Below are 236,615 nucleotides of genomic sequence, written 5' to 3'. Positions count from 1 at the left end.
CTTGGGCTGGCCTCAAATTGAATCACCCTGATCTCATCTCCCAAGTAGTGAAGATTACTGATCCTGGCCCATTGATCTCTCTCTCTCTCTCTCTCTCTCTCTCTCTCTCTCTTTCTCTGTCCCTTTTTTTTCCCTACCCATATTCTTCTCATTCTTTATACAGGAAAAATTACCCACCAGTTGTAAACTTAGCTCCTGTGCAGTCTGAAATCCATCTTGAGGCTCAGTGAACAAAGAAAACACTTTCTCCCTTAGTAACATAATGGACGAGCAGATAGTGTGTGCCCCATTCTTTCCTTTAACGGGATCCCCCCTCACTGGAAGGCTGTGCACTTTTCAGTAACACTTCTCAGCCATTGCTATAGAGTCCTGTAAGAAATTCAGTGTCATTGGAAAATTCCTGGGTTGAGAATGGGGTGTGGGGAATGGGAGTGGGCACAGTGAGGTGAGGACGGACAGAATGGCAGGGCCAGGGCATAGAGAGCCTTAAAAGTCCAGTTCAAGAAATTGACTTTATCTTAAAAGCACCAAGAGTTCTTTTTCTTTTTCTTTTTTGGTGAGACTAGAATTTGAACTCAGGACTTTGTGCTTGCAAAGCAGACATTCTACTGCTTGAGCCACACCTCCAGTCCATTTTCTTTGGTTATTTCCGAGATGGAGCCTCTCAAACTATTTGCCCACGGTGGCCTTGAACCGTGATCCTCCTGACGTCACCCTCCCAAATAGCTAGGATTACAGGCATGAGCCACTGTCACCTGGCTGGCACAGGGAATTCTTGGAGCTTTTGTGTATCAGGTTTCTGTGGCTGCTATGTGGAAGAGAGATTAGAGAGAATGTCCCTGAAGGTGGAGAGGTCATCAGGATGGCTGGTATCTAACCTTCATGGAGAATTCTGTTTATCCCCGCCCCATGACCTAATGATGGTTACAGACTTTTTTTTTTTTTTCTTGTACAGGTCAGATGGGAAGGCATTCACAAACTGCTCACTTTCTCTGATGGGAGGACTTGCTTGTTTCATACCAACCCTACACCTTCCTTATGAGGATGTGACCGCCCATAGTCCTGGGAGGCTAACACCTGAGAAGAGTCCGGGTCTGGATCCCAGCCCACATAATCTGACTTCCTGCCTTTACTTGAGCTCGGGAGGTCACTCTCCAATGACTTTCTGCATATGACTGGCTCTAGTTCTACTGACTGGGTCATCTCTTCTAGTCCCCCGCTCCCTTTGGACCCAATGACCAGCTTGACTTTCCCTAACACTGCTTCCTGGGTTCTGTAACATGTTAAATTAAAACATTAAGTAAATTCATAGCCTCGTCAGGTGTGTTACAAAAGTTATGCCATTGATCAGAAAGAAGTAGATCCCCAAAAAATCAATTTGGGGGTTTTATATGACTCAGACTGTCCTAAATCCCACCTGAACCTTGCTGCCAACAAGGGCAGAGCCTCCTCCTCTCTTCTTCTGTCACGGAGCCCACAATGACCTTTTTGGAAGGAATTAGTTACCTTGCTGGAGGAAACCAATTCTTTTCATACCACACATTTGTACAATTTTGGATGCCTTCAGACTGATAACCAGATTACTCCCCAACACATGCTCAATGTCCAGAACGAGGAAGAAGGCTATGACATCAAAAGCTTTTTAAGTCTTTGTTCATTCTTATCAGCAATCTCCTGGAAAATGTGGGTAGAAGAATGAGGGACTTGGTCAAGGGCAGAGGGACATAAAGATTAAGCTAAATTTTTCAATGCACTGTTCTCTCCCAGGATTTTGAGTGAAATCACCTGAGTGTGGTTCTGGTTGTTTTTTCTCAGTTTGCTAACTAGAAGCTGTTGCTCAAAAATGGACAAGGGAGGCTAACAGGCCAGAAATTCCTGGGTATTAGGTAGAAGAAGAAATATAAAGACTCAGGAAGGGGTTTTGGAATAGATTTTTAGTGGTACTGGGGTTTGAATTCTGGGCCTCATACTTGCTAGGCAGGCAGTCAACTGCTTGAGCCACCCCACTCACCTCAAAACTATGCCCCACCAATAAAGACTAGCCATATCCTCATATGGTGAAACGGTTGAGAAATACGTAGGTCAAGTAGTGCCAGAATCTTTGTGAGCAGTCAAAGGTCAGGGATGCAAATGGGAAGAGCTACATTGAAACCGTGTGCCCCGTTATTGAAACAGGAAAAGGACCACAAGCAAGGCCACACAGCAGTTCTGAGCCTTCAGAGGCCTGGAACCTACAACTGCCATAATTGGTGAAGCTGCTGAAATTTGACCGTTTACAGCAGCTAGTTAATCAGAAGATCCAGAATTAAAACATGTGGGCTCCTCCCCCACCCCCACCACTAAGATTTTATTTATGGAACCAGCTGGTGAAAAGAGACCTTACTTAAGAGTCCTGTCTCCTCCATTCCCGGTCTCATTCATTTCAGAGACTCAGCCCCTCAAGTGAAAATGAAAGGTACATGCTCTTTTAAAAAGATACTCATCTTCTCCAAAGAGAGCTATTTATCCAGGTAAATGTATATTTGGTGGAAGAAAATATCCAATCCTTTGGATTTGAAGTAATGAAGGACAAGGATGCCACTATGAACTGTCAGTAAGTAGCAGCCCTGCTATGGACAGGTTCCACGTGCTTTGATTCTGATGAGCCTCACGTGGGCCTGTGACACCCCAGCCGTCCTGTGGTTGCATGTATAGTTGGAATACATAAACTCAGCTATTTGTATAACTTCCAAATTGACTTCCTAATCACTGTCATGAAGGCTACTATGGTAAGAAAAGCAAGTTCGGCCTTTAGAGCAGTACTGTGTGACAGAACTATATGTGCTGCATAGCTGACTTCCTATAGCCACGCTTTTAAACATTTTTATCAGCATAGATTAAATTGTACAAAGGGATTTCCTTATGATATTTACATATATGAATATAATGTACTTTGACCAAATTCACCCCATCTGTATTTCTCTTTCTTAACCACTGTCTCTCTTCTTCCCTCCTTTTTAACAGGTTTTAGGGGGTTTCATTATGCTATTTGCATACATATATATAATGTACTTCAATCCTACTCACTCATCAACCTCTCCTTTCATCCTTCTCCCTCCCAGAGGATCCCGTCCCCCGCCCTATGCCCCAAACAGTCCCCTTTTATAATCATGCCATATTATTATATGGTTAGGCCTAAACTCTGCTTATGAGTAAAAATGGGCAATGTTTGTCTTTCTGAACTTGGCTTATCTCACTTGGTGATCTCAAGTTCCATCTATTTTCCTGCAAATGACATAATTTCATTCTTCTTTATTGCTAATGATTGCTCCATTTTACATATTTACCACTTTTTCTTTATTCAGTCATGAGCTGGTGGGCACCTAGGCTGATTCCATGATTTGGCTATTGTGAACAGTGCTGCTATAAGTGTGTGTGTGCAGGTGTCTTTATCCTATGCTGACTTACATCCCTTCTGATACATGCCCAAAATTTCTACAGCCACACTTGTAAAAGTAAAAAGGAACAGACAAAACTAATTTTCATGGTATATTTTTATGTAATACAACATATTCAAAATAGAATTCCCCATGTAACCAATATAAAACTTATCAGTATGCTTATTTTTATGCTGTCTTCAAAATACGGTATGTATTTTACACTTACAGACCTCTTGCTTATTGTCGTCTGATATGGACTAAACACATTTCAAGTGTTCAGTAGCCATGTGTCCCTAATGGCTAGTTTATCAGACCACACAACTCTGTAACTCTCCCTCTGTGCCATGACAGCGAGCCCAAAACAATGCTGCTATGCTCCTGATACCCGCTATGTGTGTGTATCAGAAATACACACACAATCAAAAGACAGTTGGAAGTTGCAGGGCGATTGTTCTTCTCATCTCTTTTAGCATGCTTGCTTGGCTTGGGCTGCTGTCAGATAGATCTCAAGGAGATACAGACGACTAATCTAGGCTTCACTAGGTAGTGCCTCAGACTATATTTGCTGCTCCAGATGTCACCTTTTTACTGAAGGAAATCAGCAGTTCTAACATCTGGTACTCACCCATGATTGTGGTAACTATTTTGCCTATTCAAAGAAGAAGGACGCATTGCTTGCAATTTGCTCCCATTTGGCAGACACAACTGTGCCCCTCCCTGCCATTCTGGGCATTTTATCATCTCTGCTTCTGTACCATATTTAAGGCCGTGTTTGGTTTTCTCCTTGTTCCACAGGAAATGGTGCCTGCTCATTATATTGTTGACATCAAACTAAGAGGCCTGAAGGCCAGGAGGTAGCAGGCGTTTCAGGTGTCTTCTACAGGAAAGACCCACACATACCTAAAGTAAGAGATGCGTGCCCTGAAAACACAGGACACTATCACCTCATTAAAACAGAAGGCCCTCATAAGGTCCAGGGATTGAGTTATCATCTTCAAGCTTCTTTCATTAAGAGACAAGCATTATTGTCTGATAGACCATTTTAGATTCTGTAGGCAATGGATACTCCATGGTGTTTTGACCGTTTAGCTTAGTCACCTCAATGACTTCCAGGATTGAGAAGGATCCAAAACAACAAAAGGTCCCTGGCTGACTTTAACACTTGGTAGTTAGGACCCACACAGATCCGGTGGTGGTAGATGTGTCTGCATAGATATAGGATGCCATATAATTGCTATGGCAAGCCTCGACAGGAGAATCACAACTGAGTCCCTGGGGTTTTGGAGAAAATCCATGGTAACTAACCGTTCTCCCTTTGAGAAGCAGTTCTGGCTTGCTATTAGTGAAGAGAGGTTAAATTCCTCCTCATGAACACCAAGAAACCATGCAATATGGATTGTCCAATATGAACTAGATATTTTACATCCACCAAGCCATAAAGTTAAGCATACTTGGCAGTACTCCATCAAGAGGTCCTGGAGATTACAAGCAAGTTATAAGTGACTTAGAGTCTCAGTTTGCTTATTCCGTCACACTGTCTCCTCTTTGTTGACGTACTTGTCTTTGTTGGAGTTCATTAGAAGTAGTTGGCCTAACGTTAATGATGTTCTGTACGATAAGGAAGTGGAATGTTAAGCATTTTTGGTTCCCATAAAGATGTCCCTGAAAGACAATGAGAATGGCAAGTTCCCCAATAGGCAGAAATGGTATATCATATAGTTGGCATAGCCTATGAAGTGAGATGACCAGGTTTCGATCTACCGTGGAGATTCATGGGAAATGGCTAATGGTTTGGCCAAGTGTTTGAATTGGAACAAACAAAATAAATGGGTGACGGGAAAGCTTAGAGAAGAAGTTTGTTAAAGAATTTATCAAAATATGGGTTGGTGGAATGGTTCAAGTGGTAGAGTGCCTGCTTAGCAAGCATAAGGCCCTGAGTTCAAACCCAGTATCACACACACACAAAAAAGAACTTATCAAAATAAATGAAAGTATGAAACTGTCTGTCTTACCACGCCCCCAGGGCAAAGGAGTAGAGCTTTTTACACAAGAACCCAGGCTTCCCCATATTGAGGCTGATCTGACTATTGACATAACTGAATGTTCACTTCCCTAGCAGTAGAACCAAACCAAAGCTTCTGATATGATGTCTTAATGCAGGGGGACCAGTCAGCTAGCTACCTAGCACTTTATTGACTTTGGACTTCTTCCCTTACAGAGGACAGTCATCTCTGGAGGGGCACTCTTTCTGGCCTTTAATCTGCCTTCCCTGCTCACCATGCTTTTTTGAGTGTCACACACCCCATTGGTTCTGATAAAGAAACTCATTTTATAGCTGAAGAAGAAAATGGGTTGATGCCCATAGGATCCAGCTGCCTCACCCAGAGGCAGCCAGCCTTAAAGATTGGTAAAATTTTTGGTTGAAGACTCAGTTGTAGCAAGGAGTAGGAAACAAATCCTTGGAAATTTTGGGCTAAAGTACACACTCTGAACCAGCAGTACTATTTCTTCTATAGCCCAAATACATGGTCCTGTAACCAAGAGTTAGAAATAACTTAGCATTTTTCACTATTACATCCAGTAACGCATTGGTTCTTATTTCCATGACTATAAGATCTGGTGGCTTAGAGGTGGTAGTACCCAATCAATGAACATTTCCCATCAAGGGACACAAAAATGATGACACTGGCATTTGAACAAATTTGAATTTGATAATTTTTTTTCAGGCAAATCCCAGGAAAATTACTGGCAGCACAAATGCTTGGTAGCCACTTAGGAAAATGAGGATGTGGTGTCTTTCTGGATAGCATCATGGACCTGGGACTCCCACGCCAATATCCCTGCAGGAGAATCTTCCTTCTTTCCTCAGGTTGCTTTAGGACCCTTAAAACAAATTATCCTGTTTGCACACAAAGCTCACGGGGTTCTTTCTCCAGCATTCAGGCCCTGGAATGGAAACTTCCAAACAACTGGAATCTAATCATAAGAGTTACACAGCTCAAGATCAAAACACTTTGTGTTCTAGCTTTAGGGGATCATGACTTACCCTGCCTAAGCTTTCTACTGTTTATCACCAAAAGTGTAGCCCTTCCTCCCTGAGGGTCAGAACATGCTCTGCTAAGTTCACTATGTAGAGGAGCAGAGAACCTGAATTTTCTGAGAGCAGACTGCACTAAAAGAGAATATTCTTATCTGCCCTATTCTAGTTAGTAACTTTTCTTCCCTTGGAAGGTCTGTGTGAAGGACTAAGTGGTCCATCATGTCTGCCCATCCTTGTGTACTTCTCCATAACAGTATGAGGCTTTCTTCCCTCTCAACACTGCATCTCCCATATTGCACCAGCTAATCCAACAACCAATTCAACAATGCAATCCACCTTGATGCAGAAAAAGATCTTATTCCCCTTAAATACTGAAAGTGAGAGACAAGAATCTTCGCCATCTTTTCTAGAACAGTAGGTGAATGTGGCGATCTTATAGTAAGGAAGACTAGTAGCCTGGAAGAGCAGATGTGGTATTTGGGGACCAGCAGAACCATCAGATTAGATCTTCAGAGCTATAAATCCTCTAAAAATCATTTGAGGGTTTCTGAATGAACAACTGATGGAAAACAAAAGCTTAAAGCCACAAAACCGAAACTATAAGTGTGCTGACAGTGTGAGGTTGGGTGGGAATAAAGAGCATGTCATAGGTAGAGATGTGGACAGCAGAAGGTGGAGGAACCAGATCAAAATGATAGTGAAGCTCTCTGAGGTATGGGAGAGATCGCCCAGTGGTAGGATTTACACTGAATCTTGAATCACCTTCCAGTTACAAGACTACATTCTAGGCCCTCAGGAGGCTAGCTATTGAGCTGAATATAGATTCACCTGTCCAGAGACCTGGCTGTATGGCCAGCATATTACTCTTCTTTGCACAGGTAGCTTTGTAAACTACCAGTCCTCAGACTGGTAATCTGGAGAAGCAATTTGTACCTTACCACCCAAAAGGTAATCAGATCAGTTTCCCCACTGGCAACTGCATTCTGGATGAAACATATAAAATAGCATTAAAAAGTTTGATCCAGTAGTTTTTAATCCCCGTTAGTCAGACCTGGGGTCTTTTTGATTAATTCAGAATTCACTGTGGTCATTTCCTGCATCTCAGCTAGTCCCTTGCCTAGCTTTAGAAACCTCACTATTGGGTCTATGCATCTTCTCTTCCTGGCATTCCTAGTAGGGACTTCTGGGCACACCTCCATATCTAGCACCTAGCCTGAGATGGCACGAGCAGTGATGTGCTCATCAGAACCCCTTGCTCATGGGCAGTGGAACACCCAACCTACTGCTAACACTACTTCTTCACCCTCTTTGTTTTTTTGTTTGTTTGCTTTTCTGCCTATTACTCTCCTCTCCTCTCCTTTCTCCCTTTCCCTCTGTGTCCTCTTTCCTCTCTTGTATCCCTTGGTCTTCAGGATCCTGAGTGATATGAGTAAAGTCCAAGAAAACATTAACAGGATCCAGCCTTCCTTCTCCAAAGAATTTCTAGTGCTAAAAGAATAGATTTTAGTTCACAGTCAGATATAAATGTTATTTTTTCACCTATAAAACTAGCAATGCTTAAAATCCCATTTTAATAAAAGACAGGACTGTAAAATAGGCACAGTGTAGGAGGGCTACTTGTGGAAGGGAGAGGGTGAATGGTGGAGATGAAGGTGAGGGAATATGGTTGATGGGCTTCGTACATGTATATGTATACAAAATAGAACAATGAAACCTCTTGCAATTGCTTTAAGTGGAGCAGGTAGGGGCTGCAGAGGGAAGATGGTAAGGCAATCTAACCAATGTACAATGTAAGGCTATCGGGAATTGTTGCAATGAATCCGCCCTGTACGATGAATAGATGCTAATAAGAATGAAAAAAGAAAAGAAACAAAAAGAAAAAAGAAAGTAAACTAGTGTTTCAAGTGTTAAAACTGGGTTGGGGCAAAGGATTAGGGAATAAGCTCATTTTTAATCTTCCAAAAAATTCCATTTTCTTTATGGAAAAACAAGCACTCAAACATTGCTGGTAGACTTATAATTGCTACAACCTTCTCATAAAAATTACAAATACCCTTGCCTTTTGACCTATCCTTTCCACTCCTAGGGATTTATTCTGTAGATGTATTCATACAACAGCAAGCCTCATGCTTAATCTCTTCTCTTGGGGAGTACCCATGAAGATAGCTCTAACGAGGAAGCCTCTTTCTCTGGAATTCTCTGCAGCCTGTGATATGAGGTGACTCATGTTGTAAGCAACACACCTGTCTCCACTGAGAATCAGTAGGTAGGTGGCATCTCCCCATCAAGTCTTCCTCTGATTTTTCCAATGGAATGTCACAGATAGCACTGCATGACACTCTCATGGAGTGCAACTGAAGAACTCAAGCTATTCACCAACTGTTCTGCCTTTCTGACAAATGACAGAGGGCGAGAGGGTTGTGACTATGTAATATGAGACACTGAGCAAGAAGCGATTAAAAAGTATTATCTCAAGTTACTCTAGCCAGAGAGGCATTTAAGTACTGCTGCACCTAAAATGCCAGAGTCCTGTGCAAATGGAGGAGCCATCTTTAGTTCTCATCTCAAGCCGGGACTCTAGAACTGCTTGTCACCATAACCTGTATGAACACAGATGCTAGACAACAAGGGTCCCAACAGATTGCACACCCAGAGCCCTTGGGTTAGACATTAGAAGGCCAGCCTCCCTCGACTCCTGGAGTCCGTTATTGTCCACCCTGGAGCTGTATCTTCTGCGTGGAAATAGAGAGAGAGGCAGAAACCCAGGCGGGGCACACTGTGAGAGGGGGGACGGGGCTGCCTGCAGAGAATTACTCCATGCTTTAGGGTCGCCCTGCATCCTCTGAGGAAAAGCAGGAGCTGGAGATCAGAGCCCGCCAGTGTGCACTGTAGCTCTCCTTTGAGCCTTCTCAACATTTCATTTGAAGCATTCCAAGACAATAATCGAATCTTCTAGAATAGCAAAGATACTCACTGCCTTTTATCAATTTCTTCCCCATTGTTCCTGCCACATGTCACAGCAGCTCATTTAAGGAGTGGACATTATAATAGGGTCAAAAGACCATGAAACTTATTGCCTTATGTTGGCCAAGCTTTCCTGTGTTTTCTTTCTTGCCAATTTCTATGATGCTGTAACCAATTTACTGACTCTCACAAATGGTGGTGGTGGGATGGCACAGAATAACGTTGGACTCTATAATGTCTGGATGTAGGGACATAATTGAGACAGAAAAATAGCAAGGCCAAAAATAAAGTGAGCCTTTGAGAGGCTGAAAGAGAGGTAGATAGGAATCTTGCCTGTAATTGTAGCTGTGTTCCCTGGGAGGACAGCTGTTTGCCCTCCAATAATAAGCAGACTGTAATCCTAGGTGTGAGTATGACCCATTGTCAACAAGGGTGGTTCCAGAGAAATTCAAGTAATTGCCCAAGACACAACATTGTCCACAAGCAAATTCTCACACTGCAGAACGACCTTACTGACAGATTGAAAATGGCAAGACCTTAGGTAACAGGGAAGAAACTGGTTCTTCTAAGTCAACCAGCATCTTTTAATGCTTCGAGATCCAGCCAGACAAGCTCATCCAGCAGTGGAGAGGTGTGGCTCTGATGTGCGGTGGCACACGGTGAACACCCAAACTCTGGGGTGCTTATTTGTTGTGTAATGAATGGATGAATCAAAGATCATACTTCCTAGTATGTCAGCTACTCGGTTGCACCCAGGAACTGGCTTCAGTCTGTTATTAGCTGCATGAGAGCAATCCTGGGGCTGGTGATGAATCCAGGGAATCACCACGGAGAGCTGAGTGTCAGAGGAGTGGGTGGGGAGGAAGATACAGAGACTCCTGACTCATGTCAGGCCTCAGTCAGGGATTGTTCCTGTGAGCATTGTCTTCGGGGCATTGTGAGTTTACAGTGCTAGCCCTTGGGAGGTGCAAAGTAGGATTCTGGTCCTATAGATAAAGGACAAGTTCTTCGAACTCAGTGTCATTCACTCTGGCAAGTATGATGTCTTGCTTATCAGACACGGCCACCATTGAACCATCTTTGCAATGGAGGTCATGGTTCTGTGTTCTTTACGGCAGGTTTCCTCCTGCAAGTCTCACTGAGTGTGCTCCTGGTATTGACACCAGTCATACTGCGAGTAGTCTTGAAGCAGTAGGGGTTCAGCTTTCTTCCCATCCCCAGGGATCTAGAAATAGCAAGGGGTCATATACTCCCAAGCCTAAGTTTTGGATAAACTTTTTTTTTTTTATCGGTGATACTGGGGTTTGAACTCAGGGCCTTGTGCTTGTTAGGCAGGCACTCTACCACTTGAGCCACAACCCCAGCTCTTTTTTGTTTTAGTTACTTTTCAGGCAGGGTCTTATGGGGTTTTTTTTCCCATGCTAGTGATTTTTCTACTTATACCTCTTGTGTAGCTGGAATTGCAGGCATGTACCATATGTACAGCTTGTTAGTCAAGATGGAGTCTTTCTAACTTCTTGCCTGGGCTAGTCTCAAACTAGAATTTTCCCAATCTCTGCGTCCTGAGTAGCTGGGATTACAGGCATAAACCACCGAACCCAGCCTGGCTAACTTATTAATAACTGGATGCCTATGGACAAAGAATCCTAGTCGCCATTTCTTCATCTGTAAATTAAGGATAACAATGTCCAATTTGTAGGGTTGTTTGGAAGATTAAATTAAATCAAGTATCTAAAGCTCCTACTATAATGCCTAGCTCCATAAATGATGGTTCTCATCTCTGGGATTAGATAGTTCCCATCTCTGAATCTCAGAGATAGGAAATACATTAAGTCATCCAATAAAACCCTCTTTCTGCTTTTCTGTTGCCTACTACCTTCAGGACAAGTGATCATCCATCCCTCCAATGCAAGGGAAATTTTCTTCAGGAGTTATGAGGTTCTACCTGAAGTTGAGCTGAAATAAAACGCTCAGAGGAGCTGGGCGGCCATGTTGGCTCAGGCCTTTAATACCAGGTACTCAGGAGGCGAAAATCAGGAGGACCCAGGTAAAGACCACCCCAGGCAAAAGGTTCTTGAGACCTTATCTCAGCCAGTATAAAGCTGGGTATGGTGGCGTGCCCCTGTCATCCTGGCTAAGTAAGAAGCATAAATAGGAGGATCAGAGTGAGACCCACACAGCATTAATGCAAGACCCTATCTCAAAAGTAACCAAATCAAAAAAGGCTGGGAGCATGGCACAAGTGGTAGAGTGCCTGTCTAGCAAGTGTGGGGCACTGAGCTCAAACCCCAGACAAACAAAAAACCCTCAGGGCTTCTACTATGTGAAATAGCCATGCCTCACTCATGCAGGACTAGCACACATCAGACCCCACAGAGCTCAGCTCTGGGTGCTGTCTTCATATAGCCGCCAATGTAAATGCTGCCCCCTAGAGTTGGGCAGGGTAGTGGCCCTGCCTATGTCATAATCGTTCAAGTCATTGAAGTATTTGACGTCAACCTCGTATTCCTTGGAGTCTTTCCTTCTCCAATGGAAACACTCATACCTTCTTCTAGCATGCCTCATGTGACAAGTGTTGCATCTCCCACCATGCTAGTCACCCTTCTCTGGATGCTCAACCATGTGGTACCTGAGTCTGGGCACAGACTGACCAGTTTGGTCACCACCTGACCAGTTTGGAGTGGTGAGATCCATTTGGCATACCTAGTTTGTTTGTCATTTTAGTTCTTCCTTAATCCAAGAAAAGGATTTGACATTTGTCTCTGTGAAATTTCATCATGTTAGATTCCATTTATCATCCAAGATGGGGAAGATGTCTTTGTGTCATACTTACTCTCTCATGGTGGTAAAGATTCTACAAGATTCAAAGGCTATGAAGAGCTCAATAGAGCTCTTTATCCCACTTTTAGCAAATTCCTTCCAACTTGACCTTGAATCTTTTCCCTCTCTTTTCCTTCTTCCTTTTCTCTTTGAAAGCGTTTACTGCACTAGCAACTAGCTAAAGTGTCCCTATTTTAAGCCTAGTTTGTTTAGTTTCTCATTCAAGTTCTTGTCTCTTCAGCAAACATTTACTGAGCACCTACTATGTTTTGGCATCATGCTAGACACTTGTAGTGCAGGCTGGGCTGTGGTTAAATGTTTGCTAACTGACTACCCAAGGGGAAAGCCCTGGTTTGTAGTGCTTACCGAACTCCATAACTACTTCCAACATGGAAGATTTCAATCTACCAAGGTGATGTCATTGAGCACAGAGTTGGGAAGAGATGTGTGTGCACATTCAGCCCTGTACACCGGTATGATCCAGCTCCAGCATACCTCTGACCAACATATACGTGAGCCATGCGATTTCCTTACAAAGCCCCATAGGGTTCCCATCTATCTCCTAGCCCTGTAATGGGGAAGCTATGTCAAAGGAGGAATTCATATGAGTTGTGCTCTGTGAACCCATGTTGTTTCATAAATACAAAAGACTCTTTTTGGTGCTCACAAACTACTTGTATTTCATTCAAAAATGTTTCCAGAAGCAATGTCCAACTCATTCACCTATATTTGGAACAATCTTCTTTAAAACACTGGTCCACTGTTAGTCCATTTCGAATTTCTAACATTTTCATATGCTCCATAAATTGTCAAAGCTCTTCATGAGCAATTTAGATATCTCATTGCTAAATTCTCTCAGTACCTCAGGGCAAATTTTTTTTTAATTTTTATTTTTTTATTATTCATATGTGCATACAATGCTTGGGTCATTTCTCCCCCCTGCCCCCACCCCCTCCTTTACCACCCACCCCACCCTCTCCCTCTCCCCCCAACCCCCTCGATACCCGGCAGAAACTATTCTGCCCTTATCTCTAATTTTGTTGAAGAGAAAATATAAGCAATAATAGGAAGGAACAAGGGTTTTTGCTGGTTGAGATAAGGATAGCTATACAGGGAGTTGACTCACATTAATTTCTTGTGCATGTGTGTTACCTTCTAGGTTAATTCTTTTCTCTAGTGCCTGGTCTCAGGGAAAATTTTATTCTAAACTAGAACCCAGAGCTCAGCATACCTCTTCATCCATCTTTTCTTTTTGGCTAGGACTGGTGTTTGAACTCAGGGCTTCAAGTTTGCAAAGCAGATGCTCTACCACTTAGCCATACCTCCAGTCCATTTTGTTGTGGCTATTTTGAAGATGGGGGGGGGTCTCACAAACTATTTGCACAGGCTGGTCTTGAACTGCTATCCTCCTAATCTCAGCCTTCCAAGTAGCTAGGATTATAAGGGTGAGCCACAGGTGCCCAACTGTTCTTCATCCATCTTGAGGTTTGATTCCAATCAGTGTTGGCTCCTCTCTTTTGTATCCAATGATCTTTGTACTTGCTGAAGAAGATAGAAGGAAAACAAGGATAAAACATCTTTCCTCCATGTTTCAATGACACAAAATATTCATTTTCTAACTGTGATAGGCAGAACAGTTTTCCCAGCAAGTTGTCTGTGTCCTAGCTTCCAGTCAGCAGGGATATGTTGTGTTACATGTGAGTTATGCTATTTTGCAAGGAAGAATCAAGGTTGCACATGGAATTGATCTTGCTCAATAGCAGGCTTTCAGATAAGGATAACATACTGGATTGTCTACGTAAGACCAGTTGAATCACAAGGATCCTTTAAATGGGGAAGAGAGAGGCAGAAAATATTTAAAGATGTACACTTCTAGCTTTAAAGATAGAGGAAGTGATAAGCAGAGGACCTTATAATCTGGAAAAAGCAAGAAATGTATCCTTCTGCAGAGTCTTCAGAAGGAAAGAGGCCACGCTGACTCCTAGGTTTTAGTCCTGCAAGATCTATTGCAACTTCTGACCTCCAGAATTGTAAGACAACTAATTTGTTTTTAAATCATATGGTTTGTGATAATTTTGTTATAGCAGCAACAGCAAACTCATACTCTGACCCATTCTGACCTCTTTTTTCCTTATGATCTTCCACAGTAGAGTCTGGAAAGCCCCAAACTTGTGTGTCAGCAGTTCTGTGCTCTTCTAGTCCATTCAGAGAAACATGATCGCAAGCTAGAGACCACTTTCGCCAAAGCACGATGTTCTGGAAATTCTGATGTTGTTGGCCACTGCTGAAAGTGCTCTAGCTGCCAAGACAAGCCCTGTGGCAGAGGAGAAGCTATCGCTTAGCCAGGGATGGTGTCCTGCTCAAGGGCAGCCACAACCAATGGGGGAGCTTTCCAGTTGCCCAGCTCTGCCAGCAGTGACTCATGAGCACACAGCCTCTTTTCCTACTGTGCCTTCACTGGGCTTGAGTGACTCCTCCAGGAGAATTCCCAAACTTAGCTCTTTGTCTTACCTAGAACCACCTACCTATGACCTCAGGGTCCCGGCTCCTCAAAGCAGGAGTCCTACCTCATCCAACCCCTACGGTACACCCCATTTTTTAGTTCAAAACCACTGTTCTTTCATTCAGAGGGAAACCCCAGTGAAAGTGCATTGTTGATTTCCTTTTCCTCCTAAGGAAATTATTCCCTTAGTGCCTTAAGCACATTAGTTTCCTTCACTTGTCCTTCTCATAAATTTAGCACCCCCCCTTTTTTTTTTTTTTTTTTGCAGTACTGGGGTTTGAACTCAGGGCCTCTGGCTAGGCAGACACTTTACCACTTGAACCACTCTGCCAGCCCTGGCTTCACTTTTTGATCAGTATTGCTTCTCTTAACTGCTACCACTCCCACCACCATGAAACCATCAGCAAAGCAGAGCAAGGACTTTGCCACATACTCTAGTCTTATATAAATGAAAATTTAATAGTGAGCGGAGAGGTCATGTTCGGTCCTGTCTTGCCCTTTTCTTCTCTCTTCCTTCTTTTTTGTGTGGTTTAGGACTTGAACTCAGATCCTTGGGCTTGCTAGGCAGGCACTCTACCACTTGAGCCACTCTGCCAGTCCTTCCTCTCTCTCTTCTTGACCCACATGCTTTGTATGAAGTCTCTAGGTAAAGGTAATTGATTTGTACACCACAATAATCCTTCCTTTGATAGCTGTACTCGACCATCTCTGTGTTCCATTCTTAAGTTTCATGTCCAGAGTCTCAGGAACTGTGTTCACTGAGTTTGTTGCTCTTGCTCTGAACTTAGGTACTTTCTGTTTGTTGATCACTCCTGACAATATTCTGGGTGCTGTGGAGAATCACAGCTGCCTTAAGTGATAGGCATCCTCTCTTGGAGTTCATAGTCCAGTGGGGAGGTTGCTACATAGCTTTGCTACAAGATAGGAAGTGATATGTGCAGTAAGAAAGGCATTGAAAAGATGCCATGAAAGCTCAGAAGTGGGCCAGAGATCACTACCAACTTGAAGTATGGTCTCAAGGAGGAAGGACTTGTAAACCAGACCTTGAAAAATATGAACAAACAGTTTGAGGCCACTGTGGGCAAATAGCTCATGGAGACCCTATCTCCAAAGTAATCAAAGCAAAATGGACTGGAGGTGTGGCTCACGCAGCACAGTACCTGTTTTGCAAGCTCTAAGCTCTTAATCCAAACCCCAGTCCCACCAATAAATAAATACATAGCAGAGTGCATTCATTTCATGCTGGGGGTAGTGGCAGAGGAGCAGAGACACCAGAGAAGGTAACAGAGCAGAAGTCCCTGAACTTTCCATACCCAGAATGGTAAGGACCTTCATAGGCCACCTTGATAGACCCCCTCAGTGTTCAGATGAGAAACCAAGGCTCCAAGAAAGGGTCAGAGGCGTGGCTCAAGTGGTAGAGCACCAGCCTTAGCAAGCACAAGGCCAGAAGTTCAAACCCCAGCACTGCCAAAAATAAAAACAAGAAAATAAAAAATAAAGATGTGAACGAGGTGGTGGGTGTCATTACAGGCAGAGGAGGCTTCATGTAATCAAAAAGTTAAGAGGTGTGACAAGGCTGGCTGATCTATAGAGAAGAATGGGGGTGGAAGGGAGATAGAAAAGGTTAGAAATGAAGGTGAGGCCAGATTTTGGAAGGTTGTAAAGTCAGCAAACAGGATTTGGCCTTTTAGTAAGCAAAACATGAAATCATGTATTTTTTTTTTATTTACAGTAACCAATAAGTTAAAAAGGAAAGAATATGGGTGTTAGTAGCCAAATTGTATAAGCTGCCATCTAACCTCTGATCTCTCTCAAAAAAATTTTATAAACATAAGTAAAGAAAATGCAGCCTAGGTTCTGGAAAGTCCCACTGACACATCCCCAGAGAAGGTGAAGTCTGGGAACAAAATGCCACTGGTCTTTTTCTAAACCATGCAGTAGAGAGAGGGGAGGAGGAGCGCTCAAATGCCACAAGTGCTGTGATGCAAATAACTCTAGAACGACATTCAGGAGCCCAGACTGTAGTTCATTCTTTCCTTGAATCACAGGTCCCTTCCCTTCTCCAAGCCTCAGTTTCTCATCTTATTACTGAGGGGGTCCATCAAGGTGGCCTCTGAGGGTCCTTACCACCCTGGGTATGGGAGGCTCAGGACCTCTGCTCTATTACCTTCTCTGGTGTCTCTGCTCTTCTGCCACTACCCGCACAGAGGGTATGAAATGTGTGAAATGTGGGACTGGGGTTTGGATTCAGGACTTCAGGCTTGTAAAACAGGCTCTCTATTGCTTGAGCCACATGTCAGTTCCATTTTGCTTTGGTTATTTTGGAGATGGGGTCTCCATGAACTATTTGCTCACACTGGCCTCAAACCGTGATCCTTCTGATCTCAGCCTCCCAAGTAGCTAGGATTGTAGGTGTGAGCCACCAGTGCCCAGCAACATTTTCTTAAACAGTATTGCATGGCAGTGAAATTACCCAAGGAAACAGGTGAGCCTGGGACAGATCTGACTGGTCTGGAAATGCAATTGTCAACCTGTTGCCATCAGCTGTCAACTGAGAGGCAAGACAGTGCTGAGCAGATGGCAGTGGGACCAAGAGCAGAGGCAGGAGTTGGGTTGGGAAGGGCAGTGCCAAAAAGCCTTCCCAGGTCTTGCAATTCCCTGTGGCTACGAGGAAGGCTCGACCCTGGGAAAGGGCTGCAGAGAAACCAACATGTTATTCCTGGTAACATCTATCCTCCAAAGATAGCTATGCCAAATCTTGTGCTGGAGCCAATGCACCATCTGTTGGTAGATCCTTCCACCTATACTATTAGCCAAAATGGTGGTCTGGGACCAAGCCTGGCAAGTCTAAGCCCTCTGAGAGTAACTTGGAGAAGTTCTTCTCTTTACTAAGGAGGAAAAATTAGGCTCTGAAATGGTGAGAGATTTGTCAAGTGACTGCACTAGAACGTGATGTGCTGCTTTCTTATATCAGGTGCAGTGATTAAGAGAACTTTGGCCCTACAGCCAGACTACATGGGTCCAAACTCTTGCTCCACCTCTGTCAGCTGGGAGATTGGAAACACTTCCTTAACTTCTTAGGCTCAGTTACCCTCTTTTATAAAAAGGGAGACTACAAGAATGAATATAGAATTTTTAAACCCATTGAAACCACCATAAGAAGGGGACTAAGGAAGAAAGAAGAAAAATAGGGGAGATGAGCCAATTTGGGTTATAATACATACATACATAGAAATGTCACAAGGAAACTCCCTGCACAGCCATCTTAAACAAGCAAAAATGTCATTTTTTTTCTTTTACAAAATTGGAGAACAGGATGGTGGAACAAGTCCTGCCTGGAGGGGGATGGTACCAGTGGCAGGAGGGAGGAGGTGGGGAAAGGGTGTAGGAGAGTGAATCTGGTGCAAATACTGTGTACATATGTATGTAAGTAGTTTCCTGTTGAAACTATTCCAGGAATGGAGAAGAGGGGATAAAGGAGAATGATGGAGGGGATGAATTCAAGTATGATATATTTGATATATTGTAAGAACATTTGTAAATGCCACAAAATACACCCAGCACAATAAAAGTAAATAAATAAATATATGGAGACTGTAACAGATTTTACCTTAGAGTTATTATTCTGATTAAATGAAATAATAAGGGAAAAGCAACATAACATGATTCACACACAGTGACTGCTCATACAAGTTGGAAAAAGAGTCTATGTTCTTTTCTCTACCCTCTGAGTACACTCCTCCCACATTCTTGCCCCCAGCCCCAACTACTGAGCAAATACTTGGATTTTCAGAAGCTGGTCACATACACTACTCCTTTGGCTTTGCTCAAAGCAGGAAGGGAAGAAGGACAAGGACCCCCATCGATGTTCTGCCTGTTGGGCCTGTGATCACAAGTGAAAAAGTCCTCAGAGAATGAACAGGGAGGTTAACAAGTGAAGCAGGCCAGGTGGGAGAGATGACAGCTAAGGACAACTCAATTTTGTCTCAGTCTATGTAAATGCCTTTGCTTGTGAGGCTGAGCCATTATAGAACTGGTCGTAGCCTGAATCATAAGGATGCTTGAAGTGTCACGTCTATAAGGACATGTGGGGAATTATTGTCTGATACCACTACCAACACTAGCTGGGTATTTTTTACCAGGGCTTTGAGCTGTTAGCCTCTGGACTCCATGAACTGTACAACCAGCAAGATGTACTTATGTAAGCTGCATTATTGAAAGTTCACTGGCAAATATGCTGTCACACACAGAGGTGACTCAGTTACTATGCATTTTAGCTTTTTTCTCTTAGCCTACTTAATTTCTAAACAGTTTCTTATTTTTATTAAGGAAGATTATGTTTAATGTGCTATGTCAAACAAAAATACACCAGTAAGAGTCTGATAGATTTGTCCCAGTTGTATTTTATTACATACATGCTGGATTGCTTTGCTATAACTGTCGTATAAAAGAATCACAGACTGAGTGGCTTAAACAGCAGGATTTCCTCACAGTTCTGGAAGCTAGAAGTCTGAGATGAAGGTGGCAGTAGATCTGGTTTCCTCTCAGGCCTCAATCTTTGGCTCGTAGATGCCTGTCCTCTTCCGGTGACTTCTTTAATCTATGTATGTGTCAGTGTCCTAATCTCTTCTTATAAGGACACCTGTGGTGTTGGAGTAGGGCCCATTCTAATGACCTCACTTAACCTTAATTTACCTCTTTGAAGGCCTGATCTCCAAACAAATGCAGTCACATTCTGAGGTACTGGGTCAGGACTTCAACATACAAATGACAGACAAATTTACCCCCTCTGCACCCACCCCTCAGTACTTGTCTCTGTACACCTCTGAAACTTGATTTTCTCAGAGAGTTTGAACATGTTTTCAGGTCAGGTGTGTGTCTCCCGGAGGAGGCTGACACTGAGCCTTTAGCTTTTTCATCCTCCACAGAAAAGGTCAGCTAAGGCAGAAGGGCCTTGGGAATGGTCACTGACCGAGTCCATGAAAATGGCATGCTGACGCTTCATGGCATCTCTTTTTGATTCTTGTTTTTTTCTCTCTTCTGTCTTTTCATCTCAGATTTATGTGATTGATTTTCTTTAGTTTGTTCTTCACATCACATGTAAACTGGCTACTGCATAAATTGTGCTGTTTGCTATTTTTGTAATGTGTATTAGTTCCAAGGCAATTTTTTATCCTTGCCTTCCTTTCTTAACACTTCCAGCTTCCTTGTTTAGTCTTAGTGGATTTATTACTAGTTCTTTTATCTCTTTTTCCACAAAGGTCATAAGCTCTCTCTTTTTTTGTGTGAAAGGGAAGGTGTGTGAGCTCAAAGCCCTTGCTGTTGCCAGGGATTTTTCTCCCATCTTCTGTTTGTCCTCCAATAGCGTGACTCTCCTTGGGCCTCTGAGTGTCCTTATGCTCTGCCCCCAGTAGTTAAAAATGGACATCGCTGCTCTGCGTTAAGCCTCTCAGTGTTCTGTGCATGCGTGGTGCGTGCGTGCGTGGTACGTGCATGCGGTTGGGTGTGTATACAGGGGTCTTGAGCAGTTGGTGCTTGTGAACTTTTCCCCTTTTCCTCTGGAATGCTACCCTGTGGGCGCGTCTGGTCTTGCTCATACCCTCAGCTTTTAGATCGTTCCCATTCCCAGGTGACACCCATTCCCAGGTGACACCCATTCCCAGGTGACACCCATTCCCTTTGCCAGCTCCTTAAGGCCACGTAGGTATCTGATGAGGCTGTCAAATATATTTTAGTGTTTTTCTTGCCATGACTAGAAAAGATTTTTTTACTTTTTATAAGTTTTATATAAATAGGGCTGGAGGTATGGCTCAAGTGGTATAGCACACTTGCCTAGCATGTGCCAGGCCGTTGGTTCAAGTCCACTACTGCCAAAAGAAGATTTATATAAATAATCACCTATATTATACTTAGCCTCCTAATTAGTGCCAACTGACCCCATTTTTTCCCAAATGGTGAGCCAGCTTTTCCAATGTTATTTGCTGAGTTATCCAAACTTCTTTCACCATTAAATATACTGAATGGTGCTTGTGCGTACAGTGTAAATGGCATGCTGCAGGTGTAGATTGAATTTCATCGGGCTTTCAGTCTCATTGAAATAGCTCTTCTTGGGTTGCCTTTTCTCAGAACATTAATGTATTCATAAGTATACCATATTATAATGTACATTTATATATATGTATATGTGTATATGTACACACACACTTCAATTTTACACTACTAGTAAATCAAAAGTTAGATGAGTTATAGACAAGCTACTTCTCCTCTTCTTACTTCAACCCCATGTACCAAGGTGTAGTACTTACATCGACCTGATCAAAGCACAATGGATATACCTCAAACAAGAAAACAGACGAACTACTAAACCTCTCCTGCCTAAGGGTAAGTTGCCTAGAACAGGGCCAATGATCCCCATCTGTGAATTTGTCCAAAGTTATCCAATCTTTATTTCAATATAACATTAGGGAAAGTTTGATGTAGATTTTTAAAAATTAACTCAACAGATGTCCCAAAGTTTATCTTTAGGAGGCTTAAAAATGCTTTCATAGTCCATTTAGGTATTTAAGGTTAGTTCTCAAATTGCAAAGCTTGTTCATGGAGTGTGAAGTAAAGAGAAAGTTTGATTGTTTAATGAGATCAAAAGGATTATTTGCAACTTTTAAGAAGAGGAGACAAAACAAGGTAAGAAAAGGGGTAGAAAGAGAGGAAAGGTAGAGACACCATTGACAGTAGGATTCCCAGTTGTGGGAAAACAAAAAGGACTTCCAGAAGGTGTCTCGTATTCAAAGTTGCATTGCTAGTAGTGTTTTGACATGAACCCCTCCATCTCTTCAAGTTTTTTAGAACTACCTCCTGAAAGGAAGATCATGTGTGTGGGTGGACAGGGTGGGACTGTCACGGAGAGCATGTTGTAGGAACACCAACGATCTAAACTTATTCCATAGAAATACAATCCAAGGGCAGGGGAAACCATGAGAAAGTAAGTTCCAAGGGCATTTGCGAAGAAAAATGGGGAAAACCACTGATTTCTACAAGTTATAGAATGGGAACTTTATACTCAATCTTGCTAGCAGGGTGACTCCAGATGACACTGCAGTAATTTAAAATGTCACTGGCTGTATCTATGTCTTTTGAAGGAATTGGAATCCTTCATATCTTTGGGGAAATAAATCTTCACATTGTTTGATTCACTTCCCAGACGCTGGTGAGGGGAGAGAAGGAAAACTAAAAATCTCAGAGCTTCTGCCAAGGCTTCAAATGGTCCTTTTGAAAGCAGAGCAAAGAAGATATGATTAAGTTTCTTCTCTGTAAAATGTGGTTAAATCACAACAGCTTCTCCACAGGATTATGGTAAAGATTAAATAATTAATGTGTCAAGTGCTTTATTAGTCTCTGGCACACAATAACTTCTATAATTTTAATATCATTTCCACTATCCTACCAAACAGAAAAAGGAGAATTGGCCTGCGAGGGTTGTTGCAGGAGGACAGGACCTGTAGCAGTGGAGACAGGGAGAGGGCTGGGCTCCGGAAGCTAAGTGCACAACTTCCACTTCACTTCCACCCCCTCAAACGTTGAAGAAAGTTGACCATTACCAAAAAATTCATGTGGACTTTTGTGGGGACAGTTGAAGAAAGAATCACAGACCAGGAGCTTGAGTTATGGAGTAGAGAAGATGCAATAGCCTCAGGAGGTGACATGGAAGTGAGATCAAGATGTTTGGGGAGCTGGAACCTGAAGTCAGGGCCGAGAAGTTTTCAGGAACTGCCCAGAAATCTACAAACACACTGGAAGGGGATGCTGGCCTTTCCCAGAGAATACAGGATTTTAAGGAAACCGTGCCAACTTGGGGGGGGGGTCACTCAAGTGATAATCTAAGCTGGTTTAAGATCACATTAAAAATAGAATGCACAAGAAAATTAAGAAATAACCAAGCTAAAAATATATTCAATGAAGATTTCTGGGAAAAGAAGAAGTTTAAACACATGTTTACGAGGTCTCTTTCTGCCTAAACCCATTTAAAAATAAACAAAAATACCCCAAAATAGAGAAACCCTAATCTTCTGCATATTGAGAAGATCGGCCAGATTCAACATGGTTTATGCAAGCTGAAAACTGGAGGTAAGGGACACAGCCCACCACTTGAGTTGGTGAATTCTACTGTTCTTTGTAGCAGACCAAATTCTGAGGGTCCGAATATTATTACCCATCACGGAGGTGGGATGAGTTGCGTGTTGCCCCATTTGGGGTATAGTCCTCATGACATCAACAGGGATAGAAAAAACACCTCCCTTGTAGATTAGACCTTACTTCTCTCCCTGGGCAGGTGAAGTCTCTAGGGAGGCTGTAGAACAGAAGTACTGTGTGGTATGGGTGGAAAATACGCCAATCAACCAAGCAGTTCTCATGAGTACCTCCTCAACCACACTTCAACCAAAATGGCTGCCTTTCACCAACAATGGACTCCAGCAGAAGGTGGAAACTCTCCCCACTGAGTCCTCACCCTTCTCTACATACACACTCCAGGCCAGGAGAAGGATAAAATCCCACATCCCAAATCAGTAATGTTCAAGCCATAGGGTTTTTTATTTCCAAAAGAGACAACAGTTGCTCAGATTATTAAAGAAGTAATAATAAAGGTCAATATATTAGAATATAAGAAAGAATCCAGAAACAGAACTTTCCAAAGATGGCCAATTGATTTGTTTTTTGTTTTTGTTTTTGTTTTTTTTTGCAGTACTGGGGCTTGAACTCAGGGTGTTCACCTTGAGCCACTCCACTAGCCCTATTTTTGAGAAGGGTTTTTTGAGATAGGGTCTCATGGAACTATTTGCCGGGGCTGGCTTTGAGCCACGATCCTCCTGATCTCTGCTTCCTGAGTAGCTAGGATTACAGGTGTTAGCCACCAAGCACCCATTACAAATCAATCTGGCAATTGATTTGTAATGACGGTGCCAAGTTAATTCAAATAAGGAAAGGAGAATCCTTTATACTCTTAAATTCCTTATCTCACACGTCAAACTTTATGTCACACTTTACATAAAAATGAACATGAAATGGGTTATAGACTTAAATGTAAAAGCCAAAGCTATAAATCTGCCAAAAGAAAACACAGGAAAAATGTTTTGCAACCTTGGTTTAATCAAAGATTCCTAGATAAGACTTAAAAAAACCATAAGTCACAAAGAATGATAAATTGGACTTCATCAAAATCTATAACTCTGCTCTTCAAAAGATATGGTTAAAGCCAGGAATGATGGTGCATGTCTGTAATCCCAGCATTCATGAGGCTGAGCTAGAAAATATCAATAATATGTATATTTGCCTAAACATTTCTAAGATAGACAGCGAACTCTGCTCAACAATAATGAGACAAGCAACATGATTTTTAAATATGCAAAAGTTTGAACAGAGACTTTGCAGAAAAAGATATATTAATAGACACCAAACACATGGAAAGAGGTTCATCCTCTTTAGCCATAGGGAAATAAAAGCTAGACATACCCTGTGTACACACTAGTATGACTAAAATTAAGAAGATGGGCAATGCCAATTGCTGGAGAGAATGTAGAAGACTGGAACTCTCACACATTGTTGGTAAAAAGCTACAGCCATTCAGGAAAGTTGGGTGGATTGTGATAAAGTTAAGTTTACAGTTACATTATGACCTGCCATTTAGCAACATGACAGAATCTCAAAAATGCATGCTGAGTTAAAGAATGCAGACGACACACAGAAAGAGTTCATTTATAGGGTTCTCCAAGAGACAGATCTAATGAACCCTGAGCAAAAGCTGATTACTGTCTGCTCTGGGTTGGCTATGGTGGTGAGGACTGGCTGGAGGGGGCAGAATGAACACTGGGAAGGAAGGAAGTGCTCTAGACCTTGACCGTGGTGGTGGCAGCATTGGACGCAGACATTTGTCAAAAGTTGTCAAACCGTACACGTGGAATAAGTGCATTTCATTACATATAAACAATACTTTAACAAAGTCAATTGAACAAAATAAGAATAGACTACCTTTGTTGAAAAAAGCTATATTATATAAATAGATCATTTTATCATGATAAACAGGAACCTGAAGAGCCAACTAAATGAAGGATTGGTATGTAGAAAGTATTTATTTTTTGTTGGTGGTGTTTTTTGTTTTGGCAGTGCTGGGGATTGAACTCAGGGCCTGGCACATGCTAAGCTACATCCCCAGCCTTTGGGAGGTGGACTCAGTGATATATATATATATATATATATGTATATATATATATATACATATATATATATATATATATATTTTTTTTTTTTTTTTTTTTTTACTTTTTTGGTGGAACTGGGGTTTGAACTCAGGGCTTTGTGCTCTACCCCTTGAGCACACCTCCGGTCCATTTTGCTCTGGTTATTTTGGAGATGGGGTCTTGTGAACTATTTGCCTGGGCTGGCCTCAAACAGTGATCCTTCTGATCTCAGCCTCCCAAACAGCTAAATTGACAGGCAGTGTTATTTTTCAGAAGGAGGAGTCATTAAATGATAATTTAAAAAGGAGAGATTTGAATTCTGATCAAGATAATGACCTCACTTTCCAAGCCTGGTTCTCCTTACTGAATATGCAAAAGAAGCGAGCAAGTCAATGCTCTCTAGAACTTAATGTAACACTCTGAGGAAGAAGGGACAGAAAGTGCTTGGGACTTGGTGAGAGAAGGAAACGGGCACCAGGAGCATAATGGTAACAAAATAATAACAGTGTCATAATTACTATTCACAAAGTGTTTATTGTTTGTCAGGCATTCTTCTAGGTCATATATATATTACATATATAACTTAATCCTCTGAACAATTCTTCAAAGTAGGAATTACTGTCCCATTTTGCAGATGGCAAACTGAGGCAAAGTGAAGATAAGTAGTGTGCCTAAGGTCACACAGAGCTAGTTAAGCGCTAGGCCAGGATTTAAACTGGGGCAGTCTGGTTCCACTCAGTTTCCTGTCTCCACACTCCTCTGCCTCCCATCACAGTGCCAGGTGCCACTCTGCTCCCCGCTCCCCTGCCATTTCCTCTTCTCGGCAGGGTCCTCCCTTGGTGAATGGCAGGATGATGGCAGTGCCCACAGAAGGGCACCTGGGGAGGGCTGTTCTGCTGTCCGTGCCTGGCATCATCTGGTAATGACAGGTGCAGGTAGTTGACTGACTCCTGTGATTAACTTCTTCCCCACTGGAAGCTCAGAAATTCCAGCCTAGGGCCAGATCCCCTGCAAAAGGGCAGCCCTTGGAGAAAAAGCTTGAGTGGTTCCCTAAGCAATGGGACTGCCAGTCTTTGGGGAAATGGCCAGCATGGAGTGGCTGAGCCTAGCAGAGGCTCTCTTCCTCACTCATCCTGAGAGGAAGACAACAGTGCTCAGGTTGTTACCTCATCCTCACTACCCAGGGTCAGCCACATGGTCAACAGACACAAGGGAATCTGAGCTCACAGGAAAAAATGATGAGATGACAGAGGAGCAAAAACACTGCAAAAGAAAGATGGAGCTCTGGAAGAGCCAGCATCTGAGAAAGCAGAATTAAAGGACTAGCAACATAAACTTTCAAATCATGAGTTATAAATGCTGTTCGAAATATAGGGAGGAATTAGAAATGGGGTGGTACCAAAAGGATGATGCATGTTATAAGGGGGAGGCGATGCCATATGAGAAATAAAATAAGTAAATAACTTTAAGTTTATTGCTGCCTAAATAAGCAGTGATAGGCTGGGTATGGAGGTGCACACCTGCAAGCCCCAGCTACTCAGGAGGTAGAGGCAAGAGGACTGTGAGTTTCAGGCCAACAGGGGCAAAGTTAGTGAGACACTGTCTCAAAAACAAAATACAAAACAAAAGGGCTGGGGGCGTGGCTCACATGGTGCACTGTTTCACTGCTTGCCTAGCATGCATCATGCCCTGAGTTCAAGTCCCAAAGCCAGACAAGTGGCTCATGCCTGTAATCCCAGCTACTCAGAAGGCAGAGATCAAGAGGATTGTGGTTTGAAGCCAGCCTGAACAAATAGTTCTCAAGACCCTATCTTGAAAAACCCTTCACAAATAAAAGGGCTGATGGAGTGGCTCAAGGTGAAGGCCCTGAGTTCAAGCACCAGTACCACAAAAAAAAAAAAAGAAAAAGAAAAATGTATAAAGGGACTGAGAATACCATGATAAGGAGAAACACTCCAGACAATAAGAGCCAAAAGAAAGCTGGAGTAATATTTTATTTTAGGCAAAATAGATTTTAAACTCTTCATTCCTCCCACAACCCTGAAAAAGACCAAGGAAAAAATAATCTCACATAATTGCACAAGTAGATCCAAGAGATAAAATGAACATTAGCATATATACATCTAGCTAGTTAGCCTTAAAATATAAAAAGCCACAACGAATGGAATGCGGGAGAAATAGACAAAAATCAGTGGTTTGGGAAGAACTTTTTTAGACCATCCTTCTTGGAAACTGTTAGATCACACAGGTATTACAAACTAAGCACCAGTATAGAAGACTTAATAAATAGAGTTGAGCATATTTAAATCAGGACTCATCGGCATATTTTTTTCCTCAAAACATCTGAAGGAGGCAACTCATTATGTCAACAATTCTCAAAATTAAAATTAAATTCCCTTTTAACTCCTAGAAGTAATATTTAGTAAGAACTAACAGTAGGCACTTACCTGTGACAAGCACTTTTCCATTTAGCAACTCATTTTGTCTTCACAGCAACCCTATAAGCAAGGCATCATTATTATGCCCATATTATGGATGAGGAAACTGAGGCACGGAGAAATTACATATCTTGCCCAAGGTTTTTCAACTTATAAATGTGCCAATAGTGAGCACTTATGAAAGTGCTCACTAAATATCAGAATACAGAGGGGTGACATTACCACCATCATTTATTTTTAAAAATTGAGGAATCTGACCTAGGGAGGGTTAAATAATTTCTCCAAGATCACACAGCTAAGAAGTGTGGGAGCAGATACCTGAATACAGTTAGCCTCACTCTGAGACCAGCGTGTCCACCCACTTGCTTCTCACTAATGAGAAACTCTCTATACAGTGAAAGTGCCCAAATACCATTAGGTTGGGGGGAGGGGGTAAGAGCAAAAGATAGCAAGATAGCATGTAAACTGTTTCCCTTAAATATGTAACATATGTTATACACATAATATATGCATATATACAAATATATAATGATATGTAATATGTGTGTGTCTGTATAGTGTGTGTACATACATATATACACACTGTACACACACCCACACATATATATGAAGAAAGAAAGGACAGTTGGGAGGTATATGCAGCTCCATAAGAGCTTTGAAGTCACATCACGTGTGCTGTCTCTCCATCTACCATTTATAAACTAAATAATCTTGGGCAAGATATTTAATTTCTCCATGCCTCAGTTTCCTCTTCTGTACAATGAAAGTAATAATAGAACCTAACTCCTAGGGCTGTTGTGAAGATGGGAGGAATTGCTCCATGGAAGAGAGGTTATTGCAGGGCAACTGCTTGCTAAATACTAAGCTGTTTGTTAGCAATGGCTATTTCTGGGAAATATTTCATTGTTACTTTTGCAATTGGAGGAGATTGGTAAATAACCCTACTGTAATTAAAACCATGTGATACTAATGCAGAACTAGAGCCTCAGAAAAGTCCAGTTATGCTGAACTGTGAATAGGTGATAAAGTGTGGACATGGTGGGGAAGAGAGGGCTATTATCGTGTAGCCCTTTGGGGGAAGGTGGTTGGCTATTTGCAGGAACGGTGAAAGCTGAAGTCAGCACAGCAAGTCTGCTCCTTCTGCAGACATGCAGGGATGCAAGGACCATGTCAGAATGACTTCTCTGTCTGCCTCTGCAGTAGACAGCAGTGAGCAAGTTCACTTCAGAGCCTCCCATGTGTTGCTTTTGCTTCTCTCTTAGATCCTGAGTTGTGGGTCGGTGGCTGGTATCCCTTGGACCATCTCCTCAGCCCTGCGCCATAGTAGGCTCACCTGAGGGGTCTCCACAACTACTGATGTCCTGGGTCCAGTCACAACATCTGGAGTGGGACCCAGACATCAACATTTTCCAAGGTCCCCTAGGTAATTGCCGTGGGTGGTCAGCATTAATAACTGTTGCGTTATGGGATAGTATTTTATCAAAATGACACATGAATGTTTGATTTCTTAGGAACAAAACTCATCACACAAGTTGTTTATTAAGAGTTTGATATTCCCACATTCTTCCCATTAGGGGACCCTGGTTGGCAGGCACATTTGGCATTTAGATTTTCCCTAAGGACTGCTAACTGGTTAAAAGAGTGGAATTTTCTGTTCCCCTGGTGGAAGCCAAGGAAGAATCTGTACAGCCTGGCTGCACCCTGACCTGCATATCCGTTTGGATGGTTCCTGAAACCCAGCAAAGCAAGAGACACTGTTTCCTTGCCAGACTTGTACAGAACATTGCCACACAATCACCAATGCACCCATTGTCACCTGAAAGTGCCAGGAAACAAGAAGTCTTTCCAAGGGCAAAAAGTTGGACCTGTATTTCCAGGTTTTCTGGATTTCCAAGCAGCCAGCCACCTGCTCTCAGTTTCCCCTAGAATTCAATCCAAGGAAGGAAAAGGGTTACTCAATGTCTGAAAAGGTCTGGGAAACGAAATCAGCTCGCCTCTGGAGAGTTCATTTTTGGCATCTTTCCCAATCTTGGCTAGCATGCCATCTTCTGGGTGTGGGAAGAGAAGCCCTTCATCCTTTTCTCTCTCTAGCCCTAAATTCCTAAGCTCTGCTGAGACAGCAAAAGATAAGGTTGCTAGAGTCATTCATTCATGTGTCCCCCATGCCTGCCTGGTGCCATACATGAAGCAGGCCCATAGAAATACATCACTGTAGAAATGTACAACATTTCAAGTCTTCCTAGAAATGTGTGAAAGCCTCTCTTAGAGGAGCAAGAGCAAAAGAAAATGAGAGTCGTTTGACTGATGACTTTAAGAAAGTATCTGTTGGTCCAATATGGACTGAGAACAGAGTCCCTGCATGCTGTACCCATCAAAAACTTCTTGTCTCCACGTGAAATTTGAGCCATTGCTAGGAAATCAAAGACTATGCAGACTAAGCCTTACACATAAAGGTAAAGCTGCCACAGGAAGCGGGAGAAGAAAAAGTAAGAAGTCTCATGAGGGTCCCAGCCAGGTCTCCCACTCTCTGTTCCCACAACCTGGACATCCCAGGGACACTGAATGTATAGGTCTGAGCCCAGGCTGGGAAGGGCAGAAGCTGCCCTTGACTTTGGTTTCAGCCATGTGCACTTTGTCAGACTGCCATCTGCTGAGCTCTTCCAATAACTTCCTCTGCTGTTATGTCACACACCTGCAGTCCTGTCCCATTTAGAGACCTGGGTCCCAAATCAAGGTCTTTATTAGGAAGTAAAACGAGAAGGAAGAGCATGAGTCTGGGCCTCAGACCTGTATTTAAAAAGACAGGGAAGCGAAAGATTTTCTCCTTTCCCACTTCTGAAGCACCTCAATGCCTCCTCCTCGCAACTGCTATTTGGGATTGCTTCAGTGGTCTGCCCACCCAACTGTGAGCTCAATATTGCGAGGCGCCAGGTCTGTCTTGTGCACCCTGTGTCCTCAGTATAGTGGCATGTACACAGGTACCCCCAAAAACTTATCTGTTGAATGAGGGAGGGAGGAACAGACGAAGGAAGACGGAGGGAAAAAGATATTCCACAGTCCCTGGGAGTCTGTTTGCACAAAGGTTGGTAGGAGTCCTGAAAGTTCCTGCAAATTAGGAGGGAAGACGACTGTTTCAGAGAAAATAATGAAGCAAGTGGTAAATGGCAAAATAGGATGTGATCTAGATTTCCAACTGAACACTCTATAAACCTGAAAAGGCAAAGCTACCTGTGGACACCAAATTTTGTGAACATTCTGGGCTGGTGCTCCCCCAGGGTTGACAGAATAGGGACTACAAGGGTTTTTCCAATGGTGTCAGAGAGGCCTGAGGCCTTGCCTAGCCAAAAGAGAAGACTTTGTTAGGTCTTTCAGTTCACACACTTTTTCTTTCTTTTTGTCAGTGCTAGGGATCAAACCCAGGGCCTCACACATGCTAGGAAAGTACCTGCCTTTGAGGACACCCTTGACCCAACACACACTCTCTCTCTCTCTCTCTCTCTGCTTTCCTTCCTTCCTTCCTACCTTCCCTCTTCCTTCCTTCCTTCCTTCCTTCCTTCCTCTTCCCTCTTCCTTCCTGCCTTCCTTCCTTCCCTCCTTCCTTCCTTCTCTCTTCCTTCCTTCCCTCTTCTTTCCTTCCTTCCTTCCTTTCTTTCTTCTTTCTGTACTGAGGTTTGAATTCAGGGCATGCTTCACTTGCTTAGGTGAGCTGAGCCCCCAGCCACCGACATATACATTTTCTTTTTTTTTTCATTTTTCTTTTATTATTCATATGTGCATACAAGGCTTGGTTTATTTCTCCCCCCTGCCCCCACCCCCTCCCTTACCACCCACTCCACCCCTACATTTTCTTATTCTCAAAAGAACTCTCCAAAACAGAGAGGTCATCTGAGAACTGGAGAAGAATGGTGACATCAGCACAGGGTCAGACCCGGGAAGAACTGGTTAGAAGGAGCTTCACAGTTGAGGGCCCCAGAATCTTCCCCTACCTGGAGTAATTTGAAGGAAACTCTGGTGTGTGCCCTGAACACTGTGGCCTCAGTGGAGGGGAGAAGGAGCAGCTGAAAGACTTAGAATCTCAGAGGTCTGGGTCATGACAGCTACCTCTGAGTATAATCGGGCTCCTGATTTTTCAAGATAATAATTAAATAAAGGGAATACAGAGAGATGTCTATTTATACAATAACCTAACCTCATACTTGAATCATGGGATCACAAAGCCAGGCAGAGTAGTGTGAGCCTATAGTCCCAGCTAAAGGAGGAACCATGGCTTGAGCCAGGAGTTAGAGGCAAACCTGGGCAACAAAATGAGACACTGCCTCAAAGAAACAAACCAAAACAAATCCAAAACCCCAACCACGGAATCACAGAAGACAGGCCTTGCCCACTCTGGAAAGAACCCTGACTTTTCATGACATCATAGCAATAGCACAGCAGGCACCATTCGATTCAGTCCCTTTCCCACATTCCCACAGGGCCGGGCTCCCCAGGAGAGATAAGTGAGGCATCCTCTTGGGTACACAGTTTAAGAAATGCCAAAAACAAAACAAAACAAAACAAAAAAACCTCAGTAATCATGCTTAAAAAAACTTTTATGCCCAAAGAGCCCACAATGAACAAAATATCAGTGTTTTAAATGAAGACCGGATCTGGCCCCACACTTACTCAAGCCTCAGAGTACCTCACCTCACCACAGTCCCAGCTCGGAACAAATGCAGTCTCATTTTAGGGCCTTTGTACTTGCTATTCTCTGTCTGGAATGTTCCTCTTAGATCCTTGCATAGTTGGCATTTTCTTGCTTGGTTTTCTGTTCTAATGACATCCTCTCAGGAAGGATGTCAGTGTGGACTTCATCCACACTGACACCAGTGACTTCAGTGTGGAAAACCATCATTCTCTTCCCTGCCGCTATGTCAGTGCAGTTACTTGCTCTTCTATCTCGGTTTTGTTTTTATCTCAGAGTACTTGTCACTGTGGGACTGTGTTGTTTATGTATTTGCTAATATCACTTCAGTGCTTAGCACATAGTCCATGCTCAAGCATATTAATTGAATAAAGGCCACACCTGTCTATCAGAGATGACAAGTGATAATTTACATCCCTTATCTCATTTCGTCCCCTCTGTAATTCTCTCAGATAAGTGGGTGACCACTGTTTTACAGATAAGTAAACTGAGGCTTAAAGAGGTTAAGAGACATTTCTGAGGTCACATGACTAGTAAGCTAGTTGAAGGCTAAAACCATTCAGAAACCTATTTCTTTACTCTACCTTTCCTGCTACAACCCAGGTCCAAGTTTCATCACTGTCACAGTGGTCTCATCAGCCTTACCACATTCACCCCTTGGCCCCAACAATACTTCTGAGATCCAGCCATCTGTTTCAAGTTTCCCAGTGCAAATCAGAGCACATCTCCCCTTAGCTTCCAGCCCTCTACTGCTGTCCCTGTCACTCAGGGGCACCTCTAAGACCCTGTGATCTGGCCCCTCATGCCTTCTCTCCTTGGTGCCCTCTGCTTCAGCCACTCTGACTCTCTCACTGTCCCTTGAACATACTGGGCACTCATACCCTATTTGGTTCTGCTCTCCCAGACAGCCATGTGGCCTACTTTGTCACCTCCCAGCCTTTGTGCAAATGCTGTCATCTCCATAGAGCCTTCCCTGACCGTCATTTAAAGAATTCCCACCCACCCCTGCATTCCTGCCTCATCTTACCAGCTTCCCTCCCCCATAGCATTTATCTGTCCACTTCTAACACATCTTGCCATTTGATTATTCATTATTTCTTGTTTGTTTAGTGACTGCTTTTTGCCCCCTAGGATCCAAGATGCATGATGGCTCTGTTTTGTTTGCCTGTGTGTCACAGCACCACACCAACGATTTTCAGAGTGAAAGAATGAAAGGGTGGAGCAAAAATTTGGAAGCAGGTGAATTGTCTCCAAATCTCGTGTTCTTAACCAAGTCAGGAGGCGGGTTCTCTGAGGATGGCCAAAGTCAGTGTTGTGTACCTGGAGGAAGGTCTCCTTCACCTCTGCTCTGTGCTGTCCCCCTGTGTCAAAGGCTTCACTCTGCTTGGCCATGACTGTGCTTAGCAGGGGTCTAGCTGACTGTAGCTATTTCCAAGGGCTCTGCCCTTTCCCCCTTGGCTTTCTTATCTTGTCCTCCTCTATTCCCAAAGTCACCTCTGCCTCCTTCACTGAGCCATTGTTGTGAAAACAATAAAATCCCAATCCTTTCCTCTATGAAAGTCACTTCCAATTACCAAGAACAGGCCAGCCAGGTGCCCGGGAGGGCTTTAGTGGGTCCTGTTTTTGGAGGGACCATTCTTGCCTTCAGTGTGAGTTTGGCTGTACTTCCTTCCTGCCTGTCCTGTTCCTAGCCATGCAGAATGGAACCAAACTCACACGGCCTTCCAACTTCTTCACCCCTAAACCACTTGTGTGACTTTGAGCCTGTGAACTATCGCAATGTCCTGGCAGGTTTCGTGAGAAAGCTGCAGTTCTAGAAAACAGGTTCTATTTGGGCTCAGGCTAACTTCCTCTTTGGCTTTGAGAAAAGGTGTACAAAAGCCACATTTGTGGCTTCCCTCAGTGCCCAAGAAGTGTGTATACATGTGCTTAAGCAATTTAGATACTATAAACCATTCATATTAAAATCACAATGGAATTCATTGTAGGCAATTTGCCCAGTAGTACAGCCAGCCCCACGATTCAGTTTTAAATTTTTTCCTCACTCCAATAAGATCTCTTACACATTTACAGTTAATTCCATTCCTTCCCCGCAACCCCAGACAACCACTAGTCCTCTTTCTGTCTCTATAAATTGACTTATTCTAGATATTTTATATCAATGAAATCATTCAGCCTGTGATCTTTTGTGCTTGGCTTCTTTCACTTAGAATAATGCTTTTGAAATTCATCTGTGCTGAAACACATATAGCATTTTGTTCTTTTTTCATTACTGAGTAGTATTTCAGATGTGTGGTTTTGAATGGGATGAAGTGAACTGTTCCAGCCAATGGGTCCCACCTCTGGGTCTCTTCCAGAGAAGTCTTGCTGCTCTGTTCACAAAGCCTCGCTCTGCTTTGTGAAGTTCTGTCTTGGTGTGAGAGCACATCTGGGCCACCTCATTATGCCCTGAGCGACAAGGTGCCTCAGCAACCTAATGTCTTTAACTCAATGTCCTCTAAGGGTCATGGATCTCTTTATGACTGACAGCTCTTTCTAGGGAGTAACTGAGTCCTTAGTTGCTCCTCTATTTTCTCCAAGAACAGAGGTAAGCAGAAAGCACATGTGTAACAGATCTGCAGAGTGATGTCCGTGAGCACAGCAGGGTCACAGCAGAGCCGTCAGCAGTCCTTCTGCTCATGTCCCATCCTGCAGTCCCAGCTGCCTGGTGCTGTGTCCTGTATCTCTGAAACACTGAGTAAATACACAGGACATACTGTCAGTCTCTCTGAGGCCACAGGCCTCTAGTTAGTCCCCCAGGACACACTAGAAAGAGCACAGTCTCCTTCCAGTGGGCTCTGGCTTCTGAATGACCTTAAGCAAGGTTTCTCTTCAATAAAACTCGAAGAGGGCCCACCCTCACGCCAGGGTTGTGAGGACTGAATGAGATAAAATAGCTGGAGCATAGTCCAAGCTCACAGAAGAGCAGTTAGAGTTTTGGTAGGAGTGTTCCTATGAAAGGTGGTAACTAAAGGTGTTCCTTATCTCAGTGGAAAGGCCTTCCAAGGCCACCGAACTCAATTTTGATATGGCCGAGTCCTTGCAAGGCACAGTGGCAAATGGGGCAGCCAAACATGTGTTTGATTTGTATAATTGAAGTCCCAGAGAGGATTTGTTTGTTTTAAATTTTATATCTATTGTCAACAGTAAAAAATTTCATATCCTAATCAGGATTTCTGATTTCTCTTGGAAGAAAAATCAGAAGATGCGGCATTAGAGTTCACACATGGAAGGAAAAGGAAAGACAAGCAACCTCCCAATGGCCACAATCACCATGGGTTTTCTCTTCTCTAAAGACCAGGGTTGGTTTTTCTTCACCTACGCTCATTCACACATTACCTGCCTGGCCCTGAGGCACTTGGATTAGTGACCATTTGAAAAACCATTTTGCCAAAAGAGGATCAGTCTTGGAACATACAAAGGTTTGGTGAACAGGTGAATTGCTCAGGAATGCAAATTGTCTACCTGGGATGGGAGGATTCTTTCTTCTTTATAGACACTGTGGGTTGCAGCTGCTAAGAAGAGCCTGTCGTGGGGAGGATGGTGGCTCAGCTTGTCTTAAGTTTTGACTGGGGTCTAGAATGGGGAAGTTTAACTTGTATTTGACAAAAGTGCTAAAAAATATACGATGGAGAAAAGACAACCTCTTCAACAAAAACTGCTGGGAAAACTGGTTAGCGGTCTGCAAAAAACTGAAACTAGATCCATGTATATCACCCTATACCAATATTAACTCAAAATGGATCAAGGATCTTAATATCAGAACCCAAACTCTAAAGTTGGTACAAGAAAGAGTAGGAAATACTCTGGAGTTAGTAGGTATAGGTAAGAACTTTCTCAATGGAACCCCAGCAGCACAGCAACTAAGAGATAGCATAGATAAATGGGACCTCATAAAACTAAAAAGCTTCTGTTCATCAAAAGAAATGGTCTCTAAACTGAAGAGACCACCCACAGAGTGGGAGAAAATATTTGCCAGCTACACATCACACAAAGGACTGATAACCAGAATATATAGGGAACTTAAAAAACTAAATTCTCCCAAAATTAATGAACCAATAAAGAAATGGGCAAGTGAACTAAACAGAACTTTTTCAAAAGAAGAAATTCAAATGGCCAAAAAACACATGAAAAAATGCTCACCATCTCTAGCAATAAAGGAAATGCAAATTAAAACCACACTAAGAGTCCACCTCACCCCTGTTAGAATAGCCATCATCAGTAACACCACTAACAACAGGTGTTGGTGAGGATGCGGGGAAAAAGGAACCCTCCTACACTGCTGGTGGGAATGTAGACTAGTACAACCACTCTGGAAAAAAATTTGGAGGCTTCTTAAAAATCTAAAAATTGATCTCCCATGTGATCCAGCAATACCACTCTTGGGGATATACCCAAAAGACTGTGACACAGGTTACTCCAGAGGCACCTGCACACCCATGTTTATTGCAGCACTATTCACAATAGCCAAGTTATGGAAACAGCCAAGATGTCCCACCACTGACGAATGAATTAAGAAAATGTGGTATCTATACACAATGGAATTGTATGCAGCCATGAAGAAGAACGAAATGTTATCATTCGCTGGTAAATGGATGGAATTGGAGAACATCATTCTGAGTGAGGTTAGCCTGGCCCAAAAGACCAAAAATCATATGTTCTCCCTCATATGTGGACATTAGATCAAGGGCAAACACAACAAGGGAACTGGACCTTGATCACATGATAAAAGCGAGAGCACACAAGGGAGGGGTGAGAATAGGTAAGACACCTAAAAAACTAGACACCATCTGTTGCCCTCAATGCAAAAAAACTAAAGCAGATACTTTAAAGCAACTGAGGCCAATAGGAGAAGGGGACCAGGAACTAGAGAAAAGGTTAGTTCGAGAAGAATTAACCTAGAAGGTAACACACATGTACAGGAAATCAGTGCGAGTCAACTCCCTGTATAGCTATCCTTATCTCAACTAGCAAAAACCCTTGTTCCTTCTTATTATTGCGTATGCTCTCTCTTCAACAAAATTAGAGATAAGGGCAAAATAGTTTCTGCCTGGGTAGCAAGGGGGTAGGAGGGGGAGAAGGAGGGGGTGGGAGGGTGGATAAGGAAGGGGGTGGGGGAAGGGGGGAAGAAATGACCCAAACATTGTATGCACATATGAATAAAATAAAAATTAAAAAAAAAAATAGAATGGGGAGGTTTGGTGAATTCCTCTCTGTGCTTAGGAGTGGATGTGCTGACAGCCCTTTCCTGCAGAAGATGAAACTGTGTGAAAAGCCCTTGGCTGACACAGGCACAGTGAACACTCAGGATGCACTTAATGACAAGTGTTGTTCCCAACACTGATCCTTGATTTCCTACCACTTCACCAGCTCTCAGCAAGATAAATCCTATCCCATGAATGGCTGCCCCCATGCACTCTGCTCCTAACCTGTTCCTACTGCCTGGATTCCTCCTTTGCAGCCCTGAGCTCTCCCTCCTCTACCAGGGTGAGTACATCCATCCCTAGCTGCACTGATTCTAGCTGCTCTAGGCCGTGAGCCCTGCCTTTAGCCTAAAATGCAGGCTCATGTGGGCAGTGCTCCCAGTGGACTCACCAGCAGGACTGGAACATTAAAAGATACAAGTCAATAGGTCCTCATGATTTTCTGGGGCTGGGGGTGACTTGCATGAGAGCAGGAGTCACTCCTGTACCTGTTTTGTTCACTGCTGTATCTCCAGGGCCTAGACAGCTCCCTGACAGACAGCACGTTCTCAATAAGCCCTCAATGGGGAGGAAAATGAATGAAAGTGCAAATAATGAAGAAAAGAGTGAGTGGGGATCAGGAACTAGAGTGGGAAAAGCTTTAAAGTTTGTAACGTCCTGGATGTGCTGGTTTTGTGTTCTACCTGCTTCTCTTTAGTGAGTAGCAATAATGTCATTACAAGGAACAGAGTTCATGCGCTGGCTGCACCGTCAGTGTCCTGTGATAAGAGTTGCCCTGGACATAGGGCCACTGGTGATGGACACTGAGAGGTAGGAGGAGGACAAAGATGCCTGTCTCAAAGGATGGTCAATGACATGGGAGCCAGTGGAAACTCCACGAGAAGCCACCATTTGTCCTATGTCCTAAGACAGAGGGTGTGAAGAAAGAGAAGTACCTGCAGTTTCCCTCCTGGAGATCCCACTATTGAGAGGATTGCTCCCCAGCTCCTGCCTCAGACTGAAAACAGACCCTCAGCAAGGCCCTCATCCCAGTTGTGGGCAAGTCAGGAGATAGAGCCTGCTCTGAGGTTATCACAAGGTTGGTATTCCATAAATACAGCTGTTTCTTAGCACTGATGGTATGAAACCTAGAGCATCACCAACCACATGTGATGTTCCTCCTCTACTTCTCCATTGGGTTTCTTTTCCTGCCTATTTTCTCTACGAAGAAGGAAATTCAGGAGGCTAGAGTCCACCAAGCTCCAATACCAAAGTCTTTCACTTCAAAGCAGTCACCTCTGTGAGCCCAGATGTGTATCTGCACCTTTTCCTGACTCTACCTAGGCCCATTTTTCCCATGGAAATGAATCATGAGCTGCCTTTGGGCAGTAAACCCAGGCCCCAAGTGCTGGAAAACAAATTGCTATTTCTCTTTCCTCCGGCCATGTGACTGTCTTTGAGCAAAAGTTAATTCTAGTCAGCCCCTATGATTTCCTGAAATTCAGGCTTGCTGTGATCTTTCTGGAAATGTGTGCTTCCCCATTTCTGGTGCACAGCAAATCTGTGGTGCCTTGAAGGCTGAGACAGACCTCCTCCTGGGGATGCAATCCCCACCACTATGATGATGTCATACTTGGGGCTAGGGGACACAAGCAAGGTCCTTTGCTATTGTCTGCAGCATTGTGCCATTTTGGAACTCTTCTCTGGAGTTTAGGGTTGGCTCAGCCCAAGACACATGGATGCTACAGCCACCTCCTTGTGGAGCTAAAACGTTTTGCACAGTTTATATGAACAGGCATTTTGCTCTCTTCATTAACTCATTTCATGCTCCTAAAAAGGTATGCGATGTTATTTCCCTCATCTTTCAAACAAAAAAAAAGGAGGCTTAGAAAGGCTAGCTAATTTGCCCAAGGTCCCCCAACCCATAAGAGGTAGAACTACCATTGGAACACAGAAAATGAAACTTCACACTTCTGCATCCTCGCATAAAGCAGGGGGGCTGAGGAAGGAGGAAGGTGAATATAAGGGTTTCCTTTGGGCTGTGACTGAGCCAGGCCTTTTCAGGAAGGGAAACTAACATCTGCATAGAATGGAGGCAGCTGTCTGGCTCCCCCAGTTCCCAGCTGGTGGGGAATATGTTGATCCCAGTTAGAATATGCACTTACTTACATTATCTGGGCATTTCCTTGGCCTTCTGAGCAGAAAGAAAAGCCTTTTCACTGGCCATTCAAGGGAACCTGGCCTCTGACTCAGCAACCCAGGGCCCCTCGTCTGATGGACATAATGAACTCATCCTGCATCTGCTCTGCCCACACCTTCTTCCCCTGCAAAGGCCCCCTCCTGAGGTCCCCGTTCTGAAGACCAGCCACTGAACTAGGGACTCCAAGAACAAGCCCTGCCAACCATCGGTTTCCTGCCCCCAGGCCTCACTTTCACTACCTGAGCACCTCTACCCCTAGGGAAACCACCAGGCAGCCTGAGGTTAATACCACCTGCCAAACTCTGCCCCGCAGCTCATGGGCCTGTATGAAATCTCAGCGAACCACACCAAACCTTCTGACCTAAAACTGGAAGGTGTAGTCTGGTGGAGTGGCTCAAGTGGTAGAGTGCCTGCTTAGCAAGCATGATGCCCTGAGTTCAAATCCCAGTACCAAAAACTGAGGGGGAGGGAGTGTATATACTCAGATTACATGCACCAATTCTCAAAAATGTTACTCTTGTGGCAGAGTGAGATAGAAAATTCGGTCTTTTTGGAGGGTGGACATGAAGCAGGGTCTTGCTATGTAGCTCGAGATCCTCAAGCCTCTGCTTCTCAAATGCTGGATTGCAGGCATGCATCACCATACCTGACAACACAATGTATTTTATCCTCAGCTGTCATCCCCCTGTCTTCTAACCCTGAGTCCTACACTTCCGCCCAGTCGGATCTTCACCCTCTGCTCTTTGGCCTTCCTTAACAGAGAAACTGCTGACAAACTGCCCAGTGTGCTCCCTCACACACAGACTTGCTTTTTTCTGTTTACAGAAGTAAAATTTGTACACCATCATTTGAGAGGCGTTATGAAGGAAGATGAAACTGGCAGGCCTTGCTGATGGGCTGAATGAAGTCCCATTCAGGAACCATGCTGAGGCTTTTTGCATGAGCGTGGGGATATAGAGAAGACAAATGGAAGGAAGTTTCTAGCAGGCAACCCACAATTCAACTTCCTCTTTTTGTGGTACTGGGGTTTGAACTCAGGGCCTCACACTTGCTAGGCAGGTGCTCTACCACTTGAGTCACTCCACCAACCCTTTTTTTAGTGATGGTTTTTTCAAGATAAGGGTCTCTTGAACTTTTTGCCTGGGCTGGTCTTAAACTGTGACCCTCCTGATCTCTGCCTCTTGAGTAGCTAGGATTACAGGCGTGAGCCACCAGCACCCAGCTTGGTTTCCTGAATAAAGGATATTCTACCCAAGAAACTACAAAGAGGAACCATGGGAAGAGTTCCTCAACCTACCAAAATGGGAGGCGAGAGCCTGGGGAGCAGGGTGGTGAGGGACACTTGGGGCTCCCTGTGTTGCAGCATTTTTCACTGTTCCTCAAGCAGCTCCCATGAGAACAGGAAAGGCAGAGGCCTCAGAAAGAGGGATGTGTAGCATTCTACCATGTACTTGAGTGGCAACTGAGCCAAAAAGGAAATAATATACGGGAACACTGGGCCCTGGTGCAGCTGTTTTACCAAACAGAGAAGAAACCTCACAGAGCAAAGTTCCCCTGGTCCACCTCCTGCAGGTTGCTGTGCTAGACAAGCAACGGGCCTTAAAGATTTCCTCTTACTAAAGAAATACTTCAAGAACAGGAATAATACTAATGACAAAAACGACAGACACAGATAAGGTAGGAAATAACGTAGAAGAGCCATTTAGAGGCTGTAAGAACCTTCTAGAACCTTGCAAGTTAGCCCACAAGTGCCCCCTCTGATTGGGGGTGGTTTGCAAACCAGTGTCACTGATATGAGTTTTACTGTACTGTACATGGATGTAAGTCACAATTATTTATAAGTAATAAGTAACTATACTTATTATTTGTAAATAAGTAATAAGTGTTTATTTCTTTAAGTAAGATCAATTTGAGCTGGACCTCATCTACTTGGTGAGTGGAATATTCAATCTAGGTTGCTGTTCAGATGTTCTCTGTCACTTCAACATCCTCCCCCTGCACACTTACACATGTGCACAGGAGCCTGCAAAAGGTTTGACACTGCAGGGCGCAAGCATGCCAGCAAAGGGGGACTCAATCCTAGAGATGAGTCATTTGGCTTCACAATGTCCAGTGTTGGTCCCCATTGTTTGTCTCTCAGATCTGGCTACCCCAGAGGCTCAGGAATGCCTCTCACAGAAATGTAGGCCATTGGGTTGGGGATGTAGCTCCGTGGAAGATCACTTGTGTGCATGCATGAGGTCACAGCTTCAATCTCCAGAACTGCCAAAAAAAAAAAAAGAAAAGAAAGAAAGAAAAGAAAAAGAAAAAGAAAAGAACTGCAGGCCATTGAGCAGCAGCCCCAGGCCATTTTTTCCACCCAGAGAGCCAAATATGCTTCCCAGACAAGCTCACCAACCTCTCTTCTTCAGGCTCCAGCCCCTTATCATGGGCTTTGTCTTCAAAATTCTGGGGAAGAATTTCTGCTGTATTCTTTGTCTTTGGCCCTGCAACACAAAAAGAAGCCCAAAGTTTAGGCCTAGGCAACCAAAAAGGCCTGACTGTCATCTTGGGGATGTGATGGGAGAGGAAAACAAACGTATATGGCAGGAAGAACAACACCCCTCTTGCCCCAGCTCACTGACTCTGAAGAAGTCAGTGTTTAGAAGGGATGACAGTTGCCTTTCCCTGTGCTTGTAGGTGAAAGCATGGAATGCAGGAGGAAGGGTAAACTGCAGAAAGAGGGAGCACTTGCTAATGAAATCCATTGAGATGGGCACTATTGGTCATCAAGACACTAAAACATCTCAGAGAGCCAGAGTGCAGTAAATGACACAGAAGAAGAGACACCCTCCCTAGGCTGTAGAATAGAGAGACAATTGATGTGGCCCACTAAGCTTTGGGCATTCACACAGGTCACATATATGAAGGGAGGATGGCAGAGACTAGGTTGTGAACAGGTGTTGGCAAGGATGCGGGGAAAAAGGAACCCTCTTACACTGTTGGTGGGAATGTAGACTAGTACAACCACTCTGGAAAAAAATTTGGAGGCTACTTAAAAAGCTGGACATTGATCTACCATTTGATCCAGCAATACCACTCTTGGGGATATACCCAAAAGACTGTGACACAGGTTACTCCAGAGGCACCTGCACACCCATGTTTATTGCAGCACTATTCACAATAGCCAAGTTATGGAAACAGCCAAGATGCCCCACCACTGACGAATGGATTAAGAAAATGTGGTATCTATACACAATGGAATTTTATGCAGCCATGAAGAAGAACGAAATGTTATCATTCGCTGGTAAATGGATGAAATTGGAGAACATCATTCTGAGTGAGGTTAGCCTGGCCCAAAAGACAAAAATCGTATGTTCTCCCTCATATGTGGACATTAGATCAAGGGCAAACACAACAATGGGATTGGACTATGAGCACATGATAAAAGCAAGAGCACACAAGGGAGGGGTGAAGATAGGTAAGACACCTAAAAAATTAGGTAGCATTTGTTGCCCTTAACGCAGAGAAACTAAAGCAGATACCTTAAAGCAACTGAGGCCAATAGGAAAAGGGGAACAGGTACTAAAGAAAAGGTTAGATCAAAAAGAATTAACCTAGAAGGTAACACCCACGCACAGGAAATCAATGTGAGTCAATGCCCTGTATAGCTATCCTTATCTCAACCAGCAAAACCCCTTGTTCCTTCCTATTATTGCTTATACTCTCTCTACAACAAAATTAGAGATAAGGGCAAAATAGTTTCTGCTGGGTATTGAGGGGGGGGGAGAGGGAGGGGGTGGAGTGGGTGGTAAGGGAGGGGGTGGGGGCAGGGGGGAGAAATGAACCAAGCCTTGTATGCACATATGAATAATAAAAGAAAAAGAAAAAAAAAAAGAGAGAGACTAGGTTGTGGCCTTAAGAGCTCTCTTCCTACTTAGGGCATTGGATGTCCCTCTTAAAACGCTCCTTCCTGCCATGTTTCCTTCAGACATTCCTCTTAAACCTGATTGCTCCTGTCTTGCCTCTGAGCTCACCTTTAAACTCTTGGCTTTTATTTACATCCAGTTCTCCATTTTACCCCATGGATTTAATGGTTAGACTTATCTTGGCTTTTTAAACTTCCCTGTGCAGGATTCAAGTCTTGGTTCTCTCTCTCCTCACACTGAAGCCCTAGGTACTTCCTGCTAAACCCCATTTCTCTGGCTGGCTCTAGAGAGCATAGCCTGTGATAGGTTCTCAAAAACCAAGGTCAGACAGCCATCCTTATGCCAATCTCCCATCCATGTTTGGCATGATGATTCTGACTTGCTGGATCTTTCCGCGACCTGCTTTCATCCTGCCCTTTTCCAGAAACGTGGGCAATTGATTCTCTAGCAATTACAATTCTCCTTGCTCAACTGTGGAATATTTTAATGTTGGGCTTCTCAGTCCCAAGATGCTGTGCCCAGCCAGGTACCGGTGGCTTATGCCTGTAATCCTAGTTACTCAAGAGGCAGAGATAAGGAGGATCACATTCGAAGCCAGTCCCAGGCAAATAGTTCTTGAGACTCCCCCATCTCAAAAAAACCTACCACACAAAAGGGCTGGTGAAGTGGCTCAAGCAGTAAGGGCACATGCCTTGCAAGCGTAAGGTGCTGAGTTCAAACCCCTGTGCTGCAAAAAGAAAAAAGATGCTGTGCCCACCACTAATGGGCCATCTGCCCCTTAGGCTAGCAGCACCCTCTAGTGGCAGGGACACCACCGTGACCAGGAGCACTAATAATAGTAAATCAATTGTTTGTGTTTATTTCTGTAGTTATTTTTATATATTCTAGTTATATTAGTAATTTAGCTTTGCATCAATCCATTAAGGTAATAAGCATTAATTGTTCTTATCACCACTTTACAGAGAAGGAAACAGGCACAGGGAGATTGAGCAACTTGCTAGCTAGGAGCAGATTCAGGCTCTGAGCTCAGGAGCTGGTCCCAGAGTCAGTGGTTTCACCTCTACACAACATTGTTTCTCAAAACAACAGACAGCACCCCACACTACTCCAAAACCCTCCCAAAATTTTTTTCTGGGGCAGGTGTGCCACAGGCCTGCAGATGGGTAGCATGGGTGCCTTCCTCCTTTCACACCTGGCGGATAAGATGAGTGGATGATGGTACTTCTGTGCTGACTGCTCAGACCACTGCTCCATGATTCCAGAGCACCGAGTTGCACATTCAGGGCCTTGACTTGTGTTCTTCAGCAGAAAAACCAGCAGGAACGCCTGCTGAGACCTTAGAACATCAAAGAATTGCAAAACAAGACATCAGAGATTGTCTAACATAGGGGTTCCCAAACTGGGATTCCCAAAGGCAAAATATTGGGTCATATGGGCTATTTCCAGCCCCATATTTCACCTAATCTAAAATGCCATCAATGTAAAATACAGCATTATTTCATGCGTCGCTGAGAAAGAACAAATGCTGCCTATTAAGCTAATTACCCTATTTAATCCCAGGGATCCAGCTAGTGGCAGGCCTGCTCAGTCTGGGCGTGAAGGAACTGCAGGGCAGGCTTAGCTTCTAAGCAGCTCTATGTTGGGCAGGAAGCACTCAAAACAACAGTGAGAGACTGTGGCTTCTGCTTCCACTTAGCATTTAGCCAGGGGATTTCACAGCTACGAAGAAGAGACCGCCTACATGTCCTGTTCATTGGCTACCGTGGCTGGCACAGATTCATTTACCACCTACTGATATACGTCACACGTGTCATATGCACAGCTCTCCCTTTTCCCCATGCTGAACAGCACAGAAAAACCATGCAAGAAGGGTCAGCTACTGGGAAATAAGAAGTCAACATCAAATCTTTTGTGTCCATTGCTGACTTGAGTTCAATCTCTTTTAGAACAACGTACGATCACTTGATTCCAATCCCAAGGTTAGTTAATGTCAGAAAGTTTACTTGATCTACTATACAAATAACTGTCTTCACATTTTGAACTTAAGGGTCATGATTGTCAAGCCTAAGGTCACCTTTGAAGTCTGAAGGGTATAAAATGACATTCCATCTCTTGAGGTTTCTAGATAATTCCCTTATTTTTACACCCTTCCTGGAATATATTCAATATACATCAAAGACAGACTTTGAGCTAAAACATTTGTTTCAGCCAAAGCGAGGTATTGTTCATTTTCTTTTTAACCAGTACAAGTAGGCATATGCAAAAATCTCATCCTGGTTTTTTTCCTTCCTTCCTTTCTTCTTTCCTTCCTTGGTATGAACTCAGGGCTTCACACTTGCAAAGCCAGCACTCTAGCACTTGAGCCACACCTCTAGTCCATTTTGTTCTAATTATTTTGGAGATGGGTTCTCAAGAACTATTTGCCTGGGCTGGCCTTGAACCAGTGATCCTCTAGATCTTAACCTCTAGGATTACAGGTGTGAACCACTGGCACCCAGCTGGTTTTGTTGATTTTTTTTTTTTTGAGTTTTATCCAGAGACAGAAATCCACTATGATTATTTTTAGATTATAACTGTTAACACATGTTAATTGTATAAATTAATGACTTCACTATAACATTTCCATGGATGTAATGTCATGCATAGATTACGTCCGCCCTTCCCTCTGCCTTTTCTTACTCTCCCCTCTCTGCTCCCTCCCCTGGCCCCTTTTTCAGCCCCTACAATATTGCTATTTACTGGGGGGGAAGGGCTTTATAAGAAGGCTGGTACCCAATGATGGTCCATTTAATTCTTTATTCTAAAATAAAAGGTGGATTTTGCCATCACATCTTGCCTCAGCAGCAGACATTCTGCTTTTGTTTTTCCCCTTTCTCTCCTTTGCACTGTCTTCCTTGACATACTAGGTATTCAACAAGTGTCAGTGAGCTGCTTCTCCTCTCTCTTCTAAGATCTCTAAGGGGGCTGGGGATGTAGCCCAGTGGTGGAGCACTTGCCTAGCATGCGCAAAGCTTGGGTTCGATCCCCCTTCCCCCAAGAAAAGAAAACAGCTCTAAGGACTCCAGATTGTTGGAGTTCATGCTGAAAGGGAAAACTCTGTGAGATTTCTGTGAGACAAAGGTCAAGACATTGTCTTTAGATCACTTTTAAAAGAACTGAAGAATGGGAGCATAAATATCCTTTGAGGACCAGAAGAACACTATCCCTAGGATCTTTTTTTAAGAAAATGTAATGAACAGCTTGTTGAACTATAATTTACATTCCAAAAACTCACCATCTAAGAGCAATGATTTTAATACATTTACAGAACTGTGCAATCATCCCTACAACCAACTCTTAGACCACTTACAACACCTCAAAAAGAAACTTGGGAATTCCAAGATGGCGGCTAGAGGTGGGAAGCAGAAAGCGACACTCCTATAGTGAAATCTTGGAGAGACGCTGGAGACACACTTTGCAGGCATAATCACCAAGAAAAGGCATAACTTTGACCCCTCCACACCTCCAGCCGGCGCAGAGAATCTCCACTTCACGTTAAACGGAGAACCGAGGAGGCCCCTGGGGCCGCCAGTGGCCGGCGCCCATACGGCTTGGGAAGACGCGGACCAGGTGAGCTTCGCGGTACCGCGGTTCCCCCACAGACAAGCCTGGGCCAGAGCAGCATAGCCCCCTGGACAGACTGACCTCCACCCGGGAAAAAAAGAGAAACTGAGTACTAAGCAATAAGAACAGTTAAGACACGCTGGAAAGAGGGTGGGGCGCCCTGAGCGCTGAAGATTGGGGGAAGGGAACCTTCCCGGGACTGTAAATAAACGAGCCGGGCGGCCGGAGAGGCTCTGGCGGGAGCGGGGCGCGCCAGCAACCAGGAGCGGGGACGCTTGTGAGAGGAGGGAAGACCCACTTCCCACGTGAACTGTAAATAAACACGCAGGCCTGACAACGCGGGGCAGTGTCGCCTTTCCCAGTGCTTGGAAAGGGAAAAGCCTGTAGCAGAGGCTCCCGCACAGGAGAACTCTGAGCAAACAAAGCCTGTGGGACCAGGTGAGTGCTAAGCTCACCCCAGAGATCTGCATAAATAATGCCACCAGCTACAGGCAGAGAGCAGCAGGCAGGCGAGCCACAGTTGCAGATACCACTCTCAGAACTGCCTCCAGACGCTTTTTTTTTCTTTTTCTCCCTACCTTTGATGAGAGAACAACCGAATTACACCTGCAAGCCGAAAAACTTACTGAAACTGTATTGCATTTGAACTGGGGACACTTGGTGGGGCTTTTTTTTTTTTCTTCTGTGTGTGTGTGAGTGTAGTTTTGTTCTACTTTATGCATCCCCTTTGATGAGACAACTACAGAACAACATCTGAGGCACCAACTCCAGGACTGGAGATTGAGACGGACATCCAAATTATTAAGACTGAAATTGCATTGCATATAAACTTGGAAGTTTTTTGGTTTTTTGGTTTTTTTTGTTTTTTTTAATTTTCTATTTTCCATTTTATTTTAATTCATTTTTATAAATAGATATTACTTTCATATACTTATTTTTTATTTTTTTTATCTTTGATTTTTGAATCCTCTCTCTGTCACTCTATTGTCTGTTCAGCTTACTGTCGATTAGTACACTAACACTCCCTGTTTATACCTTTGAAACTCTCTTGTCTGATACCTTGTTCTGCTTTCTCCCTCTTGTCTGTATATTTGTTTTCCCCTTTTCTTTAACTTCTTGCTTTCCATCTCAGCTCACTCTTCCATTCTCAATATTACCATTGTTATTATTACAAGCTAGAAAATACTTAATTACACACAGTACAGGGACAGTAACAACACCAAAGACAATGACAGGAAGACAGAAAAAACAAGGAAACCAGTTTCCTCACAGCAAAAAATTAGTACAGGAACCAGAGGGGAATGAAGAGAACAGAAACTCAGAGCCAGACTCCAACAAAATGAAGATAAACTATGCCAAAGGACCCAATGAAGCCTACAAGATTAATTTAAAAGAAGACATACTACAAGTACTCAATGAGAATTTTATAGAGATGATATTGGATAGGGTCAACCAAAATGTACAGGAGACACTCAAGAAATTCCAAGACAATAAAAATAGAGAATTTGAAAAAGCAAAAGAAGAAATAAAGGAAACCATAGAAGCATTGTATAAACACCAAAGTGAAAGAGAGAACACAATGAATAAATGGATAAATGAACTCAGGACAAAATAGACAACAATAAAGAAGAAAACAGCCAGGATATGGAAAACCTCAGAAAAAAGAACGAAACAGAACTGCAAAACAAAACGGAAGGCCAATCCAGCAGAATAGAACAAACAGAAGACAGAATCTCAGAACTTGAAGATGAAATGGTAATTAAAGGAAAAACTGAAGAACTACTAATTAAACAACTCAAGACCTGTGAAAAGAAAATGCAAGAACTCACCGACTCCATCAAAAGACCAAACTTGAGAATCATGGGCATCGAAGAAGGAGAAGAGGTGCAAGCGAAGGGAATGCGTAATATATTCAACAAAATAATAACGGAAAATTTCCCAAATCTAGAGAAAGATATTCCCATACAAATGCAAGAGGCCTCCAGGACACCAAACAGACCAGATCAAAATAGAACTACTCCACGACATATCATCATTAAAACAACAAGTTCAGAAACTAAGGAAAGAATATTGAAGGCTGCAAGAGAGAAAAACCAAGTAACATACAAAGGTAAACCCATCAAAATCACAGCAGACTTCTCAACAGAAACATTAAAAGCAAGAAGAGCGTGGGGTGAGATCTTCCGGGCACTGAATGAAAATAACTTCAACCCCAGGATACTCTACCCAGCAAAGCTATCATTCAAAATAGATGGAGCAATAAAAGTCTTCCATGATAAGCAGAAACTAAAACAATATGTGACCACAAAGCCACCATTACAAAAGATTCTGCAAGGGATCCTGCACACAGAAAGTGACACCCAACTTAACCATGAAAAGGCAGGCAGCACCAAACCACAGGATAAGAAAAAGCAAGACAGTAGAGAGTAACATCAAGTTAGGTACACACAATCAAACCTTCAAACAACTAAGATAACTAAATGGCAGGAATCACCACATATCTACCAGTACTAACACTTAATGTTAATGGACTTAATTCACCCATCAAAAGACACCGTTTGACAAAATGGATTAAAAAAGAAGATCCAACAATTTGTTGCTTACAGGAGACTCATCTCACTGACAGAAATAAGCATATGCTTAGGATGAAAGGCTGGAAGAAGATTTACCAAGCCAATGGCCCCCGAAAACAAGCAGGAGTAGCAATACTTATCTCTGACAAAGTAGACTTCAAACCTACATTGATCAAACGAGATAAAGAAGGACATTCCATACTAATAAAAGGGGAAATAGACCAAAAGGAAATAATAATCATCAATCTGTACGCACCCAATGTCAACGCACCCAATTTCATCAAACATACCCTGAAAGACCTAAAAGCATATATAAACGCCAACACAGTGGTTGTGGGAGACTTTAACACTCCATTATCATCAATAGATAGGTCATCCAAACAAAAACTCAATAAAGAAATCCAAGATCTAAAATATGCAATAGATCAAGTGGACCTAGTAGATGTCTACAGAACATTTCATCCAACCTCTACACAATATACATTCTTCTCAGCAGCCCATGGAACCTTCTCCAAAATAGATCATATCCTAGGGCACAAAGCAAGCCTCAGCAAATATAAGAAAATAGAAATAATACCATGCATACTATCTGACCACAATGCAGTAAAAGTAGAACTCAACAACAAAAGTAAAGACAAAAAACATGCAAACAGCTGGAAACTAAATAACTCATTACTTAATGAAGAATGGATCATCGATGCAATAAAAGAGGAAATTAAAAAGTTCCTAGAAGTCAATGAAAATGAAAACACAACCTACCAGAACCTATGGGACACAGCTAAGGCAGTCTTGAGAGGAAAGTTTATAGCCATGAGTGCATATATTAAAAAGATTGAAAGATCCCAAATCAATGACCTAATGATACATCTCAAACTCCTAGAAAAACAAGAACAAGCAAATCCCAAAACAAATAGAAGGAGAGAAATAATAAAAATAAGAGCTGAAATCAACGAAATAGAAACCAAAAAAGCCATACAAAGAATTAATGAAACAAAAAGTTGGTTCTTTGAAAAAATAAACAAGATCGATAGACCCCTGGCAAACCTGACTAAAATGAGGAGAGAAAAAACCCAAATTAGTAGAATCAGGAATGCAAAAGGGGAGATAACAACAAACACCATGGAAGTCCAGGAAATCATCAGAGACTACTTTGAGAACCTATATTCAAATAAATTTGAAAATCTAAAAGAAATGGACAGATTTCTAGATACATATGATCATCCAAAACTGAACCAAGAGGAAATTAATCACCTGAATAGACCTATAACACAAAATGAAATTGAAGCAGCAATCAAGAGTCTCCCCAAAAAGAAAAGTCCAGGACCTGATGGATTCTCTGCTGAATTCTATCAGACCTTTAAAGAAGAACTGATACCAACCCTCCTTAAACTGTTCCATGAAATAGAAAGGGAAGGAAAACTGCCAAACACATTTTATGAAGCCACTATTACACTTATCCCAAAACCAGGCAAAGACACCTCCAAAAAGGAGAACTATAGGCCAATCTCCTTAATGAACATTGATGCAAAAATCCTCAACAAAATAATGGCAAATCGAATTCAGCAACACATCAAAAAGATTATTCACCACGACCAGGTAGGCTTCATCCCAGGGATGCAGGGGTGGTTCAACATACGAAAATCAATAAACGTAATAAACCACATTAACAGAAGCAAAGACAAAAACCACTTGATCATCTCAATAGATGCAGAAAAAGCCTTTGATAAGATCCAACATCATTTCATGATAAAAGCTCTAAGAAAACTAGGAATAGAAGGAAAGTTCCTCAACATTATAAAAGCTATATATGACAAACCTACAGCCAGCATTATACTTAATGGAGAAAAATTAAAACCATTCCCTCTAAAATCAGGAACCAGACAAGGATGCCCACTATCTCCACTCCTATTCAACATAGTACTGGAATTCCTAGCCAGAGCAATTAGGCAAGAAGAAGGAATAAAAGGAATACAAATAGGTAAAGAAACTGTCAAAATATCCCTATTTGCAGACGACATGATCCTATACCTTAAAGACCCAAAAAACTCTACTCAGAAGCTTCTAGACATCATCAATAGCTATAGCAAGGTAGCAGGATATAAAATCAACATAGAAAAATCATTAGCATTTCTATACACTAACAATGAGCAAACGGAAAAAGAATGTATGAAAACAATTCCATTTACAATAGCCTCAAACAAAATCAAATACCTAGGTGTAAACCTAACAAAAGATGTGAAAGACCTCTACAAGGAAAACTACACACTTCTGAAGAAAGAGATTGAGGAAGACTATAGAAAGTGGAGAGATCTCCCATGCTCATGGATTGGTAGAATCAACATAGTAAAAATGTCTATACTCCCAAAAGTAATCTACATGTTTAATGCAATTCCCATCAAAATTCCAATGACATTCATCAAAGAGATTGAAAAATCTACTGTTAAATTTATATGGAAACACAAGAGGCCACGAATAGCCAAGGCAATACTCAGTCAAAAGAACAATGCAGGAGGTATCACAATACCTGACTTCAAACTATATTACAAAGCAATAATAATAAAAACAGCATGGTACTGGCACAAAAACAGACATGAAGACCAGTGGAACAGAATAGAGGATCCAGATATGAAGCCACACAACTATAAGCAACTTATCTTTGACAAAGGAGCTAAAAATATACGATGGAGAAATAGCAGCCTCTTCAACAAAAACTGCTGGGAAAACTGGTTAGCAGTCTGCAAAAAACTGAAACTAGATCCATGTATATCATCCTATACCAAGATTAACTCAAAATGGATCAAGGATCTTAATATCAGACCCCAAACTCTTAAGTTGATACAAGAAAGAGTAGGAAATACTCTGGAGTTAGTAGGTATAGGTAAGAACTTTCTCAATGAAACCCCAGCAGCACAGCAACTAAGAGATAGCATAGATAAATGGGACCTCATAAAGCTAAAAAGCTTCTGTTCATCAAAAGAAATGGTCTCTAAACTGAAGAGAACACCCACAGAGTGGGAGAAAATATTTGCCAACTATACATCAGACAAAGGACTGATAACCAGAATATACAGGGAACTTAAAAAACTAAATTCTCCCAAAACTAATGAACCAATAAAGAAATGGGCATGTGAACTAAACAGAACTTTCTCAAAAGAAGAAATTCAAATGGCCAGAAAACACATGAAAAAATGCTCACCATCTCTAGCAATAAAGGAAATGCAAATTAAAACCACACTAAGATTCCACCTCACCCCTGTTAGAATAGCCATCATCAGCAACACCACCAACAACAGGTGTTGGCGAGGATGCGGGGAAAAAGGAACCCTCTTACACTGTTGGTGGGAATGTAAACTAGTACAACCACTCTGGAAAAAAATTTGGAGGCTACTTAAAAAGCTGGACATCGATCTACCATTTGATCCAGCAATACCACTCTTGGGGATATACCCAAAAGACTGTTACTCCAGAGGCACCTGCACATCCATGTTTATTGCGGCACTATTCACAATAGCCAAGTTATGGAAACAGCCAAGATGCCCTAGCACTGACGAATGGATTAAGAAAATGTGGTATCTATACACAATGGAATTTTATGCAGCCATGAAGAAGAACGAAATGTTATCATTCGCTGGTAAATGGATGGAATTGGAGAACATCATTCTGAGTGAGGTTAGCCTGGCTCAAAAGACCAAAAATCGTATGTTCTCCCTCATATGTGGACATTAGATCAAGGGCAAACACAACAAGGGGATTGGACTATGAGCACATGATAAAAGCGAGAGCACACAAGGCAGGGGTGAGGATAGGTAAGACACCTAAAACACTAGCTAGCATTTGTTGCCCTTAATGCAGAGAAACTAAAGCAGATACCTTAAAGCAACTGAGGCCAATAGGAAAAGGGGACCAGGAACTAGAGAAAAGGTTAGATTAAAAAGAATTAACCTAGAAGGTAACACCCACGCACAGGAAATCAATGTGAGTCAATGCCCTGTATAGCTATCCTTATCTCAACCAGCAAAACCCCTTGTTCCTTCCTATTATTGCTTATACTCTCTCTACAACAAAATTAGAGATAAGGGCAAAATAGTTTCTGCTGGGTATTGAGGGGGGGAGAGGGAGGGGGTGGAGTGGGTGGTAAGGGAGGGGGTGGGGGCAGGGGGGAGAAATAAACCAAGCCTTGTATGCACATATGAATAATAAAAGAAAAATGAAAAAAAAAAAAAAAAAAAGAAACTTGGGCTCACTTGCAATTCCTTCCCTCTTGTGTCTCCCTCTAGCTTAGGCAATTACTACTCTACTTTCTTTTTCTACAGAGTTCATTCTTTGGACATTTCATACAATTGTAAGGGCTGGTGGAGTGGCTCAAGTGGTAGAGCACCTGCCTAGCAAGTGTAGGCCCTTAGTTCAAACTCCTGTACCACCACCACCAAAAAAAAAGAAAAAATTACACTCGTACAATTGCAGTATGTCTGGCTTCTTTCACTGAGTGTAATATTTTTGAGGTTTGTCCGTGCTAATGCACATTTCAACACCTCATTTTTCCAGTTGTAATGAAATGCACACATCAGAAAATGTACCACCTTAAAACCATCTGTGTCAAGTTCAGTGACATTTACTGTTGTGCAATCACCACCACCATCATCTCAAGGACTCTTCAACTTCCAAACTGAAATAATGTGCCTGTTATACAATAGCTTCCCATTTCTCCTTTCCCTCAGCCCCTGGAAGCCCCCAGTTGACTCCTCCAGTTGCCTTGTATGAGTACACTCACAGTATTCGTCATTTGGCAAATGGCTTTTTCCCTTGGCACAATGCCGTTAAAGCTTATCCGTGTTGTGCCATGTGACATCCCTTCATTTCTTCTGATTGCGTTCATGAGGTGGATAGTTCACTTAAAAATACATTTGTGCTGGTGGAGTGGTTCAAGTGGTAGAGCACCTGCCTAGCAAGAGTGAGGTCCCAACCCCATACCACCAAAAAAAAAAAATTCACCAATTGATAGACATTTAGATCATGTCCTGTTTGGGGCTATGACGGCTAATGCTGCTGCAAGTGTTCTGGCAGGACTTTTTTGTGTAGATGCGTGGTGTGGCTTGATTACTCCTACGTAGATACCTAGTAGTGGAATTGTCGCATATACAGTTTTCCTATTGCTGCCCTAACAAATCATCACAAACCTAATGGCTTAAAACAGCACAAATTTATCTTGCTGTTTTGGAGATCAAAAGTCAAAATGATTTTAACTTTTTAAGTTAAAATCCAGGTGTGGGCAGAACCATATTCTTTTTGTTTGTTATTTTGAAGTTTTAACAAGGGTTTATTTTAGTATAGCAGGAGAAAGTAGAGAGAAATGGGAGAAACATTTCCTGCTCCCTGCACAGGAAATGGCAGCAAAGGCTCTCAGAACTATGTTCTTCCAAGAGACTTTAGGGGGGAAAATATAACCCTTGCCTTTTCTAGCTGCCTACATTCCTTGGCTCAGTGCTGCATTCCTCTGGCGTTAGCTCCTATTGCTGCATCTCCTCTGACTCTTCTCCTATCTCCATCTTTCCCTTATAACAATCCCTAATTGTTAATTGGCCCATCTGGGTGGTCCAGAACAGTCTCCACTTAAGATACTTAAACATATCTGCAAAGTCCTCTTTGCCATATTAAGTAATACATTCATAGGGCCTGGGAATTAGGATGTGTACATTTGTAGGGGACTGTTATCCCACCTACTGCACTGAGCTCTATAATAATTCTATATTAAACGTGAAAGCATTGAACTGTGCTCCACAGTGGCTGCTCCATTGTACATTTCTACCAGTGACAGATGAGAGTTGTAACTTCTCTCTGGCTTCACCAACACTTGTTATCACCATCCTGTGGGAATGAAGTGGTCTGCTGTGGTTTTGGTTTGCATTTTCCTAATGATCAATGAAGATCTTTGCCTGAGCCTAGGATCATTTCTGCTTATTTGGTTTGTTTTTATCAGGAGCTGGAAGGACTGTGGAGATAAAACACATCCCTAAGCTTCTCAGTGTGCTATCTCTCGCCCTTCCCACTCCCATGCACAGCTCCAGGTGGTCTGTGAGCCAGCCGCAGGGCAGAGCATCTGTACCCTGGAGGTGAGAGGCACTAGGGTGCCACCCTCGGTACCATGCCTTACATTCCATCATTGGGCCCACTCCTACAAGGCCAAACCCTTTCCCAGGTTCCCAGTTTGGAAAAATTGAGGCCTTCACTACAATTTGATGACATTTGTCTGTACGTGATTGCCTGAGGTGGAATGGTGAGACAACTGAAATACCACTCTTACTTGTCCGAATGTTTACATTTGTGAACTCTGTTGTTAAAACCATTTTGGAATTACACAGAGCTAGGTGGGGTGGGATAGGGGAGTTTCCATGCAACAGTGATGAGCCTCCTAGCTATAGAACCCGTCAGTTCACAGTTGAAAGCACAGCCAATGCTCTCACCCACACAGCACGCAAAGATGCCCTGATCAGAATAGTCTCTGCCTTCCCCCTTGAAAACCTAGTCACAACCTTGTAGAGACTGGAAACCCTCTAGAACATTTATGCGGCTCTGATCCCAAAATGACTTGTGCCCATCCTTATGGAACTCAGAGATGGCATTTCTTTTTTTCCTCCCTCCCTTCTCTCTCTCCCTCCCTCCTTCCTCCCTTCTTCCCTCCCTTCTTCCCTCCCTCCCTTCCTCCCTTTTTTCCTTTCTTCCTCTTCCCTCCCTCCCTCTCTCTCTCTTTCTTTCAAAAGAGGGTCTCACTATATGTAATCTAGGCTGATCTTTAACTCATGTCCCTCCTGCCTCAGTCTCCTAAATGCTGAGATTTCAGGTATGGACCACCACACCTGGCAGAGATGGTATTTCTTAGCAGGTTTCTCAACCCGCAGCCATCAGAGGCAAACTCTCTGCCTCCATCACCCATCCCTACCTCCATCCTCTTCCTTCACTGTGCCCTAACACTTCTCAAGATTGACCTCTGTCTTCCTACACCTTTTTGGCAAGCCCTGGAGCTCTCATTCATCCAGAAGAGTACCATCCAGCCTGGGTTTAGCAGGCACCCAGTTCTGGAAGCTGATTGACCATGAAGGAAGGGCCATCTAGCTTAGCTGTGCTTTCTCAATGCCACCAACTGTCCCCAACATTTGATAGCTGCCATTTGGAAACTGCCAGTGCCAAATGGAATGTGAGGGAAAGAAGCCCCTGTTTCACACCAAAACCATCATACCTTATTTCAGACCACAACTGAAGAGCAAATGGCAAAACCCAACAAAACTCACATCCCAAATGTCATGTCTCCTTTTCCACGGCTGCCAGACAATTGGGCCTGTAGGAGTTTCGCTTTGGGGAAAATATTATCGTTTTCTTTCTGGCCAAACAATTGAGGTTATTAACACTCCTTGGATAAGGGATTCCAAGCAAGCAAGGCATACCAAATGCATATATGTCTCTCTCTTCATTAAAAAACCAAAAAACCACAAAACCACAAAACTGACAGTAAAAGGAATGTGTTTTCAAGAGGCAAAATCAACAAGGAGAATTGTAAAGACAATTATAGTAAATTCAGATATCAGCAAAGATGAGGTGAGCCCCAATGGCTCACACTTGTAATCCTTGCTACTCAGGAGACTGAGATCTGGAGGATCCGCCAGGGCTAATAGTGCTCAAGACTCCAGCTCCAAAATAACCAAAGCAAAAAGAACTGGAGGCATGGTGCAAACAGTAGACAGCCACGAAAAAAAAAAAAGCAAATCTGACCAAAGAGAAAGATCTGTCGGGGAAAGCCAAGAAAAAATAAAAAAACAATTACCACCCAAGAAAGGAACACAAAAAACTGCCACGTGTAATCCTTTTTGTTTGGTTTTGGTTTTGGGGTCTTGCTATATAGCCCAGACTTGCCTCATCTGGAACTCATGATCCTCCCGTCTTAGCTGGGATTACAGATGTGCACCGTCATACCCACTTCTCTTAAAAAAAAAGTTTGTCTTCCTCATCCTAAGAAAAAAGAACATCACCCAATCAACCACTATCTTCTTTTTTTTTTTTTTATTCATATGTGCATACAAGGCTTGGTTCATTTCTCCCCCCTGCCCCCACCCCCTCCCTTACCACCCACTCCACCCCCTCCCACTCCCCCCCCTCAATACCCAGCAGAAAGTATTTTGCCCTTATCTCTAATTTTGTTGTAGAGAGAGTATAAGCAATAATAGGAAGGAACAAGGGGTTTTGCTGGTTGAGATAAGGATAGCTATACAGGGCATTGACTCACATTGATTTCCTGTGCGTGGCTGTTACCTTCTAGGTTAATTCTTTTTGATCTAACCTTTTCTCTAGTTCCCGGTCCCCTTTTCCTATTGGCCTCAGTTGCTTTAAGGTATCTGCTTTAGTTTCTCTGCATTAAGGGCAACAAATGCTAGCTAGTTTTTTAGGTGTCTTACCTATCCTCACCCCTTCCTTGTGTGCACTCGCTTTTATCATGTGCTCATAGTCCAATCCCCTTGTGTTTGCCCTTGATCTAATGTCCACATATGAGGGAGAACATACGATTTTTGGTCTTTTGGGCCAGGCTAACCTCACTCAGAATGATGTTCTCCAATTCCATCCATTTACCAGCGAATGATAACATTTCGTTCTTCTTCATGGCTGCATAAAATTCCATTGTGTATAGATACCACATTTTCTTAATCCATTCGTCAGTGCTGGGGCATCTTGGCTGTTTCCATAACTTGGCTATTGTGAATAGTGCCGCAATAAACATGGATGTGCAGGTGCCTCTGGAGTAACAGTCTTTTGGGTATATCCCCAAGAGTGGTATTGCTGGATCAAATGGTAGATCGATGTCCAGCTTTTTAAGAAGCCTCCAAATTTTTTTCCAGAGTGGTTGTACTAGTCTACATTCCCACCAACAGTGTAAGAGGGTTCCTTTTTCCCCGCATCCTCGCCAACACCTGTTGTTGGTGGTGTTGCTGATGATGGCTATTCAACCACTATCTTCTTTAAGGTATATCTCTAATGTTGCCTGTTTACTGTAGTCAAAGAGGTCTTATATTATCTGTGATCCCTGTCTTAATATTCTTACCACCCTCACATTCCTTAACAGACTAGACCCTGGCTTCTCCCTGCCGTCACTTCCCGAAAGCAGCTCTCATAGTTGTTAACGCAACAGGCACTTGGGGATCCAAGTTAGACTTGATCTCTTTCTAGCCTGTGATATGTTCACTTTCTGTCTGTCTTAATCTCTACACTCTTCTTGTGTCTGGCTTCTCCTTTGTGGCCTTCTTCATAAGTTCTTCCTTTCCCTTAAGTGTTGGTATTCTTGGGATCCCATCTTACTTTCTCTCTGTCTATTTTACAAGTTATTTATGTTCTTACTGGAACCACCAAAAAGGTTTTTCATGAATGTATTCAACTCAGTTAAATTTACCATCTTCTCAGCCTTCTTATACCTCAGAGATAGCATAACCATGACAGCTACAGTTTGGATCTTAAAGGGTCCCAAAGGCCCATGTGTTAAAAGTTTGGGCCCCAGCATGGTGTAACTGGGAGGTGATGAAACCTTTAAGAGATAGGACCTAGTGGGAGGTCTTTAGGTCATTGGGGGTGTGCCTTTGAAGGTGATAATGGGACCCTGGCCCCTTCTTTTCTTTTATTGCTTGCTGCCATGAGTTGAGCAATTTTGCTCTGCTACTTGCTCCTACCATGGTATGCTACCTAACCATAGGTCCAAAGAAAGCAGGGCCAATGAATCATGGACAAGAATCAAAACTGTGAGCAAAATAAACCTCTCTTTAGAAGTTGATTATCTTGGGTATTTGTTGTCATAGTTGAGAGCTGGCTGACACACAAGTAGTCCTATGTGTCTCTTCCTCTCCCTCCCTGTTCTGCTCATCTCTTTCTGCAACACAAATTATCCAACAACGCAGTGACTGAAAACAACCACTTTTTTTGTTCATTGTTTTGTGGGCCAGGAACTCCTGAAGGGTTTGCCAGGTGGCTTATCTCTGATCTACCTGGCATAGCTGTGCTATCTGGGGTTTCAGCTTTACTTATGTTGTCTGACACTCAGTACTTCTTGATCTCTTTCCTTTCATGGGGCATCTCACTCTCCAGGGTTTCCCCCACTGGCTTGGGTTTCTCACAGGACATCATTCTCAGGGTTGTCACATTTCTTACATGGGAGCAAGGTCCTAAGAAACAGCAAGTAGAAGAAACCAGACAAGCTGGACACTATGACTGGAACTGGCCTGGTGGGAGTGCTTCATAATCTACTACCCAGAGTAGGCCCAAGGCCCACCTAGAGGTAAGGAGGTAGAGAAAGATCCCACCTCTTGATGTGGATGGGAAATATAGTGACCCTGTATGACAATACAATCTGCTATATTCACCCTCATGATCCATCACAAGTCTGATCCATACTACCTTATAAACAGCTCTCAAATGCATTTACTCCTTTCCTTCCCCACTATCATTGCCTGCAGGCCACCATTTTTTTCCTCTCCTGGACTTCTGTCTTAGCCTCCTCACTGTCTCTCATGGCTCTGATCCTTTAAAAAGTCAAACTTAATTATGTTCGCCCTATTCATGAAACTGTTACTTGACTCCCAGTATTGCCCTTAGGAAAATTCTAGCATACAAGTCGTTTCATAACCTCCCTCTACTTACATACCTTCTCAGCTCTCACTGCACAACTTTTCAGTCATGCTCTAGGGAAATGGAAACTTTTAACTTCTTAAATTCCCTCCACGCTGTCTTTGACCTCCAGGCATCTTCACCTCCTCTTCCCTCTTTCACCCCATCTTTATCTAGTTAATTCCTCCTCAACCTCAACCTTTAGGTCTCAGTTTAAAACTCACTCCTAAAAAAACAAAGTTCTTACCTCCAAGATTAAGCTATTCAGTCCTGTCATTCTTATACCGCCCTATGCATCTCTCTTGTAGTAATCATTGCTCACGTAACTAATCTCCTTTGTAATTTCTTGTCAGATGAGCAAGACTCATGCCTGTCCTACACATAAGCATACTTCTAGTATCTCGAATGCTTTCTGTCCATAGTAGATGTTTATTAAATATCTTATCAAATAAATTGATCTTTTTTTTTTTTCTTTTTTGGGTGGCACTGGAGTTGGAACTCAAGGACTCATGCTTACTCAGCAGTCCCTCTACCACTTGAGCCACTCCACCAGTCCCTTTTTTGAGATAGGGTCTCAGGAATTATTTGCCTGGGCTGGCTTTGAACTGTGATCCTCCTGATCTCTGCCTCCTGAGTAGCTAGGATTATAGGCGTGAGCCACCGGTGCCAGCTTCTTTTTCTTTTTTCTTTTCCTTGTTTATTCTGCCATAAATTGATGGGGTATGCTAGGCCTCCCATTATAATTGTGGTATTGTCTGCCTTCTTTGAATTTACTGCAATCTTTATATATTTGGATAGGGTTTTTCAGTGAATAAGAGCTCTTAACCTTGTTTATGGGATATGGCTTTCACTGATACTCATTTCCTCTGCCCTAATTAACTCATTTTGTCTTAAATTAAACTTTTAAATTTAATATTGCCTTCTCTGTTTAATTTTTACTTGTAATTGAATTTTGTTTGCCCCACCCCTTCTGTTTTTAACCTTCATATAGAAGTTGTTTGGCTAAATCTCTTATAGACGATATATATTTTGATTTTAAAAATCTGGTCTGGGCTCAGGCTTGGGAGGAACAGCTGCCCCCATATGCTTATTCCGTCGCAGGTGAAGAATGTCGCATCGGAAGGGTCCCCAAGTCAGCCTGCGTATGTACTGTTGCTGTAGCAACCCGATGCAGCTGGTAGACCCAGCAGAAGCCAGAAATGACAGTTTCACCTGCTGAGCCAGGCAGGAAGAAAACTAGCAGCTGAATAAGTGCCAGTTTAGGAGGCACGAGGGACTTGGAGATTGAGACCCAGATGAAGAGCCATGTATCTCCAGCTATCACCTCGGTGTTCATGTGATACTTTGTGCTGCTGTTTGAAGTTGCAGATTTCACTGGAAGCCTAAGTATAGCTAACCTGTGTATTTGCCATGCAAATTTATCTCTAGTCTGAAGGGCACTCAGTGACTATAATAATAATCAGAAGGTAGACCAAATTATTATATTTTGGAAGCAAATTTATAATGACTACCATCAAAATCTACAAGGAGCCAGGCACCGATGGCTCATGCCTGTAATCCCAGCTACTGAGGAGGCAAAGATCAAGGGAATCACCATTTGAAGCCAGCCCGAGGCAAATAGTTCAAGAGACCCTATCTTGATAAAACCCATCACAAAAAAGGCTGGTGGTGTGGCTCAAGTGATAGAGCACCTGCCTAACACGTGTGAGACCCTGAGTTCAAAACCCAGTGCCACCAAAAAAAAAAAAAAAAAAGATCTAGAACAAGTACATTTGATAAGTAGTTATTTCAAGTCTGGTGATAACAGCAATAAATGTAACAAATTTACAGTTATCAGATATTGACATATCTCAGGGAGAAGTGACAACAGCTGCTGGAGTTGGGATTAAGAAGAGTCAGCTGACAACCCTTGTTAAGACTTTGGGTACAAGAACTTGCACTGATGAATCAGAAGGAATTTTAAACTAAATCTTTAACTAAAATGGAAATCAAAAGAAAGTTCACTTCCACTACAATGTGAAAGGCAAAACTTGTCTTGTTTATACGAAATGTCTCCCTCATGGTTATCAGAAAGGACTTCACTTATTACATTCATTTTTTAAATAAAAAATGCTATTACTGAGTACTTTGGTCCACAAAGGTACACAGTCAAACACAGAAGAGGCTCTGAATGGCACCTGCTGTGCCTGCAGCACCTTGGGGAACAAACTCAGGGCCTCATGCCTGCCAGGCCAACCCTCTTCCGCTGGAATACACCCCAGCCCATTATTTCTCCTTCACGTAGAGCTGCGGCAATTGGGAGAGCTAGGGTAGGAACGCTGCAGGCTCAGCGTGCGTGTGTCGGATCGTCTTTCTCTCCCCAGCTTATTGATGTGTATTTAACAAAAAGAATGGTGTGTGTTCAACGTGTTTTGATGATCTTTGCATCATGGCTTGATATGTTGTAAGATGATTATCCAATCAAACTAATCAACATATCCACAGCTTGTGTGATCGTCTTTTTTGTGTGTTTGTGATGAGAATGCTGAAGACCTATTTGCATAGCAAATTTCAAGTATATTATACATTATTCCTAACTGTAGTTACCACACTGTACATTAGAGCTCTAGAACCTTCCACCTTATAACTGAAAGTTTGTACCCTTTGGCCAGTATCTTCCCTTTCTCCTACTCCCTAAGCCTGGTGACCTGCTCTCTGTTTCTGTGAGCTCAACTTGTTTAGATTTCACATACAAATGAGGTCATGTAGTATTTCTCTTTCTGTGTCTGGCTTATTTCACTTAGCATAAATTCCTCTAGGTTCCTCCACGTTGTCACCGTCTTTCCTCATGCTGCTGCTAAAAGTACAGAAAAAAATGTGAACAGGAAGTTCCTTGTGCTAGCAAGGAAGATGAACCTCATCCAAAGAGCCCAACTATCAGAAGCTATGTGGGCAGCAAGCATTCATCCATGTCTCCTTCCAACATGAAGGAGACTCCAAGACCTCACATGGACCATGTGAAGATTTTGAAGGCTCTGAGGGTTCCATGCTTCCACTGCTGACATAGCTGCCCCAATGTAAGCAGGAGTGAAGCCTGTTGGTTCTAGCACAGAGTGGGATGGATTTACAACAAAAATCTGTCCTCCCTTTCATCTATGTTTGCTAAGTCTTTCTTCTCTTGAAAGGGAAACCTATTCTGTTCTGAATTTTGCCTGCTTCAGATACATTTGAAAAAGAACTCAGAGCCAGGTGCCGTGGCTCACACCTGTAATCCTAGCTACTCAGGAGGCAGAGATCAACATCACAGGTCAAAGTCAGCCCTAGGCAAATAGTTTATGAGATCCTATCTCAAAAAAGGGTTGGGGGGTGTGGCTCAAGTGGTAGAGCACCTGCCTAGCATGCATGTGACCCTGAATTTAAACCCCAGTACCGCCACAAAAAAAAAAAAAAAAAAAAAACCTCAGAGGAACCTGAACTTTACTTCAAAAGCTGATTTTATAGGTTCACAAATATCAATCTCTAAGTCACATATGTTCTGAGGTTTTCTCTCTTGAACACAATTCTTGAAGGATATTTTCTTCATAGACTCAAAATGACCACGTGTGTTTTATAGGTGAGGCTATGGGTTCTGCATTTGTGCTTTGGAAAGTGGACAGTTGTTACTGCATGGCCACCGTGTCTCTGACAGTTCTAGAAAGTCAAGTTGAGCTTTGAAAGAGTTTGAGTCTAAGTTTTGTGAAAGTGATTCATCTTGCTAAAAAGCATAGAAGAAAAAAGGAAGTGGTCAAAAAAAGTACAAAGTTTCAGTTACTTAGATAACTCAAGTTCTGGAGATCAGTTTTATAGCATAGTGGTCATAGTGAATAATGACGTATTGAGCACCTGAAAATTGCTACGAGAGTAAATTTTAAACATTCTCATCACAAAAAAATAAGTGTTTGAGGAGCTGGATTTGTTTGTGAGATTGATTTAATTATCTGACAATGTGCCCATATATCAAACCATCATGTACACCACAGCCGTATACACCACAGGAGGTACAATTTTTTGTCACCTATACCTTAGTAAAGTTGAAGAAAGGAAAGGAAAACTAGTACGAGAAGCACTTCTAAGTGCTCAGTGTGTTAAATACTGCTTTAGTGGGAGAGAGTGAGCCTGCCATGTTTCCCTTAGGGCCGTGAGGCGTTGCGATGACCAGAATGAGACGACAAAGTCTCTCTAGTAAATAAGGTCCACTGTACGTTACTTCACCAGCTCTAAAACCTTTTCCCACATTTCTCTTTCAGTACTGTGGTGACAGATGCCACATTTAGCATCATTTTCACATCCTCTGTTACTCTTTCCAATCCCCCCTCCTCTCTGGAAGTATTTTAAACAGCTTTTCAACCTTATATAAGACTAACTGTGTAATTTCCTGCAACATCAGCATCATCTGTGACTTTCAACTAATTTCGTTATGATCATTGACTTCCGGTGCCCGTAAGCTGGCATTGGTCCATTTTCTGTGGACATACAAAATGCCAGAGCCTGGGTACTCTACAAAGAAACACATTGTGTAGCTCACAGTTTTGGAGGCTGAAGTGGAAGAGCAGGAAGCCTCATCTGGCCTCTGGTGAGGGCTCTCTTGGGTACATCACAACACTGCAGAGAAATGGGAAGGAAAATGGTGGCCAAGGGCTTTGAGCAGCCTTACTTTATGACAACCTGCTTTAGCAAGAGCTCACTTACTTTGAGACACTGGCATTAATTCCTTCTGAGGGTGATGCCCCCATAAACTAACTACCTACCAGTAGGCCCCACCTCTTAAAGGTCCCACCCTCTCCCACCCTACCACATTGGGGACCAGCTTCCTTGGGGGACACACTCAAATCACATCTAAACATAGCACACCAGAAAGCAGCCTTGAGGTAAAATATTGTTTTCAAAACTATATTACTATGACACCTTTCTGTCCTCATACTTCAATATTGCCTTTTCTCTATTCTTTTTGGATATAAGTTGAATGACTGTGATACTCATAAAGATTGTGAAATGTCAACACCTTCAGCACTCTTACTATGTTCATGGTTTCTGATTTATTTTAGCATGCTAGATCTATGACCAATTTCATAAATGAAATTAATTTATAAGATATTAAATATAAGCCAGGAGTTGTGGCATATGCCTTTAGCCCCAGCTACTCCGGAGACTGAAATAAGAGGATCACTAGAGTCCAAGGGTTTCAGGCAGAACATGGGCAAAATAGACCCCATCCTAAAAATAAAAAAAACAGATGTTAAGTATACATAAATAACAGACCTTTAAAAATCTGATAAAAGTCTTTGTCTTTTAATAGAACAATTTTATACATTTATGGTTTTTGTCATAACTAATCAATTTGGTCTCTTCTCTTTCATTCTGTTTTGTATTTTTCTTTTCTATCATAATATTTATTTTTATCTTTAATTGACACACAGTAATTGTACATGTTTATGGACCATAGTGTGATATTTTAATACATGTATGCAGTGTATAATGACCAAATCACAGTAATCAGTATATATATATTTATATATATTTATCAGTTCAAGCATTGTTGCATTTTTCTTATTTATCTACTTATTTCTTACTTATTTTTGCAATGCTGGGGATCAAACCCAGGACCTCATCTGCTGGGCAAGCACTGTACCACTGAGCTACATCTCCAACTCTTAATTTTCTATCTTCTGCCATTAAGTTTTGCTACTTAGACCTCAGTGTTTTGTAAAATAAGTGTAAGTTCTTTGGTGTTTCTTTTTTCTTCTTTTTTTTTTTCATGATGAAAAATTTCGTTTAAAATTTTTTTTACTAAATGTATATTATTACTGAACACCTGGTATGTGTAAAACACAGAGGACACAGTGTAGGCTTTCCCTCCGAAAGCCTGAAGTTTAGCTAAGAAGACAATAAGAGGGCTGGAGGTGTGGCTCAAGTGGTAGAGCACCTGCCTAGTGAGTGTGAGGCCCTGAGTTCAAACCCCAGCACTGCCAAAAAAAAAAAAATGAATACAACAATAACAAAAAAATAACTAAAGGCCTGCAAGTACAGGATGTATGTCCATGCTATTTTCCTACACCATTGGCTGTGGATTAGAAAAGATGAAACTTCCTTGCAAGGTTATGTAGAGAAATACTCAGGAATGAATGAGGCAGGGTTCTAAGAACTCAGAGGCCTCAGTAATCTTTGCATTGCTCATAGGAAAGTTAACATCTTCAGTTTCCCTGTACCCATAAAGAGATCTTACAGCTAGCCACACAAAAGTGTGACAACAGAAGGTTGTTTCAAGAAACTAGAGAGGAACTGAAATGGTTGTTCTCTGACCTCACAAAATCTAGATTAGGATGGCACCTGTTTCCTCTGTCGCACCAGACATCTGGGAAGTGACACAGACTGTGAGTTAGAGACGCAGGCGGCGGGTTTCACAGGGAAGGAGGTGGGTTGAAGGGAGTACAAAGTTTCTCTTAGACAGGAGAAATAAGTGCTGGTGGCCTATGCACAGCATGGCAACTGTAATCAATAACAGCATATCACCTATTTCAAAATTGCTAAAAAAGTGGGTGTTAAATGTCTCATCACAAAGAAATGATAAGTATGTGAGGTGGTGAATATGTTAATTAGCTTGATTTTGTCATTCCACAATGTATCAGAATATCACATTGTTCCCCATATATATAAAATGTATACTTGTACAATTATTATTTGTCAATTGGAAATAAAAGGAACTGTGCGGTAGGAGATGGACTAGTCCTTTGCAGAACGACTGCTCTTATGAATGGCTACCTATTCTGGGTAAGTGCAAGCAGGAGTCCAGTTCCCAGAGTGCAAAGCCCAGCACCTGGGGAAAGGGAAAAGAATGTGGGCATTAAAAGGACACGTGGAGAGAGGTCGGAGTCACCCATGCTCCGTGCCAGTATGACAGCCTTGCCTAACATCAGAGACAGCGGTTTACTTCTTGATTCTGCTTCCTTGCCTATGTGGGTTGACCTCCTGAAGGAGGTGGGAGAGAAGAGGCTAGGCTGGGAAAGAAGGAAAAACATCCAATATTATCCAAGACTACTCTCTTGACCCTTGAAAGGTCTAGAGAAGTTGTCACTCATCATCAAACCCTTCACCTTCTAACTGGAAGTGAGTCCTGGGGTCGGGGGCAATGTTGAGAAACGTGGTCCCCATACTTACAATTGGGGAAGGGCGTGAAGACACCCAGAAAAGGGTACATTTTCTGAATGGGACCACAAAGTTTGCAAGAGGAGACACTTTTGGGATAATGGTTTTGTGACAGAAACTAAAGATTTTTCCCTACCCACTTTCCTCCCTTCCATTTCTCATCTTCAAATCTATGTTGTGTATTCACAAGTGATTGTTAGGCTAAAGGTAACTTTTCTTTATATATATATGTATATAAATATGTAGTTATATGCATATATATGTAATTATATATGTAACTTTAATATATATGTTTATAAAGTTATAAAATTCACTTAATTCATTCTATTAATTACTCATCTATTTTTTTCCATTCTGTTTTTTTCTAACAGTACTGGGATTTGAACTCAGGGTCTCACTCTTGCTAGACAGATGCTCTATCACTTGAGCCACTCTACCAGCTCTATAGTTCCCATTCCTTAGAGAGCTAAAAAGTCACCTTTTTCCCATGGTATAATAGAGAAGCAATTTTAATTTTAAAAGAATTTCTCTTAGATCCATATATTATTAATGAATATATTTTAAGTTCATTTCAATATATTGTGAAACTTTTCATATGTAAAGGCAAAGTCTACTTTTTCTTAACAAATGGCACACTCTAATTGTCTTTAAATTATGTACAAAAACCATAATTTTAAACTAAAAAATGTAAATGACATATTATGTTGCGTTTGGTTTGGAAATCAAGCATACCTCAAAATGAGAGGTATGCAGATTACAACATAAAATAGACATTTTCAAAAGCTATTTTCAGAAGCATTTGAAGATTTTGAACATTAAATATCACTTTACTATGCTAAATTTTGTGTTTTATTTTTGAATAAGATCAGAAAGTTCTAAGCTGCTAATTGGAGACCTTCTCTGCAAATAAAACAATCTAGACATAGATAATCTTTATTCTCAAGAAATGAAAAACGTAAATAGGATATAAATGCCATTATATTTTCTTCTTTGAAAAATATTGAGTTTTGAAGTAGTAGAAACTTCTTGTTATGCTATATGGGAATTTTGATTGGAAAAATTGCAACATATGAATTTGAGGTAAATTTACAGAATTATTATTACAACTCCTCCATTAGTTATATCACATGTTCAGTAACAGGGTTTCTTATGTTTTACCTTTAATCAACAATCAATTGAAATGATAAATAATAAAACCACTTTTTTTTTTCTTGCCAGTACTGGTGTTTGAACTTAGGGCCTCAGACAAACTAGGCAGGCACTCTACTGCTTAAGCCGCTCCACCAACCCTATTTTGTGTTGGGCATTTTCAAGATAGGGTCTTGCAAACTGTTTGCCTGAGCTGGCTTCAAACCACGATCCTTCTGATCTCTGCCTTCTGAGGAGCTAGGATTATAGGCGTGAGCCACTGGTACCTGACAAAACCAGCTGTTTAACCAGGTAGTAAAAATCCTGTAGACAATTCACTCATCGTAATGTTTGCTCAATCTCCACTTCTGTTTATGTGTGTACCTAAATTTAAGCACCTAAAGGCTCCCAAATTCTATATTGTAAGGAAGAATATTGATTAAAGAAATAGAAATAGAACCAGATACTATTAACTAACTATGAATCCCTGAACTGTCACTTGAAAAATACTAATTCAATTGATGCTCAAGCTAGCAAGCTCACAGAACACAATGAAAAGTTACCTTAGAACTTGAAAACCAAACCTTTCTCTCTCTATATTATATATATATATATATATATATATATATATATATATATATTTATATACTATTTCTACAAATCATTGTGTACAATGACCTCCTTAAGAGAAAGTCCCCATAAAATTCCTAAAGAGATATAAACACTTCTAAATGTGTATTTAAATTTACCTAAGTGAGTAGGAGGTTATTCACATTCAAGATACAGTTACTGGAAAAGATCAAACCACCTCCAAGCCCCGTTTCTTTCACTGAGAAAGCAGACTTCAAATAATTATTTTTCATCGTTGCCATCTGCGCTGGGTACCCAGCATGCTACTAAACTTCTTTTCCTGCTCAAGCCTGAAGAATACATGACAGGAAAACTGCCATTTAAATTGGGTGCACCCTGGACAACCCCCCAGAAAAATGTCCCCAACAGGTAGGGGAGAGGTTGCAAAGATTTGAAACAATCAACTAGTAAACATTCAAGGACTGTTGTTACTATGTTTTTGCATCACAAATGTTTGTTCTTTCAACTCGGTAAGGAAGTCTATCTAACTTGTCCTACCAATTGCTCTACGGCCCAAAAGAGAAGACTTAGGACACGAATGTTGGCCTAACATTTGTCTGTTAAACAGAGTCGGTTTTAACAGCCTGCAAAGGGTTGCTGTATTTGTTCTTCTAACATCTGTTCACTAGCATTCCATCCTAGCTAACTTTAGTAGCAATGGCATTGAATTAAGGAACTTCTTGAGGTGTCTGGGGAAGCCAGCCCCCAAGCCAAAGCTGTCTGCTAACCCAGGGTCCTTCCTGCCACCTGTCACCTGTCACCTCATTCTCCATAGATGTGCACCACCAGACAGGGGCTGCCACAGGGCCAGAAGTGCTGTGTCTATCAGCACTGCAAGTTCTCTTTTTGGATTAGCTCATATAATCACACTGCGAAATCACTTTTGTAAACTTGGTTAGAAAGCAACATCAAGGAAGGAAGGAAGAGAGGGAGGGAGGAAAGAGAAGAGGGGGATGAAGAGAGGAATGAAGAAAAGAAAGCAGTTTAAATAGAAAGAAGCAATTTTTAAAATAAAAGTTTTGTAAAATTTTAAAAAATATGAACATAATAAATTTGAATTAGTAGATGTATGAAGTAACACAATGTCTTTTAAAGTGTCACGAAGAAGCAGCCCAGCAAGAAATCTTCACTAAGTTCTAAAACACAGAACTTTCTCAGGTCCTATTTTCTGACCACAAAACCTAAGCAGACATGAGAAACAAAACATCACGAAGATAGAACCTGTCTGTACTCCATAGGAAGGAGGACCCTCAGCAACACCCCTGCATGCCAGAGCCCCCTGCTCACCAACCAGCACTCTGACAGCTGCTGTGCACTTCCTCTTCCTTTTCCACCTCTGACCCTAGGGACCTGGGAGGTCTTCTGGTTACCAGACGACCTCTTAGCACCCAGCCAGCATGTGGACACATACGATAATGCATATTTGGTCCCAAGATGAGTTATGGGCTCCAATCTATCTTCCCCAGAGATCCTCAGAGCTTGACTATGAACTGGCTCAGCTCTTCCTAAAATGGAACCTTGAGTTCCACTGATTAGAGTTTCAGACAGATGACAGATGGATGGATGGATGAGTGGGTGGAGGTGTGGGTGGGTGGGTGGATGGATAGATGGATGGACAGACAGGTGGGTGAGTAGATAGATGGAGGGATGGGTGGATGGATAGATGATAGATAGCTAGATAGATGATGGGTGGGTGGGTGGATGGATGGATGGATGGATGAATAGAGGGGTGGCTGAATGGATAGATAGATGATAGATGATGGGTGGATCGATAGAAAGATAGACAGACAGACAGATAGACAGATAGATAGCTGGGTGAGGGTGAGTCCTGTATCTCTACATTCCCAGGCATAGACATTGCTGGCAAGTATCATCAAAATTCCATCTTGGTTTCTAACATCTACCAATTGGAAACTAGAAAACACTTCTCCCTCCACCTCCAAAAAATTGGAATTCTATTGCAAATTGTTTAGAAAATACAACATCTGAATATGAATGGAATAGTACCATGTAATAATGCTTTTTGTTAACATTTAATGGCAGGTATTTAAACCACACTCACCCTAAATAAATCACAAAGATAATAAAGACTAAGGTAGAACTGAGTAATTAAGGAACAAAAGTGACTGGAAGAAATAAACCCGTCTAAGAGTTGTTTCCTTAGAAAAACAAAAAACAATTAAAGACAAATCTCTGGTAAATCTAATTATTAAAAGAATTAAGGCAACACAAATAACTACACTTATCCTGAGCTTTAAGAGGATTTAATTACTGACAGAAAGACTTGGAAATCATTAACAAATGCCATAAACTATTGTGTGCTAGAGAACATGAACTCTCAATGGAGGAGAAGTTGTCACCCTGCCAGGCTCCCACTAACCCACATGCTGCAAATCTTTGCTTTTCACTTCGGCAGCCCTAAGGCAGCAGAATTCTCTTAGAACAAGGCAACTGGCCAACTTCACTCTAGGCTTGGCAGGGCGGTCTCACCTCTTTCTCTACCTGAAAACTGCAAAAAGTTCAGGTTACACTGCAAACCTCAGCGCATACTGCTGTTGCTTTCAAGTGGTGTGACCTTGTCTCTTTCAAGCTAAACTCCAGCCCCAGTCTCGGTCCTCTAAGGAGACCTAACTGTAAATAAACTCAGAAAAGGTGGAGATGAAAGGGCAGAGAGCCCAGAGTCTGGCCTGGAAAATACCAAAGTAAGAAATGTAGGAGAGACCCCGTGGGGGAGTGGACTGGCTTGGGAGAGGAGGATGCTCATGGATGCACATTTCACAGGGAAAGTTTTAGTTGTATAACTTGTCATTTTATCTGTTCTATCTATTGGAGAGCATTGCCACTTAGCTCACAGAAATGCTAAGAGAAAATGAAGTACCATGGGAGGGAGTTTGCAAAGAGCAAGGCCTGATGGGACAGGGGCATGGGGAGTGCTGGGCTCACGGCTCACTGGGGGTGAGGTGGCACAACCCCTGCCTTCAATCTGCTCTACAGCAATTGTGACATTCAGCATTCAGGTGTCTCACCTGCCTCTTCAGATGTGCCTGGGGCTATCAGTGGGTGACTGTGAGGTTGAAGACTTGTAAGCAGCAAAGTCCAGTTGTCACAGCCATGGTGCGAGAGCAGAACTCCAGCCCACTAACCTCTCAAGGTTGCAAGGAAGGGCCACACAAGATGCTCTCTTTTACCCCCAGAGATCCAGGCTTCTTGACCACCAAGGCTTCTGGCCAAGAGGGCTTATGAAGCCTGAGTGGGGGCAGGAAGCTGAAGAGCCCACCTTGATTATGAAACAAATATATTTGAAAACCCCACAAGGACTCAAGTGCATGGAGCAGAAGAGGACCCTCAAGAGACAAGCTTGGCTGGACACCAGTGGCTCATGCCTGTAATCCTAGCTACTCAGGAGGCAGAGATCAGGAGGATCAAGGTTTGAAGCCAGCCTGGGCAAACAGTTTGCAAGACCTGATCTTGAAAATACCCAACACAAAATAGGCTCAAGTGGTAGAGTGCCTGCCTAGCAAGGGTGAGGTCCTGAGTTCAAACCCAGTGCCACCAAAAAAAAAAAAAAATTGATACTTCACACCAAAATGCAGAAGGATCAAGTACAGAAAGTAAACAGTTCTGTCAGGTGACAATAAAAACAATAGCTAAGCACAGATAAAAGACAAACTCAGAAAAGGGAAAGTATTTGCTGCACATTGTTCTCAAACACCACAAACATCTTGAAAATGTAGTAAGCCTGCCTTATTCGTGGATTTGTCACATGCAGTTTGGACCAAGCACGGTAAAAAGTAATAAATTAAAAAAAAAAAAAAACACGCACACACAAAAGAATTTCAGAAACAAGAAGTTGTAATTCCCTGACTGTCATCCCGCAGCTCAGCGTGTGCGGGAAGCGCTGGGTCAGGCCGCGTTATCCTCAGTTGTGGGAACGTAGCTGTGAGCAAATGGTGCCCAAAAAGCAAAGCAAACGTTGAATGTGCTCAACTGGAGCGACAAGGCGAAAATGTCAGGGCTGTGGAGGGCGCCATGCCTTCAGCGGGAGTTGGTGGCATCGTGGGAAAAATGAAGGGAACGCCTGCGGCTCCGGCCGAGCATGCGCGGTTCCCCTCTGCGGCGCGCTCCTTGGAAGCCTGGGCCGCGCGGCCAACCAGGGTCTTAAAGTGAAAAGGGCGGCGCGATCGGGCCGGGCGCCGGTGGCTCACGACTGTAATCCCAGCTACTCAGGAGGCAGAGATCAGGAGGATCGCGGTTCAAAGCCAGCCCAGGACAAATAGTTCGCGAAACCCTATCTCAGAATAACTCATCACAAAAAAGGGCTGGTGGAGTGGCTCAAGGTGAAGGCTCTGAGTTCAAGCCCCCGTACCGCAAAAAGGAAAAAAGGGGGGAGGGGGGACCGGGGTGTAGCTCAGTGGCAGAGTGCTTGCCTAGTATGCACAAGGCCCTGGGTTTGATCCCCTGACATCACAAAAAATAAAAATGAAAAACTAAAAATTCCAACTGAAAAATGGGCAAAAGACCAGAACATGAATTTTCCAAATGAAGTTATGCAAATGGCCACGAGTTTGAGGTTAAAAACATATATAGATTCACATTAGCTGCTGTCAGTCAAATACAAACTAAGGTGAGGAGGTGTCTTTTTTTTCCCAGATGAACAAAAATAAACGATGACCACGCTGTCCATTGTGTAAGGAAACTCATTCCCAGGGTGACAGAGTGAGCTGGCACAATTCTTCTGAAGAAACCAGCCAATGTAAATGAAGTCTTTAAAATCACATTTACTTGTCCAGCAACGTGACTTTCAGGAATTTATCCTAAGGAGGGAGTAGTTTTTTGTTTTTGTTTGTTTGCTGGAGCTTTTTTCCGGCAGTGTTGGGGTTTGTTTGAACTAAGAGCACTTGTTGTCCAGCCATACCCCCAGCCCACTTTGCCTTTTTGTTTGTTTGTTTTTGCTTTTTATAACTTTATTAGTCTCTCGATTTTCCCTGCCCTGGCCTATGATCCTCCTACCTGCAGTCTCCCGAGTAGTTGGGCCCACAGGTGCATACTACAATACCCAGCTTGCTGGATGAGATGGGTTCTCACTAACTTTTTACCCAGGTTGGCTTTGAATTTCAACCCCCCCCCCAATCTCCACCTTCCAGATAGCTGGGATTACAGCAGCGAGCCACTCACCACATCTGACCTAGAATTTCTTAATGACAGGAAAAACTGTTGAACCAAAAATGACTAAAAATAAGTTAAATAAACAATGTTATATGTAAATATACACATATTTTACATTGTTAAAATTAAATAATATTTGTATTTGAAAAATGTTCATACGTGTGATTCTGTTTTCATTATATGCTATATTATTATATTATGTGTTATAATTGCTTGTGCATGCAAAGAAGAAATCAGGAAGAATTCAAGAGTTAAAGTTCTTTTGTTTGCAATAAACTAAGGTTGACCTAGGTCAACCTAAAAAAATTTATTAGAAAAACACTGAAATGTCTCATGATATTGAAGGAAGAATTGTACCAGAAAGATAAGGAGGACAGAACAGTGCCAGGATCCTTCTCAAAAGATGGATTTGAGAGCTGGGTACAGTAGCACACACATGTAATCCCTGCTACTCAGGAGGTGGAGATTAGGAGGATCTCAGTCCAAGTGCAGCCCTAGGATAGTTAGTGAGCCCCATCTCAACCAATAAGCTGGTGTGGTGGTGCAGGCTACCTGCTTGGGAGGCATAGATTGGAGGATCACAATCTGAGGCCTGCACTGGGCAAAACATGAGACCCTATCTGAAAAATGACTAAAGTGAAAAAGAGTTGGGGGAGTGGCTCAAGTGGTAGAGCACCTGACTAGCAAGTATGAGGCCTTGAGTTCAAATCCCAGTTCTCTCCCCCAAAAAATAATGGATTTGAGGAATTTTTTGCTGTACTACTGATGAAACGGTTCCTGCCTAGGCTGTTTCTTTATAGTCTAAATGTTAAAAATACTTTTTTCTTTACATGGGGGTCTCACTATGTAGCCAATCTAGCCTCAAACTGTGATCCTCTTGCTTTGAGTGCAGGGATTATAGACGTGAACCATCATACCCAGCTCCAATTGTAAAATTTTAAGAAGGTTTCTGCTTGACCCAATGTGGACCAGAAATGAGCAATGAGTAAATAAACTATGGCCAGGACAACTGACATAGCAACTGGGGGTGATTCCCAGTGAATCGGGGCATGGCCAGATGGCTGTGGGCTGGGCCGGTCTCAGGAATGCCCCTAGGAGAATACACAGCTCAGCCCAAACCGGCGATCTGGGGTGACACTTTGAGTCCTTTTGGTTTGGTTTGGCTGTAGGTGACCAGAATACAACTCTAACCATCTTCAGCAGGAAGTAGAAATTACGAAAAGAGTAACAAAAACGCAGCAAGAGGAGGGTACTGTTGACAAAGGAACAGCCAGAAACAGACTCAAGCGCTGCTGTAGGCTCCTGTCTCCATACCTCACTTCTGATTCTTTGTGAAATCCCTTGCTTCTTTCTGAGTTTTCCCCACACAACAGGAAACATGGCTGCACGAGGCTGCCTGGCCTGCATTGTCCTACTTCAAAACAGGAAGGAGATTGATAGGTCCTCAGTCTGGTTCCAATTTTTAAAACCCCAGAGACAACTCCCATTGGCTGGACTCTCCACTCTTATTTCTACTGTAGCCATGCTACCTCCCACATGGCAGAGCCTCAATAAACAGTTAAACAAACAGTGGGAGTGAGGACGAGAAAGAAGGCCTGGTCAAGGATGGCGCCTGAGTTTGGTTGGCCAGTCCAACAGGGATACCATGATCTCAGCCAGGCTGCAGAGCAGTAAGGTAAGCCTAGAGGGGCTAGAAGTATTGGCTAGTGGTTAAGAATGAAAATGGTAGAGTTAGTCACAGCTGTGTGACTGTGACAAGGATTTTAGTCTTCAAAGCCTCAGTTTCCTCATCCAAAAAAACAGATCATAGTAATACCCAGTTTATAGGGGACATTATTAAATTAAATAAAACACACTGTACAAAGTGCTCAATAGTTATTGACTGTTTTTCTATTCTTTCAACCACAATGAATTATGCTTTCAGATTTCCTTTCATTATCTTTGTGGTTGGAACTGATTCTTTCCTAATGACAGTGTAAGTTTCATGTTCCTACGGGGGCAGTTCATGCCAGTTGTCATGCAAGTTAATCAGTGTGTCTCCCCAGTAAACAGCCATGGGTATGTGCTCGATCATACTTACCTCAGCAGGGAGAAAGCTGGGGAGTGCCCCTCTGCTCTGGACCATGTCACAGCAGGGGAGTTTGTAGGCACCAACTTGTTTGTTGGGAGTGTCACTAAGAATGCTCTTGACAGGTTTCTAGACAATAATAGCTGGGAGATGGTGACAGCCATATTCAGGGAGTATAGGGCCAGAGTGACAGACTCTGGGACAGTGTGGAGACAACTATGCTGTCACGTCATTAAGTATGAGTAAGCTTTGGATGCTACCTCATCCAAAGATGGGGATACCCAAGAGAGTTGGGCTCCTCTCTCTGAATTTTTTTTTTTTTTTTTTTTTTTGGTATTGGGGCCTGAACTCAGGGCCTACACCTTGAGCCACTCCACCAACCCTTTCTGGTGATGGTTTTTTTTGAGATAGGGTCTTTTGAACTATTGAACCATTTGCCCAGGCTGGGTTCTAACTGCCATCTTCCTGATCTCTGCCTCCTGAGTAGCTAGGATTATAGGCGTGAGCCACTGGCACCTGGTGCTCCCCCCCCTCTTCTGTCTCTCAATCTTAAATTGGTTTTCTACTTTTCCAGGTTCTTAAATATCAGATAAGGGATTGAAAGGCACTCTTTATCATAGAGAGCATGTCAGTTTGAAAACAGAAGCTATTTATATGGTCTTTTTCATTTCTCTGTGCATAAAGACTATGACTTTGGGGCCACCCCAATCTCAAGATAGGCATTGCTTTAAAGATACAAATGGGACCCAGAATAAGAAGGAAAATTTGTGAGCAAAATTCACTTTCTTTTTTATTTGTTCAATAAATTTCAATATTTTATATCAAGGTCTAATTTTTATAACATCTTTTACTTTGTTGGGGCAAATTATACTTCCCAAAGATGGTTACACCAGTACATATCCTCACAACAAACTCTAATTACAGAAATATGCAAATAACAAGTTCCATTCAAAAGCTAGTGACTGCATCACAGTTAACTGTTGACATGAGTCATAATCCAAAATTCAGACCTCACACCTCACTGAAAGTCTTTTTGCCCCTTTAGTACAATGTTAAAGGCCCAGGATAGAGACTTAAATTGCCTGGGTCTGATTCTTGGTTTACTACTAACTAGTACACCTTGATGAACTTAACCTAATTCACAGAGTTATACGAATTAAGTCAATACATACCTCGGAACAGTTCTGAAACACACAGCATGCTTGATACACGGTAGCTAAAGGAAGGAAAGGGAGACAGAATAAGTAAAAAGCTGGCTTTCTTTCTGAGGGTTAGTAAGTGAAAGCAAGGGTCTGGTTGGGCTGGCAAGGTGGTGGCATACATCTGTAATCCCAGCACCTGAGAGGCTAAGGCTGGAGGATCAAAAGTTCAAAGCCAGTCTGGGCTACATATGGAGAACTGTCTCAAAAAAAAAAAAAGAAAAGAAAAAGAAACAAAGGAAACAGAAAGGAAGGAGGGAGGAAAGGAAAGAGGGAAGAAGGGATGAAGGAATCATTTAATCATTTCTTGATCCTCCACTGCTGGTGACCAGTGTTGTGGAGGGACTCCGGCTGCCCTTAGAGGGAGCTGGGCTCATCCATGTACTTTCTGGAAGCTGAGGGTTTGGAATGGATATCTGGAACAGAATATGGAAAGAGGAGATGGGCAATGCACGGAAAGCTAACCCTACAGGGAGGAAGGACCACATGCAGAATATCAGTTGCACCAAGGACAAACTTATTTTAAGGCAGACCCCTCTGACCCTTGGCCTCCATGCAGGAAGGAGGGCAACACTGGTCAAAGCCTGTAGGGTGACCTGTGCCAGTGAGGGCCCAGGTTGAGAATGCTGGGCCAGGAGGCAGCGTTGGAAGACAGGAAGGAAAAGCAGAGTCCTGAAACCCTCCTACCTCGCTCAGTGAGTGGGAGGCAAGCGCCTGCCTCCCCTTGTATCTAACTGAATCCCACGTCCTAGAAACTTCCCACATGCAGCCTGCCCTCCTCACATGGAGCACCATACACAGGGAATCCTTATCCATTATATCACAGAGGCCTCAAAATTACTCTGAGTAGACAGATGATGGTGGCTCACTCCTGTAATTTTAGCTACTTAAGAGGCTGAGATTGGGAGGATCTTGGTTTGAGGCCAGCCCAGGTAAATAGTTCAAGAGACCCCCGTCCCCCATCTCCCAAATAATCAGAGCAAAATGGACTGGAGGTGTAGCTCAAGCAGTAGAACACTGCTTTATAACTGTGAGGTCCTAGGTTCAAATCCCAGACTCACCAAAAGCAAAAAACAAAACCATGAGTTCAATATTTTTTTATGCCCCAAGAAAGGTGGTATTAGAATATTAGAAGTGAAATTTGAATCCACATCTGGTTCCAAGGTTAGTGATCTTCCAACTGCACCATGTTGACTTATACAGAGAAAAATTTAAAAATTTTATCCCCATAAACCCAATCACTCCCCCAATCATCGTCCTAGAAAAAGGAGGGGGAATTGGACAGGAGATTTACAATAACAGGATATGCCAAGTGCAGCAGAGTCCCCACGTTATCACACACACCAGACATCTCTCCCATTCTGCCTGTTTACAAGTCAGGAAATGAAGTCAGGGGGAAAGTGACAAGCAAGCAAACTCTAGTTCTTTTGCATTTTGTTTTCAGTGGGACAGAGATCCATCAAGATTTCAGACAAGATAAGTCTGTAGCCCATGTTTCATATAAGATTGGAGGTCCAGTAAGAGAAGTTCCATCCTGATGGGGCTCAGTAGTCACAGCAGAGCCTCCGGAGTGACAGCAGCTTCCCTCAGTCACTTCCTCTTTTTTTTTTTTTGGTTCAAGGGCTCACATGAGCTCACAGATTCATAGGACTAGTAGATGGGAGAGGTGGAAATACTTGGTTTAAATCCTGATTTGAGTTGTCCTCTGATAGGAGTGTTGTGAGAACACCTGTAAAGGACCAGCACGGTGTAGTGGTCATTCACGTCACTTTTCATGGGTCATTCTAGGCCTTTCCAAAAGGTTACGGAGTCCTGGCGGTTCAAGGCCCTATTTCAAATCAGCCTCCTACCCCAGCCTCAGTTCAGGTACCAGAAGGCTCCACCAAAACATCAAATGTGATTTGGTCATCCTCACAGACTTATTGATTCAAAAGAAATATAACTGCGAAGTTGTGTTCAACTCTCACACCATAAACCTGCTGAGCACCGTCCATGAATCCTCCAGTTTTCCTGTAGAATGGCATGTGCTGTACACTGTGCTTGAGGAAAGACTGGTTTTCTCTTTCTTTTTTTTTTTTTTTTTTTGGTGGTACTGGGGTTTGAACTCAGGGTCTACACCTTGAACAACTCCACCAAACCTTTTTTGTGATGGGTTTTTTCAAGATAGGGTCTTGCGAACTAGTTGCCTGGGCTATCTTTGAACCTCAATCCTCCTGATCTCTGCCTCCTGAGTAGCTAGGATTACAGGCGTGAGCCACCGGTGCCCGCTAAGACTGGTTTTCAATTGTGCCCAAGGTAGTGTTTTTCAGGTGGAGCTCCTTCTCTGCTCATCATGCTGACCTTGAATGCATTTCTGGTCTTGGTGGCTTGGTTTGGAGGTGGTTCCTCTTCTGGGGTAAATTCCCCCATACACACTCTTTTTTTAAAATCTTGGTGACATGTAGTTCTTTCACAATATTGGGCCACCAACAACATTGTCCATTATAAACCCAGAAGGACATGCACACCTATTAGGCAGTTTCTCTCCTTCTTCCCTCCCCATTGGACCTTGGCAACCACTAATCCATCTTCTGTTTGTGTGGATTTGCCTGCTGTAGATATTTCACTTATGTGGAATCATATAGACAAGGCACAGTGAGAGCTCATAAGTGTCCTTAGAAAGTAATTGGTGCAGAACCATCCTGGCTCCTGTTGATGCCACCATCAGAATCTCACTCACAGCTGTCGTAGGGGCAAACAAAGCCTCTTCTTGAGAGTCTTTCATTGTGTAAAAGGGACAGAAATAAGCATAAAAGTAGGATTAGAGCAAGGGCTAGAAAACAAGAGTCCTGACTCCCAAACTCTGATCCCAGCCCCTCTGTCCAATGGAACAGGCTCAGAGAGGCCAAAACTCAAGTAGAGGAAGGAAGTGATCAAGCTAAGTGCACTGAGCATTATTTCACAGGAACAAGTACAAACAGTAGCTCTGTTTTTCAAAATAAATAAATCTGGAGGGTTGCTAATCACTAATTATCCTGTCTCTGCAGGGGGTATATCCTGAGATTTGCTTTGCTTCTGCAGGAGGGTTGGCTCCATTTCCAATGAGATTACACCAAAGCCAAGCGGGAGCAGAGAGAAAACTGTCACATGTGTTTTTGCAAAATCAGATTATCAGCCAAATTATTACTGCTGACTGGAGCAGCAGCCTGAGGCATCAGCTGAAGACTTCATCCTTGGTTTGGGTCTCTGCCTCACCCTGGCGTTTATAATCCCACTCAATCCTACCGCAACTCTCTCCTCCTATCCTCCTGGGCATTTCCAGCACAGATATGGTCACAGGACTATGATGTGACTGCAAGGGGTGAGGTTAGCAGGAGGGACAGAGGGATGGTATTAGTTTTCAGGACTAACCACAACCCTTAGAAGAAGAAGGAAAAGAATGGAGCAGTGGTTTTCTCACCCCACCCCCAGGGAAAATAAACTAGGGTCCTATCTCCCCCCAGTGTAACTGTCACAGGTACACGGTTCAGTGATTTTGCACTATCTGCAAAATTTTGTACTATCTGCAAAGAACCAGACAGTGAATACCTTAGAACCTACAGGCCAGGCAGCTGTCTGTCACCAATACCCAGTTTTACCATTGCTCCTTAAAGTAGCCATCAACCTTGGGCAAACCAATGAGCTTGACTCTGTTCCAAGAAGACTTTATTTATGGATGCTGAAATTTGAATTTTACATAATTGCATATATATATATATATATATATATATATATATATATATATATATAGGCAGCACTGGGGTTTGAACTCAGGGGCTCACACTTGCTAGGCAGGTGCTCTACTGCTTGATCCACTCCACCAGCTTATAATTGCATATACAATAAAGTGTTATTATTAATTTTTCACAGTTAAAAATGTAGGGCTGGGGTGTAGTTCAGTGGTAGAACTCTTGCCTAGAATGCATGAACCCTGGGTTTGATCCCTAGCACCACACACACACACACACACGTAATAATTACAAAATGTAATCATTCTTAGCTCATAAGTCATACAAAACCCAGGTTTTTGATCGATGAGCCAAGTTTGACTTATGAACCAAAATGGTTTATATATTAATATATATAACTATATATATATATTAATTAATAGAATTAATAGAAAAAAGAATTAGTCCAGAAATAGATCCTAGCCTTAAGATAACAACACAATATATAATTTTTATAAGAGACATCACAGATTTCCCATGAAGAAAAATATCATCTAATATGTATAAGTGTTGAGACAACTGACTTCTATATTCTTCCCATATGTAACCTTCTTACCATAAAATGTCAAATCACGGGTTGGTGGAGTGGCTCAAGTGGTAGAGTGCCTGACTAGCAGGCATGAGGCCAGGAGTTCAAACCCCAGTACCACAAAAAAAGTCAAATCACAAATGCTACAATAAAGGAGAATATTTGTATGCTTTTCAGAGGAAAGACAACTAAGATCTGGGCAGAAAGCGTGGTGGGTAGGTGAGAGGTCAGGCCATAGTTCATTGCTTCAGGAGAAATGTAATCTCCACAAGTAAAATACCAAAAAGAATGGCAAGACAGGATCAAGGAACACTTAGTGATGTGTAGTGTCCACATCAGCACACATTTGAAGAAGTGGTTGGGGAAGGGAATCAACACACTCACCTTTCCTACACGTGAAGATCATATGAACTTCACACTTCCATGACCATAAAGTTTGTAGGACCCAGCTTCGCCCAGTCTGGCTGCTTTTGTGGGACATGGTGAAGGACCTACAAGAGAAACCTTCTGGTGTTCAAAATGTAAAGTATTTACTATCCAGATCTTTCCAGAAAGTGTTTGCTGCGCCTTTAGCCTGGTGATCAGGAGAAATTGCTGCTTAGGGAACTACCAAGGTTGAATCAGCTGTGGTTCCTGTTGAAGGGAAAGTTCACTCAGCCTAGAACTCACCATTTACCCCCCTGAGGGTGGCACAGCACCCTTTGTCCTACTGAAGCTGGAGAAGTCTGATCTGAGGATGCCTACACTGGCCTGTGATGTTCAGAGAAGGTTCTAGAAGGAAGTGGGGAGAAGAAGCATAAAAGATCAGGAGAGAGAAACCCTGCAGGAGACACCTTCTTTCTGGAGGTAAGGAACCATCCGTGACCCTGGCATAATACATGGGAATGAGCGAACTGCTCAGTGACAATAAACTCCCTCTCCCTGAAAAGATCGGTGACTGTCCCTCAGTGGCACAGTGGGCCGGCCGGTGTTTGGTTGGTGGGGAGGTTGTGAGCCGAAGGTTCTGGGGGGAACAACCATTGTCATACCCCTCTGTTGAGCTCTGGCAGAGGTGATCCTGAAAGTTCATCAGTTCCTCTCATGGATGGTGATGTCACATGATGGTACTGGTGACAGTGACAGTGATGATGATAAAATAAATTATAATGGTATATAGCAGAAATCTGGACTGTAATTTATTCCTGAAAAGCACTCCTTTAAAATTATGCAATTGGTATTCTTACCTTTTTTAAATGATAAGCTGAGGCTGTTAAGTAAACCATTTAGACCACCAGTGAGCGATGGAGTCCACACGCAAAACTCTCTTTGGCGGAGAAACCCCAGAGCACATGCTCTTATCCCATCTTGTCCTGGCTTCTTTGGAAGAGCCTCAACTCTACAGACTGGTAGTGGCAGTGAGAGACCTGAGATGAATAGTCAGAGGTGGAATGAGAGAGCAAGCAGCTAGTCTATTTCCTGCTTTCCTCCCATCCTGAGAGGTTAATAAGAAATACCTGTATAGCAACAGTGACAGATGCCAAGATGACAGACAGGAAACACCCAGAATTACAGTGGTCTAAGAGATGGGGAAGCAAGTTTTCCTCATATTAAATAAGGAACACAAATTTCCCTAGTTAAAGCCCATACTTGACAAGTAGAGGATTGTAGCACCAAGCACAAGGCCCTGAATTCAAGTCCCAATGTAGCAAAAAAAAAAAAAAAAAAAAACGAAGAAGAAGAAAAAGAAACAAATGTAGAATTTAAAATGTGAAGTGGCACAGAATGGTAAAAAGATGCACAGAAAAATATGAGGCAAATGCAAACTATAAAGACAGTGGGAATTGTAATTAGCACTTTGGATAAAGTAGAATTCAAGGTAAAGGAATTAAATTTGAAAAGACACATAATTTATAATTGACATATAATAGAGTTACACATTTGATAACATCAACATATAGAGAGTAAAAGCCACTGGAAAAAATAATAGAAGTGCGCCAGGTGTCAGGGGATCACGCCTACTCAGGAGGCAGCTATCAGGAAGATTGAGGTTCAAAGCCAGCCTGAGCAAATAGTTTGTGAGACCCAATCTCGAAAAAACCCTCCAGCAAGAACTGGTGGTATAGCTAACTAGTAGAGTGCCTGCCTAGCAAGCGTGAGGCCCTGAGTTCAAACTCCAGTGACACCAAAAAATAATAATACAAGTGAGAGACTTTAACTTATTCCTATCACTATTTGACAAATCAAACATGCAATAAAAGAAAAAGAAGCAAGGACAAAGAGGAACAAAGTAATAAATAATAAAATGAGGATCAATTTAGAAAAGAGTATCTTCTCTGTGAGATTTGTCACTGGGCCCAGCCCCCACATCTAAGTGATAGACCCATTCCCCTCCCCTCTGACCTGTAAGTTAAGCAAATGATGGTGTCATCCTTTTTTTTCCTTTTTTGATGGTACTGGGGTTTGAACTCACCACTTTGTGCCTGCTAAGCAGGAGTTCTACCACTTGAGCCACAGCTCCAGCCCTTCTTGCTTTAGTTATTTTTGGAATAGTGGCTTGAAATTTTTCCCCAGCCGACCTGGACCTCAATCCTCCTATTTACACCGTCCCCATAGCTGTAATCACAAACACTCACCCCCACACCCAGCTTATTGATTGAGATGTGGTCTCACTAATTTTTCTGCCCAGGCTGGCCTCCCAATCTCCACCTCCCGTGTAGCTGGAATTTTGTAGACATAAACCACCACAGCTTACTCATCATTTTCATGATGGTTAATTACTAAGAGTGAGATTTAAGGCCAAAGATAAGGGTGTTTTTAGTTTTAACTAGATTGCATCTCTAAAAGCCATAGTAATTCATATTTCTACCACATCATCAGTGGTCTTTCACACTTCACCAATCTTATAAATAAAAGATGGCCTTTCAGAATTGCCTTAATTTGCATTCTGTATTCCACATCTATTGGCCAGTTGTACTTCCTTTTCTATGAACTGCCTGTCTCTGCTGAATTCAAGGCCTCATGCTAACTAGACAGGTGCTCTACCACTTGAGCCACTCTACCAGCCCTTTTGTGATGGGTTTTTTGAGATAGGGTCTCAAGAACTATCTACTCAGGCTGGTCTCAAACCCGACCCTCCCAATCTCATTCTCCCAAGTAGCTAGGATCACAGGTGTGAGCCACTGGCACCTGGCTAAAGATTTCTTTTTTTGTAGATGATGCTGGAGAACCAACTCTACTTTCTTCATGACGTTTTACTCACCGCAGTGAGTAGACAGTTTGTTTTCTACTTAAAGTCTACCTTTTTCCTAGATGACTTTCCCACATGGACCCAAGGTTATTTCTGAACTTAATTGTGTTTCTCTGATCTATATATCTCATGTCAAGATCAAATTGTTTTTATTACCACTGCTTCACAGAATTTTAAATAGAGTTAACTAACCATAGGTCAAGTGCAGGGAAGAGCGAGAAGCTCTTAGATTTGGGTAGTAGGTAAGATAGATCAGTGGTCATCATTCATCTTGGAAAGGCCAGTTTCTAAGAGGCTATGGATAGAGAAGCTAGATTTGGGGATGTCTGAGAATGAGTGGAAAGTATACATTGCTCTCTTAAAGAATTTGGCAGTAAGGTTGATTACAGTGGCTCAAGCCTGAAACTCTAGCTACTTGGGAGGCAGACATCACGAGGATCGTTGTTCAGGCAAGAGTTCACAAGACCCCATCTTAACCCAAAAAAATTGGGCACAGTGGAATGCACCTGTCATCCCAGCTACATGGGGAAGCATGTAGCTATTTCAAAAAATAACCAATGCAGAAAGGACAACCAGTGTGGCTTAAGTGGTAGAGAGCCTGCCTAGCAAACAGAAGGTCCTGAGTTCAAACCCCAGTTCCACCTAATAAGATTAATAATAATGATAATAAGATTAACTACGTCCTCCACATTGGTATAAACAATGATGAAGTTAAGTCTTTCTCTGTCAAGTTTGATCCTGAGGACCACACTTGAGAGAAGGCAGGAGGAAGACACCATCACTGATTCTGAGAGATCCGGGACACTGCTCCTTGAGAACCATGGGGTAGCACTGCTGTTGCTACCACACACCTGCTCCCCTTTGTTCTGCCCCACACACTCTGGCACTGTGGGATGGTGGTTTCCAAATGATACTGCTCATTCAAATTACTTGGTGGTTTTTTTTTTTTTTTTGCAGTACTGGGGTTCAAACTCTGCCTCTTGAGTGGCTAGGATTACAGGCGTGAGCCACTGGTGCCCGACAGCATCTGTACTTTTTTTTAATTTCCCAGCTGATTCTACCCGGTATGCAGCCAAAGTTGAAAAGTACTGTTCTGGGACTTCGGAATCCATTGAAAATGTAATGTTGTCTTCTGAAACCGGGAAGTGTGAGCCTGGACAATGTCTGGCTCTGGGTCTCTTAGACAGCTTGTAAGTAGCTGTGGCTCAGGAGTGACGACCATCTATTGAATGCCTACCTATTCTAGACATGGGGTATTTTGTAAACAACCTGCGTTAGTACGTAACCTCCTCCTCTTCCTCTGTCACATCGCTATTTTAAAGTTGATAGAACTAGGTTTAGAGGGATTAAGCATTGTCCTAACATCTGTCATCTCAGGATTATTTAGAAATATTTGGAAATTGATAAAAGACATGTGGTTTCACGTAAAGATGCACTGTTTTGACTCTTTTTTTTTTTTGCAGTACTGGGATTTGAACTCAGGGCCTACACCTTCAGCCACTGATCCCTGCCTCCTGAGTAGCTAGGATTACAGGAGTGAGCCACCAGCAAGCACCCAGCTGTTTTGACTCTTAATTCTTGATTCTGTTCCTTCAGCTGGGACCTCTCTCTTCCAAAGTAGAACGGATTCCTCTCTCATAGTTACCCAAGTGTCCTTTCTCCATAAAAAACAAAACAAAACAAACCCCTGAAAATTAACTGAGTAAACTGAGTAAACAGTAAACAAACTACTGGTTTCTTTTTTTTTTAAATTCATTTATTCATATGTGCCTACATTGTTTGGGTCATTTCTCCATCCTGCCCCCCTCCTCCACCTTCCCCCTCCCCAAACTACTGGTTTCTTTTTCAATTTTCCAGATTCCCTTGGTGACATAGCCATCTCCCATCATGTCAGCTCATTTGGGAGGCTGAGATTGGAGGATGATGGTTTAAGGTCAGCCTAGGCAAATAGTTTATAAGACCCCCATCTCCAAAATAAGCAGAACAGAATGGACTGGAGGTGTGACTCAAACAGTAAAGAGCCTGCTTTGCAAGTGTGAAGCCTTGAGTTCAAACCCCAGTTCCACCAAAAAATCAGAAAACATGCCAGCTCACGTTTGCTTTCACTCGCTGTCTGCCACCACCAGTTCCATAATCCCTGCTTCTCTGAAACTTGCACCTCCCCAGCTCCCCTTGTAGTAGGAAGGAGGGGGCAGCACGGCAGGAAACTAAAGAAGCTGAATGTGAAAAGGGTCATGTAGCCACTAGAATTGCATATAACCATACATGGGTTAAGCTTTGCTTCTTGCTTCTGTAACCCGCCTAGAATGGTACACAAGGCAAGGGCCCTTTGTTCTTAGGGCTCAGCCTTTGGACGTGAATCCGCTGAGCTGCTTCCTGGATAGCCTTGGGGTCCTGTTTTCCTGCTTGAATATCCTGCAACATCACACCATCAGGGGCCACACTGGGACGTTCATCATTCAGAGCCACTTCACAGTCTGTCTTCTGCCCCGCCCCTCCCTCCATCAATTCATGGTTCAAACCTTTCACATCATTTTTACCCCGCCCCAAGTATAGGGGACCTTTGTCATTACTAAATGTTAATGACTCATTCATACTAGAAGAGATGTACCTAGGACTTATTCAACATCTAAATCTCAAATCGTCAAAATATTGTCTCTCCTCCATTCTTCCCACTTTCTTTTCTGATATTCTGATTTTCTGATATTTTACTCCATCTTCATCTAACCTCTATAGGAAAATCACTCCAGTTAGCTTCTTGTGTGTGCTTCCAGTGTTTCTTTATGCAGGTAAACGTATACATTCGTGTGTATGTTCTTATTATCATTTTGTTTGGTTTTTTGTTTTTGCAGTGCTGAGGATTGAACGCAGGGCCTCCTACTTGCTGGGCTATTGCCCCCCAGGCCTTTTGTTTTCACTTTGTTTTTGAGACAGGATCTTTGCCCAGGCTGGCCTCAAATTCTTACTTCCACTTCCTGAGTAGCTGGGAATACAGGCACATACCACCATGCCTGGCTCTTTTTCTTTTCTGGAAGTACTAGGGTTTGAACTCATAGCTTCCCGCTTACAAAGCAGGTGTTCTACCCCTGGAGCCACAGCTCCAGCATTTTGCTCTGGTTATTTTGCAGATGGAGTCTTAGGAACTATTTGTCCAGGCTGGCCTTAAATGGCAATCCTTATCTCAGTCTCCTAAGTAGCTAGGATTACAGGCATGAGCCACCAGTACCTGGCTATGCCCACTGATTTAAACTGCTTTAGGATAAAGAAAGGCATTCTTGCCAAGCTCAAGACAAAGAGAGATAACTGCACAAGGCTCAGCTCGCTACGACCCATGGATGGAGAGGCAGACTGATGGAGAAAGAACTTTGTGAACAATGAGCTAACAGGTTGAAAGATGGTTGGTGTTAAGTTAGCAGTTAGCCCTGTTATGAAAGGGGAACCTACATGCACAATTCTTCAAAGTCTCTGAGAGAAAACACTATAAGGAAACTCTCCAACTCTTAACAGCTTCTGTTAAGCTCAAAATAGCCCACCAAGGTCATGGGGAGTCAAAAGATGTTTTTCAGTCTCCCACCCACCCTAAGGTGGGTCCTGAATCAAACAGCTCTTAAAACAATAGCTCTTTATCTTAACAAAATAGAGACCCAGGCTTGTAAACCCCACCCCAGGCATCAAGTGAACTCAATAATAGTTTGTACATTGTAAATCTGTGCCCTAGCCTCGTGACCTTAACTATGACTTCAGCCTTGGGCTGGTCCTCGAGTGGGACTTAACAGCGCCACTTCAATAAAAACTAATCGTTCTCAAAATATTTGCCATTTCAGCCTCTCTGAAATTACCCACTTTACCCACTTTCACCCCTTGAAAGAGTCTCAGTTTTAATAAACTTGATTGTGATGTTGTTTTCACCCTAGAGACAAAGGACTTTAAGTCTATTGAAAGTGTATTCCTTTTCTAATAAACTGCTGTCTGCGCTGTGCTCTTGGTCTCGCCTGAACTCTTCTTGTGCCAGACACAAGAATCAGGATAGTTGTGCTGACTTTGGTAACAGTTAAGCGCTCACTTTTTTTTCCTTACATTGTCTGTCTTAGTTTCGATGGTACTAGGGAATTTGGTTGGGTCTTCATGAATGTCAGGGAGAGGTTCTGATTATGAGTGACTCTGACTACAGTGGAGGCCACTAGTCAGACACCACTGTGGCCCATAAACTGTCACAAAACAGCTTTTCCAACCACAATGACAAGAAGAAAAAAATCCTAGACTGTATATACATGGGAGGTGATCTCTGGGTCAACTGACTCCAAGGCCGCGGCTCTTCCACATGTTGCTAGGATTGGAAGAGCTGAATAAACTGTCTTTGCTGAAAAGCTCTGACTCCTTACTAAATTAATTAAAAATCTCCATTTTGTTGTCCTTTGCTCTGAGTCATTCTCTTCTGACACCAGCTTGGAATCAAGGAAGGATAGGACTGACAAGTAACATCTTTATGACAAGGGACCCCTAAGGAACAGCACAGATCCCAACACAGACCGCTGACCAGGCAACAATGACTTGTTTACCCTAACCAGTTATGACAGCTTGGAACTCCCTTCCAAACGGGGACTGAGATAACCACCAACCAGGCCACACCTGGGACTGGGACTATTTAACTATGTGTAACTTTTGTCATCTGCTCTAATTCTTTGTCTATTTAAAGCTACAGCTCGTAACTGTACTCCAAAGATGTCTGAAGATGGGCTGAATGCTGACCTTGTGTCCCAGACAGGGTAATAAATCTCCCTTCTCTGCCCTTCACCATGTCTCTTTATTTGGTGTGGAGGGGGGAGGGGCTGGGCCCAAGGTATGAAGCCCAGGAGCTCTGGCCTGGGGTCCCACAGGGTTTCAAGATCCCTCTTTGAAGATTGCTATGCAAGCCTACAGCTCTTTTTTTTAATTTTTGGAAACAGGAAAACTTTTAAAAAATAAATACTCCAGTTTATTTAAAAAAAAAGTCTAATGAACCTAAACAGGACTTTTTGGGCAAGGAGGGGGACAAGGGAGGATGATGAGGGGCAGGGAGGATCAAAGCACATTGTGTATGTGTGCGGAAATGTTACAATGAAATTAATTATCTTGTACAAAAAAAGAGAAAGAAAAGGACAGGGAAAAAAGTCCAGCTGGCCAAATTTTAATGGTACGCATTTTGAATGCATATGTAATGTTGTCACTACACACAGAGAAAGCGAGACAGGTGAATGTTCTTTCATAGCTCATAAACACATTTTGAAGGCCATTACCAAGGGGACTTCTGAAGATTTTTTTTCAATAGCATCATTAGAATAAATTTTTAGTCTTTCAAAGTAATTACTTAGAAGAACTGTTATAATTTAGATGAATAACTAGTACTGTTAGGAGAAAAAGGTCTCATTAAAGTCACAACTTGCCTACATGTCCTTTTTTTCTCTTTCTTCTTTTTTTTTTCCTCCCGCAGTTGGGGATGGAACCTAGGTCCTTGCACCACTCTACCACTGAGCCACACTCCCAGCCAATCTCTTTTAAAATTGTGTGTATGTGTGATGGTACTGGGATTTGAACTCAGGGCTTCACAATTGTCAGGTAAGCACTCTATCACTTGAGCCACACCTCCAGTCCGTTTTACTCTGGTTATTTTGGAGATGAGGGGAGTCTCACAATTGAACCATGATCATCCAGATTTCAGCCTCCCAAGTAGCTAGGATTACAGGAGTGAGCCACCAACACCCGGCTCAAATTCTCTATTTTTACTTTGGTAATATCGCCCCCACGTGAGATCTTTCTTCTCTTGTCCCACTATTTCAATCTTTAATATTGCTTTTCTTGCAGTTTCTTGCCTTTGTTTACACTCTTATGTATGCATGTACAAACACACACACACACACACACACACACACACACAAACACCCCATTCCTCAATTTTACCTTCTAGACTTTGCCTCACAAAACTCTACTAATCCTTCAAAGTCAGCTCAAACTCCACCTGTGTTGGCCTTCGCTGGCCTTCTGCACCCATTCTCTGTGCCATTTCGCTTGTCATTGGACCACTGTATAATGCAACTCCATCACTGGAAGAGCTGGGGGAGGTGCTTCTGGGTGTTATTAAAAAAAGGTTAGACTGACTTCTCCATCACAAGGGGGAATTCAGGATCAGAATTAAGGTAAATAACCCTGGCCTATAGCCTTTGAGTTTGGAGATCAATTTTTATTTTTGTTTCCAAATATACTGTGTGGAAAAAAATTAAGAAGTGACATTAGTTCTCTTCAATTAATTGAGCCCAATTTGCAAATAATGAATGCGAAATTAAAACAGAAAGGACTTAATTTTATGCTTCCAGTCTCACTCTTTGGAAATTCTGTTGGGAAGTTTGCAAGATAGTATGTGTATGGAGGACACACAACTAGTCCTCCTAAGGGTTTAAGAAATAAGACTCAGGAAGATTTGGTCCATTGGAAGCCATCCAGTAGAGAGCAGGAGTGTTGGCAAGAGAAGAAAAATGCATATATGGTAATGGAAAGGTTGAGATGTATGTTGTATGAGCTCTATTGGGAGGGTGTGAAGGATCAAGGGGAAGAGAGAAAGGGACAAGGGAGAGTGATGCCCAATAAATAGGATCTGTCCTTTGGATAGTGAAATTTTTAGTCAGTCATCTGATGTCTACCTGGCTTTCTACTCCACCGTCCTCATGTTCTTCATTTGTTACTTCATTTTAACTGTTACAAAAATTTTTAAAAATACAGCTATGACACCAAAAGCACAGCAGCAACAGCAAAATTGACAAATGCGCCTACATCAAATTAAAAAAATTCTGCATGATAAACGATCCATGAAATGAAAGACAACTATGAAATGGGAGAAGATATCTGTAAACCATATATCTCACAGGAGTTAACTAACATCTAAACTATTGTATATAAAGAACGAATGCAACTCAAGAAAAATGCACCTGAGTGTTTTTAGTACTGGGAATTGAACTCAGGATCTTGCACTTGTTAGGTAAGCACTTTGCCACTTGAGCTATGCCCCCAGCCTGATTTTTTTTTTTAATGAAAAAGATCTGAATAAAAACTTTTCCAAAGAAGACTTACAAATATATGACAAAGTTCTCAACAGAACTATCATCAGGGAAATGCAAATCAAAACCACAATGAGATGTCATCTCCTACCTGTTAGGATGCCTACTATCAAAAACTCAAGAACTAAGCACTGACAAGGACATAGAGAAAAGAGCCTTGATCACTGATGAGAATGTAAGTTTGCAAAGCTTTTACGGAAAACGGTATGGAAGTCCTTAAAAAATTAAAATAGAGCTACAATATGATCTAGCAGACCTTTTTCTAAGTGTGTATTCAAAAGAAATGAAATCAGTATGTGAAAGTGAGGCCAGGCACGGTGGCTCATGCCTGTATTCCTAGCTACTCAGAAGGCAGTGATCAGGAGAATCGCGGTTCAAAGCCAGCCTGGCAAATAGTTCATGAGACCCTATCTTGAAAAAACTCATCACGAAAAAGTTGGCTTAAGGCATAGGCCCTGAGTTCAAACCCCAGTACAGCAAAAAACAAACAAACAACAAAACCAAAGAGACACATGTACTCCCCTGTTCATTGCAGCATTATTCACAATAGGCAAGAGTTGGGAACAATCTGAATGCTTGTCAACAGATGAATGGATAAAGAAAATGCAAAATAACACACACACACCCTGAAATATTTATTAAGCCTTAAAAAAAAAGAAGAAAATCTTGCCATCCAATTTGGATTAAACTAGAGGACATTAAACTAAGTGAAATAAGCCAGACACAGGAAGAGAAATACTTTCCCTTTTATAAGATATCTAAAAAAATTAAATTCATAGACACAGAGAGCAGAAGGTCACCACGGCTTATGGAGTGGGAGGAATGGGAATGTTAGTCAAAGGGTACAAACTTTCAGTTATAAGATGGAAGGTTCTAGAGCTCTAACGTACAGCATGGTGACTATAGTTAATAACAGTGTATTGTACACTTGAAATTTTTCATGAAAGTAGATCTTAAGAATTCTCATCACACACAAAAAAAGGGTGGCCATGGGAGGTGAAAATTACACTAATTAGCTTGATTGTAGTAATCATTTCTCAATGTATATATGTGTCAAAGCATGTCATTGTATACCATAAATATAAACAAGTTTTATCTGTCAGCGAAACCTCCAGAAAACTAGGAAAAAATACAACTTTGAGAGAAAAAGATCAGTAGATGGCTGTGAATTTTATGATGACCTTTTCCCCTGCAGGAAGATCTTATAGCTTTTCTTATTGCTGTGTAAGAACTGTCTGTAGTCTATTAACTTTGTTAGCCATACTTATTGCAAACAAGTTTTCCCAAATGGTTAGACATTTATTCTCACACCTCCCTAATAACCCATATCCCCCACACTTGGACTGCGGACGCAGCTCCGTGGTAGAGCGCTTGCCTAGCATGTACAAGGCTCTGGGTTCTGTGTCCAGCACCACGATAAGTAAATATGTTAAATGATACATACATGACAGTATAAAGGGCAACTGCTTAAATAATGTACTTCTCCAAGTGATGACAGACTCCAAAGGCAAACTCAAGTGTGAACTCAGCAAATGCAAGTCAATCAGACAAACTTCAAGAACCCAGCAGTTAAAACTGTGATGTTTCAGCAAGCTTATTCCTGGGAATAAATCATCATCAACACCACTGTCACCACCACTGTCGTCATCATACACACACTTTGGTCTCAGAGCATGTGGCATCAATATTGAATTTGGAGCATTACCAACATACAATATAACTCAAACTAACTTCAGCTACATTTTCTTTTATTGGCCATCAAATCCCACCCCTTTGGGTTAAGTTAATTAAAAAGCAAGTTTCCTTTCACTGTAAGTAATCACTTGGCATCTTATAAAAATAGTTGTAAATGACCTTGACCTTCACCACTCTCATACAGGGGGTTCCTGAAGAATCTCCTTGGAATTGGATCGGGAATTCACCAAGTTTGGAGAATTTTGGTGCTTCTCAATTTGGAGAACACTCCAAAATTGTGCAAGTTTAGCACAGCCAGGCACCCTCTTCTTGAGACTCAGTTTCAAGTTCGCATTTCACTTGGAAAGTACCTGTTCAAAATAAGCCTTTTCCTGTTGCTCAGTTCAAACAATGTCTTTTCCTCCCAGTTTACCAGAAAGCGGTTGACCAAGCAAACAATTATGCAAAGCGGAAGTCTAATAGTAAATGTGGTAAACAGTACAGAGTTTTAAAAATCAGTTTCTCCAAGTTTGGGCTAACACACAGCAGCAAACTGTAGAAGTACCAACCACATGGCTTTGGAGTGTTGATGATGCCCCAGGGGTTGAGAGCAATGATCTGGGTGACCACGCTGACCAAGCTGGGTGGACAAAAAAGGACCAGTCAGTTGGCAACCTGGTTACAGATAGGAGCTGAGAAAGGTGACCTGGCTGGTCAGTCAGAAAACTCTAGGGTGCAATGTGATCAATTCAGACCAAATCACATACTAGGTCTCTCTCCAAAGCACAGTCAACTCTCCAAGACACACATCAGCAGACCGCCAAACCACACAATCAATATGTGTGCTTTTCTGCAATATGTGTCACTTCCCTCCCCCCGCTTAAAGAGAAAAGCAAGCAATTGCCCCCCCCCCCACCCAAAAATGGCCTCCATTTCTTCTGTCTGGTCCAGTGACAAGCCTTCATCTCCCTGATACTCTCAGGCTCTCCCAACCAAATCTCCAGATGGTTCTGGCTCTACATCTAGCTCCCATCCCACGCAAGTGGCATCTCTACAGAATCCCACAGCAATCTATGGGCTGAAGGATGGGAAATCAGAAAACTGGCTGCAGAAATGAGGACAATGAGGATGGTGAGATGGGATCTCCAGAGGTCAGGATGGAGATTTGTCCTTTTGACTTTGAGGGGTTCTCCAGTCTCCATCTAATCTGGGTAGCTGTATCAGACGCACCAAGCTCAGACTGATACCCAGATCTGATGACTATGAGTTAATTTTCCACAAAAAATATTCAGTAAAAACATTCATGAACACAGACCACAGGAAGTCAATCAGACTCAGAAAGTGCTTTGTTCCTTTGGAGATGAGGAGGGACTTAGGCTAGAGCCTTCAAGGTCCCGTACACCCCCACCCTTATAGGACTGCATGCAGTATGGACACTTATATTCTCTCGCCAGGACCTGGCCACTGTCATTCTTGTCCAGTGCACAAGTGGCACTGCTCAGTCTCTGCTGACTACCTCTTTTTAGGCTCCATAATTCTCCTTTCTGTGGGCACTGCTTTCCTTTAGGCAGAAGGCAACATGGTACAGAGCCTCATGGCTGTCCCCAACCATCACCAGGATAGACAACTCATGCAAACCATCAGCGCACTGGAGCTCAGTTCATCTCTGTGACATCCCAAACCACAGAGATCGTCCCAAGCAACCCAAGTTCTCAGAACTGAGCCCCTTTTCAAGTCCTTGAGTCCAAGGCACAGTGCTCTTGGACAGAGGGAGTCACAACTCATGGCTGAGAGGTGTAGGTGGTTCCTCATCCTCCATCTGTGCTGCACACAGTTACTTCCAAGACCTTGGTGAAAGAGGGTGCTGGGAGTTAGGGAGAGATTTTGTGTGCTCCAGCACTGGTCTCTGGAGTTCTTATCACCTTCTCAAAGCTTCACATATGGTCAAGCCCACCCAGACTCAAGAGATGGCTCCCAAGGACTATAGGCCACACAGTAGGCTCTCCCAGCTGGCCAAGCTCACAGATCCTGAATCCTAACTCAAAAGCTAGGTGATAGGGCAGATGCCCATGGACCCAAAGAAATGGTGCCCTTTCCCTCTCCCAAATCTCTGTGACACTCAAACGAAAGTATCTGGCCAAAGGTAAGACAGTCACTCTGCAGTCCCCACCTTGAATGGCTATTGGCCATCTTTACCCCTGGCAGCTTTGGCACCTATCCCTGGATAAAGGAGAATTATGCCCCAGGCTTGTGTTGTAATATCAAGCTTCTTTTCCAAAAGGACTCAGGAAATATTATGGCAGCGTTTAAAGTTCATAGCTCATTTTTCCTTAAGACACTTGTAGGCAGAATTCTAAGATGGCCCTCAGAATTCCTGCCCTCTGGCATTCACAGCCTGTATTTAGTCCTTTCCCCTTGGCTGTGACTTTTACCAACCAACAGATTGCAGCAAATGAAGGAGTTTTGCAGCTGTAACTGAGGCTCCAAATTAGTTGATTATCCTGTGTCGAGGTGGGCCTGACTTAGTCAGAAGAAAGCCTTTGAAAGAGGGACTGGGCCTGCAGAGACTGGCCTTGCTGACATGATCAAGTAACGATCCACATTCAGGACGCCCTGCAGATGGCTTCTAGGAACCGTGGTAGCGCCTAGGTCTTGAGGACAGCCTCCAGGTAACAGCCAGCAATCATTTGGAGCCCCGTCATACAAACACAAGGAAATGAATTCCGAGTAAGTATGGATAAGGCTTCCCCAGTAAAACCCCAGATGAAAGTGCAACCCAGACAACAACTTTTTTTTGTTTTTTTGCAGTGTTGGGACTGAATCCAGGGCCTTATGCAGTGTTAATGAATTTGTTTTTCTAATTAAATTTTGTTTAAAATAGTAATGTACTTACATGTTTAAAATCAAAACAAAATAAGATGCTAACACTGAAAAGACTCACTCTCACCGTGTCTTCGTCCACCCTATTTTTTCTTGCTCCATTTACAACCATTTTTTTTTTGCTTTAGTTGATTTTTTTTATTGTTTTATTATTCATATGTGCATACAATGCTTGGGTCATTTCTCCCCCCGCCCCTACCCCCTCCCTTACCACCCACTCCGCCCCCTCCCTCTCCCCCGTACCCCCTCAATACCCAGCAGAAACTATTTTGCCCTTATTTCTAATTTTGTCGTAGAGAGAGTATAAGCCATAATAGGAAGGAACAAGGGTTTTTGCTGGCTGAGATAAGGATAGCTATACAGGGAGTTGACTCACATTGATTTCCTGTGCGTGTGTGTTACCTTCTAGGTTAATTCTTTTTGATCTCACCTTTTCTCTAGTTCCTGGTCCCCTTTTCCTATTGGCCTCAGTTGCTTTTAAGGTATCTGCTTTAGTTTCTCTGCATTGACGGCAACAAATGCTAGCTAATTTTTGAGGTGTCTTACCTATCCTCACCCCTCCCTTGTGTGCTCTCGCTTTTATCATGTGCTCAAAGTCCAATCCCCTTGTTGTGTTTGCCCTTGATCTAATGTCCACATATGAGGGAGAACATACGATTTTTGGTCTTTTGGGCCAGGCTAACCTCACTCAGAATGATGTTCTCCAATTCCATCCATTTACCAGCGAATGATAACATTTCGTTCTTCTTCATGGCTGCATAAAATTCCATTGCATTTACAACCATTTTTATTAGTGCATTGTCATTATCTCAGTTTCCTTATATAAAAATGATTATTTTCATTCTCCTTCTTATCATATATACTGGCTCCGGTCTTGCTATTCTCATTAAAACAATACACATTAGAGGTCTCTCCATATCAGTGCAGAGTTCTTTATTCCTTTTTTACAACTGCAGAGTATGCCATTCTGTGCATGGAAGCACCTAACTCGTTTCCTCTTGAGAGGTGTTTAGGTTGTTTCTATGTTTTTCTATTATAAATTATGCCATCGTGAATAAAATTGTACACTTGTCATTTTGAACATGTTCAGGTCAGTCCACAGGAAAGGTCTTAGAAGTAGGACTTACGGGTTAAAGGACAAATGCATACAGGATTGTGTAAATATGGCCAGATTCCCTTACACAGGGGCTGTACCTTTCTGTACTCTGCTAATAATATTTGAGTACCTGTTTCCCCAGCCTCAAAAGTGAGTGTGCTATCAAACCTGGGTTTCTTCCAGCTTTATTCTTGTGTGAACAGTGCTGTTATAAGCATGGTGTGCAGGTAACCCTACATTCCTTCAAATATGTGCCAGGAGTGACACAATAGGATCTTTTGGGTTATACTCAGAAGTGGCAGTTCTATTTATTTTCTGAGGAATCTCCATACTGATTCTCATGGTGACTGCACTAACTTACATTTCCATCAACCATGTACAAGAGTTCCCTTTCCCCTACATCCTCACCAGCATTTGTTTTTTGGGGGTGATTTCTATTCTGACCCTGGTGTAATGGAATCTGTGTTGTTTTGATTTGCACTTCCTTTATGGCTAAGAATGCTTAACTTTTCTTCATATTTTTGTTGGACATTTGTATTCTTTTTGAGAACAGTCCAGTTCATTTGTCCATTTATTAATTGAATGGTTTATTCTTTTGGTGTTTAATTTTTGGAGTACTTTATATATTCTGAATATTAATCTTTTATCTAATAAATAGCTGGCAAAGATTTTTCTCCCATTCTATAGGATCTCTCTCTCTCTCTATCTGGTAGGTTGTCTTTTGATTCTGATAATTGTTTCCTTTGCATGCAGAAACTTTTTAATTTGATGCAATCCCATTTATCAATTCTTCCTATTATTTCCTGAGCTAGTGGAGTCCTGCTCAGAAAGATATCTGTTCCTATATCTGAAAAGTGCTTTCAAAATGTATTCCTCTAGTAGTTTCAAAGTTTCTGGTCCTACATTTAGAACTTCAATCCAATTTGAATTAATTTTTTGTAGAAGGTGAGAGACAGGGGTCTAGTTTCAGTCTTGTACATGTAGCTCTCCAGTTTTCCCAACACCATTTGTTGTCTCCTGTATGCTTTTGGTTCTTTGTCAAAAATCGGATGGCGCTTATATCTGGGTCTTGTATCTACTCTACTCCATTGGTCTGTGTTTGTTTTTGTGCCAGTACCACCCTGATTTTACTTCTCTGGCTCTGTAGTATAATTTGAAGTCACATATGTGTTACATCGGCATTGCTCTTTTTGCTTAGGATTGCTTTGGTTATTTGGGGTGCTTCCATATGAATTTCAGAATTGGTTTTTTCTATTTCTGTGAAGAATGACATTGGAATTTTGATGGAGATTGCATGCTTTTGGTAGTATAGTCAGTTTCACAAAATCAATTCCATGAAAGCGCCATCTTGATGTGACTTTTCTCAAAGAAAGGCAGACTGCCAGAGCAAAGGAGCTCCACTATATACCAGCAGTGAGAAGCTGCACTGCGTACTTTCAGGAGCAGGAACTGAGGTGGTGACTTAGCGTTAGGATAACAGAATAGAAAACATGTGGACATACACAGCAAAACACGTCGGAATTACCTTGGAGTTGAAAGTAGATATTCTAGACAAAACACAAGTGAAAATGTGAAACAGAGATGTGTGCCATGTTCTGGGTTAGAAGGACTCTTTATTTCACAAATCCCCCTAACAGTAGGATGGGGGTGCCTCGAACAAATAATGCTTTCATTTATATACAATAAATACCTATCCATAAATAAATATGTGGTAAAAACTGAGAAATTCTGAGAATTAGCAGAAAAAGAGTAGGAACTTTTAGTTGGTATAAAAAAAACCCCTATTTTAAAGTTACAGCTGGCAATATTAGCACAGATAGATCAGTAGAAAAAAGAGAAAATTTGGGAGTGAACTTTGTACATGATTCAGTATGTGACTGCAAATAACTGAGTGGGGGAGTCAAAGAAGATTAAGAGGACAATTGGCTAAACCATTTAACAACAATAAAAAAAGGTCCCACTCCCACCCCCAGAAAATGCACTCTTATCCTAAAATAAATTTCCAAAAGACTTAAGACTTAAATGCTTAAAAAATTATGGATTGACTGGAGGTGTGGCTCAAGTGGTAGAGCACCTGCTTCACAAGTGGGAAGCCCTGAGTTCAAACCCCAGTTACATACATACACACACACACACACACACACACACACACACGGAAATGTCACAATGAATCCCCCTATACGACTAATATATGATAATAAAAAAATTCTTAATACCAAAAAAAAACAATAGTTATAAAAAAAAAAAAATTATGGATTATATCTATTACCTTGAGACTGGAAGGTCCTTGTAAGCTAGCACCAAAGACAAAGGGCCTAAGGAAAAGGACTGATATTTTTGGGTGACTATATAATACCAAGTTTAAAAACAAAAAACAAGGTTCCCCTTAATGGAAATGACAAACTAAAGAATTGTTTATAAAATACATGATAGTTACAAATTAAAATTACAACAATATAAAGAGATTTTACAAATCAATAAAGGACAAACAGGCCACATATACTATTTAAGAAAGCAATTCTGCTAGGCACTGGTGGCTCACACCTGTAATCCTAGCTACTCAGGAGGCAATCAGGAGGATTGCAGTTTGAAGCCACTATGGGCAAATAGTTGGTGAGACCCTATCTTGCAAAATACTCAACACCAAAAAAGGCTGGTGGAGTGGCTCAAGTGTAGAGCACCTGCCTAGCAAGCAAGAGGCCTTGAGTTCAAAACCCTGTACCATCAAAAAAAAAAAAAGAAGGAATTCAGAAAGATAGAAATACAAATGGGCAATCAACAGACCCAACTGTCACAGAGATGCAAGCAAAATGTTGAAACATCATTTTTCATCCACCAGATTAAACAAAATGAATGAGATCAACATCTAGGGGTATTGAGGCTATCTGCTGATGAGAACAAAGCTGGCAGAAACTTCTGTATAAAACTTCTCCAGCAATATGTGGTACACTGTAAAACATATACTGTTTACATCCCAACAACTTCACTTCTAGGAGCTTAGCCTAAGTGATACATTTATATAGTCCTGTACAAGAGCAGTACACATCTGGAAACACTCTAGGCACATTGCACAATACAGTGTTATTAAATAAATTATGGTACAAATTTGTAATGCAGTCATTATTGACAAGAAAAATGTATCTAGGAAATGCTGATGAGTGAAAGCATGTTACAAAACCACATACGTAGTTTGACTCCATTTTGGTTACCCTGAATGGTGCTAGAAAGGATGACAATGGAGACGCACCACCCCTCCTTCTCCCAAGATGGTTCATTCTCTCTGCAGTGAGAGCACACTGCGCTTTTGTAATTGATTTGCTTCATTGTGTCCTCAGCTCACAAACTTGAACCCAAAGAGGACGGCCATGTCTTCCTTCCCTTCCAGAAGCAAGCTCCTGGTTTAACGAACGAGTGTGGTAAGCAAAAGGTTCTCAACACACTATTTGATAGACTTACAGGGCCACTGGTTTTCTCTTAGAACAGAATGGGAAAATAGAAGGTTTAGAAAATCAGAATGTGAAATTAGCAATAGAAAGGGAGAATTCTTTTCTATTTCCTATAAATTCAACTTAAATATTAACTTTATTCCAAGCTAATGTGAGATTTCAAGATAATCATAGCTGCTTTGATCCTACCTTAAGTGCTCTATTGCTGTTCTAGGTCTTGAGTCAGAAAACAGACTATTAACTATTTTCCCTAATGAAGCTCCATACATTTGCTTAAGTGTTGCTTTTCTAGAAGTGATGGGTGGAGGTACTCACAGTGAAAAGTCAGGTGTAGAAGAGTCATGCTTTACTTCAGATTATACATAACATTGTTTAGAAAGACCCGACTTTCCCCAAAACCCAAAAGGCTGTCCAGAAATTAGCTCAGTAGCTAGGTCAAGTGCTAGCAAATGTCAGGAAAGAAAACTAGATGACACAATTCAAGTCACAGATCTGTCTGAACCCATTTCTCTATTCCAAAATAAGAACCAGTAACCCCTGCCCTTTCTACCACACAGAACTTTGTGAGGATGGCATGAAAGGGGTACCTGTTCTACAGCCAAGGACGTAAACAGAAACTAGGGCCCAAAGCTAATCGGCTCTGGGAAAAACATGTTCCATGTCTGGGCAAACCCCCAAATTTGATTCCTGATCTAGAAGCGAACTCAGGAGTGGATCCAATGCTCAACTTTATACACTGTCCCTAAGACCTGTCATGAAGGTCCTCCATTTCCGCCTTAGGATCTAGCTTTACTTAGTGGGATTCAGAAGCCTGCTCAATGCCCGGCCCTTTGACTGAAGGAGCCTGCATTCTCCCAGGAGGACCATTAGCTTCCTAAGACTCCCTCCTCCTTAACTGGAAGTCCAATTAGGAAAACCGACAAACCCAAATAACAACAAAACCAGTATCATGGTAAAGCTGCCAGGTACATTTAGAAAACTAAAGCAGTCTTCGTATTTCTGAGAAAGCTAATAAAGGAGAACTGTAGAGAAATTAAGCATCCTTTTTGCAAGTGCTCAGCGCCTACTTCTGTTATATATTAGCACCAGGCAACCCTGCAGTATAATTTGGAACAGTTAAGACAAAATGACCAAGTCTATGTTGTCACAATTTTAGTAATCCTACATTGTGGTGGTTAACCTTCATTGTCAACTTCAAGGGACTGAGTAAAGAGTACTTCCGGATGCCTGTGAGGGTGTTTTCAGAGAGGATTAACTAAGGGGGGAAGACACACCCCAAATGTGGGTGGCACCATTCAGTAGGGTAGAGGCCTGGATGGAATTAAAAGTGAAGGAGGAAGCCTGCTAGCATGGGCTCACTCTCTGATTCCTGAAGGCCATGAGGTAAGCAACACTGCTCTGCCACACTCTTTTGTCACCAGGATATTCTTCCTCCTGATAGCAATGGAGCCCACCAACCCTGGACTGAAACTATTCAACAAAATAAATCCTTCCTCCTTCCAACTGTTTCTCTCAGGTATCTATCTGTCTCAGCAATGAATAACTAACACCGACATGAATTGTTTTTACGATCCTGTGGCATATCCAGAAGCTGATATTTTGCTTAATATTTAGTCCATTGTTTTAATCAGAAAGTTTTGATTCAAAGCAAGTGGGATTTCTTCCTTCTATACATTATGCTGAGTCCCCAGGTAGACAATTACATCTTTGGCAGTTAATTCTAGAGCAAGAAATTAGGAGGCTATAGAAATATACAGTATTGACAGAACTAGTAATAAAATAAGGGAGGGAGAGAAGACTCAGATTCTGTCTCTTGATAGAGATGGCCCTTGACACCTGGGTGCCAGTAACTCACTCCTAGCTACTTAGGAGGCTAAGACTGAGAGGATCTCAGTTTGAGGTCAGCCTGGGCAAAAAATTTGTGAGACCCCATCTCAATCAACAGCTGAGTGCAGTGGGGTGCACCTGTCATCCAAGGTATGCAGCAGACTAAGATGGGGAGGATTACAGTTCTACGCCAGCCTGGGCAAAAAGCAAGACACTATCTCCAAAACAATCAGAGGAAAAGAGGTTGTAGGTGTGGCTCAAGTGTTAGAGCAACTGCGTCAACAAGAGCGAAGACCTGAGTTCAAACGTCAGTACTGCCAAAAAAAGAAAAGGAAAAAAAAAAAAAAAAGAGGGAGAGGGATGGCCTTTGAGGAAAATTCTTTCTCTTCTGAAGCCCTACCTTACACTAACCACAATAATTTGTAATGGTTAAAAACTGAGTTCAAGAGCTGTGAAAACAGTGAATTAGAATTGTTGCACCTAAAAATTTAAAATGGCAAGCTATTTGTACAGTCTGTTGAGAGCACTGCTCTCTATTTGCCTATGCTGAGAGCGAGAAGGCTTTGAAGGCTGGCACTGAATAAGCAAGTGCTGGCACTGACTTTTCCAACCAGGGGGAACACTTTGCCCTTGAACAGCTTCGTGGGCAGTTCCTATCGTCTTTCATCTGCTTACACGTGCAGGTGTCGTGGCCTGTTTTCTGTTGCTCTAACAGAATATCCAAGAGTGGGTGATTTAAGGACAAGTGAGAGTATGTGAAGTATGTGAATGAGACAAAACCCAAGGGACAGACTCACTCTTAAACAACCTGCTCTCGTGGTATCTAACAAAGTCATGTGTGAGTGAGAACTCAGTTGTGCAAGAAAGGTGTTAATTCCTCTTCACAATCCAATCGTCTCTTAAAGGTCCCAACACCATTACAAGTGGCAATCAAAATTTAACCTGAGTTTTGGTGGGGACGAAGTATATACAAACCATTGCACCAGGTCACTCAGATTTGTCCTACACCATCATCCAACACCAGAAAGTGCACCAACACGGTGCACAATTCCAGGGCCATGTCTGCATCTGCTCTACCCTGATGGTATGAATGTTACCGGCCCCGTCTTTCCTCTACAGGTTTTAAATTCTCTACACCTAGTAAAGGAGGAAGAAGGAGAGAAGCCCCGAGCTTCTCTTTCTTCTCCATTCATTTATTTCTGAGCCTTGGAGTTGATCTATCAGAGAAAAAAGTTAACACCAAAAATAACACACTCCATCTGTAAGTGACACAGAATGACAGAAGGCCCAGTACTGCCTCTAGCTAATGTTTCATGGGCCATGAAAGCAGTCACGGCCACTGAGACTGTAGGTAAGGCATGTCCCTCACCGTTATTACCCCTCCCTGTAACATGTGGAGGCTGGCCTGGCTATGACCTTGACATTGCTTCAGCCCATGGTTACTGCATTACCACCAAACCCCAACTTCTAAAGGGAGATGCAGAGCACTCTGAGGAGATGCTCAGTAACGAAAATTTAACCCAGGTAAGTATAATCTAAATTGCAGACATTTTTGCCGGCAAGCAGGCATTACTTTTGAACACATACAAAACAAGTAGAATTGCCTCACAGCAATGCTGCCTAACAGACATTGCAAGTAATTTACTGGAAGAGCCAGGCTAATCTCATTTCTAATTAACATATCAATTAATGATAGGGAAAGAACTGCTTCTGAAATGCTTGAAACATTTGCCCACATCAATGTTCTTTATCATTTCCAATGATCTCCTCCATAAAGTCAAATTCCAGCCCCAAGTTAAGTCCATCTCATTACAGACTATGAAAGAACGGATTCTGAATTAATTACAGACACTATAAAAGAAGATACAGACTCTCTTGCATCCAGCGTTTACAGAAGCTGACTTGTAGGCAACACTCAGATCAGACTCTTATGATCTGTCAACACGACATTGCACATCAAGCATCTCAAGCTCATAGACACAGAACTGGTCCAGAAGCAGGAATGACAGCAATGATTTCCAAGTTTCCTTCTTCGGGGGAACTCCACAGAGAGAGCCACCATCTTGGGTCCAGGAATGAGGCCACGCTGGGAATGGAGAAATATGCAGGTTCGAATACCCCTCTGGATGGAAGCACACAAGGCCTCGATGAAGCACTGAGAAGCTGTCAGAACACTCACCAGCAGCAGTGCTTCCTTCTCATCCACAGTCTACACAAGTAGGAGAAGAGGAGAGAAACGGTGAGCACCCCTTTTGTTTTACCATAGAGCATCCCCATGTGCAAGCTCACACACAGTTGGCAAGAGGGAGTGGGGGAAAGCAATGCAGGAGATCAGCCATTGCACTGCATGTGGCCACGGCAGCCATCACTGTTGCTGATCTTTTCCTGAGCCAAGAGGGCATCTCTTTGCTACCCTGAGTTGCAAAGTTAGTCATGCATTTTACCTACTGACTGTGCTCTGCTGAGCCAGGACAACCTCCACCCATGTCCCGTATGACATCCCCAGCTGTTCTGATGACTCCCATCCCATCCTCCCCTCCATTCCACTAATTTCTCAAAAATGACAGTCCCACATACCACACTGCTGAGAAGGAGAGGAATGCAAGCACGATCACAAAAACTATGGAGCCCAGTCCAACACCCACCATCTGCTGCGGTGTGAGTGACGAATCTGTGGGACAAAACCACACACTGAGTCCACAGCGCATCACATCACAGCCCTCCCAGGAGATGCACATCCAACTGTGCTCATTCCATTTTAACCCCAAGCTGAGCCTCATTGAACAAAGAATCCCAAGAATGCCCTCCAGTGCCTCTGAGGCCCTGAGTCCTGCAGTCACGGTGTGGACTCAGGGCCTCAGGAAACCACAGTTTCAGGGTATTTCTGAAGAGGAAGTATAAAACCAGACTTAAACTAAAGTCACAAGGGAGAAAAAAAGCTGAATCTGTGAGCATTAAATATATACAATGTATTGCTTTAATGTATTGTTTTGTGTTGGACCTCTCTCAAGTCAATTACATTTAATAGATTTTTATGGAGAGTTTCTCTTTGCATGTGGGATGAAGTCATTTTGACATTATTTAATTTTTGGTTCAAAAAATGTTAGTTAGCTCCATGATCAAATAGAGCAAACAAGTAACTTTGGTTGAGAAAAGTCCCCCCTTCTGTTCCCTGTGCCTCAACAATTAAAACAGTAAAAGGATTCTGAAAGACTCATTCTGTTGGAGCAGCATCACAGGCTGATTCCAGGGAGATTCCTGGCACATTTGGGCCAGAGACTGCAATGTGCCCTAGACTACATCAAAGGCTCTGTTTTAATTTGCAAACACTTACTTAGCAGTTACCATGTGCCGGACACTGTCCCAAGCCCCTCAAGCCCCTCACAGCTGGTCTTATTTAGTCTCCTATGATAGTTAATCATGATTGTCAACTTGATTGGCTGGAGAGACAGGTAGGAAATTAGGAAAGCCCACTTCTGGGTGTGTCTGTGAGGGCGTTTCCAGGGACAATTGGCACCTGAGGTGACAAGAGAGTTGGGGAAGACTTTCCCTAATGTGGGAAGCACCATCCAACATACATGGTGGGGGTCCAGATGGAACAGAAACAGGAGGAAGCCTGCTAGAGCAGGTTAGCTCCCTCTGTCTCTCTGCGGTCTGGCACCTCTCTGCCACACTCTCCTGCCACCATGATGCTCTGCCTTACCTTAGGTCCAAAGCAACAACGGTCAGCTGACCATGGACTGAAACCCCTGATACTGTGAGCCAAAATAAGTCTTTTCTCCTTTTAAGATGTTTTCTCAGGTATTTTGTCACCATGATGGAAAACTCACTAATACATCTTCTAACCACTTTTTACACTGGACACTATTATTACTCCTTTTCTTTTTGGTGGTTCTGGGGTTTGAATTCAGGGCCTCACACTTGCTCTACCATTTGAGCCACACCCCCAGCCTATTATTCCCATTTTACAGATGAGGAATCAGGCCTGGAGTGGTTAAGCACAGCTCTGATCTTTACAACTAGGTTAAGAGCAGTTTGGGTATACTAGAAACTCTGTAGGGTACCTCTTGCTAAAGAGTCCTGCAAAACTCATAGGCACGAAAAATTGCTATCGAGAGACTTCTTAGAAAAATGTGTATTTGCCGGGCATCAGTGGCTCACGCTTATAACCCTAGCTACTCAGGAAGCAGAGATCAGGAGGATCGCAGTTCAAACCCAGCCCTGGCAAATAGTTTGAGAGGCCCTATCTTGAAAAAAACCCATCACAAAAAAGGGCTGCTGGAGTGGTTCAAGGTACAGGCCATGAGTTCAAACCCCAGCACCACAAAAAAAAAAAAAGAGTGGAAGTGGGTGTACACCTGTAATCCCAGCACTCAGGAGGCTGAGGCAGGAGGATTGTGACTTTGAAGCCAGCCTGGGCTATGCAGCAAGTTTAAGGCAGCATGGCTATGTAGCAAGACTGTCTGAAAATAAAACAAAACAAAAAATTAAAAAAAGGAAAACTATGGGTTATATTATTTGATTTGGAATGTAAGGGCCTTGACACTTTAAGAAACTAGATTGTAAAATGGAAGGATCAGGGATTAAATAGAAATCCATTACTCAGATCAGAAGGTGTGCACTACTGGACACGATGACAGTGCAGGATCAGTATAGGAATGAATGTGCTGGACACGAAGCCAATTATAAATCATTCCATCACGCCAATACTGAAGCCAGGCTGCCCAACCCTTTCTCTAAACACCATCCCTCCCTAACAGTGCGACTTTGAGCAAGTCAGTCAGCCTTTCTATGCCTCGGTTTCCACACAGAGGGAAATGAAAACAAAATTACCCACCATAGAGGGCGGTGTGAGAAACAAGTGAGTCAATGTACGTTAGAACAGTGCCTGCACTCAGAAACAGGAAGAAATGTTAGCTATTGTTAATTACTGTTGTTTCTGTTTCAAATCACCAGGGATATGACAAATTATTCATAACTAGTGTGGAGAAAATTGGTTAACCATTTAGAATAAAGTGATTTTTGATCACTAGTGCTTATACCATATACCAAAATGAAATCCAGATGATTAAGGACTTAAATTAAAACGTGAAATACTTATATTAAATTGGGTAAGAATTTTCTGAGTATATTTATTAAAGCAGGAGACTTAAGAGAGTGACTAGCCACATTAAAAAATATACACTTTGTATGCCAAAACCTACCGTAAGAAAGATGATAGGTAAATGGCAAACTGGGAACAAATATTTGGCATATGTTAGCCAGGGGGTAGCAAACCCCCTGAGGGTCACAAACTAACCAGGAAAAGACAAAGAGCCCAATAGCAAAACAGGAGAGTCTATGAAAAGGTAAGTCACGTACAGCACACGCTTGCAGGTTGCTGAACCTTTGATTACACGTTGTCTTACAGGTAATGAAAATGCACATTACAACACTGGCATGCTATTTTTGTGTGCAAAATTAGAGAGGTGTTTGGTTTTGCTTTTTAAGAGAAAAGTAAGCAATGGAGATGGGGTGAGGGAAGAAGCTGTTACTTGCCTGAGAATTTCATTCAATCCACCCAGTATTCTTCCCAGCTTTTGTCATCAATACATTCCCTTATATTTTTTCTTCTATACTTTCATTCTCAATATATTTTAATCTTTGATTAATGAAAATGTTGAACTGAAGATGACTGTGGACAGAGATCCACATTGTGCATATTCAAATTTGATATCAATTCATTAAGAGTTGTTAATAAGGGCAGGAGTGGTATTTCATGCCTATAATCCAAGCTATGTGGTAGGTATAGGTAGGAGGATTATGATCTGAGGCCAAACCAGGTCAAAAAAAGTGCAAGACCCTATCCGAAAAATAATTGAAGTAAATAAAGATTGAAGGCATGGCTCAAATGGTAGAGCACCTACCCCATAAGCGCAAGGACTTGAATTCAAACATCAGTACCCATCCCTCCCTCAAAAAAAAAAAAGTTATTGAGTTGAAATTAACTTCTCATAGCTATTCAGCATGTTCCTAAGCCTACATGTGGCCCTCATGCCACCATACTGTCCACGAGGGAGTTGTGAAGTGTTTGCTGACGTTCAAATACACTCCCCTTGCTGGATTTTCCTGATCAGTGAGTGACTCTGCAAGAGGAGGAGCAACGCAGACTCATCTGCTCTCCCAGCGCCTGTGCTGTATTCCTGCAGCTCACAGAACCACAGCTTCTGGCACACAAGTAGTCATCAAGTGAAGATCTGGCCTGATCTTGACTTCAAGGGAACATCATCTACACTTTTGGTGGCTCCTGTGTTCGTACAAAGATCCTTGCTCTTTGCTCATCTCTAGTCTTCTCACCTCTCTCCTATTCTTCCAGAGTTCTCAAAGATCACCTGCAAAGGTGTAGCCATCTCAGTTGAAAAGTGTGCGAATGTGCTTTCTGCAGGTGGAAGACTTTCACCTAGGTAGGGCTGTTGGTTCTTCCCATGCTTTCAAATGTCCCCTTACAAGCCAACAGGACAGATGCAAAGTGAGGAACGTGACTTCCTCTTGACCATCCACCAGTAGCACCACTCTAAACAGTGCCCCCAACCGTTCCTTACTGTAGATGTGAGTATTAAAAATGATCTTTATTTATTCTGCATAACATGATTTAGACTTTGACTCCAGACACAATTCCTGCTGGTAGGACAGATCTTGGCTGTAGTCTTTTTTGCCTACTTTACATAAGTATTCTGCAAATCTCCAAAAGCACTCATGGCTGTAGCTTCTTCAGGGACTTCCTCCATGAATTCCTTACTAACTAAGAAAACTTACAACTTGCTAGTTTGAGCTGTATTTTTTATAGCCTTGCCATCCTCTGGTTCCCCTCCTTTCCACAGTCTCATGACAGGGAATCACGCTATTTTTCTTCTGAGTCAGCTGTAGACTATTCATGTAGAAATGTAGGTGACTGGTTTCTCAGTTACTCACTTAGAGAAAGTAAGTCCCTTGGGACTGGATGTTCTTTACCGTTCTCTTAATGCTGGCACCCTCAAGAAGACACTAGCTTAGGAGTTAAGACCCCTTCTCTGATAGGAACATCACAGGTGCTGAAGAAGAAGTTAGAAAGGCCCTGTTTCTATCCTCAGCCTTTGTGACAGTTTGAGGACTCACTTTGGGTGTGGACATTTTTTCAAGAATTTACACAGGCACAGCCATTTCCTGAAAGCAACAGTTCTGTTTGCCAAATGGTACAAATAATTAGCACTGTGACTTAGTGTGTTCAATTTCTCTTTGCTATTCTAGGGTCTTCTTACTTGAATTCCCTAGAGAGCAGGAGATAGCAAAGGAGATCAAAGTAGTGATAAGTAATGCTAGGTAAATCAGCGACACTGTTGCCTTCACTTTTTATTGCAGCTTAACAAATTACTATAAATGTAGGTGGCTATAACCCACTTATTAGCTCACAATTCTGTGATTCCGAAGTTCAGGCACACTGTGACTGGTTCTCTGCTCAGGATCTTATAAGGCTGGATTCCAGGCACCAGGTGGCCTGCATTTCCTTCTGGAGCCTCTGGGGGAGAATCCCAGACACATTCAGGTTATCACCTAGATTCAGTTCCTTGCAGCTGTAGGACTAAAGACCCCATTTTCTTACTGACTTTCAGCAGGGCCCACTCTCAGCCCCTACAGGCCACCTGTATCCCTTGCCATGTGGCCCTCTCCATCTTTAAAGCCAGCAGAAGAATGTCTCTGGGTCAAATCCATCTCACCTTTTGAATCTCTAACTTCCCCAGTCCCTGACCTGCAGACCAAGAGTTAAGGGGTTCACATGGCTAGCTCAGCCCCCCTGGGATAATCTCTCTATTATGGACTTGAATTTGATGTTCAAAATCTTTCCACAGCAATACACAGATTATAGTAACTGACAGAAGATGCTGTACACCAGAGGCCAGGAATTTGGGGGAGGGGCTACCTTGAAATTCTGCCTACCACAACTATGAAGGTTTAGAGTGTATGTGCGCGTATGTGGAGGGTTTGTTCCAGGACCCCCTCAACAAAATCCTCTATTGCTCAGGTCCCTTATGTGAAATGCACAGGGTTTGCAAAAATAACCCACAAAATCCTCTCAATGCTTTATACCAACAGTGTACTTAGAATAGTTAATGCAACATAAATGTGTGTAAATAGTTGTTCTACTGTGTTGCTTCAAGAATAAGAGATAAGAAAAAAAGGTCTATTCACTACAGAAGCAATTTTCTCCCAAATATTTTCAATAAGTGTTGGCTGACTCCACAAATGTGGAACCCACGGTATACTGGGTCACCTGGGTACAGGTACATATGCACTGGAGGCTTGTATCTTCATGCAAGCTTCTCTGACTTATTTAATTCAATAAATATTGTACCTAGTATGCTTCATATCCAAAAAACTGACTGCTGGCTGCCCAGTAATCATTCACTCCATTTCAATACGTTCAGATTGAACACCTAATGCGTGATAGACACTGGCTTAGTTCTTCAAATGCTCTCCCTCAAAGGTTTGAGATCTCGTAGAGAAAGACTCCAGTTGCTCTCCAGTTTGGCAGAATGGCTAAAGGGAGAGAGAGAAAGGATCCTACCCTGTAGAGAAAATGTTTAAAAACTTCAGGATGAGATAGCATTTGGTTTTACTCTTGAAGAACAGGAGGGATTGTAATAAGCAGAGAGTCACAGACTGGTTACTAGCAGGGCAATCTGGGAAGAAGTAATCAGGTGATTGTAAAGACATGAAGGAGAGAAAGTGTGGGTCACATTCAGAGAACAGCTCACATATCAGTCTGAGTAGAGAAGAATGAGAGAAGCAATGAGAGATTCATTCCTGTCAAACTGAGGCCTTAGAAACCAGGCTAACAAGTAATGGAGAACCATCCATGGGAGAACCATCAGAGGAAATAAAAAAATTAGCACTGTGTTTTGAAATATGAGTCAGTGGCGACAAGTAGGCTGGAGTGAAGAGAGAAATCCTGAACTCTATTATTTTTGGTGGCACTGGGGTTTGAACTCAGGGCCTCACACTTGCGAGGCAAGCGCTCTTACTGCTTGAGCCCCTATGCCAGCCCTTTTTTTATGATGGGTTTTTTCCAGATAGGTTCTCACAGAGTATTTGCCTGGGGCTGGTTTTGAACCACAGTCCTCCTGATCTCTGTCTCCTGAGTAGTTAGGATTATAGGCGTGAGCTACCTGCACCCAGCTAATCCTGAACTCTTATGATGGAAGGTGAGCAAGGAGTCTTTGCCAGCATCTGCTACAGGGATGAAGGCCTGCACTGGGGATGAAGGCTTGAACACAAATAAAAACTGGTACAGGGCTGGGATGTAGCTCGGTGGTACAGCGCTTGCCTAGCATGCGTGAGACCCTGGGTTCGATCCCAGCACCAAAAAAGACAAAAAAAAAAAAAAAACTGGTACAATATATAAGCTGAAAGGGAACAAGGAGTAGTCACTAATGACTCAGAGGTTTCATGCCTGTGACCGGAGAATGTTCCCTGATTACAGCTTACTATCATTTCACTGATTCAAGAAATCATAGACTCCTAGTACTTTGTGGTTGAAAGGGATCTCACAGGGCCCAGACAGAGGTGACTAAGAGCTAGCCAAGTTAAATATCATTTCAAAGACACTCTGCTGATTACTAGGTTGACTCAGGCAAGGAAGCCAAGGCCTCTGCATTTGCCATCAAACCAACTGCTGTTCCCTGATTAGCACCTCAAAGCTTTTTAAGGGGCAATATACAAAAGGCAAATAGCATACCTTGTCACTAGGCAAAGGCCAGAATGGGGCTGAGGCCTGGCATGAGTGCACTGGAACAATGTCAGAACTAATGTGGACCTCACTCCTCTCCAAATTACTTTCAGAAATGGCAGCCTTCAATTTTTTTTTTTTAAAGACTAACAGAGATAAATTGCCCCACACAGGTAAATTTTATACACAGATACACTAGAACTGCCTTTAGAATTTCAATGTAGCAGTGGGCTTTCTATATCTTCCAGAGTTTCCCAGTAGTTTTAATTGAAAAGCTCAAATTCTCTTGCAATACTGGTTTTCAAATTGAGGGAGAGAAAAGGGCACTGCCAAAAGCCACACAGATATTCCCAAAGCATAAGTCCTGTCTATTAACTTACAATAAAAAGTGACTGCAGCCAGCTCTGTGGTTCTTTCTTCTACCCAGTTGGAATGTTTTCCAATCATAACAAACAGCTGCTTAGTGGAGTGGATTCTGGAAGCTATTGTTTCTGTGTCTGGAAGCCTGCACATATTAATTGTCCTATAAAAGCAACTTTTCCTTGTAAGAACTCCATTCCCAACCCTAGAACTTTAAGGAATAGAATGGCAGAACATTTTTCAAATGTTGGAATGTGTGACTGTTTCCTGTGTCCTTCATTAAACTCCTTCAAGAAAAGGAGGTTAGCTGGGAGGGTGGCTCGGTTGGTAGAGCACCTGCCTAGCAAGGGCAAGGCCTCGAGTTAAAACCCCAGGACTGCCAAAAACAAAACAAAAGATTCAGAAAAGAAAGGAAGCTTGGCCCATCTTCACAGAGAAGTGAAACATCACACAATTCTGTTAAGAGAGTCCCATGCTGCCTGGCCATTGGCAATCCAAGATGGTAATTCGCCTTACCCAGCTGAAAAGCCAACTCCTCTACCCTTATTGAAGTAAGTTTGAGTACAGATAAAAATATAGGAAATAAGATTGGAGAGAAGCAGGCAAATGGAGGAAGCCTAACTCCCCAGGCCCTTCCCAAAACATTTCCTGCATGTTTACCACCTACTGGCAGGAGAGTAGACTCCCATTGTGAGGTACCATCCACTGGAATCCTCCTGAAACCAGTTACACCAGCGCTTCCTCACCGCACCAGCCTATTGTTCTATGCTGCTCCAACGTGCAGGACACAATGGAAAGGGTTAAAATGAAACTATGGGCTGGGGGCAGAATTCCTCAGCCTGTTGTGAGAACTCCTAAACCACAAGGAAAAGGGCCATATTCGAAGGTCATAAACTTGACAAGATTTCTGGTATTAGCTACAAACTACTGGAATTCCTGGGAATCAGATCCACTGGCTGGCTGCCTGTGGTTTGAAAGAAATATGCAGCCAGGGAAGTCCCAGCCTGGCAGACAAAGACCTGTGATTGCTTGAGCCCTGAGTCAACCTCCCCACCTCTCACCACCCCTGTCCCCTGGATACCTCTGCCCATGTAAAGGAAAAGGTTTGAGTTATACAGCATGTAGCAGGGAGGAAAGGCTTGGAGGAAATGGACAAGGGAGTACTTTCCTCAGATTGACTGACCAACTGCTACCAGGGCACGGGATGCTTGTTTACCTGTCCAGCAGGAAATGGCCACAGTTACGGCCCCTGACCACTGCACTTGTATCTTTTCCCCCTTTCTAAAAGAGTGTATTGATAGTAGTTACCCAGTTTTCTTGTGATGCCATAACTGTGGTTTGAGAATGGTTAAGTTTTTCATTTAGTCACAGATTGCTAAATGGCTCATGTGAAATACATCTGGACCTGATCAAGAAGAACATACCAAAGCCAGGTGTGGTGACTCATACCTACAATCCTAGCAGGAGGCAGAGATTGGGAAGATAGAGGTTTGAGGCCAGTCTGGGCAAACTTTTAGAGACCCTGTCTCAACCAATAAAAAAGCTGAGTGTGGAGAGCACACCTTTATCCTAGAGACTAAGAAGACGTAGTCCAAGTTGGTCTGAGCATAAAAGTGACACCCTATTTGAAAAATAACTAAAGCAAAAAAGGGCTGGTGATGTGACTCAAGTAGTAGAGTTCCTGTGCAGCAAGTGTGAGGCCCTGAGCCCATGCAGGTACACCGTACTGGGGTATACCCCAGTACCACCGAAAGAAAAAACAAAATGATTCCTGGTCTTGCAAGTGGATGCAGTAGCCAGCCTTCAAATTGTCTTCCCATTTTTTACTGTATAGGACAACTCTGTTTTGTTAATGGAGGATGTTTTTTCTTACTATTACATTCATGCATCACTTAACCATGGAGACAGATTCTGAGAAATATGTCACTGGGCAATTTTGTCATTGTGCAAACATCATAGGATGTATTTACACAAACTAAATGGCTATGACATCGATAGGCGACACACTTTTATGGGACAACTGCTCTATATGCAGTCAGTCCATCACTTGACTGAAATGTCATTGTGTGACACGTGACTGTATATGTGCTATGAAGCCAAATGGTAGAAGGTAGAAAACAGCTGTAGCCCTGTGTTTGTCTGTAAACAAGTTTTCTGGTGTGCTATTTCTTAATGGGACTCTTGTTTCCCCTCTCAATGCAAATCTGATGAAACTACTGATCATATTGTTTGCCACAGTAAGCCACAGGAGTCAATCACAGTTCCCCATCAACAATGGCTCAACCAATGGATGGTCACTTAACCTAGGAGAAAAGACTCCTTCCCTGAATTGTCAAGCTTTCTGTCCCCAGTGTAGTTGCTCAGCTGGGGCATCTGGCCCATGTCTTCCTCCCACATGACCCACAGTAGAAAACATGAGGCCAACTCACACAAAGAGCAGAGGGGAAAAAAGCAAACAGAAGAGGAGGTGGGGGGGACCAACTCATGGTGTTGAGTCCCAAGAACCAGACCTTGAGGCCTGGTGGTAAGCTCTGTGCGCAATTCCATAAGCTCCCATCCTTTTCAACTCTTGCCTTTTGCTTAAGATAGCATGAGTTGGGTTTCAGCCACCTATGGCAGTTTAAAAAGCGACCTCAATATAAATTCAACACTGCAGTTTTAACAAGGGAGAGACAAAGACAGCATCCATAGGTAGGAAATGGTTTTACCTTTCACCTGAGCCCACATTGCACAGGAATATCTTCTCACCTATAAGGAAAACACAGCAGCACATTTAAAGAGGTGGCCCATAGTGTCAGTTTATACAGAGTAACTCAGAGGTCAAAGCCCTCTAAGTCTCAGCTTTTTACATCCTTATTTGAACTAGAAAATTTTTAAAGTCCCATCTGCTCTTATATCCTTTGTCTTGTGCACACATGCATAAACCCAGTCCTTGCTAGGCAAGTGCTTTGCCACCTCCTAGCCCTAGATATATCTCCAGTGTTCAAGGGACCAGCGTAGGTCACAGATATGGAAAAGGGACTGCATCTACAATTTCCAACAGCTCTCAGAAAGCGCACCCCATGGGTAAACAACAGAATGGCAAGAACCCCACTCCCAATGTCAGCTCTGAGCAACTGGCGTTGACTGCCTGGAGGACCCTGTTGAAAAGAATTCTGCAATCGCACCTGTTCAGCAAGTAGTGATGGATGTTATAAGCAAGGTTGTAAGAAGTCCTGATACATAATATTTCATCTATCTGGATGATACGTGATGACTTCGGTTACCCAACATGTATCTAAGAACCAGTAAAAAAAAAAAAAAAAAAGCAACAAGAGCATGAGGGAACCTGTAAGCCCCCTGAAAAGGAGCGCTTTCCCTCCTCTCCATCATCAGTACATGCTTATTTGTCAATTAGGATTTTGGAGATTACTGCATATGGTAAGATTCAGCACAATGTCCCCAGAGATAGCTGAAGAGCAGGGGTTAAAGGAGCCCTCCAACCTCATTAGGAGATTCTCTTTCAAGTGACAAACTGGGCATTCTGGTTTTTATTTTGTTAAAAAAATTAAAAATATATTCAAACTGAAAAATTCTGGGAAAAGCTTAAAATAACCATAAGGTTTTGAAAGCAATTAAATTTTGCCTTAAGGCTAAGTATAGAGACTGGGAATGAAGTACTATGTAAAAATAATCAGAGAAGTACATAGTTCAAGACACTGGAGAAGCAAAGTGACCTCAAACAGCAAGGTGGTTACTAGGGAACCGAATGTATTAAAGAGAGAAATTGACAGGGGCCAGGTAAAGAAGGAAACTCATTAAACCAGAATGCCTTGATCAGCCATGAATTTTATAAAACTCATCCTGGCAATAGTGTGGAACAAGGAGATAGGCAGAAATAAGAGACAAGAAGATGAGTTCTTCTCTTTCAGAGAATGCTTAACATCGCTGATGAAAAGGAAAAGAAAGCATGGTTTTAAACAGCATTAAGGTGATAGAGATGACATGGTTGATGACAGACTAGATAAGAAGGTAAGGAAGAGGGAGGAGCAAGAATTATCCCTGTTTTCTGTCTTAGCTACTAGGTATAATGGTACAAATTACTAGAAGAAATCCTATTACTAGGACAGAAAAACAATATGGGGAGTTAGAAGACTCACACTTCCGAATTTCAAAATGTACTAACAAGCTACAGTAATCAAAACAGTGTGGTATGCTAAGATTCCACCTCACCCCTGTTAGAATAGCCATCATCAGCAACACCACCAACAGGTGTTGGTGAGGATGCAGGGAAAAAGGAACCCTCTTACATTGTTGGTAGGAATATAAACTAGTACAACCACTCTGGAAAAAAATTTGGAGGCTACTTAAAAAGCTAAACATTGATCTACCATATGATCCAGCAATACCACTCTTGGGGATATATCCAAAAGACTGTGACACAGGTTACTCCAGAGGCACCTGCACACCCATGTTTATTGCGGCACTATTCACAATAGTCAAGTTATGGAAACAGCCAAGATGCCCCACCACTGACAAATGGATTAAGAAAATGTGGTATCTATACACAATGGAATTTTATGCAGCCATGAAGAAGAATGAAATGTTATCATTCGCTGGTAAATGGATGGAATTGGAGAACATCATTCTGAGTGAGGTTAGCCTGGCCCAAAAGACCAAAAATTGTATGTTCCCCCTCATATGTGGACATTAGATCAAGGGCAAACACAACAAGGGGATTGGACTTTGAGCACATGATAAAAGCGAGAGCACACAAGGGAGGGGTGAGGATAGGTAAGACACCTAAAAAACTAGCTAGCATTTGTTGCCCTTAATGCAGAGAAACTAAAGCAGATACCTTAAAAGTAACTGAGGCCAATAGGAAAAGGGGACCAGGAACTAGAGAAAAGGTTAGATCAAAAAGAATTAACCTAGAAGGTAACACACACACCAGGAAATCAATGTGAGTCAATGCCCTGTATAGTCATCCTTATCTCAACCAGCAAAAACCCTTGTTCCTTCCTATTATGGCTTATACTCTCTCTACAACAAAATTAGAAACAAGGGCAAAATAGTTTCTGCTGGGTATTGGGGGGGTGGGGGGGAGAGGGAGGGGGCGGAGTGGGTGGTAAGGGAGGGGGTAGGGGCGGGGGGAGAAATGACCCAAGCCTTGTATGCACATATGAATAATAAAAGAAAAAAAAAAGTGTGATACTGGCCTAAAGACAGATAAAGATGTCGTTGAGATAGAATACAGAACCCAGCTATGAACACTTGAATCTATGTCAAATGATTTTTGACAGGAGTGCCAAGAACTGTCAATGGGAAAGACAAGTTTTTCAACAAATGGTGCTGAAAAAAAACAGATACGCACTTGCAAAACAAAAAAATTAGGTTGAACCCTTACCTAATGCAAACATTAACTCAAAATGGATGAAAGACCCAAATTTAAGACATTAAGCTGTAAATATTTTAGAAGATGATATAGAGGAAATGTTTCATGATATGACACCAACATCAGAGGTAGCAAAAGAAAAAAATACAAAAATTGGACTTCATCAAAATTAAAAACAAGTGTGCATCAAAGGATACAATTAACAGAGTAAAAATGCTACCAAGAGAACGGAAAAACACTTGCAAATTTCATATCTAATATGAGATATGAAAATTATCTGGACTAATATCCAGAAATGCAGAGAATACCTCAAACTCAACAACAAAAAAAGCAAACAATTCAATTAAAAAATGAGTAAAGGACTTGAATAGCCATTTCTCCAAAGAAGATACATGAGCAGTCAATAAGCACAGAAAACGATGCCAGCATCATGAATCACTAAGGAAATGCAAACCAAACCATGAGATGCCACTCCACACCCATTACGACACCTATTATTTAAACAAGTTCAAGGTAATATGTTCTGGGCTTTAACATTTCACTTCTTAGTTCCTACATAATTGTCACAAAGTAACGACTGGGCCTCTTTAGTACTCGGACATAATCTTAAAAGAAACCATTGGCTTAATATCAAGCGTATTAGGCTTGTGCCCTCTACAGAATTTAATGGATGTCTCAGTTTTAAATATGTGATGAGCCTTACAATTGAGGGGGGTACGTACTTTTGCTTCAAATGTGTCAGTCAAGAATGTTTCATTAGTAGTATATAATTTTGTCTATTTTCCATTACCAATCCATAGGAATTTACACCAAGGTTAGGATTCTCCTGGTTTAATCATCACCAGGTTCCTGTAGATCCTCTATGCCCAACTGACTGGTGCAGAGCTTGCTATTCTGCTTGGACAAATCATTGTATTTATTAACTATCTAGTGAACATTTCTGACTCATGAAGGAATCACTGCCAGAAGATACAGCACAGCCTTTCTAAGGTCAGGGGAGGGGAGAGCAGAATCCATGCTACAGTCAAGGAAGTGACGTAGGCAAGAAAAAAGGCTGTGCTGGGTTTGTCTGCCCTTCTCTCCTGCTTCCCAGGAAGAATGGAAGGAGGCGGCATCCTGGATGGGGTACAAGGGAAATTGATAGATATAAATGCTCCTTTCCATTTCAGGGTTCAGCAGTGCCACAGAATCTGGGGACTTGTGAAGCTTAAGAAGAACCCAAACCAGATCAGTCCAAATGCTGGTCCAACAGGAAAATTCAGTCTGTCTATACCTGCAAGAGTTTCACTTGGGGTAGGGGAGGGGGCGGGGGGAGGGGGGGGGAGAAATGACCCAAACATTGTATGCACATATGAATAAAATTTAAAAATAAAAAAATTTAAAAAAGAGTTTCACCTGCCCATCCTGTGCAAAGGCAAAGCATTCAACATAAGCATCAAAAGCACATTTAAATAGTTCGTCTCAAACACTAGAAGACACATGTTCAAACATTTAAATCTCATGTGAAGAGGGAAACACAGAGTTCACAAGAACTTTTAAAGAACTATACCTTATTCCATTCACTTGTGATTCGTAATACAATGCAGTAGTCATTTCCTGTCTTCAAGGGAGCGTTATAGTACTTCCCATAGTATAGCCTGTCGCCGATGGATAGCTCCATGGCATCATTTGCAAAGTCTTTGGCCAGTACTTCTGCAGCCACATATCCATCAGCATCAGAGCTGTTGCTAAAGAATGAGGTCACCCCTTCAGAATCACAAGCAAATGTGCTTTGCAGGCCCAGGGGAAGCACCAACACCTGATAGGAACTGGAAGAAAAAAGAAAGCAGAGAAATTGGCCGGGACCCAGTGAAGAAGGAAGCTCATTAACCCAGAGGGCCTGGATTAGATGTGCCATTTCCTAAAGCTCACCTATCACACCCTTGCTTGGAGGATTCATTTATTCAGATTTACAGAATTACGATGAGACAGACACTTCTGAGGCACTGGGGACACAACACTGACCCAGAAAAAGTCCTGGCCCATCTGGGATTTATTGGCAGCTCCAACAGTCATGGAACTCCAAGCTAACCTACTGTGTTAATGCCAAATGAGGCTGGGTGAGCAAGCTCTCAGGTCCCAGCTGTGGATGGATACCAAGTACATCCTCTGGGGCAGGAGAGAGAAGTTGTGACATGCCTTGCTGCCTTGTGTGTCTGTCGTGAAATTAACCAGTGATTTTTCATGTGGGCAGTCAAGCCCAGCAGGAGACAGGATTTAGCAGTCACATGAAGGCCAACTGCCTATAACAGTTAAGGTACTAAGTCTTCAAAGAGCCTTCAGACAATCACATGGCAACTGAAGACAGGAACTCATGTGATTTACACTCCCCACAGTTCATAAGCTGGCACCAAAATTCATGTGAAATCAATGAGAAGAAAGGAGTACAAAGCCACCATGAGGAAATCTAGGCTAACGAGATCCTGAAACGGCCAGAAAAGTGAAATGACGTATGTGCATTATGAAACTGTCCCCTAAGATGTGGACAACGAAACATGATAACAACCTGGTGTCATTTGGTCATGTGTTTTATGAGTATTTATCCAACCAAATAGAACACTCTGCCAGTGAAAGGAAGTGTAAGAATAAAAATGCATTGTGAGTGACTCATGCTTTACTTTCCTTCCCATCTATTCAGCCCTTACCTCCAGCCTCTGGTATAGTAAATGTTTGAATACCTATCTCTATCTGGTTTGATAGTGGGTTTAAGTGACTTACCCTTGTATCCTTGCAAGTCCTTGAACAGTTCTTTGGCTAAGATCAACTCCCCCATCCCATAAATGCTTCTTGAGTTGAACTTTAAGTAAGGAGGAAAACTGCATCAGTACCAAATACAATTAGGGTAATTTCCAAAAGTCATTAGGCCACATAATTCTATTTTATCACCAAATTTGTACTTCCTGCTCCACTTCCCTAATGCCCCATTCTTCTGCTTCCTAAAGGCCCATGAATCATTAGGTAAAGAAGAGGGAACCTTCCCACAATACATGTTGTATTTGGAAAGTCTCCAGTCACCTACCAGGTTCCCACACATCCTCAGGGCCCTGATTTCCACAAAGTCTGGCTCACTTTCAGCAAAGAGCTTGGTACAAAAGAGACAAAATAAAACCTGCAGGGGAACATGATGCATCAGTAAACGTTTACTGAGTATCCACTGCCTGCAAGGAACACTGACAACAAAAACTTTCCTGGGGGCTTGAAGACATGCCCATGAATCGTGGCCACAGGTGAGGAAGTAAGTGTAGCAGCTTCATGCTGTCCTTTCAAGCTCATCTTTCCACATAGAGAGTGATGGTGAAGTGCAAGTTCAAGGCTCACCTGCACCCATTTGATTCTGTACATTGCCCACTACAGGCACCAAGCAGCTCCCCATTTCGCCAGGTAATTATACAAAGTCCCAGACCCTATTCCAGACCTATTGAGTCAGAATCTCCAGGAGTACAGTTTGGAATTTGTACTGCTGATTAAGCATGGCAGGTGACTCCTAGTACCTAGCACAGGTGGGAAACACTAGCATCAAGGGAGCCCAGCAACAGGCCAAATCATCTGCCTAACATCAGCAAGCTCAGGAAGGCAGACTTGGCCCCAGGGTCCCTGATCCACAAGGTCCTCCAAGCCACTGCCCTTAAACAAGACACATAGCAGATTCAGGCCTGGCAAAGCTGCTGGCTCCAGCTTAATCCAGGCAGTCAGGCTGAGGAAATCACCCCACTCACTGCTGGTAATGAGCACCAGTGACGTCAGGGAAGCAGTGGCAACAGTTTGGAACTTGACCGTTCTGGAAGGACTTCTCTCTTTTTCACCACCACCCCCCCTAGAATGACTCACAGATCTCTACTTCCTGTTTTGAATGCACTGGCCAGCACATTGCCACAAGGATAGACTGTCATTTAGCTTTTCTTTTTGCCTTATGTAATTATCTGGCTTAAGTATCACATTTGCTCTTGCAAATTCTTTCAGGCAATGATGTCATTACCTCTGTCTTTACAACAACAGAATTACAATGCCTTCCAGTAACTTATCAGGAATGGAGGAACAACCAATATACAATGTCCATCCCTGAAAAGACCTGAACTTAAAACTAACATGGAGTCATAGAACAAATAAAGGAGGAAGTCAAAATGTCTCTGGAATTTAATGAAAATGAAAATACAACCAACCAGAACCTATGGGACACAGCAAAGGCAGTCCTAAGAGGGAAGTTAATAGCCATGATTGTATATATTAAAAACACAGAAAGATTTCAGATAAACGACCTAATGCTACACTTCAAACTCCTAGAAAAACAAGAACAAGCAAATCCCAAAACAAGCAGGACAGAAATAATAATGAGGGCAGAAATCAACAAAATAGAGACAAAAAAAAAAAAAAAGCCGTACACAGAATCAATGAAACAAAAAGCTGGTTCTTTGAAAAAATAAACAAGATTGAAAAGCCCCTGGCAAATCTGACTAAAATGAGGAAAGAAAAGACCCAAATTAATAAAATTAGAAATGAAAAAGGGGAGATAAAAACAAACACCAAGGAAATTCAGGGAATCATCAGAGACTACTTTGAGAACCTATATTCCAATACATTGGAAAATCTTGAAGAAATGGACAAATTTCTAGATACTTATGACCATCCAAAACTGAACCAAGATGATATTAACCACCTAAACAGATCTATAACACATAATGAAACTCAAACAGCAATCAAGAGTCTCCCCAAAAAGAAAAGTCCAGGACCTGGTAGATTCTCAGCGGAATTCTATCAGACATTTAAAGAAGAACTGATACCAACCCTCCTTAAACTGTTCCACGAAATAGAAAGGGAAGGAAAACTGCCTAACTCAATCTATGAAGCCAGTATTACACTCATCCTAAAACTGGACAAGGACACATCCAAAAAAAATAGTACAGTCCAATCTCCTAAATGAATATTGTTGCAAAAATCCTTAATAAAATAGTGGCAAACCAAATCCAACGACATATCAGAAACATCATTCATCATGACCAAGTCTGCTTCATCCCAGGGATGCAGGGATGGTTCATCATATGAAAAGCATTAAAAGTAATACAGCATATTAACAGAAGCAAAGGCAAAAACCACCTAATCATCTCAATAGATGAAGAAAAAGCCTTCCATAAAATTCAACACCATTTCATGATAAAAGCTCTGATGAAACTAGGAATAGAAGGAATGTACCTCAACATAGTAAAAGCTATATATAACAAACCTATAGCAAACATCATACTTAACGGAAAAAACTGAAACCATTTCTCCTAAAGTCAGGAATGAGACAAGAGTGCCCACCCTCTCCACTCCTATTCAACATTCAACATAGTCTTGGAATTCCTAGCTGGAGCAATAAGGCAGGAAGAAGAAATAAAAGGAATACAAATAGGTAAAAAAGGTAAAAAAATGTCAAATTATCCCTATTCACAGATGACATGATTTTATACCTAAAAGATCCGAAAAACTCCACCAAAAAAACTCCTAGACACCATAAACAGCTTCAGCAAAGTAGAAGAATACAAAGTCAACTTATAAAAATCAGTAGCCTTTCTCTACACCAAGAATGAACAGAATGAGAAAGAATGTAGGAAAAAATTCCATTTATAATAGCCTCAAAAAAATCAAATACCTAGGAATAAACTTAATAAAGGATGTAAATGACCTCTACAAGGAGAACTACAAACCACTGAAGAAAGAAGCTGAAAAAGATTAGAAGAAGATGGAAAGATCTCCCAAGCTCATGGATTGACAGAATCAGCATAGTAAAAATGGCTATACTACCAAGAGCAATCTACATGTTCCAACACAATACCCATCAAAATCCCAATGACATTCATCACAGAGATGGAAAAATCTACCCTAAAGTTCACTTGGAATCACAAAAGACTGCCAATAACCAAGGCAATACTGAGCAAAAAGAACAATGCTGGAGGTGTACTAATACCTGACTTTAAACTATACACAGAGTCATAGCAATAAAAACAGCATGGTACTAGCACAAAAACAGATATAAAGACCAGTAGAACAAAACAGAGAACCGGATATGAATCCACAAAGCTACACCCACCTAATTTTTGACAAAGATGCCAAAAACATATGATGGAGAAAAGACAGCCTCTTCAACAAATGTCGCTGGGAAAACTGGATATCTGCCTGCAGAAAATTGAAACTAGATCCATGTTTGTCACCCTGTACAAGTATCAACTCAAAGTGGATTAAGGACCTTAATATCAGACCTGAAACCTTGAAGCAAGTACAGGAAAGAGCAGGGAATACACTGGAATCAATAGACATAGGCAAGGACTTCCTCAGTAGAACTCAAGCGGCTCAGCAACTAAGAGACAGGATTGACAAATTGGACTACATGAAATTAAAAAGCTTCTGCACAACAAAAGAAATGGTCTCTAAATTGAAGAGACCACCCACAGAGTGGGAGAAAATCTTTGCTAGCTATATATTGAACAAGGAGCTGATAACCAGAATATACAGGGAGTTCAAAAAACTGAACTCCCCAAAAATCAATGAACCCGTAAAGAAGTGGGCAACTGAACTCAGAACTTTCTCCAAGGAAGAAGTCCGAATGGCTAAAAATGCTCATTGTCCCTGGCCATAAAGGAAATGCAAACCAAAACCACATAACATTCTACCTCACTCCTGTTAGAGTAGCTACCATCAAGAACACCACCACAAACAAATGTTGGCGAGGATGCAGGGGAAAAAGGAACATTCATACACTGCGGGTGGGTGTGTAAGCTAGTACAACCACTATGGAAAACAATATGGAGGCTCCTTAAAAAACTAAACACAGATCTGCCATGTGATCCAGCAATCCCACTCCTAGGGATACACCCAAAGGAATGTGACTCAGGTTACTACAAAGATACCTGCACACCCATGTTTACTGCAGCACTATTTATAATAGCCAAGCTATGGAAACAGCCAAGATGTCCCACTACTGATGAATCGATTCAGAGAATGTAGTATATACACACAATGGAATTTTACTCAGTCATAAAGAAGAATGAAATTTTGTCATTGGCAAGTAAATGGATGGAACTGGAGAACATCATCTTAAGTGAAGTTAGCCAGGCTCAGAGGCCAAAAATCACATGCTCTCCCTCATGTGCAGATTGCAGACCTAAAACAAATGCAGTAATATTATGGGACATGGGTCACACTGAAGGGAGGCTATGCAAAGGAGGGATAGGGCAAGGGAAGGAAACCAAAAACTTGAATGAGGTTGATGTGCTCACTGTACAGGAATGAACATAAAAATTTTAAACTGGCCAGGGCCACCAAGGGAAGGGGACTAGGGAGGAGTGAAGAGGACTGGAAGAGGTGAATCAACTGGAGCTCTAATACACATATGCACGGGAACAACACAAGGAAACTCCCTGTGTAGCTATGTTTATCTCAACTAGCAAAATGTCATGTTTCTCATTTTATCTTCTACAAAATTGGAGAATAGGAGGGCAGAACAGGTGCTGCACGGGGTGTGGAGGGGGTGTGGTTGGCACCAGTGGGACGGGGAAGGTGACAGGGAAAGGGGGAGGAGGATTAATATAGTGCAGATAGTGTATACACATGTACGTAAATGCAAAAATGATACCCGTTGAAACTGTTCCAGGAATCAGGGAAGGGGAAGAGGAGAGAAGTGGAGGGGGGATTTCAAGTATGATATAGTTGAGACACTGTAAAAACCTTTGTAAATGCCACAATGTACTCCCACCCAGCACAATAAAAAGAATAATATGGAAGCAGAGAAAGCCTAATTTTCATAGTCAATGGACACACAATATTTCCAGGTTTTCTTTTCCTTAATTTCATTATTTATTTGTTTATCTGTTTATTTATTTATTGGTGGGACTGAGGTTTGAACTCAGGGCTTTGTACTTGCAAAGTTCATAATTTTCATCTCTCTTTTTGGTGGTACGGAGGCTGGACTCAGGGCCTCCAGCTCACTAGGCAGGTGTACTATCACTTGAGCCACGCCCCCCACCTCTCATGTTTACTTTTACCCTGATGGCACTGAGGGGTCATTAGACTGAAGGGTCAGGTGGGAAATAAAGCCAGATAGGTCAGGCTATGCACACTGTCACCTCCTTGACCGGGTTCTGTGAGCAAGTTGCTGTCCACAGGCCAACCCTGATCTTCCTCCCTAAAAAGGGGACTGGTTCTACTTTCTTCATCCTGCCATGACCTTTGTAAGTAAAATGCAAAATTGAACACAAAGCGTTCCTCCAACAAAGGTAAATTAATTCCATCCTGATACCATCTGGAATCCCAGAAGCGGTCATTAACTACACAGTGTCTTGCCCATAACTCAATATGTGAGTGGATGAAATGTATTATCCAAATGACCTTTTCAGAAACTACTACACCCTCCCCAAGTCCAGCCTGACATAAAAAGGAACATATTCTATCTCTGGCAAACAAAATGACCCACCATTACTTAAGGATACACTATGAGGAGTAAAGACAAAGGGCAATGCCTAATGTTGTCAACCAAGGTTTGTCAACGACTAAAGGAGCAAGTTTCATTTCTTGGGCTAGGCTGCCCAAATCCTTGTCTATGGTCCCTTAGAAGTTTCTCTTTTCATTTGAAGGATGCTGTTAGGACTAAAGGCTCCATCTGTGCCTAAGGAAACAAAACAAGAGGCCAGGCTGCCTTGCCCCAACTACTCAAGTGCAGCCATGCTCAGAGAAAGTTTCCAGAACACTTCAGGAGGATCACTGGCCAACTGTGGAGAAAGAATAGCTGCTGACCTGATAGGTCCACTTTTCTCCTTGGCTTTCCTCAGTCTGAGGCGTGGTAGAGGCCCTCCATGTACTGTGAAAAATTCTACTTCCGGAAGGGGAGGCTCTGGAAACATTAAAAAGAAGAAAGGAGAAGGGTATGATCAGAACAAGTGAAAAAGCACCAAGAAAGCCATCCTCATGGAGGACATTAAATTTGTAATCTAAAAAATGAAGAGCATATTCTGACACATCCTATAACATGGATGAATCTTGAAAACATGCTAAATGAAATAATCACACACAAAAAGACAAATGCTGTAATGACTGCAGTTTTATGAAATATCTACAATAGGCAAATTGAGAGAGACAGTTGTAGATTATAGGTTGCCAGGGATTGGTGGGATGGGTGGTGAATAAGGGCTTATTGCTTAGTGGTCAGAAGTTCTGTTCAGGGTGACAAAAATAGGCTGGAAATAGATAATGCTGATGGTTGCACAATATTGTGAGTGTACCTAAATGCTAATGACTTGTATACTTACAAAATGGTTTAAATGGTACATTTTATATTATGTATATTTTGCCACAGTTCACTTTACAGCCTGTGTGGGGAGTAGGTTCTCATTTGGTGGGTGCTATGATTAGGTTATGGTTAAAATGTGCCTTCAAAAATTTTTGTGTTGGAAGCTTGGCCCCCAGCGTAGTAATGTGAGAGGTGGCAGATCTTTAAAAGGTGGGGCTTAGAAGATAATTAGGTCACTGGGTGTGACAAAGGCTGGTCTCAAGGAGTGAGTTAGTTCCCAAGAGTGGGTTGTCATAAAAACCCCATCTCTGCTTCCTGTTTCCCCATGTGGCCCCTTCCACATGTATTCCATCATGATTTCATCAGCCATGGGGCCCTGACCAGAGGCCAAAATGATGGGGCAGCCCCAGTTTTGTATTTCCAACTTCCCAAAACTGTGAGCTAAATAAATCTCCTTTCTTTACCCAGCCTTGGATATTTTGTTATAGCAAGGGAAAATGGACTAACATAGTGGGGAAGACAAGTGTATCAGACTTCTACATCCTTTTTTTTTTTTTTTTTTATAAAGTAGGATTTATTAGAGAGAAAGGAAAGGCTACAGCTAGAGAAGCACAGCAGAGCCCGGAAGCCGGTGGCTCCTTCTACATCCTTTATAATCACAGTGCTCTGTTCTTATTTTGTCCTCTCCTGCAACCTGATTTCCCAAATAGGATTTTCATTGAGAGGAAAACATACTGACTGGCTGACACCAGTATTTTAGCAGCTCACTGGTAAATACATTTAGAATGTCAATGCACCAGCTGCTGGTCTTCCCGTGGCAAGATGGACTGGTCGCTAACCATACACACTAACTGTGTCCGGTGTATGCCTCACCTTACTTAATCACCCCATCAACACTGCCAAGTGGATGATGTTTATGTCTCCCTCCCTTGGTTTCCTACCTTGGCTAACACAGCAGGAACTTCTTTCCTGAAATACTAAAAGAAAGTTTACCTCTGCCCTTCTATCCACACGATTTGTGAGAGAGCCAGTATTTAGCTATTGTTCCCAGATGGTCTTACCATTTTTTTTTTTCTTTTTTTGTGGGTCTTAGGCAACCTGAACTCAGGACAGGTGCTTTTGCTTCCTGCTGCCCTCCTCCATGCACTAGGTGAACCTGAGTCAAGGCACGTCTGAAGCCAGGTGTACGTTTGCCCTAGAGATTCAACTTCCCCATAGGTAGAGGGCAAAGTTGAGATGTGGTAGGAAGTTCCAGGAAGCTTTATTTTGGCCACAGTCCTAGGCAAGTCTCACCAGCAATAAAACTATCACTGGATCCCTATCTCACTCCTGTGTGCACGGAACAAGTATGATTAATACTTTCAAAAATCTCATTTTTCAGATGAGAGAACTGACACACAGAGAGACCGAGTTACTTTCTCAAGAGCACACAAGCATGAACAGAGCCAGAATTTGAATCCATTCTCTGCTATCCACCTTTCTCATTCACCTTGGGGTCTCTTGAAGGTTTTGCTCCACCAAAGTAACCTAGTAGGTTTTCATCACCTTCAAGTGAAGCAATAAAATCCGCCTCCCTTTTTTTGAGGTCCTGGGGATTGGACCCAGGGCCTCACACTTGCACGACACTCCTAGCCCTTTTGTTTCTCTTTTGTTTTTGTGACAGGGTCTCACTAACTTTGCCTGTGCTGGCCTCGAACTCACAATCCTCCTGTCTCTTCCTCACAAGTTGCTGGAATTACAGGTATGCACCACTATACCCTGACTTCCCTGTGGTTGTGACGGGGCTATCACTCTGTGCTCCAAAACCCCTCTGGCTAGACCATGGGGACCATGGATCACCACATCCCAGTCACAGGATGGGTCAAGAAGTACAATCCATTTGACTTGAGGAGACTAGAAGGTCTTATCCTTCTTCCTGGATGGTACCGTAAGTGCCAGGGAAGCCAGGGGTATGATGCCATCCTCCCGGGTCTGTGTGAAAGACCTTGGCAGGCAGAGGGCAGCACAGTTGGAAGAGAACAACAAGGCTCTGATGAATCATTTGTGGCTCGATCCTGCTGTGCTGTAAGCAAGATCCATTCCTGGACTTCCCGGTTCTGCAATCCAGCAAATTCCATATGCTTAAGTGGGTTTGAGTTGAGTTTCTGTCATTTGCAACCCAAAGAGCTCTGACTAATTATAGGAGGCATCCAGTACCCTGGTACTCTGGTAGAGGGCAGAACACACAGCTGTGTGCTTGAGAGGGCTCTGGGACTGGGCCAAGCGGAAACTGTTCCTTTGCACTTGTGTGGGAAGAATTGCTGTGAATCCCAGGCACATCCCAATCCCTCTGTGATGGACATAATGACGGCAGCAGGAAGAATAACTTTAATTAGACCATGGACTAAGTCATCTCTTGTTTGGGATCTATCATTGCATCAACTCAGTAGGGGAAAGGAGAAAGAAGGATTTGGAGGGAGAAGGAAAAAGAGAAAAAATATACATACAGTGCCTCCCTGATGCTGCCCCCCAAGTTCTGCTCCCTGCCACAGTGAAATTAAGGACTGGCAGGCCAAAACAGGCACTCAAGACTACTTACTGGGTTAGAAAATAACTTAAAATAAATTATAATAAATAAAACCACAGATGTGCCAGGACTTTTACAGTTTTTAAAGCTTTGGAACAGACATTATTCATACATCTGCACGCAATACACACTTTGTTGTCAGGGGAGGGCAGTGAGACAAGATCTTAGTATGCAGTTCAGGCTGACCTAGAACTTGCTATCCTCCTGCCTCAGCCTCCCAAGTGCTGGGATTTCAGGCATGTACCACCAGCTCCACTCAAAATACACTTTTTAGCCACCATCTGCACCAGGTTCTATGCTAAACTGGGGGAGACATGGTCTTTGCTTTCTAGGAGCTTACAGCCTAATAGTGGAGGTAGTTTTATAAAACAGGCAGTACTCAGAGCTACGAGAAAGTTACACATAGGGTTCAATAGGGTGCAGGGGAATTGAGCCACCAAATACAGAAGCAGACACCTATAGAGGCCTAGGGTAAGGTGCAGGATCAGTGACAGAACTGCAGGGAGTTCGTAGTGAAAGGCTGAGTTCAGGCAGCAAGGAGGCAAGGAGTAAGGTTGGAGGAGTAGATGCAGTCAGATCTGAGGTCCAGAAAATCTTAAGAAGCCATTTAGAGACTTTCAGCAGATTTGGATTTCAGAAATCCAGTGTAAAGAGCTGACTCAAGGATGAATTGGAAAAGGCAAAAGCACAAGTTCCCTAAAAATCTAGATGTGCCTGAGGTCTGAAGCAAGTGATGACACTAAGAATGGAGAAGAAGGGACAGATGCAAGCCATGCTCCAGGGACAGGTGGAGAAGAAGGTGGTACAAGACAGGAAGGGGAGGAGTCTGGGCTTTGGTCTGGACCACTAGGTCAGTGATGATGTCACTGGCCAAGTCTGGAGGAAAGGTTGAAAGCAGCTCACTCTGGCCTCCTGAAGCTGAGGTGCATTTGGAACCATCCAGAAGGCAGCTAGAAATCTAGGGCCAGGGCCCAGGAGCAAACTCTGAGGGGAAGACAGGGTTCATCTCATAAGCAGCAGTGAGTACAGCTGCTGGGATAAAAGAATAAACAAGGGCCAAGGTGGACCAGGGGAAAGCCAGGTGCAAGAGAGAGATGCCTATAGCTCCTGTGAAAGTGTTAAATTTGGAATTTCTTCCAAAGCCACTAAGATGGCTAACACAGACCATACATTTTTCATAAACCTGAAACCTGTGGGATTGCCAGGGACCCTGGGGGGGAAGCCACTGGCCACACTGCCCTTTGCCAGTCTAGTATGGTTCTCTAGTTTTAAAGAGTCATTGTCACCTGGCTGATTCAAGCATTCAACCAATATGCGACTTCTAGACTGTTCTTCCCTGCTTACTGAAGGCCATCCCATTATACATTAAACAGTCTATTTTTCCTCTCTAACATGGAAGCCTGAACCTCAGTGGGTCAGTTCTCAACTACCCTTCACAGATAAATAAAATAACCTTGACTTCTTGCTCTCTTTGCCCAAGTGTTGTTTTTTGTCTCCCAAAGTTGCTGCCCTGGCAAATCTGCTCTTCTTTCCAGGAGCTCTTTTGCCCTGGGGATATGAGACAGAAAAGGAAGCAGAAGGCAAACCTTCTTTATCATTCCTACACCATCAACAACTTCAACCTTCTGCAAATGACAGAAGAAAATCGGTTACTGTGTGAGAAAACTTTGAAGAATAAGGAGAAAAGTAATGAAGGAGAACTTGTACCACAAATAGTAGATATATTATGAAATCACAATTGAAATATAAGATAGAAGCACAGGAAAGGCAAAAACAAGGGAAACACAGGCAGCCCAGAAGAGACTTAAATAAGTAGAAAATGTACCGGGGGACATGGACACCATTTCAAAAGGTGACAGGAAATGGGCTTATCAGTTGAGGAGAAAGAACTACCATGTAGGCTTAGTCTCACTTTGTACATCAAAACAAATTCCAAATGGATCTACCTTTTAAATGCAAAAGGCAAAACTATTAAGAAGCATAGGAAAGTATCAGAGAATAAGAACTGATCTGATTTCAAGTGGGTAAGGCTTTTCTTCAGTATGACCAGAGGCAGAAACTCTTTGTAATCAATAGAACTGATTACATTAAAATTTAAAATGTCTTAAGGTCAAAAAATAATGAAAAGATCCAGGTTCAATTGAGAAAAAAAAAAAATAATGAAAACCAAAGAGTAAATAATCTTAGGGTGGGAATTTGTAACATGTATGGCAAAAGATTAATACTGTGATAAAGATAAATTATTAAATCAAAAGGAGATCATATAAGTACAAATGTGTTAAAATTCCTCTACCTAAAATCCACTAAAATAAACACCCAAAAAGAAGGAAATTTTAACTGCACCAAAACTATACAAAGGTCCCCAACTTTATACTATAAACTTCATGTAAACACAAGGAGTTGAGTTAAAACATAGCTCCATTTCTTGAGAACCTGGTAAAATGCTACTTTTCTGAAATTTCTTTCTTTTTTTGGTGGTACTAGAGTTTGAAGTCAGGGCCTCACACTTTCTAGGCAGACGCTCTACCACTTGAACCATTCCACCAGCACTGTTTTATGTTGGGTATTTTCAAGATAGGGTCTCGAGGACTATTTGCCCCGGGTTGGCTTTGAACCGTGACCCTCCTGAGTAGCTAGGATTACAGGTGTGAGTCACCAGCACCCAGTTGAAATTTCTATAATAAAAAGTAGGAAGAAAAATAGACACCTAAGGTGCCTCCCCTATACACCATGCAACCCAAGGCAGGACCAACTGAAACTGATAGCAATGAAAGAAACGGTAGTGTCCATCACAAATCATCAGCCACCACAAGGCTAGACAGGCCTTCCCTATCAATAAAGTTCCAGACTTGACCTCCCTTGGAGAAGGAATCATTTTCTCTTCATTTTTATATTCCACTCAGCATTTTGCACAGGTCTTTGCATATAACTCATCAATAAATATTTGCTAAATTACACTATTAGGCCTCTGCGTGCCCCTCCCTCTCCCCTGCCACAAACACAGAAACTCTGGGTTTTAGGTTTCTGATATAAGGAAACCTTCCCATACACATTTTATAAAAAGCTGAAGTTAATTCAAGAAAACGATCCATCCAGTCCATTTTCCTGTAGAGTGGGCCACATGGTTTCAAAAGCTCAAGTCTATGAGCTTTTAGACTTGGCAAGAAAATAGCAACCCTGATGTGTGAAAGTTCACGCAAGGGATGAAAGTCTGCTTGCGCCACTCTGACCTAAACAAGGGCATGAACCACAATGGGCCTATTCTGAAGAATTCAGTTCAATAGGCCACCTGAGGCAGCACATCAGCCACCAGCCAAAAACCCTGCCACAGAATCTCCCCCGCCCCCTCTCAGCCCTCTTCCCAGCTCTCCCTGAAACACTTGCCCCCATCTCTCAGCGTTCCTCAGGCTTCCACCTCTGAGGTCAGAAGCACATTTAAAGTTCTTGTGTTCATCCTGTTCCCATCAGAAGACTTAGTTTTATGGAACACCCGCAGAAGGGGAATTCCGCTCACTTTTCTTCTGGGAAATGGACTGCTGCATTTTCCAGACCCAAATCCGTAGCCTAATGTTTCTGGTAAAATTCAAAAGTTCATGCATGATTTTACTGAAGCAAATCCACACTCTTTAGGCAATGAAGAGGACCTCTTTCACATTAATACACGAGGTCCTTTTCTCCCCCTTCTGTAAGACTTTTTCTTCCCCATTCTTTAATAAATTCTTAACTTGAATTTTCATGCTTTTTTTTTTTAAACTGAAAATTCTCTAAAGTAAAATGCAGAGTCAGGATCTCAATGATTTTAACTAGATTCAAGGTCCCAATGAACTTGAGCAGCTCAACAGTGCCCCCTTGTGGCCATGATCACAGACTAGGGAGTTTGAGTGACTAGGGCAATATTGAGTCTATAAAACAAGGTAGAAATAAGTATCTCAAAATGAAACTCCAATTCCTACTCAAAAGGTATAAAACCTTAACTCAAATCAGAAATGCAATCCACTGAGAACCATGTGTGGTGGCTCACGCCTGTAATCTCAGCTACTTCGCAATCCAAGGCCGGCCTGAGACAAAAACATGAGACCCTATCCAAAAAATACCTACATCAAAAAGGGCTGAGGTTATGGTTCAAGTGGTAGAGCACCTGCCTAGCAAGCATGAAGCCCTGAGTTCAAACCAAGGAAGGAAGGAAGGAAGGGAGGGAGGGAAGAAGGAAGGAAATTCACCCAAATATGACAAGGACCAAAGAGTAAGAGACTGAACAGTTACTCTTTTTAATAAGTCACCAGTAGGTAACTAATAAGCCAATAAGGAATGGCTAAATCAAATATCACTTGTCTCTGCAGCACAAAATGTGGTGAATTCTTCTTGGTATAAAGTCTTTATTGACTAATTAGGTATCACCAATTATTACCCAATAATAATTTGACATATTCAAAAAAATGTATTTATTGTGCTATAGCAATAGCATTCTTATTTGTGGGGGATACAGTATAGAAAAACAGAGACAAAAATCACTGCCTTTGAAGAGCTCCTAAAAATAGGAGTTTGAAGAAATTCGAGCAAGTAAATGGATACAGAATAATGTGGAGAGATTGAGGAGGGGGTTTTTGAAAGGGTGGTCAGAGTAGCCTGGGGTGATATGGGTTCTATCTCCCAAATTTCATGTGTTAGAAACATAATTCCAAAGGTAGGACCTTTGGGAGGTGATTGGGTCATGAGGGCTCCACCCTTGTGAGTGGATTAGGGGTTACTGAGGAAGTAGCTTTGAATAAAAGCAAGCTCTCCCAGTCACTCTTGCTCTGCCTCACCATGTGATGCACTCTGTCAGGACATGACCCAGCAGGCAGGCCCACACCAGATCTAAGCAGACACCAGCACCAGGTTCTTGGACTTCCCAGCACCCAAAGCCATGAGCTAAATGCACCTCTATTGTTTATGAATTACCCAGTCTATAGGGTTCACACCTAGCAACAGAAAATGGTCTGAGACAAAGATGGGGACATTTAGGCAGACACCTGAATGATCATGAAGAAACCAATGTAGAAAGAATATCCCGGAAAGAGTTAACAACAAACAGAAAAGTGTGGATTCAGGAGCAACTTTGGTCCATTTAAGGAATAGCAAAAAGGCCAGAGAGACATCTGATATTTGATGAGAAATGAGGAGAGCAAATAAGAGGAATTAAAGAGTGTAGGCAAGGACCAGATTATAAATTCCATCATAACTTGTCTAGTCTAACCTCAATGGAAACTCACTGGAAGCCTTCAAGCAGAACTGGCATGTTCTGTTCATTTTTTTGTGTGTCAGAGGGGAGGGTGTTTCTTTTAGCTGTTTGGTTGAGTTTTTTTGAGACAGAATTTCACCATGTAGCCCAGGCTAGCTTGGAATCTGAGATTCTCCTGCCTCAACCTCTCAAGTACTGGGATTACAGGCATATGCCACTGTGCCTGGCTTGTACTCATTTTTAAAAGAATACTCTGGCTGCTGAAGACTGAGACTGAGGTCTGAAGTGAAGGGTGATAGGCAAGAGTGGAAGCAAGAAAACAGCTACTGCAACTAGGCATGGTGGTGCATGTCTGGAATCCCAGTACTCTGGAGGCTGAGGCAAGAGACTTGCAAGTTCCAGGCCAGCCTACGCTACCTGGGAAGAAAGAGGCCAGCCTGGGCTACATAGGGAGAACCTGTCTCAAAAACAACAACAAAAACAAAGGAAGCTACTGCAGGAGTCCAAGCAAGCAGTTGCTGCTTGGATCAGGTTAGCAGTAACAAAGACAAAGATGGGAATAAGTGGTTGAATTTGAAATATATTTTGATCACCAACCCAATGGGATCTGATAATGGATTTGAAATTTGGGAGTGGAACAGAATTACTTACAACTCTTCTGGCCTGAGCAGTTAACTGGATGCATGCCAATAACTGAGTTATAGATAACAACATGGGAAGTGGAGTTGAGGGTAAGGGAAGAGGTAAGAAATTAAAAATTGTGTCTATCACACTCAACAAGGTATGTTTAGAAGATGGGTGGATATATGATTCTAGAGTCCAGAGAAGAGGTTGGGATTAGGAATATATATTTGGAAATAGTTATAGCCATGAGACTGGTAGAGATTACCTAGGCGAAGAAGAAGGAGGGGGAGGAGAAGAAGAGGAAGAGGAAAGTATAGGGAACCAAAGCAAAGAAATGGATGTTTGGAGAAGGAAGAGTGTCAAGTGCTGTAGAGAAAATTAGGTAAGAAAAATATTGCCCATTGGAGTTGACAAGATGGAGGTTGAATGGAGAATCTTTCCAGAAAGCAGTAAGAGTGCTTCCTGAACAGAATGAGGTAAAGGAAAATGGGAGGTAAGAACACAGAGCCTATAAAACAGATGTTTCTTTCAAGGAGTTTTAATATAAAAAGAGACTGGGAAAAGGCAAAGTAGCTGGAGGGGAACATGGGCTCAAAGGAAATGTGTTTTTTCTTTCTTATCATTAATAAGGGAGCTATCACAAGATGCTTGACACTAACTGCTCATTAGGCAAGAAGAAATGGGGCCCAATGGCAGCTTTAGATGGAGCAGGGCTGGGAAGGAAGATAAAATACATGGATTCAGGTAAGAATGGAAGATTGGGGTGAAAAGTCCTCACCTGATTACTTTTAATTTCTCAGTGAAACAAGAAACTAATAGTACCCTTAGTGCTGGCTGGGGCTGAGGAGGAAGCCGAGTTCACAGCAGAGAAAATGGACAGAAAGTGAATTTGCTAGGTGTCTATAGTGAGACTGCCAATCATTTTGCCCTGATAATAACGTACTCTTAAGGTTCGTGCACCAGAAAGCCCATTTAATATGCTACTAGGAAACAGCAACAGGACATATTTTTTTTACTATGAGGTATTTTAAATGTTTCAAACCTCCAAGAGAAATTTAACCAATATTCAGATTTAATCAGTGCTAACATTTTGTTTCAAATATCTTTTTTTTTCAATAAATAAGACATTATAGACACAGTTGCAAGCCCTCTCTCTCTAGTTCCCAGTCCTTTCTTCTCCTTCAAAGCCCATTATATAATGACAGAAAGCAACAGTGTTCCTCTTTAGTCTGACCTATCAACAGTTCTTAGGTGACTTCCTTCATCCAACTGCTGTTATTCAAGATTTACCTGTTATCTGGGTTGTCAGAGAGACGACCACAGGGACTTCTGTAGACAAAGCCTGGAGGCTGACATTGTAGTTTGTACCCGGATGCAGGTCCAAGCATATCTCAGGGGCCTGGCTGCTGGTAGTGGTATTAAAGATCATTTCCTGGTAAAATTCCTTCTGATACCATCTCTGGCCCCAAATGCAGAACTGAAATATAAAAAATCTCACAGGATGAATTGATGGTTTAAAAGGTTCAAAATGGTTCAATGCCTACACTTATGAGTTTTCCTTCTCTCTCTCTCTCTCTCTCTCTCTCTCTCTCTCTCTCTCTCTCTCTCTCTCTATCTCTATCTCTTCCTCCCTCCCTCCTTCCCTCCCTCTTTCTCTCTCAACTTTAGTTTCTTCAAAAGTAGAGTATGGCTGAGAGCATGGCTCAAGTGGTAGAGCACCTACTTAGTAAGCACAAAGCCCTAAGTTCAGACCCCAGTACCACTAAAAAGTAAATGTGACAGAAAGCAAACAGTAAACTTGCAATATTATATATATTGTGGTTACAATATTTTGTGGATACTAAATATATTTTTTAATAAAAGTACACAAAAGACTGAGGCCTCCATATTGGCAACTTGCTCTTCCTTGTTCTCACATGCCCAACATGGAAGGCTGCTGGCAGAAGAAAATTGAAAATCTGAACTAAGCAGGACCTAAACTAGGATATTCCCAATCCTGGCAGAAGTCAGGAGGGCCTTTTCTCCTCTGCCCATCCCTTTCAAATGACCTTACATGTTCCTGTAACATTCTAGCACCTGATCAGAGACACCCTCTTCTTCCTACTTAAGTCCTTCCAGTGGCAGTTCATTCCATGTTTTTTCTCTTTCTTACAACCACGTCCGACTTCCAAACCTGCCCTTGACTCTCCAGGTAACACATGTAGACTGTGGTCAGCAACAGAGGTGTGAACAGAGACAGCTGTCCATAAACTGCCTGTGCATTAACTGCACCAGGACGAGTGGCCCAAGAAACTCATGGCTTTCTCATCTCTTCTTAAGGTCTCTCTCTTCAAATACACAGCACAAGTGGCTGATAAATCATCACGATAAATCTTTTGGCAATGACAGCTACAAAAGTAGTTTTTAGGCTTACAAACATTTTTTAAGCCTCCCACCCAAGACGAACATCTACAAATAAAGTAACTTTCAATAATTTACCAAATACATCTCTTCTATATCAGCTGTCTTCATACTTCGCCATCTCAAGCAGGTCTCATTAAATATTGAAATATTAGTGATGGTCTGTTTTACTGTAGGGGGAAGAATGAGAAATCAATTTACGCTCTTATGCAAAAAACGCTAACTTTTCATTGAACCATTTTCAAGGATAACACCAAGAAACTCCGCTTTTATATTTATGTAAATCAGTCCTGATTAAAGATTTAAGATCCGATGACAACAAACAGAGGCTCCTTCTTACAAATTAAGTCTATTTATTGCGAAATCTCTTGGTTTGCTAAACTTAAATTATAACTCACTGTCCTGGCCATTAGATATCCTCATTTATACTCTGAAATTCTGAGCTGAGAGGAACATCTCAGTAGAGAACTGCTCTTGGAGGAACTGAAAAATGCTACCTTAAGCAGTTGTGCTTTTCCAATGAAAGTGGGGGTTCTCTTGGTTTGGATTTCCACATCTCTTAGGGTCAAATCAGCATTTCTTGGCCCCTGCTCAGTTTCTTGGTAACCAATTTGAGGGTTAGTCCAGATTTGGTAAAGCTTATTATGGGCACACCCTTCAAGCTTTCTAAAACAGACTACTTATTCAAGACTCTTGATATCAGAGATAAAATCCTTTAAAAATGATCCCTGTCCCTAAACTGGAAAGAATACATCAGATTTGCTAAAAAGTTTCATAGGAACTCTGTGATGATTAATGACTTATAAGGACAACTCCCATGGGAGGCCAGGCTGTATTATGCAACCCCTTAATTCTGTGAATGAAGCCAAGTGATCCCTCCGTATGGACTGAGCATTTTTGCACAGAGAAAACCTGCTCCACAGGTCACAACTACACTTTGGATGTTGCAAGACAGGCCAGGTAAGGAAGTACAGAGAGCTCAGGGTAATGAACCCCACTGCTGATACAGAAGGTGGTCATGGAGATTTGAAGTAGTGATCAAAGGAACCCTGTTTCTGAATCATTCGAAACAGAAATAATATTTAATACTGTTAATACTGCTACTGCTAGCAATAGTATTGTAATCATTCCATATCAGAGAAAAAGCGGAAAGTTTCCAAATTCATTCAATGTGACTAGGTAATCCGAAATGCCCTAGCTGTATAAGGATGGTACGACCAATGACTAACCACACTATGCCAAACTCTCTTTTTAATACAGACACCAAACTCCAACATGCATGGGAGCAAAGAAAAGTAAGTGGTTTATTTATTTACTTATTTTTCAGTACTGGGGTTTGAACTCAGGGCTTACACTTTGAGCCACTCTATCAGCCCTTTTTAGTGATGGATTTTTTCAAGATAGGGTCTCACAAACATTTTGCCCAGGCTGGTTTCGAATGCAATCCTCCTGATCTCTGCCTCCTGAGTAACTAGGATCACAGGTGTGAGCCACTGGCACCTGGTATAAGTGACATATTTAAAGAACAATACACTGTGACCAAGGAAGACTTATTCCTGGAATACAAAGAGGATCATTATTGAAAAAGTTATTCATAGACTAAAAGAGAAAAACCAAATGATTACTTCTGTATTCATAATACATTTAATATACATTCCTGACTTAAAATCCTACTTAACTACAAGTTAGCTTCATAGGAACTCCTTAATTTAATAGTGCTTATTAGAAGTCACCATGCTCAGAGGTAAAACAATGAAGCAATTTCTTATAAAGCTAAGAACAATACAAGGTACCTGGTCTGACAGCTATTTACCTAGCATTAGTCAGGATATTGCAGACAATGTGGAAAAGCAGGCAAGAAAACAATGAAGTAAAACACCAAAATTAATGAACAAATGCCAAAACTGCCAGCAGGTCTCAGAGAATCAACTGGAAACCAAACATGAAACTGTTTAAAAACAAATACAAAAGGCCACCAGGCACAGTGACCCAAGCTCTTAATCCTAGCTGTTAGGGAGGCAGGGATTAGGAGAATCATGGTTCAAGGCCAGCCCAAGCAAAAGGTTAGAGACCCCATCTCAACCAATAAAAGCTGGGTGTGCTGATGTGCACCTGTCATCCCAGCTATGACGGGAAGCATAAATAGGCAGATCATGGTCCAGGCCCACCCAGGCATAAAGAGAGGCTCTACCTCAAAAAAATAACCAAAACAATAAAGGCTGGAGATGTGGCTCAAGTAGAAGAGCACCTACATACCAAGCACAAGATCCTGAGTTCAAACCCCAGTACCACAGGAAAAGATATATATATGTGTACACACACACACACACACACACACACGAAATAATAGGAGTTTGGCAAAATGCACCCAATTACAAAAACATACTAAAAATTGTTTTCTTTATACCTACAGGAAAAAAATATGGCATTCTGAATAATGACACCCCAAAGATGTTCACATCCTAACCCCTGGAACCTGCAAGTGTCACCTCATATAGTAGAAGGACTTGGTAGAAGAGGTGATTAAGATAGTGAGATTATCCTGCATTACCCAGATGGGCTCAATGCATTACAAGGATCCTTAGAGAGAGAGAGAAGCAGAAGAAGATCGTGGCTAAAGAAAGATGATACAAGTCTAGGTGTGGTACACCTGTAATCCCAGCACTCAGGAAGCAGAGAGGCAGGAGGATCAAGAGTTCCATGCTGGCCTAGGTTATATAGAAAGACACTCTGGTGGGGGTGGGGGAAGTTTGAGGATGGAAGCAGAGGTTAAACTGATGAGCTTTAAAGATAGAAGGTGGGGCCACAAGCTAAGAAATATAGGCAGGCCCTGGAAACCAGAGCAGGTGAGGAAATGAAGTCTTTCCTTGATCCCCGAAAGAAACCAGGCCTGCTTACACCTTGCCTACAGCCCAGTGAAACTGATTTCAGACTTCTGACCTCCAGACTATGCAACAGTCAATTTGTGTTGTTTTAAACCAATAAATTCACAACAATTTGTCACACCAGCATGTTACACTAATACAAGTAACAAAATAGAAGAGAAAAATCAAAAGATCCCAATTCAGGAGAGAGGACACTACAAACAAACTTCAAAGAGCTAGAGATTAAATCTAACCAGAAATATCAAATGAAGGGTTGTTTGCTGTTGTTTGTGTGTGTGTGTGTGTGTGTGTGTGTGTGTTTGGTTTTGGTGGTACTGGGGTTTGAAGCACCTTGTACTTGCTAGGCAGGTGCTCTACCACTTGAGCCACTCCACCAGTCCTTTTGTGCTTTAGTTATTTTTCAGGTAGGGTCTCATGTTTTTTGCCCAGCCAGCCTGAACTACAGTCCTTCAGATCTCCCTATCTTCTAAGTAGCTGGGATTATAGGCATGCACCAGAATGCCCAGCCTTAATGTTTTAGAACATGCAAGAAAACAATACAGAGAGAAATGTCATGTCCTTAAACAGAAAACCCCAAAAGTAAAAAAGTGTCAATTCTCCACATCAGTTAATGCACAAGTGTAAAGTACTCCCACAGCAATTCTAGTGGACCTTTTTTGGAACCTGAAAAATTCACTCATTTGTTAACAAATATTCTAAAAGTTTTTACCATGCACCAGGTATATTCATGGTTTGATAAGGTGGTGAGAAAAGGAAGTCCCTGGTCTGATGGAGCTTACCATGGGAGAGAAAGAGCACAAATAAGCCACAAATACAACATATGTGCACTCTGGTGAGGACTGTGAAGAAGAGCATTGCAGAAGCTAGACAGGATGGCTGGGGAAGGCCCTTGGTGGAGATGACATGTGAGCAGAAGCAGAAGAGTGAGTCACAAGGTCTAGAGGAAGAGGGGTCAGACAAAGGGAACCACAGGACAAAGTCCCCTGAGCAGAAACCAGCTTAGTACACTCCATGAACAGAAAGAAATTACTGCTAAGTTTCTTTGGGAACACTAATAAGAAAAGAAAGTTGGGGGAGGAGGGAAGAAAGCCATTGAAAGGGGACATAACCAGACACCAGTGCCACTACAAAACTAGAGCACTATCTCTTGGCATCTGAGAATCAATAAAACATAACGTACACATGTATATTAACAGCAGCATTGTCTAAACAAAAACTTGAAGGGAAATAAACTTTAAATATCCTTCTGTAGTAGATAAGTTAATAACTGTGTATCTTTATACAATGGAATTCTATGAGTCTCTTTAAAAGAATGAGATGACACTGTATGAACTGGTATGAAAATTGATCCGCAGAATATTACAAAGACAGAAAATTAATAAAAAGCAAGATGAAGAATGGTTCGTATATAATGACTCCATTAAAAAAAAAAAACACTACCTGAGCACATGGAATACATGTAACATGACAATAGCGGTGGGTCTGTGACTCCTGCTTACAGAAGTGTCACTGGGTGTTGGTCAAGGAGTTATTCTCGCCCAAGGTCCCCTTCCCTCCATTTAAAGGGTTTTGTGGTTTGACCCATAGGTGGGCTGAACCCAAGATGAGCTCAGTGGGGAGAAAGGATTCTGGCAGACTCATCCTGATTCCCTTCCTACTGAGCTGGGATCCTTGCTACTGGAAATCCCGACACACCTTTGTCCCTCATACCAACTTTCCTTCACTGGTTCATGTTTAGTGGCCGCTCTCCTTTCTCTCTCTCCCCACCCACTGGGTCAATCTAATCTACAACCTGAAGTTGAAAAACAAGACCTATGAGAATGCCTCAGCAGAGAGAAATTTTGGCTCTTAGTTGATCAAATTCTTTGGAACTGTTTCTGCTTCATTAATGGGACTGAACAACTCTGGGCAAGAGAAGGCAACACTTCCTCTTCTGCTCCTGTAGTGCCCTGCAAATACCATGATGACACTTTATGCCTTGGATTATTGATCCTTGTCTATAGTCCTCACCGAACTGACAGCTCCTTAGTGGAGAGGTGTCTTCCTCATCTTTGTGCTCCCTGTATCTAGGACAGTGAGTGACAGGCAGCATTCCCGGCAGTTTAAATACAAACCATCAGCACTAAAGGTTATTAAGTCAAACAACTGGTGTTGTATTTACCCCATGGGACAGGGGAACCCTGAGTCAGACAGTTTTTGGCCTTAAGATGCATCTATTCTAGAAAGGAGTCACACTTCATATAACAAAAATTCACCTGAGCACATAACTAACATCATTAGGTAAATTTCAGTAAAATTTAACATTGGGTAGATACTTATGGTGGTCAGGTATATCTGGTACTCCACATGCACTAACTCATTGAGTGCCCATAGCAAACCCATGATGGAGGCATTATATAAATAATTGCCATTTTCACAGTTAAGGTAATTGAGGCACACAGAGGTAAAACCTGTCCAAAGACATAGAGATAGTGACTGGCAGACCTGAGATTTGAATTTAGACACTCTGACTCCAGAGGAATGGTGCTAAACCATCACCTGTTCTTTCTCCTGATATAGATGACAGGAATCCAGATGGGTCTGGGGGGGAGGAGGGTGATCATGGAAGGAAAGGCTATACAAACTGAAGAAAAGAAGGAAGGGATTCTAGGTAGAAGAAACAAAGACATGGAGGTGGGGAAGTTAGCACCTCCAAGTATTTTACAGATCAGAGTTCTACTCAGTTCAAAGAAATGGTGGCCCCTTAAATCAAGGTCTCCCCAGAGAGCCTCCAAAATATTCTCCAAGTCAACAAGAACAGAAAATAAAATAACATAAAGCTAATTGTGTCATCATAACTGGAAACTGTTTAAATGACATTAAACAGAAAGTAATATTAAGTAGAAAAACAAATATCTAACTTCAGATCACTGTCTGTTGACCTCCCACAAATCTTTGTGGAGAGGGCACTAGAAGAGCTGTGAAAAAGGAGAAGGGAGCAAAGGGCCCAAGAGGAGCTAGAATCACCCCCAGAATGAGAAATCTCACCTTAAGTGGGAAAACACAGAAAAGGAGAGCGTGTATGTGGTCAGAGCCCTGACTGTGGAGAAAGGCTGTGGGGTCAGGTAGCAGTGAGGCAGGCATGGCTACTGGGAAGGAACAGGTGCCCTTGGAGATGAAGAGGTGATGGGCAAAAGCAGCAAAAGGTCATGCAAGATCCTCAAGGCAAAAGAGAACCCAAATGTAGAAGACACAGTCCATTCCCCACCTTACCAAAAAACAAACAAAACCAACAAAAATCCTCTAAAGAAACCACACTTCACTCAGTGACAGGAGAGGGCACTCTTAACCTGCAAATCTTATTAACCATGAATTCTTTTTTTTTTTTTTTTTAACCATGAATTCTACCTGTGAAATTAATAGACAAAAGCAGTCTTCATTTAAAAACCAAAGTATGGCCAACTTCTGAAAACCTACATTTATTTAAAACCCACAAACGAAGGAAAAAACCAACCCAGTATACGTAAGTATTTCCAAAAAACCATTTGAGGATATGAAGAAAACATCTTAAGTCAGAAAATTAAAAAAAAAAATAAAACAGAAATGGATATAAAGTAGTGATGAAATGAAACAGAACTGAGTTCACGAAATAAATGAAAGGAAAAGACAACACCATATCAGAAATGAAGTCTGAATTTCTTGCTGCCTAAAAAAGAATACATTAGGGTCAGGTGTGGAGGCTTGCGCCTATGATCATAGCCACTGAGAAGGCAGAGACTGGGAAGATCATGGTTTGAGGCCAGCCCAGGTAAAAAGTTAACAAGACCTTATCTCTAAGACCAAGTCAGATGTGGTGGTTCACACCTTTTATCCCAGCTTTGGTGAAAGGAATAGTTAGGAGGATTGAGGTCTAAGGCCAGCCCAGACAAATATTACAAGACCCTATCTTAAAAAATGACCTAAAGCAAAAAAGGTTTGGAGGAGTGGCTAGAGTGGTAGAGCACCTGCCTAATAAGCATAAAGCCTTGAGTTCAAGCCCCAGTCTGCCAAAAAAAAAAAAAAAGGCAGAGTAGAAGAAACATGAAGAAATACAGAAAAACACCCAAAAAATTAGATTTTTTAAAAATTTAAGAATAAAGTAGTTGAAATATAGGCAAAGATACAACATATGTATAACTAAAGATTCTGAAGAAGAAAAATGAAACACTGAAATACATTAATATATTTTAAACTGAAACCCAAGATACATTACAAAAATAAAAAGACTGAACCATAAATACTGAAAAGGCACACTGGATACCTAACTCCAAAACTTATCCAAGTAAACTATTAAACTTTAGAGATAAGGGGGAAAATCCTCAGCACCTCCATCCGAAAACATAAACAAACAAGATACAGTGGCAAGAAAACTTTTTTTTTAAAAGAAATTCAAATGGAGTGAGTGTGAGGTAAGATTTTTAGATCCAGCCAAGCTCTCTTTCGAGTGTCAAGGTGACAGAGAACAAATTCTAAGCATGAGGAACTCAGAGTACTGTTCTCCTGAGAAACCAACCAGACAATGCTCGCCCAAGATGTAAACAGGGGACCTTGGTGAAAGGATACACAAACTGCAGCTCTAAAACCCAAACAAAGATGGGAGGGGATGGCACAATCATACACAAATGGTATGGTTCAGAAAAGCCCAGATAATGCAGCTGAAAAAGTAGGAGAAAAGACAAAGGAAAACAGAAGAAATGAGCTGAATGTCACAAATGCAACAAATGAGAGTAAAGCATGCCACTCAAGACTGTGAAACCAGAGTGTGAAAAGCTTAAATGAGCACTTTTTCAAAAGTTGCAAAGACAAAAGTAAAACATCAAAGGAAATGCATCACGCAGAAGAAGAAATACTGTATGACACATACAGTAACAATAAATAAAATAACAGGATGGAATCAAGTCAGACACACCAGTCCTGTTAATGACTATAAATGGACTTAAGCTACCTACTAGAAGACTTTCAATACTTCTTCCAATGGCCATCCAATTATTGCTGTATACAACAGGGACATCTAAAAACAGAGATTCTGGGAAGATTCCAAGATGGCGGCTAGAGGGAGGAAGCAAAAAGCATGCTTCCTAAAGTAAAATCTTGGAGAGACGCTGGAGATACACATTACAGGAAAAACCACCAAGAAGAGGCAAAACTTTGACTCCTCCACACCTCCAGCCTGCATATAACATTCCCACTCCATGTTAAATGCAGAAACCAGGAGGGCTCCCACATCGCCGCCAGACGCCAGTGCCCAGACGGCTTGGGAAGACACGGACCACAAGGTGAGCTAAGTGGCATGCAGTACTCCCACAGTCAATCCTGGGCCAGATCAGCATGGCCCCCTGGGCAGACCGACCCCCACCCAGGGAAAAAAGAGAAACTGAATAATAAGCAATAACAACAATAAAGACATGTAGCAAAGAGGGTGGGGCACCCTGAGCGCTGAAGAGGGGGAGAGGGGCAATCCCTCATGGAACTGTAAATAAACAAGCTGGCCGGAGAAGGCAGGAGTGGTGGCACATGCCCAGTAATCAGGAACGGGAAAGCTTGTAAAAGTGGCGGTGGGAGGAAAACTCCACAGGAGAGGGGGGAAGGCCCACTTTCCACATGAACTGTAAATAAACACGCAGGCCTGAGAAAGCGGGTGCAGTGTCACCTCCCCCAGTGTGCTTGGAAAGGGGAAAGCTTGTAGCAGTGGCATGTGCCCAGAAGAACTCTAAGTAAACAAAGCCTGCGGGGCCAGGTGAGTGTTCAGCTCACTCCAGAGATCTGCATAAATAACGCCTCCAGCAACAGCAGGCTGATAGCAGTGGACAAGTGAGCCACAGCCTCAGATAGCCATTCACAGACCTGTCTCCAGACTTTTTTTTTTCTCCCTTCCTTTGATGAGACAACAACCAAACTACACCTGCATGCTGAAAAACTTACTGAAACTGTATTGCATTTGAACTTGGGACACTTTGTGGTATTTTGTTTTGTTTTGGTTTGGTTTGGGTTTTTCCCCTTTGATGAGACAACGACAGAACTACTTCCGAGACACCATATCCAGGATTGGAGGCTGAGGAACTAACACCAAAATTATTAAGACTGAAACTTTATTGCATTTGAACTTGGAGATTTTTAAATTTGTTTTTATTTTTATTTATTTTTATTTTTTATTTTATTTTTTTCTTTCTTAATCCTCTCTCTGTCTCTCTAATGCCTGTTCAGCTTACTGCTGATTAGTACACTATCTCTCCCTGTTTATATCTTTGAAACTTTGTTTATTTGTTTTGTTTTTTTACTTGTTTGTTTATATGTTTTCCCGCTTTCTTTAACTTCTTTGCTTTCCCTCTCCTCTCACCTTTCCATTCTAAATATCACCATTGTTATTATTACAAGCTAGAAAATACTTAACTGCACACAGTACAGCGACAATAACAACACCAAGGGCAATGACAGGAAGACGAAAAAACAGAGAAACCAGTTTCCCCACAGCAAAAAATTAGTACAGGAACCAGAGGGAAATGAAGAAAACAGATACTCAGATCCAGACTCCAACAAAATGAAGATAAACTATGCCAAAGAACCCAATGAAGCCCACAAGAATAATCTAAAAGAAGAAATACTACAGGTAATCAATGAGAATTTTTAGAGATGATACTGGATAGGGTCAACCAAAATGTACAGGAGACACTCAAGAAATTCCAAGACAACAAAAATAATTTCAAAAAGCACAAGAAGAAATAAAAGAAACCATAGAAGCACTGTATAAACACCAAAGTGAAACAAAGAACACGAATAATAAAGAGATAAATGAACTCAGGACAAAAATAGACAACATTAAAGAGGAAACAACTCAGGATATGGAAAACCTCAGAAAAAAGAACGAAACAGAATTGCAAAATAAAAACAGAGATTCAAAAGGCTATAAAGTGACAGGCAATGGCATAACAGATAAAAAGACACTGTGAGAAGGTAGGAGTTCCATGCCTGGTGCTGTTGGCTCAGGCCTGTAATGCTAGCTACTTGGGAGAATCTGATCAGGAGGATGGCAGTTCAAGGCCACCTGAATAGTTTCCAAGACCCCATCTCCAAAATAACCAGAGCAAAATGGACTGGAGGAGTGGCTCAAGTGGTAGAGTGTATGCTTTGCAAGCATGAAGCCCTGAGTTTAAACCCCAGGGGAGGGAGAGAGGGAGGGAAGGAGAGAGGGAAGGAGAAAGGAAGGAATGAAGAGGAAGGAAGGAAGGAAGGAAGGAGCCGCAATCCTGATATAAGATAAAGTAATGAAACCATTAAATATGACAAAGAATATTTGTAATGCTATGGGCCACAATCTATAATAAAGATAAAATACAACCAGCTTTGTAAAGTATGAGGAAGGATATAATACCTATGAAAGAAGAGATTAATTATATAAAACAAGAACCAGGAAACTTTCTAGGAAGGGCCAGATGACTAAATATCTTTGACTTTCTAGGCCAGACAGTTCTGTCACATTTCTTCAACTCACCTTTTGTCCAGTAAAACTGCATTTATGAAAACAGGCAGCAGGCCAGATTTGGCACACAGGCTATAGTTTGAAAATCTCTGATGTTGAGAGACAAAAATCTTAGAAATACAGTCAGCCCTTTGCATCCGTGGAGTCTGCATCTGAGTCAACCAATCTCAGATCAAAAGTATCTGGGGAAAAATTGGGTCTATACTAAACATGTACAGGCTTTTTCTTGTCACTCACTAAACTGTGTAGCACAGTAACTATTTGCACAGAATTTACACTGTGCAGGTATTGCTACAGTTTGAATAAGAAGTGTCCCCCCAGAGGTTCATGCATTGGGTTGCTAGCTGATGGGCTATGGGGAAGTGATTGGATCCTGAAGGCTCTGACCTAACCAATGAATTAATCCATTAAGGAGTCATAATCAAATGGCTTATTGGGAGGAGGTGAAAATTAGAAGGTGGGCCTGGTTGGCAGAAGCAGGCCACTAGTGGTACATCCTTGGGGATATATCTTGCCCTGGTTCCAGCCTGTGTTCCTTCTCCTGCTTCCTGTCTGCCATAAGGTGAGCAGCCCCCATGCTCCCACCTCCATGTTCTGCCTCACTGCAGAGTCAGCCATAATGGAACGAACCTCTGAAACCATGAGCTAAAGTAAATCTTTCCCTTTGTTTCCTTCCTTCCTTCCTTCCTTTCTCCCTCCCTCCCTCCCTCCCTCCCTTCTCCCTCCCTCCCTCCCTTCCTTTCTTTCTTTCTTTTTCTGCAGTACTCTAGTTTGAACTCAGGGTCTTGTGCTTGCTAGGCAGCTACTCCATCATTTGAACCACACTTCTAGCCCTTTTTGCTTTAGTTATTTTTTAGAGTCTTGCATTTTTTTAGTGGGGCTGGACTGGCCTGAATTATGTTCCTTCTACTTATGTCTCCCATGTAGCTGAGATTACAGATGTGTACCACCATTGCCCAGCTTTTTTGTTGTTGTTAAGATGAGGGTCTTGCTAACTTTTTGCCTGGGCTGACTTTGAACTGCAAACTTCTAAATCTCTACCACTCAAGTAGCTTGTGTTCCAGGGGTGAACCACTGCATCCAACCTCCCCCCTCCTTTTAAGTTGTTTATGTCAGGCATTCTGTCACAGCAGTGGAAAGCTAACTAACACAGAAAGGTGTTATAAGTAATCTAGAGATGTTTCAAGAATACAGTAGGATGTTTGTGGGTTGTATGCTAATATGCATTTTATACAAAGACTTGAGCAGCTTCAGACTTGGGTATCTGTAGGGATCCTGGAACCAATTCCCTGTGGATACTGAAATGACTACACTGATAAACTAAATCACCAGCTAACTTCATCTAGAAAAAAAGATAGAAAATGAAAACAAAGGAGAGGTAATCCTTGAAAAAGATGGAGGGAAATGTCAAACAGGGTGATGTTGCAGACTACTGCACAAAAAGTTTAAAAATTAGATGAAGTAGGTAGACTTAGGAAAATACAACTTACCAAAATTGACCCATTAAATATATAAAGCCTTTACACCAATTTCCATAGGAAAAAAATGGAAGAAGTTATCAAGGAACACCAAAGAGCCCCATACCAAGATTGTTTCTCAGAATTTTAGGAATTCTACCAAACTGTTCACTTATTTGGACAGTGTAAATGCTATATGAATTGTCCTGAAGCATAAATAATGAAGAAACACTTTTAAATTCCTTTTTGTAGTTGGTGATGGCACTGGGGTTTGAACTCGGGGCATCACACTTACTAGGCAGGTGCTCTACCACTGAGGCACTCCACTAGCCCTTTGTGTGATGTTTTTGTTTGTTTGTTTATTGGACAGTTTTTTCAGCCAGCAAATCCTTCAGCAAAGCCTCTTATTATCCCATGTAGCTTTCCAAACAGACCATTATAATTAATTTTGCTTTTGGTAACTTTTTATATTTCTTTCTCTCTTTTTTGTTTTTTTCTTTTTTTATTATAAAATTTTTATTAGGATATATTTGTTATACAGGGGGGATGCATATTGACAATTCCAAATAGGCTTACATTGTACATTGGTTACATTGCCCCCATCCTCTCTCCCCCTCAAGCCCTCCCTGCCCCACTTAAAAATTGCAAGAGGTTTCTTTGTTCTCTTTCATAAGGTATATGAGGTCCATCTTGTGTTGGGTTTTTTCTAAGTTAGAGTTTTGAGAACTATTTGCCCGGGCTGGCCTCAAACCATGATCCTCCTGATCTCTGCCTCTTAAGAAACTCGGATTACAGGAACAAGCCATCAGCGCCCAGCTCAAATTCAATTTTTGAAGCAAGGAAAATACTGATAGCTAAATGTGATAAAGATGATACAAAAAGGAGAAAATTATCGACCAACATCAAAAATACTAAAGAAAACATTACCAAACAGAATCCAGCACCACATAAGAAAATAATACGCCATGACCAGATGGGATATATTTCAGGGAAAGAGTGAGAACAAGACTTCAGAGAGAGAGAGAGAAACAGACAGGGACAGACTTTAAATTTTATCAAGTTGAAAGGTTACAAGTAAATTACACTTTAAAATAATAACTTAGAGTTAGCTTTCCTTTGCCATGTTTTAGTGGATATTGTATTAGTCCACTTCCTGTTGCTCTAACTGCCTACCACACACTGGGTAAATCATAAGGAAAAGGCTCATTGAGCCATGATTCTGAAGCCTGACACTGGCCTGCACTCAGGATCTGGAGAGGCTCACAGCAGGGCAGAAGGCCCCCATCACGTGTTGAGACAGAACAAGCTTGCTAACTTGGCTCTCTCTTCCTTCTCTTACAGTCACTAGTGCAAACATGGCATCCTACCCCACGACCTCATCTAATACTAATTACTTCCCAAAGGCCCGACCTCCAAATACCATTAACCTGTGATTTGGGGAAGTTTCAACATGAGTTTTTGAGGAGACAAACGCTCAGGCCAAAGCAGGTATTTTAGACTAACAAGTGTTGTAATCTTTCCTCTGTTTTGAGCATAGGAGGGAACCTTCATCGGTACACAAGTCTTGAGAAGACTGAGACTAATCTACTGCCTTCAGAGTGATTTAGGACCATTAGTAGAGGCACCAGGTCTAAATAACTTATTCATCTGTCTGAATAAAGAAAATGGTATGGTCCTACCCAGCTGGATTGACAGTGTCATTATTTTTTGTTCTGTGTGTGTGAGCGTGTGTGTGTGCATGTTACTGGGGCTTGAACTCAGGTCTTTACATTTGCTAGGCAGGCACTGTACCACCTGAGCCACTCTGCCAGCCCAACAATGTCATTATCTTAATTTTTTTTTTTTTTTTTTTTTGCGGTACTGGGGCTTGAACTCAGGGCCTACACCTTGAACCACTCCACCAGCCCTTTTTTTTGTGATGGGCGTTTTCGAGAATAGGGTCTTGCAAACTATTTTCCAGGGGCTGGTTTTGAACCACAATCCTCCTGAACTCTGCCTCCTGAGTTGCTAGGATTACAGGCGTGAGCCACCAGTGCCCAACCTAAAAGAAATTTTTTTACCCTCCCCATATGTGGCATTAGAGATGACTGGATATTCCATGTAAAATATATGCCAATTTCTGGCCCCACCAACTACAACTAAGATCTCCGCAAGCTAATGATGCATAAGAGAAACAGATAAAGTGCAGATATAACTCTACAACCACAGAATCCTATTAAATATTTATCATTCTATGGAAAAATAGCAACACAATGTTAAATTATTGATAGTCTTTATTATCTTTTATCTGGGCTTAGATAATGTGTATAGATATCAGTTATGGGGAAATATTTTTAAGGTCAACATGGACCATAAATTGTACATGCAGTTAGAAAACCTGCCTCATAAAGCCACTATAAGAATGACAGGTGTGCTCCAAACTGAAATGATACGGAGACTATTGAACATGGGTGACATGCAGGATCAAAAAACATTCCATACAGTCAGATGAGAAGAATAAGTTTTGATGTTTTATAGCACAGTAGGGTAAATAATTAACAATAATGCATATGTATCTCAAAATAGCTCGAAAAGAAGATTTTGGATGGACTCACCATTAAAAAAATAAAAGTTGGCCAGGCTCAGTGGCTTGTGCCTATAATCCTAACCGGAGTTCAGGAGGACTTCAGTTCAAGGCTAGTGGGGGATGTTATTGAGACCCACCCCCCATCTCAACCAACAAACACTGGACTTGGTGATGCATGCCTGTCATTCCAACTACTATTATAAATAGGAAAATCATGGTCCAGGGAGGTCCAGACATAAATGTGAGACCCTATCTGAAAAATAACTAAAGCAAAAGAAGTTGGGGGGGAAAGGGGGACAAGGGAGAGGGGAGAAAGAGGTAGGTTCTGTAGAGTTAACACAACTGGCCTCTACATGGCTCCCACAAAAGGTCACAAAGAAGAGTTTCCAAGGAGCTTGACCATCATCAGACTGCTGCTCTCTACATCAGGTTAATGTGCTCACTCATGGCCCAAACATGAGGCCCCTTGGTTCTGCGAGTGCCCAACACAGTAGGGAATCACACTGCAGTCTTTTGGAAGTTGGTTTCAGTTGTCCATATAATACCCTTAGGGCTAGCATCGTATCAAATTTGGAGCATGAGATAAAAGGCCTTACAGAATTCTCAATCTAGGATTACCAAGGATCCCCCGAAAAGTAGCCTGTTCTCTATCTGTAGCCTCTATGAGCCAGAACCCTGTCGAGAAGTGACTAACTGCTAAGATTTGCGCATCTGAACCCCAGATGAAGCTGGTTTCTTGTTAGAGCTAGAACCCAATGCTCTTAATTCCATCCTTTGTGCTCTCCCACACTGTACTGTTCCATTCACATATTTAATTTGTTGTCTTGAGATACAAGACAGAAATGCATGTACCCCTACCTGTTGGCGCAGTTGTCATGGTTATTTGCACTGAGTGCTGCTCAGGAGGTCCCCGTAGGGTGACATTCACTGAATAATGGGTGGCTGGGTACAGATCCAAACACACTTCCACAGCTCGTTCTGTCGTTGTCAAGTTAAATGCAATTGCATGATGAAAGTTATCGAGATACCATCTTTGACCCAGAACTTGAAACTGTCATGAGATTAAAAGAGAATGTTGCATTAGATTTCCTGCTGTCTTATAGATGCCCAGACTATAAGGAAAACGGAGATAGAGCAGGAAAGTTCCTTCCATTTATCTTAGAGTCGTTTTTAATACAAGAGCAAGCTATGTATTTGGTTATGTATTTAAAGCAATAGTGCAAGGGTACTTCACTTGATCTTTCCCCTGAAAGCTCAGATAAGCAAGCTGTGGGGGCCACAGATACACACTGCTTACCCAATCATACTCAACCCACAGCCACTCAAGCAGCAGAAAAAGGGAGTTCTAGTGGAAACACTAGTGAAGATTCCTAGAAGTCATGTATGACCAGCTCTCGATCAATCTGCAAATTCTCTGTAAAGACCATGTTTTTAGTCCATTGATGCTTGTGTTATTGGCCAGACCACCCTCCACCCACCCTTCCTCATCGCTGTCAATCACTGAGTCCTCCCCATCAATCTTCCAGGTCATCCATGACAACTGGCTCAAAAGATTCCTCTCTCTAACTCCTTGAATTCTCTTGAATAAATTGTGCCCTTATACATAAGCCATCAAAACTGGCCACTTAGAGCTCACTGCTGGGAACTTCCTCCACTTCACGTCATCAGAGCAGTTCTCCCCGAGATCCTATTCTTGGGATCACTTACAAGTAAGCTATAACATGTATTCATGTGTACCTGGGCAATATGCATATTCTCTTATGCAAACAGCTTTTCTTTGTCTGTTTTTGGTGATACGAGGGATTGAACCAGGGCCTTATGCATGCTAGGTAAGCATTCTACCACCTGAGCCAAGCTCCCAGCCCTATAAACTGCTTTTGAATGTCCACTTTTTTCCCAGTGGATTTAAGAGTATTCCATGTTATATATTTATCTTTGTCTAACATATAAAAATAGCAGTTTTCTCAATCTCACTTTTTAATCATTTTAGTGTCAGGTATGAAGTAAGAATCATTTATTTTCTTAACTGAGTAGTTAACTAGTTTTCCCAGAGTCATTTATTGAATAAACCTTCCTTTGTCTACTGATTTGAAAAATCATCTTTATCACAAATTAAATTATTTGGATCCTCGAATGTATTTATAGCCCCACGGTTCTTTCTAATATGGAAATTTGAATGTTTCACTTGCCTGCTGAAAATGGCTCATGGAAGGGCTGAGGATGAAGCTCCTTGGTAGAGCTCCTGCCTAGCATGTGCAAGGCAAATCCATCCCCAACCCCACTAAAAACAAACCAAAACAGAACCTCGGTGGCTCCACGTAGACATCAAAATAAAATCCAAGCACACAGGGCTTCTCATGACATGGTCACTGATTAGGTTTTGCCTCATCTTTTTCCCACTTGCCTTCGCTTCCTCAGACAATATGCTACTCTACTGGCCCACGATGCCCTTCCCGTCGTCATCCCAGCTCCTGTGACTGGCTAATTCCAATTCATTTTCTAGACTCAGCATGGTCTTTGCTTCTTATTTAAAAAAATTGTACCTGGACACACACTCACACACACACACACACACACACATACACACACATGCCTTTCCATTCCATTATTTATTTTTTATCAAAGCATTCACTATACCATATTGAAGTTACCTCTCTATTTGTAGATTTCTATTCATTTGAATTACTTCTGGGTCCCTCTAGGTGATTTATTTTGTAAATGGTTATGGAATACATAATTAATTTTAATTTACTACTTACTGCTCTCTGCCAGATGATTTGGTTGGCACTGCAAAATGACACAAAAGGACACAATTTCTGCCTGAATTTACTTCAGGAGTTGACTTGTGGTGTTCAAAAGAAACATCAAGTTAAATCAGAGCTGATAGCCATGCAATGAGTTCCTTAAAAACCATGCCAAAAATATGGATTTGATGGTGAAATAAGCTATGATTATTAAATGCGCTAGAATATAATAGAAGTGTGAAATACCAGGCAGCGAAAATGAGAGAAAGTCACCAAATACGGTGTCTTTCATTTAGATCCTCATATCCATCTCATGTCTAACATCCATCTCTGGAAACAAAACCATAAAACGTCTAGAAGTTCATTCCATTAGTAGTTTTTAAACACTCTGGATACCCACTTGGAGATCATGCAAAGTTTAAACTGACCAATTCTACGACAGAGAGCACAGATCTTCTTACTTGGTACGTTTGTTCTGATCCAGCCTTCCTAGAATGACTTTCCAATTTCAAACAAGTTTCATTCAATATTGAAACATTGAAAATTCCATCATCTTCTAAGAGCTCATCTTCTAAAAGACAAGAGAGAACACACAGAAAGGCCATATCATCTTAGCAAAACACCAGGACTAAGAACAAGTGAACTCTAACACCTTGACAGAGCTGCTAGGATGTTTAACAGGAACAGCATTAAATTCGGCATCAGCAAACTTAGCTTCAAGCCTTGGCTCTAAAACTTTTTTTGGCTTGGAACTCACTATGTAGCCCAGGCTGACCTTGAACCCATGAACCTCCAGCCTCAGCCTCCTGAGTGCTGGGATAACAAATGTCCGCCATGATGTATGGCAATAAATCCACAACTTCTTACACCACAGGCTACTGGGAGAGCCAAATGCAGTATTTAAGTCTTGCTGTAACCAAATAAGCTGGGATCCAGGTAGAAAGTCAACTCTATCACTTGGATAGTCCATAGTAAAATGTCATGAGTACCCATACCAGTAAGCAGGAATTCTGGGAACAAGGAAAAGGATGAATAACAATCAAGGCCATGGGTGAAGTCTCAGAGCTGGCACTTTCCATCCTGACAAATGACCAGCAAAGAGATAAACAGGTGAGAAGAAATTCACTCTCACAGAACACAGTACTTGCAAAGGCACTTGCAGTGCTCAGCTAAGGTAATAAAAACATCAGAATGCAGACTGTTTCAACCATCAGATAGACTCACCTCAAATCTCCTGCCATCAAAACCGTCACTGCAATGTTTTATTGTTTTAATGTAGTCAAAAAGAAGAGGTTTCTTACAATGAATTAAGGAACTCAACAGAGAGCCCAGGAGTAACATGATAATTTTTAAAGAAGAAAAGCAAACTTCCTAATAAACAAGGCTCTACATTTTCTACCAATAGAAAAAAATAGGGTGGGGGTTCTTGCTTTTTGTGATGCTGGGGAATCAAACCCACGGTCTTGCAGATGCAAAGCACGCCCTCTATCACTGAGCTGCATGCACCTCCAGTCCCCCAAAAAAAGTTTAAATGTCTACTTTAAAACTTTTTAAGAAAGAAGCTATTTTACAACTACCTTTAAGTGGGCATTTCTCACACGGGAGTCTCTGCCATCCAAGATGTATTAATGATAGCAACAAATTCTTCTGTCAAAATCAGAATTTTCACAGCATCTTCAATATCACTAGCATATGTAGCACAGGGCAATTAACTGAGAGAAAACATTCCTGACTGTAAATGGGAAAGGTAAAACTGTGGCTATGAGAGAGTTAGAAAACCTGTCATATGTGTTCTCCTCTATCTTCACAACTTTTATTTCTTTTCATTTTTTTGGTGGGATTGGGGTTTTGAACTCAGGCTTTACACCTACAAAGCAGGCGCACTACTGCTTGAGCCACACCTGCAGTGTGGCTCTGGTACTTTGAAGATGGTTATTTTACAGATAGGGTCTCTCGAATTATTTGCTTGGGCTGACCATGAACCACAATCCTCTGGATCTCAATCTCCCATGTAGCTAGGATTACAGATGTGAGTCACGGGTGCCCGAATTTCACACTTTTTAAGACATCGGAGAAAAAAAAATAGACACGTGTATGCATTTAATATGAGAACACCAAATGTATACATAAGAAATGTATGTAAGCATGTACATAGGAAACAGTACATAAAGTCTATGTCTGTACACATGAGCAGAAGTACCGTTTGCACAGTTCCCACTCGAGATACATAATATAGCCATTACAGTCTGAGTTCAGGGGAAGATGGTAATGTGAACACAGGCATCTGGCTTCCACTTTCTACACCCACTGCTGACATAAGTGACTGAGAATAAGTAAAAATGGGTCAAAATTTGCATCTGTGTTGGAAAGAAAGGTGGTTGCCATATACAAGACACATGACGGCATTTCTGCTTAGCATAGTGTAGAAAAGACCAGGCTGAAGGGAGACAGAGAGCTTCCATGCAACCTGCCTCTTACCCAAAGGATCATGGTCTCCAAATTTCAAAGGAAGGAACTGGGGAGAACTGGAGCCCAAGGAGGAAGCCAGACAGGCCACAGGACGGATCAGCGATGAGTTTTCTTATGGAGCCATTCAGCCCAGTGACTCCTAAACCAGACTGAACCATCAGAGTTACCCAGATGCAGCAGATCTGAAGGAATGCTTGGACGTGTGTGTGTGTGTGTGTGTGTGTGTGTGTGTGTGTGTGTGTGTTAAAATGACCAGGAAATTCTGATAGGCAGCCAGGGAAAAATGCATATCCATTCCTATTGTTGTTAATAATAATATTAATAGTCATTCCTTAGCACACTGGAGATCAGCAGTAAGAAGGACTTCAAAGCAGAGATCTTGGGATCCAGAGGACTCTCTTGACAGGAAGCCTGGGTTGATGGAAGGAGAGACTCACTGCTTTGCTACCTCAGTGCTACAGCACCATAATGAAGCCAGGCAGTGCCAAGATAGCAAGGTGCTCAGAAACAAAGCGCAGGGCAGTAGCCTCCCCACAGCTGCTCCCCAAAGGAGGTCGGCTTACCCAACCAGCAGTAGATCCTTCACAAGGAGATCTGAGAAAAGCATACTAACATTAGCCAGTAAAACATGAGATCAAAGGGAATGCCATCCGTTTTATTATGAGGAAATATCAGTCCTAGACAGAACTTTCATCTTCCCAAGATAAGTAAATGAGATTCTTTCCCCACGGCAAAAAAAAAAAAAAAAAAGAGGAGAAGGAAGAAGGGGGAGACTGGGCTTAGGAAGCACCTGGTTTGATAAAAAGAATTGAGCAAAATGATGGTAAAACTAGGCAGCACCTATTTTTGTACTTTTAACAAAAACATTTAACAATGGATGCTGGATTGAAGGTGTGGCTCAAGTGGTAGCCCTGAGTTCAGTCTCCAGTGCTACCAAACAAACGAACAAACTAGTGAGGACAGATTCTAACAACACATGAAGGACGAGATACTAAAAAAATGTGGTAGTAGAAAGGAAACTGGTAGAGAGAGGCAGAAATGAAAAGGGAAGTAGATGAGAGGGTGGGGGACGAAAGGAAAGTACACAACAGAAAGTGGGTTGGAAAAGCTAAAGCTCTCAGGACTGGAAATGTCGATGCATAGGAGCACATAGAAATGCAGTGGAAAACAAACTTGATACATCCTCCCAGAAGGCAAAGGGAAAAGACACGGACATTAATCAGAGTATTGGAAGAGTCAAAACAAACCTTAAGACAAAAAGCACAGATCACAGACAATAAAAGAAAACGTTCCTAGTGTGTATTTAGACCAAAATCTAAAGATAAAAAAATCACTAATTAGGAAAATTCAGGAAGCTACATCAACACTTAAATCCCCACAAACTGACATTTCATGAGGAAAAGAGATCTCTCTCTCATTCACTTTTGAACTCCCACTATCTACAATGCCAGACACATAATAAGTAATCAGTAGACATTTATAAGGTACATAAATAAATTATTAATTAATGTCCTGAATTGATTGCTAAAGGAAGCCTTTATGATATCCAAGCTGAAAATCAGATTACCTACATAAGATTTAAAAAAAAAAAAAAAACAGGCTGAGAATGTGGCTCTGTGGTGGAGCACCTGTTAGCATGCACAAACCCCTGGGTTCAATCTTTAACACGGGCCCACCCCCCAAAATAAGGAAGGAAGAAAGAAAGTCAAAAGCTTTAAATTGCCAAAGTCAATGTGAATTGCTTATAGAATTCTGAGAACAAAAGTTTATGACTCAAGAATTTTATCTTCACTCAAGCTCTCATCCACCTGTGAAGACAAAAAAGAGATTTTCTGAAAATCATGGGTTCAGAAAGTAACACATCCCCAAGGTGAGGAAAAGGCAGATTGTCAGACAGAGAAGTGAAAACAGAGAAAGTGGCATAAAAACAGTGGCAGAAAGCACTGGAACTTAAAACATATACTTTGGGTTAAATAACTGCTGTAAACATTGCTATAAATCAATAAAATAAAATGAAAATGAAAATAAAATGCCACATTAAACTGACAACATATAGAAAGGGAGAGGAAAAGAAATAAAAGCAAGAATTCTAGCAACTTCCTCATCTATTCAGGGAGAAGTTAACATTATTCCAGTTTTAACACAGGAATCAGAGACGTATAAACCCAAATAGTTTCTTTTTAATGTGATCAAATGTAGAATAAAAACAAAATCTGTACTGTCTGACTCACTGAAGAAGAAACTATGCAGCAAAAGAGATAAAACAAAAGACATAGGAAAATAGTATAAAAATTAAAGCAAGATGTCAGAAGGAAGGAAAAATCGTATCACAGGTAACAAGAATGTAACCTTATTAACTTATCTACTCAGGAGCAAACCTTTTTCCAGAAAGGCTGTCAGCATGCTAACCTCTGGTGTACATCTCCAGCAGTGTTACCCAGAAAGCTTTGGAGAAGACAAGGGGGGTGAGGTCCTATCATGCAAACATAAGCACAAAGAAATCAAGAAAACCAATATTCCTATTGAAGTATAATTCAGAGCAAACAACAGTAAACAGAAAGAAGTGAGCCATTTGCTACTAGAGAAAAAAATCTGTAAGTTGCATCATGAACTAAATGTCATAACATCAACACGAGTGAGGCAAACCAATTAGAATTTGTAAGAAAAGCTGAGAAAAATGGCAATCCAAGTAAGAAAAACAAGAAACAAACAAAACAGAAGTTCTGAATAACCTAATGAAGTAGATCTCATTCCACCTTCATCCAAATACTACCTTATCTGGCAGCTACTGAAATGAAAAAACTTGACAAAGTAGTAATGCCCAAGAAAATGTCAATAAATCCTTCAAAGTGTATCAAAATGTAATGAAACTAGAAATTAACAATAAAGTATAAACATTAAAAAGAAAAAGGTAAGCTGAGCATAGTAGTACACATCCATAATCCTAGCACTCAGGAGGCTGAGGTAGGAGGATCACGAACGAGTTCAAGGCCATAGAGAGACCCTGTCTCAAACAAACAAAAACAACAACAAAAACTACCACTTGTATGACACAATTATAATTAATTCTTCAATTAAAGGAAATGTCAAATTTCAAAGCAATTATATAATGCTTTGAAAATAAGGATAAAGAGAACAGATATGAACACACTCCAAAATAATTTTTCAACCCAAAGGAAAATCAGAATAGCAATTTTATAATCCCTTGAAAGTAAAGAGAATATGTACCAATGCCTAAAGGGTTCTACCAAAGCTCAAATTCACAATGGAGAAGGAAGCTCTGAAAGACCTTTACTATCAAACAGGAAAGAATGGGAATAAGTTGAGTTATGCATCCAGCTCAAGAATTCAGAAATGGAAACCCATACCTATAATCCCAGCATTCTTGATGGGGAAGTGGGAAGGTCAAGAGTTTGAAGTCAGGGCTGGCCTATGTAGAAAAACACTATCTCTCCTCCCCACCAAACAAAAAAACCTTAGAAGTAGGACAATATAAACAATTTAAGCGAAGCATGGAGATGGAAATAAAATGAGTTTAAAAATGAGAAAACAATTTTTAAAACCCAAAAGTTCATACTTTGGAAGAAAAGAAGAATAATAAAGCAGACAACGTAAGATCAGGAGGACTGCTATTCCAAGCCAGCCCAGGCAAATAGTTCATGAGAGTATCTCGAAAAAACCCACACAAGAAGGCTGGTGGAGAGGCTCAAGGTGTAGGCCCTGAGTTCAAGCCAAAGTACCACAAAAAAAAAAAATGGAAATCAATTTTTAAAGGAAGAGAAAAACAAAAATAGGAATCAGAATAACCTGGGGTTATTTGCAGCTTCAAGGGGGCTATAAACCAATATTCCACATGACATTGCGCTAATATATTTAAAATCCCAAACAAATGGATATTTTAAGGGAAATATAAATTATACAAATTGACTCAAGAAAATCTAGGAAAAACAAACTGACCAAAAATCATGGAAGAAATTGACTAAGTTAGGCTGGAGGTATAGTTCAAGTGGTAGAGCACTTCCCTAACAAGTGCGAGTCCCGGAGTTCAAGCCCCAGTACTTCCAAAAAAAAGAAGAAGAAAAGAAAAATTGACAAAGTTGTCAGAGTCATCTCTCTAAAGGGGCAAAACTTTAAACAATCTTATGATCAAATCTTTCCAATGTTAAAGGAAGGGAATAATTCCAAAGTGGTGTAAAGTTTTCCAGAGCAAAAAATGTATACCTATGGAAAGCTTTCTATTTAATTTTAAAGGAACTTGCAAAACCCTGATAAGGAAATCAAACAGCAACTGTGCAGGCTCTATGGAGAGAGGAAGACAAGTCTTTACAACAGGGCGTAAGTGAGCAGAAGACAGGAGTAGATGCCAGGAAAGGTGGAGATATATTTGCCTCCTAGTTGGGATGATGCAATAAAAATCCTAACTCTCCCTAGATTAACCTACAAATTTAATGTAGCTCCATTTAAAATGTCAGGCAGAGGAAAAAGGGGAGAGACATTAAATAACTCAGCTATGGTCACACCCATCTCTTCAACCCTCAGAATTGAGATGCAAAGCCAAGTCTATATGACTCCAAAGACCACATTTTTCCCAGTGGAAAGTCACATGAAGGGTCACCAGATAACAAACACTGACACTGAACAGCAAACTCATTCTGACTCACAGGTACAAATGATCTTTTAAAGAAGATATATCCCTACAAATCCGTGGCAATTTATTATTGATTGTGTAACATTTCTCTAATTGATTACATATTAATTTTCATATCTTCCCTATGTATTACTTCAAAAGAAATTATTTTATTTTATTTATATACAAGTCTCAAGAAGAGGCCCAATTTGTGTAATTTCATAGATGGTTTTATATTGTTAAGATTGACAGACTTTGATTATCTCTGCCCAATGCCTAGTGGCAGCAATATTTTAGGGTCAGGGTATATTTTCATAAGTAGGACATCAAACAGGTATTTAAGAACTAACTTAACTCCTTCAAAATAATAAGTGACACCAATGGTATGTTAAGCTTTGTCTATAAGGTATTATTAAATAAGAATTTTTTTTAAATTAATCTACTGTAATTGTCACAATGCTGCTTTTAAAAAAGTCCATGTAACAATTACATGCAATGAAGTTTACTACTTCTTAAAGCTTCTTCAGAAAAACAAGCTGGGCCTGCTGCCTCATACCTGTAATCCCAAGTACTCGGAATGCGGAGATAAGAAGAATCATGGTTTGAAGCCAGCCTGGGCAAAAAGCTAGCGAGATCCCATCTTAACAACAACAGAAACAAAAAAGCTGGACACGGTGGTGTGTACCTGTCATCCCAACTATTCAGGAGGTATAAGTAGGAAGACCACAGTTCAAGTCAAGGCAAAAACTATGAGACCCTACCTGAAAAATAATCAACAGCAAAAAAACAGGGCCAGAGTGTAGTTCAAGCGGTAGAACTCCTGCATGGAAGCATGAAGCCCTGAGTTCAAACCCCAGTGCTAACAAAGAAAATTGGCATCTGGATTTACTACCAAAGGTAAGATGCACGACCCTCTGCTGCCTTGGATATCTGCATCCAAAATCATGATGCAAATCATCTGCATCATGACCTAACGTTCTCTTTCAAATGTCTCAGCCCACCTGAGGACTCAGCAGAGAACCAATACACCAGTGCCACTCAGCCTGGTGCCAACAGAGTAAGACTCTCTCCCCTGCTGGACCTGCTCTGCTTCTGACCCCTGGAGTAACGGCATCCTCCCCCACCTAAGCCCAGCACAACCTCAGCTGATGCTGATGCTGTTCCCACACCCGTGCTCAGCACTCTCTAGGAGGAAATGAGGCTTCCCCTCTACCTACCAGATGTCTGGAAACCAAGCATGGCGGGCACAGAGCGCCTGGGAGGGGCTGTGGAAATGCTCACGGTGTAGTTGGTGCCTGGATGCAAGTCGAGGCACACTTGTGGGGTCCTGCTGTCTGTGGTCAAGTTGATAGTCTCTTCATGAACTGACTCCACAGGGGCCAACCGTTTTCCTTTTATGTATATCTTTGGGAAAGGAAAGAGAACACCATGACCCCGGTCAGAACAACTGAGACCTCAGCTGAATCCTATCCTCCTACCACCCATCTGACACAGCACTGCTCAGCCTGAGAGGATAAGCAAGGTCGACCTTTGCATCGGAGTTCCAAAGAGAAGACCTTACCACCCCTGTAAGCATTAAACCCTGAGCAGTGATGTAAATCAGGACTCTCTCTGGGAGTGCTATCCTGCCCACAAAGAAAGGATCGCAGTCCCAACCTGAGGACTGCTCGCTTGCTGGATTCTGTCACCACATCAGCTCATGCTTCCAGGCTTGCTCAGGAGAAGTGAAGTACAAGTGCATGGAAATAAGCACTAACAAGGATGCCAAATATAAATGCATCCCCCCACATATACACCCTGTTGAGTCACAAATATCTTAAACATTAAATATAAAATAACAAAGCAAGCTGGGCATGTTCTCATGCCTATAATCCCAGCTACTTGGGAGGTGGAGATCAGGAGGAGTGCCTTCGGAGGTCAGCCCCTGGCAAACCTACTTGAAAAATAACTGAAGCAAAAAAAAGCTGGAAGCATAGCTCCAATGGTAGAGTGAACCCCAATACTGCCAAATAAATAAATAAATAATCTAGCTAGCTTGAAAATTCCTTTTGCTTTTTTTTTTTTTTCCATAGCAAGGGGACTGAAAAGCTCTTAAACTGAGAAGTTCTTATGGAAGTAAGTCCTTCTGACTCACATTCCCATGGGTTACTATTTCTGCCCCACCAGGAAGAAGTAGATCTTTTCACTTACCACATATTCAATCTTAGAGTCTATTCTTCCTGAGCTAATTTGCCACCTCATACAGGTGTTATTGAACACTGATACATCATTAATTTCCGTCACTGTTTCTAGAACAGAAAAAGAGAGAGAGAGAGAGTCAGCTTCTGAAATGCATCAATGAGCTTTGGAAAAACTGTAATGGAGATCAGTTTATCAGCCCAGCTGGTTATCTCTGCTGGTTACCACTCATGTTCTGATTCAGATAATAAATAAGTTACCTAAGGCCAATTACCAACTTCCTGTCATCGTGAATGAGTCAGGCCCACTGCCTGACTGGGCAGAAAAGGATGGATAAGCTCCAACCCGTGATTAGCCTGAAGGACTACTGGATGCCAGTGGTGGTCTACTCAGGTGGGATTGAATGAGTCCCAAGACCAAGGTGGAATCTCCCCTATAAATGCAAGGTGAGATCCAAATCTGTCTTCCTTATTCCAACAGGTGATGGGGCACTCATTTGAGTCACTGCTGTTCCCAAGAGGAAGATGACATAGGTCACCATGCAAGACCATTCCTCAAGAGCAGCTTGGGGTAAACTAAGTAATTCTCCAAAGGTCTCTGCTTTCTCCCAGGATTCCTTTAATAGAAGTCATGTAATCCAGAACTATAAAAAGCCATGATTTCTCTGGACTCTGCTTCTTTGAAGTAATCAGCATATATTCAGGTAATGAATTTGGTAATGTAGGAAGTCAAATTCTTACAGGTCATGGTTCTCAGAGGTAACACAGTTTCCAATGGCCCCAGGCAACCAACCCCTAGAAAGTTGTTCAGACAGTAGAGGATAGAGGGGGATCTAGCTTTTCACTTCTTTAAAAATTAAATTTCCTGAAGTAAAACTATCGCCATTAACAAACGGCATAACCTTCTATATAGAAAACCCTTACGTGTTCAAGCATTGGGAAATGATTAAGGCTAAGCAATGAGGTCAGCAAAGTTGTAGAATACAAGGTTAATGCACAAAAGTCACTAGAAATGAGTGATTCAAAGTGAATTAAGAAAACAATTTCATTTACAATAAGATTGGAAAGGAAACAACTCCCTGCAGACAGAAGCCACTATAGTGTCAGCCCTGAAGAAAGGAATCCTCATTTCACCCAACAGGAATATTCCACAGTCCAATTCAAGCCATCCCATCAAATCAGGCATCTCTTACAGATCCTTGGTCTCTCCCAGCCTCGCCCATTCTCTGTGCCAGCCTTGCATACGTTTTGGCAACATGACTGTCTTTCCTCCTATTCTGGGGTTTCCTCACTATGGCTCCCACATGCAGCCTGGAAGTGCAGGGAAGTTAAAATCCCACAGGGACAGGAGCTAGTGAGATTTCCCCTTGAGGGATTTCCTAAAAGACTTAGTTTTTACAGCTTCCCGTAATGCTGTCACACCAGTGGAACAATCGCCCCTACTCAGTAGAGACCACTACAGCACAACATCCTTACACTGGCTTCCCTCTTTTCCCTTTGTTACTCCTCTTGATTCACATGCCTGCTTCCTGGGATATTCTTCTCTATTCGATAATAAATATAAGCCCCCAACCTCTGGCTCTGTTTTCTGAGAAACCCCAGGTAAGATTCCTATCAAGATGAAAGAGAAAGGGAATTCTTCATCTTGATCATGCTCAACTTAGATACTGTTTCTTCTAGTAAATCTCGTCTCCACCACCATGTAGGAAAGAAAGCCTTCACCTGAGGCATCTACAGGTCAACTCATTTCTTCTATACCCAGAACCAAGGCCAAGTCTGGGTTGACTTGTTCTACCAATCTCTACCCATCAAAGACCTTACATCTTTACAAAATCATCCCATTACAGCAATACCTAGATTCTATGTTTCACCTGACCTGCTCTTGGGTAACTTCAGGTCATGTTTTAGTAAATGAGGCAGAAAGAGGAAAACAAGAAAACTGCAGACATACCCGAGTGTCTATATCAATATCTCTCCCCAGGTCACAGAAAATTTTCAGTCAAAGAAATACTCCAGTTGTGGGCATGGGTAACATAAGAGAGGCAATGATTCTATCAGTTCACCTCCTGGAGTAGCATAAAGATGATTTTGGTACCACTCTTACAGCAGCCTGAACAAGCTCCAAATATTCCTGGCTCCTTCCTCCTTGCTGCCCTTCAAAGCCTCAGAGTTCCAGACATCTCTGCTCACTCACACAACCCTTGATGGAGTGGCTCAAGTGGTAGAGTGGTAGCAGGTGTGAGGCCCTTAGTCCAAACATACCATCCATCCCCTCAAAAAAAAAAAAGAACTCACACAACCCTCTGATGCTAACTTACCACCTGGTCCAGAAGGAAAAGAAAACATTTCATCCCTCTCATTTTCTCTGAGGAACCAATAAAGCAAATTTCCTTTTGCCTCTGGGTCCCTTTGTCACCTAAGCAAAGATTAGCAAAGAGTTTCCTTTCTTGTCTTTCCTTTTTGCTTATTCACTATGACAACTGTAAGTGACATCTCAAAGATGCCATCTGCCTCCAGCCTGTGCCATGCTCTCTGCACAGATGGACCCAGATCTGATTATAGAGATGCCAGATATGTCATCCCAAAGAGCAGTTTAATAAAGTGTGGTGGCTTTTCTCTCCAGGTGTCTACAAGTCATTTGGAAAGACTTCTTTATAAATATATCAGATATTAAACCTACACTAATGCTGCCCTTTTCAAAGGAGAACTCTTGGGAAAATGTGCCTTAATCCCAATAGTACTGAAAACAATTCTGGAACCTTCTTGGGAACTGTGTCCAGGGCTTTTTCATTCACTAACTGAATGGCTACCAAAGCCAAGCATCCTCCCATGATCAGAATATTAGGAGGATGGGAAGAGAGCACAGGATGGGACTGGGGGAGGCTTTGCTTGCCAAATTAAGTGCAGACTCACTTCTCTGAGCAATGGAGAGCTAAAATCAGGAAAATGATAGGAATGATTTATATTTTGAAAGAGGCACCAGAGTACAGAAGAACCAGAAATCCAAGGAAAGAATTAAATACTATTTACTCAGTTATTACTACATGTCAGACACAGATTGCTCTTGACGGACTTGATCTCATCTTTCCAGCAGTCATGAGAAGCAGTAACAAAAATAAGAAGAGTGAACATTTATTGAGTTATTACTATGAACCAGACAGAGTATGCAGCACTCTTACCTTCAAAATAATCCCATGAGCTAGATATTTTTGTGTCTGTTTTATAAACCTGAGGCTTGGATGTTAAGTAACCTGCCAAAGGTCAGACAGCACGAAGCAGTCAAGTCAGGGCTCACAATTAGATGTGTCAGACACCATGGCTAAGATCCTTTGCATTGAAGTAGTTACTCAGCCAAGAGGTTAAGAGATGAAATTGGGGCACTGTATTGCAAAACAAGAGACAATTCTGAAGCATAATCAGTAGGAGGAAAGAGAGCAGGAACAGCAAGGAGTCCAGGCTGACTGCCAGCCTTTGAGCTCACAGTCTGAATGAATGGCCTTTTACTGCTCTCCTAAGAAATATGAGAGACAGACCAGGCTTGTGAGAGAGTAATGAACTGTGCTGAGGACATGCTGGATCTGAGCTATCTGCTGACTATCCAGGGGGAAAACAGCCTCAAAGCCATGGATTTGTGGATGGTAGTGGAAGGCGTAGTGAGACATCTAGCTTGGCCATAGAAAGAGGCCAAGTAGCAGACCAATGGGAAACACCAAAACCCAAGGAGACCAGAGTGGCATGAGCAATGCAGAGGAGAGGAAGGAGTGTGGCTGAGGGAAACTGATGTCCAGGAAGTGAAGGAAAGAGAGGATCTGATGGAGTATCTCTGCCTTAAAAGTCATCTCCCTTCCTTCCCACCAACCCACAACCTCCCCCAACCACCCAAGGCCTTGGGTTCAAGCTCAACCTCTCTCCCTCCTTTCCTAGGGCTTTTTCCCCTGAAAGAGTGCCAGCAATGTCACAATTGGATCTAGGGTTCACCTGGGGCAGAGGCAGATAGAGCAGGTCTTTTTATTGTGATTATTATTTTATTGTTTTTACATCTACTCACATGTGTACACATTGTTTGGGCCACCTCCCCTGCCATACCTCCGGACAGAACCTGTTCCGCCCTCTTGTTCTCTGATTTTGTTGAAGAGAAAGCGTAGGTGATAATAAGAAAGACATAGCATTTTTCCTAGTTTGAGACGCAGGTAACTCTTCAGAGAAATTCCTAGCATTGCTTCTATGCACATGTGAATTACAACCCATATTGGTTCATCTCTGCCAGACCTCTTCACTACTTTCTGGTCTCCTTCCCATAGTGGCCTCTGCCAGTTTAAGATTACTATATTTGCTCCTCTACAGTGAACACATGAACGACATTCAAGTTTTAGGTTTCCTTCCCTTTCCATATTCCTCCTGTGTGCATTCTCCTCTTAGTGTGTGACCCATGTCCAATAATATTACTGCATTTGTTTTATATAATCCGCATATGAGGGAGAACATGAGAGTTTTGGCCTTCTGAGCCTGGCTAACTTCACTTAAGATGATGTTCTCCAGTTCCATCCATTTACCTAAGAATGTCAAATTTTCATTCTTCTTTGTGGCTGAATAAAATTCCATAGCTTGGCTATTGTGAATAATGTTGCAGTAAACATGGGTGTGCAGGTGCCTTTGTAATAACCTGAGTTGCATTCCTTTGGGTGGATCCCTAGGAGCGGTATTGCTGGATCATATGGCAGATCTGTGTTTAGTTTTTTAAGAATCCTCCGTATTGTTTTCCATAGTAGTTGTACTAGTTTACATTCCCACCAACAGTTTATGAGGGTTCCTTTTTCCCCACCTCCTTACCAACATTTGTTGTTGGTGGTGGTGTTCTTGATGATAGCTACTCTAACAGGAGTGAGGTGGAATCTTAGTATGGTTTTGATTTGCATTTCCTTTATGGCCAGGGATGGTAAACATTTTTTCACATGTTTTTTGGCCATGTGCACTTCTTCCTCTGAAAAAGTTCTGTTCAGTTTAGTTGCCCACTTTTTTATTGGTTCATTGATTTTGGGGGAGTTAGTTTTTTGAGATCCCTGTATATTCTGGTTATCAGTCCTCTGTCTGATGTGTAGCTGGCAAAGATATTCTCCCATTCTGTGGGTGATCTCTTCAATTTAGAGACCATTTCTTTTGTTGTGCAGAAGCTTTTTAATTTCATGTAGTCTCATTTGTCCATCCTTTCTCTTAGTTGATGGGCCACTAGAGTTCTACTGAGGAAGTCCTTGCCTATGCTTATTGCTTCCAGAGTATTCCTTTAGAGCAGGTCTTTGGCCTGTCCAGTTATAGGACACATAGTTTTCTGGTTTTAAAAAAAAAGAGGTTCTTACTGTGTCCAACTGAATCCTCATAAGATTGGGAGAAAGAATGCCTCAGTGGTATTAACCTTTACTGTGCTTTATTCCATGAGTTTATGTGTGGGAATGGAGGGTGTAAACACACAAATGTGTGTCTATCTATCTACTTATCTATCTATCTATATTATATATTTTGGTATTCATTTAGCATCTAATATTTCTCTGTGTGTGGTATTTATCACATTTGTGCCTAAGTAATCATGTGATTAGTTATTTCATGTTTACCTCTTCTGAATGGAACTTTACCATGGCAAAGACCATGCTTCTCTCTCTCTTTCCAGACCCTAGCACATGCCTTAGACTTAGATACTCAGAAAACATTTATTATCTGGTTGATTGGTTGGATGGATAGATGAAAGGATGATCAACAATGCTAAAGTTGAGGAAAGGTTAAGAGGAATGGGACTGAAGCAAGAGCATGAATTTGGAGGCAGTGGTTAGGGGGTTTTGGATGTCTGATTTTTCCTTCAGGAGGCTGAGGAGAAAGGACAAGGGAACCGAGACAGTGAGCATAGATTACTCTTTCAGAAGTCCCATTGTGCAAGAGCAGAGATCAGTCTAGTGTACTCTTTTGGTTTAAAATTTTTTTATCCTTTTTCTTTAGTTTTGAAAAAATTGTAAAAGGTCTTCATAATAAAATTAGATGACCCAATTTAGGTGGCCAAGATCAGTGTCATCCCTAGTCAAAACACTACCTGATTTCAAAAGTAGTACATTCTTCTAATATAACTCATAGCCTACTTCCTCAGGTCATTCCCAAAAAAGGATTCCAAAACAAACACATGTTGATAACTGCAACAGCACTGATGCTGGAGTACAACTTCCCCGGTGACACCTCGAATAAAGGTATGCTTGGCTATAAATGTTATAATGCTTCCTTTCTTTGAGTCTTAAAGTCACATAAATCATTTAAAAGTAGCATGACTTAGAGCAGTGCTCTCCCAAAATGTATTACACACTTTTAGGGTTATTTTTGGTGGCACATGGATAAATTCTTATCTTACATGTTCACTGTGTGTTAATTTTTGTGCATAATAGAAAAAATACACCTAGTTCATCAAAGTCATGATATCGCATATATTACAAAGTGTTCTCGCTCAGAACATTTAAATTATAAATTTAAATGTTAAGTTGTTCTGCCAAGAATGGTGGTTCATGCCTGTAGTTTCAGATACTTGGGAGGCGGATACAGGATGTGTGTGTGTGTGTGTGTGTGTGTGTGCAAGTCTTTTAAGAAACATATTTAGCAAATAATATTTTTGTTATGGCAAACATTGTCAGGGCAGTATACAAATAATTCAAGCTTGAGAGGCCCTGACTTAAGAGAGAGCATGGGTTTTCAGGGCTTACAGGTCTGAGTTCAAATTCTAATTCTGCCACACTTGCTTGTTACTGAATGACGCTGAGAAAGTTTCTTAATCTTTATGAACTCAGACTACTCATCTACAAAATGAAACTAATAACTTCACAGGATTTATCTAAGTATGAAGCAAAATCAATCATTAAGGCCCCTAGGAGAGTCCTGGGCGTGTAAGTTGGTGCTCAGTCAACGTCAGCAATAACGCTGTGTCATATTCAAACACAACTAATTGATTGCAACTGACCTTTCTTTTCCATCTGAAATGTGTGGAGCTGCAAGTGAGCACTCACTGGGCTGGAGAGGAAGGTCAACAAGCAAGCAGCACGGCTAACAGGAGTCTGCAGACATATGCGGCAGTGCCCAGGGCAGGTTAGGGGCACGGAGAGGATGCTGGTGGATAAACAGCCTGTATCCCAGCAGAGATGCTACCCTCCTCAGAGCATGAATCATCAGTCTTATAATTATTAACTCAGACTCTAAGCATAAAAAGCCAAATGACCAGTGCAGAATGGAAACCAGGCACAGCCTTATCAGAATGAATCGGCCTCTTTAATCTTGAGGTTAAACCAATTCACTAACATCAAACTTTCACCTGGGGTTTTTCCAGACACTAAAGCCGTTGCCTAAATCCCAGCTGTCTGGAGTTTCCAGTCCAAACTGGCCTTAAAGGAAAAGTCTCACCACCTCGTTAGCATTTATACTCCATTAAAAACAAATTACGCATCAGGGAATCCAAAAATACTTTTAAAGTAATTAAAGTCAAATAAAGTGAAGATAAATTAGTCCACTCAGGTTGGAACTAAACATTCAAGTATAGAAAGAGGAGTAAACAGTGAAAACAGAGAAGGGAAGTAGATGATGATGGAGAGAAAAAGCCAAAAGTGAACACTGAGGTAGGTAAATAAAAACAGCGGGAGTTGTGGGGGGGGGGAGGAATGTGAAGATGTGGGTGAAAAACAGAAAAGAAGGAAGCAGGGTGTAGCTGAGCAAGAACTGTGGTAATCAGTGTCTCTCACTACATTTCCAGAACCTCTCCTGCTACCCTCCCAGAGATCATCTGCACTGCACCAGGAATTAACCAGCATGTAAATCACCCCCTTTATCTGCGGAAATTGAATTTAGCTGCCAATCCTGATGGAGTGGACAGAGGCCCCTCACAGAAAGATCCCAGCTCACAGGAAGAATGCCTTTTCTTTCCCTAAATCAAAGCTTGCATCAGCCCATGGAAACAGCTGCAGCTGGAGCCGCAGACTTTGTGAAAGGTGGCAGGCTGAGGACGGTAATTATAATTAGCAGTTACATAACATGTTTGTTCTTCAAAGTGCTCTACAAGGATCAGCTAATTAATAGCTTAGTATGCCCCATGCAGATCCACTGGTTTTTCATGTCGTGACTAATCCTTGTGCCCCCACTGAATCCCGAATGGTGGAGGCACAGTAGCTTGAGCAATGGAGCAGATGACTGAGGGTTCAAGGCTATACCCAGCTCTCTTACCAAGTGACTCCACAGGGAGCACTTCCAGAGGGCAGTGGCTTTGCTTCCTCCAAATAACTTTGCAAGTACTACTTGAGATGCAGTAATAGTTTTTCATAACCATCAGTCTGGTTCTAGGTCTTCTCCATTTCCCCAGTTAGTAAGACTGGGACCCTGGAGTCCTTGGTGCTCATGACAGGTGTGCTCTTGCTTCTTTCTCTATGCAAGTCAATGAGCCTTCTGTAAAAGAAGGCTGAAGTCAGCCTCTGAATTCTCATCTTTTTTGTTTCCATGATTGTAGTAGCTGGATTACATCTTTTTGCATTTATGAGGGAGATAACTCAATGTAGGAACTGCATGGCACAGAAAGGGCTCGAGCAGCAAAACTGACTCTTCCATCCATTCTGAGGATGATTTAGCCAAAGATTTCAGAGGCTCACGAAAGGCCTGAATTTCTCTGCAAAACATTACATGTCCATGTGTGTGTGCATTTCTTTGGGGAAAGATCTGTTTCCTCTTTTGCACTGGAAATTTCAAGAAGGCAGTGCCTTACAAAGTACCTCACACACAGTACACATTAATAAATATCTATTGAATAAATGGGTGAATTCATCAAGGTCAAATCCCCAAAATGGTTGTAAACCTCTGCTTTATGGGCCAGTAATCACCAGAAGATCACACAGTTTGCCACACAGTTTTTCTATAGAAAACTTGAGCAAAACCCAAGCCATTCTACCATGATTCTACTTACTAATCAGTCCAGAGACCCAGCCCCAAGCTGCCTTGAGATTTCACTCTTGAGATCTGGCTTCAGAGCCAAGCATATTCTGCATATTTTGACATGCAGAAATATATTCCCAGAGCCACTGGTGACTATGTGGCAAGCACTGTCATATTCCCTCATCACAAATGGTAAGAATCATTGCCTTTTCCCACTTTGTCTCTTGGAGGCAAGGGGTGAGGTGTAGCTCACAGAAGTGCACACTTCTGATTCTTGAGAAGATCTTCATGCATGGCTGACAGTTCAGGAAAAAGAGAAACACGTGCATGGTCTGTGACTCTTCTCAAAATTCTCCCCCTAGATAATCACGTCTGATTTCCTCTCTAAAAAACTCTGAAAAAGGAAAGGCAGACTTTATCTTCCCCTTTTACAGATGAGGAAACTGATGGTCATAATGCCTTGCCTGGTGACACATAGCTAACACATGGCACCACTAGAGTTAGCATGGGAATCTAAAAGCTCCTTTTCACCAGCAACTCCACTTCTGGGTATAAACCCAAAGGAACTAAGAGCAGAGTCTCAAAGAGAAATTTGTACACCCTGGTTCCACAGCAGCATTGTCCACACAGCCAAAAAGCAGAAGCCACCCAAGTGTCCATGGATAAGTAAATAAAATGGGGTACGTACATACAATGGGTATTTTTCAACCTTAAAAAGGAAGGAAACTCTGACACATGCTACATCGTGGATGTGCTTGAAGATAATGCTAAGTGAAATAAGTCAGTCTCAATAGGACAAACACCACATGATTCTATTGAGATGAAACACCTGAAGTACCCAAATTCCTAAGAGACAGAAAGTAGACTGTTAGGGTCAGGTGCTGGGGGAGGGGAAAATGGGAGTTATTTAATGGGTGTAGAGTTTCAGTTTTAAAAAATAAAATGTTTTGGAGATTGTGCAATAGTGTAATATATATAACATTATGAATTTCACACTTGAGCACATTTAAGATGGTAAATTTTTATGCTTTGTGTGCTGTATTAATTTTACATTATATCATCTTTTCCCTGAAAAGCTGCCAGTCTAACATGTGCTAGGTTAGGAGCATACGCCTCTGAGAAAATGGTTCCTGGAGAAAAATTCCTCAGCTAGCCAAGCATAGAAGACAAGAATCACTGTGATTTAAGATGCTGCAAAAGATGGATGTGTAAAACTTTTTACCCAACTCATTTTCCTAATCTACCTTCTAAATCTTCAGGATTTAGCTAACAAATCTAAAGCCAAGTGTCCACCCAGGTAAATGCAGAGCCAGGCACAGTACTCAGCATGAGGCAGACAGCAAATGGTTTTATACTTCATACTCCCACGGCTGTTCTGTTCCCAGGTAACAGGAGCCCAGCAGAATGGAATCTGTACCTGTGCATGCTAACGTACTTCTTCTCCAGGTCCCTTTCTCTGTGCAAACAGAAGTGATCTTTCCTCCAGGACTTTCAAAGCCCTCTCGACAGACATAATGAGCCACACTACCCAGGCTGGAGCTGTGATTCCCCACAAAAATGGCATTCTGCACTTCAGGAGGGTGGCCACAGTCAATCTCTGCAAAGAGAAGGAACATGTCACTAGTGATGAGTCCCAACTGCTAACCCCACAATTAGTATTTTAGATATAAATACTGAGTGACCACAGAGGTCACTCATCTGGGAAAAGAGAAAACACTAACTCCCTTAAACAATCCAAATGTACATACATAAAATAAGATTGTTCAGAAGTATAGAAAATAGTATGTATGAATTTAATGAAATTTTCAAACATGCACACAGAAAGAATATTCAAATTATGAGTTGATTTACTTACAGAGAATTCCTTGGTCTATGAAATAAAAATATCTTATGGTTCTTTTAAACACTACAAGTTTTCTAGCACCTTTTACTATGTACCTCAGATCATTAACTCAGAAGATGATAATGCAATTGTAGCAACTGTTGCCAACTGAATATTACATGAAATATGTGTAAAATTTCTTAATTTTTTTTTTGATGGCACTGGGGTTTGAACTCAGGATCTCACGCTTGTTAGGCAGGTGCTCTACCACTTAAGCTATGTCCCCAGCCTGAAACCTCTGAACTTCTCAAAGCAAAGTACTAGAAAAGGTATTTATCTTCTAAACATTCCATGCTCATGCACCTTTGAAAGAAAAACAGAGGAGATTCCAAGATGGCGGCTAGAGGTAGGAAGCAGAAAGCTACCCTCCTATAGTGAAATCTTGGAGAGACGCTGGAGACACACTTTGCAGGCATAATCACTAAGAAAAGGCATAACTTTGACCCCTCCACGTCTCCAGCCGGTGCAGAGAATCTCCACTTCATGTTAAATGGAGAAACGAAGAGGGCCCCCAGGGCCGCCAGTGGCCAGTGCCCATACAGCTTGGGAAGACGCGGACCAGGTGAGCTTCGCGGTACCACGGTAGCCACATAGACAAGCCTGGGCCAGAACAGCATAGCCCCCTGGACAGACTGACCTCCACCCGGGAAAAAAAGAGAAACTGAGTAATAAGCAATAAGAACAGTTAAGACACGCTGGAAAGAGGGTGGGACGCCCTGAACGCTGGAGATTGGGGGAAGGGAACCCTTCCCAGGACTGTAAATAAACAAGCCGGGCGGGCCAGAGAGCCTCTGGCGGGAGCGAGGTGCGCGCCCAGCAACCAGGAGCGGGGAAGCTTGTGAGAGTGGAGGAGGGAGGAAAACTCCACAGGAGAGGAGGGAAGACCCACTTCCCACGAAAACTGTAAACAAAAATGGCGGCGGGCAGGAGCAGCAGCACCGCCCAGTAAGCAGGAGCAGGAAAGCTTCTGAAAGTGGCAGTGGGAGGAAAACTTCAGAGGAGAGGAGGGAAGACCCACCTCCCACATGAACTGTAAATAAACACGCAGGCCTGACAACGCGGGGCAGTGTCACCTTTCCCAGTGCTTGGAAAGGGGAAAGCCTGTAGCAGAGGCTCCCGCACAGGAGAACTCTGAGCAAACAAAGCCTGTGGGACCAGGTGAGGGCTAGCTCACCCCAGAGATCTGCATAAATAACGCCACCAGCTACAGGCTGAGAGCAGCAGGTAGGCAAGCCACAGTTGCAGATACCACTCTCAGAACTGTCTCCAGACGCTTTTTTTTCGTTTTCTCCCTACCTTTGATGAGAGAACAACCGAATTACACCTGCAAGCCGAAAAACTTACTGAAACTGTATTGCATTTGAACTTGGGACACTTGGTGGGGCTTTGTGTGTGTGTGTGTGTGTGTGTGTGTGTGTGTGTGTGTGTGTAGTTTTGTTCTACTTTATGCATCCCCTTTGATGAGACAACTACAGAACAACATGTGAGGCACCAACTCCAGGACTGGATATTGAGACGGACACCCAAATTATTAAGACTGAAACTGCATTGCATATAAACTTGGAAGTTTTTTGGTTTTTTTTTTTTAATTTTCTATTTTCCATTTTATTTTAATTCATTTTTATATATAGATATTACTTTCATTTACTTATTTTTTATTTTTTTTATCTTTGATTTTCAATCCTCTCTCTGTCTCTCTAATGTCTGTTCAGCTTACTGTCGATTAGTACACTAACACTCCCTGTTTATACCTTTGAAACTCTCTTGTCTGATACCTTGTTCTGCTTTCTCCCTCTTGTCTGTATATTTGTTTTCCCCTTTTCTTTAACTTCTTGCTTTCCATCTCAGCTCACCCTTCCATGCTAAATATTGCCATTGTTATTATTACAAGCTAGAAAATACTTAATTGCAAACAGTACAGGGACAGTAACAACACCAAGGACAATGACAGGAAGACAGAAAAAACAGGGAAACCAGTTTCCCCACAGCAAAAAATTAGTACAGGAACCAGAGGGGAATGAAGAGAACAGAAACTCAGAGCCAGACTCCAACAAAATGAAGATAAACTATGCCAAAGGACCCAATGAAGCCCACAAGAATAATTTAAAAGAAGACATACTACAAGTACTCAATGAGAATTTTATAGAGATGATACTGGATAGGGTCAACCAAAATGTACAGGAGACACTCAAGAAATTCCAAGACAATAAAAATAGAGAATTTGAAAAAGCAAAAGAAGAAATAAAGGAAACCATAGAAGCACTGTATAAACACCAAAGTGAAAGAGAGAACACAATGAATAAACGGATAAATGAACTCAGGACAAAAATAGACAACATTAAAGAAGAAAACAGCCAGGATATGGAAAACCTCAGAAAAAAGAACGAAACAGAACTGCAAAACAAAACGGAAGGCCAATCCAGCAGAATAGAACAAACAGAAGACAGAATCTCAGAACTTGAAGATGAAATGGTAATTAAAGGAAAAACCGAAGAACTATTAATTAAACAACTCAAGACCTGTGAAAAGAAAATGCAAGAACTCACCGGCTCCATCAAAAAACCAAACTTGAGAATCATGGGCCTCGAAGAAGGAGAAGAGGTGCAAGCGAAGGGAATGCGTAATATATTCAACAAAATAATAACGGAAAATTTCCCAAATCTAGAGAAAGATATTACCATACAGATGCAAGAGGCCTCCAGGACACCAAACAGACCAGATCAAAATAGAACTAACTCCACGACATATCATCATTAAAACAACAAGTTCAGAAACTAAGGAAAGAATATTGAAGGCTGTAAGAGAGAAAAAACAAGTAACATACAAAGGTAAACCCATCAAAATCACAGCACACTTCTCAACAGAAACATTATAAGCAAGAAGAGCGTGGGGTGAGATCTTCCGGGCACTGAATAAAAATAACTTCAACCCCAGGATACTCTACCCAGCAAAGCTATCATTCAAAATAGATGGAGCAATAAAAGTCTTCCATGATAAGCAGAAACTAAAACAATATGTGACCACAAAGCCACCATTACAAAAGATTCTGCAAGGGATTCTGCACACAGAAAGTGACACCCAACTTAACCATGAAAAGGCAGGCAGCACCAAACCACAGGATAAGAAAAAGCAAGACACTAGAGAGTAACCTCAACTTAGGTACACACAATCAAACCTTCAAACAACTAAGACAACTAAATGGCAGGAATCACCACATACCTATCAGTACTAACGCTTAATGTTAATGGACTTAATTCACCCATCAAAAGACACCGTTTGACAAAATGGATTAAAAAAGAAGATCCAACAATTTGTTGCTTACAGGAGACTCATCTCACCGACAGAAATAAGCATATGCTTAGGATGAAAGGCTGGAAGAAGATTTACCAAGCCAATGGCCCCCAAAAACAGGCAGGAGTAGCAATACTTATCTCTGACAAAGTAGACTTCAAACCTACATTGATCAAACGAGATAAAGAAGGACATTCCATACTAATAAAAGCGGAAATAGACCAAAAGGAAATAATAATCATCAATCTGTACACACCCAATGTCAACACACCCAATTTCATCAAACATACCCTGAAAGACCTAAAAGCATATATAAATGCCAACACAGTGGTTGTGGGAGACTTTAACACCCCATTATCATCAATAGATAGGTCATCCAAACAAAAACTCAATAAAGAAATCCAAGATCTAAAATATGCAATAGATCAAGTGGACCTAGTAGATGTCTACAGAACATTTCATCCAACCTCTATACAATATACATTCTTCTCAGCAGCCCATGGAACCTTCTCCAAAATAGATCATATCCTAGGGCACAAAGCAAGCCTCAGCAAATATAAGAAAATAGAAATAATACCGTGCATACTATCTGACCACAATGCAGTAAAAGTAGAACTCAACAACAAGAGTAAAGACAAAAAACATGCAAACAGCTGGAAACTAAATAACTCATTACTTAATGAAGAATGGATCATCGATGCAATAAAAGAGGAAATTAAAAAGTTCCTGGAAGTCAATGAAAATGAAAACACAACCTACCGGAACCTATGGGACACAGCTAAGGCAGTCTTGAGAGGAAAGTTTATAGCCATGAGTGCATATATTAAAAAGATTGAAAGATCCCAAATCAATGACCTAATGATACATCTCAAACTCCTAGAAAAACAAGAACAAGCAAATCCCAAAACAAATAGAAGGAGAGAAATAATAAAAATAAGAGCTGAAATCAACGAAATAGAAACCAAAAAAGCCATACAAAGAATTAATGAAACAAAAAGTTGGTTCTTTGAAAAAATAAACAAGATCGATAGACCCCTGGCAAACCTGACTAAAATGAGGAGAGAAAAAACCCAAATTAGTAGAATTAGGAATGCAAAAGGGGAGATAACAACAAACACCATGGAAGTCCAGGAAATCATCAGAGACTACTTTGAGAACCTATATTCAAATAAATTTGAAAATCTAAAAGAAATGGACAGATTTCTAGATACATATGATCATCCAAAACTGAACCAAGAGGAAATTAATCACCTGAATAGACCTATAACACAAAATGAAATTGAAGCAGCAATCAAGAGTCTCCCCAAAAAGAAAAGTCCAGGACCTGATGGATTCTCTGCTGAATTCTATCAGACCTTTAAAGAAGAACTGATACCAACCCTCCTTAAACTGTTCCACAAAATAGAAAGGGAAGGAAAACTGCCAAACACATTTTATGAAGCCAGTATTACACTTATCCCAAAACCAGGCAAAGGCACCTCCAAAAAGGAGAACTATAGGCCAATCTCCTTAATGAACATTGATGCAAAAATCCTCAACAAAATAATGGCAAACCGAATTCAGCAACACATCAAAAAGATTATTCACCACGACCAAGTAGGCTTCATCCCAGGGATGCAGGGGTGGTTCAACATATGAAAATCAGTAAACGTAATAAACCACATTAACAGAAGCAAAGACAAAAACCACTTGATCATCTCAATAGATGCAGAAAAAGCCTTTGATAAGATCAACATCATTTCATGATAAAAGCTCTAAGAAAACTAGGAATAGAAGGAAAGTTCCTCAACATTATAAAAGCTATATATGGCAAACCTACAGCCAGCATTATACTTAACGGAGAAAAACTGAAACCATTCCCTCTAAAATCAGGAACGAGAAAAGGATGCCCACTATCTCCACTCCTATTCAACATAGTACTGGAATTCCTAGCCAGAGCAATTAGGCAAGAAGAAGGAATAAAAGAAATACAAATAGGTAAAGAAACTGTCAAAATATCCCTATTTGCAGACGACATGATCCTATACCTTAAAGACCCAAAAAACTCTACTCAGAAGCTTCTAGACATCATCAATAGCTATAGCAAGGTAGCAGGATATAAAATCAACATAGAAAAATCATTAGCATTTCTATACACTAACAATGAGCAAACGGAAAAAGAATGTATGAAAACAATTCCATTTACAATAGCCTCAAAAAAAATCAAATACCTAGGTGTAAACCTAACAAAAGATGTGAAAGACCTCTACAAGGAAAACTATACACTTCTGAAGAAAGAGATTGAGGAAGACTATAGAAAGTGGAGAGATCTCCCATGCTCATGGATTGGTAGAATCAACATAGTAAAAATGTAACACTCCCAAAAGTAATCTACATGTTTAATGCAATTCCCATCAAAATTCCAATGACATTCATTAAAGAGATTGAAAAATCTACTGTGAAATTTATATGGAAACACAAGAGGCCACGAATAGCCAAGGCAATACTCAGTCAAAAGAACAATGCAGGAGGTATCACAATACCTGACTTCAAACTATATTACAAGGCAATAACAATAAAAACAGCATGGTACTGGCACAAAAACAGACATGAAGACCAGTGGAACAGAATAGAGGACCCAGATATGAAGCCACACAACTATAACCAACTTATCTTTGACAAAGGAGCTAAAAATATCCAATAGAGAAATAGCAGCCTCTTCAACAAAAACTGCTGGGAAAACTGGTTAGCAGCCTGCAAAAAACTGAAACTAGATCCATGTATATCACCCTACACCAAGATTAACTCAAAATGGATCAAGGATCTTAATATCAGACCCCAAACTCTTAAGCTGATACAAGAAAGAGTAGGAAATACTCTGGAGTTAGTAGGTATAGGTAAGAACTTTCTCAATGAAACCACAGCAGCACAGCAACTAAGAGATAGCATAGATAAATGGGACCTCATAAAACTAAAAAGCTTCTGTTCATCAAAAGAAATGGTCTCTAAACTGAAGAGAACTCCCACAGAGTGGGAGAAAATATTTGCCAACTATACATCAGACAAAGGACTGATAACCAGAATATACAGGGAACTTAAAAAACTAAATTCTCCCAAAACTAATGAACCAATAAAGAAATGGGCATGTGAACTAAACAGAACTTTCTCAAAAGAAGAAATTCAAATGGCCAGAAAACACATGAAAAAATGCTCACCATCTCTAGCAATAAAGGAAATGCAAATTAAAACCACACTAAGATTCCACCTCATCCCTGGTAGAATAGCCATCATCAGCAACACCACCACCAACAGGTGTTGGCAAGGATGCGGGGAAAAAGGAACCCTCTTACACTGTTGGTGGGAATGTAGACTAGTACAACCACTCTGGAAAAAAATTTGGAGGCTACTTAAAAAGCTGGACATCGATCTACCATTTGATCCAGCAATACCACTCTTGGGGATATACCCAAAAGACTGTTACTCCAGAGGCACCTGCACATCCATGTTTATTGCAGCACTATTCACAATAGCCAAGTTATGAAAACAGCCAAGATGCCCCACTACTGACGAATGGATTAAGAAAATGTGGTATCTATACAGAATGGAATTTTATGCAGCCATGAAGAAGAACGAAATGTTATCATTCACTGGTAAATGGATGGAATTGGAGAACATCATTCTGAGTGAGGTTAGCCTGGCCCCAAAGACCAAAAATCGTATGTTCTCCCTCATATGTGGACATTAGATCAAGGGCAAACACAACAAGGGGATTGGACTATGAGCACATGATAAAAGCGAGAGCACACAAGGAAGGGGTGAGGATAGGTAAGACACCTAAAAAATTAGCTAGCATTTGTTGCCCTTAACGCAGAGAAACTAAAGCAGATACCTTAAAGCAACTGAGGCCAATAGGAAAAGGGGACCAGGTACTAGAGAAAAGGGTGGATCAAAAAGAATGAACCTAGAAGGTAACACCCACGCACAGGAAATTAATGTGAGTCAACTCCCTGTATAGCTATCCTTATCTCAACCAGCAAAAACCCTTGTTCCTTCCTATTATTGCTTATACTCTCTCTACAACAAAATTAGAAATAAGGGCAAAATAGTTTCTGCTGGGTATTGGGGGGGGAAGATGGAGGGGGGGAGTGGGTGGTAAGGGAGGGGGTGGGAGCAGGGGGGAGAAATGAACCAAGCCTTGTATGCACATATGAATAATAAAAGAAAAATGAAAAAAAATGTTCATAACTAACTAAAAAAAAAAATTAAAAAAAAAAAAAGAAAAACAGTTGCAAAGAGGGAGACAAATAGTTGCAAAGACAGAAGAAATATGAAATTTCTTCTCTAGAACTCTACTAAAAGACAATGGACTATTTACAAAACTATCTAAGGAAAAATTATGACATTACCATTTTAGACCCAACTAAATTATACTTCACACAAGAGAACAACACAATCGTTTTAAGATACTTCAAAAGTTTTTAAAACTCTTAGGTATATCTTTTCTGAAAAAAAAAAAACAAAAAACTCCAATCTGACAAGAAAATGAATCTGAATAAATATCTTAAGAAAGGGGGAGTCAGAGGCACCAGTAGCTCATGCCTGTAATCCTAGCTACTTGGGAGGCTGACATTGGAAGGACAGTAGCTTGAAGCCATCCTGGGCAAAAAGTTCATGAGACCCCCATCTCCAAAATAATCAGAACAAAATGGACTGAAGGGGTGGCTCAAGTGGTAGGGAAAAAAACAAAAAAAGAAAGGGGGAGAAGGCAGATGGAGTGTTAGAAGAAATACTAAATGAACAATGAAATCGACAAGATACACAAGTAAGTCTCCATGATCATTTAAATGGAATTGCAGAATTAATAGAACTATTAGTAACAGGTTCAGGGACTAAAAGCTAAACAATATTAAAATATTAGTAACTTGGAAATAAAATTCCAAATTATTTCATTCAAACCTGAGCAAGGAGATGGAGGGAAGAAGTAAAGTATGCTAAATTTCTCAGATTATGCAGTAGTGGGAAATTCATGGAAGAAAAACAAGTGCAAAATAAGATGGCTAGAATAATTTTAAATGTAACCCAGTCCCAGTTTTATCTAAAAACAAATCATTCTGAGTTTTAGTTTTCTCCTCAATCCTCAATAGAAATCCAAGAAAACTAAGCATTTGTGACAGCCCTACCTTCAAAATAGGAGCCCCTTTATTGAGAGAAAGCATTCAAAATAGAGAAAATGGCATCATTTGTTCCCATCTCCTCATCGACCATGCTTAGCCTTAGCAACAGGTGGCTTCTCTTAAGCATCTGATACAAAGTTAGTGGATTTAATGGAATTGCTCTTCCCCATCTCATCATAGACTGTCAGTCTGTTGCAGGATCTCAGAATTTTTTCCCTGAGGGAAGCTTCCCAGAGCTAAGTCCAATCTGTTGTCAGTGGAGTTACCATAGACCTTAATACAATAACAGCCCAACTCATGAGCAATCGTTTTGGCTCTGAGATTTAAAAAAAAAAGTTTCCAGTCAATACAGACTCAAATTATAAGCAGTTCAGGAACCAAAATAAGTGGTGGTTTTATAAATCGCCAACTCTGTCTACTTTTCACGTTGTTTACTCAAAGGGTTTTGTTCTCTTTTCATACATGTTTACAAAACCCCTTGGCCTTCATCACGCATCCCAGCACCAAACCTTTAGACATGTTTACTGGCCCCAAACATTCCAAGACAAGTATCTGTGTGTGCATGAGCAATCAACCACACTAGTGGTTAATGTTTTATAAGACTGCCCAGTCATTGTTGACATACAAAACATCTTCTAGTTCACTCCAGGGTTCAGTTACAGCAGGACACGGAGGAAGCATCAGTAAGAGACTGAAAATATAGGCTCATGTACCTTGAAGCTAGAATCCTAAAGAGCTTAGAAACCCAGCAACAGATGATTGGATTATGGAGGAAGTACAGACACTGAAAGAATAAGAGTACAGAAGACCACTAGAGGGGCTGGGGATTTAGCTCAGTGGAAGAGCGCTTTCCTGGCAAGTGCAAGGCCCTGAGTTCGGTCCCCAGCACAGGAAAAAAAAAAAAAAAAAAGCAAAACAGAAGACCACTAGACTGGCTTCCATCTGGAAAATAACGGAAGGCAATGTTGACTTTGGTTAGGACTGCAAGAATTTTTTAATTAATAGCAAAAATCATCAGATGAGAAGTCATTGACTTGGTCTCTAGAGAGGTTCAGAGGCAGTCTGGACCTGCAGCTGTGAGTTGCCATTGTAAAGCTATTCCAGTTGGACAGTCCCTTGGAAAGAGATATTTAGAGAGAATCCCAGCAAAACTTGGATTAAAAACATGGTTCTAAATACAGCTAATGGGAACTTATGAAAAATTCATATGCTGACATTCCACCCTCACCCCTACCCAGAGACAACTCTTCAGATTCAGTAGTACTGAAATGTGGTCTTGACATCCACATTTCTACAGTTAAATACAGGTCTGAATGACTGCCATTTGTCATCATATATATTCTTATAGGGCCCTAAATATAAATCATTACTATTCACAGTAACCCTCCATAAGTAAGGACTGTTTTTCCCATATTATAGGTGAAGATGGATCAGATGGCTAAATAACACCCAAAGTCACAAAAATGGTTATGGGATGCCTTGGAGTTAAATCAACACTTGCTCCCTCTCTGAAATCCTACAATCTCTACCTCTTGCGTTCACACCCCCATGCTCACATTCTTTCTCCTTCTCCCTCAGACCTAGAAAAGCCCTTCTCGTGATATGCTCCGTTACTAGTGAAAGCCCCCTAAGCTTTTGTGGTCCATGCTCATTTGTTCACTTACTCATCTAACTATTGAGTACCTAGCATACACCAGTCTCTACAGCATGGACAAGAACTTAGGGAGAGAGTCAAATAAAAAGGTAAGTCGAGATCATTTCAGAGGGTGGTAAAAAATTATTTGGAAGTAGCATAATATGGTAGCTTAGGAAAGACTTTTGAAATAGAGTAGTCAGGAATAGTTTGAGTGCTCTGAAGAAGTAACAGCTGAATTAGGACCTCAAGAATAAGCCAGCCATGTTTAGGACCAGAGAGTATTTCAATTAAATGAAATAGCCAAAAATAACAAAGGCTAGCAAGGGTGTAAGGTCACAGGAGCCCTTATTTACAGACGGTGGGAATATAAATTAGTGCAGCCACTGTGGAAATCACTATGGAGGCTCCTCAAGAAACTAAAACTAGAACTGCCATATGATCCAGCTATACCACTGTTGTGTATATGAAGAAAACAAAATAGAGATCCCTGTACACCGTGGAATCATGGAATCGGCCTAGGTGCCCATCGATGGATGAATAGATAAAGAAAATATGGTATAATACAGAATGAAGTATTATTTGGCCATAAAGAAGAACCAAATCATGTCATTTTGCAGGAAAATGGATGGAAGTGAAGGTCATCATATTAAGTGAAATAAACCAGACTCAGAAAGACAAGTATCACATGTTTTCTCTCAGATGTGAAATCTAAATTTAAAAAAAAAACAACATGAAAGTAGGGCCATTAAGGAAGAGGAAAGGGGAGAAGGAGAATTGAGGATAACAGAAGATAATGAAGATAAATACGACCAAAGTAAGTTAGATACATGTATGAAAACATCACAATGAAACAATATTTTATACAATTAATATATGCTATTTTTTAAAAAAAACTATTCTAAGGGCGAATGCTTGTAGTGTGTTCCGAAAAAGGAAAAGCGACTGGAGCATAGCTAGTGAGATGAAGGTAGAGAGAAAGCTAGGCAAGTCGCACAGGACCTGGTAAGCCTTGGGGAAAGGAATGGATCTCATTTGAAAAGCAATTAAATATCCTAGGAGGGCTTTAAGCAAAGGAATAAACTAATCTGACTTGGGTTCTTAAAAGACCATTCTGACTAGTGGGTAAAGAATGGATGGGAAAAGGACAAGAATTAAAGTAGAGAGATGAGCTGGCAGAGTTGGCAGAGTGGTAGAGCGCCTGCCTAGCAAGCATAAGGCGCTGAGTTCAAACCCTAGTACTACCAAATAAATAAATAAGTGGTAGCTGTACTTGAAGATATAATAAGTGTGTAATATTAACTATGCTTTTTTTAAGTATTATTATTTATACTGTTCATTTGACCTTTATTTCCTACCCTGAGAATTTTGTATTTTATGAACTTATTGTCTTCCCAAATAATGGCAGTTCCTAAAGGTCGGACTCTTTGTCTTACAATTGTTGTACGCCCAAGTACCTACTTAAAATCAGGTTTTATGTGATAAATACCCAACACAAAGTTGTTCATTGATAGTTTGCAAGCACTTTAGCATTGTTCAGATGAAGGCAGAAAGGAAACGATAAATAATACTTTGACATGATACCAGCCCCTGAGAAAAGGAAACACCCATCATTAAATTAGAAGAAAAAATAACAAGACTTTACTTCTCCATTTGTTACCCAGAAGAGATAACCCTTACCTACCAAACACCAAGTGAATGACAGCTAAGAAAAAGCCCCTCAAAAACTAGTATCAGCCCTGTACCAGAGAATTCTAGGACACTTGTGCAGGCCTCAATAATTTAAATAACAATAGCAATCATTAAAATTCTACCATATGCAAGGTACATTTATACATTCTGTTTATTTTCTATAAAAAACCATTCATGGGAGCACACAAGGGAGGGGTGAGGATAGGTAAGACATCTAAAAAATTAGTTAGCATTTGTTGCCCTTAACACAGAAACTAAAGCAGATACCTTAAAAGCAACTGAGGCCAATAGGAAAAGGGGACCAGGAACTAGAGAAAAGGTTAGATCAAAAAGAATTAATCTAGAAGGTAACACACACGCATAGGAAATTAATGTGAGTCAACTCCCTGTATCTTAACTAGCAAAAACCCTTGTTCCTTCCTATTAGTGCTTATACTCTCTCTTCAACAAAATTAGAAATAAGGGCAAAATAGTTTCTGCTGGGTACTGGGGGGGGAGAGGGAGGGGGTGGAGTGGGTGGTAAGGGAGGGGGTGGTGGCAGGGAGGAGAAACAACCCAAGTCTTGTATGCACATATGAATAAAAAAAAATTCATGGTAGATTTTCTTTCCCTGGAGGAGTCCACAGATGTGAAAATGGAGGCCCTACTAGTAAAAGATAGAGCAATATTCAAACTGTGGTTTGTGCCCCCAAAGCCCAGGTCTGTTAATCTGGCAGCCTCACATTGCAGGAGTCCACTCTGGGCCCTGGGAGAAAAACCTGTACAAACAACCATCCACATCAGTGTAGAAGGGTTCTATGGTAATTCCTCCAGCCCCATTTTGTCAATGACAAATCTTCTAGAGTAAGAAAGCGGCCAGCTGTGTGAGCCAGACACCCCCCGAAACTTTTTTTTGGTGGTACTGGAATTTGAACACAGGGCTTGGAGCTTACTAGATAGACACTTTACTGCATGGGTCATGCCTCCAGCCCTTTTATCTCGGGTTATTTTAGAAATAGGTCTCACTTTTTTGTCCAGGCCGGCCTGGACTGTGGTCCTCCTGTTTTGAGGATCTCATGAGGTTTTTTTTGCCCAAGCTAGTTTGGAACCAAGATCCTCCTAATCTCAGTCTCCCAAGTAGCTAGGACTACAGTTATGAGCCACCCACACCTGGTTTCTCCCCCTGAAAATTTCTTGGTGCTGACATTTAACCCCATGGTTATGAGCATCTGGCCTGTGTCATTCCTGGAACATGGCCTTGTCACAGATATTTCCACCATGTTTAAGAGACAGTAGCCACTGCCACTTCTCCTCAGACCAAATGGTACCCAAGAAAGATAGTTCCAATTAAGCTGGCCTACAACAAAACTCTAGTAGTTAATAAAAATATAACTCTACATAAACCCCAAAACGCTTATAACACAAGGAAATAAACATTTAAAACAGTTTATATGCAAAGGAAATCAAAGAAGCAGCACAAATTTACATGGCATATGCACAGAGGTGTTCATTCAAGAACACGTTTCTCTATCTAATTATGTTATTAAGTGCCAATGTCAGATCTGCATCAGGAATGAAGTCAACTAATTATGAGCCTGGCTAGTGATTTTTCTTTCTCTCCCACTGTCTACGATTTTATTCAAGCAATTGACTTCTAAATAGGTCTTCCTGGGGGGTGGGGACGGATGTGTTGTGAAAGTCTGAAGGCCGAATTTATAATCTAATGTTACCTTATATCTTGAGATACGATTTTCTTTCTACTTGAGAAAATATTCCACAAGAAAATCCGTTTGATGAAAGGAATAGGCAATTTATAGCATGCAATCGACACCATAAATATCACCCACATCAGCTGCTGTGTATTGTAAACATTAGCACAAAAACTGGGGTTGATGACAGAAATAACCTAGTAACATAAGGCTTCATCTAGGGCTGGTGAGAGACCAATAAATAACAAGGTAAGAAAGAAAAAAGAGTGGCCAGGAATGCCTATAAATTGTGATAGACACTTTGCCACTGCTAGGGGAATGAGCTGTTCTACTTACTGAGTCTGACCACCCCAAAAAAAATCAGTCCCAGAAAAATAAGCAAGTACTAAATGTAAAACCCTACAAAAGAGCAGAAACAAGTGTGAGAACTGAAGGAAATTACACAAAAGTCAATTTACATTTTTATCCAACAATAACGGAAATGTCTCTACTGGGCCTTAGAATCAAAAGTTCACAAATCACCTAGAGATGAGAGGAATGTGGGCATGTTTAGGGCCCAGATGGTCCAAGCAGGTTAACACCAGATCTGACACTATTCTCACTTCTGAATTAGGTAACTCAACATAATATCTACACTTTCTCCATTTCTTCTCTCTTCTACTAAACAGCAGGCTTTTTGTAGGCTGTGCCTATATTTTTAAAACATCCCCTGCAATGATGTGAGATGCATTATGAACATTAGTCTTACAGTGTTCGCGTGTAAGTAATATGGCCAAAGGAATGGACCTGAAAACTGTAACCTATGATGAAGTTTTGTGCATTGTACAGCATGTTCTGAACTGGGCTACATCTAGTCAGGCCCACACGGTAGGGTCATTTGTGCACTAAACTGTGTGTGTCATTTTAACATCTCCAAATGTGGCAAGGTAAATTTAGAAAATATTATTGCAACCATCAAAAGAAAATGGGAGAGGATTCCAAGATGGCGGATAGAGGGAGGAAGCAGAAAGCATGCCTCCTAAAGTAAAATCTTGGAGAGATACTGGAGATACACCTTACAGGCAAAACCACCGAGAAGAGGCAAAACTTCGACTCCTCCACACCTCCAGCCTGCACATAGCATCTCCACTTCACATTAAACAGAGAAACCAGGAGGGCTCCTGCGCTGCCACCAGACACCAGTGCCCATTAACAGAAGCAAAGACAAAAACCACTTGATCATCTCAATAGATGCAGAAAAAGCCTTTGATAAGATCCAACACCATTTCATGATAAAAGCTCTAAGAAAACTAGGAATAGAAGGAAAGTACCTCAACATTATAAAAGCTATATATGACAAACCTACAGCCAGCATTATACTTAACGGAGAAAAATTAAAACCATTCCCTCTAAAATCAGGAACTAGACAAGGATGCCCACTATCTCCACTCCTATTCAACATAGTACTGGAATTCCTAGCCAGAGCAATTAGGCAAGAAGAAGGAATAAAAGGAATACAAATAGGTAAAGAAACTGTCAAAATGTCCCTATTTGCAGACGACATGATCCTATACCTTAAAGACCCAAAAAACTCTACTCAGAAGCTTCTAGACATCATCAATAGCTATAGCAAGGTAGCAGGATATAAAATCAACATAGAAAAATCATTAGCATTTCTATACACTAATAATGAACAAACTGAGAAAGAATATATGAAAACAATTCCATTCACAATATCCTCAAAAAAAATCAAATAATTAGGTGTAAACTTAACAAAGGATGTGAATGACCTCTACAAGGAAAACTATAAACTTCTGAAGAAAGAGATTGAGGAAAACTATAGAAAGTGGAGAGATCTCCCATGCTCATGGATTGGTAGAATCAACATAGTAAAAATGTCTATACTCCCAAAAGTAATCTACATGTTTAATGCAATTCCCATCAAAATTCCAATGACATTCATTAAAGAGATCGAAAAATCTACCGTTAAATTTATATGGAAACACAAGAGGCCAAGAATAGCCAAAGCAAGACTCAGTGAAAAGAACAATGCTGGAGGTATCACAATACCTGACTTCAAACTATATTACAAAGCAATAACAATAAAAACAGCATGGTACTGGCACAGAAACAGACATGAAGAACAGTGGAACAAAACAGAGGACCCAGATATGAAGCCACACAACTATAACCAACTTGTCTTTGACAAAGGCACTAAAAATATACAATGGAGAAATAGCAGCCTCTTCAACAAAAACTGCTGGGAAAACTGGTTAGTAGTCTGCAAAAAACTGAAACTAGATCCATGTATATCACCCTATACCAAGATTAAGTCAAAATGGATCAAGGATCTTAATATCAGACCCCAAACTCTAAAGGTGATACAGGAAAGAGTAGGAAATACTCTGGAGTTAGTAGGTATAGGTAAGAACTTTCTCAATGAAACCACAGCAGCACAGCAACTAAGAGATAGCATAGATAAATGGGACCTCATAAAACTAAAAAGCTTCTGCTCAACAAAAGAAATGGTCTCTAAACTGAAGAGACCACACACAGAGTGGGAGAAAATATTTGCCAACTATACATCACACAAAGGACTGATAACCAGAATATATAGGGAACTTAAAAAAACTAAATTCTCCCAAAACTAATGAACCAATAAAGAAATGGGCAAGTGAACTAAACAGAACTTTCTCAAAAGAAGAAATTCTAATGGCCAAAAAACACATGAAAAAATGCTCACCATCTCTAGCAATAAAGGAAATGCAAATTAAAACCACACTAAGATTCCACCTCACCCCTGTTAGAATAGCCATCATCAGCAACACCACCAACAACAGGTGTTGGCGAGGATGCGGGGGAAAAAGGAACCCTCTTACACTGTTGGTGGGAATGTAAACTAGTATAACCACTCTAGAAAAAAATTTAAAAAGCTAAACATTGATCTACCATTTGATCCAGCAATACCACTCTTGGGGATATACCCAAAAGACTGTGACACAGGTTACTCCAAAGGCACCTGCACACCCATGTTTATTGCAGCACTATTCACAATAGCCAAGTTATGGAAACAGCCAAGATGCCCCACCACTGACGAATGGATTAAGAAAATGTGGTATCTATACAGAATGGAATTTTACGCAGCCATGAAGAAGAACGAAATGTTATCATTCGCTGGTAAATGGATGGAATTGGAGAACATCATTCTGAGTGAGGTTAGCCTGGCCCAAAAGACCAAAAATCATATGTTCTCCCTCATATGCAGACATTAGATCAAGGGCAAACACAAGGGGATTGGACTTTGAGCACATGATAAAAGCAAGAGCACACAAGGGAGGGGTGAGGATAGGTAAGACACCTAAAAAATTAGCTAGCATTTGTTGCCCTTAACGCAGAGAAACTAAAGCAGATACCTTAAAAGCAACTGAGGCCAATAGGAAAAGGGGACCAGGAACTAGAGAAAAGGTTAGATCAAAAAGAATTAACCTAGAAGGTAACACACACGCACAGGAAATTAATGTGAGTCAACTCCCTGTATAGCTTTCCTTATCTCAACTAACAAAAATCCTTGTTCCCTCCCATTATTGCGTATACTCTCTCTTCAACAAAATTAGAAATAAGGGCAAAATAGTTTCTGCCAGGTATTGATGGGGTGGGGGGAGAGGGAATGGGCAGAGTGGGTGGTAAGGGAGGGGGTGTGGGCAGGGTGGAGAAATTACCCAAGCTTTGTATGCACATATGAATAATAAAATAAAGAAAGAAAGAAAGAAAAGAAAATGGAAGTTTCAGCATGCCTCAGTAACTTTCTAACTGCTGTAACTAAGGTAGTGACTCATCACTACCAAAAAGCCCACTTGACCTTACGGCAACAGAAAGCCTTAAAAACAAATACTTTTCGATGTATTTTGGATTCTGAAGTCTTCTGCAAGCTTTAGCCTCAATAAATTATATTTTCTTCAGCTCATATTCATAGAGAGAGCTCATTCTAAGGGAAATTTTCCATTTCACATAGTAACACTGTCAACAGTGTCTAAAAGCATGGTGTCCTGTGCACATCTGTAATCCCAGCACTAGGGAGGCTAAGGCAGGAGAATCACAAGCCTGAGATCTGAGGCCAGTCTGGGCTACAAAGTGAGACCCTGCCTATCAATAAATAAATAAGTAAATGTCCATTATGGAAACAGGTAGAATCTGAATCTGAATCTGCAGAGGAAGTGATAGTACGGATAAAAGCTGAGTGTTCAGAGGTGGAAAAAGCGGTTATCAACTTGTTTCTTTTTTTTCTTCTTTCTTCTATTTTACCATTTCTACATTAACTGACATGTATATACATTGTTTGGGTCACTTCCCCTCACAACTTGTTTCTTGTAAGGGTCTCCTATCTGTAGAGGTGATAATAGCTTTTGACACATTGAGCTGCATTGTGAATTTTTCTTTTTTTTAAATGGTAACATTAGAAGCCTTCTTTTTAATGTTCTCCTTAAACAGGATTTCTACATTGAAAAGAAATGAGGTAAATTGAAAGCTGAAGAATTTCAGAACTTCCCACTTTATGATAGACAGTTCCAGAAAGATCTTAAATTTTTTTTAAAAATATAGCCTGACCCACATCTGTAATCCGAGCCCTCAGGAGGCTGAGGCTGAGGCAGGAGGTTTTGGAGTTCAAGGCCAGCCTAAGCTAAACAGTAAGAACCTGCTTCAGAAAAAAAAAGAGAGAAACACAAACACGCGCACACACGTGCACACACACATACACACACACACAGTTGCCTCTCTTGGCCTGAGAATAAGCCTCTGGCAACAGGGATCCAGCAGATTCTCTGCACCAGGCCCAGGGCTTGCTATTCACTCTCTCATTAAAGCTTCATAAAACCTCCATGGGATGAAAACCACTTTATCCCTTCTACCCAGGAAATGAGGCTAGAGGGTTTTGGAGGTGGTCACACACCTAGCAAGTGACTCAGGCAAGACTCACTCAGGTCTTTGTGAGTCCACAGTTCCCACTTCACCACGCTGGCAGTCCTAGGACCAATGCCACGCTCATTCTGTACACTCAATTGAATGCACATTTACAAAGATTGACACATATTTTAATGGCATCTGCTTAGCACAAGGACAACACAAGAGATTGGTTGCACATTTCAAGTAAGCAGAAACAGCTTTATAAACTGTACTGCAAATAAGTCAAAAGTAGTTTTTTGTTTCTTTGGTTTTTGGTGGAACTGGGGTTTGAACTCAGGGCTTCATGCTCACAAAGCAATCACTCTGCCTGAGCCACACCTCCAATCCATTTTTGCTCTGGTTATTTTGGAGATGGGGGGTGTCTCACAAACTATTTGGTCAGGCTGCCTCGAACTGTGATCCTTCTGATCTCAGCCTCCCAAGTAGCTAGGATTACAGGCATGAGCCAATGGTGCCCAGCCAAGTCAAAAGTTTTTAAAATGATTTTAAAGGCAAGAAAGTCAACATACTTTATCAAAAATGTTTTAAAAGATCAGTATATAGTAAGGTGCCAGAAAATGTATTTTGAAAGAATAAAACCTCCTTCCTGCAAATAGAAGGCCCTGAGAGAAGGAGAATAGAAGGAGAGAAATATTGAACAAACACAGCTTTGTGTACCGTGTAGTCTAGGACTCACTCAAAGGTTGTTTATTTAATTGAATCAACTCTTCATCTTCTGAGATTTTCTTAGTGGAGCAAATCTTATCTCCGACAAAGTTCAGAAGGATTTGAAAAAGTTCTCACACAAACTGGAATATCAATTGGGGCCTCCTATCTGCAGGGCCCCCTGGGGCTGCTTTTACATGGAACCTGCCTTGTAGAAAAGTGCTTTGGGTTCATCTAGGTACATAAGATAAGGTAATTCCTCTGCAAAATGGAAAATAAAACCAGCCTATTAACCACAGTGCCTTCAAGTGCTGCTCACCTCTGCTGTCAAGGGTTGGCCAGGCTCTGCTGTTAGTGAACCTTAGAAACCCCATTTGGGAGACTGAGACCAAGAGGACAGCAGTTCAAAGTCAGCCCAGGCAAATAGTTCTGGAGACCCCATCTCCAAAATAACCACAGCAAAAGGTGACATTTATGCTAAAACTTGAAAGATGAGAAGACACTTGCTAGGCAAAAAAGAATTAAGGCAGCCAGGCGCCTGTGGCTCATCTGTAATCCTAGCTACTTGGGAGGTGGAGATCGGGAGGACCGCAGTTTGAGGCCAGCCCAGGCAAATAGTTCATGAGACTCCATCTCTAAAATAACCAGTCCAAAAAAATGGACTGGAGGTGTGGCTCAAGTGGTAGAGTGCCTGCTTTGCAAGCATGAAGCCCAAAATTCAAATCTCAAACAACTAATGTTTGGATGAAAAAAAGATATGTGTGTCTATACAATGGACAACTACCTAGCTTTAAAAAGGAATAAAGTTCTGATACATGCTACAAAGGACTGAACTTTGAAAATAGTAAACTAAGTGAAAGAAGACATCAGTTGGCCTCCAGAGGTCATGCTAGGACTTTGGATTTTATTCTAAACACAGTGGCCATTTCAATATTTTCAGCCATTTTTTAAGTACAGGAAGAGGACGAACTAACTTGCATTTCAAGAGGTTCACTCCTGCTGCTGTGTGGGGAAGGGATTGGGGAGGGCGAGCATAGAAGTGGATTTTTTTTTTTTTTGGAACTGTTTACAGTTTATTAATCCTCATGAAACATCCACATAATCACCACAGGTAGTCATCATAGAATACTTATTTCTTTGGCTTTTTTGCCAGCGTCAACATTGGCCTTTGCTGTTCCTTTCTTCATCCTATTTTGGTGTTCTTTTCACTGTTTCATTGAGGCACAGAGGTCTTTTCCATCTCTTACAGGCCGTGTCTTGCAAGTGTGTGCTTGGGGTTTTTTTTTTGCATAGTCCAAGGAATCATAAATCATGCAAAAGCCAGGTGTCTTTCCATCACCAAAGTGGGTTCTGAATCCAAGTACAAAAATGACATCTGGTGTGGTCTTGTACATTTTAGCTAGTTTTTCACAAATTTCTGTCATTGATGACCTTTTGCTTCCTCTGAAGTAGTTGGTTGGTCATGATTGTCCTGCTCTGGATATTTACTGTGTCTTCAAAGGAAGAGCACAAAGGCCACTCCTTCCACATAATGTCCCACACACACCTTAGTCTTTTATACATTTTCCCCACGTAAAACTCAGGATCTCACCCTTCTAGAGTGGAGGGTGGTAGACGGGTCTTTTCTCTCAGATGCTAGGCTTTCTCAGTCCCAGTATCTACCATATGCAGTGTCAGGCCTGGACTCTGGATTCATGAGTGACAACACAGTTAAAGTGATTCCCTCCCCTTGCTCCAGGCTTTGTTGGAATTCAAAAATTTAATTTCTTTAAGCTGCTACTGTCACTTTGCAGCTCTTCTGAAAATTAAAAATAATAACAATAGCAAGTGCAGGCGAGAGATTCTATCTTGTCTAGAGATTTAATGAAAATGTGTGACTGGCATTTCAATACATCCCTACCTACATAGGAAGCAGGGCCACAGGGACCCCTAACATGGGAAGCTTTCAGGCTTCACTTCTAGCTACCATCTCTGAAACTCAGTGGGATGGGGCGCCTGTGATGCAGGCACCCTTGCCAAGGCAGCAGAGCCTCCAGGAACACAATGATCAAGAAAGCACAAACACCACGATCCACCAACTGTGCCTTCTCCAGTGGGGGAAGCCCACCATGGGACCCAAAGGCTGCTGTCCGCAACATAGCTATCCCCTTCACAAGCATTGCACTTCTCAGCGACAGCCAAGTTCACAGTTTGCTAGTGCATTTCATGGGATTCCCAATTCCTGTGGCTTTGTAACACTGAGCTAAAAATACAGAGCTGGCTGGCACATGGCCCAGATTCTGAAGCTCAGGGGAGACTAGTGGGTAAAACAAAAGGGGCATGTGTGCTCTGAGAGGAGCAGACAAGGCAGTACAAAGCCTTGGCCATGTGGTGACACGGGGGAGGAGGAGAAAGGTGTCAGCATGCAGCGGGAACAGTTATTACAGGAAGAAAAAAGAAGCAGACATCGTTTAAATAACAGTTCTTTCGGGAATGTAACAGGTACCCTCCTCTAACTTACCTTTCTGAATTCTCAGTCCACATAAGTACTAATTTTCAAGTTATAAATCATATTACACGGGAGTTCCCTGTGTAAATACTTGGAGGGATCTTTGATATGCATCATGCTACACTTTATTTTTAATTAACATATAACTGTATCTATTACTGTGGTGCAGAGTGACAATGAAACTATCTAATGTGTCCTGGTCAAGTCAAGGTAATCAGTATCCCATCTTCTTAAACTTTGTTCTTTCTTTGTGTTGTAAACCTTTGAATTCCTTTCTGCTGGTTCTTCATAAAATATATTTTAACATTTGTTGCAAACTGTAGCCACCCTATTTTACTGCAAACACTAGAACACTTCCTAGCCTCTAGTAACCACTATTCTATTTTCTACTTCTTTGAAATCAAGTTTTCCAGATGTCACATATAAGTGAGAACATGCAGGACTTTAGCCAGGTGCTAGTAGCTCGTGCCTGTAATCCTAGGTACTCAAGAGGCAGAGATCAGGAGGATTGCGGTTCAAAGCCAGCCCAGGCAAATAGTTCATAAGACCCCTATCTCGAAAAAACCCTTCATAAAAAAGGGCTGGTAGAGTGGCTCAAGGTGAAGGCCCTAAATTCAAGTCCCAGTACTGCAAAAAACAAAACAAAACAACAACAACAAATAAAACAGAATTTTATTCTTTCTGTGGCTAAATAATATTCCACTGTGTATGTATACAGCACTTTTTCTTCATCTGTACATCTGTTGATGTTTATATATTGGCTACTTATTGTGAACAGTGCTGCAATAAACATGGGAGTACAGCTATCTCTTTGATGAACTGATTTCATGTCCTTTGGATATATATATATATATATACCCAGCAGTGGGATGACCAGATCACACAGTAGCTCTGTTTTAGTTTCTGTTTTCCATAATAGCTACACTAATTTACATTCCCGTGGAGACTTCCCTGTCTTCCTACTCCCCAGCAGCATTTGTCATGTTCTGCCTTTCTGATAACAGCCATTCTAACTGGGTTAAGTTATCTGATTGTGGTTTTGATTTGCATTTCCCTGGTGATATGATATTGAGTATTTTTTCACATATCTGTTGCCATCTATATATCTTCTTTTGGGAAAGGTCTATTCAGATCACTTGCCCATTTTTAATTGGATTTTATTTTTAATTTTTAAAATTTCTGCTGTTGAGTTTTTGCGTTCCTTATATGTTCTGGATATTGTTGGTGAATAGGTTGCAAATATTTTTTCCATTCTGTAGGTTGTCTGTTCACTCTATTGACTGTTTCCTTTGTTGCTATGGCAATTTTAATCTAAGTTCTACATTTTAGTTGATCCAATGTAGGGTAATCTTAGAACTAAAATGTACCTTCATAAGTTCTTAACTCTGAGGATGATAATGAATTATCAAAATGTATTTTAAGAGCCTAAACAGCAAATAAGAACATTGGCAGGAACAAGTTGGCCACAAACATCAATGGTTCTTACCTATGCAATAAACTCAATGAAAGTTGGGTTTTTTCTTTTGTTTTGTTTTTCCAAAATGGAAGGGCTTTAATACTTTATCTAGTATGTAAAAACTTCCTTCGGTACAGAGGCACATAAAGCATGGACATTACCCAGGATGCCTGCCACAGGAAATTACCACCATTAACTGTTTGATGAAAAGTCCTCTAAACTTCTTCCTAAGCATATCTGCACATTGGAACTTTGTCAAAATTAAAACCAATTACTACTCAAACCATCAATACTTGCACTTGCCAATAAATAATCTTTTTTTTTCCATCCCACCCCTCCCCTAAAGAATCTTTTCCAATAATTTTTATTGGGTATAGAATATTGCATTTAAGGGAAACGCCATGATTTATTTAGTCAATCTCCTATTGATAAACATTTGGGATTGCTTCTAACACTTCATTACCATAAGCACTTTCAAACAAATATAACCACAACTACAAATGTGTTTTACACTGTTGCCTACAAATAAATCTGAACATCCAGATGAAACAGATGATTTTCTAGGATTGCAAAATTACTAAAATTGATCCCAAAATGAAGTAGAAATTTAAACATACCAATAAATATAGGAAGTTTTTTTTTTATTTCAATACCAGGGATTGAACTCAGGGCCTCGTGCTTGCTAGAAAAGGACCCTACCACTTGCTCCATGCCCCAGTCTTCTGTTTTTACCTCATGTTTGAGGTAGGGTGTTGTAGGGTGTTGTTAACTTTTTGCCTGGGCTGTACTCCAACCTTAATCCTATTTCTGCTTTCCTATCTGTAGGTGGGATTACAGAGATGTATCACCATGCCCAGCCTAGGAAGAATTTTTAAAATAGTCCCAGGGCCACCTCCTGAAGTGCCATATCCAACAGGTTTTCCAAGTGAAATCTCCCAAATCTTTAAAAATTCTATTAATATAAATCTTTTAATTTTATGAATCTTTTATAAAATTCTATTCCAGAGAATACAGAAAGAAATGCTTTCATATTTTTCAAATTCAGAATATCATTGATACTAAATACAACAAAGATGGCACAAAGAAAGAAAATAGACTGTTCCCCTTTATAAATATCAGTGGGAAAATTTTAAGTAAAATCTAGCAAATATAATCCAGATTAAAAAAATAAGACGCCAAAGTTTCCACAAAATTCATCTCCTAGCAATTATTACTCATCATTATCAGGAAATGTATTAAGATAACCCACCTCATTACTGTTTAAAAGGAGAAAAATATGTAATCACCTTCATATATACCTAAAAGACATGACAAAAGTAACTAATTTTTTTTTCTTTTTTTGGTGGCCCTGGAGTTTGAACTCAGGACCTCATACCCGTTAGGCAGGTGCTCTATGACTTGAGCCTCTCCACCAGACCCCAACTAGTTAGTTTTTTAAAAAACTCCTAGTAATGAGAACAGATAATGCTTCCTGGAGATTATATGGACAGCTAGAAACTAGTAAGTGGAAAAGGTATAAAAATACCAAAACCAACATCACAAAAACAGTGTAACAGAATGACTGAAAACCAATCTCTAAAACTAGAATTCCTGGGTCCAAATATCAGCTCTATCACCAGAGCTATTATTTGTTGTAATTATTATTACTTCTATGAGAAATTACTTCAACCTCCCAGTGTGATAACAGCATCTACACAGGGATATTGTAAGGACTGAATGAGTCAGTTACACATAAAGTACTTAGAACACACTTTTAACAAAGTGCTGAGGGTGAATATGATGGAAATACTGTGTACTCATGTATGAAAATGGAAAAATGAGACCTGCTGAAACTATTCCAGGAATCGGGGGTGGGGAATAAAGGACAATAACAGAGGGGGTGAATTCAATTATGATATATTGTAATAAATTTTATAAATGTCACAATGTACCCCCAGCACAATAATAATATGTTAACAAAAAATAAAGAAAAAAGTACTACGTAAGCACACATAAAAGGATGCACATAATATCAAAAGGCCAAGGTTAGGACTGGGGATGTGGCTGAAGTGGTAGAGAGCCTGTGTAGCTAGCACAAGGCCCAGAGTTCAAACTCTAGTATTGCCAAAAAAAAAAAAAGCCAAGGTCATAAATGAATGGCAAAACACCAAAGCCACTTCCGTGAAAGTCAAGAATAAGAAAATAAAGTCAACACTACTACTCAAGTTTTCATTCTGAAAACATTAGCCAAGTGACCAATCAAAAGAAAAACCAAAGCCAGGCTCTGGTGACTCACATCTATAATCCTAGCTACTCAGGAGACAGAGATCAGGAGGATCACGATTCAAAGTCAACTAGGGCAAATAGTTTTAGAGACCTTATCTCAAAAAAAAAACCCACACAAAATAGGGATGACGGAGTGTCTCAAGTGGTAGAGTGCCTGCCTAGCAGGGTGAGTTCAAACTCTGGTATCACCAAAAAGAAAAACATAACATTTAAAAATACCATGAAAACCTACTAGAAACAAAAAGGGATTTACTCAGTGCAATTACTGTTCCAAGTGAAACTTAGAGAGAAATATGAAAGTGATCTCAAGATGGTCCCACTGCGAGCCTGAACCGTTTGAAAACTCACCTTGGCAATATAATTTTGGGGACTCCCATGTGCCCAGGACTGTGCAGCTGGAGACTGTATCTTCTGGAATGCTGAAAAATCCTTCTTTGCAAGCATAGTGAACCTGGCTTCCTGGTCTGGATGTGTACTTTCCTGTGATGTGACCACCTGGGACCTCCGGGGGAGTGCCACAGTCTATTTCTGAGAACAAGTTCACGTCAAATTCATTACTACACGAATGTCAGCTTTCAAAATTCACGATCTCTCCCCACTTCTACCCACTCCTCACACTACCCCACGCCCTATTTCATGGTTGATTTCACAGCACATTTCCAGTGATTGTATTTATTCAATCTTTTTAACTTCCAAAGGTAATAGCATCTATAATGCACAAGCTGAATAAAAATAATAATCAACCCTCACTAAAAAAATCTGAATTGCAAAATATTTTAGGATAATGTACCGTTAGAATTTTCAGGGTCACTTTTTGGGATGCTGGGTTCTTACTAGGTCAGTTATGTTTACAACCTCACATAGTAGTTAAAATCAAAATATCAATTAACTGCTGAATGTATTAATTTGTGAAATTTGCTGATTTGAGCTTTTTTAAGATGGTCCTTTCTATCTCCATTAGGTCATTATTTGTATTATATAAAGACAATCTCCATTCACATCCCTAACACAGACCTATAAACATCACAGCACGAGGAAGTCACACCCACAGAATCCCACCTGGTGATGCCACACTCACTGGCAGACACCTACCTACACATGACGTAGCATCTCTGCCAGGGTGGAAAGGTTCAGGCCCATTCCTTGGCAAGAATCCATCCACACAGTAACATTCAAAGGTCCCGTGCGTGTTGACACATCGTCCTCCATGCTTGCATAGGCCAGAAACTTCACACTCATCTATGTCTTGAGATCGATCCCAAACATGAGAAAAGGAAGGAGGGAGGGGAACCAAAAAGACAGGGGGTAGGACATTATGACAGTCATTTTCTCATATTCACAATGTTTGTGATTGTATCGTGAATTTTATTTTATTCCCTTAAAAAAGGTTCTTCTGTATCTTTCACATGACAGGCACTAAAACACAGAAAGTGTTCAATACTTCAAGTGTTCAATACTTCAAGTGTTCAATACTTGTCAGTATGTTCTGGGAATTTACAAAAATGAATAATCATTCCTGGTTCCCCGAGACACAGCAAAATGAACTTTAAAAAAAAAAAAAGAAAAAAAAGAACTATGGTAAAGAATGTCTGGTTACAGGGCTGTGGATGTAGCTCTGTAGTACAGTTCATGCCTAGCATGCAGGAAGCCCCGAGTTCAATTCCAAGCACCACAAAAAAATAATAATGACAATCTAATACTGTAAAATAAGAATGGTCCCAATCTCAGACTAAAATGTCTAAAGTGGAACTCCAGATATAAAACAACTTATACCACAATAAAAATGTTAGGAGTGGGAGTACAGCTCAGTAGTAGAGTGCACAAAACCCTGAGTTCAATCCCCAGCACCAAGAAAAAACAAAAAATCTAGGTATTGACAAACAGTTTTCCAGCTAATGAGCAGGGATGGTGTGGCAGGTCATAAGGAGGTGATTATGAAGGGTATGGTGGCATAAACCTGTAATCCCAGCTACTTGGGAAGTAGAGGCAGGAGGACCTCAGTTCCAGGTGGGCCCAGACAAAACCATGAAACCCTATATAAAAACAAACTAAAGGAAAAAGGGCTGGGGATGTGGCTTGGGGAAGGCTGAGAGCTCAAACACCAATACTACCAAAAAAAAAAAAAAGAAAGAAAGAAAGAAAAAGAAAAGAAGAAGTTCACTAATTTTACCAAGAAGGCCTTAAAACAAGCCTCAGGAAGAGCAAGGCATGCCCATTTGAGACTTTTCCACTTGATCGAGACTGCCAGAGACAGTAGGTGCACGGGTAAAAACTGCACAATTTAGAGGTTGGAGAAGAAACCTCTCCGCCAGGGAGTAGACCCCCACCCAGCACTGACTTGGAAGCTAGGAGAATTCCATCAGAACCACACACATCAATTTCACTTGGAGAAAAAAAGCACCCTGGCTGAAATGGCCTCTTCCTAGGACATTTGCAAGAATGAAATGTTGAAAATGAAAGCCGTTCTCCTGAGGGTCACAGAGGGCACTAGCTCAGAAGTGAAACTTGAACCAGGCCACAGGGCTGTCTCTGGAGCAGTGCTGACCATGCCTTCTCCCCCTGCCTACTTCCAGGGCCTGGCTCCCATAGGCCCATCTCTGATTTTCCACACCCCCAAGTGCAGGACTCCTATGTCACTGTGAGGAGAAGGGTGGAGATGTGGCTTTGGCAGGATATAGGAACCATTTCAAAACCTCATTGTAGCCCAGGGCCTCCAGGAGAGGCAAACCTACAAGAAAGAAAGTGGACTGATTGGTGTTGCCTAGCTAGTGGGAGGTAGGGAAGGAGGAGACAATGGGTATGGGGTTTCTTTTTGGGAGATGAAAATCTTCTAAAATTAGCAGTGGTTACGTTTGAGGAATTCTGTGAACATACTAAGCACCACTGGAGGGTACGCTGTAAATAGGTAGATTTACCTCAATGAAGCAATTCAAAGAAAAAAAAAGAGGGCCAGGAGAGTATATAGATCAGTGACAGAGCCATCTGCTGGCATTTATCTATGAGGACCTAGGTTTGATCCCCAGCACCGCAAAAAAAATACAAGTAAATAAAAATAAAAGAGAAATGAGAGCCATTCTGAATCCCATGGGAAAAAGAGCAAATTAAACCTTCCGAAAAAAAGGAATGGTAACCTGTGAGGAAGAGACACAGTGTGACCTAGGACTTCTTGTGTGAAACACTAAATGTCACCAGCAATAGAGGAATACTTAGACCTAAGAAAAGAGGTGCAAATCATGCTTTGTTAAATCAAAGAAACGGCATTTTCGAATATGAATCATCTCAGGAGTTTTTCAGGAGTTTTTCTTTTCTGAAAAAGTTTTTGGGAAAACACTCCAGCCAGGGAAACATCAGAATAAATAATGTTAAGAAGTGGGAACTGCTAGGAGTGTGGCTCAGTAGCAAAATACATGTTTAACATGCACGAGGCCCTGGGTTCACTCACCAGCACTGCAAAAAAATAAAAGCGTAGGGAGAGTTAGAGAAGGAGACACAACACCAGGAAAGCACAGCCGAACAATTGTTGATAATATAATCATGGAGTTCTGTACAACTCTTATGAAAAGATTCTTAAAATGTAAATAACGTGAAACAAAATCAGTGTCAATCTAGTACAAATTGTTTTTATTTTTGCTTTTTTGGTGGTACTGGGGTTTGAACTCAGGGTTTTAGGCTTGCTAGGCAGGTGGTCTACCCCTTGAGCCATGCCTCCAGCCCTTTTGTCTCTGGTTATTTTGTACAACTCTTTTTTCTGGTGGGGAGGCAGCACTGGGGTTTGAACTCTGGGCCTCATGCTTGCTAGGCAGGTGCTCTATCACCTGAGCTACTCCATGAGTTCTGGCTCTGGTTATTTTGGAATCTTGTTTTTGCCCATGTCTGCCTGGACTGTAATGCTCCTATTTTATGCTTCCCACCATCACTGAGATGACAGGCATGCACCACCACACCCAGCTTTTTTTCGGTGAGATGGGGGTCTCACAAACTTTTTACCTGGGCTGGCATCAAACCTTGATCCTTCCCATCTTAGCCTCCCAAGTAACTAGGTTTGCAAATGTGAGCCACCAGCACCCAGAACTGTACAAGCCTGTACTGTTCCTAGATTTGATTCACCATTCTAGTTTAGCAAGATTTTTTTATTCAGTTACAAATTTGTCATTGATCTAGTTACACTGTCCTCTGTAAGTTTAATAAGAAAATATTCTGCATCTTTATCAAGTCACTGATAAAGTTATTCAGCAGATCAGGGCCAGTGGTATAGCCCATGCTTCTACTCCAGATATCTCAAAAACTATTAGTGTAAACAAACACAGATAGCACTTTTCAATGGCCTTCTAAGAATGAACAGTACAAGTATTGTTTTGCGGAAAACACAGCTAAGCAGCAGTTGTGGGGAAAAGACGTGGGACTTCTGGATATGACCAAGTCTGTAGGAGTCACTACAGCCATTATCAGTGAGCTTTGTGTACAGTCACTCAACATTCTAATAGCAGTAATTCCTCACGTCATTGTCCGCATGCCAGGCACTGTTCTAAACACTTATCATTTATTAAATATTATTGTCATCAGACTTACTCATAATAACCCCATGAGGGCAATGCTATTTTTACCACAATTGTGTGATAACCAAAGCAAAGTGACTAAATAATTGGTCTGAAATCACAAAGCTAGCAGTAGAAACTTCAGAATTTGAAACCAAATTCCGTACTCAAATTTTCCCTTTTTTGACAGTATTGGGGTTTGAACTCAAGACCTTGAGCTTGCTAGGCAAGTGCTCCACCACAAGAGCCATGCTCCCAGCCCTTTTTGTGTTTAGTTTGTTTTTCAAGTAGGGTCCCAGACTTTTGCCCAGGTTCGTCTTGGACCTCAGTCCTCCTATCTCTGCCTCCCTAGTAGCTGGGATTACAGGCACGCACCACCAAGCTTGTTTGTTTTTGCATTCATCTCTCACTAACTTTTTGCCCAGGGTGGCCTGGAATCAAGATCCTCTTATCTGTGGCATGTGTCACCACACTTGCCCTAAACGGCCATGTTCTTAACAACTACACCATTACAACTCAATCGGACGATCAATAGTTCTTTATCTTATGGATCAAAGATATAATCAAGCTTTACTAAAATCTAGATATATCTATCATGCAACTGAAACTAGTGTAACATAATTCTGGTGTTTTTTTAAACTTTTTTTGGCAGCACTGGGGCTTGAACTCAGGGCCTCACACTTGCAAGGCAGGCATTCTACCACTTGAGCCACTCTGTCAGCCCTAATGATTCTGATTTTAAGTCACCTGTCAGTTTGTTTGTAATGCTCACTGACCATCTCTTTTCTTACTCATTCTAGAGCCTTTTTTCTTTTTTTTTTTTTTCTTTAGTACTTCTAGGGTTGGAATTCAGGGCCTGATGCTTGCTAGCCAGGCCCTCTACCACTTGAGCTGTACCTCCAATCCTCATTCTAGGACCCTGACAGAAACATGTTAAGCTCACCAGCATGGCCTCCCCAGGTGGTGGTAGATTCCATGGAGCAACCAAATTGGCGTTTGTTTGGATGCATATTATGCTTTCATTGGGATTCATATTGAATCTGGACATGGAAGGTGAGCGTCTGAGTCATACTTATCTTTCTAATTGTGGTAAAATACATACAAAATTTACCAGCACCACCATTTTTAAGTGTACAGTTCAGCAGAGGTGAGTCCATTCACAGGGTGGTTCAGTCATCACCATCATCCATCTCCCGAACACTTTCCTCTTGAAAAACTAGGGTTGGAGGCATGGCCCAAGTGGTAGAGCACCTGCCTAGCAAGCACAAGGCCCTAAATTCAAATCCCAGTACTGCCCCAAAAAATACCCATTAATCACTAACTCCCCCATGTCTCCCTCCCCACCAGTGATGGCATCCATCACTCTATTTTCTGTCCCTATAAATTTAATTACTTTGCATCTCATATAAGTGGAATCACATAATATTTGTTCTATTATGACTAGCTTATTTAACTCATTCCATGTCAGAATTCTCTACCTTTTTCTTTTTGGGTTCTAGGATTTGAATATTGCTAAGCAATACTCTACCAATGAGCTACACCCTCAGCCCCTCCTTACTTTTTAAGGCTGAATAAGACTCCCTTGTGTCTATATAGCACATTTTCTTAAACATTCATCCATGGTTGGATACTTGGGTCACTTCCATCACTTGACTATTATGAATGCTGCTGTAAACATGGGTGTATAAATATCTCTTCAAGATACTACTTTCAATTATTTGGGGTATATGCCCCAAAGTGGAATTGCTGGATCATGTGGTAATTTTATTTTTAACTTTTGATGCAATATAATACTTTTATCTATAGAGGGACTATATCATTTTACATTTCCATCAAAAACACAGAAGGGTTCTAATTTCTTCACATCTCATTAACACTTGCTATTTTCTGGTCTGTTTACAGTAACCGTGCCAATGGGAGTGAGGTGTGTGTCCTGTATGTCCTGTGTGTGTCAAGTATGTGTGAACATACATGACTAACCAAAGGGATACTCCCGTATCCTATTCTGATTGCAGAATTACTTAGCTTTAACCACAGCCAGAACAGCTCATTGCTAGAAAACAACAGGGTCTAACAGGATGCCCTGACCTAAGCCCAGGGGGCCCCCGCTGTTTCCTTCAGATTAATGGCAATGGGTCTGCGAGTCAAACAGACCTGGGTTGAAAACTGGTTTTCCCCTCACTAACTGTGCTTAACTTTGTCCCCTAATCTTTCTAAACTTCTGTAAAATGAAACTAAGCATAGTAGGGTGTTTGTGGGGATTAAATAAGACATGTATGGGACATACTTAGCAAACAATAAGCCCTCAATAAAGGTTAGTGACTACTCAGATGAGTCTTGTCTCTTCAGACCCAATTTCCCCTGACACACAGCTGTTCATTCATAGCCCATGTCTGACTTTGCACACACACATGCACACTCTCATGGGTTGAGTGGTTGGGGTCTAAGGAGTGGACTTACTTGTTCTGTTAGCCTTCAGTGCTTAAAACAGAAACAACCACTTTTTAAACTTCTATCTCCGTAAGTTAGTTTGTGGACACTCTGTACAAATGGGATATTTCATTGCATACACTGAGGGCATGGCTTTTTTCATTCAACATGCTTTCAAGATTCATCCATGTTGCATGTGTGTCAACAGGTCATTCCTCTCATGTATTTATTTATTCGTGGGACTGGAGTTTGAACCCAGGATGAAGCAGGCACTATACTGCTAGAGCCATGCCTACAGACCATTTTGCTCTGGTTATTTTGTAGATGAGGTTTGGCAAACTATTTGCCATGGCTAGCCTGGAACCATGACCCTCTCAATCTCAGCCTCCCAAGAAGCTAGGATTACAGGTGTGAGCCACCAGCACCCAGATCCTCTTTTATTTTATTTATTTTTTTGCTAAGTAGTAATCTACTGTGTAAGTGTACCACGATTTGTTTACTCACCCCCCCCTACTGATGGCCATTAGGGCTGTTTTGGCTCTTATAAACATATGGGTGTAAGTCTTTTGAGAACATGCATTTTCATTTATCTTGAGTTTATTTTTATTGAAATGAAAAAGATGATCACATGTTGCTTCCCTCACTTCATGAAGCTGGATGTGGACAAAAGATCACGTGTGGTACAAGTAAAGTTTCAGCTTGTAACACTAACCTAATGTACATGTTCTCAGACTAAAATTATGTTTGCAGTACATATGCATAAGGTACTTTACTAGCAATTTTCCAGAATATTCAGAGTTCTTCACAGCCAGAAGTGGTGGCTCACATCTGTAATCCCAGCAACTCAGGAATTGGAGATCAGGAGGATTGCAGTTCAAGGCCAGCCTGGTTAAAAAGCTAGTGAGTGCCCCTCCCCCCATCTCGAAAAATAAGGCAAGCATGGTGGCGTGCACCTGTGGTTCCAGCTATGCAAGAGACATAAGTAGGAGGACTGCAAAAAGTGAGATCCCCATCTAAAAAAATAACCTAAAAGCAAACAAAAAGTTGTAATTTAAGTGACAGAGTGCTTGCTAGGAAGTGCAAGGCCTGGGTGACTTTTTTCTTTTTTCTTTTTAATAAATAGAGAGAAAAGCTATTTTCCTTCATATAAGGGGGAAATGCTGGTGGGTTTTTCTGTCTTCTTTTGAGAATAGTCACTGACCATTGCAAGCTAAATAGGCCATTCAGCTCCATTCCACCCCACAGCCTGCTTCCTTTTGATACACACCTTCTGTTATGGCAGTAGATAAGTAAATAGAGACTAGTTCCTGAGGGCATGTTCAGAGAGACACTAGTCATGAAAGAACCTGTCCTTAAAGAGCCAAACATTTCCATCACAGTTTTTCCAGTGGTGGTACTTTCTTTAGGGAAATTTATTTTATAGATAATTCAAAGGAAAATCTGAGTCCAACTCCTGTCCTAATTACACTTCCCAAAAGTTTAAGTTAGTGGAGTTTTAAAAAGGAAGTCGGTGTACATATTTCATGATGCTCAGCAGGACCTTGGAGAACCTGTGATATCCATATTCTGGGGTTGAGTGAGAAACAGGAGGCACAAGAGTTAAGAGTGAGCCAGGCACTGGTGGCTCACAGCTGTAATCCTAGCTACTCAATCAGGAGGATAGTGGTTCGAAGCCAACCCAAGCAAATAGTTTGTGAAATCCTACATCTAAAAAGCCCATCACAAAAAAAAGGGCTGGTGGAGTGGTTCAAGGTGTAGGCCCTGAGTTCAAACCCCAGTACTGGAAAGAAAAAAAAGAAAAGTGGAAGAGTGAGAGACACTAACCTGCAGGGGGCACTCAGGCACTCTCCACCACTCCCTGGGGGATGGAACTTTGGTTTAGCCTCTCTGACCTTCCTAAGAGCTAAAGCTCGGGCCTAAGGCCTTCACTGACAGCAGAAGACCCAAACAAAAGTCAAGAAGCCCTAACCTGGAAAGACTTAGGACTTAGACCTAGGAATGAAGGTGTTTTCCTCAAATCTGTAGGACTCAGGCTTTGAACAGAAGGCCCCAGGAACTGAAGAAAGGCTGAACCTCTCCATCTTTCTTTTTTTTTTTTTTTTTTTTTGGTACTGGGCTTCACACTTACTAGGCAGGCATTCTATCACTTGATCCATGCTCCCAGGGCTCTGCTTAGTTGCTCCCTCCCCTCCCCTTCCCTCCCCTCCCCTCCCCTCTTCTCTCTCTCCTTCTCCCTCTCTCATCCTTTATCCTCGTTCTTAGCTAAGGCTGAGGCGGTGCTGTCACACTTTTCCAGAAGAAATCGCAGTAGGCTCTCATGCTACAGGAAGTGAACTTGCTAAAAAGAAGATTGCTGCTGCCATCAGAGTGAGAATGGATCCCCAAGACTTAGGAATTCAAAGACACAGAAAAGCTGGGTATCAGTGGCTCACACCTATAATCCTAGCTAGTTGGGAGGCTAAAATCAGGAGGATTACAGTTTGCCAAACAATTTGCCAGCCCAGGTCAAAAACCAAAAGTTTGTGAGACCCCATCTCAAAGGAGAAAAAAGTTGGGCATTGGTGGCACAAGCCTGTCATTTGAGCAACAGCGGTACAAGTAAAATAGGAGGATTCCGGTCCAGGCCAATCTGGGCAAAAAGTGAGACCCTATCTCCAAAATAACTAGAGCAAAAATGGCTGGAGGCCTGGCTTAAGTGGTAGAACATCTGGCTAGCGAGCACAAAGTCCTGTGTTCAAACCCCAGTACCCTCTGTACAATTATTCTATGCTAATAAAAAGGTTAATTTAAAAAAGAAGAAGGAGAAGAAGAAAGGCAAGAGAAGCTACTTTGCAGTTTTCGGCAGACATTAAGAGGGCCATGCCCACTTGGAGTCATGCTGGCAGGGAGAAGGCAGCCACATCAGTCTCATTTCTCTCCACTTACTCTCAACCCCTCCCAGTCACCTCACCCTCAAACAGCAATTGCCACAGAGCTTTCCCCTGCACTATGCCTTGTGGCAGTTTCCGTGACTCCCAGGAGTCATTCAGGGGACCAAAACATCTGCCAGTTCTCCAGAACCAGCTGGATCATTCCACACTAGACCCCTTTAACTCATTCCGTCCGCCACTGGTGGCCTCCAAAGAAGCCTAGCTGGCATCAGCTCTTGAGCATGACCTCAACTCTGCAAAATACAATGAATGCCTAGATGCAGGATTCCTTGGAATCCAGGAACTTGACTTCACAGCCTGTGGTTCCAGGCAAACACTACACAATGTCTGGTCCCCCAAAATTTGCTGAGCTCCATCCTAGCTAAAGTCCACTGATGTTTCTCCAGGAACTGTGATTCTGAAAGCGTTGCACTTTTTAGGACCAACTTGAAAAGCCATGCATCGATTTTAGAAAGGGCTAACTGGGGGTCTCAAAAGTCAAGGTCATGAGAATGACTGCCAGTGGATGGAAGGCTTCATTTGGGGAGATGGAAATGTCCCAAAATGAGGACATGGCAATAGAAGCACAACTTGGTGAAGAAACTAAGACCCACCAAACTGTATACTTCAAAGGGGGAAGTATGTGCAGTGTGAATTCTACCTCAATTTTTTAAAAAGAAATCACCAAACAGTTGCATATAGAGTGGAGAGGTGGCAGGGAAAGGAGGCAGGAGGGTGAATAGTGCAAAAAATGTGTACACATGTATGTAAATACAAAAATGATACCTATTGAAAGTGTTCCAGAAATTGGGGAGGGGATAAAGGAAAGCAGTGGAGGGAGTGAATTCAAGTATGATATATTTAGAAGGTTTGTTTTCTTTTAGTTAGTACCTTTCCTTTTTAATGTACTGAATTTAATACAGCAACACTGCACTTCTGCAACCACAGAGCTAGTAATTTGCTACCTAAAACAACAGGATATTATAAAACATTTTCTCTGACGGAATGAATGCATTCATGCCAGGAACAAATCAAATGCATCCTTTGAGGATTTCACCGTGGCATAGATCAAGAGGGACAATGACGCACAGCGTCAGCAGCTGTGGCCCCTGGTGGCAGGAAGACAAAATATGCCCTTTCTTCGCCCTTTCTTCCCCCCTCCCCCGAAAACCTTGGAATATCCCAAAGCTTTTAAGCAGTCATGAAGGCTATGCAAACCATCTTAGAACTGGGAGTCATTTCCTGCTTCTCTTCATGACCGCTCAAAGATTTTCCCAGAAAGCTAAAGAGCTAGATTAGATGACATGTGTAAAGAGAGCTCTGATCCTAGAGGAGCCCCTGACAATTAGGAGGGGTTTGCCCATTCTTTATGTTTAACCCGTGTATGCCCAGAAGCAGAAGCTACAAAGTGATTGAGGTCCCAAAAGTTGCACTCCTTACTGAGCTTATTTCTAAGGGAGGTATGCCCATGCCAGAGATGGTGCGCTATGCCACCCCCCCTCCCCCCCACCGAAAGCCAACAGCATTGGTGCACCCCCCTGGGTTAGTGGGTGATAAGCACAGAGCTGGTGAGTGCCAGAGTCATCCCAAGGACACACCACCTGTGGTTACAGGAACTGGCAGCTGGCACACCATCTCCAGAGGGCTCCCCCTCCTTTATGCATTATAAAAATGCCTAACACACAGAAACAGAAAAATAACATTAAAATCAACTCCCAAAAAATGCCCCCAGTCACCATAAAAATTCAATAGCTGGGGCTGGGGGTGTGGCTCAGTGGTAGAGTGCCTGCCTAGCATGCAGGGGGCCCTGGATTTGATCCCCAGCTCCACACATACACACACACACAAAACCAACAACAGGGCCCCAGCGGCTCATGCCTGTAATCCTAGCTACTCAGAGGGCAGAGATCAGGAGGACTGTGGTTTGAAGCCAGTTGGCTTAATAGTTCGTGAGACCCTATCTCAAAAATACCTAACCAAAAAAAAGGCTGGCAGAGTGGTAGAGTGCCTGCTTAGCAAGTGTGAGGCCCTGAGTTCAAACCCAAATGCCACAAAAAAAAAAAAAAAATAGTTGTTCAATTTGGCCATTTAATATACTTTTCAGGCCGAGCATCGGTGGTTCACATCAGTAATCCTAGCTACTTGGCAGGCTGAGATAGGGAGAATCGAGGTTAAAGGCCAGCCAAGACAAAGAGTTCTCGAGATCCTACCTCCAAAATAACCAGAGCAACGTGGACTGGAGGTGTGGCTCAAGTAATAGAGCCCTAGTCCCACAAAAAAAAATTTTTTTTCAGATACAATAACATTTCTAGACGCTCTAGCATGCTTTTTCCAAATAGGAATATTATTATCCTATATACCATAGTACCATTATCCTAACAAACTAACATTAATTCCCTAATATGAACAATCCATGACCAAATTACCCTCTTACTTTGTTTTTCTTGTGATACTAGGCAAGCACACAACCACTGACCTACATCCCCAGCCCTAAGACTTGTGAGACAGGATCTTGCTATGTAGCTCAGGCTCGCCTTTAGATTCCATCCTCAAACTTGCAATCGTCCTGACTTAGCCTCCGAACCGCTGAGACTGCAGATGTGTGTCACCATGTCTGGCATCACCCTGCCCAGGCCATGTCCTCTCTCCCTCCACAGCCCAGACACTGTCCTGCCGTCACCAAGTGGCCAGCACCACAGCCCTCTGGAGTACCTGTGCAGAAGGTACCGTCGTTGGGGATGAATGTCTTGTTGTTGTTCGTGGCTCGATAGCCTTCCAGGCAAACGCAGTAGAAGCCTCCGGGTGTGTTGTGGCAGGACGTGTGGTTCCCACAGACAACAGTGGCTCCAAACTGGCACTCGTTTTTATCTGTTGATACATGGAGACAACACACAGAAAAGGCTACCCATCCACACCAGGTTAATAACCCAGACTCCTTCCATGCTTTGGACTCGGGATCAGTAGTCTGTGATGAGAGCTTACTGATCTATTTCCCTGCCTCTTCTCCTTTCACTACACTTCCCAGACAGAGGCGGTGGAAGCCTCAAAATTATGCATCAGGTATACACAAAGTCACAAGAAAAAAACAGCACCCCAATCTGGCCATCCATCTTATTTGAAGATTGGGAAGGATTCTTTGTGAATGTTTCACATTTTACATGTATATAATAAGGATTAGAGAGTTACCTCAGTGGTAGAGTGTATGTTTAACCTGTGCAAAGTCCTGAGTTCAATCCCCAGAATTGAACTGGACATGGCAGCAGACTCCTATAATCCCAGCTCTCAGGAGGCTGAGGCAGAAGGCTTATGAGTTAGATGCCAGCCAGGGCTACACAGCAAGATACTATTTCAAAACACAGCAATAATAATAATTTTAAAATAAAATATTATTGTAATAGTTTTGGGGAAACAAACCCAGCAGAATCCTGCTTTTCCAGCTCAACCATTCTCTTGGTTTTTCATGAAGGCCAGAGAAGGATAATTTTACATCCAGTGATTAAACTGGAAAATATGTTACTTTCAAGCTCCGAGGGAAAGCAGTGAATAGCTTGTGTAACCGTCAGCGACTCACGTGAGAAATGCTGGTCACCCAGCGAGGAGAAGCTGGAACATGGAGGCTTGAAGGCTGCCTTGAGTGTTTTCTTGCTTGTTTTTGCATTACTGGGGCTTGCTCTAGGGTCTACACCTTGAGCCACTCCATCAGCCCTGGTTTTTTTCGAGATAGGGTTTTGCGAACTATTTGCCAGGGACTGGCTTTGAACTGTGATCCTCCTGATCTCTGCCTTCTGAGTTGCTAGGATTACAGGCATCAGCCACTGGTGCCAGCAAAGATGGTTTTCACTGAAGATGCATCTTTTTTTTTTTTTTTTTTGCAGTACTAGGGCTTGAACTCAGGACCCATGCTTGCTAAGCAGGCATGAGCCACTTGAGCCACTCCACTAGCCCTCTCCTCAGCGTTTTTAACTACACAATATGAAACTGAAAGAGTCAAGTGGAAGTAAACCTCCCTCCCATCTCTGCAGAGGTCAGCAAACCTTCCCTCACAGTCTCTGTCGCGCATACTCATCCATGCTTGTGAAACTCAAAAGCAGCCATGAAAAACAGGTCAACTAATGAGCAATGCTAGTTCTACTAAAACTCTATTTATATACAAAAGCAGGCAGCAAATGTGAGGTGGCTCACAGGCCAGTTTGCAAACTCTGTCCCCAGCCTCTAACTTCACAGGAAACTCCTGTGATGGCCTTCTTACACTTGCTTTTAGAACTAACCAGTGCAGCTAGCTTTATTTTATTTTACTTTGTTTTATTTGGTGTTGGGGTGTGGAGTGGGAGGGTGTCATCAACTTATGAACCATAGTTCATTTGCTCATCGTGTTTGTTACTTGGTGTTTTATTTCATAATTGGCTTAATCAAGTCAGTTTAACAGTCTCTCACAATTGTACTCAATTCCTATGAATGCTCCTCAAAAAAAAATCTGGGTTTTTTTGCTCCTCTTTTCTTACACTACCTTTTTAAATTTTTTGTTGTTGCTGTTTTGTTTTTGTTTTTTGTGACAGGGTCTTGCTATGCAGCCCAGGCTGGCCTAGAACTTGCAACCCTCCTGCCTCAGCCTCCAGCATGCCACTGAACCCAATCAAATTTAAAAATGAAACTGAATTTAGAACACAATTCATAGGTAAAACTGTCTGTGGTAAGATTTGCCTGAGAGATCAGAGAGACAGAACCCTCGAGCCATAGCTCTGTCAAATGGAAGTCCAGGTGAGAGAACACTACACAGAGCTTTCTAATGCAAACAAAGCTCTGCATAAAATCAGATATTTCTGTCCTTTGTCATTGTTTCTGAGAGGTCTCCCTGCAGACTTCACTGGGACACTAGAGTTGATGTAGGATTCCAGAATTCTTAACTATCTTGGCTTAAGCTCACGTTTAAGCACCTTTGACACATGTATGACCTCACTAGAACATGCATCATGTTTGGGAAAAAGGACTAAGCACATTAGTGAATTCCTCCTCCCACTAGGAGAATCATCTGGGCTGGTGGAGTGGCTCAAGTGGTAAAGCATCTGCCTAGCAAGTGTGACGCCCTGACTTCAAGTCCCAGTACTACAAAAAAAAGAAGCAGCTACTGTTTAGGTCAAAGGGCAATCAAGAGTTCAGCTGCATGAAAGAAGGAATTCATGAAAGGAAAGCTCATCCGAGCTCAAGTCCAGCTTCATCTGCATGAGGCACACAACAGCAGTGTGGCAGTGGATTCCCTGAGCAGCAGTCACCTTTCGAATGGGTAGAACCCGAAAGAGCAAGGGCGCAGGTGTCAAAGAGGATGCAACTCCACCTGCAGGAAAGGTGATGGTGGGTGGCTGTGAAAGCCTGCATCTGCAAAGAAGAATGCAGAGAATGGGACTTTTTTTTTTTTTTTTTTTTTTTTTGACGTGGGGTCTTGCTGTGTTGCCCAGGCTGGCTTCAAACTCCTGGGTTCAAGCAATCCTCCTGCTCCAGCCTCCTAAATAGCTGGGATTACAGATGTCACCATGCCTCAAGTTTTGGAAAATGACTTTTTGAAAGCAGGATTGAATTGTCATTCTTCTTTAAGGAGTAAACATACACACACACACACACACACACACACACATACACACATGTACACACACCATGTCACAATGAAGCTATACACATTGCCTGTCCACAACTGCAAGACAAAACTGTGACTATTTTTACTGTGTGTAACAAGGTTGCTAGGAAGAAGCTAGGCTATTGTCACATTTACTGTCATAAATTGTGAAATACACTCTCTCTCTCACTTGGACTTGAATTTAGATATCATCCAACTGTCACAACATGGTTGCCATGAGACAAAAAATAGTCTCAGATGCTTTTAGCCTAAAAGTCTTTGTATTTTTTTAAGTTGTATAAGTCCCCAAAGGGTCACAACAAAAAATTTATAGGATGGAATCTGGCAGACATAAGACCCAAAGCAAGTTAATTTTTTTTTATCAATTAATCAAAAAGTCCAATAGGAAAGTATGGATTTTCTTCATGGTACCAATATAGTTTTATATCAGATTAAACAAAGAAATTGAGAAATACAGTAGTCATTTAAATTATTAAGTTAAACTCAAGACTTTAAATTTGTGTTAGGTCGGAAAGTTTCCGGAGAGCCGGAGAGTCGAGGTCAGTGACCGCTAACAAGAGGGGTACTTCCTTGGAAACCAGAAAAAGGATTTATCCAAACACGAAAACAAAGACTTACTATAATCAACAAAATGTCACATTAAAAAAAGTGAACAAAATATCCATGTTTTCCCCACAAGGACATCAACCCTAACACTGGAGAACCTTATTTCCTGATCCCACCTTTTGACTTGACCCATGATTCAAAACTTACCAACACACTGGGTCCTCCCGTTGCCCACAAATCCATAGTTGCAAATACAGATGTTCTTCCCCTCTCTCTGCTGGCATGTGGCATGTTCATGGCAGGTGGCACAGACGTCTAAACCCAAATCATAAATTGTACATTTCAGATAAAGCAAAGCTCAAGATGAGATCCATTTAGTGGACGCTCTGCACAGAGAACCAAAATAAAACAGGCCCAATCTAGTCTCATCCTTACAGACTTTCAATGGCAACTTAACTATCCAGAGATACAGTATGACTTCTTCTATGCGACAATCCACACGTTTAACAGTCCCACTCTTCAGCTCTCTCAGTCTCATTGCTCCTAAATCTGAACCTCATGGTACCCTGTAGGCAGAAGAGGGATGACTCTTTCTAACAGGCCGTCTACTGTCATTCTTCCCAGGCACAGCTTGGAATGCCTTGCCTCATTGTCTACCTCGAAGTCACCTACTCCCGTGTCAAGAACCAGGCTAAATATCTCCTTTTTTCTGAGGTCTCCTTCATTCCTCCATTCTTACAGAAAAGCAAATGTATCTTCAACTGTGTTAATTTCTCCTTCTGATCCCAGCTCTGCCTTCCTAGCTTGGTGTCATGAGTGAGCTGTTTAAGGAAGTGATTCTGACATTTGTCTGCACGTTATGGTACACTATAGACACTCACTGTGATTTTTTATTCACTGACTGAATAAAAGCATCTGAGTGGCTCATTACCACTCAGAACACGTCTGCTTGTTACTCCATCCATTTTCCCTTTAGGGAAAAAGTGAATGTGTTTAAGATGTCAGGGAGCTAACAGCCAAGTCCCAGTAGGACAACCAGAACCCTATTGTTTGGATAAACAGCAGAAATGTTTGCGGCTAAAACTCCTAAAATGTCCAAATTTACCAGATGGGGATACATGGCCCTAGATCAAACAGGAATTCCTACCTGAGGCAAGGTAGGGTATCGGGTTTCATGCTCAGTGTCTGTAATTTCAGGAGTGGCCTAGTACAGAGAACAGTCTGCATGAAATTCCATCTTCGCAGTGGTCCCATTGTTACCCAGGTAACGGAGCCTAGCCCTGGGGCTGCTCCAGGCATGAAACCAACTGAGGCAGGAGATGTCTAAACACTCTGGCTCTTGTTTTTCTTCTTTTTTAATAAAGAAACATAGAAATGAAACAAACCACTAATCATCACAAATTAACCATGGAATATTTACAAAATATATCTCAGAGCATAAAAAAAATGCAACAAATGTCTAAAAAGTCAAAACTCTACAGGCCATGTTATACAACCACCACGTAACAAAGTAACAAAACCACAAAGCAAAACTTAAGACTAACATCCTCCAAAGAAACCTACTTGTAGAACATTCTCCAAACCATTCTTGGGACAAAGAAGATACCAAATTGAAATGTTTAATACTAGGTATAAAAACTTATATACTGCAGAAATTTTGAGTTTAACATGTTTTTATACTTTTAAAAAAAAAGAAAAACAAAAACAGTCAGCCAGAGAAGAAAAGCAGAATTTTAATATAAGAAGCTTGGTAAAAAGCAAAGAAGAAAATAGGGAAAGGAAGGTGTTAGGAATTAGAAAAGGGTTTTTTTTAAGTTGTTAAATAATTAAAAGTTATAGTCAAATGCCTTTAAAAAAAATTCTTTTTAGGACTAGTAGAGTGGCTTAAGTGGTAGAGTGCCTGCCTTGCAAGCCAGAGGCCCTGAGTTCAAACCCCAGTAATGCCAAAAACAAACAAAAAAAGAATAACCAGTTTAAAAAAGATTTTTCCTAAAGTCAGCCAATTATAAAGACCAGTAGTGTAGTCAAAACTCAAGTGAGACAGGCAAATGAGAAAGTAAGAGCATGCATTCAGTACCAAGAATAAATAAGACAGGGTTTATAACAAAAAAAATAGATCAAGAAGATTGCTTTTAATTACAAAAGAAAGACTTCCAGTTAAACACTGCAGATTTAATACACTTCTAACCCATGCCCCTCCCAACTCCTACCCCTCCCCCCTGTAAAAATGGCATAAATGACTAGAAAGGCATTAAGGACTGGAAAGGTATAAATTCTGGAAAAGGTGATATCAACAAGATTTCAGAAGATGGGAAAGATATCATCATGTCAATGGCTTTTGCAGAGAGAAAGAACTGAAAAGACACTGAGTTCCTAGACAGACAGCCATCAGGACAGGCATGAAAGTTCAAAGAGCTGGTTGAACACATCAGTTCTTGTGTTTGCCTTGCTTTTTGGTGGTCCTGAGGAGGGAACCCAGGGCCTCCGCAGGCTAAGCATACGCTCTGCATTGAGCTACACCCCAGTTCCCGGGTGAACATCTACAGGGAGTAGTTAGACACCCAATCTCCTCCCTGAGACGGACCTAAGATGGCATGTGTTGAAAAGGAATCAGAAACCCTAGGTTGGAGAGGCGACGGGCAGAGGTGAAGTCAGATGTGTCTCCATAGCAAAAGTTTCATCAGTATGAGGTAAACATTTCTAATCATTTTATTGCCTAGCGTTTTAACACAACATTTTTTCTAACAAAGCCAAATCTTTTGTGGCTCACAAGCGTAATGGATGGGCTTTCACACCACTGTGTGAGCTGTACCTACCTCAAACCTTATGGAGTCAGTATATTGACCACCTGATAAAAAAAAAGTTAAAAAAAAAGAAAAAGGGAGAAATTTTAAAATGGAACAAGGCAGTAAAAGCACTATCAATGGATGTGGTGGTACACTCCTATAATCCCAGCACTCAGGAGGATGAGGCAGGAGGGTCACAAGTTCAAGTCCAGCCTGTTACAAAGCAAGCTCCAGGACAGCCTAGGCTACATTACAAGACCTGTCTCGAAAAACAAAACAGAACAAAAGACACTATTAACTCATAATCACAAAGGCAACCAAAATCTTGGAGATTTTTAAATAATGGCTCTTGTGTGCTACTGTTTGGATAGGGTTTGAGTTTGTCACCAAAGGTTCAACATGTGTTGGGAGCTTGGTCCACAGTATAGCAATCTGGTGGAACCTTTAAGAGGCAGGACCTCTTGGGAGGTAACTGGGTCACCTGGACTTTCACCCTTCATGATCCCAGTTTGTTCCCACAAGAGAGGGATGTTGTAAGCAAGCAAGACAAGTCAACTGCACTCGGTGGCTTCCTGTTCACCCTGTGAACTCTCCCTCTTGCAGTACACACCATGTTGCCTTTCTCCATCAGGCCCTCACCAAAGGCCAAACCAATGGGCTATCCAGTCTTAGACTTCTAGCCTCCAAAACTCTGAGCTAAATAAATCTCTCTTCTTTAAGTACCTCACCGCTGGCATTTCATAATAGCAACTAAGACACACGAATAAGCTGAAGTCGTGATAAACCATACAGTGATGGTTGATCCTTCGATTTAATTTATCAACAGAAGGCAATCCTATCTAAAAACCTCAAAACCTGGGTACAGAGTTTCAGTGTGGGAAGATGAAAAGGTTCTGGAGGTAGATGGCAGTGACGGTCACACAAGGTGAGTGCCCTTGACGCTCTCAGTTACATGCTTTAAAATGGTTGAAATGGTAACATTTTATGGCAGTTTTACCACAACATAAAAAGATATGGAAAATTACATTTCAATTCAACTTTACTGAGAAATGACACACATACAATAGCAAGCTCCCAGGTTTAAGTATCAGTTCAATGAGTTTAACAACTGTATACAACTATGAAACAAGAGCAAACCCATGATGGGGGGAAGGCATGCAGCTACTCTGGAGGCAGAGGCAGGACAATCTCTTAAGCCCAGGAGTCTGGGTCTCTCTTCAAGAGACAACTTAGCAAGACCTGAGTGTAGTGGTGCATGCCTGTGATCCCAGCAAAGACAGGAAGATAGCAAGTTCAAGACCAACCCTGACAAAATTAGCCAGACCCTATCTCAGAAGCAAGAACAAAGAAAAAGGGCCAAGAGTGTGGCTCAAGTGGTAGACCATGAGAAAGGCCCTGGGTCCAAACTTAAAAAAAAAAAAAAGGAGAAAGAGGGAGAGAGAGAGAGAGAAGAAAGAGAGAAAAGAAAAGAAGGAAGGAAAAGAAAAGAAACTGACTTAAGTTCAAGTTCATTCAATAAATAGATCCAGACAAACAGTATATTGCAGTCAGGTATGGGGGAAGGCACTGACTTGTAAGTCAGAATTGGCTCTAAATCTAGACAGTAATTCACTGTGTGACCTTTCTGAGTCTCAGTTTTTTGGACTTCAGATTTTCACACGCATTCAAATCACCTGGGGATCTAGAGCTCGTCAAACTGCAAGCTCTGATACGGAGCCTAAACCCCAGTGTATTGGCTCTGGAGTGGGGCCCTAAATTTTGCATTTAATAAGCTCCTGGGTGGACCACAGGTTGAGCAGCAGAAGTTAAATGGTCCCTAAGGTCCTGTCTCCTTAGTTCTGACACTTCATCCTTAGGGTACCTGTTTTAATGACTCATCAAGAATAATTTGGAACCAAGTTATGGAAACAGCCAAGATGCCCCAGCACTGACAAATGGATTAAGAGAATGTGGTATCTATACACAATGGAATTTTATGCAGCCATGAAGAAGAACGAAATGTTATCATTCGCTGGTAAATGGATGGAATTGGAGAACATCATCCTGAGTGAGGTTAGCCTGGCTCAAAAAACCAAAAATCATATGTTCTCCCTCATATGTGGACATTAGATCAAGGGCAAACACAACAAGGGGATTGGACTATGAGCACATGATAAAAGCGAGAGCACACAAGGAAGGGGTGAGGATAGGTAAGACACCTAAAAAACTAGCTAGCATTTGTTGCCCTTAACGCAGAGAAACTAAAGCAGATACCTTAAAGCAACTGAGGCCAATAGGAAAAGGGAAACAGGTACTAGAGAAAAGGTTAGATCAAAAAGAATTAACCTAGAAGGTAACACCCATGCACAGGAAATCAATGTGAGTCAATGCCCTGTATAGCTATCCTTATCTCAACCAGCAAAACCCCTTGTTCCTTCCTATTATTGCTTATACTCTCTCTACAACAAAATTAGAGATAAGGGCAAAATAGTTTCTGCTGGGTATTGAGGGGGGGGAGCGGGAGGGGGCGGAGTGGGTGGTAAGGGAGGGGGTGGGGGCAGGGGGGAGAAATGAACTAAGCCTTGTATGCACATATGAATAATAAAAGAAAAATGAAAAAAAAAAAAAAGAATAATTTGGCATGCAACAGAATTAGGCAAAAAAGACAAAGTTACCAAAAGCTTCTCAGATCTCCTGCAGAAAAGAAAGCTCATTGCTCAGCATGGAAAGCCTAGTTTACAAGGCCTTATTGAGTAGCCCTCTGAGTTCTAGTGGTTTGAGAGACCAAACATACTACTTGAGAAAAAAACTTATCCTAGAAGTGAGACAGGGAGCACAACTGCCATCCTAGACAGGAGGCCTGCTTCTGACCACACATCAGAGTCCCTTGTTCAGAAGCCTCTGGCTCAGTTGAGAACTTCCTGGAGGTAGACTGGCCAACTCACCTCACTTTTAACACTAAACGTCCTATACCCAAGAAAGCCTCTCGATTTGGTGCAAACCAAGACAGTTGGTCATTCTTCCAGAAAAGCTGTTCAAATAGAATTCACAGAGACTCTGACTCAGATGGAGAAGATGAGAATCTGCATTGCTAAGAAGCTCCCAGGTGGACCACACCGTGAGATGCACTGCAAATCTAGCTCAACCTCAAAGACTTGGATCAGAATCCTGGGTAAAGAAAAGTAAATACTGACAGACGTCTTCTGCTAGTGTAGACTGACACACAGCACAGGTATGCATGACCAGCGTGACCAGGAGAATAACTCAAGGGAAAGGTATTCTCCAGGCCAACAGAAAGGTCACTGTGATTTTTGTATGGCCTGTGGGAGAACTGTGTCAGGGGTAACTTTGCAGCCAAGTCAAGGATGACTTTAGCTCTGTCATCAGCTGGCTCAGTCTCTGAGAGCAGAGAAGTAGCCACCATATAGTAACTGAGGGACTACTGCAGAATTGTGAGGGTCTGCCAGGGATACCACACCTTCAGTCCATTTTGCTCTGGTTATTTTGGAGATGGGGTTTCTGGAACTGTCTGTCCAGACTAGCCTCGAACTGTGATCCTCTGAATCTCAGCCTCCCAAGTAGGTAGGATTACAGGCATGAGCCACCAACGCCCAACTCTTCGTCACTATTACTGTATTCCTCAGGTAGGGCTGCCATGCCAGGTTCACTTCCATTCTCAGCTCTGCAGTGACTAAGCCAGCCAAGCCAAATTCAAAACTAACAATGAAAGAATGGAGTCACCTCTCTTAGGTGAATTAAACTGTCAGTCTTACAGTTTTAATCCACAAGATAAGAGATTGTGGAGTCAAGATTAAATAAGAAATAGAAATGTTGAATGAGTTGTAAAGCACCATGCAAATGTGAGAGATAATCTACATGCATGTCTTTTCCAGCGAGCTTGTTATTGTTACTAGAAAGAGTTGAGCGAGGTACAGAACCTGGTATTTGACACGGTGGTTAAGAGAACTTGGTTTACTATCCTAGAACTGCCACTTACTAGCTGTGCAATCTCTGACAATCTCTGTGTCTCAGTTTCTTGTAAATCTGTAAAATGAAGATACTACCAAACCTACCCCCTATGGTTTCTGTGAGTTAACACTTGTAAAATAATTAGAATATGTCAGACATTGGACGGCCACTCGACAAGTGTTTGTTAATGAAGCTATGAACGGTGATGGTTAGCTAGATAGCCCCCAATTGTTCATCACTGAAGAAATCCAAAGCAGTACCTTTGTGTGGACAGATACCCAGCTTTCATGGGGCTGATATTCTGGAAACAATAGTATCCAGTTTTATGTAACCACTCCCTGCCCTTCCCCTGCTCCACCCTGGCCTTCCAGGTACCATCTGACTCAGAAATTGAAAGTTCAGCTTTCAAAGCTCTTCAGCCCTGTTCACCTGCCCTCCTCTCCACAGCAACCAACACAACCTGTAACACAGGATGGGATGGGCTGCCACCCTCAGCCAGCTCCTCTTACTCTTTAGCTCATGACACGTGACTCCTTAAACGCACTTCTGAGAGAACAGCCGGGTGAAGTTTAACAGGAAGATGAAGAGATGGCGGTCACAGTCAAGGGAAGAAAGGAGTTTAACAGCAATGATGGAGCACTTGGGAGGTAAATCTGTCCCCACTAATCCCTAGTCATTCACAGTGTGACCAGACAAACCCGCCGGACCACCTGCCAGAGACTCTGTCCACCAAACTTGAGGAGATGTATGGAAAAGGAAAAAAGCCCAAACCTCAGTAAGAAAAAGTATTCCCAAGTCATTGCCAACACTTGTAAAACTTGCTCTTAAGAAACTACATCAAATTCAGACATGGAAGGAACTTGAGAAAAATCATATTTTCTCCTCTTGACAGAAAATACTTGGCAGAAAAAAAAATAGAAAAAAGAAAGAAACAGAAACAAAAACAGAGCCTCTCTCTTGACCAACCTCATCCTTATGGGGCAATTTGAACCATCCTTCGTCCCCCCTACCCTGCCAGGCCCAAGCCTGACATTACCACCCTCCCAATCCCCCCAGAGCCCTTATCCCTTCCTCCTGTCAAGCGTTTCCAGGACCCTCAGCTTCCTTTGGCTGTTTTTATTCACCTTCTTGTCTTACCAAAACCAACCACAGTGGACTCTACGCCTCGCCTCCAGACCAGGCAGAAACCAAACCACACCAAGTGGCCCAATCTCAACACTGAGTCTAGAGTTTAGCAGCCATTAATTCGGGTCCCACCCTAAAGTTCATGTTGGGCAGTCACCCACTTCACTTCACCCACATGGTTCTTTCTCACATGCTATCTCCCACCTGCTCTAGAAGGCTGTGCACTTTTTTATGTTTTACTCATTTATTTTCTGGCTGAAAAACCAAGCACCTCACCCGTGACAGGCAAGTGCTCTGTCACTGAGCTATACCTTCGACCCTGTGCACTTCTAAATAAAAAAATCTGTACAATTCATTTCCCTCACTCCTCTGCAGCGCTGAAGCCAACCAACCACTTGCTACCTTGAACTCCGAGAAGCCCACTTTAGGTCACGACGAGGATTAGGATTGTCCACAGCCAGTTCCTGGAGGTGGAAGAAAGGCAACAGTGGGGAGCTTCACCAATTCTAACCTTGCTTCCTGGATTTAAACAACTCACTTGCTCCATTTCTCCTCTGCAGAGTGAATACACTGCTGTGACTCATAAGGATGGAGTGAAGATGGCATCCATGCAGAGCAATGTAGTAATGTGCAGTGTGTTTTACAGTGAGGACACCTTCCCCAACTCTCTCCAGCATTGCTCCAGGACTCTGTCTGTCCTCCCTCTGGCCTTCCAGAACTCAGCCAGGCCTGAACCAACAAGTCTCACAGCCACTCCCAAACTCAGCAAAACCAGAGAAAGGTTAAGAAACAGGATTGACTGGTTCCACCCTTCCTTGCCCATTCCTAATCTCTAGATTCCCCAGGGGCCTGGCACCCCACCCACCTACCAACACCCTCCTGCTGTACCAATTATGCCTCTTACACGCTCCTCACACTCTAGTCATCAACTTCATTCATCTTCCCAAAACACCCTCCTACCAATTAAATATGATTCAGCACACTTACCTGTTAGGGACTGAACATACAAATGGAAAATGGCCAGACTATATAAAAAGTACAACTCAGGTGGGGGCTGGTTGTTCGTGCCTATAATTTTAGTTACTTGGGAGGCTGAGATCAGGAGGATTGTGGTTCAAGGCCAGCCCAGGCAAACAGTTTGAGAGTCAACCATCTCCAAAATAACTAGAGCAAAATGGACTGGATGTGTGCCCCAAACGATGGAGCAACTGCTATGAAAGCTCGAAGTCCTGAGTTCAAACCCCAGTCCCACCACAAATAAACAAATAAAAATACAACTCTGATGTCAGATATGGTGGCACATGCCTGTGATCCCAGCACTTGGGAGGCTGAGCTAGAAGATTTCCAAGGTCAGCCTTAGCTACATAGTGAGATCTTGTATCAAAAAAAAGCCTCTGACCCACACACTGCAGCTAACAGTTTAGGAACTCAAACCACAACCTCTGTAGCAATCATCCCAGAACAGTCAGGACTTAAAAATAGCCAGCTTCCCTAATTTTTGCACCCCGCCCCTGCCCTTCCAACTTAAATCAACCAGAGAAAGTCAAATAAGCCCCTCATAGGCTGTTGGCTTTCCTGCAGGAGCCTGTCTCAGAGTCTGAGCCCAACACAAGTGACAGCTGTCTCCCTTGCTACTGCCAGCTCTGAATCAACAGCCTGAGTGTGTTCTTCTTTGGGTGGTCTTTATTTAGTTCCATTCACATTCCTAACTCAAGCCACAACCCCCACCCTCAGGAGCTAATGCACAATCACACTGCCACACAGTGCAATGAGGCGTGGGAGGAGTTAGTGCTGGTGCCACAGAGAGAGGTGGACAGCACTGACTGGCTTCCCAGAAGGGAGGATGACCGCGCTGGTTTTGAAATATGAACAGCACGCGGTGTGGCTGACTGCAGGAGGAAACGGCAGTTCTCTACTTTTCTCCTTCCCTCCCCTTCCTGAGGCTGACTTCTCCTAATTATAGTCCAGCTCTACTTGGGCTCTGTGAAGTGGTTCATTTAGTTTTGCATTTTCAACATCTCTCCCTCCCTACTGAATAATGCCTCTCGATCTAAAAGGTGCTTTCTTGAGCTGGGGATGTAGCTTAGTGGTCGAGTGTTTGCCTAGCATGCACGAGGCCATGGGTTCAATCCCCATGCCACATAATAACAGTAATAATAATAATAAATGTGCTTTCCTACCCTGCAAAATCTCACACTGACCTGGCCAGTCCAACTGTACGGTTTCTTTGCCTTTTACCTTCTTTGAAGAGGACTTTGTAGTTGGTCTCTGCTCTTGCTCTAGTGCCCCCTCCGCCTGCCTCTCACCTTCACTGTTCTGTTACCTATAGGTTACCCCTGACAGGAGTCGCAAGTCCAAAGGCTTTTCTCAGTCTCACCCCTGGGCCTCTCCTCCTCTGGCTTCCTCAAACCACACTAGCCCAGTCCTCCTACCCATCTGGGGGCTGCTTCTTTACCCCTTGCTTGCACATACCATCTAAGCTTGGTTTGCCCCAGAATCTGTCCTTGAGCTGTACTATTTGGCACACACCTGCAAACCCAGCCCTTGGGAAGCTGAGGCAGGAAGATCATGAGCTGCACACTTGGATAGGCTGCCTCAAAAAAAGAGAAAATGGTCCCTTCAGAAGGTAGAGCCATCCAGAGCAACACCCACAAGTGGTGGTAAAAGTCCCAGGGACAGGGACAGAGAATTTGGGAGGAGAGGAATCCCAGCTACCATGTCCACTCAGTTCTCCTCACATGGAGATTCCCTCCACTTCCAGTTCAGTGCCTGCTTTCATTAAGGAAACAGGTGGTGGATGGGGGGTGTCCTTATAGACACTCTTCTTGTCACTCTCTGTCCAAAACCCCACAATGGCTTCCAAGGGCTTCCTGCCACCCAGGAACAACAGCTAAATCCAACCAGCTTGGTCTGCCAATCATGGCACTCTCTTTTTGGGTGAAATCCAGTCTGCTTCTCCATCCCCATTTTCCACCTATCTCCTACCTGCCAAACCGAGCTACAGGCCCCTCCCTTCGGTGCCTCACTGTGCTGTCCAGCGTTATTCCCCTTTCTGGACTCCACCATCACACCCCTTGGTAGACCTCATTTTCCTGAACTCAAATATTACTACCGGTCCTTGATGGCCTAGCTAACGCCTCCCTCCAGATAGACATAACCTTCCCTCCTCTGGCCACCTACACAGCAGTTATGTCATTCTGCCTTGTATTGCAGTGATGCGAGTGTCACCTCCCTGACTTGTCTGAGTCCTGTGTGAGGTAACTCCCACCACGCTCCACGTTGTAGAGGAGGAAAAACAACACGTACTCGAGGTGGATCATTTGCTTGTCCCCTCCAGACTGTGAGCTGAAAGAGGGCCAAAGCTGCACGCGTCTATCCAACGCGTGAATGAATGCGTGACTTCCAGTCCAGTAAACTTCCCTCCACTTCTTTCTCCACCCGGGTCTTCATAGAAGTGCCAAAATTAAAGGTAGAGGGAAAAATCGCTCCAGATCAAAAATGTGCAGTGCCAAAGCCACCGCAGAGCCGGAAGCGTGGCGGTGCTGCCACCGATTGCCCTCCCTCGCCTCCCCCGCCCGGCGCAGCTCCCCGCAGGCGGCGCTCGCCCAGCCCCCACCCCGGCACGGTCCCCGCGGGTCACCTGGAACCCGCGTCCCTTGGTGACCCTGGGGCAGGGGCGGGGGCTCCGCCTGCGCGATCCCAAAAACTCTGGAGCTGCGGCACCTGGGCTCCCCGTGTCCCCGGGCCCCGCACTCACCGTCAGCGAGCGGTGCTCCGGTGGCGCCGTGGCCCAGGCCGAGCAGCAGCAGGAGCGGCAGCAGGCGGCCAGGCAGGCGGCCCTCGCCCCGGGGCCCCCGGCCCATGCCACCGCCCCGCGTCCCTCCCCGCGCGCCGCCACTCCGCGAGGCCCTGCAGGCGCCCAGATAAGGCGGCGGGCGCGCGGGGAGGGGTCGGCGCTGCGGCTTCCGGCGACACGGGGCGCCCGGGGTCCCCGGGGACGGGGAGGAGGGAACGCGGGCCTGGCCCCCACCCCCCTCGACGCCCATTCGTCACCACGCGCACCCGGGGCTCGCATTCGGACAGGGGACCCCGACACTAAGCAGATAATGAGTGACACACGCTGAAGGACAGGCCTCGACTGTGCTGGGGAGAACGCCTGTTAATGCACGGGGGACCCCAGCAGGCCTGGGGCTCAGGGAGGAAACCCCTTGGGGGAGGGCCACAAGGAAAAACACTCTTGGAGGACGTGACAGCTGGGATGAGGTGGTCGCAGCTCCAAGGGAGAGGGGAGAGGGCGGGAAGCCACGGGGCCCAGGCCACCCAGGCGAGAGGTCACCAGATGACAGGGCCGTTTGTGATGGAGAGGGGAGAGCTGGCAAGGAGTTCCCGGTGCTCCAAGGACACCCAGCTTGGGACGTTAGAGGGGATCAATAAACCACGTAAAAGATGAGGAAGACATGAGGAGGGGTCTAAGTGGTGAGAAAGGCAGTGCGAAGGGACAGGGACCAGGAGTGTCCTCCTTGGTGTGTGGGGGGAACAGATGGCTGGAGAGAGACAGCAGACTGCAGAGGTAATCCTCCTGTGCCAAGTAAGGGAGGCTGCTGAGAAACCCACAGAGGGTCGGTCACTCCATCAGGGGAGGCTCTGTGTCTGCTCTGTGGGGTTGGGGTCCAGCAGGGAGGAGGGGTCCAGCCCAGAGCTGCCTCAGGAATCCCTGCGACAGAAGACATGGGGCTGGGGGAAGGGGACACACATGCCCTTATGGACACTGTCAAATGAATATGGAGAGAAGTGGGAAATGAGAGGTGTTGGAGGGAAGGGGGTCCACTGGATTTTATGATTAGTAGAATGTTCAGGAAATTCCAGATGTCACTTAGATTTCTGGTTTGGGCAACTGGGTGGACAGTGGTGGTAGCCACCAAGATAGACATCCAAGAGGAGTTGTCTGTTGGGGTGGAGGGCGGCTGCAGGGGACAAGACAGAAGATCCACTGTGAAGGGTTGGAGCTTGTGATGTCTGGGGTGCCCACTACTGCACCCCCTTCCTCCTTGTTTTCTCTACTGTGAACTTGCCCTAAAGCTAACCACAGGCGAACACACCCATATAAGGCTGAACTTGTTGTACGACCTTAGGAAGAAGCCGTTAAAAATAAACACTCTTTGGTAGCAGGCTTTCTTGCAGATTATTTTTGGTCAACAAAGATAGAGGCCTGCTTTGGAAAGTAGCAGACCTTCAGTGTGGGTGTTGCAGTGTCTCTAGTACTTAGGCAAAATCTTTGGTTAAGCCCAGCTCTCCACAAACTTTGAAAGCACATAATTGTTTCAATAAATATACCATTCATTTGAGACATTTTTAACCAACCTATGTCTCCATACCTTCCATGCCCCTCTGCAAAATAAATAAATTTAGATATGTGTATGTATATAGAGATTTTTTGCAAACTTGTGATGTCAGGAAAAACTGTCCAAAACTTGGAAATAGATGAGAAAGATTACTGGGTGTCCTTTCCATGGGGTGTCGGGTTGCGTGCTGTTTGGAAGACTGTCAGGGGATTGTCTGGTTCCAAAGTGTTAACACTTCATGGACTTCCTGTCAACTAGGCTGTTTAATGACTCATGAAGTTCACTTTTAGGAAACTGAGGCAGACGATTCTTGTCCATAGCAATGAAAATGAATGTTCTCCGGGGGAAATACAGGTGATTTCTGCCAGGCAAAAATAAGAAACTCAACCAGGTATGGTGTTACAGATCTGTAATCCCAGCACTAGGGAGACTTAGGCAAGAGGATCATGAGTTTCAGGCAGCTTTACTATTCAGATCCTGCTCAAAAGAAAAAAAAAAAAAAACAGTAAGCCCAGCACCGGTGATTCACATCTGTAATCCCAGCTATTCAGGAAGCAGGGATCAGAAGGATCAAGGTTAGAGACCAATCCAGGCAAAAAAAAAAAAAAGAGAGAGAGAGAGAGAGAGACCCTATCTCAAAATATTCAACCCAAAAAGGGATTGTGAAGTGGCTCAAGTGGTAGAGCGTGAGGGCCTGAGTTCAAACTGCAAACCCCAGAACCCTTCCCTCAAAAAAAAAATAAAGAAAAGAAAAAGGATCAAGCATTGTGACTCACTTTGGTAAACCCAGCTACTCTTAAGGTGGAGATCAGGAAGATCTTCATTTGAGGCCAGCCTGGGCAAAAGGTTGGGGAGACCCCATCTCACCCAATAAGCTGCTAGCAGAGTGCTGGGGAATATCTAGCCTTCCAACTACTGGAGGCTGTACTCAGGTGGGCTCATGGTCTAGGCTGGCCCAGACCAAAAAAACCTAAAAAGCAAAAAGAACTGGAGGTGTGGCTCAGGTGGCCGAGTGTCAGAGTGCTCGCCTAACAAGCACAAAACCCTGAGTTCAAACCCCAGTATCACCACTAAAATGTCCGATGACATTAGCTAGTTAACCAGTTTGACATCTGTCAGCAAATTCATTTGATCATTCATAACTTCAAATTTTCCTTTGACTCTTCCTATCTTTCTAGTTCTTCTTTGAAATCAGTATCTTATTAAGTCCTTCATTAATTAATTAGCTTAACAGAATCTTGGATAGGTTTTAATTTTATGTTTGTGTGAGTCATGTTTTTAATTTTTTGAAAATTATACTTTAGCATAATCCATGGTTACTCTGTCTTCTATAGTAGATTGACTTTTTTTTCTTTTATGGTACTGGAATTTACCTTTGTAACAAGTAACCGAGTCTCCGCCAATGGCAGTGGCTGAGCTTCAGTCAGTTGCTTGGCAGGTGGCCAAGTCTTCATGCCTTGTCTGCATAAGGCAGACCTCCTGCTGGGACCAATCCAGCTGACTCTGTACCTCACTTCCCTTTTCTGATCCATTGCTGGTCAGCCACTGGCAGCTCTGGAGTCTCACTAAACCTCTTCTAGTTCTAGAGCTGCCCAATTTATGGTTCTTTACTTATTTAAACTCTGTTAGGAGCCAGGTGCCAGTGGCTCACGCCTATAATCCTAGCTACTCAGGAGGTAGATATCAAGAGGATTGAGGTTCAAAACCAGCTTGGGCAAATAGTTTTCGGGACCCTATCTTGAAAAATCCCATCACAAAAAAGGGCTGGTGGAGTGGCTCAAGCAGCAAGAGCACCTGCCTAGCAAGTGTGATGCTCTGAGTTCAAACATCAGTTCTGCCAAAAAAGAAAAAAAAAACACACATTAAATTTATCTAAAGTTTTTCTTTTAATTGTGTGTGGAGGGGAAATCCCACACATCTGTGAGCAGATGTGTTGAGCGTGAAGGTATAAAAGGAAAAAAAAATCTAGGATTTTTTTTCCTCCTTTTATAGATACACAATTAATATACAGCGGTGATCTCTACCTCATGAGTAGCTGGGATTACAGGCACGAGCCACTGATACCTGGCAACAATAGAATCTTTACTGTGAAGCAGCCAGGGTTGAGGGTCAGTTCCCTTTGAAGAGGTCATGCAACCCTCTCCAGCAGATGGTCTTTTCCTTAAGGCTTGAAGAAAGCAGAGCAGATGTACCTCTGAGGCACATCCACAGTCCTGCAACAGTGCTGTTAAACAAGAAAATGGGTCATTAATGAACCAGGAAGATTTGAAGAATACACTGCATTAGGAAAAGCCAAGTGTCAGTGGCTCACGCCTGTAATCCTAGCTACTCAGGAGGCAGAGATCAGGAGGATCACGGTTCAAAGCCAGTCCAGGCAAATAGTTCATGAGAACTATTTGTGAAAAACCCTTCACAAAAAAGGACTGATGGAGTGGCTTGAGGTGTAGTTCAAACCCCACAAATGATAATAATACATGTAACGTAAAGAATATGCACTTCAAGTTGTTATTTGTATTTAGTAATATAACGTGCAGATTTTATAATATTCCAAATTTTAATTCGGATCCACCTCTTGAAGAAAATACAAAACACACTTCCCACCAGCTTCAAAGCGGTTTCTTTGGTTCCTGTCTACACATTGTTCACTACAATTGACTCCTTCAGCCACACAAACACCAGTTTCTTGACTTCACAAGAAAAACTCCCACACTATTAAGTTCCCACACTATTTTAAAAAATCACTTTAACTTCCTTTTTTGGGAGGTCCTGGAATTTGAAGTCAAGTTTTCCCACTTGCAAGACAGGTGCTCTACCACTTGAGCCACACCTTCCACCCTTGTTGCTCTGGTTATTTTGGAGATGGGTCTTGATTTTTGCCCAGGCCCAGCCTGGACCACTGTCATCCTATTTTACACTTTCTACAGTTGCTGGGATGCCAGGTGCATGCCACTATGCCCAGCTTTTTTCTTTGGAGATGAGGTCTCACAAAAAAAATTTTTTTCACCCTAGCTGCTTGGGAACCTTGGTCCTCCTGATCTCAGCCTCCCAAGTAGCTAGGATTACAGACATGAGCCACCAGCATTCAGTTTTTAACTTTACTTTAAAAAAATTTTTTATACTAATTTACTTATCAGAAGACCTTCATGTGTAAAATATTTCTATCCCACTTAAAAGATGGAGCTTACTCTCCAATATCTGAAGTCATCATAATGGATTGAGAACAGGTATATGTGGTCAAGAGAGCCTCCCGAAGAGATCCCTTCCAGAATAAAATTGTTATCCTCCTCTTGGAAGCCCAGGAAGGGAAGTTTCTGATAGTTCTAGAATTGCCAGTTGTTCTATCTCCCGTCATCAAAGGTTAAGAAATATTGAAGCCTATCTTAACACATCTCACTACATAATTAAAACATTCAATTACAATAAATGTATACACCCATAATCACTGCTGCATTGTTCACAATAGCCAAGAGGCAGAAGGAAACCTGGATCTACTGAGAAATGAATGTGTAAGCAAATGTAGTTTATACCTATCATGGACTACTACTCAGACTTAAAAAGGAAGGAAATGTTGACACATGCTACAAACTTGAAACATTATACTGAATTTAAAAGGCCTGGAATCCTCCCTACTCATGGGGCAGAGGTCAGGAAGATCTCAGTTCAAAGCCTGCCTGGGAAAATAGTTCTCAAGACCCTATCTTGAAAAGCACCCATCATCTTCCTAGCAAGTGTGTGGCCCTGAGTTCAAACCCCAATACTGCCAAAAACAAACAAACAAAAATGCCAGTCACAAAAGGACAATTCTATATGATTCCACTCATACGAACTATTTAGAATTGCCAACTATAGAAACAGAAAGTGGAACAGCAGTTGTCAGGGGATGGGGGGTAAAGGATTCTCGTACAATGAGTGTAGTTTCAGTTCCAAGATGAAAGATGTGTGGAAGGTTGGTGATGACTGCACAACAATGTGAATGTACCTAGTACTGAACTGTACACTTTTAAATGGTTAAAATACTAAAAGTGATGACAAACGTACATACCAATTTTAATCTTTATCAGACAGATACTCATATATAGGACTTTCCAAATCAGTTCTAGATCCTCACAAATGAATTTGGGATCAGATTTATAAGAAAGCTGTCTTGGAGAGCTCCACCCCCAATTCCTAAGGCACAAGTGAATGGGATTCTGAGACCAGAGTGGGCTGTGGGAGTGAGGGGATAGGAGGGGCAACAGGAAATAGAAGGATTTCATTCTGAGTGCCTGTCCACTCTGTCTAGGGCTTTTCCCACCACACACACACACACAGTGCCCTTCAGAGTCTGCTTCCAGTGTAAAGCTTGGGGTTTCGCCGAGTGGGTTCCAACCCTGTTATAAAGCCAGGAGAAGGGGACAGGAAGGCTGGATGCCAAATATCCTAGGTCTTTCCTGGAAAAGTCCAGGATTGATTTCTTAGTGACCAGAAATGATGTCCTGCTTCTCCCAGAGGCTGGCTGGGGGAAGGTCACTAGAAAGCTTTCAAGTCAAGTGGCTTGCAGGTGGATGTTCCGGGGAACGCTTGCCTAACGCTGGAACAAGCCTGATGTACTCTGGGGGTCCACTTATTGCTTGACATTTTCAGTTACAGGAATGGCTTGCATGTTTGAAGCTTTTGAATTACAGGCTAAAAACTTGTGGAAACAGATGGGAGTAACAGTCCGGTCCACCCCACACAACTTCCCCTAACTGACCAATCTGAGAACGCCCAAAGGCCACCTTGAAAACACATGTCGTCCAACATGGGGTTTTCATGTCAAGCAGATTTGTGTTTTGTTTTGTTTTGTTTTGCTTACAGTGCTAAGGATTGCATGCTTTCTACAGCTGAACTGCACCCCAAACCCAGATTTATAAAGGCTGGCATCAGGGACCTGTCCCCCTGGAGAAATGCTCTTGTGTCACCTCAAGGAAGTTAAAGTAGATTTCTCATTCTTGGGAGCTCAGTGAGTCTCAGACATGGGAGGAACAGTAGGGCTCCTCTGTCTTCTTCAGTATGCCTCTCACTCCCACTGACACACCCAAACCAGACACCAAACCTGCAATTAGTTTGTGGGCCTTGGGCAGCGCTGAAGTACTGACCACAGCACAGGGCTGTTAGAACCCATCCATCTGACTTAGCATTCTACCTCTGGAGCCACACCTCCTGCCTTCTCTCCCTTTTCCTATAAAGCCACCTGTATTCAAACCTGGAGGCTCTATCCTGATGACTTTATCTAATTCTAATTATCTTTCAAAGGTCCCACTTGCTGGTGGAGTGACTCAATTGCTAGTGCACCTGCCTAGTGAGCATGAGGCCCTGAGTGCAGCTCCAGTATTACCAAAAAAAAAAATCAAAGTCCCCACCTGTAAACACCAAAGTTTCCATGTTAGAGGTTAATTCCAACATGAGTTTCAGAAGGGACAAACCATAGCACCCATCCCAAAACACCATCATTCTCAGAGAAAACACACATGGAAGGGAAGGGAGAACTCAGCACAGTAGGCAGGAACCTTATACCTCTTCCTTCCTTCCCCCTCCTCCCTGGTGTCCCTTCCCTTTACACGGGTAGTGCTCCCACTAGCAGGACTTGGGACAGCAGGAGGACTTAGATTTGGGAGCAAACTTCAGACTCCAACATTGGCATAGCACTCACCTGTTCCCCATCCTCCACCTCAGGTGATGGGGTGGGGTAGGGCAACCCCAAGTGGGGCTCTGTCACCCAATCTCATCTCAATCTCTATGTTTGTGTGGGAGGGGGGAGAGAGAGAGATGGAGTATCATCTGCCTCACTACAGGAAGCCTCAGCTGCTGGTCTATTTGCTCCACAAACCCTGAAAGGAAGTGAGCTGACAGCCCACTTCCGGCCCCAGGATGGGCTGAGGAGCCTCCCAGCCACACACTGCCCCTGGGAGAAAAGCAGTCAGGCAGAAGAGCAAGTCAGCAATGACCAGCACAACAGCTGAGGGAGCCCAGTGGCTAAGAAGGTTGATCATTCTAGATCTTCCTTGATGAAGACCAACTGACAGTGAAGACCCATGTCACCAAAGTCAGGAAACAGTGCAAACTTCAAAATATCAATGCTTTATTCAGTCAAACAGTGCAATCTTCAAGACAAATGCTTTATTCCGTTATTTTGCAATGCACTTAGCTGCAGGTTTTGCTGGTTTCTTGGCTCACT

The 236,615-nt window shown here is 42.0% G+C and overlaps 1 protein-coding gene, 2 long non-coding RNA genes and 1 other non-coding gene across 7 annotated transcripts; 2 read left to right on the top strand and 2 right to left on the bottom strand.

Moving 5' to 3' along the window:
- The first annotated feature begins 14,096 nt into the window (after window positions 1-14,096).
- On the top strand, window positions 14,097-37,190 carry LOC141415383 (uncharacterized). Of its 2 annotated transcripts, XR_012440340.1 has the most exons (4): window positions 14,097-14,273; window positions 21,039-21,127; window positions 33,226-33,333; window positions 35,327-37,190. It is a non-coding gene; the product is annotated as an uncharacterized lncRNA (long non-coding RNA). The 2 variants fall into 2 exon arrangements; XR_012440341.1 differs by lacking the exon at window positions 21,039-21,127.
- Window positions 37,191-41,184: 3,994 nt separating this feature from the next.
- Window positions 41,185-45,338, bottom strand: LOC109692872 (uncharacterized). The gene is made up of 4 exons (XR_002212994.2): window positions 44,970-45,338; window positions 44,617-44,760; window positions 41,915-42,002; window positions 41,185-41,778 (listed from the first exon to the last, which is right to left on the bottom strand). It is a non-coding gene; the product is annotated as an uncharacterized lncRNA (long non-coding RNA).
- Window positions 45,339-97,828: 52,490 nt separating this feature from the next.
- Susd1 (sushi domain containing 1) lies at window positions 97,829-229,152 on the bottom strand. 3 transcript variants are annotated; one of them, XM_074051256.1, is made up of 18 exons: window positions 228,835-229,152; window positions 217,426-217,533; window positions 213,756-213,911; window positions 202,262-202,414; window positions 201,518-201,697; window positions 175,453-175,632; window positions 165,115-165,212; window positions 164,142-164,328; window positions 156,290-156,399; window positions 153,943-154,135; window positions 138,760-138,851; window positions 137,572-137,758; window positions 127,378-127,474; window positions 120,125-120,383; window positions 115,910-115,949; window positions 110,528-110,633; window positions 105,677-105,770; window positions 97,829-105,308 (listed from the first exon to the last, which is right to left on the bottom strand). In XM_074051256.1, the coding sequence occupies exons 1-18, from the start codon at window positions 229,121-229,123 to the stop codon at window positions 105,015-105,017; spliced, it is 2,823 nt and encodes a 940-aa protein (XP_073907357.1). In that variant the 5' UTR covers window positions 229,124-229,152; the 3' UTR covers window positions 97,829-105,014. The 3 variants fall into 3 exon arrangements, with proteins under 3 accessions (XP_073907357.1, XP_073907358.1, XP_073907359.1); XM_074051257.1 differs by lacking the exon at window positions 110,528-110,633 and having other exon boundaries at window positions 105,170-105,308; XM_074051258.1 differs by lacking the exons at window positions 110,528-110,633; window positions 115,910-115,949 and having other exon boundaries at window positions 105,170-105,308.
- On the top strand, window positions 219,972-220,072 carry LOC141416048 (small nucleolar RNA U13). The gene has a single exon (XR_012440973.1). It is a non-coding gene; the product is annotated as a small nucleolar RNA U13 (small nucleolar RNA).
- Window positions 229,153-236,615: the final 7,463 nt, after the last annotated feature.

Source organism: Castor canadensis, chromosome 13 (assembly GCF_047511655.1).
Source record: "Castor canadensis chromosome 13, mCasCan1.hap1v2, whole genome shotgun sequence".
Classification (NCBI taxonomy): Eukaryota; Metazoa; Chordata; class Mammalia; order Rodentia; family Castoridae; genus Castor; species Castor canadensis.
Note: the sequence above shows the minus strand (reverse complement) of the source record. Positions and strands in the feature narration are given on the sequence as shown.

Bases quoted from the DNA above. Each gene is read 5' to 3' on its own strand.
- Susd1 (XM_074051256.1), bottom strand. From the start codon at position 229,123: ATGGGCGTCGAGGGGGGTGGGGGCCAGGCCCGCGTTCCCTCCTCCCCG. The intron at 154,136-156,289 runs GTAAGAAGATCT...ATCTCATGACAG, and splicing joins GATCAGAACAAACGTACCAA to TTTCAAGTTCTGGGTCAAAG. The intron at 105,309-105,676 runs GTATGTGGGACT...CTACTTGTGTAG, and splicing joins CTCTCCTTCTCAGCAGTGTG to ACTGTGGATGAGAAGGAAGC.